We start from the raw sequence: 288,358 nt of genomic DNA on the forward strand, positions 1-288,358 counted from the left end.
AGATGCAGATTGAGCCAGGAGATTTTGGAAAGTGCCTGAGTATTTTTAGATGGGCTAGAAGTGTCTGGAAAGCAAAGCACTGGTGTTTGCATTGCTAAATAACAGCACAGGATGAGAAAGAAAATGGTATAGATACAACAGGGACATGAACTGAAGTAATAAATACTTGACCTTTAAATTTCATCTTTGCCAGCTTCTCAGAGCCTGCTTTCTCCCAAAGACTGACATGGCTGTGTTTTATATTATGCTTTTATTTGTCATATTCATAGTTAGTTACAAGTAAAAATTATTGAAATCCACAGTAGTTAATACAAAATAAAAATATAGCTGCACAAATTATGCCATGATTTTTCTTAGAAACAGTATCTTCTATATAATACCATGCACTTAAGAGCTTAACTCTTAACAGTACTTGCCTACACTAAGCTCTGACTAACTTCCAGTGTGATTTACTGGTTACAGATATTATCCCTGTGGAGTAACACCTGTTAATTATTTCATAATGGTACTTCTGCTGTAGCTTGTATTTCCCCTGTAATGTGTGATTCTAAACACAAAAGGAAGCAACCTTTTAGTGCAATGTTAAGTATGAGTAGAATTTTTATGTATATAAAAAAATAAAAATAACCCACTGCATAAACAACCAAGGATGTAAGGGGACTGTTGTGGGTATTGTGCTTCCCTTTCCTCCCTTGCCCCTTACCTTTAAGTGACAGGAATGAACATTCATAGTGAACAAACTACCTTTCAATTAATTTTGAAAAATTACAGACTAGTAATTTTGAGACCAGGTGGGTGACTTTGATCAAAGTTACCAGCAGAGAAGCAAATCCTGTGGCTTTGCAGGCTCATACTTAGGTAAACTCATCCCTGCCATGAAGTTCAATCCATAACACATTGTTCCCTTTGGACATGCCTGAAAGAGTATTTCACCTTTTTGAAGAAATTGTCCTTACATCCCTGTAATTATCTAACTTTCCTGTGTAGATATAGTTCTATATATGAAATAATCTGTAAAAAGATAAATTATGCTATTTTCAAAATACTCTGAGATACAAAGTTGTGCAGGTGCAAAATTTGATAGTATATTGCTATAAAGACTATGAATTAATTAGTGTTATCTGAGTATATATACTTTAAGCTGGGAGTATAGATTGAATACTGTGGGGGGTTATTTTTTGCTTTTTGTACATTTCATAGCATTTCATATTTTCTTCAGGATACCTTCATGTTCCTATGAAACACTTTTTTCTTTTCAATTTCTGACCCCTTAAAGGTATAGTAACTGATCACACATTCATGCTTGTCACTAATGTATTTCCATAACTCTGTTAGATTGAAAAATACTTTTTTTTTTTTTGCCCCCCCCACCTAAACACAGTGATTTTTTTCTAAATGAGTAGCAAGTGACTACTCGCAAAAATCTTTCCCCCACTGAAATGGATGGAACTGGGTTTTCAGCTTTGCCCTACAAGTACTCTGTTCTTTTAGTCCTATGATGCTGTGGATTAAAGCCCCAAACAAACTGCACGTGTGTGCACAATTACTGAGGCTGTTAATGTTCACAGAGCATGGCAAGGCAATTGAAATCAAACATTGCCATTGGTATTCCTACATTGACATACAAAACTACTCACAGTGCTGGGAAATACTGGGGGGAAGAGAAGAGAAATGCTTGGGTCTTGACTACTCTCCACACATTCCTCTGACCTAACTCTAAGAACGCCAGCTGATCAGCTTGCTTCTACCAGACATCCTCTCCTCCTGCTAGTCCCTGACACCAGCTGGCAGCATCTCTAAATTCATGAACACCAGTGACTCTGCCTAAAACAGAGCACGTTGCAACTTTAGTCGTTGACCTTGCCCACTCTGCATGCAATAAATTATCGCTGCAGAGGAAAGGATGGAAGAGTCGCTCCTCCTGCCTGTGCAGGTGAAACTAGTTCCTTCCCTCAGGAAAACTGTGTGTGTCTGGCAGGAGAAGCGGGGCTTGGGCTGCCTATGCTGTTTGGTCCACCTGCAGGACGGCTGCTTGGGTCGTTTCTTCATCAGACTGCTCCATCTCCCCGCTAAATGGGTTTCTCTCATCCAACAGTTTCTGGCTAGAAGCTTCCAGAGGCACGCGGTACTCTTCGTCGTCTTCCACGATGGACAGCTCGATGTTGTTGTTCATCGAGGCCTTCCCTTCCCCTGTGGCCTCCTTCTCTGGGGCGTCGCCGGCTGCCTTGCCCTGCTCGGCCAGGGAGGTGCTGGGGGTCATGTCCGAGTGCATGCTGGCGAAGGACACCTCGTCCTCGTTCTCGGCCTGCTCGGTGCTCGCCGTCTCCGAGGGCCTGTCCTCGGCTTCCGCGGGGCTCTCCCCCTCACGGCCTTTCTTCGTGCCGAATCCCACTTTGAAACCCGGGCCCTTGCCAGAGGAGGATTTCTGGTGATGCACAGTGAGTGACTTCTTGATCTTCTCTCTCCGTTCGGGCGACACGATCTTTGTGCTGATCTTGTTCATCTTCTTCTCAATGTTTTGGCGGGAAAACGCTTTCTTCAGGCTGTCCACCTTCTTGAGGCTAGATCTTTTAAGTTTCTCAGCTCTTGATTCTTCTGTTTTCTCCTCTGCGCTGTCATCCAAGTCATCTCCTTCAGGAAACATTTCATCATCTGAACCCAACTCCACTGTGTGCAAGGTTTCTTCCAGTGTTTTGTTCTCATCCATGGGCTCCTCTTTTCCTTCTGTAATGCTGGGAATGGGCTCTTTTGCAAAAACACTGGCAGGGATCTCATTTTCCTCCTGAAAGAATTGACAATATTTGAGTTTCATAGTTCACGGGATACAAATTTAACAAACAAAGCACAACCCTGAGCAATTATTTTCCCCCTCCCCATAATGAGATGAATGCTGAGCGTTTATTGGTTTTTTCAATACATTTAACCAGTAACAAACCACTCAAAGCCCATTGAACCATTAGCTGGTAAAGTTTAAGACTTATGAGCTGTCAGCTGTAAGGCTACTCTTTGAAAGTGACTTGGGATTTATGCAGAATGGAAACCCTGTTCTTTTAACTTATATTAGATACTCTTCAGTGAGAGTTTAGCTGTCAAGTTGAACAGCTGTCCCTGGGGAGAAGCAAGGGTATGGTGTGGAGGGAGGTTGTACTGAAGACCTCCAAAAATCACATAACCCCACAGAGCTCTCAGTTTCTCGACCCACAGACTCAGAATATCCCTGCATAGAGGTGTTGGGTTCAGTGCATCTGGGAAGTATCTCAAATGGCAAATGCAGTTAGCACTTTTGCCATATTCCTGGAAAATATATGTTGCTGTTAGAAATGGATTGTTGATATTGAGAAACCATGAAGTTTATGGTGTTTGGAGTATATCCTGTTTTACAGCTATTCACAGAAAAAGAACCAAAAAACCTAAACTAGTAAATTTTGTTGGTAAACATTAAAATGTGGACAGGACAACTCTTTGAAATGTAAGGATACAAATTTATGGTACACAAAAATAAAAAGACACTATACCACATAGAAAATAGGAGCTTCTAGCCAACAGGGAAAGTATTGCTTTTTAGAAACAAAACCAAGAAAGGACACAGAAAGAAAGAATCTAAAACCAAAAGAGGCCGAGCAAGGGCAGGAGCTGCAGGTCATAACGAGGGATGTCTGTGCCCACCAAGTGCACCAGCTCTGCAACCCCGAGCAGCTCAGAGGCAGCACAATGAGCACTCTGTTCTCTGCAGGTTCTGCAGGCATCTACCCATGCAAAGAAAATGAGGCTCTTTGCAAACTCCCTTCCCCTCTCAGCACTTGGAGCCTTGGATCTGCATAGTCCCTACTCATTACCTGCTTTATCGCTATCAGACAGAGTGCATGCAATTTCACTTCCTCACATGCATTGCGAGGATTTTCTTTTCCCTCCTCCCTCCACATTTATCTTTAGGTACAAAAAGCAGTAAGTGCTGAGTGAAATGGTTGTAATAGTCTCAGATCTGTCCCCAGTGGGCCTGAGTGTACAGTTAAGGGGGAAAAAGGCCACACACACTTTTCCAAGTTCATGCTCATTATTTCAGGACTGAGCATACAGCTGTGATCACTGCAGAGAATAGTGTCTTGGGTTAAATTTGCTGTCAAGGCTGTTGTACATGGCTGTTGTTTATTCTGGGGATGAGGAGGCTCAGGGGTGAACTTATTGCTCTCTACAACTCCCTGAAAGGAGGTTGTGGCCAGGTGAGGGTCAGGCTCTTCTCCCAGGCAACCAGTGACAGGACAAGAGGACACTTAGCTGTGTGTCACAGAGGATATGTTGGACATTAGGAAGAATTTCTTTACAGAGAGAGTGATTAGACACTGGAATGTGCTGCCCAGGAAGGTGGTGGAGCTGTCTCTGGAGGTGTTTAAGAAAAGACTGAACGTGACATTTGGTATCGTGGTCTGCTTGACAAGGTGGTCTTGGGTCACAGGTTGGACTCAATAATCTCATTTCCAACCTAATTGTTTCTGTTATTCTGTGATCCTATTAAAAACTAGGACTACTTTGGTAGCCCTTCTGGAACCCAAGACTATGCAATAGGCAGAATAATTTTATACCACATTTTTATATATATACACACAGAGTGATTTTGAGTGTGCTGGTTAATATCCCATGTGGATATAGAAATGAGAAGTACAAAAGAAATGGAGCTGGTTTGACAGTTTGTATGTGCTTTGTTCCTGTGGGTTCTGCACAGCTCTCTGGGCCAGTGGCCTCAGTCAGATCCCCTGGCACACAGCTGGACAGGCCCTCTGCCTGCAGAGGAACTTCTAATGAAGCCCACACTCTTCTCCCCACACCTATTCTGTTGCTGCAACTGTCAACAACACTGACCAAGATAACAAAACAAACCTGCACCAGCTTTAAGTGAAACCAGCTGTTAACTGCTGCACAAATATTTATATTTTCTCTCCACTGCAGTTAATGAAATGTGGATTACATGAGTGGGTGCAGTGTTGAATTATTCCCCAGAGCACGAGAACTCAGGATAAAACATAATTTTCATGTCTAGTGCATTCTTTCCAAACCTAGGTAATCACACGCAGTTTTAGACATCTGAACATTCAGGTGTAAGTGCCTGAGTGGTATAGAAGCTCTGATTTTAATGAGAGGTGGGTTGTTACTTTTTAAGTGTTTTATCTGGGAAAGTGGTGTCATATGAGTTTAATCACAGCACAGTTGAAGCCAGAGATGGGTCTGAAAGGTCCTTCTCAAGGTCAGTTTGGCTCTGTCTACAGTATTCATGTTGAACTGAAGTCTCTAGAATAATATGGATACAGGTTTGATTACAATTTTTATCAATTTTCTGACTGAGTAGAAGAAAGACTGTCAAACTACCCATATTTATAAAGGGAAAAAAACCCCAAACAAAAACATACTGCATAATAATGAGGTAATGACTGCATTAAAAGCAGATCCTAGGTGGTCCCTGGCTATCAGGCAGTACTGGAATTCAAGTGATCAGCCCTCTGTCTAAGCTTCCTGCATGGCTCTGGAAAACATCAGCTTCTGGGCATCTATTTGTGTGCTTATAAAATGGGAATGACACACTTCCTACGCCATGCTTCCCAAAGACCTCAGGATTGCAGGAACTATGAAAATGCAAATGAAAATAAATGAAATAAAATCCTTTGAAAACATGAGGGTGCTATAGCAGGAATGTTCTGTGGTAGAACAGACATTTTTGTTTCAAACATGGTTACTGATAACACCTTGTAAGTGGGCTATTGATAACTTTTTGGGCTTACAAGTTTATGTGACAGCTGTATTTTGTTTTTGATACATTTTTAAGCAGGCTGCTATTTCATTTAGGAAGACTAGAACAATACACTGAAAAATGCCAGCTGTTACAAACTGCATAACTATTTTCCATGCCAAAAGAAGTAGAACTTTGATCTTTTCTTCTTGATCTAATCTAAAATTCTAAGAAAGCAATACATCTTTGTATTTACATCTGAGTTCAAAAACAGCCCTTGCATTTTTTCCTCAGATGGGCTTGACTGTAGGTAGCTAGCTCCTCTGAATTTTATTTTTCCATGTAGCAGATGAATAGAACAGTGGAAGTCTTCTGCATAAAACAACTCTTGCTAACACTAGTAATACTTGCTGGTTAAAATGGTTAAAATCAGTGCCTTCCTTGTGGCTTTTATCAGCCGTCTTTGGGAACTTCCTGCAGGTCAGAATTGCATCCCTATCTTTTACAAAAAGGAGTAAGATCCATAAGAGTCTACTACAAAACTGGGTGGCCTGAGCCAACAGGTGGCTAATTTACACAGCAAGTACTGATTCTCTGATGCTGCACGAGGGAAATCAATCTGCTTTGGTTTGATTTCTTTTGTTATATTTGCTGTATGAGGCCATGACCTTCAAGGAGGAGAGAAGGCATTTTCCCAGCCCTGCTCCTCTGTATGTTGCTGTTACATGCTCGAATGATCAGTAGCCTAAAACTTGTTTTGCTGCACCAAAGAGGTGAAAACATGACAAATCCTCCTGAAACCAGCTCTGGCTATTTTCCTCTGGACAATGCAGCTCTGCAGGCCTGGGTGTCACAGTGGGGAGGGAGGAAGGGAGCAAAGTGCCACCAGCCCATTTGCACATCCTGGGCAGGCTGAGGTGGTGGCTGCACCATCCTCTGACCTCCCACAGCACAGCTGGGCCAAGCCCAAACAGCTGTGGGAGGTATTTCTGTCATTAATCAACATCAGAGTATTCTCCCTGCAAGGCTCCAGCAGGGAATGCAGCATTATCAGCTTGTAGTTCTTGTGGTTCCCTCACTTGTTCATTTGGGAGCTTGTAGTTGCTTTTGCAAAAGATTATTGCAGTGATCTGAACAGGAAGGTACAATAAAATGGCTAATTTTTGGTGCCCTTCTCTTGCTTCATTTTAGGATGAAGGATTTACCAACAGCAAAGGTAAAGGACTGAAAAGGACTTGAACATTAGTGTGCTTGACTCCAAGCTGCAGTTTTGACTTATTTCATCTGTCCTATTTCCATGACATTTAACCAGTAATCATGACATTTAATTGAAAAATTAAGCATGAGCCTTTTTTTTTTAATCTTCCATTCTGCTTTTGCAGCTAAAAAGCAAACAAAACCCCCATCAAACCAGAACCAAAAAGCTGGTCATGTGGCGAGAACAAAACAGAGGGGAACAATGCCAAAGCTTAACAAGGATTTTTAAAACAGTCACTTCAGTGTTTTGCTGAATTGCTGTGTCATTTATAATAACTTTTGCATCCTCAAATTCTTGGAATGGAGCTCCCTTAAAATATGCCACCAATTAAAGGAATATATGCAGATGTTCTAGGGAGAGAAAACTAAGAGCATTTTAATGGAAAATATGTAAATAGGTGAACTTTTCCAAACACAGTTCATTCTCAGTGCATATGCAGAGGGAAAGCTGATGCTGGCACGTGGGAGCACAACTTCATAAAATGCAGAGCTGGAGCTCAGTCGTGTGTTTTGGCTATGCTCAGTGCTCCCACCAAGTATCAGGGAGTTTAGGGTATATGTGAATGCAGAACTGAATCACTAATGTGAATTTTTATTTTCATATTGAGCTGTCTGCCTGAGCTGGGGAAGCTGCTTCTAATGAGGAACAGGCTCTGTGAAGTTTGGCATTGTTTTTTTCCAGTGGAAAAGAAGGATCCCCCAGCTGAAGAGGAGTCCCATACATCCAGATTCCCCTTTGTTTTCACAGAGACCTGGCGTCAATATGGCTTCATTATGTGACTTCTCCTTCCTGCAATTGTTTTTCCATGGATTCCAGTGCAAGGCAGGACAGAAACCCAGCCAGCCTGCTGTTTATCCCCTGTGCAGTTATCCTAGCAAGGAGTGGCCCTGCTGACTACCAGACTGTCCCTCCTGCAGCCTGAAAGGAGAGACAGTCCACACTGCCATTGCTCCACTGCCAGGAGCAATTCCCAGCTCAAAGCTGATTTTTTATTTTTTTTTTAAGCAAGTTTAACTGCAATGCTTCTTTTTTTGAGTATTGTGCTCCTGATCTGCACTGGCTTGGGACTGGTTAAGTTCATCATCCTGCACTGTGGTGACATATTTTCTGGGGAGAGATGGGAACTGAGTCACCTAAATCCCTGTAAAAGCTGTGCAGAGCAGACCTGCTGTCCAAAGGCACCAGCCCAGGGGCAGGCAGAGGATTTTCTTTATCTGCTGTGCTGGGACCCAGGCCTGTGCTGTTTGCCATAGGTTTGTGCACTATTAAGGAAAGGTTCAGAGGTTTCAACTGACCTTAGCTTTACACCTCTATTTAGTGTCAGGAAACGAGCCAGCAGGATGCTGCTTTACCCTCAAACCCTTCCTGGGGATTTTTACTGCTGCTTTCACCCAGTGCCTGCAGATTGCTGCCAGTGGAAGATCCCCACCCAAGCTAACCCCAAATGTCCTGCACACACAGAGCTCTGTTTGTCTTTCCTCTCTGCATTATGTCATCCTAAAATAGTAAATATTGCGTTCTGTGGAGGAAGACGCTGCTTGCAACAGCAAGGCCTTAATTGTCACGCTCAGAGGTATGAGAAATGTTAAAAATTACCTTCCCCCAGGCCTTGCTGATGTACCCACCCCACAGGAAAATGTCTAGGTCTGAACCTGCCAGCTCATTAGCCACTCATTAGCTAACAGGGCCTGGGAGATGGCACGGCCATGGATCCTAAATTACTTGCAGAACTGCAGAGAACATGTGTCTTTTAATTTACCCAGTCTCTGGAATAATTTCCACATTCCTTCTGGGGTGGAAACATGCTGCAGCTCCTCCTCTTCTGGCCTGACAAGCCTGGACTGTAATTTGGGAGAACAATGAGCAGGGAGGTGGGGGCTTCCTTTCTGGGGGAATTGCCTGTGCACTGACCAGGCCTGCCAGCTTTTTACAACCAAGCACCGCTCTCTTATTTTGGGATTGTTTAGGAAAAAGCCTCAACAAGCCAAGGAGCAGAGTTAGTGGCTGACAGAGGTAACACCCAGCTGACAAGCTCAGAATGGTGAGGTGCCCAAGCTGTGACTACCCCAGCCCACTATTTGCTCTCCTGCCCTCCCTGAGTGATTTGTGGAGGGCTGTCTTTATTTTTTTAAATATGTGAAAGTCCTATCCTGTGTTTAGTTAAACTCACGGCATGCTCTATCCAGACCATTGCTTAAAAAGGGGAAAATATGCAAACTGCTGCTATCACTGGATGGACTCCCAGGAAGCTGAGATTTTAAGCTGAATTTTTAGCTCATCCCTGGATGGGGCAGATCAGTCCTGCAGAGTGAAGCAGGGCACGAGGAGACAGGGAGATGCAGCCCTGTCCCTCTCCTGCTTCCAAGGGCAGAGGCAGTGGCAGTTTTTAGGGGCATTTCTACTAAAAGTTTGCAAAATGGGCTCTCAAGAGTTTGGAAAAACGTAAGGGCCCTTCCAGTTTACTTAAACCCCAAAACACACAATAAAACAAACCTTTCCCCAAACATATGCTGGGAGTTAGTAAAACACGGCTTTCCCTTCATTTGCAGAGAAGAGAAGGTGGCAGATTTCTCACTCGTGCTAAGAGTTAGCAAAACAAGGTCTCTTTCCTCATGTTTGCTAGGAGTTAGTAAAAGACAATTTTATCTCCAAGACTGCAAGAGTTAAAGAGAATATTCTGTTTTATTTCCAAAGTTTGCTAAAAGTTAGCCAAAGAAAGGAAAAGAAAACAAAGAAAAAAAAAGTGTTTTCCTCAAGTTTGCAAGAGTAAAGAGAGTCAGCTCTTTTCCCAGATTTCCTAAGAGTTAGGAAAAAGTGCTTTCTGCACGTCCGCAAAGAGGAAAAGCGGGAGTTTCTCCTGAATTTGCTAAAAGAGGGCACATTCCCCAAGTTTAAGAGTTAGCAGAAGACTACTCTTTCCCCAAGTTTGCTAAGTGAAGGGGTTTTTGCTTCCGCATTTGCCGAGTTAGCACAAAGCCAGCTGCGGTGTCCGAGTGCGCGCAGGGTTAGCAGGCAGCAGCATCAGCAGCATCAGGGGGCTGTTCCCGGGCCGGGCTCAGAGCAGGGCTCTCACCTGGAAGATGAGCACCTTGAAGCGGTCTCGGCGGAGCAACTGGGCGTGGTGCTGCTCCAGCCGCCGCACCTGGTCGCACTGGCGGTCCAGGCGCTCCCGCACGGCGCGGGTGTTCGCGCACACCTTCCGCGACTTCTCCAGCAGCTTCTCCACCGTCTCGCCCGTGGCGCCGTGGCTGCGGCACAGCTTCACCACGTCCTCCTGGATGCCCCGCACCGTCCTTTCCAGGCCCCGCTGCCTCTGCTCCATCTGCCGCTGGTTCCCTTCCACCGCCTCCAGCATGGACACCAGCTTCTCCAGCAGGGCCAGCACGGTCAGCGCGTTCACCTGCCCGCCGCCCGCCTCGGCCGCCGGCAGCGGCGGCACCGCGCTGCCCGCCGCGGCCTCGCCCATGGCTGCACGGCCCGCACCGCACGGCACGGCCCGGCCGGGCCGCTATAAGGGCAGCCCCGAGCCCTCCCCCGGGGAGGATTCGGGCAGGGCCCGGCCCCGGCCCGCCCTGGGCAGGGCTGTGACCGCCCCGGGGAGCGCCGAGCGTGTCCCGGGCCCGGGCAGGGCTGTGACCGCCCCGGCAGCGCCGAGCGTGTGCAGGTCCCGGGCAGGGCTGTGACCGCCCCGGCAGCGCCGAGCGTGTCCCGGGCAGGGCTGTGACCGCCCCGGGGAGCGCCGAGCGTGTCCCGGGCCCGGGCAGGGCTGTGACCGCCCCGGCAGCGCCGAGCGTGTGCAGGTCCCGGGCAGGGCTGTGACCGCCCCGGGGAGCGCCGAGCGTGTGCAGGTCCCGGGCAGGGCTGTGACCGCCCCGGGGAGCGCCGAGCGTGTCCCGGGCAGGGCTGTGACCGCCCCGGCAGCGCCGAGCGTGTCCCGGGCCCGGGCAGGGCTGTGACCGCCCCGGGGAGCGCCGAGCTTGGCCCGGGCAGGGCTGTGACCGCCCCGGCAGCGCCGAGCGTGTGCAGGTCCCGGGCAGGGCTGTGACCGCCCCGGGGAGCCCGGAGCCTCCCCTGGCCCAGCCCGGCCCGGCCCGCGGTGAATTGAATGAGCTGCCGGCCCTCGGCAGCATCAGTAGATGGCAGGAGATACCGCGGAATGCAGCCCCTCTGAAGGAGGAGAGGGAGAATGTGTTGATGGTGATGGTCCCGGGGAGAGGTTGTGGGTGTAGACCGGAGTTCTGAAGGCCTTAAACTAATAAGAATAATTAAAAGTGTTTAAATTATCGCTGTAATCAACAATACGATTATTACAGTAATCGTATGTCGACATGCTTTTAAATAAAGCATGCTTTTAAAAAAAAAGTAAATTACTACTGTAATAAATACATCAATTATTACATTAATCACATATTAATGTGCTTTGACAATATACAATATACAAAATACAAAAATATACAATATACAAAAGTAAATATATCAGTACATTTATTCTTATATCAGCATCCTGATGATAGTTTGTAATAATTGTCGTAATAATTAACAAACTTATGAAACACTTACTCATGGTGAATCGAATCTCCCATAATTCCTTTCACCCTGCGCAACAACAGATAGGGTTTTTTGGGATTTTAACAAATAATAATGTAAATATTTTTATCTCCTCTTTGTTTTTATTATTACAGGGCTTTAAATATAATTTAGGTGATGATTATTCTATTCTATTCTATTCTATTCTATTCTATTCTATTCTATTCTATTCTATTCTATTCTTTGTTAGTAAAAAATCTGAAATAAGTGTGGTGCATGGGTGGAGGGAATGCCAGAAGCTTGGATTCCCTGCTTGGGATGTGGAGATTAGCTGGGCACTCTGGTTGTCCTGCCCAGATTCTCCGGGATTTCTTCAGTAAGAAAGAATCATAAGGTTGAGCATGGCTGTTTTGGGGGAACAGTGATAAACTGGGTGTGGTGGCAGGGGCACTGTGTTCCCAAAGACCAAAAGGAGCTATTTGGCATGAAGAGATACCAAGCTATTTATTTAGAATAGAGCATAACTTTATCTGTTATCACCAGGGAACATGTTGCAACATTCCATGGACTTGGGTGTTTCATCCTGTACTGATGTTTTCGAGCAGTCAATATCTGTCTTCTCTCCTTTACATTTGCTTGGAAACAGGACTTCTTGCTGCAGCACAGATGTTTCCAGTGCTTGGCTATGTAGGATTCTAATATTTGGGTAGCTAACATATAATATTTTCTAATATTTGGACAAATATGCTGTATGATTTCCCTACATCCTGCAGGTTAAAAGCATCTATTTGGAGTCCAAATGACCATGATTTCTGTCCTTTACTTTGTATGCAGAAGAAAAGGAAAAAGCATTTTACCATGAAAAGGAATAAACCTAATGACTGAAGAGCTATGCAAATGAGTTTCCCATTTCAAATACTGTGTGCTGAATGTTCTGCAATGTTACCTTTTTCTGGTCCTTGCTTTTTTTTTTCTCCCCAGGCTGCAACTTCTATTCTTCAAGTTGTGGGAGCTTGAAAAATGCATTTGTGAGTGAGTTCACTTTGGAAAAAAAATCACCGAGTCTGCCAGAGCTGTCCACAGGGGAAATTATGCTGAGACTGTGAACTATGCAGGCTGAGAGGGGAGTGGACATATTTTAAAGGCACAACCTAAACAAATCCCTTCTGTTCGCAGGAGCCCTCCCTGGCAGCAGCACCTGATCCGCCCTTCCCTAGGAAGGGCGTGTTTGTGTCTCCAGAGGGCTGCCAGTGCCAGCCCCTCGCACACAGCATCCCGCCCATCTCGCTTCCTCTCTCCCTCCCTTCGTTTTGCCTGGGACAAAGAGGAGGAATTTTTGCAGAGAGCAGTAGCTTACCTTGCTCTGGCAGGGAGCAGCCTGTGTCCATGCCCAGCTGCATATCTTTCCTGTGGCAAAATAGCTTTTTAATTTTCCAAATTAATTTTTTTTTCTCCAGTTTTGCTGGGCTGTGGTGAAGCCCTGGCCTGGCTGAGGTCCCAGCTGCTGGCCAAGCTGCCTTCCCAGTCCGTCTCGGGAGCCTGTCTCCTCCAGCCTTTTTGCATCAACCGTCTGCTGTACCTGGAACAGATGGATGATGGAGGAGAGAGCTGCCCTGTCGATGGAATCTAAAGAAACACTCTCCTGACTCCTGCTGTGAGCCTTCTGCGAGTTTTTGAGTGTTTAAAACTCCCAGCCATGTGTGCATCCTACGGAAAAGTTGTCGCACCCCAGGAGAACCAGCACCAAACCCAGTTTGGTGGTCAGTCCTCTGACCCAGCCAAGCCAGGGACAGCAGCCCTGATGAGGCTACAAGGGCCATGGACACCCATGACAGAGGGTTCCTCAGGGTCCCCATGGCTTGGGAAGAGGTGCTGTGCTGTCCCTGTGCTCCCTTCCCAGAACTGCTGCTTGGGCCATCAGCCAGGGCTGTGGGGAAAGGAGGGGTGATGGGAACAGGAGGAAAGGTGGCCCCAAACTGGTACCTGTCCCATTCTGCTGCTAAACTCCAGCTGGGGGCTTTGACACCAGCTGTCAGCTCTGATTACCTGTCACTGTTGTAACAACACTGTCAGGCTGGTGGGCTGCCAGTGCTTGGAGGAATTGGAGAGTTTTTATGCAGGTTTGGGGTTTTTAATTTTATCGATTAATTTGGCAGAGTAGCGGAGGAGGTTTTTTGCCAAGTTTCAATAAGGATTTTACTGGTGAGAAACTTTCTAGGGGAAAACATTTTACATTTATTTAGAAAGAAGAAGCATTAAAGAGATTAAATTTATCAGGGTCATCCGATGTAAGTCAAGAGTTCTTTTCATGTAAAATCAATATGCGTGAATTATACGGACAAAAATTGGAGGTTAACTCACTCATTACTCACGTGGTGCTCAGGATAATAAATGTTTGATGCTGGAGCATTACTGATAATTTATTAGGCATGGAGTAATAGGTAAAACAAAATGACAGGAAAGGATGGAGAAGGGAATTAATAGGGGAGGGAAGAACGGCAGGGGCCATACAGGTCATTGTCATCGTATTGAATTTCGTGTCCAAGCTACCAGTGACTTAAAGAGATGGTATGAGGCCATCTAACTGCCAAGGTGAAGGGCTGGCTAATGGGAAGAGCTGTGGAAGGTGTGAGAGGAGAGCCCAACATGGGAGGGCTGGTGCCTTGAGGGGCTGATGTATGCCAAGCTTGGACAGGGCAGAAAAGGGGATGTGGATGGGACATGGCTTGGGAAGAGGTGGTGCTGCATCTCATGCACCAGAGCCAGCAGTGTCTGCACCCAGCAAGGGCTGAAGACATGAAACCTGGTTGCCTGCTGCTGAAGGGCTTCTCTGAGGGCTGGGTCACAGTGCCATCTCCCTCCTGTCAGCCTGCTCCATCTGTCACAGTGATGCTTGTCATGCCGCTGGCACCTCTGCTGCTCAGCCAGGGCTGTTGGACACTGGTCAGAGGCTTCTGGGGAAACAGAGGCTGCACTGGCTCATTTGTTAAATGTTAAATGTGTGATGATTGAGTGAGGTTTATGTTATTAGGCAGTGAGACTAACAATGCTGATGGAACTTATGCCAGTGGAAGACATTTCCCCTCTCAGCACAGGTTGTTTCTTCCAGGGACACAGCCCAGAGAAATTGGCCCATGAACCCCTAATGTTGCCTTTTGGTGTTTCTTTTAAAGAAAGTAGTATGTCTGTTATGAGTCAGTCTCACTGGAAGCACCCTGTTTGTGGTGCTCTGAAAGCATTAGAGAAGAAATGTAGTGGGTTAGAGAAGCAGGGACTGATGTCCTGCATTGTCTTTGGCACTTTGGACCAGCACAAAACTCACCCCAGGCTGCTGATGGATGCCAGCAACTGCAGTGCATTGTGGACCAACTCTCCTTTAGCAGTAGTTTCTAGCCCTTAAATTTTGAGAATTATCAGTATCTCAGATGTGATGTAGTGTTTTGTGTAGAGGAACAAGCGCTTGAGCTGGGGAGGGGAAACCTCTTACTGCTCCAGAGCTCCTGGGGCGAGGGATTCAGCCCAGGAGACTGTATGCAGCCTGGCAGGTTCATGGAATTTTTAGCATGAGGGAAGCCCACCACCCATGGACAAGGTGGATTGGGATCTGGGCAGCACGTGGACTTCTGCTGGAAGAGAGGGAGCTTGGTGGAATTGGGGCTGGAGGAAGAGGATGCAGCAGCATCCTCAGCACACTGGCAGTGTGAGCCTTTGAGAAGGAGAGAGAGGCTGTGGGTGAGGCAATGGCTGGAAGAGGCTTCAGGAGGACACCACCCCTCCTGCAGCACTGTTCCTGGGGAGCAGGGCCCTCCCTGCAAGGGCTCTGTGTGTCCCATGGCCACCCAGCCTGCTCCCCACAGAGGGAACCCCAGTGCCTGGCTCCCAGCTGGTGCCTCTGTGCTCACAAGAGTAACTGCATTTGGAGAGCCCCTTAGTGAGAATGGGGAATCTCTCTCTGCTAGGAGAAATTTTAATATTTGGGGAAAGAGAGAGATGTGGCTGTCTGGCAGGAAATGTATCAGCATAGAACAACATGAAACTGCAATTTTACTCTCTTGTGCAAATGGTATCCGGTAGAACTTAATATGCAATGAAGAAATCCACTTCCACTTTATCGGCCAGACTAAATCATGTTGTGCACAGGAGACTTCCTTTTGCTGTGTGCCAAGTAGTAATGATTCTATGCAGACTTGCAGACAAAGGAAAAAAATAAGCCACATAAAAATACCATATGTGCCAGGCATTTTCTGTGTATTTCCTCAGACATTCGAGGAGCACAATAATAAACTATGTGTTTGGTTTTTGGTCTTTTTTTCCCTTTGAAAAGCAAATTAAGTTTTGTGAAGGGGGAAAAATAGTTTCCTTAGCTTCAGATAAAAGGGAATATTTCAGCTGCTGGGTTGGACGTTTCTGCAGCTCGGACAAAAGCGAGGTCAGGACACCAGCAGTCACAAATGGAGCAGCATATGGCCGGTCAGCCCGGCCCTGCCAGCGCATTGTACTCCTCCAGCAGATATGTGGGGCACGGAGCAGGGGGAGCAGCTCCACTGAAAAATGATACAGAGGTGATATTAAAAGGCCCTGAAAAATGGCAGGAGCTGCAGGTTGGGCCGTGGTTACCTACAGGGAACGAGCTGTGCCTTTGGAGCACAGCTCCAGCTCCGTCCTGGACACCTGCTCCCGCAGCCGAGCCTTTGTGTGGCCGGGAGCATCTGCAAGGTCACAGGGACCAGGCAGCTTCAGGGAAGGGGCTTTGCTGTTCCTGGTAAAAGCCCTTTCCAAATGGAGGGTGGGCTTTTAGGGAGTGTGATTGAAATGCTCACCAATGTTTTAGCTTCCTTCAGAAGGGCTGTGTTCTTTGGAAGAAAATGCTGTTTGTTTTCCCCAGTTTCAGATATATCAGAAGCTATATATGGAAACAGAGCTACTTTTCCCTTTCACTTGTGGATATTTCTGGAAAAAGGGGATGTAATTTTCAGTGAAAGGCAGGATAACCTGTGGGGATGTAGTTTTCAGTGAAAAGCAGGATAACCTGTCTGCTTCTTCTTTACCTCTTCAATAAAAGAGAGTAAAAATTAGAAAGCTTTTAATAACTTGAAGCTGAATACACATGGATGCTTTCTTCTAGGATAATTTTTATTACACTATGTTCTCAATGGTTTATTGTCTTCTGAAATTTCTCGAGGAACGTTTAAGAAATCAGCTGTCTTGGAAAGGACAAGAATAGGCCACTTCTGTGAAGATTCACAGTGTTCTTGTGGAGATTGTTTGAGGTGATGCATCATCATAACAGAGGGGACATTTTAATAAATAGTAAATAAGGGATTATGATGACTATTGTACTTAAAAGGTGTAGGCACACACCTACACTACAGTTTGTGGTGGTTGGGAGTGGGGCTGTGGCCCAGCATCATCCCTAATGGACTACAGCTGTGAGCAGCACTGACAGCATGGAGTGCGCAGGGGCACTGACCCACCACCACAGGGAACAGAGGGCACACAGGTGCCATGCATCAACAATCAGAGGTATTAAAGGTTGGGCTAAAGAACAAGAGGAGCAGATGCTTGCAGCCTTCTGAAGTGGTAGGATGTTACTCTGTATGGGCCAATGCCTGAAGCTTTCTGAAGAGGTAAGGTGTTACTCTGTTTGGGTTGAAGCTTTCTGAAATTGTGTGATGTTGTTCTGTGGATTGTGGCTGTCTCTGCTGTGGTATAAGCTGTGACAAAAAGGAATTGTGCCTTTATTGAGAATTTTTATTGTTGTTGTAAAGGTGAAAGAAGAGGTTTTCCTACTTTGCAATCAGGTTGTTTGGACTAGGATGATAATGAAATAACATTTAATGGAAGCAAGTAGGACATTAATTATGTGAAAAGCATGTGAATGAAGATCTGTTTTCTGCAGATAATTGAGGAGACTTGAGTCACTTTTGGCCTGCAGACTCACCATCATTCATATCCTTTGAATCTTTTATTTGAGATGAGCTATAATGGACTTGGAATCTAGAGAGTGTCTTTCCCTCATTGCTGAGGCATCTGTCATGTTGTGCCATGCTACTTCATGTTGCTCTGATGACATGGCAGAAGATAACAGCACCATGCAAAGCTGAGCGTGATAAATACGACATGGCATGCCCAAAACAATACTTGCTTTTAGTAGATCAGTTATCCTTTAAAAGCTAGTATTTAGGTTTGTCCTTAGACAATTCAATAGCTCCCATCTCTGGTAGGAATGGTGTCAACCTGAGTTACTGTTTGTGATGAGCAGCGCTGATGGGACGTGATGGCATGAAAAGGATGAAAGAGCAGCAGGCTGCGGGTGCACGTCCCAGAGCTCACTGCTGAGTACCTGGTCAGGGCCAGGTTCACAGGGCTGGGCATGGCAGCAGTGTGAGAAGGAGTCAAACAGGATCTGTCACAGGCCAGCTGGCCTCCCTGACAGCCTCTGCCCACCACAGCACTTTGGGTTTAACTTCTCCTTTTACAGAGGTCACCAACAGAGTGCCTGCATTAAGGCAGTGAAAGAAGAAGGAAAGAAAAAGCAATTCCCCAAAAATATGGAAAAATCATGTGAACTGGTTAAAGGAGGAACTGAAATCAAATTATTAAAACCCAAAGTTTGATGTAGATCTTGCCCATGCAAACTGCATTGGTGTGATCTGACAGGGCCCCAGGGAGAAGCCAGCTCAGCCCCCTGGGAGAGACAAGGTCAGGGAGCATCCAAAAGTCAAAAGTGGGGTGCATCCTGAACCTCCAGAGTTACTTCCTCTTCACAGACGAATGTTTTCAAAACTGTTTATTCTTATACATGAAAATCAGAAATCTAGGCTGGAAGAATTTGTGGTATTTGACAGCATTTTTTCTCTCCTACCTCTCTCTCACCTGCACTCTTCCCTTGCTGGTTTTTATATGCCCTGTGCATACTGCTGTCTGTTCTTCATAGTAATTATTTTCAGTGATTCAAAACACTTATTAACTTAGTTAAAAAAAAATTGGCATATTTCTCAGAGCCCCTGTTGAGGTTAGAGGAAGAAAAAGAAGGTTAAATCAGGTACTGAGCATCCACGGTGCACAGTATTAATAGCTTATTTATTACTTCACAGGCATTAAGCATTTTTATTCAGAAGTATTGAATAAGCAGAAAGTAATCTACATAGGAAACAGCTAAAATGTCAGGCTGCAAATTAGTTTGTTTAGGCAGCGAGCACTGAGGGCTGCAGAGTTGCCCTCTCGTTTGCTGTCGTGCTCTGTGTCACAGGCAGTGACCCCGCCTTCAAATCACAGCCATGAGCGGGCTGAACTTGGTTTTTAACTCGGGCACGGTTCACCAGGAGTTATTTACGTTGCTGGCTGCAGGACTGAACCCGTGGTGCTGCTCAGGGTTTCACATGGCTGCCTGCTGGTGCCCTGCACAGCCTGCAACCCACCCCAGAGCTGTGAGCCTCCTCCTCTGCCATCCCAGAGAATCCCCCTCTGCCTGCACCAGGAGGCTGCTGCAGCCCCCAGATGGGTGTATGCATAGCCTGGTTTTGTTTTAGCTCATGGGTCTTTAGCTGCTAAAGCCTGACTCTGTCCACAGGCTCCAGGCTGTCTTGCCAGGCTTTGTGGTGATATCTCAGACAATTCAGGGTTGCAGCCACATAAAGGTTACTCCTGCTGAGAGAAAGGATGGTGGAGAGGTTGCACTGGGTGCACTCTGCTCTTCCTGATCCTTTGCCAAAGTCCCTTTTGTGTTGCTGCGTCGAATGTGTTTGAGCAAGCTCGTGGAGAGAGTTCTGTTCTGGGGGTGACAGGGAAGGGGGTAGCCCATGTTCCAGGCTGGCCTCTTGCTGTGCATCAGATCAGCCCTGAGATCTCTGTTTAGGCTGCCAACACAAAGATCAGTTAGTCCCTGCCATGCAGGATACCCTGAGGAGCAGCCCAGTGCCCCACAAACCAGTCTGGCCCTGCAGAGCGTTTCCTGTCTGCCACCAGGGGGTCACCAAAGAGTTGCCCTTGTCACCAGCACGCAGCTGAGATGGATGTGGAGCCATGACCCAGATGTGTAGGACTCTGTCCCATAATTAGTCCTCCAAACCAAGCAGCTGCTGGGCCATTGCTTTTCACCTGGCTCTCACCCTGATCTCACACTCACGTGGTGCTGCTTGAATAATTTCTCTGAAAATTCCCCGAGTGACGCAGAAATCTGTGGCAACCGTACCTGTCCCTGCCTGCTCAGTGCCAGCTGCAGGCAGGTCCCACAGCTTCCCCTCTTCATCTCTTCTGCTCTTCATCACTTAGGAAGGGAGGGCAGGGAGAGCATGGGGATTTAGGGCACAGGAGGAGTACATGGGGATCTCACATACCTGAGAGATTTCCTCTGTATAGGATTTTGATTTTTGGTAGTGCGGGTCTATCATAAAGGGACCTCATCCCTCAAAAAAAACCCCAACCAAAACAAACACCAAAGTATTTTTTCCCTCTGAATCTTCTGACAGCATTGTAAATTGCTGAAGGAAGGGTTGAGAAAATCAATCTTCATTTGGGAAGGGCTTTTTCTCCTAGCATGCTTTTTCCACAGAATCTCCCTTTCCAGATTCCTCATTGCTTGCCAGGAGCAGTAGCCACAAATCCAATACTGAATGGGAGCAAGAAAGGCCATAGCAGAGGAAAGATGTAATTGAAGAAATAGAGCAGCATGTTTTTGCTTCTGTTTTTTTCTCCCCTTAGATAAACTCCCTTTCATAAAACCTATAGGCCCACAGAAATAAACATTTTTTTCCATTGGCATTTTGCTTTAGCAAAGTTTGTTCTAAAAAGTACAGAAGAACAAAACAAGCCTGTTTCCTTGCTGCTAAACATGTTTGCCCAACCTCAGAGCTTCACTAATAACTCTGTTTCTTAGCACTAGACATCATAGCAGCTATTCTGCAGTGTACAGTGCTGCAGTGGGCTGGTTTGTTTGTTTGTTTCTGAGTGATTTCCAGGCATCTGAGGATACCACGCTGGGTTAAGGCAAGCAAGGATGCTTTTAACCTTCATGCACAGATTGAAAAAAGCTGGCTGCTCTAAATGAGCTACATGTAAATCCAAGGACTAATATGAATGGAAATCCTGGCTTCTTTATCTGACTTGAAATATAAATATAATATAAAATACCATTTAAGGGACTCAGAAAAATATCTTTTCCTCTTGGACAACACCCAGCTGAATGGGAGACACAAGGGAAAGAAAGGCAGGCTAAATTCTGCAATAAAACATAGCACTCTTTCCATCCTCTCTGTTCCTCTTTTCTTTTTAGTGCTGCTAAGTATTTTCCCCCTGTTTATCATCACATCAGTGGAGGGCTTTGTGTAGTGCGACAGCACGTAATTCAAGGAGGCAAGCAGCGTTCTTTAAAGCTGTGTGTTTTCCCAGATTCAACATTACTGTGTGCCAGACAGCAGGTCTGCACCTTCTGCTGCTCTAATGAGCTTTGAGAGGAGCGGGCAGACAGAGCAGAGCGTGGCTCTCCACCTGAATCCTCCCTACGTCATTTGCCAGATCCGCGTTTGTGCGAGCCCGGTGTCCACGAGAGCTCTCCATCCTGAGATGTGGGAGTGTGGGTGTTAATAAAAATGAAGTGGTTTAAAAATAAAAGAGAGAGAAAAAAGTCCCCCGCTTCTGGCCAAGTTGCACTCTAGGTGTGTGCCGTAGGGATGATGCAGAAGGTTTGCAGTGGTTGTTGGATGGTTTGAGAACTGCAGATCCAGACTAAAGGAAAAAAAAAAAATCAAATTTTCTCCACTTTATACCTTTGGCAAATAATTTCACATCTTCTCCTGTTACTAAATATAGTAATAAAGATTAAGATTTAAAGATTTAAGAGCTGATGGTAGGAGCATATGAAGTAGAATGTTGTGGGAGGTTAAAGAAGTCTTCTGAAGTCCAATTTCCCGGATGACTTTCCTCTCACAAAAACTTGGTTACCTTTTGAATAATCCCCTTCAGGATGTGTTTGCTGATTGCCAGCTGCCATCTCTCGGTGCTCCCGGGGCTGGCAGGCGCCAGTGCTGTGCCTGGTGCCCTGGGGCACTATCCCAGCCCCCTCCCACCCCCTCTCCTGACAGCAGTGGTTCCCCTCCTCTCCTGCTGCTTTAGAAGGACAACCCAAGTATTGCAAGGGCTGAAATCCCTATCTCGCTCTGAACTGGCTGATTTCCTTTGCCTTTTGATAATTAATTAGGAAAAGGTTAATTCTGCACCTTCCAGTACTTTTTCTCCAATAGTATTCAGACCATGGTTATTTTTCCTTTCCCCTCTGTCTCTCCTGTAAGAGTGGCTTTTTGGGATTACTCCATTTCTGGTCTTGACATTTTTTTCCGTTGCCTTGCACATCTCTATTTAACAGCATATTACCCATGTCACTTCATGTGAAATCCATGTAATTATTTTTTGGGTTTGAAAGGTTTTTGCTTTCAAAGGGCAAACACTTTTCAGCAGTCTTTCCAGGTGCATTAAGATAGGTGGGAACTTCCAAACACAGTGGGAGGAGACGTTTCTCCATCAGCGGTGTCTAGAAGTGCTAGCTGGTGTCCCTTGACACTTTCTTTGTGGAAGATGATGGTTGTCTGCAGAGGCTTTTCAGCAGCTAATTTTAAAAGCATCTTAAATAAATCTCTCCTTTAGTTACAAAGAGAGAATACCAGGTAGGGACAAAATGTTTGCAATCCATTGTGTGTGCCCTTCTAGAAAAATTCAAGGTAAGAAAACAAAGTTTGAGAAAATGTGAAGGCCTTTTTCAAAATATTTTTTTCTGGATTCAGGGTTTTCTTTCCTCATTAAAAGTATTCATCAAATTCAGCATGATGTCACCAGTTGACCAGATCAGTGTCAGGTGTCACCAAAGGCTATTTGTGTCCCCAGATTCTGCTGGGTGTGGCCCAGCAAAACCAGGGGCAGTGATGTGTTCTTCCTTGGCAAATCCTTGCCCTGTGTGCCAGTGTTATTAATTTTCTCTGTGCCAGCAGCATGGGGAGCAGCGTGGTGCAGGCAGTGAGTGGTGCTCAGTCAGGGCAGGACACCCAACCCTGGCTGGTGGCCAGAGCATCGTTGCAGTCACAAAAGATCTTCTGACATATCTGCTCTTTGTGAGCAAATATGACTGCAAAACATGCCACAGACAGGGGGAAAAATCCATGTTTGAGGCTCCTGGTGGGATCAGAGGTTTCACATAGGAGGGCAGGTCTCAGTCTGGTGAAGGGCAGTGCTGTGTAATGCTGTTGGATTTGCTGCTTCTCTCTGCTATGATTGGCATATTTTGTCATCAGGATATGTTGATATGGCCCAGGATAAAACTTCATCTAGGAACACTTAACAGGCCCAGGATAAAACTTCATCTAGGAACACTTAACATGTACATAGAGCAACCAGAGGCATGGGGATGTGGGAGGGCAGGTCAAACCAGTGTGAGGACCATATGTAGCACTTGTGGGGGCTTTGGGGTTCCAGTAACCCACAGGGGGATGATGCTTCCAGTTGTGTGGGTGAATCTGAAGATGTGGAAGATGTGTAACACAGAGTACCTGTGCAAAATGTGATGTACAAATACATTCTGCATCCATTAGACCAATCTTTAATAATCTCCTGTGTAGAGCACACAACTCTGCCCCAACCCTGCAGTCCCTGGAGCTCACCAGGGTGAGATAAGGACATGGTCAAGAGGTTCCTTCATTCTGTCTATTTTTGATAGGAGAGGGTTGGAAGTACTTCAGCTGTGCTGCTGAACTCCTGGGTTTGAGCCTGGTGTTTCTTAGTATTCGGGGTTTTTTCTTACTTTATCCAAGTACTGATTATGGCAACATCAATATACATCAATTTAACACCAAGAAAATCTGTTCCATTTGTGAAGACCTGGGAGAAAGAGAAAGGAAAGATGAGGTCCCCCTTGCTATTCCTGCCCAAAGCACGGTGAGCCATCCAGTGCAGCCTTTGTCCAGCCCAGAGTCCCCAGGCTGCCCTTCCCCAGTGCTGATCCATTGGTGTGGATGGAAGAGGCACTGCTGGCAGGGAGCAGCAGTTTGTGTCTGTCAGGGCAGCCCTGCTGAGGGACACAGCGTGCTGAGGGACACAGCCTGATCCATTGGCATGGATGGAAGAGGCACTGCTGCCAGGGAGCAGCAGTTTGTGTCCACCAGGACAGCCCTGCTGAGGGACACAGCCTTGCTCTGCCTTTCACTGCAGCCAGGGGTGAGGAGCAGGGCTGGCTGCACCTTTGGGGTGCCCTGGTGTGAGGGGCCCTTGGTGTGTTCCTTGTGTGGCCTCTGGCCCAGCAGCTGTGGCTGCCTCAGCAGCTGATTGTGCTGGGGTGAGGAAATTTGGCTCCCTGAGGGGGAAATGACATTGATCACTCGCAGCCAGTCTTCTAAGTGGCACTTGGAACAGCAAATACATTTAAAAAACAGTATTTTTGAAACACCAGCACTGTAGATATTGTATTCTTGCCCTGCCAGGGTCATTTTGAGGAAAGCAGGGCCAAGGTCTCAGGCTGGCCTGCAGGCATGGCTCCATCCCCACATGCTCTCTGTGCAGCACATCCTCAATGTCACTCGCCCTCTTCTGAAGTTACTTTTGCACTTTTAGGTGTTTTAGGGATTGTTTTTTGACCTTCAGGCTTCCACCTCCAGCACAGGATTTGTCAGCTTCTTAGACATGGGCTGCAGACAGCTCCAGGCTGAAAGGCTGCCCACTTCTCCTTTATCTCATGCCAGGCTGTCCCTGGGTTGGGGCTGGGCTCCAGCAGCTGCAGCACAGGCAAACCAAGCCATGGCTGGGGCTGGCAGGGACCACAGGGCTCTCCTTGGTGAGCAGGCTTGGTAAGAGCAGCCCTAGAGAAGCCTGAAAGGCAAGGGGACACAACTAACCTCCAGGGGAGTTCATTTATTAAAGTTATTTCCAACCAACTCCACTGCTGCTCTTGCTGAGTGTGGTGCTCCTTCATTAGTGAGTGAATGGCTGGCATTTCATTTTGCCCCTGAACTGGTTTTCCAGAACCCTTCTTGAGAAAGCAGACAGAATTCAGACAAAAGTGACAGTTTTCTAGATTAAATTACTTCCAACTTCTTCTTTTTTACTTCCTTTAAACCAGAACAGAGTCTCTGAAGGCATCAAAATGGATACTTTTTGCATTTGAAACTGTTTGCCTCTATTAACTAACATAAACATATCTTTAACAGTCATGGCTGTTCCTGATGGAGTATTATCACATATTTCTGTTGAGAATTTGGATTTTGAGGAGGGGAGGGCTTTTCATACACCCAGAACCTAAGAAATACACACAAACCCCACCACCCAAACCATGTGTGTTCCTTTGAATACATTTCCCACATTTCCTGCAAGGTCTGCTGTGAAGGCTGCAGTAGCCAGAGACTGGCTTCATGCACCAGGAAATCAATTTAGGGCAGCCAAATATTTCTTTTTTCCTTGGAAAGTGGGGATGCTTCCCTTCCCATCCCTGGAGAGGCACAGAGAGCCAAGAGAGGGTGAGCAAACTGCTGAGCTGGGCTGCAGGGCAGGGGCTGGACCTGCAGTCCTGGGAGCTTGGGGTCTGATGGGATTAACCTGCTTATCTGCTTTTCTGCCTTTCAGTTGGGATTTAGTTAAGAATTTCCTGCATCTGCATCAGCAAGGAGAAATGGCTGTTCCTGGGATTTGGAAAGGTCAGCAGCAGGCCAAAGATATTTAAGCACGGAGTTTGAGATTTCAAGGTGTTGGGAGTGCATAGGCTGGAGCCAAATCCTAAAAGTAGATCCTTGGCATGAGGAAAGGGCTGGAGGGCTGTGTCTGGGTGCATGTGTAAGCAGCAGGAGGTGTTCCCACTCCTTTTTGGGCTGTTTGTCCTTCCACACCAAACCTACAGCAAGGGCTCGGGTCTCACTGGGTGTGTGGAATTTGGGACACCATCCTCCCCCTGCTGCAAAACCCATGAATTTTCCCTGACTTTTCCCACCCCAAAACTCTGCTTTTCCCACCAGCCATCATCTGGAAGGTGCCTGCTTTGGAGAGTTCCTGCTCTGCAGGCAGAAAAAGCCCCTCAGATTAATGGTCTGCCTAAGAGCTGAGGAGAAAAAAAAAAAAAAAGAGAAATAATTTTAAATATCACATTAAAATGCCACTCCACATCTGAAAGGATCCATTAAAACTTTTATAGAGCTTTTTACATTTGTTTCCCCTCTTTTACATTTTGTTCTGATTCAGGCACTTCTCTCTTATAGTTCTCCTATGCAATAAACATTTTTGCCTCGGTTGGCTCTGCTCTGAGAGGGACTATTTTGGGTGCAGAGGAAAACGTGGCACTTGTGATATAATAGAGTTTTTATTTCCAAAATCACCATTTGCAGGCATCCAGCCTGGGCAGGAGCCTTGGGCTTGCCCCCTGGAGGTGTTCCTGCATGATTTTTCTTAAAAATGTAATTTTTTTAGGGATTTGGAGAATGCACCCAGGCTTCACCCTCTGGTTCTTCTCTTTGTTAGAAGGAAAGGTTTCTAAGGTCCAGCAGAAATCCCTGAAAACACTCCATGGCCTCTGAGGAGTCTGGTCTAGCTGAGGATGTTCCTGCTCATTGCAGGGGGGGTCATCACCTTGCTGACCTTTAACAGGTCCCTTCCAACTCAAACCTTGCTGTGATTCTGTCATTGGGCTGTGGGCAAAAAAATAGAACTTTCAGCTGTTTAACCTTTGTCATTACTGTTAAAAATATTTAAATCTGTAAGTGCTTGAGGGGCAAGGACACAGGCCCTGCTGTCTGCAGGGGAAACCAGGAGCTGCAGGACGTGTCCTGCACCCTGTCCCCTCCATAAGGCTGGGAATGCTCACTCCCCATCCCAGCTGCCTGCTCCTCTCCTGAACCTGCTCCTCATGCCCAGGGTGCTCAGGAGCTGCTGCTGTCAGTGCTGCTTGGGAAATCATTCTAGAGCCTCACATTCAGACTGAACTCAGGTGTCCCCACAGGGAAATTGTCCCCACAGGGCAAAGCCAGCCCCTTCCCAGGTCAGTCACAAACAACCCAAGGGAGCACAAGTTCTGCCATGTACTGCCCTTTCCTTGCCTTTTGCTCCTTCTCCTGTGTCCCTGACATTGCAGATCCTGCCAGATGGAATCCCACGGCCTGCTTACCTGTGCTTCCTGACTGGGGGATGTGACAGGCTGTTATTTAATCCTTCATCTTGTCCTCTCACACAGATAATGCATTTCTGAAAGCTGAGTGCTTGAAGCAAAGCACCCCAGTGCCCTGGGAAGGTGTGGCACCCCCGTGGGCATTTCTCAGGGGCAAGAAGGGTTTGGCCTCAGCCTTGCCAAGCTCCCTGCAGGGCTCCCCTTCTCCCTGTGCTGCCTTGCTGCTGCTTGGGCTTCCCTGCCCCTGCTCTGGTTGCTTGGCACCAGCACACCTGAGCCTTGCAAACCCGGGGCAGACTTCAGGAATGCAAATAATGTTCCCTGTGCATCCAAAGCATGTCTCTAAAAACCTTTCCCTCTTGTTCCTTGTTGCCCTGGAGGATAGTTACTTCAAAGAGCAGCCCTGTTGCCTGGCATTTCAGTTTATCTCATTACCATTGTGTTTGCCAAGCCAGCCAGCTTTGCCAAAAACAGAATCAAGGTTGTTGGCAGCTCTGGCTGGCTCCATCTTCACCCTCTCTGCTGGCAGAGATGCTAATTTCCCCATGATTGCAAACGCTGCATTCATCTTTTGTGAATAAGCCGTGCCCACAGCCACACCATAATGGCTTTAAAATCCTGGCCTGGGCCCCTGGGCCCCTCTGCTCTGCTCTGCTGCCCAAGGCAGGGCTGATGGAGGCTGCTGGATTATTCACTTGCCACTCCTTTGGCCCAGGGCAGCAGCTGGCTGGCACCCACAGCTGGCAGAGGGCCCAGGGGAGGAGCTGGGGGAGGCACAGCCGTGTAGACGGACGGACGGACGGATGGACGGACGGACGGACAGTGGGTGGGTGCAGGGATGTAGCCACCATTCGAAGGTCGTTTGTCACATCAGGGACTGGTCACAAGAGCAGAGGTGAGAGCTGACACTTTCTGGCTCCAGGGGATTCCCTGGGCTTCAGGAAGACTCAGAACAGCCTCAGGACACCCTCAGGATGGCTCTAATATGATCTGATTTCCCTCTTGCTGTCTTGAGTTGGTTGCAACAAGCTCTGTGTAAATTTTTTGGAAGTCTTGGGTGCAAAATGCTGAGCTGGCAGTGGTGTGGCACAACCTGAGCACTTGGTGCTCCTGCTGGCATTGCCAACATGGTCAGAAAGGGACAGCAGGCTTTGGGATTGCTGCTTAAAGTCAGTTTAATGGCTGAGGATTATTTTATAATTTTTTAATGTCCCTAAAATGAAGCACACCTCAAAAAAAATTAAAATAATTAGCAAATCCTGGATCTATTAACCAGAGGTGAGCAGCACATGCAGGGATGGGTGAGCTGGGGTGGACAGCCACATCCCTGGGCTTTACACTCCTGTTTAGGATGGGCCTGCCCCAAGTGATGCTCTGGCTGTTGCTAAGCAACAAGTGATGCCTGCTACAGCCAATATTGCCCTGTTGAAGGTGTGTTTGCAAGGATCAGTCTGCTGTGGGCATGGCATCAGTTTGTAGGTGTATGGATTTGCATTAGTGGCAATAAACTCTGGCAATGCTTCAGAGTGGAGTTAAAATGGAATACAATGTGGCAGGAGGATCTTGTGCAGCAAAAGCATTAAGCCCTCCCCTTTGTTTAATTGGAACTTAAAGCTGGGATATCTTACTTACCAAGATAAATTAACAGTGAATCAGGTTACAGAATAAATTAACAAATTAAATTGGGTTAGTTGGAAAGTTTAGGAAGGAGGAGCATTTGTGAGCTGCTTGCATTACAAACACAAAGTCTTGAGCTGGAGGGGAAGGCTAACACAGAAATAAATGTGTGACTGTCCCAGAGCTGCTTTGATTCCCAGTCTTTATCAGGAAAACACCGGACCTGCTCTGACCATGAATTAGCACCCACAACAGGGAAGGCTTTTGGCTGCTCATCTTCTTCTGGTTTTGTGACTGGTTGCCAGAGATTTGCAGGGGATAGGGCTCCTCTCATGGGCCATCACAAACTCCCTTTTTCATCTTCCTGAGCTTCTTTTCCTTCCCTTGCTTTGTTCCACCAGCCAGCACCTCACCACCGTGCCAGAGAACTCCCCTGTGCTCCTTCACTCACCCTGGGCTCCTCTGCAGGGCACAGCAAACTCTCATCTGATGGCAGCAGGGAGAAGGGGAACTGGGGCAAAGTATTTTAGCTGTGTTACTTTCAGGTGGTTGCCACATCTTTTCTAATTAAAATAAAATCATCTTAGGACTCCTGAAATGAATATTTGGTATAATGGATTCAGAAAGTGATGAAAATGTTTTCATTAAATAGTGAGAGAGGGAGAGAGACCCTGCAAGGCACAGCATTTTATCTCAACTCTCTAATAACATTAATAAACTCTTTAATCTTTGTCACGTTTATGACTTAATGGCAATCCTTAATGACATGACAGACAAGTTAGGGCTGCCAGGTTCCTTTAACCTATAAGCATTCATATCCTTCCCAGGATTTTGATTAAGTGGAAAATTCCTCTGCGAGGGGCTTTATTCTCCTTGTAGATCCGTGCTCTGAGCTGCCAAGCCCTTCACTCTGCCTGCCCCAGTGTGTGCCACGAGGTGTGTGTGGTCCAAAGCAGCAGATATGCAGGGGGAAAATAGTATGGATCATGTAATTATGGAGCTGCACAACAAGACAGGCGCAGCTGGGGGCTGACTCCAGCCTTGGGATTTTCTTTTTTATTTTTCTCAGTAATCTGGCAGTTTCTAACCATCAAGTTCCTGACTAGAAAAGCTAATTGATATTCCTTTAATGTAAGGTTTCTGCATTTAATACCCTTTATTTATTTTGCTTTGTTTTGTTAATGTTACATCAAAGTGCAGCCTTTCTTCCCTCTGCTGCTGGGGCTTGGACCCAGAACATCCATTTTGGCAGCTGCCACCCCAGTGTTCCCAGCTGGAAGCAGAGGGATGCTCCAGTGGTGGGGTGGGTGCAGAAAAGGGTTGTCAGTGGCGGCTTGGTCCCTCCTGGGGAGCTTTGGCAGGGCTGTGGCAGCTGCATCCCTTCCCCTGAGGCACCTGCAGCACCCAAACCCAAAGACCTCAATGTGGGACAGGTGTTATTCCATCCAAATTTGGTACACTGTCATCTGCTGCACACACAAGTACCAGCTTGGTGAATTCACTCCTGTAAATGATAAGCTGGAGCCTCTTTGGTTGCTTCTCAGTCACGTGCCAGCAATAAAATGAAGAATCACCCCTCTTTTATTTGCATAATTTTGATGCTGTCAAAAGGAAGAGACAATACTCATGTAGCATAAGGAGAATTTTTAAATAGAAGCATTACAGTTTAAAACACTAATAAAGATAAAAGCAAAATAAACACTGGAATTTGAATTTAGAGAATGAGAGAAGAAAGATTAGGCTGAGCTGGTGGAGTAATGAAGGTAGTGGCTGGTAACAATTTTTAATAGCACATTAATGCTGAATTACTTTGAAATTTCTGCAGGAGTCGAGATGACATCCACATAAACACCAAATGAATTCCAAATGATTGGTATTATCATAAAGAGCACCAAATGAATTAATAATGATGGAACACTTAAACTAAAACGTTATCTTCCCTAATCTGTTTTCTCTTTTACGCACTGCGCAATTCATTTTTAGCCAACTATGACCCTTTCTTTCATTTGTCTTTTAATTTAAAAACATATATATTTATTTTTGCATGGGTGTTCTGCTCCTGCACTGCTTGAAGTGGGACTTGGACTGGTCCATCGTCACAACAGTTTTGTGTTGGCCTCAGAAAATTTCAGCAATGCATGGGAAGACATCTGGACACGAGCCTTATCGCTGGGAAAATGACTGTGACTAATAAGAACAATAATAATAATAACCATTCCCTCTTGATGGTCCCACATGTGCACAGACCTCAGGGCACCCTTAGCAGCGTTTAATAAGCTAAATGGCTCGCTTTACAGTAAGGCAATATGTCTCCCCTCCCATGGAGGAGCCCAGGAGGAGAGGAAGATGAGCTCGCAGCTGAGATCAGTGAGCAGAGGTCTGGGGCTGGTTTTGGGTGTCCCAGAGCCCCAGCCCTGCTGCCTCACACTCTGTGTGGCTCTTTGTGGTGCTCCATGCCCGTCCCATGGGCTCCTTGGCACAGCCTGGGCAGGGACAGCATCCCAGCATTGCTGCCCGGGGCAGGGCTGGCCCCGGTGCCTCCCCACGGCCGGGCCGGGTGTGCACGCTGACATATTAGCAGCCAAATGACATTTAGAGAGCACAAGTCTCACTCTCTCCTGCAGGCCAAGTAAATATCATTAGTAATGATATTAAATCTCAAATTGTGCTGCTGCACTATGGCAACCACTCGGCAATTTGCTATTGCAGCTTGTTCCTAACAATTACTTTCATAGACTTTATTTCTTGGAAAACTATTACTGACCATAATCTTCCGCGTGGCATGCTATGAAAAGAAATACTAATAATAATAAATTAATTAAAGGAAAAAAGTCAAGCCAGCTTCCAGAGTGAGGGTGTAATGCTGCCACGAGGCTGGCATGGCAGGTTTTGGATTTTTTAGGAAGCTGGCAGTGCTGGGAGCTGCACAGAGAGCTTGGCAAGGCACAGCTTTTCTGCCTTGTTATTCTTTGTGGCTTTGATGCAGGAAGTGGTGCAGGGAAGTCAGCTGGAGTATCCATCACACAAATATAATTTTATTTTTCTGTACAAAATGAAGTTTTTGCATGTGCATGTGTATTTATTAGATCTATGAGTATGCAGGCATATCCATGTGTGTGTATAGGGTACGTGTGTGTATACACACACACACACAGGTGCGTATATATTTCTCCATAGATGTATTTATACATCCATTTGTACATTTACACATCCCAGGCTCTCCATTTATCCATTTGCACACCCCAGGCTGTCCATACCCGTGTGCACTCACACACAGAGCCCCTGAGCTCCTGGCAGCTCCTCCCTGCGGCGCTGCTGGCTGTGCCGTGCCCCTGGCAGGCCAATGGCCCCACACACGGGCTGAGCCCCTGTGACAGAAGCAACATATAATTACATTACAAATTAACTTGCAAATTCTGGCGGTGATGTACTCCACAGGAAAAAAAATAAAATCATCGGTTTCGTCTTCTCTGGTGTCTTGTAGCCGGTCCCTCCAGCACGCTCTGCATCTGTCAGGATCCGTGCCCTGGGAGCGCTAATCATTTTTATTAACCATTAAACAAGAAGATCCTTTTTATTTGAAAATGTAAAACATGCAGGAAGCACTATCTATAGCCGCTAATTCAGGTCACATTACACGGCAGTGCCTCACCTCTGTGCTCATCCTGCTCCGCCGAAGCGGCGCTGCCGTCGGGGCTGAGCGCCCGCGCCGCATTTCCAGCCCGGATCCCACCCCTAATAATTACACTTCTTTTCCGAGTGACCCCACGTAAACCGAGCCCCTTTTAAAGCTTCTCTCGTGTCAGGTTTATGAGGCGTTCCTGCACTTTCTGAACGTTTTTTGTGGCTTTTCCTCCGGGCAGGGCGGTGATGGCAGCGCGGTCCCGCAGAGCGGGTGGCGCTGGCTCGGTCACCTCCGTGTGCGGGCACTGCGGTGACAGCCCCAGCGCCGGACCGCGGCTCCCAGAGCCCGGAAAATCCAATGGGAGAGGGACTGACCCCAAGATCCCCCCGGGGTGTCCGTGCTCCCCGAACTGAGCGGAACGGGGTCCCGATATATTGACAAAGCGGCGGTGGCGGTGCCCCCTCGTTAGCATTACAGAGCGGATTCCTCTCATGCTTTTTTTCATTCTGCAGCTTGGCTGCTGCTGTGTGAGACTGCGGAATATTTTACTGCCTTGTGGCTCGCATTCAATACGGCAAATAAAAAGGAAAAAAAATAAAAAGCAAAGTTGACAAAAATCCTGCTTTTTTTTTTCCTTCTTACATGCATCTCTGTTTTTAACAGCCCTCCTGCTGTAACAAAACTGTTAATTAAACTGAAACTGAAATAAATTAAGCTCACCTAATATGACAGGCATTTGAAAGCAAAGCATCAGTGGAAGGGCTGGCAGGGTAGGAGCTGCTGCGTCTGTTCCTCGTGCCCCTTCTGCTTGCAGGTGCCTGCATTGGTGGCACTGTCAGGGTGCAGCATCCCAGGTGCTGTGTGTGTGTGTGGCAAAAAAAAGAGATTTTTGACTTACATGTCAGAGAGAGCATAGTGTAAGAGGCTCCATCAGCCGGGCCGTGGCCTGTCGAGACCAGAAATACACCTACAATATTTGTATTATTTATATTTTTAATAATAATAGTTATAAGTTACTCTAAAAACTTAATGTGTGATTGCCCAGTGTTTCTTCATCTCCCTTCAAGTTTAGCTGAGGTTGTTGATGATTCTGGAAAAGCCCCACCAACAACAGCGCTACACCCTCAGCTTGCCTTACAAACCTGTGGGGGCTGCAGCTGCCTGATGAGCAGGGCTGCAGCCTGGCCATGCACCCATAAATTAAAGAAAGGGCCAGGCTGGCCGAGGCACAGCGCTGGCTTTGATGTGCAGTAATGAAACTTGCTTTTAATTCGGGCTGTAACTTCCATGCCGCCGCAGAAGCGGGAGCTGGGAGAAGCCGCATGCATAATCAGGGGTGAAAGCAAGGATGCGGCTGCGATGTGTCTGATGTTGGATGAGAGGCAAGATAGCCTTTAATCATTTTGTTTTCAAAGAAGCTTTAGAGAGCTCTTTGAAGATGAGGCTTTCTTTGAGGGCTGCTTCTGGAAAAGAGGAGGCGGCGATAGACGGCACGCGCGCCCACCTGCCCGCTGGGTTAACCTGGGCACGGGACACACCTGGGCATCCCTGCCCTGCACGGCTGGCACAGAGAGCCTCTGCAAAACCAGGGCTGCATGTGCTGGTGACACCCTGATGGAGCAGGAACACCTCTGTTCTGAGCTGTTAGAACAGGGTGTCCGGCCTCCCTTCATTAATTATATTTTTGTAATGATAATGTTCTGTAAATCATGTCATATTATCTTTGGATGAAAGGGACTGATAATGAACGTCTGATCAGGCTTTAAGGAGAGGCACCATAGTGGTGAGGTGTCCTGTAATGCAGCATTTGGGGTGGGAAAGGAAGGGTGAGGTGTGTGTCACACACGCCTCCACAATGCCCCAGAACTGCAGGCAGTCAGGATGGTTGCTGCAGGTGAATTCCCTGTGGGCTGGGATCCAGCCCAGCATCCCAAGGCACGAAGGTGTTGTACACATCTGACCACCCCAGGCTGGGGAGGGTGAGAGGCTCTGCTAACAGCATGCTTGGCTTTATTTTGAGGACTGAGGTCGGGATGCTGTTGTGATAAATGCATCACGCACAAAATAAGAACATAGTTTCTTGCTCCAGGAATGTTACAGGCTGTTCCTTAGGGAATGGGTGTGCCAACAGTCCTATTTTTAACTCATAATTTTACCTTTTATACCTTTCAGTGTGGCTTGTGGTAAAACAACAGCCAGGAAGTAATTGTAGGCTGTTGGGCCATGTGTGTTGCTCCAAAGCCATCACACTGAGTGTGGAATACTGGTATTTTCAGTGTTTTTGCACATTTGGTCATTTAGTGTGGTTTTTAAAGTAGATGAATGCTGGGGGTTGAGGTTACTTGCAGTTGTCATTGTGCCATGCAGAGAAAGCCTGTGAAACAGCCCAGACAGATGAATTACTGCCCTCCCCAAGCACTGAGTCTGTCTCCATGGGCATGACAGGCACCTTGCTCTGTGCCCAGGGCTGCTGAAGCGTGCACTGAGAGCAGGACAAACAACACCACATTTTCACCCCTGTGTGTGACTCCAGGTGGAGGAGCTGGGCTCTGCCTGGGCGCATGGCACAATCCTCACAGCCATGGCTTTGCCCATGTGCCCAGCCCACCTCCCTGCATCCTCTGTTCATCTGCACAGACATTGCCACGTCTCGAGTTCTGGTCAGCATGAGGGTCTAACAAACACACATTTTCCAGACCCTTCAGAAAAGTCCACATCTCCAAATTTGCTGTGTTTTGTAGTTTCTGCAAATGTCTTTGGTATAAATCTCCGTTCCTGTATGTACAACCCCAAGGCACTGTTACTGTCAGACTGTGTGTCCGTGCCAGCGTGCTGAAGGTTAAGTTTGAAAGACCAAAAGAGGTGGGACCTGCCCCATGTGTTAAAAGGAAAATCCCTTTCTCCTCTCTGCCCTCCTGTCTGCATCAGGTATTTGAACACTGGCCTTGCTGGGGAGGTGTGAGGCTTTGTGCCAGCCCTGCAGCTGGGGATGCAGCTAATGACACCTGGCAAATGCTGTTTGGGGATTAAATGTGCCACTGCTCTGTGAAAGGCAGGCTCATAATGTTGGGAAGTTTAGAGACAGTGTGTCGGACTCCTGTTTTCCCTCCTAAGTGATGCTGTGCTATTTTTGTCCAGGCCAAACTTTGCCTTTTTAAATTAGGTTTATTGCTATAGCTCCATGGCAATGTGTAAGTGCTAATGTTGGGGTTTTGTATCTAATGTAAGCAATTGAAATAAACAATCCAGACCTGATATTCCCAGTGTGGGGACTGACACTGACATTTGGAATTGGCTCAAAATACATGGTTTTGATGCTTGTTAGACTCCAACTCTTTCTCAGGAAGCACAAAGGGAGGGTGTCTGCAGGGTAGGGCTGCGTTTGCCTCTTTCAGCCTCATCCTCAAGCTGCTGCTGAAGTGCTCCTACTGCAGAGGAGCTTGCTGCCATGGCTCTGTCAGGCTCAGCAATGGAGGGGTCTGAGGAGGGACAGTGTAATGCCACTTGGGCATGAGTTACAGAGCTTGCAGAGTCTCCCTAGAGGGGGCCCTGTGCCACCAAACCTGTGCAGTGCAGAGCTGCTGTGCCTGACCTGTGCCCCTTGTCAGACCACCCCGGCTGAGCTGAATGTGGGACACAAAACCCACAAGGACTGGACAGGGAGGAGGAGTATCCTGCAGTGGGTTTGAGCCTGGAAACGTCCCTGTGGTGCAGCCAGCCAGGTCACATCTGCTCTCAGCCTCTACTGTGCACTCCTGCCCCACTCTATCACCCTTCCAATCTGAAAACAAGGATCCAGTATTGGAGCTGGGCTGAGGGCTGAGGAGCCGGGGGTGGCTGCATGGCCCCCTCTCCTTCTGCCTTGGCCCAGCCTACAGTTCCAGGGAGCAGGAGGTCCCTGCAGGGCCAGCACCCCAGTGCCAAAGAGCTGCCCTGTGCCATCCTCTGCCCCTCTGCCTGTGCAAGCACCGCTCCCACTCCCATCAATCAGCACAGACCAGGTGTCTGGAGGCATCTCTTGCCAATCACCTTTTATTACCTTTAAAAAGCCAAGAAACCCAGAACAAGACAAAAACTGAGACTGTGTGAACATCATGCAATGGATTCACTTTAAAGCAGGCTGGGGTAGGGAGGGGAAGACCAAAGTCATGTTAGAGGAGCAGTACTGCTGCACCCATGTGTGACGGCCAGGCCGGGTGGGCTGTCACTGCTGGGCTTGGTCGTGGCTGCTGTGAGTGACCAGATGGATGCTGAAGCAGGAAATGGAAACACACTCATGAGACATCATCCCTGGTAAGCCCAGGTCTGACTCTGACGTGGTGATGGCACTGAGAAATACTCCTAACTCTTGTCTTGGGCATGTTCTGCCTGGGCAAAGTCTCTCTGGAGAGGAGCAGCACAGTGACTGCTCTTACAGGGCTCTTTAGCTCAGTTCTGCTACTCAGCTCAGGCACTCAGTGCAGGGGATGTTATCCAGCAGCAGTGATGTTACCCCACTCTGCCCTGCAGTCTCACTCTGCTGTATTCAAAATTCACAGCACAAACCAGAGCAGAATTACCTTCTGGAAAGGATGTGCTTTGGAGACTTTCAGCTATCACAGAAATAACTTTGCATCTTGTCCATCATGTGGATGTGGCAAAACACATGCCCTTATTTTCCTGAGGTATAGCCAACATTTGGGTTCATTACATTTAATGGAGTAGGGTCACCCATAAAGTTATTCATAAGGTATTTTCTGAGTGTTTTTCACCTTCTCTTTGAAAAAATAAATTATGTCTGCATGTTCACGAGGTGCAAATGGGACTGGCATTTCAGCTGTTATTATGTTATTAACTTTTTTAACCTAATAATTTTCAATCAAGAGTGAGAAGCAATTTTCACTCACTCCAGTGACCAGAGCTGGAGATTCTGCCAAGTGTTCTTGTGGGTTCACCTTGACAGACACCTAATTCCATCCCAAATGGAAACGTTACCCCCGACACTCTCATTGCGGTTACCGAGAATTTCCATTTCCCCTTCGGTTAGGATTTAATTTAGAAGGCAAAGACTTCCTAAGCTATGGGAGAGTAAAGATAGATGGCATGGGAGAAGAAGGCTGATGAAATGTAGTTGACTCCGGATCTGAAATATTTTATCCCTCCTCAATGTAGGTTAAATTATTCTTCACCTTTCCCACATCCATAATTGTCGCTGATCTTGGACCAACTCAAAACCCTACTACTGAGTTCAGTAGACTCAAAATTGCCACTAGAACTGGAAAAAGAAAAAAAAAGAGACTTGTTAGTGTCCATACACAATATCCCAAGACTATACACAGCTATGAGATACAGCAAATTTAAGAAAGGCAATTTTTTTTCTCATCACTGAGTATTTATTATATATAACAAATACATGAAAAAGAAAAAACTATATTGTGTGATATAAATAGTTTATTTACATTACAGAAAAACATCAAGACAATGTATACTATTTCAAATATATCCATACATAATCAAATATAGCTGTAGTACATGTTCTCATTGGTGTAGATTACCACAAATGCAAGGCAACATGTGTAGATCTTGTCTTAATCTTTTGTCTATAATACTGTATTTTGTAGTCCAAGCTCTCTGCAGTTAGTTTTGCCATTGTGGAAACATGCGCTCTTTAAATTAACCTTGTCGATGCTCTTGTTGTGTTGTCTGAACTGTAGTGCCCTGTGTTTTGCTTCTGTCTGTGGATTCTGTTGCTCCTGGGACATTTCCTGGAAAAGAGAGTTGTGAGAATACACAGCTCTTAGCAACACATCTGCTCCGGAGGTGGCGGGGGCAGCAGGGACGCGAGGGCGAGAGCGGCATCCTCTAGCCCTCAATGTGCTTCCTCCTCAGTGAAATGAAACCAGCTGCCACAAAAAACCCCCACCTCAACCCCCAAACACATACTGTGAACAAAATTATGGCGAGGGAGATGTTTGGATTCCTGAACCCTGGACACTCCTGCTGCATTGCAATGATCCCAAGAGTACCGCGTTGTTCGGCTTTAAATAATGGGTTTATTTTGGGCGAGGTGCAGATGGAAGATCCATGGTCCATGGGTCCATGGCAAAGATGGTCCCATGCTCACCTGGCCAGCATCCCAGGTCTGTGAAGTGCCTACACAGTGGCTGCAGGGCCTGCCTTTCCAAGCAGACCCCTGAGTGTCCCTGGCAATGCTCCATGCTCAGCCCATGAGCCAACAGCCACTGCACTTACAGGTGCCTGCACTGTGCCACGGCTGCTTGGCTTGCTGTGGAAAGCACTTGTGCTGGAAAGCCCCAAGTCTGAAATTCCTTTGGACAGCTGCAGAGGCAAACCCCTCGTGTCTCAGGACCTCCAGTGTTCCTCAGCAAGGGCATGTTTCAACCTTTCACCTGCTGTGGGGATGCTACATTTCTCCCTAATGGAAAGCCAGTGGTGTGTTTCTGGTTTTCTCTCATGGAAAGGCACCCTCAGGCAGAAAGCATGGAGAAGTTTAATCCCAGGTGGAGGCCGCAGGATGTTCTAATCAGCTGAAAGCCAAAGGTGGTTATGGTAAAAACTGTGGGCAGCTGCACAACAGAGACTGAAACACTCTTGGGGTGCCACGAGAAGAGGCCCCACAAGACTCCAGATGACACTGGCATGGAAAAAAATTCTCTTTGTATGGGGCTGACTTGTTCTTCTGTTATAGGAGGGCTTTCAGCAGCATTAGGTAAAACCCTATGGGTTATGCACTTGGGAGAGCCCACCTCAGTGCAGTGAGAGCTTAAAGCACTTGCCTGCAGCTCTGTGACAATAACTAAGAGCAGAACAGAAATAAAAAAGGTCATTTTTTCCCCCGTGTTGAATGGAATGATGTTATAGTTTTGTGACGTCAACTGAAAGGCTAAACAGGAGCATAAGAACTTAGGAAACATTTTTAAAAATGCTGGAATACAATTATGTAAGTGTCTAGCAAAATATGGGTCAGACTGTCCCGACTTGCTTCACTTTTAAGCCACCAGGACCACCCCCTCATGAGAAGCTGTATGGCTGTGGGCTATATTTTGCCTGGTTCCTTCCTGGGAAGCAGTGAAGTAGGCTGCTCTCATTGCTCCAGGAAAAACCAGGCTGCCTCTCCTGCGCTCTCGGGGGTCAGGGCAGAGCTTTCATTACGGAACTGAGGCAGACTTCAGCCGGTCTGGGATCTCATGACAAACTCATTATTCACTGTGAGCTCCCTGGAAAGGCCATCAGCCTTTGGGAGTGAGGCAGGGAGCTGCTGTTGGCAAGCACAGGCTGGCTCCCTGAGCATCCCCTGGCCACTGTCCCTGCGCAGCCCCTCCTGCCCAGCCCGCACAGCCAGGCCTCCTGGGGCTCTGCAGGGACACTTGCATGGGCTGAGACAGCCCCAACAGCACCCAGGGCTCCTCCCTGAGCCCCCAGCATCTGGATTTACAGCCCTGCTTTGCCCCAGAACTCTGCCATTTAATGTAGGGTTAGGGAACCAGGGCACAGTGGGCACAACCAGACTGATTTTCTATGAAATGTGGAGTGGCCAGGTGGCTGGGGGATGATGAGGATGGCCAGCAATCCCAGGGGATGCAGCTGTGCATGGTGGATACCAACTGCTCCAGCTAGAAGCAAGGAGATGAACATCTCATGGGCACTTTCCCCAAACCAACACTGACAGTATCTATATCGTTGCTTCAAGCTCGAGAGAAATCAATTCAAATGTAGAGATTACTCCAATTAAGATGATGAAAAAGCATCTTTGAACCAAAAATGCCCATGTTTCAATTGTGCATTACCCATGGCTGGGAGCTTGGGAAGGCCCCAGGCTGCTTCCACACAATGCTACAGCATTTACAGGTGGGTTGTGTCTGAAGTGCAGCAGGGGTCCTTAAGGGGAACACTGGTGTTTAACCCGCTTTTGAGACTTAATCATCTGCTAAAACCAAGTGATAGGTTTTCCTTGGTTCTTAACTCTTTAATCAAAAGTCCTTTGTAGTGCACTGTGTGGGGGGTACATTCATTTATGAGCACAGCAGTTCCATCGATGTAAACCAAGTACTGGAGCACAGGCTGCCCTCCCTCCCGCCACTGAAGCTTTGCTCCCGAGCTCGAGTTACTCACAATGTGATTCATAGCAGGTAAAACACGTTATGCATTCATTTTTAATCAAGTTATTTCTTCACATAAATAAGCTGCTGTGACTAAACATTAGGGAAGCACTAAAAATGCAAAGCTGTAAAGAAAACTGCTGAGAATCATTATGACACTAGGCCATACCTATATTATTTGCCATCCTCCTTCACTTTAATCACTGCTTCTTATTTTGCTTTATCTCTAAGCTAAAAGTCCTTGGGCAGACTGTGCCTTGCTGTGCTTCTTGGCCTTTAGTTCCCTACTCTTCCACTTCAGAAACTTATTCCCACTGCTGGCACTAGTGATGAGTAGCCAAGCACCAAGTCACTTTAACCCCAGTCATCATCACTTCTGTGGTTGCATTTTCAGCTGAGTGCATCCTCTGACTCTGCTGGTTGTGTGGCTACAGAAATGGTGATGGTGCCAACTTGGAGGGCCAAGTGCCCAGGAGGCAGAGGAAGGGGCAGGGGCAAACCTCAGCTGTCAGCATCCTGTTTATTCAGATTAAAGTGTCTGTGCAACAATAGCCCCAAAAATAGCCAGGACTTGCTGAGAGCCTTCCAGCAACGGAGGACACCCCCAGAGATTTGCACCACTGTACAGGTAAAATTTTAAGAGCAACACCAGTAATGATAGCTGGGAGATTACAGTGGTAGTTTGGAGAGGCTCACATGGATGCAGTGCACCAAACTTGCTTGTTAATTAATTAGCGGAAGTTGCACTGAAATGAGCAGCAAAGAATTTGGCTGCAATGCCCTCTGAGTGAAGTTTCCCTTCTTTCTCCCAGGAGCCTGGCAAGGTGGTTTCAATACTTTCAAGAATTCAGGGTGTGGAGTTCAAACCAGTGCAGTCAGGTTCTCCAAAGCAGAGAACTTCAAAAACTCAATTGCTCATGCATATGCTGCCACAACGCTCTCTTGTCACGTGCATTTCTCTTAGGCCACTTAAGAGCACAGTTCTGCAAATGTATCTCAAATCATTATGCTGGGATGGAGCATGCTCTGCAGTAATTACATGCATTACAGAAAAGAGTCAAAAGATCATAAATTGACTTGGTTACAAAATGTGGGGGGAAAGGTACTGTCTCTGTATGAAAACAGTGTGACAGATAATTTGCATTACAGTACCAGATCACTCAGAGCTCCCTGTCTTCATTCTTCAATATGAAGTACTTTGCTCACTGCATCAAGGTGACAAAACTAGACTCACTTGACAAAACAATACACATTTATTCCATTATCAGTTAATACACTACTTTCTTTCTCTCACTACATGCTGTATTTTTGGTTGTTTGAATTACCTCTGTGAACACCACCTCCTGTAATCTACTGCCTCATTTGGTAGTTGCCATTCAGGTGATGAACTCTGTCTAAAAAAGGTTTTGTTTTGTGCCTTTAGGCCAGAGAAGGATTTATGAATTTTTTTTTATTCTTTTCTTGGAACAAATGCTCTACACTTGTCTTCCAGCCAGGTAGTGCAACATGGGGACTGAAATAGAGATTTTATTATATATGGAGGTATGATATCTGACATTTTTTTTTAATTTTAAAAAGAAAATAACTTTTAAAAGAGGGAATTTATCAGTGCTGCTAGCTGAATTACTTTAACCTTGTGATTTCTAGGAGAAGCCTGTAGATGTTTGACCTTCAGAACTTACCCCAAGCCCTCCCAGAGACAGTAACACAGTCGAGTGGGGGAGTAGAGCAGCACATGGAGGGGAGGATTGCATTTACCCCTCTCATTCTGAACTACCCTGGGGCTTTTTCCATTCACACAACCCTCTGCTCCTCACTAAAGAAAAACCCTGAGTACATCATATATGGAAGACCCTAGAACATGTGCAGTGCCTTTGAACATGCACTCAAGCCTAATGAAATCATTTAATCAGTGGGGCTGCAAACAGGCTTAAAAGTCTGTATGCTTTGCCTGATTAGGACTAAGGGAATGGGCCCTTAAGGAAACCAGATGGAGATATGATTAGTTTTATTAAGTGTTGATCCAGCTGCTGTATTTATATTTCCCCTGTTTGTATGAACAATATTTGTCCAAGCATCTGAATACAAAATAGAAAACTTCACTTGCTGTAGGCACCATTGCTACCTAAGTTTGATTAAGATGGAAGTAAAAAATCAGTCATAATAATGAAGGAGCATTTGCTGGCTGGACCAGATGATATCTTCTGTTTGTTGGTGAATTAAATAGCATTTATCAGTAGTGTCACTGCAGAAATCAGTATAATCAGCGCACATTGCAGGAAAAACAAATATATTTTCTCTTTCTACTGTAAAATACTGGAGATACTGACCTTGTAATACAAAGGACTACAACACAGATGATAGCAATCTGGATGGTTCCAATCACAGCTGCTATTAAGACATACTGAAATCGTACTGGACCTGGAACCACATATAAAACGCTGTAGTCCTTTTTTTCACAGTGTTGTCCAGTATAGCCGGCATCGCATCTGAAATAAAACATATTTGTTCCTCATTATACCTGCTGCTTTCAAAGAATACTGGAAAAATTGTATGTGGAAAAAAAAAATCAGTGGCTGAAGCATAAGCTTATATGTTGGGTTTTTTTTTTTGCAGAATGGACTCCCACAGAGAGAGTATCAGTGAGTGCTCAACCTCTCAGAGGGAAGACTTGTGGTCCTCAGTGTCACCAAGGTCTGTGAGAGTGAACAACACTGTGAGAGTGCCAGGAGGGGCCCAGGGGACCAAGACATAACTGGCTTCAAGTGGAACTACTTGCACGTTGTGATGAGAACCCATTTAGTTCCTTGCACAACATACTTTAGATTTCTCCTTTTCTTTGGGGAGATGGGGGAGGGTGAAAAGCCATCGAGCTGTGGTTCCTTATGCAGATTACCCCTAAGGAGGTGATAAGCAATCATCCAGGCTCCATATGAAATGTGATTATATGTTCCTGAAAGTGGATACATCATTTACATTTCGTCTGGTTGCTATAAAAAACCCCTTTATTGATGCTGCAGCCATCCACCCCGATGCTGCCTGCTGCACTGCTCACCAGCTCCCCTCCTGCAGCCTGACATCTCCACTCTGCTCTGTGATTTTGCTTTTACAGTTCGAGCTCTTGCCCTGTTTCCCCTTAATTGCCCAAGCAAGATGTGAAAATCCAGGTCAATGGCAGCAGCAACTGTCAGGGACTGAGACAGATGGCTTGGGCTCCTCTCAGGTGTGTTAGTGGAGCACTAACCCTGATGGGTTAAGCCTTGTGCTTCCTTGCTTTTCCTCCCCTGCATTCCCACAGTTGCCAGCACCTTGAGGAAATGACATTTTTCAGCTGAATGGAGCACCTAAAACGCAGAAGCTGCAAAGAGCAAAATGTGTCCTGGCTGTTTGTGTGAGCTGGGAGAAGCTGGTTTGAGGTTCTGCCCCAGGGAGAGTCTGGTGTGTATCTTTGTGCTCCCATTCCAGTGTCCCAGGAAAATGGTGCTTCATGTGTAACAGTCCTTTTCCAGCCACCTGGCCACTGGGTGCACTTGAGAAGCAATATCTGCCCCTGTGCAGGGAGGCATTCACTGCAGGAGCACCACAGTGCTTTCACTATATTCCTCCTCCCTGCCCAAACCTCCTCCAAAATCCCCTCCTGCTGAAGCCAGCTGCCCCACGAGCACCACTCCTGCCCCAGCAGGGACACACACTGGTGGCATTCCTCTCCCTCAGGCTCAGGAGGGCCTCGTGAGGTCTGAGTGCTCTGTGAAGGGCTGTTAAAAACACATCTAAATATAACTGAAGGTTACTAGATGGCTTTACAGTCAATTAACATTGTTCATAACTCAATACACTTTTGGGACTTTGTTGAATAATTTAAGTCTGATGGATTTTGTAGCACAAAGGGCCATGGTTGCTATTATTTTCCATAGCTGATCCAGATTAAGTGTTTCTGTAAATCAGTATTTCCATGTCTGTAGCCTTCCCTTGCTGGTAGGAGAAGGGTTACCTGCAGGACGGTTCCAGCATGTTTGTGGAGTGCTCGCACTTGCCATGCATGCAGAATCCATTGTAATGCTCTGGACAAGGGATGTAGATCCCTCTTGCACTTTCTTCCAGTTTATTTGCATTCTCTGTGAACACAGGTGAAGGAGAAAGTTAACCTGGCCATGTAGGATAAGGTGAAGTGATGGAAAGAACTCAACATATGAGAGGAAGGAAAAGAAATAAAAAGAGAGCAAGATGTGAAAGATGTTGTTCACACAAAGCAAGAGCAAGGGTTTGCCCCTTCAAACAGGTTGGTGAGATTTGCAAGGGTTTATCTCACTCCTTTCTAATTCCTGTTAAGTTAAAGCAAATGAGACACCTGAGAAAATAACGTGACTATTCAAAATCTGATGACAGAATAGCACATGCAAAATACCTGATTATTTCTGTTTTACTTTATAGACTGTCTCCTCAAACCGAGACAAGGTTGGGAAAGAGAATCTGGACATTTGCATGTAATACACATTATACATTTCTTAATTCCAGAGAACATGTACAGAAAGACCATTTTATGGCTGAAGCAGAGCAAGAGTCCAGAGCTGAAGTTTATCATCAGTGCTGCACACCCATGCCCTAAAGCCCAGTGGCCTCCTCCACATCCCACAGCATCCAGCACTTTAAACTACTCTGATATTCTGAGCCTACTTCTGCAGCACTTAAAGAGTCACTGAGACTGCAAATCCTGGGAAATCCCTTCATGCAGCCAGGAAAATGAAGGCTTCATTTAGTTTTGAAGCAAGTATGGGCTCAACTTCACAGGCTGGAACACAGAGTGTCACCACCATGAACTCACATGAATTTTGTGGGCCACCAAGGTATTAACTAATCTGGGTAACTTTGCCAAATTCTTCCATTTAACCAATGCTAGCATTCCTTTTTCTGTGATAGTGTCTTCTAGCCATGATTAATTAAAAACAGAAGAATAAATCTCATGATGGATGTCTGAGGAAATGTAGCTTGCACGCAAATAAGTTGAAGCCTTTTTATCTTCCAAAGGAAGTCCCTGAGTGTTATAAAACAATTGCAATTTGTGTTCTGCCTCCAAGCCAGTCATGCCAGCAGCAGGCATGCTTAGGTATTATCCCACCTCTGGGAAAAGTGTGTGCAGCAGATCCAGGATCCAGATTTTCATAATGAATTTCTTTTCTGTTGCTGCTGTCCAAGGAGAGTTGTAAGAGTCTCTAACCACTTGCACAAATAAAGTTGGTTATATTGTCCTTATGTGGAAACAGGCAAGGAGCAGCTCCCAGCAAATGCGAATGACAGGCAACCTCTGTGTCCCTGCTGACAGCATTAGCTTCTCTCTCATCCTTAGGATTTTCAGGACCTCTGTACTCTGGACCATAAGTGCATCTCTTCAAATGCACATATGCTGAACACAAGCCCAAATCTGTCCTGGAAATCCCCCCAGACAGAATAAATGTGTGTGATGTGTCAGCTATCAAGGGACTTGCCCATGGCACACACAGAGATCTCAATGTGCTCAGGGCTTGTGGGACTCCTTACCCATGTAATGATCACTTATGCACTGTGCCTGTTGGGTTCTGGGTGTGCTTGACCTCTGCTAATGGCCCACATTCAATCTATTTCTGTCCAGGAAACTGCAGCATGAACTATGGGATCCTTATTAATACACTTTTATTTTCCATGGTGGAAAACATAATGCCATTTCCTTCAAATCCTCCATTACTAGAGGAAGTTTGCTTCCTCTCTGAAGGAGACTGCTCTGTGTGCACATGCACATTTGTGTGTATCTCTGATTGTTCCTTCTCAGGTATTGAGGTACCTCTGCCATGTCTGTGCACCCCCACTCAGTGCACGAATCCCTCCTCTCTCAGATCAGCCAGCAGTGTGATTAAAATGGTATGAAATCCTTTGGTTTAATTTTTGTTTTTAAAAGCTCACTCCAAGATGGGAGGAAATTTTAACTTTCAGGACAGACTTGAAAGGGGGACCAGGACCTATGTGGACGTGCAGATGCCCTCACTGTGTGTAGGCTGTAGGGCTGGCAATCATGAGGGCAGAAATCCACATGTTGTTTTCTTTAACAAGGTCTTTAGCACACTTTAAAGTAAATCCAGGATCATGCAGAACTTGTAATTGCACCTCTAAACATAATGTTGTGATGGAAAATGCTTTACTGAATCTAAAATGAGATGGCTCAAGCTTTGCTAGCATTTGTAGGATAAACACTTCATAGGGTAAACACTTCATACAGGAACACTTGTCACCTGTCTCAGAAGAGCCCACAAAACTTAGACACAAATTATCTATATCTCATTTTGACTGATGACTCCTCCAACAGAGTCAGGGATTTATATAAAGGCAGAGAGGCGGAAAAACCACATTTTTAGTTTACTTGACATACAGACCACAATAAAAACATCATTTCGTTCAGACTGAGAATTTTCCTGCCTCAAAACAGGTTATTTTTCTCACTATAAAATCCATCTTTTTCGAGCCAGTGTAGAGACCCAAACACCCAGGCATGCTCTAAAAGTCCCTTCATGTTAAAACTGACTGCTCCTATTTCTGGGAGGACCTGAGCACTTTTCAGCAATCCAGCTGTTGATGAGATACTAATTCTTATGAAGGCATCACAGGGTTTACATCACCATGAACAAGAACTATAAACTGATTCTAAAAAGACAGGATATAAATAAAAACAATGCTGAGGTTATGAAGCAAACAAAAACTGTACATATTTAAAAAAATTAAACCTAAATGAAAGGAATTAAGACTTCCAGACAGAAAACCTTTGGATTATTTATAAATTCAGTATTGGATGCAATTTGTACAGTATCACTACAATAAGGAGCCCCTCTACCATCCCAACCTCACACCTACAAAGAGCTAAGCTAAATACAAACCCACTTTTTTTTCCAAGCACAGCAGATCTGTATGCATAAAGCAGTAACACAGACCAATTTCAAAGTTACTCAGGTTTCAGTAAAGTTAAATTCAGTAGCTCCTCTTCACACACTACATTTGCTGCATTGTTATTGGCAACAACGTGGGCAAGTTTTATTTGTGGCAGAAGGACAGACTTGTACCTTTTTGTGATGGACAGGATTTGAGGCAGAAGCCAGCTGCAAAGATTGGACTGACTGGATCACTCTCTCCTATCTCTGGACAAAAGAAATTCCTGGCACATTTCTCAAAATGCTAGTCCTTTTTATTTCAAAAAAGAAATACATCCTCCCCCTCCAGATCAATTGTACTCAAGAATCTTTTTCTTGAAGCACTTTTGTGATGGAAAAAGTCACTCTGATGAAGCCAACATCTTTTGCATTTCTGCAGAATTTTTTTCATCTTTAGCCTAACATGACATTTCATATTGTTCCCATCCCTTGTTAGTGCCAGCACATGACATGATAGCCTATCAAATAAGACACACTAGTCAAAACACGTTATTTTTAAGTGCATGTGGGCCAGATGCTACTGTGTGTAGCTTCAAACAGCTTATCATCTCTCACTGGAGAAGTGTCCCAGCTGAACCCTTGCTCTCCAACCTCTCTGGATGGCAGGGAGATGCTGAGATGATGAGCTATTTCTCTGGGATAAACTGGATCTTAAAAAGATACCCAGTGTGGCTGACCACCCACTCAGTGATCTTGCTTTCCCTGATGGATTGTCTTCTGAAATGTTCAATAAATTATTTAAAGCTATCTTGTCTAAATTCCTTAATATCTGTGCCTGTTCCTGTCTTTCATCAAGACGGCGCAGAAGAATGATTTCCAATATATTTTGTATCATTTTAATTTTAATTTCTGGTTTTGCTATATGGCTTTCCTTCAGTCTTTGGAAGTTGGATGTACACCACTCAGATTCCCAGGTATCTATTTCAGTGAAAGCTGAAATTCAAAAGCTGGAGCAGCCTGCCTGGTGGTAGGATGTGACTCTGCAAGTGGTGAAAACCAGGCAGCCAGACTCTTCTCTGGGCAGCCCTCAATGGTCCCCAGCTCCCATCTGAGCTAGCATGGACCTTCTGTTCCACAACCAAACATGTGCACTGGTGCTGCTGACAAAGGAATAAATCCATTAGTGCCCTTGATGAGGATTATATGAAGTACTGTCTGGAGTGCCCAGAAAATTCTTTCCAGACACAAGGTCCTACAATCCACTTTAGAGAAATTAAAATAAAAATCTAGGCAAAAATAGGATTCTTGTATCCAAGAACTGACTGCCAGGCACTTAACAATTAGTTCTGCAGGGCTGATAAATCTGTCATTCTTCATGTGTGAATCAGTGAGACTTTCTAGGTGATTTCAAGCAAGCAAAGTAGAATATACACAGCCCATAAATTCTGATGTTAGCACTTTGGCTGATGTACAGGAGGTAATGTTGGAGCTTTGGAAATAATATGCCCATATGAGAAAATATTGGCTCACATACAATATTAACACCTAGTGTACAGTCATCCCTGGACCAAGGGAAGGCCTTAAAATACATACAGACACATATATTTAATCAAGAAAGGGATGAGACAGTGAACGATGTGCAGCAGAAGCTATTTTGACACCTATCTCCTTGGAAAAAGTGGTTAAGGAGAATTGACTTACATAATAATTTAATCTTTTAATACTGCTGAGGTCGGTCAAATTTGCAGACGGAAGCTCTTGCTGATATTGAAGTAGTGACTCCTTACACATCACCACATTATCAGAGGACACATGAAGGGAAAAAGGGATTTTTGGGTCAAATGTATGCCTTTAACATTCTCAACCTCTTTTGGAAGCATATTCCCCTCATACCTGCCTGGCAGGTCCCAAAGAGATGCTGCAGAGCACAGCACTGGGAACCCTCTTAAGAAAGCTCTTCTGCTCTGCATGAAAGAGACTTTGTGTGCAATTCTTGTTTGAAATGAAAACAAACATGCAGACAATATCCACCTGTGGAGCAAAGGCAGGGATGCTCTGAATTTTGGGAAAGAGCTGCAGGTGATTGACTACAGGTGAGAATCTGAACCTGTGGATGAGCCTAGGCATATTTATGTTACTCATCTTCAGTCTTCACAGAGTCAGCAACTGCTGCTCTTTGGATGTTAAAGGGAACTTTCTCAGGCCAGGAACATCTGCAGGAATGGTTCAGAGGTCCAGGAGAAGGATGGTAACGGTGCTGCTCCCTCTGAAAGCGCAGAATTGCTTTAGCAGGTTTGCTGGTACTTCAATAGCATCCAACAGGAAGTGAGATCCCACAGCAGCTTGGGGATGAAGTCCTTAGGCAGGCTTTCATTTCTGCCATGAAAAATCCCAGCTCAGAGCCAGCTCTGATGAAAGAACAGAGCTTTCTCCTGGGTCTTGGCTGACCAGCTCCAAGGCACGTTGTCCTTGGCAAACCTGCACTCTGCCAGCTGCTCAGGGCCAGCCCAGGGGGCACCTTCACCCCTCACCTTCCCTTCTCCTGAAACCTGCCTTTACAATTCCAGAGCGCCTCTTCACAATGAAGGAAATGTGTGCAAGCAAGTCGCCTGAAAATCACTGTTTGGGTGGGCGTTGAGTGAGAATTCCGAAGGAAGTGCTTGCTGCTGCTCAAGAGGGAGCTCACCAGCCCACTCTCCCTGAGAGCAAGAGGAAAATGAGACACCAAATGTCAGCTGAAGATGTCTGGCACCACTATGTTGCAGCCTGAGCCTAAATTCCTCCTGCAGCCACTCCAAGTACAAACTTGAAGCTAGCTTTTCTACATAAACTGCAAAAAAAAATACCCTTCCCATATTAGCTGCTTCACCAAGGGGAAAAAAGAAATGGAACATGGTGAAATAAATTACATTCACTTCTTTTCTCAGGCACAAAATAGGCTTGCTGAACACAGTAATTTATTAATTTTAAATGTCCCTATGCAAATCAGTTCCCTGGAATAAGATAAAATCCATTTTCCTTTTTAAAAATAATCTAGGGCTTTTTATGTTTGAGATGATGGCAAGATGTCCTAGTGCACTTCGAAAAAAAATATTGTGCTCTGTCTTTGCAGCAATGCATCGTAATTATTCAGCCTGCTGCCATAATTAATAATAGAAACCAATGAATTAAGACACTAATAATCCCCAGATGTTCAAATGGAGAACAGAATACTTTCAGCTTGTCAGCATATATATGGGGGTTATGCTATATATGTTAAAGCTGTTGCTGAACTTTGGAAATCAAGAAGCACTTTTATTTACAACATCTGTGAATGTATCTTCCTTCTTTGAGAAAAGTGATTGAAATCAAGCAACTTGTTAATCATTTTCCTGCATACATAACAAGAACATTTGTCTACTCAAAACTAAACCAGGACTGGTTTTTACTTTTTTTTTTACCCTTGTTTTTCGCAGTGTCTGTTGTCCCCTTGAATTCACAGATGCCTTACCCTAGAGATTGTACAGGCCCCTAAACTCCAAGGCTCCTGCATGTAAAAGAAGGTTATACCAAGTAATTATTGCAATACAAGGTGCAATACAACCCAAAGTTGCACAGTGATGTGGGTATGTGGCAGCAAGCACTGCTCACACCTCTGAACGGGAACACCCAGCAATGTAACCTATACTGGAAGAGAAAAAACACCACTTGGGTGTTTTTGGAAGAGAAAAAACACATTGGGCTAATGTGTTGCTCCAAAGCAGCATTTTCTCCATGCCCAGGTGCTCACAGTAGGCTGAGCTCCTCCCTGGGGTGATTGTTTCATTCAAGGAGGCAAGGCAGGCTGCTGCTCACCTTGTCTGACCTCCTCTGCTTCCCGGCCACATTTCAGCATCTCACCCTGACCAAGGCCACCCCGAAAGCAGCAGTCACTGCTTTTTGATGCTGCACTCCACCCTTGATTCCAGGACACCAGGAGGAGGCTGGTCCCCTGAGCTCTCCCTCTCAATCCACACTTGATTCCAGGATGTTCAAGGGAGGCTGATGCACTGAGCTCTCCCTGCAGCAGCTCCACAGAGGACCACTGTGAGGTCCCCAGCTCTCCGTGTCATCTGTGTGTCACCTGTCCCCAAGCCATCTCCCCACATTTTTGTAGATGAAGTAAACAGAGCTCTTTAGGGCAGCCACTGCCAAGGCCAATCTTGAGAGCTGCAATCATTGCTAGCTTGTGATTTAATGATGCAGGGCTGTATTGTGGGCTTATCAAAGCCCTAGGTAAGGGGGGCCAGTTTGTGCTGCCTTCTTTTGTGTCAGGATTGAATAAATCTGTGTTAACCCCATTCTTAGAATAGATTAAATCCCCCTTCGTGCTAACTCAGCTACTCTTTGTTTTTGGCAAGCTGCTGACGTTCCCTTCACTCAGATTTTCCTGCCTAAGAGAGATGCCACCAGCCCTGTGGGAGCAGCGTCCTCCCCCTTCAGAAACCAGAAGTGTAAAGAAATAAAGTTTATCTCCTTGCACAAGATCTCCTTAGGCAGCTCATGACAGAGCCCTTAGAGGATGAGTTAACCTTATTATTATTGTAATTCTGTGTTGAAGAAGAGTTGGTGTCAGTTTTGAGATTTGTGAGGTTCCCTCCAATTAGGCTGTGTGCCTGAAGGCACAGGGGCGAGCGCTGGATCCATCACACGGCACTGCAGGAGCAGAGTGGGTGTCACCCTCTGTGAGAAATTCCTCCCAACAGCTGAGCCCACAGCTTGTTTTCTCTCCCATCCACCTCTCCTCCAGCTACTCATTAGAGCCAGTTTTGGAGGGGGTAAAATATGGGCAGGAACAACCAGGTCAGGGGTCCTCTCTATGTCCTCTCTGAAAAAGTCTGAGAGTTTCAATTTACTGTTTAATACCAGATTAAACAGAGATGGAAACACCATCCCAGTATGTGGATGTTAGCAGCAGAAGATGCTTCTTTCAATCAAATTGTGTCTCCTTCAGAGAAAGCAGGTGTGGATCTGCAGAGGATGGCTATGAGGGATGTTACCAGAGGAATATCTACATTTAGCACTGTCTTTTGGAGCACAGCAGACAGACCACCACCCCATTTATGCTGCACAGCCCCAGCAGCACACAGACTTGATTCTCACTAACCAGCAGCTCTTTACAACCCTTCCCACACTAGCACTGCAGTGACACAGCACTATTAGTTAACTTTGTTATGTGATGATTAAGGAACAAAACTCCCTGAACTTGACCAAGCGGCGTCCTGCTGTTTCTGCTTTGTGTGCTACTATGCAATTTCTATATCAAAGCAGCCCGGCTAGTGCAGCACTCCAGAGCAGCTTATTTATATGTAGATGTGGCTATATGACATTTCCAAATGCCATACATTTGCATATGAAGGTTCCACTTTTTTTCCCCAACTTCAAGTAAACAGTCTGCTGTGATTCCAAAGCAGTGCTTTCCCTCACTTGGAGCTGACTGAGAACCATCCTCCTTAAGCAGCTGAAAAACCCCCTGAAACGATTAATTTTCACAATTCAGCAACCTTAGCTATCAATAGTGTGTCTGGGTGGGTCTTGTGATTTATAGCTGTACCTTTGATACCAAACCGAGCACAGAGAGCAAAACTGCAAGACCTTAAGATTTCATATGAAATGGCTACAGATAATCTGCAACACCAATCAATATTTGCAAATAGGCCTCAGACATATGATGGAAGCTTGTGGTCATCCTAAAAAAGCCTGTGGGTCACATTCATTATAGCTATGAAGATGGTATTGATTTTTGTCACTGATTTTTCACTTGAAAACAAGAGCAGGAGCATGTTGCAGGAGCCACTGAGGAGCTCTGAAACTGCAAACCTAACACAAAAACCACAACCTTATGTAACACCAGGAAAGCCAAGTGGACATTATATATTCAGCTTTCTTGTCAAAGAAGATAAGGCTGAAGCAGATGGTATGTGGGCAAAGTTTCAACCTGAATACATTGCCTTCTAAAAACCAACAGTGCTATGAAAACAGCCTGGTTTTGTGGCATGAGGCCCAAGAACATGCTACCTGCACATGGAAGAGCTCAGGCCTCAAGGTGTGTGCTGTGGAGGCGCTGGAAGAGTTTCCTGTTGGCAATGTGTGCATGGCAAAACACGACTCTCAGCGCTTCTCCCGTGCCACCTTGCATGAGCAGTACAAATTATGTGTAATACAGACTGAGCTCCATCCTCGTGCACGCTGCAGCTGGGATGCACAGGCAGGGTGTGTGCTGAGGGAAGCACTCCTTGGGCATCACCAGGTGGTGTGGGAGGGCTGGTGGGCAGTAGAGCCCATGGTGGTCACCAGACATCAGCTGTCCTCCTCTCTCACAGCTCAGCCCTGCTCCCAGCCTGAGCTCCCTGCTGCCTCCACATCCCCTTGGGTGGGGAAACACCGAGGTGGGGATGAGCTGCTCCCGTGAGCCCCGGGGCTCTGCCTGCTCTCAGAAGACCATGACAGGCTCTTTCTGACTGTGACAACAGGCACAACAACTCCCAAGAGTCACCTTCGCTGTGGTCTCAGCTTATGGACTTTCATCCACCCGCCACTGCATTTCTAGAGCACCTCATCCTCCACTGCCAACTGGTAGATAGCATCAACTATGACAAATGGGATGAGGTGCCAGAAAGCTGATAAATACTTTTGATATGGCTCTAAAAATAGTGAAGGGATATTTGTATCCTTCTGACACTTTTTGAAAAGTAGATGGATATGCATGACCTAAGTTTGAAGACGGGTGTCAGGAATATTGATGTGTGGAAGGAGCAGGATCGTTTGGCTGGCGTTGCCCCGGGGGACAGTCGCATGACTGATGATGGCTCCATCTCCCAGCTGAGGGTGTGCTTGGGGGGAGCTCCAGCAGAAAAATGGGAGGGAGCCCATCCAGAAAAAAACAGGATTCATCCTGCCCACCTAGGACATATAATTTCCTTGATGGGGATGATGAAATTGGAGAAATGGGGTGCAAGTCCTCTTGGAGCAGCGCTGCTGTGCCCTAAGTTATGCCCTTGCAATTCCTGCCACATCAACTCCTGTATCATGTATGATTGAGCCTGGCATGTTCCCAGGAACACACCTGTAAATTTTATCTGGTATTTCCAAACCTCTTCTAGAAATGTGGAAGACAAATACAGTTTCTTCCTTTTCTCTCCAATGTCTAGACTCCAATTCGCATATCCAACCCCAGATGTCCTGAAGTTTCCCCTTCTTTGGCACTTATGCAGGACTGGTGCAAGTAGCAGCTCTTCCAGATTGTAAGGAGTACACTGATAGAAATTGCTTTTAAGCAATTAAACTGTAGATTAACAAAGCATGCTTCAGTTTGTGTGGAGATGCACTTAGAGCCTGTATCCACCCGATCACACTCAGAGAACAGGCACATCTTACATAACACATTTTCCATCCATCCTCACCCTTTCAGCTGCCTGCATGGCTTTTACTGACAGAAAGATCAGGCAGGCAATCAATGAAACAAAGCAGGAACTTCCTCTCGAGTAACTGCTGCACATAAAAGCACACCCTAATCCAATTACCAGGCTGCTCCCTAATTTCCAATAGGAACTCCAGGTCTGAATGGATTGTTTTCCACAGAGAAGCGGTGCTTGAAAAGGTCTCTGACTTATATTTAGGTCTGTCAGCATGGTGTTATGAGGCTTTACTTTCTGGTTTCACACTTCAAACAATCTCAAAAAATTACAGTTGAAAGCAAGTATGAATGGCAGAATTGTCAGAGGTTTGATGGAAGGCACAGGTAAGAAAAGGTTACCCAGGTACGTGACAGCGCAGACAAGTAGGTCAGGGATGTCATTTTGGCTACAAGGCGTTTCCTTCAGTCCTTCTGACACTCTGAAGGTTTTACAGTCCTAGTTTTTGCACTGATTTCATATTCAGTTTTGATTACTAAAAGCAGTCCTTTTTTCTTTTTTCCTTTTTTTTTGGGGCACATGTTGGCAAGATGCTGCCAAGCTGAAGTGTAACACCCACTTGGCTCCCTTCCCTCTTTTCTTTTTTTCCAAGGTAGCATCTGTGCTTGTAAAAACATGCTGCCTGAGAGGATTCATCCAGGAAACTAAAGAAAGAGCTGCAGAATTTTGGGGGAAGTGTGTGTGAGAAAATTGGAGACTGAAATAAAAATACTTGACTCCTATATGTGGTATTTTTGTACACTTCCTGGATCACATGCCTGGCAAATCCCTTGTGAATATCCTGGTTATTTTAGTTGCCAGAGCATGACCCTGAATGGCCTGTGACTACTCAGAGATATGTCTGTTGTTGGCTAAAAGCATGGTTTCAGCCATACTTTTGTTCAGGCTATTCAGAAAAGTTTTGTTATGCTCAGAAACATTTTATTGGCATGTTGCAAACCCGTGATCACTCCTCCATACAAATCAAACACTTGCTGAGGGATGAATCCTACATGGTTTGATGCTATTTTTACTCACCCCTTTGCCCTGAGTCCTGCATTGTAAAACTGTGATGGCAGTGGGTCCACACAGTCTACAACCTTGCTTTTTGTATCAGTCCAGCTGTATTGTTAAAATCTTTTGTGGCTGCCCAGAGGGCTGGCTTTCAGCAGACTGTATGTTTGAAATTCCTGCTTGGTAAACAGGAGCACACCAAGCAGTGTGCATATCTTCCCATGCCTGGAGCTGGAGAGATATCCCTTACTAGTCCCAATTTTAAGTGTAGGAGAAAATGGATAAAACAATATAAAATGTCACTGCAGCAAAACCTGCTATTTTACCAAAGATACACTCTTTCCCATCTGTCATGAAACCCTGAAATGGAGGGACAGAGCCAAACCTTTGAGTGTTCTTGGGTTTGCCTCAAAAGGCTCTAATATCACCACACAAATTTAAGCTTTTTGCCAATTACTCCAGCACCACAGGTCTATCAGGCAGTAGCTGATCTCTGAGATGCAGAGAGGAGCCCACCCAAGGCTGCAGAACACACTCTGTGCCCATCAGAGCCTGAGGGGCTGCCAGAGACCCCTCCAAGGCACACTGAAGACACGGCTATGGAGCTGTCACCTCCCCTTGTCCGCTCACTGCAAACTCTTCCAGTGTCCTCCTGCTGACTTCCCCATGCACCCAGCCCAGACTCTGCCTGCTGAAATGCACCAACAGCAGAGAGCATCTGGTGGCTTATCTCCCATCAAACCCTTCCATCCAGACCCCCGGCCATCCCTGAGTGATGGGGCAGAAAGCAAGCACAGAGCTCACCCTGCAATTTCCTTCCATAAAGAGTGGAACAGCTCCAGAGGTCCTGGGATTCATCACCGGTCACACAGCTCATTTTGAAGCACAGACAGAAAAGCCTATTAAGAACATCTTTTTTAAAATAAACGAATACCTGCATTTGCTATTTTTATACACCTGTTATTATTGTCTTCCAGCAGTGCCACAGAAGTGAGCTGTAAAGATGGCATTTGTGAAAATAAAGGGTTTGGTATTTTAACTCTGTGCCCAATCCTAGAGCTAATATTGAAAGCAGGAGAAGCTGAATGGAAAAGAAAGGGCAATTCTATGAAATGGAAAATTTACTAAGAATAAAAATAGACAAAAAAGCCATACAGAGAAATCTCAAAGCCATTAAACTCAATGGCCATTCTCCCACTACATTCACCAAGGCTGGAATTTTACCTACTGCCTCTTTAAATCTTATTGACTCTTATAACAGTATTTTAAACCAAACAGCTGACATCCTTCTGCCCAGCCAATGCCTTTTAAATCACTGAAATGCAGGATGGAAAAAAAATCTGCAGTGCCAGATGTGTCTAAAAACAGTCACAGTTCTTGTTGAGGCAATCTGCAGAGGAAAATGGTTAGCATTTATCATGCCTGACAAAACACTAATAGTTTATCAGTTTTGATATTATAGACTAATAACAAGCTTTTCCATGGCTACTTCATTTGCAGAGAGCATGGAGACAGGCTGCACTACTGTTACTTGATTTCAGAACAGTGCTTTTTATTTAATCCTTTCCCATCCTAGCTGGATGGAAGCACACTTCCATTATTAAATGAAATTGTAAACTAAATACTCTATGGAAGGGGTGGTTTTGATGTATACCTGACACAGTTTTAAACCACAGATAAAATAAGAGGGAGATTAAAACCATCGGGAGAGAATTTTAATTTATTTTTCTCCCCTGAAAAATATTTTACCATTATGTAATACTGTCTAAAACGGCTAAGGCTTGTGGTAACAGCAATAGGCAAAGCAGTGCATTTTGATTCAGTGCTGATAATATTCTGACATGCACTGGCACAGGCACTCTAATAGCACATTTTGTTTACAGCTGTTGTATTTCCAAGAGGAGAGTTTCACAGTCACTTAACACTCATGGGTACAAGGTAAAATGACAGCCCAAGTGTGTAGGAAGTCACCTTTCTAGGCAGGGGAATATTGCTTTCCAAACCTCAGTTATTAAGAGCACTTCTGCCTGCTCGGTGATACAGAGGTGCTCCTCAAACTGCCGAGGCTGGGTTTATCCTGAATGCACAGGAATGTTTGTATGGACAGAAGCACGGAAGAAGGCACAGCTTATATTCAAACTGCTGCATCTCCCACTGAAATTCATGCTTTCTCTAAATCATTTCCCTTTTCCTTCAGAAACAAGCTTCTGCCACTTGTGGTTTCATACATTAAATGTTAATAAGGAAAGAATAGTTATGTTGCATTGCTTGAAAAATCAGTGCAGGGTGTGGCTTTTAGCAGGTGTGTTCAATGGAGAAGGTAAATTCACCTTTTAGCAGGTGTGTTCAATGTAAAAGGTAAATTCACCTTTTAGCAGGTGTGTTCAAGGGAAAGAAGTGGAACCATCAGCCCAGTGAAATTGTTGTGGCAAAATATTTGTCTGTTTTTACTTTCTTTACCCAAATCGATTAAACCAGGCAAAATTTGGCACTTGTCTCCATCTGGTCTAATTCTGAAGGTCTACTAAAAGTAAATATACCAGCTCCTTCTTTTCTTCTCCAACTGTATTTCCTTTAATTCCACCAGATGCATTTACACTCCTGAATCCAGGTGAAAAAAGGCTCAGGTTACCACTGCACGTGTCTAAATGATCAAATTATCTCGTGTTTGTATTGCAATTTGACATGATGATACTCCTTCTACAAAAAAGGATGTTTCAGTCAGTTCTAAGTAGCAACTTTCCTTATGGTTACAATTTATTTATTACAACTGTCATATGCTTTCATCTTGTGGTATTTTGATATCTAACATTTCATAAAGAATGTCAAAACATCCCATGAAACAAAATTCTGAGGAAATTCAGTTCTATGAATATTTCAAAATAATTTTTTTTTTACATTTCAGACTAGATCAAACACAAATATTTAAATGTTGATGTTTCCTGAAAACGGATATTCTAGCATCTCATTATAACTTTAACTCTCAAATCCTTGGGAAGGCAAGGATTCCTAACAGCAAATTCACAGAAATTTGGCCTAAAATAGAGCTGCTGGGCATAAAAATACACTGTGGTGCTCCTTAATATCTATCTAACTAATTCAAATTAGTGTAGTGGATGGCAGACAGCTGCTGTGCACCATTTGGAACAGTATCCTTCAAGGATGACTCTTGAGATGATCAAAGTGCCTGGAGCCCAGAGGAAGGATGGAACCAAGGGTGAGGGAAATTCCTCCCCACATTCAGAAAACAGGGTTAATTTCCCAGCCTGTTCCTTGAGGAAGTTTGATAGAATCTTGTCTCAGATACTTTTTTTTTTAAACTTTCTTTTCTTGTAGGGGAAGCAGGGGAATTGAGAAAGGAAAGAAGATTCTATCAAGAGGGAAATGCCTTCAGGGTGTCAAAATGCCAAAACCAGTATCTACCATGCTCCCGGCACGTGGATGAAGTGCTGGGGTTGCAGAGTGTCACCTACAACAGCAGCAGAGTGTGAAACCCAGGTACCACAGCAGAGTCCCCCAAAAGTGACATGTGACCCTCCATCACCCTAAGGGTCAGACTGTTGGTCCCACAGAGGAACTGGGCTGCACAGTCCTTCTAGACCCCAAAGGGAGAAGAACTTCAGCTTCCCTGTGATTTCTGGTGTGCAGCAGGTCTGGGGCTGTCTGCAGTAAATTTAAGTACAGCCACTTCACGGCCTGCATTGTTAGCTGGAGTTCACACAGAACTTTGCTATTTAATGCTGGTCTATCTCAAAGGAGGGGCTTGAAAATGGTGAAGATGCAGTATTAGCTAGGTGCTACAAAGTGATTTAGTCAGATATAAAGAGACCTTTTTGGATAATTGTAAATCCCTTCACAATAGCAGTGGCTACAGCCAGGAATTATGGTGCATATTCCATATATCCATGGCAGCCAAACACTGGCTGTAGATCATGTTGTTTCATTCCCATAAACCTCAGAAAACAAAGGTTAGGAAAGACAAATTTTGGAGTAGCTGTAAGTAGAACATAAAAACTAGCATGACTGCAAACCACAAATGTAATTTTTTGAGGGTGCCTATTCTTGCCATTAGAGGTCATATTTAGGAAGTTGGTATGTGGTTAAAGACAAGTTGAGAAATCAGGCACAAATCAGCTTGTGTTGAGTTTTGGTATCATATTTTTATGTCTAAGCAGGAAGGTGTCTTTTCTGCAAGCTTTACCTTCCTTTCAGCTTGCCCATTCTTCAGATCAAAATACAGATACTGAGCAGAAGTCCAAGAGATCAGCAAGTACTGAAAGGTTCAGGTTTGCTTGTGAAGATGGGCTCCTGTGCTCCAAATAACACCAAATGTCACAGCTGAGATGGCCACAACACACAGAGTATCACCATACAATTTCAGAAGGCTTTAAGCATTCACCCATACACAGTAACACAACACCACATCAGAAGGCTTCAGGGATCTGCCCACAGAGACAAAGACCATCTCACTTCAGAGGGCTGCAAGCTCTGCTCTTTCTTGTTCTTCAGCCCAACCTTTTGTTCCCCTCACGTTGATGCACTGCACCTGTGTGCCCTCTGTTCCCTTTGGTGTTGGTCACTCCATGGCTCATTGCTGTCAATGCTCTCACAGCTGTGCCCATTGGGGATGAGGCTCAGCTCCACTCCCAACCACCACAAACTGTGCCTACAACCAAACATATGTAAATGGAACCCTGTGTGCTTCTGGAATGGGACACAAATGGAAGAATCTGTAGAAATGCCTTCATGAACTCAGGTCTGCTCATCTCTATTGCACATAGAATTTCTGTTTTTATCCATAACCTTTAAGAGAACAAAATGTTACAGAAGACTGTTAACATGATAGCATAAGGGGAAAATCAACAAGTAAGGCACACAGCAAGCAAGTCTTGGGCAAGCAGAAGTGTTTGGAGCAAGCTTCATGAATTTCTCACAGTTCTGATGGAAACCCCACATGAAAAAATATACTTGGATTACAACCTCTACTCTCACCCCACATATCATTTACACCTGAATTCACTTCCAGGAGTTAAATACTTCAGAGATGCTGACAGCAGTAAAAAAGCCTGGTCTGGTTTTATATTTTTTTAGGCTGCCCATGCTAATACTGGTGTTACAAGTTGGAATTGTTTCCCCTGTTTGTTTCCTACAGATCAGATTCTTAGCCTGGATTTATTGAATTTTCAGGCTCCCAAGCTTTAATGCAAATCAAATAGCTTTCTTTATAATGTTCACTCACAACAATACTGAATTTGTTTATTATGGGAAAAAAGCAGAAATGAATTCTGCAACTTTTGATTCACATTCATTAGTGACTGAATTAAGGGCTAAGCTTTAGAGGCACAAATGGAAATGTTCTTCCTCCTTGAGCTACATCAGTCTAAGGCAAAGAGATGTCTAGCAGTTCACCTGAGACCTAATTTAAGTTTTAATGCTAACAATTACAGGTTCCACGAGCATGACACTGGGAAATTTTAAGTAATGAAAAGACACAATTTATCTCATTATAAAACCAAAAAGCCCCAGAAATCCAAAAGAACAAGGCACATTTTACCAAGCTTAGCGTGTGCAATTCAAAGTTAGAGGAGAACTCCCATAAAAAGTGAGGTATTCTCTTGAGGCTGGCAGATTAAATGAGCAATATTTCTCTCTCCCTCTCGCTTGTTTTTAAAATCTCCATAAGCCTGTTTTTATTTTGCATGCTCCTCCAGGAAGAGACTGTTAGGAGTAAGTGCTGTTAAATCACATGGCACAGAGCTCTGGAGTGCTGCAGTTTTCTTCCTGGCAGGGGGCTTGTTTGTGAGGCTATTACGTGACCCCTACAACAGTGTGTCTGTCTCCCATTCCAAAAAAATTATGGAGATTTCAGCAAGATAGAGCCAAGCAGCATCTGAAGGTAAATTTGAGAGGGTTCTACAGAAGAAAAGCACTTGGGGTAGCCTGTGCTGCAGTGCCCATAACATGGCAACTGCATTATTGACCCAGCCTTTCCTATTTTAGAAATAAAACATCCAGTCTTCCTCATGACTCAGGAAATGCTTGAGTGGGACTTTCCACACTCCACCTTTTACAGCCCTGGAGTTAAATCACAAAAGAAGTAGCTGCAGGTTTTCATTTCAAGAACACCCAGGACAAGTGGAGGTTTGGGGGCCATGAGAGTGGTTGGGACTGACTCTGTTGTCCACTCAGACCTGAGTTCAGAAGTAGCTGGCAGTGGGATTTACTGATCCAATAGCTGGCATCTATCACTGCCTTTTAGATTTTCCTCTGGATTCCAACAACACTGGAGGAGCTGCAAGGCAACAAAAGGGCTGGAGACTAGGCTCTTGTGTTCAAAAACCCCTCAGAAGAATCTAGACTGGGCTTTTTTCCTGTGTTTTGCAGAGCTCATCTACCACCTTTTGAGGACTTTCACTGCGCATAAAACTTAAGTATATTTTCATAAAACCTTGCAAAAAATGCAAATAGCAATTTTTAAATGCAAACAACAATTCAAGCAACATTAAAAAGCTTCCCATTTTAAAACAAAATGTATGAATTGTACCATTGTTGTTCTTTCACAGGTTGGAGTGTGTGTGTCTGTGTGTGTGTGAGCACAGGTGGAGGCCGCAGATAGACAGCATTCATGCTGCCACACAGCTGTCAAAATATTAAAATCTATTTTTTTTTCAATTTTAGTGATTTGATGGAATAGCAGGAAGGCTTTCTACATAATCTATTTATTTAGTGTGAGAACCTCTGAGTCTGAGGAATCGAAAGGCAAGCAAATCTGCATATGCAAGGATGTAATTTCCCTCACATTTTTACAAAGCTGCAGATGAGAAATATTTTCTCTCTAGCTGTGATGGTTGCACAGTGTTCAGCTTTGTGTCTCACTTGCTAATTCCATTAAGAAGAAAGGAGAGCCTGGTTCACAAAGGCAGAACAAAAATGCACCAGTTTATATCCCATAGCTAAGCTCTGGGGCTTTATTATTCTTCAGCAGTTCAGCAAATGGCTGACACACCAGTAGACACAAAATTTAATTTAAACAGACAATGTCAAGTGGTTTACACTCCAAACTTAACCTACTTTGAAAATGTTATGATCTGGAGAAGGAATCTGGTCTGAAGTTCTCATATTTTAGTCCGGGGCAGGGGAGGGTGAATTAGAAATTGTCACTATAGAAATTCAGCACTACTGTTCTGATTCCTGGCTACTCTCCAGGCCTGTTACAGACAACAAAGATAATTGTGACTCAATTGTATTTACTTTGGAGTCCAAGACTCTTGGACTTTTGAAGGGACTCATTGAAGAGTCTGAGACTCTTCTTTATCCTTGTAACGTGCGATGGCTGTCATGGCCTTCATCCCATAGCCCTGCCCCAGCCAAGGGAAGATGATGTGTTGACACAGATGGATTTTGCCCTTTTTGGTGGAGCTGTGAGTTTGCTTGGGCAACACATCCATCTGCTGGATTACTCGCCCGAGCAGCCCCGGGAGTGCCAGGAAGGCCCCGGTGCCAGAAGTGCTCTGAAAAAGATCCAAGGCTGTCATGCAGGTTTGAAATCCCATGGGGAGCCAGGAGGGTGAGCAGCGAACAGAGCAGCCATGAGCAGACGTGCAGCATTTTGTGCTCGTTGTCAGTTTTGGGCACAGCAACAGCACTGGCAAGGTGGGCCAAGGCACTGCCTGCAGGAGAGTGCCAGGACTCCCCAAGAGCCCAGAAGGCACCACCTGAGGCTGCTGCCAAAGGAGAGTGCACTGCCCTCGAGGAACCCAAAAATACAGCTCAGACTGACCACTTGTGGATGCACATTTTTCACCAGAGGAGACTATTGGGGCTGAAAATGCCTCCTTCCCCCTTCCATCAGTTCCTCTGCGCTGCTGGCATTCAGCTGCTGAGACTTGATCTAATCAATGCTCATATGGGGAGGTTTGTCTGGCCTGGAAGATGATATTATGGAATAGGTCTATCAAATTTGTCAGTGTCTTCACCGACAATTTTCATGAATATATAACATTGAAATATGGCACATCCATGCTGACTTATTCCTTATGGTGCTCAAAATGGCTTGGAAAAAACCACTCTGTAATTTGATAATGAGAAAGGATAAAGTCATTAGGGGGGTAATTGCTAATATCCAGACCTTAAGAAGAGACTATCAATACTGAAGAATACAAATAAATAGGCAAATGGATTAACAAGATGAGAACCCCTTGATTGCCTGGTCTCTGAATTCCAAAATGCCACCAAAACAGCCTTATTTATGCATATAATGGGGAAAGTCAAGAAAACATCCATCATGGGACTTTCAGCTCAGACACTACATTCTAAAACACACATTACACTTCAAATGCTTCAAAATGCTCTTTCATGGAAATTGCAAGATAAAGTGTATTTCTATTGGATTTGAGGGAAAAATCGCACCCATTCATTTATTCAGTAAAACCAAATCTCTCTGCACAAACTTGATCAAGGTCAACAATCTGCCATTTGTTGAGGAGAGTGAAAATCTCCCCAAGCCTAATAAATACCTTGGGGTTTCAGAAAGAGGAGAGGCCATAACTACACAGAGGCACAAGTGTACACGAATGGCACAGGCAGCTGTGGCAAGGGTGGAATGGTGAGCTTGGAGAGGCAGGACACAGTCAGAGAAGGGTCTCCTACAGCTCGCTTGTCTCAGGTTTGCTTTGTTTTAAAAGGGGGTACCACTTTTTGGGTGATATTGGTCTGGCACTTAAGAGTGCTGGCATAAATCTTGCCTGTGTAAAGCAAGAGCCCCTAGAAACTGTGGCAATGCAAACCTACAGCGAAGATTTACCCCCCAAAGGAACGAGTACCCTTGGCTTTGCAAACCAAAGATTTGTGTGTTTTTGGTGAGCATCAGCAAGCTGGCCAAGAACAGGAGGGAGCAAAGATGCTGATGGAACAGACAGTTCGAATAGTTGGATATGGAAAGACTCAGCTGGGTTTTGGGACTTGTGGCTCTTTGCAGAGCTGCTGCCTTTGGGGGCCCCCATGGTGGGCGTGCGGGGGTGGTTATGGAAAAACCCTCACTGCTCAGTCACCACAGTCCCTGCAAAGAGCGTGTGGCTGCATTAGCATAATTTACAACATCAATTATGCCCACTGCTATACTCTCCCCTGGGAAAGGCGTCCATACAAGCCAATGTTCTTAAAAGTGTGCGTTGCTCACAGTCTCGGCGATTTTTAGTGCCGTTAAACGGCAGAGAACAAAGGTATTCTGTGGAAAGCTGCAGGCTCGGGGAAATTGCTTCAGAGGCTGAGGAACTGTTGCTTTTTCACACAAAGCTCCCCATGGTTAGGGCAGCATTTCCTGTCTGAGGTGATACAAAGGTGAGAAAAAAGTAGCACATACCACATTCTTATCACAGCCATCACCATCAAATGTTTCTGCTGCTGAAAGAACACGAGGATGGCACAGAGCTTCCTGTCTGGCAAACGCTGAGGCATGAATGTTCACTGAGCCTCAGTTTTAGACTGCTGCCTTCCTTTTCCCTGATTATTTCTGGAAGGCTGTTGCAGCTTTTTGATACAGCAGTCCTGTTCCCCTAAGGTCTCCTGACAGGGTTATGCCCCGGACATTTGGGGGCACTGGAGGCAAGTGGATTGCCCTGCATAAAATAGCAATTATCACCCTAAATGCTGTTACTGTATGTAAAAATGAAAAAATTCAAGCCGGAGGAATAGGTGCCCACAAAATTTAACCTCAGCTAGCACAGGCAATTGTAGCTGAGGTTAAATCAGTGAACAGACCCTAGTGAGACTGCCCAGGGAACACAGCCACCACCCTTGAGAGGCCCACTGGGGCCTGAGCCACACCAGAAGCCCCAAGAAGTGGCTTTTTAAGGAGCAACAATGGTGTCTTCCTGTGCCTGAGGTACCTGCTGGACTTCACTGCTGATTCAGGATGCCTCCATCACTCCCATGGCTGTGGGGAGGAAGGTGCCATGTGTCCTTTCCACAGGTCTCTGTCATCTCTCACTGGACCATCTGTTCCCACACTCCTTCTGACCTCCTGGTGCTTGGAGACCATTTCCACTACAGACCTGCTCCTCTGTGCCTTGGCTTTGCCCTGTCAGGTAACCCAGATTCCTCCCTCCTTGGCTCTCAACCCCTGACAACACTTTGCTGCAGTCAATTTTCTTCTATCCACCACCTCTCCTCTTGAATGTAGGCTGAAATATCACCTCTCCTAAGCAAGAGCTTTTCTCTTCCTCCTGCTCACTTGAGTTCAAGGTGCCTTCTGTGCTCCTCCTCCTCCACGACCCATGACATGACTTTCTATTGTCACCATCGCGATCTCCTCCTCCTCCCTAACCCCCAACCTGCCTTTCATTCCCTTCTTGTTACAACTCAGGTACTTCCTGCTGTCTCCTCTCGAGCTGATGTGGGTCCCTGCCATCCTAAAGCAAATCCACCAGGCAGCAGCAGTGTAGGACAGGCTGCACACTAAAAAGGGGCTTCAGGCCTTCATCTCAGCTTGGGGAAGGCAGTGCTGTCCTCAACTCTCCAGCAAGAAAGAGAAAGGATTTAAGATAACATTACTTGGCCTTGTTTCTGACTTAAAATAAATAATTTTGGCCTACTTGCCTTATCTCCTGTCCCCAGTCCCCACAGGACACAACATTAGCCTTTCCAGCCTTTTAAGAAAACTGACTATATCTCCCACAAAAAGCTGAGGGTAATCAAGAGTTTGGCGCAAAGAGACTGAAGACTTTTTTCTTTGCATGTTCCTGTCTTCCCCAATGGAAGGGCTCCTTGGCAGTAGGAAACACCTGGACCATGGCCCACCCTTGATCTTTTAGAAATTCATTCCAGCATTTTCTTTCCATAGCAACTTCTACCCTCCCTGCTTTGTGCTGCAGCAACCCCCAACACCTCGCACTGCTGTGCCTGACCGAGACATCATTTATTCAGAGCTCTACGTTTTAATCATCACACACTGTTTTAAGCAGGAACAGAACAATCATTTCTAAGGCTGGGTACCCCACTGTCACAGGGATGGCACAGGAGATGACCAGCTGGATTAAATACTGCCTCAGCACTGTCCCAGCAGGAAATGTTCACACCTGTGAAACCGTCACCTGGCTTTCACCCGAGCCATGCAGCTCAGGCAAACCCAGCCATCCACACCTACTCTCTCCAAACACTTCAAAACCACAGAAATGTCAGGAAACTGAAGCAATGAGTGCATCACCTGACCCATTTTCACCAGACCTTCCCAGAGGCTTTCGTTCTCAGTGTGAGCTGTGAACGTTTGCATGCACGTGTGCGCGCACACGCGTTCAATTTCTAAATCAATCCTCCCAGGCAAAGGGTGTAAAAAATGTCTCCCCAAACTCACCAATATTTACATGTTTTTAATTTCAAGTGCCATATAGGGCTATTCAGCCATTATATTTTACTATAGCTTCTAAATAAATTAAACCCATTTATCATTAAACCCCCCCACATTTTAAGAACCTTATTAACTTCACAGTTAAATGCCGACAGGTAATATCTATTATGGCAGCGTTTCATGGTATCCCAGCAGTGCTATGAGCTGGATTTTCACTTCCTTAAACCTGTATATCATGACAAAAATATGCATAATCTAGTGCACTGATTCTGTAATTTTCAATAATGTCTGCTAATTCTGGCAAATAATTTACAGTACCTATTTCCTCTGTCAAACAGGTGTTTTATGGCCAGAGTAGCTGTAGGTTGACAAAAACAGAAGAAGCCCATTTATTAAGAAGAGAGTTTGTAGCAAAAGAAAGAGTAATGGAAAGGCAGTGCTTTTTTAAAGTAAACCAGGAAAACCATACTAGAAGATGAGGACACTTCACCTCAGCAAATGAAGGAAAAAAGAGACTTACACAGATCCTGTGAATTGTGATTCTCACAGAATAGGAACCGTACCTGCATAATCTGTCCTTGCATAATGCCCATCTTCTGATTTTGTAGTTGTTGTAGTATTGTCTGTGTGAAAAGAAATGTGTTGAGTTGCCTGGGGAGCCTGGACTTACTACAGCCCATGCCCCCACCACAGTGCCCAGGCAGAGCTAACTTCCCTTGCACACACATCATCTCTGCTGGCTGCAAGGCTCTCCTGGGCCTGCCAGGTGAAAACAGCAGGATCTTTTTTCTAACAATATGTGATAACAGATTGCAGCTGGGATAAATATATCAGTCGGAAGCAGGAGTTGTCATTTCTGCTCTACTTGAAGTTATTGGGGAGTTTTAATATGTACCCTGAAATGAACTGCCACTTAGGGTGGTTAACTTTTTATAAAGAGACAGGAGTAAACTGGAATGTATTTAATACATCTGTATACTTGTAAGTAGATGTACTGAGGATTTATGGGTCAGAAGCTAAGGAAAAAAGCTATTGAGAGTCTGAGCCTCAGCAGACACTTTATTTACAGGAGCAATTGAAAGGCAAATTCTCTTCATTTCATTTTAGAGAAAAACAGGGTTTTTAAAGTCAGCTGAAGGGTTACAGGTGATGTAGTAGTGATGGGCACAGAGAAGCACTGTATTTATGGAGGAACAGAGAGAGCCTTGAGCCATGATTGGAAAACCTCCTTCCAGGCATATTGGGCATCTTGGGGCTCAGCAAGGATCACCTGAAGAACCAGCCCAAGCACTGTGTTTGGGAGCACCTCTTCAGAGAGCCTCCCAAGACTGCCTCACGCTGCCCCAGGTAATGGAGCACCAGAGGGTCCATCCTGGGTGGCAGAATGTATCTGAGGGGCATTCCCACTGTCCTGCTCCAGCTGCTGCCTGGCAGACAGAGCTCTGGGCAAGCTGCTTGGGGCAGGAGACTGGTGACAGATGCAGGACCCAGTGCAGGGCTGGGCAGTGCCCTGCTGCTGCTGCTCTGGGCAGGGTTAGGAGTGGTGCCCCCCTCTCATGCCTCGCTGTGTCTGCATCATGGGGGGCTCTGCCTCTCACCCACAGCCTGTGCTCTACAGCATCAACTGCAGCAGTCTAATGGAAATATAACAATTACCCAATAAGAAGCCAGCCCTGGTTCTGTTTCTTTTTTTCTCCCTGAGCAAAAATTGAAAACATTCTTTGAAATGAGTTTTGTTGTGAGAGTTACCTTGACATCGACCCAAAGACATGACTTCAATTTTCTCCTGTTTCTGGCATGATGCCTCTTTGATTTGACATGCATTATCATAAGATTTCCCATCGGAAGCACAAAGAGGATTGAAGTTGGTTTGAGAACAGTCAATGTTGCACACACACCTGAAAAGATATAGAAAGAGAAAAAAGAAGAGGCTAATATGAGAAACTTTTTTCAAGACATCATAAATATATCTCAGAAATATAAGTGTTTGTATTATCCTGACTGTACAATGCAAATCAACATAATGAAAGCAGAAAGTTCTGTCAAGAGGTCATTTGTATTTCTTGATGGAAATGAGATGCAGGGAGAGGCAAAAGGCACATAAAAGCAAGCAAAAAGAAAGATAAAAGAAGTGTGTTTTACATGGAAAACTGTACCACAGCATTACCACTTGTAATCCCCTGTAAACCAAAGAGATATGCAGATAAAGCAAGCTGCTGAGCCCTCCTGCAAACTGAAGAAGCACAAAATTCTCCTCAGTTCAGGTGCCATCCATTGTATGGAATACCATATTGTTGAAATTCAGGACATCCCTCTGGCTGTGCTGGACTGCCAAGACCCCTGCCAGGAGGCTCAGAGACCCTGGCGCAGAGCCCAAGACCCTTGTGGTTTTGATTATGACCCATGGAGCAAATTACCAACCTTATATGAAGATCTGCAGAATGATTCTTAAGTAGAATGATAGTGAATTTATCACAGGGTGAAAAAAAGATTTTTTTTTGGTTTTTAGAATGGGGGTTCAGGGGGCAAGATGGAGGAATCTGGGCATGTCCAGCCTTTCTCCTTCTTGGCCTCCATCTTTTGCTGTGATGTTGGCACTTACAGATTGGTTTAGAGTAGAAGCTCACTGTCTAACATAGGTGATAAGTATTGGAAAGGATTTGTAAATATTGTACACATAGTTTTTAGTATAAAAAGATAACACCACCCTAGAGGTGGGCAGAATACCTCTGACTGTCTTTCTGAGTGGACCTCAGCTGGACAGGAGTAAAAAATTTATGAATAAGATACAATAAACAACCTTGAGACCGAGAAATGAAGAGCTCTGACTCCTTCTTCGACTGCCAGGCTGGGAAAAGAGACTTTCTAATGCATCTCGGGGTCACTCTGACCAGCCAGAGATCCCGAGACCATATAAATGTGAGTTTATATTGATTTATGATTTAATTCTGAAAATAATTACAGAACCTAGAGGCACTCTGATTGTAACAGATGTGAAACTGAAGCCTCACTTCACCCACTGGGATAAAACCACCTGCCAAGACTGATACTGGAGCAGGGATGTGACTGCACTCTGCCTCAGGCTGGTGGGATCTCCCCAGCTCTGGACACAGAGAGGCAACTCACTATTAAAGCCAGGAGAATGCTGGTTTAGGGAAGACTGTGCACAAGCACTTTCTGAAGCACCTGGATAACTCAGCAAGCAAAAAGCCATATGCAGGTGTTACCCAGGCAGGTTTTGTGTCCCAGTGTTGTGCCCTGTGAGGGGTGAAGGCTCCCATGTCCAAGAGCACCGTGTGGGCAAATGCAGGCAGGGCAGGGGTGGCCCCATCCTCAGAATCCTTGGGACCATCTCCAGAGACTCCAGAACCCAGCTTGTGAGCTCCTGGGCTGCCCTGTGATGTGAACCAGAGCACAGGGAGGTATTCCCTTCCACAGTCTGCCCTGGATCTGAACTAACACACTAACATGGACACATCCTGATCCCAGCAAGCCTCACCACTGCTTCCAAGACGGAGAAACCTAATTGTTCCCATTGACAGCAGGCTGCAGACTCTTTCCTTTAGGTTTCTCCTACTTCATTATCATTAGCAACATCAGACAGCCTTGGGCATCGGCAGGGGAAGGGCACGCTAATCTTCTGTCCCCAACTGTGCCATTAACGGACAGCTCAGCCTCAGCAAGCCCAACGCGATCTTGCTTGGGGACAAGGCCAGAGGTCTGACCTGGCAGCTGCTCCAGCTCTTCTGAGCACATAATTGTGCACATGCTGCTATCCAAACTCTTCCTGGCTCCTTCTGACATTAAGGCAGAGCCATGAGATTGATGCTCTATCTGCAGCCCACTGGTTGTGCTGAACCTGGCAGCACCAGATCCACAGCTCTCCCTTTGCAAAGCTAAGTAATGGAAATGTCAAGCCTCCAGCCTCGCTGCTTGATTTAAGAAAGTGTTTAAAAGTCAGTCCACCTCCCATTTGCAGCAGACATCTGGACACCTTTGACTACTGGAGGTGTAGAGGGATATACACAAAACTTGGGTGGAAAGAGGAAGAAGGAAATTGCTGAGCTTAGGTCAGATGTCTTCATCACCCTCTTTGGCTTCTGGCCTCCAGGAATATGCCCAGGGTGATGGAAAACAGTGGAACCAGCAGCCATCTCTTAGAATTATTTTTTTTTTACACTGGGTAGGTCTATTTACCCCAAATGTTCACTAAATACAGAAAACTCCAGTTTACAAAGAGGCCAGTGGTGAAAAGCTGTGGTTATAAATTAAATTACATAATTTCATAACTCGAAGAAAAGCGTCTAGCTCCCTGTGTGTAGCAATTTCCCCACACTGATAAACATACAGAATATAAGGAAAAAATCCAGTGCATTTCCCAAGAATCTCCTTATCAGCAGAATAAGAATGTTCTGCTCCACTGAAATATTAACCATCATCATTTCTTCCTGCAGCCATTTCCAGCTTCCCACCTTAGTCAAACTCACTTCATTAGGAAACATTTACTGCTCAAGTAATAGCAATTCTTTCCACGTAGCTCTACCATTTGCATTTCAGATGGGACACAATCAGCCATATGCTCCTTTTTTTGTAATAAACCAGCTAAGAAACAGCATCACTTCTCTACATTTTGCTACAGAAAAATGAGTGAAGGTTAATATATATTATGTTTCCAGTCAAGAGAAAATTAAGCCAATGGGAAAATTACAACAAAAGGGTGCTCTTCAGGGGAAATCTCAGCAACTTTGGATGCAGTTTCAAGAATACCTAGGGGATGCAGGAACCTATGCTCAGAGTTAGACACTTTAGAGACATATTTTTAAAGGTGTTTAAATGCTTAAAGATGCATGCAAACACTTTGTGTGGGATTTCTGGTATCTCAGAGACCTATTTCCCACTGATTTCAAAGACTGCTTCAGAGCCCACTAGGCATTTATTTACATCTTCTGATACCTTCCAAAACACAAAGACCCAAAACGACTTTCCTGGCCTCTCTCAGCAAAACTGAGAAGAAAACCAAGGTTTTTCTGTACCCCTTTCTAAAATTTCAACCAGCCTTTCTTTCCAAGCAAACCTCTGCAAACTTCAGCTGCATGAAGAGGACGTGCCATGTGAGCACCACGAGCCACGTGCTGCTTGTGCTGGGGTCAGATCCCTCTGAAGCAGAAATGGATGACACCATATGCTCCAAAGCCTTATAGGACCCCCTGTGTGAAGCCTGATTTTCGGAGCCAGCCACAGGGATGCTGAAAAAACAGCAAACTTGCTGCCCCAATCTCCTTGCTGCAAGGATCATCCACTCCTTGCACAATTTTCAGCAGACAACTTCTAGCTTGCATCCACAGTTTATTACTGCTTTTGCACTCAAATCCTACTCTAAGGCTGCACAATTAAGTCCACATCAAATATATGTCAGGAAGTGCAAAAGGCAGGACTGCATCAGGAAGATTAATGGGCCTGTGTTGCTGGCTCTTTTTAATTTATAGTGCTCCTCTTATCAGGAAAAATTATGGTATTCCAACATCTTTTTTTCAAACTGGAGGAAGCAAAAATCTGCCCATTTGGACCATGCAGCCAAATTCCAAAAGGGCAAATTGCAGTGAAAAAGGTGAAGCATGTACTCCAAACGTGTGTGCCCAGGCAAATGCAGCCTCTGAGAATAGCTCAGACTTCAGTGGGATCCACCAGTGAGGTAATAAATGCATAATGAACAGCACTTAATGCATTTCATTGAATGAAAACCTGTAAAGGTGCCTTCACTTCTTGAAGCATTATAAAATGCAAGAGTGGGACTCTCTTGTGTTACACAAGAACCAAAGTATGAATCCCTGCTTGGCTCAGGTGTGTGTTTGGTGAGAGTACCAATGGTGTTATTTTCTGGGCACAGAGAGTTCCTCCAGCTCTTGTGGGACACAGAAAGGCCCTACCCTGAAGAGAGCCTCCCCCTAACCCTTGTCATGCACAGGGCTGGCAGCACCCATCCCACTGCCAAGGGTGTGTCCCACGGCTGTCTGTCTGCCTGCAGCTTCCCAGTCCCTGAGGCACTCCAGTATGCCTTGAATTTTAAGTAATTGGATCATTTGACCATGTTATAATCCTGCCTATGACTTCTGATTATAGTTCTATCAATAAATCTATTTGCCTTCTGTGTTCCTAAGTGTAGCACTGAAGAAAGCCTGGCAATGGAAAGGCTGACTGAGCACTCCTGGCGCTTAAGACACTGTGGGAAGGTCAATGAGGTCTCCTAGGGGGTCACAGAATGAAACTGTACCCAAGAGCATACACAGAATACGTGTGTAAGATTTACCCATGCCTTCTGCAGTCAGAAACACAGCTTTAAAAGCCTCTGTGAGGAAGGGGAGCCTCCAAGATGTCAGCAGATACCCTGCAGCTCCTCTGAGAAAGGAGGGAAGGCTGTTCCACAGGCCCTTTGCATCTTCAAGCAATGGGCTCGTATGTTAATTGATTAAAATTTGGGCTGCCACCACAAACAATCATTAAACAAGGCTCATTTTCTTATGTCTTTTCTTCCAGGCCATTGTGATAGTCTCCAATGCATTCCCTTTCTTTTAGACACTTTATTTTATTCCATTTCATTTCACATGATGATAATCCTGGAGGAGCTGCACATCCAGCAATCGGTGTGGTTACTTTGGTGCTCATGGAAGCAAAAAACACCAAAGCAAATTAAAAAGACTGCTGAAGGGGCAAGCCTGGGCACCTGCTGAGAGGATTTTGGGCTACCTCCCCATGGTGGATCTTGCAACACTGCTTGATGACATTGCTGGATGCTGCCATGAGAATGTCACAGCCAGGGTGAACCAGCAAGTGTCTGCAGGCAGAGGTGCAGCTCTGCAGAGAAGATGCAGGAGAGGCCCAGGAGGGTGCCTGGGGGAGAGCTGGCAGAGCTGAGCTTAGCCTGAGGCAGGTGAGATGCTGGCAGGCACCTCCCCGTGCCTCACTGCTGGCTTGTGGGGTGTGTGCTGCTGCACTCTGCTCTGTGAGCTTTGGCAGCTTCCATCAAGGCAGCAACTGCAAGGAGGGTGCTCAGCAGCACAAGGGAACCCACAGGCAATTTGGGATTTCACCTGTTTATCATGCTTCTTCCCTGGCCAGGGAAATGAGAGAGGAGCACAAAGAACTCATTTCCAGCCTGGATCCTGATCACAAAGAAACGCTGCCCAGCCCTCAGTCTGGTCCATGTGCCAGCAGTGGTGGGGATGTGCTGCACCAGGCTGCTTGGCCAAGCTGGAGCAGCCAACTTGGCTTCCTGTTCAATCAGCCTCCATAAAAATTAATGGGGTCAATAAACCAGGCATGGGTGAGTGCACAGGCTCCTAACACCCCACGCTTCTGCAAATAGCATATGGTATTATTTGCTGGGCACAGAGAGTACCTTTGCCTGCAGAGAGCAAGCCACTGAAGGGAGGATTCATGGCTATGAAGGGCTGTCCCTGGAAGGAGGAGCCTGAATAAAATGAGAGAATGGTTCTTTGCCCATGAAGGGTAGGAGAATACTATGATTCTATTTCCTTAGTTCATGAATAGAATATAATCATTAGTGACACAGTGATAACAAAAAGAAACGCACTCCAAGCTTTATATTTACTCCTAAGACAACTATTCAGTCTTGGTTTCCAGCAATTATTTATCCAGCAATTCAGTATTAGTGAAAAATAAATTTAAAAAATGACTATGCAGTATCTGCACGAAGCATGAGGAAGGTTTCCTACGTAACTGTGATAGGAAGCAAGGAGGATAAATGAGACAATGCTTCCAAAGGAGAGGTTTCACTGGGAACAGATGCAGGCACATTTCTGTCAGAGCGAGATGGCAATGGCAGTCCTTCCCCATTCAGCATCTTTTAATTAGCCCTCTGCTGTCTGGAAACCTGAGAGCATTGTTGGTATTACCTCTGTTTATTAAAGATTCATATTCAGACTTTGCTGGCCATGGGTCATTTGCTTTTTGGAACCAGAGCAACAGAAAATTGTGCCTGAGATATCTGAGAGAGGAGTACTTAATGAAATGACTAACGTCTTCAGCCAAGTGTCTAGTTGATTACAGGGTCTAAACAGCAGAACAGCAATAAATCTGCCACAAAGAGAATTGTCAGTCAAGAAAAAAGGCATAAAACCAAAGAGACAGGGAGGCAAGAGCTAAAAATGTGAACATGCAAATCTAGTGTTATTTTTACTAGTCAGAGCTCTGATATTTGAGCACATATGCTAATTTGGTCAAGTGTGAGATCCCACCATGTCTCAGAGAGCACTATTTTACAGGGAAGGTGAAGTTCCATTCTGCAATAATTTTAAACGTTATATATTTTCTCTAGGCACCAAAAAAAAAAAAAAGCAATGAAAACCCCAACAAAATTTTGCAGCATAAAAAAGCCCAAAGCCCTTTGCCACAAAACAGCGTATAAATAATAACATAGTTGTTGTACATTTATGATATTTCAACCAGAGACACTTCTTATCTTCCTCTGCTCTGATCAGAACCCCAAATTTCTGGATGTCAGCACAGAAAGCCCCCTGCCCCTCCCAGGAGGACACTAAATGCCCATTTAAAGCAAACCTGGCAGTATATATGCCTGCATAAAGAACCTGGCAATCAGTCCCAAATGCCTTCTCTACCATCAAGGTTTTTCTTTCTGGTACACAGGACATTTTTGCTGACATTACCAGCAGGCAAGCTGAAATGAAGCCAGGCTTAACATTACACCTCGACACTGGAACAGGCATTGTAGCACGGCTGTCAGGAGGCTGGTGGGAGCTCTCATTTACCCAGACAGCTTTGGGGGTGTTTCATGTCTCAACACAACATCATGCAGAGACATCTGAATGAGCTCCAGGCAGGGACTGGGCAAGGTGAACCTCTGGGAGCTCAGGTAGCTCGCTCAGACACGCAGCCTGTGACAGCCCGTCACTGGGGAGCAGGGACAGCCACCTCTGTACCCAGCTCAGCACATCACCCACCACAAAGCCACCTGCACACACAGGCAGCAAAACTGGATTGCTCCAGGCTGCTTGGACACACCTTTGTTTTGATGTGAGTGTCAAAAGGAGCACACAATCTGAGCTTCTGACCCTCAGCCCATCTCCAAGCACACCTATGAGCTTTACAGTGGTCTCAGACAGCCCTGCAGCAGCCATGGGCTGGCACCATCACACCCCTAACAGAAAGACAAGGTCCTGACACACTCAGTGCAGTCAACAGGGACCTTTGGTGGTCTGGCCAAACTCAGGTACCCCACAGTGGCCTCTGCAGTCCAAGAGGATGGCACCCAGAACTGCCTGGCATCATTGCCTGCTTTGGCATGCACTGAACATCATATATCCACTGACATACATATACATAAAATATCTTCAGAGTGCACACTGGCACGCAGCGTTTTACACTTTCTATGAATCACACCCTACAACCTGTCTGTGCTTGCCAGGAGACTGAAATCCTATCACTGCACTCTTAAGAACATCATTAAGAGGCTTGAAGAATAGAGACTCTGCGTGTCTCCTTCAAAACAAATTTTGCTGTAATTTTTGAGGTTGATGCAAAACTTTAGCTGCAGTGCAGAACAATAAACAATACATATTTTATAATGGCAGCACAAAAATAGCACGCAGTATTTCTTTCCTGGGCCTGCTAGTGCTTCTCTTCTGCTTTAAGATCACAAGAGAAGAAAAGCACGGCTCATTTTGAGTGCCTTCCATTCAATGTTTGTTATTTACTTATTTATTTATCTAATTTATTTTTCCTTTTTGTCCTTTGCAGCCCTGCTTCTGCACTAAGGGCTTTAGCATGCCTACTTTGCACGGCGGCTTCCCTGGGATATTTTACTTATTTCAACTGTTCAAATGTTTATCTTCACCAGGAGTAAACGGAGAAAAGCTTGATTCCCTCAGGGGGATGCAATGTTTCTGCATGGCATTTCAATAGCATCCTGTTATTCAAACAATTAGAAATCACAGAGACCATGCACAGAATTATCAGCATACTGCATGGAGATTTTTATTATTATGTAGTGCATAATGAAAATGATTTGAAGGACCCCAAAGCATCATAACAGAAGGAAGCGCTGAATAATCAGGTGATTTTTTTTTTTTAACTGCAAGAGCCCAAAATATTGTTTACTGGACATATGTCAAGCTAAAATGCACTAAAGTGGTGAATATATTTACTGATGGCCTTCCTTGCATACCAAATGCAACACACTCTGGGAGTGTAGCTGGAGACAGAGCCAGGAGCTTGGGCTACAGCTGCCACACTGCTGCTGCATAGCAGGGATGGACTGGCAGTGCTTAAAAATACCCCTGGCTTTTTCAGAGCATGCTTGGCATGGTAGCTCATGCAGGATGCTCCAAAACCACGGGCTGCTCCTGGAGACACCCTGCTGTACAGCCTGCAGAGAGTCCCTGGGCACTGGCTGCCTCCCAGAGCTCAGTGAGGAGCTGGGCTCATGCTCCTCCAGCTTTCAAGAAGTCATCCTGGAGACTGCAGCTCATGAAAAAAATCTTTTATCTGCTTTGCAACTTGAGTCCTAATTCCCCTTTAATTTTTGACCTGTAACTTTTTTGCTAAATTTTTGACCAAAAAAATTACAAACTTCACCTTTGCTTCCTTTTCACAATTCACAGCACCAATTATAGCATGACCTTCACCTGGCTTCCCAATGCCTCTGGTGCCCTCAACAGTACATTGAATTGTAGGCTAACAACTTTAGGGCAAAAGAAATGTGTCCATCTCTTTCTCTTTTTTTTTTTTTTTTTTTTTTTTTTGTCCTTCTAAATATCACTCTTATTTTAAAGATACTAGGTTGTATAAAGCAATCTTTGCTACACTGGATGCTTTAAAGCCAAACGCAGAATCACAAGGCTGATGACTGGGTTTGAAGAGTCATGGAAAAGGCCTTGTTCTAGCTGTGTGACCAGAGAAAAGAATTCTTATTCTGCGCACATGCCAATTCAAGTGTCTGCAGGTATCTAATGTGTAAAGTTTATTTAGAACTCACAGAATAAAATAAATACCTCTCTACGGTTTGCCTGCCCCGGTGTCCTTCACATCTCTGTGGTCTGTGCTAAAACAAAGCTTTGCTGACTGTTTCTCTCTCTGTAAACATCTGAGGCTGTCCTTCATGAACACTTTATTGCTGTGTGCCTCAGACTGCTGATACTGTTCACTCCTATCTTGAAGCCAGCAGAATAATGAAAATCGTTTCCACAAATCCCACAGTTTCACCCTGGATTGAACAGCCAGTGGGAACACTGCAAGATCCAGTGGGAAGCATGGGACAGAATCTAGCTGCAGGTCCTGGCATGGGCCTTGCCAGGCAGGAAGGATCCATCTGCTCACAAAGAACTGCAGCTCTGTCTCAGACCAACACAAATTTCTGCTGAAACTTCTGCTAACACTAGAAGTTACTTCTGAAAGTGGAACGTGGACTCTGATTTGAAAGTAAAGGGATGATGATGGCCTTTTGGCTAGCAGAGACCAGTGTGCTGCCAGCCCAGCTTTTGCTCACATGAGCTATCCACTGCTGGTGGGGAAGAGAGATAGGGACCTTCCTAAAATGAGCAAAAACTCATAAAGGAATTCCTCAATGTGGTAAAGGAATTCCTCAATGTCAAGTCTGCCTCCACATGTGTGAGCCCAGCCCAGCTCTCCCCATAAACCCCTCTGTGTCCTTAAACACATGTGCCTCCTGCTTCCTCAGGAATTCAGAGCACTCTGAGGTGGAAAAGACCCACAAGAATCACCTCAGGTACAACAGCCCATGCAGGGGTTGGACCCACAGCCTTGGTGTTATCAGCACCACACCCTAGCCAGGGGTACCTGCTTGAGGCAGCACCATCTGAACCGGCCACACATTCCAGGATACCCTGCTTGGTCAGCTCTCTTCAATTACAAAACAAAATCCAGTCTGCTATTCAATGAAATTTTAGGAGGACGCTTCCAGGCTTTCCTTCAGGCATTGTTTGCACCTCCTGCACAGGCAGAAAGGTTGTCTGTGCTCAGGATAACCTCCCATTACCTCAGCCCACAGGTATGAGCCTAGCACCCAAGCAAATCACTGCACTGGCAAGAAGGAGGGTGCAGTAGCAACCCTCCTTTCCTCAGAGCCTTCAGGGCTGTAGGTAAAAGCTGCTGTACAAAACCAGGCATTCCTGCTGGCTGGGGATCTGCCTCATGATGACCACGGTCTGGCTGCCTTTGGGATCAAGCCCCAAGGGACAGTGCTGCTGCCAGGGAAAGGAAGACAGACAATGACTGCAATGTGCCATCTCAAGGACATGTCCTTGCCAGCAAACTAATGGGATGAGAGTAACCTTCTTAGGTCTGGCACACAGATCAGTGGAATCCACCTGCGACTTCCTGAAAGGAGCAAGTGCTGTGCACTGGCCAGGACGGGTGTCCCTGGGGCACCTGAGCTGTTCCACAGGGGAGAGCTCCATTACCAAATGGGCAGGCTGAGACACAGCAATTAAATCTGTATGTCTGGGGACACCTCACACAGGCTTTTAGCTGCAGCCCACACGTGGGAAGGGACTGGGGCAGGAGCTGGGCTCTGTGAGGAAGGCACACCTGCCACTCTGCAGGGGCTGTGAGAGCTGAGGTCAGCCCTGTGCGTCAGCTCCCACTGAGTTTTCCTCAGGCTCATATTTAATGCATGGGATGTATTTTTAATGGTTTAGATGTGTGAACAAACCGTGGCCTTGATGTTCCTACACGGGTGTGTGAAGGAGCCTCCGACCTTCTGCAATGGATGCAGTTCTATTTTAATAGTTAACATAAAGTGGGATGGAAGAGATGAAGCATTCCATTAAGACATATGATAATAAATTGGTAAGTGCTTTCCAAGTGTTTTACATAGTTATTCTCTCTGTTGATCTATTTAGCCAACACATGTAATTCCGAGCTACAAAGTTGTATTCCTGCTTTCGTAAACATACTTACATAAAACTCAATAACAACACAGTCTATTTATTGCTAAAACGCTAGTAGGAAATTGGAAAAGGTATAAATACAATTCATTGCTGGTGATCTCCTGCCCCCTGAAGGCACTGTAAGGCTCCAAATCTTGCTCAGTTCACAGCATCATAAAACCAAAGCAATAAATGTCACTCTTTTCTTGATTGCGCATTAGGCCAATCGGCTTTTTATTGCGCCTAAATAGGCCGTCAGGAAGGCACCGCTCTCCTTACTGCTGGGGGATGACTCTGCCTAAATGGGGGGCCAGGGAGGAAGGGAAGCTTACTTTTAAATAACAAGGCTAAGAGAGAACAGGGGGAGAAGAAAGGTGCAAAAGCACGTCGCCCTGCAAGGCCTTTGCACTTGCTCTTTCATGCTGTAATGCCTTGATGTACGCAGACGATTATGTGTCAATGCACATTAATATCTGATGTGCATTACCATATTATCATCCCTTATGTGCACTTTCACAGCCTGGTGAGCCCAGGCTCTCCCAGCCATGGGGTTACATAACCAACATCACTGTGGGGGCACAAACCAAACCTCAAACAGCTCAGGGCAGCACCCGTGCACAGCGCTGCCCTTGCAGGGCACAGAGGGACCTTCCTGTGTCCCTCTCACAAAGCAGCAGGAGCTGGGTGGTCCTCACAACAGCAGGAGCACAAAACAGACTGCCAAAGCCATTCCTCCCAATGCAGATCAAGGCATGTGCTCAAAAGGCCGGGACACTTTCCTACCCAGGACTGATTACACCGGTCATAGCTGGCGGCAGAGGAGTTAAAAAAAACCCCAAACTGTGGGTTCATTTGCTCCCCTGTTGATCTAGACACATGAAAAGGTGACTTTCCACCATGCTGTCATATGTATATGCTGTATCTAGACACTGCCTGAAAAGAGAGAGGGATGCTGTTGCTGCCTCACACAATGCTGAGCCCCACACTCAGCCACACCTTTGTAATGGGTATAGGGGCAGGGCAGTGTTAACACAGTCCCACAGCCACACCACCTGAATGGTGCCAGCCCATCCAGCTGCCCCTGGCACAGCAACCTTTAATTCACCTGCTCACACTGGGTGAGCCATTCCAGCCCCCCAGCAAGGCAGAGGGAATGCAGGAGAGGCCATCCTCCCTTCCCCCCTTGGGTACTGTCCCCAAAACCCTCCCCAAGCTGCAGCCACTGCAGCTCCTCCCCACTCTTCAGCAAACAGCCAACTGGACTAATTGCAAGTCAGCTTTATATTTCCTCCCTGCTGACCACCCACCTCTCCATGTCTCCCATCCACACACATACAGAGATAGGGATCTTGGCCATGGAAACCTGACAGGAAAATCGGTCTGGGCTGAGCCACACTTTCGAAATTATTTCAGATTTCTTCCCCAACTCTAATGCTGACAGACTACTAATTGCAAAGACAAATGATGACTGTGTTTCTTACAAGCCTTCCTCCCCTTGAATTTCAGAAGAATTTGTGTTTCGCTCCTACGAGAGCATGGCATGGTAAGACATGAAAACCCCCCAAAAATCTCAGAAATTATTTTTGGCTTTTCATAAATCAATATTTGCTCTGAAGCAACTGAAGCAGTCAGTAAGGCAAATTCTGCTTTTATCATCACAATTTCCAAGTTGTTCCTTTGCCCTGTAAGACTGACAGAGCATTCACACTCCAACTGAGTTTGTTCTCCTTTCTACCAGCAAAAAGGCTCCACAGGCTACTGAGAAGTTACTCCATAGTTATCAAACTGGGAAAGAACTTTTGTTTCACTGAAGTCAGTGGGATAACTTCCTTTGACTTCCCTAAGTTGGAAGTTCACCTTCTGAAAACCAAGTTTGGGTGAGCATCTGAAAAGAGGAGCACAAGGAAAAGAAAGATCTATAAGCTTTATGATTGTGTAGAGTATTATTCCCTGGACACACAGAGCAGGTTTTGCTGTAATTGCAAAAGATAAAAAATGTCATTTTTATTACAAAACCAAATGTTAGAGATTCTAGTTTTTGGATAAGAGATGGATGTGTCATATAGGGTCCTTAAAAACCTGCTTGGGTGAGTAGTACAGATGGAATACAATGTGGGCTTGCATTTATCTGAGAACATTTAGAGCCATGATATATAGTCTACACGACAGACTTCCTCGATGTATAGAGAAAATATAGCCAATTTCTTTGTGTAGGCTGAATTATTTACCAGAGTGTTCCAAAGTGTATTGGTAATAAAACACTGTGAAGTATAAGTAACTCCAGACAATCTTGGCTTATGTTAAAACAAGTCTTGTTTTGTTTTTTTTTAAGCATGTTATTAAGAAAATAAATCCTGAGAATCTGGAAAGGCAGGACTTACTCAAATGAACACATGCCTCTGAAGGATTGTGTTGACTCAACAGAGAGAAAGGTCAAATTCTCCCAACCATCATCCTAAAGGAGTTGGGAATCAGTCTCACTTCAAAATTAAATAGGCTATTTTGGCACAGGATGAAGGATGCAGAGATGGTAAAGTGATTCTGTGAAACTCACCTGACTGGGAAAAATGGCTGTTTTTAACTAAACCCAGAAAATATATATGTAGAGTACAACAATTTCACCAGCTGCCCAAACAAGCCATCATTTTTCCAAGCAATACCTTTCTAGCCAGGCCACTAGCAGTGCAATCAGTTTAGAAACACAAGGTGCTCATTCCCTCCTCCTCCTCTGGACAACCAGACCACAGCTTTTCAAAGGGCTGCTGAAGATAAAGACAACTGCTTTTTCCATACCTTTCCTGGCTCTTTCTCCAGACTCCTTCTCAGAAAGAGGAAAGCCACCTATTTTTGGCTTGATTTAGGGTCTTTCTGAAGGCTGTGGGGATCTTTCCCTACATATATTTGGGAACAAAGTCACTTTTACACCTAGGCTAGTTTAGGTTGAAACTGCCCTCTGAAAGAGTCCTACAGTACCTCAGCAGCTTGCCAGAGAGAAACCTGACAGGAACCATGGCATTCATGCAATGTTCACCTGGGGATCTTATTTTCTGACCCTAACATGATGTCTAGGCATTGGTTTCTAATAAGCCAAATCTTTCACCAAGCTAGAGTTGCTGCAATATTGCTCTTGTTTGTGCTGTGGACAGCAATTCAAGCTACAATTTTGTATTTTGCTAGTTTTCCACCTTTTGTGTCTCTTTGGCATTTTTTCCCAAGTCCCAAATAAAGAAGCATGGCTGGGTTCTCTCTTCAGCTCTCATACTCCTGGCAGCAGTATCTGGCTGAGCAGCCTCCTAGAAAAGCCTCCAACCTGGCTCCTTCTTAGAGCTGGCTTTGTAACTAAAATGTAAAATACAGATGGGTAGGCATCATCTTGCTTTTTCTAATATTCCTCACATTTTGCCTTTCATTGCAAGTGCTTCATTGACTAATTTCAGTTGCTTAGGCTAGATTTTTTCCAGTATTACCGACTCTTAACCCACTGAATGGTGTCCCTACACTTATCTCAACAGTTTCCCTGGAAGTCAGCTGCTTTCCTTTTATTTCAAAATCTTTTAACCACAGAACACACACCAAATGAAACATCACCAGGTAACAGAAGTGGGCTAATTCCTGGGCAGGCACTGGAGGTAGCTCTGCTATCAGGTTGGGGCTAAGATAAGTGACATGGCTGTGAGAGGGTGCACCCTGCTTGGTCAGCTGCTGCTGTGCAATGCAGAGATTGTGCTCCAGTGCCTTTAATTCCCTCTGCAAACCCTTGCCTGGACTCTTATTAGACATGACTACTAATCTCCATGTGAAGATTTATGCAGCAGCAGCTTCACTTCATGCCTTAGGTATGATCTCAAGTTAAGCAGAAATTTAAGTTTTTGCAGTATTGTGCATTTTTAATGATTTTATTCCATTCCTGTGCTTATTTGAGCACAAGTCCAACATGTATGTGCAAGTGTTATGCCCAGCTATGAACACAGATCTATATTTTCACTAGAAGAGAAGGAAAAGCAGCAGAAAACAGCAACATATCTACTGTATAATGCCTGGGACATTGCAGATGTTAAAGCAGCTCGTTGTTTCTGCATCTGGAACAAGTAGGTCACACATAGTTATTATACACACTGCTGAACATGAAGCAGCCAATACCCGTGTAATGTATGTGAGACTTCAAACCACCTTTTAGTACTTGAGAGCAGTACACAGCATCTTGTTTGCAAATGCTCTGCTTGAGAGCAACTGATGGAAGGGGGAAGGGACCCAAACCTGACTGACCTAATTGCTGTGTGGATGGAAAAGCTGGCAAAATCATTAGTTTCTTTTATGTTTTCTTTCTATACAATAATAAAGATAAATATTGATTGTTGGGGCAGTATTGATTGCAAGGGTCGCTGCAGATGGCAGCTGCATGATTTGCACAGATATCTCCCATTTACAGAGCCACTTATTTGCATGAGAATGTGGTTTCACCCTCCTCACACGCTTCTGACTGTTTGCTTGCCTTATAGGAGCATTTACCCAAACTAAACGTTCCAGTGACTGGCAGTAAAACATGAAATGAGGGACTGAAAGAGCTCACCTTTGTAATACCTTTTGTGTATGTGCCTGTCTGCTGTGGGTGAGTGGAGTTTATTGTCCCAGTCACGTGGACAGAGGCACAGGACACAGGGACCTGCTGTAATTACCCTGCAGTGTCACCTCCTCACCTGGGAATGCCACCCAGGGGCACAGCACACCTGGGACCAGCCCTCCTTCCTTTCCACTGACCCACACACTGAACAAGCCCAGCTCCTTCCTCCAGGCCTGGATGCCTCCAAGTCCCAGTTTGGGGTCATCAGAGACCCTCAAGAATGGCTTCAGCATCTTCTCCTGAGCTGAACCTGCCCAGTGGGATCCTTGTCCACTTGCAAGGAACGGAAAAGGCCAGGCTTGTGAGGAGGGAAGGAAGTTTCCTACCACAAGCACAGTGCCTATTGCAGAGCATGATACTCCACTGCCAGCCAGGGAGAAGTCCTTGGGGTGAGCAGCACCAAGTTGCAGGAAGCAGCAGGGGCATTCAGGCACCTTTTTATCTCTGGTACAAACCCTCCAGTGGCCCATTCCAGGGTCAGACACCTCCTGCCAGGGAGCTGCTGCCTCTCTCCTCCACCTGCAGCCCCCAGAGGGAGGAAGGAGCAGGCAGAGGAGCACTCTGGAGGAGACCTCCTCCCCTCCTTGGACACTGCCAGGCTGTAGGGGAAGCTCTCCCTGAGCACACCACTGTGTCTGCCTTCCAGCTAGCAACCTGCACCTTACTGTGGGCATTGCTGCTGGCTGACCTGCTGGTGTTGGAATGCAAAGGGAAAGTATGCATATTTAACCCCAATTCATCATTTTGATTTTGATTAACTCTGCAAGTCAGAGGTTTGCAGGCTTTAATCTCGTTTTAAGAAAATATTCTCATCCTCTCTACTGTCAGCATTTTCCAACTGGAAACTCGACCAAAGGATCTTTCTTATTCTTTATCTCCTTCCACTTTGGACATATTAGTGGACCTCTGAAACAGCTGCCCAGTATTTATCCAAACCATGCCTTGCCCAGTGTAGGGAGTGCTCTTATTTGCTCAGTGGCTCCCAAGGAGGAGATTAATGCTGGAGCCCAGGTTTCTGACGTGGCTCTGCACTGACACTGAGCCACTCCAGCAGAGAGCAGGCACTCCATTTGGTGAGCACTATTTATGTACAGTGAGTGTTTCAGAGATGCTTTTTGGAAGAGCTGAGCAATACACCATGGCTCAAAACGTTACGCCTCATTCCTCAATTCCTTTTAAGTATATCTCTCGGGGTGTTATGTTGAGTAGCCCTGTCTTACAAAATCAATTATTCCTTAGCCAGCTCAGAAATAAAACCCAAAGCAAGCAACACCAAATGTCTGATTTACCAATAGATTGCAACCCCGTGCTAAAGAGTGTAGCCACTGCCCTGCTTTAAATATTCATGAAGCCCACTGGTGCAAAATGCATTAAAGGTGGGAATAATGCCAGTAATGCACGATCCTCTTAGTGACAAGAAGCTTTCACATATTAAAGCAGCAAGATGTTAAAGACTTTCAAGTGAACAGTCTTTGTTTTTAACTTAGAGAAAGAGATTCACTAATGGAATGCCAAATTGCATTCACTCTCATGATACTTGACTGCAGAATGGGATAATAACACATGTGTGCTTCTGCATGCCATGGAAAACCTGTTATTACAGAGGTTTCTTTCCTGCCTTTCCTCTGCACTTTCCAGAAAATGTTCACACAAATCTTAGCCCTTCAAGTAATCTTCTGTGTGCCAACCCCCCCATTAGAATCCCAGGAGTCAAGCCATTAACAGATTGGTTTCTCACAAATAAAAAGAATTAAAAATAATGGTGACAGAACACAATAGCACAATTTAGATGAGTGACAACTGGCAATGAATAACCAGAAAAAAAAAAAAAAAAAGAAAGAGTTAAACTGGAGATAACGGTCTGCAAAATATAGACTGTGACAATGCAGAAGAATGTCAATTGTCACTTTAAATCATCAGCAGCCCAACCACATCTGCTATCACACCTGTGCTCTCTTTTCTGATCTACTCTGGCACCCTAGAAGTAGTAGGCAAACAGCCAGCCTTGCATCTCCAGCCCTCTGAAGTCTGGCTCTGGCACCATTCCTCTCACCTGGAGCAGATCAGGCACTGGCCCTGCACCCTCAGACTGTTCCTGACTGACAGGGATTCACTGCTGCAGCTGGGACTGACATCCTGTAGCAGCAGGTCCCAGGACCACCAGGAACTGCTGGCCCCATTTAGATTTTACAAACCTCATCAGTCAGGTGAGAGAGCTAAAGGAGTCCTACTTGATCCACATAAAAATAGTGAACAAATAATAAATTGACATTTCTTGGCAAGGGGAGTGGGGCAACATGTGCCTCTGGTGCCAAACATGAACATTCAACTAACATATATTGGAAAGAGGGATCTATAACCTCCATAGTTAGTCCACTAGACTATTAGTCCACTATTTTTATTCTAGAAATAAAAATAATGAAAAGCTGACAGCCAGAAGGCTGTTTGGGAAGATGGTTTAGGAAGATGCTTATCCAGGACTAATCAGGGAGCAAGGACAGGAAAATAGAGCTCAGTTAGGCATCTGAAGTTGCTTACTTCAAAGCACGCCTTTCACAGGCTTTAGATGGGGTCTGGGTTTTTGGATGGGAATTGGCTTTCCTGCCTCCTAACAGTTTGTCTGGGAGCATCTTCCCAGTGCCAGCCCTTCCCTGCTTCCTGCCCCCAGAAGCACCTTCCCCTGCAGGAAGAGTGCCTGTCAATAAAGACTGAGCACCTCAGCTCCTGCCATCACTCTGCTGCTCTGTAAAAGCCAACTTGTTTCAAAGGGGAGGAATTAGATTGTGCAAAAGCTGCAGTGGGAACACTCGGGTAAGTTGGATCAGGCAGTTTTACCAAGCTATTTCTGGAAAAAAAATAAACACTGCTACTCAGTGCTTATGATTAATAATGTTATCTTGTAGCTAATTTTATTCCTTGCCCCTCTCTTCTCCTGCCTTCCAATTTGGAAGCACACTTAATTATGAAAACATGAGCACTAGACTGTGAATTTTGATATATTAATTTCACCGTGGTTTTGTTTCTACACTGCACCACCAAAGCTCTCAAGGACAACCAGTCAAGGAGACAATGAAAATCATAACACCTGGGGTAATTTTCTTAAGCAAAGTCAACATTAGGCAATTTCTTACTCACAAATTTCATTACATTACTGAAACCTATAACCATGATGCACCTTGCTCCTGTTTTTCAACACCACAATTCCCTTTGATGACTGGAGCCAGAGCAAGGACTCAGTGGTTTTTTTGCTCGAGGTTTTGTTAAGGACTAAAACCAGAGATTACTCAGAGGCTGGCAAGACCAAACCAAAAAGAGCACAAAGGGATAACCATGACCATATTCCTGAGCTCCTTCACTCAACAGCAGAACTGTTCCTACTTTCATGCCTGACCAGGGTGCACAGATGCCTTGCCTGGGTGGGGTCAGCTGCCCGACACTGGGCCCAGCTATCGTGTTCACCATCATTTATTGACTCCTCTCTGCTCCATTCTGGTTCTCCACACTGGAGCTCTGGCCTCAGTGTTTTACTGACACCTCTCTGCCCAGTTTGTGTATCCAGCCTTTAGCCACCACTAGCCCACAGCTTCAGAAGCACCATCCAGACACCAGCTCTGACATTTGCACGGTTATTTTGTTGTCTCTCTAAATCTGTTTTAGTTACTTAGAGAGAAACATGAGGTGTGGCATTAGGGCTGTGTTAGAAATACAGCTCTGTGAATAGTGACCTTTTTGATCTATTGGCTGTTCCAAAATCACAATGAAATTATTAGCTCAGAGTTGGCTTATTGTAAATTTGCATATATCCTAGGCAAAATGAAAAATAAAAGTCTGAGTTGATAGAATTATTTCCCTTCAGCTTTTGTAATTAAGGTTTAAAATAAAAAAAAAATCTGAATAATTTTGAAACCCCTTTTAAAAAATAAAAATTAAAACCATTTACACTGAGAAAACATCTAAATGTACACTCTCATTTTTTCAAGCAATTGAGGGCAAGGTTTTCAACTCCAACAAAATAGGAAAAAGCGAGACAGATTTCCCAGCCTTTCTAATGCCACACATGAATTAACATGATGATAATACTAATGATACTTTTTAACTGGAAAAGCTTTAGGTCAATTATTTTTCCCAATTCTATTTTTTACTGAAGTATGAAGCTATAAAACCCCAGATGGAATAACATAAGTTATAATGGCAACAAAATGGATAACTGTGTTTCTAAACTTGGTCTAAATCGTGCATGTTCCAAAATACATTTTTTCAGAGTGATAACCACCTTAGTCACTTAGAGATGAATCTCTGTGTGCAGAAAACAGAGCATCTAACATTTGTAATGCTTTCCAAACCACAGTACCTTTAAATAATACAACATTCATTAAAATAGAAGAGTAGAGAAAATTACTGTACCAAACATCCTCTGCATCTTCATCGCACTCTGCCCCAAACTGGCAAATGTCACAGGTCGATGTCTCTTTTTGATTGGTTTCACCTGAGCCTTCATTGACTGTTGGATGGAAAGCAGAAGAATATACATTAGTAAAGACAGCACTGTAGCAAAGCACTTCTCTCTCTCTCTAGAAAAACCTATTCACTGCATCAGCTTAACGCGCTGCTCACAAAGCCGATGGCCGGCCAACAGCGCTCCTGAGCGGGCCAGCAACACAGAGATTTCCATGCTGGCCTGTGACAAATCCCCTCAATTACACACTTAAAAGGAAAACCAGAGAAAAACCCTTCCTTTTCCCTCTCCCCTTAATCAATGACCCCTTCAAGCTGCAGCCCAGGAAGGTCGTGTCCCCACTGAGCCTCGCTGCTTTGTTCCCTGGGAAAATAATGGAGGGGCATTGATAGCATCACATGCTGCCTCGTGTCCTTTACCCATGAAGGCCTTGAGGTGGACCCAAGGGGATGCTTTCCTCGAAAATGTTTTGAAATTACCTGCCTTGTGGTGCAATCTAGTCTACTCCAAAGGCAAAACATTTTTCTCTGCAGAAGCACAGCTATGAGCCCCAAGGACTAGTTATCTCTGGCAGGGAAGATTTAGTACTGTCCAGAGGAGAGGACAATCTCCAGCATAGGTTAAATTTGAAACCAGGGGGAAAGTCAATGCTGATGTCTGCAATTGTGTAAGGTTTGTACCTGCCCTGTAAGCCAAAAACAAGAACGGACTAAAGGGAAAAATCAAAATTTGGGTGTAAGAGGACTGCAAAAAAAAAAAAAAAATACTGATGGCTGAGTACTGAAAAACAGAAAGAGACCACTAAGGTAGGCATCAAGAAGAGGGTTTGTTAAAAGATCCAAAAGAAACATTATCCATGTTTCTACTGAAGTGTGTAAACACCCTTTGGTACTTTTTGAAAGATGCCACCCTCCAGCAAGGCACTGTACCCAGTGATATCCTTCTGCCAGCTGCAGAGTTATTAAACCAAAGCAGACTTTAAGCATCAATCAGCTCTGCTCAGACTGATGTTGTTATCTGCACCAACTGTCTCTGCAGTGTCACCTCTCGTGCATTTGGAGTCAGCACCGTGGTGCAGCTTTCTGCACACCTGGGGGCAACCCACGAAAGCTGCAGTGTGTTGGTAGCCCCAGTGACACCCACTGGACAAATCATCTGCCTGATGTGCATCCAGGTTGTTCCCAGAGGCTTCTGTGTCAGGGGGCTCTGACTTTGAATAAGCTGCTTTTGATATTTACTCAAAAAAGGATGAGAATCCCAGGCTTTCTGAAAGCTGTTTGAGGAGAGAGGGCTTTTGCCCCTAGAAGAGCAAGGGTGACTCCAATGCCTGTTTTTCAATACATTTGCTTCCCTATCCTGGACAAGTTATATAACCTCTGCCATGCTTCCCACTATGTGATAACAGGAATAATATCATTTCCTCCCAACAGAGCATGTGGAAACAAGTATATTAAAATATTGTGATAAGCTTAGATATTACAGTGATAGAAATCACAGAAATACCAAAGGTAGATCTTATCTAAAATGCTTTTTTCCTGAACCTTAATATAGTCAAAGGAAGTGTTGGTATTTTTAGGTATGGACTATGCTGCATTAATTTTCTATCAGTCATGCTTGAAGTTAGACTATATTAAACTGAAAAAAAATCACCTGTGAAAAGCATTCTGATTATTCTGAAAGGAGAAAAAAAAAAAAAAAGGTAGCTTTGCTCTATTTGTACAAATTTGCTCACCTTTATATCCATAAAATTCACGTATGAAAAAACAAAGGGGAAACCAGGAAAAACACACTGGATTTTTGTTCTATTGTGTTATCAGGCTTTACAAGGAAGGGCTGAGCTGTGTTCTTTCTGTTTCCTTAAATGACCGGGAAACTCTGGAGGCTCACATGTTATAAAAGCCAAGGCCTGAGGGTGGACAAAGAGTCCAGGTGCCACATCCTCACACCATTACATCTCCACGTCCTGCCCATGTGATTCTGGCCCCACAGCATCACGAGCTCCTATGAGATCCTCCCCACCTCCCTGCAGCTGCATCCAGGCCTGCAATGTTTCATTTACATTTTAAATAAAGAAATCTCTTTTACTGAGGAGATAACTCTGACAGCCAACCCAGGCAGGGGATTTCCAGTGGTTAAGATATTAGGCAGGATATGTAATGAGTGACTACGGCACCTATGGGCAGACGTCTTCTTCCAACAGCCAAGCATTCCTCACCTATCAGAAACATGACAATTGCTCCAGTTCAGGAGGGTGAGAATATATACTTTATGGAATGGAGCTTTAATTTCTTTATTTTGTTATTCTGCAAATCACTTCCCTTGCATTTCCTTTTAATTTAAAACATATGCCCTGCTCTCTTCCTCCCTGCAATGTTTCTATTCATCACTGCCCAGCACGTGGCGCTTGGCTGGGGACCTCACACAGCTCTGCATCACAGAGTAAGTGAAATAGCTACTTAAACCATTAAAAAAGGCATTTGAAAGACTGAGCATGTTGAAGAGCAGTAACTGATTTGGAGAAGATCATCCACTCTATGGCACATTGCAGTTCTGAATTTCTATTTGAAAATAATAAGTCACTCCTTTGTATTTTTCCAAAGGAGCCCTGTGACCAGCTTTCCACCGTCAATGTGCATGTTGTCATTAAATGTGCAAATGTGCAGCAGTCCTTAATAAAAAAAGACAGCTGTTTATCTCCTGTTTATGCTCTTTCTGTTGTCAGTAATACAGATAACATTATTCTTTACATTTCTTATAGGTGTGTTTTCTCTCCCTACACAAACATACCCACTGGCATAGGCACCCACACCCAGAGCTGACACACACAGGGCTTGTTTTCTCCATGCTGTGCAGATAACTGCTTTGATAAATCAGACATCTTACAACGAGTTATTTTCCCAATATTTCCTGCTGCTTTCTAGCTTGAGGACTAGTGGATGCTTATTTTCTAAGGTGACTCTTTTTTCTTTTTTTCCCTTCACTGCACTTGCTGATTTGCACTTCTTTTCTAACCCAACTGGAAAAAATTGTTAGCAAAAATTAATCTAGTTTCTGGATTCCTCTTCTAAAACAGAGAATGAGTCTTCTTCTCATGCATGTTAGGTAGTTTTCATATTAGCAACTATTGAGGTTTTAACACCAAGGCCCTACAGGAACATAGTAGGGCTCCAGGGAGGCTAATCACTGAAGCCCACCACTTATTGCTCACAGAAGTGAGAAATTTTAAGCAAGATTATCAACTCAGAGTCCAAAGAAATGTGCTAACAAGGGTTAGAAGGTCACTAACATTACTTGAAAGTCACTTCAGAGACTATGTCAATCTCCTAAGCAATATAAATTCTCAGCTGTGAAGGCACTACACACAATTTACAGAGGCAATGGACTGTGGGAACCACAACAGCTCCTGTTTTAATCATTTGGTCCTTCTCTGGCTTTCTCGCAGTGCTCTGATGAGATAGCTGTGATTTCAAGAATGTCTGTATTGTTTGCAGGTCCCACAAGAAAGAAACCATTCCTGAGGCATTTTACTCTGTCTCCATAGCTGAAAAAAACCAGATTGAAAGTATCATCAGTAGATTGGTTTGACCCTGTGCTTATTTCCTGTAACATCAGGAGAAAACTAAAAGCCCCAAAAACGCCCACTGCCACTGTAGCCACCTCTAATTTCTCTTTACATTCAATCTCTTTGAATAAAGTCTTCTGTAGGTACAGACCTACAAAATGGCTGTAGCTACAACCCCCAAAAAATCATGCTAGGACTTTAGCCACACAGCTTCCCAGACTCATGTTCTATTAGGAGCTGGATTGGTGGTTTAGAGGTTTTAAAACATAGACATCAAAATCTCTGTGCTTGAGCTGCTGAATAACCTTTGCTCAGTGCTTGATGAGTGGCAAAGCCAGGATGGCAATGAATTCCTGCCAATTTCCAGAAAAGCAGCTCCAGTGGGATAGTGAGGAGCATGCACAGCACCTCGGTCTGGTACACAAAGTGCCACAGGGGACAAACAGGGGGTATCTTGCCCCACAGACCACACTGTGAGCAGTAAAGGGGTGTGGGAAGAGTAGCTGGGGAGCCATGGGAGTGAGAGACAATCAGGTGGCAACACTGGCTAGACACAGGTCCCTGAACCTCTCTTTGCTAACACGACTCTGAAGGTAGTAGGGCAAACTCAAGAAAGCCTCAGCTCAGGCTTCACGTGGCTTTTTAGGACTATTACAACAATCCTTGTTCAATATATTTCAACTACACAGGAGAACACAACAAAGAAACAATATAAAACATCCCCACATGCTTGAATATACAAAATATGACTATAATGAATTATGAATTATGACTACTCTGATGTATTCTTCCTTTGATCGATGTGATCAGACACGTGCTTATCATAACCCCTGATTCTGACTTGACTCCTCATAGTGGGATATCTTTGCTATTGTTGAAAGAAAAACTTCAAAAAAAGGCTTGCTCTAGCTCGTCCTAACAGGATACATGCTTGTTTTCAGCTATAAAACCTAGGTAAAAACACAGATCTCGCAGGGATGAAAGTTAGTGGCCATTTTTGTATTGCAGAATGAAAGACAATGTGCAAATTAAAATGTAGTGGAGGAGGATGACCTTCAGAGCAGCTGAAGTGATCTTGCCACAGGCTTCTGTCCTAACAGGAGTGCTCTGGGCAGGTGAGAAGGTGAGTGGATAAAGTGAGAAAGGTCTAAGCAAGGAGGGCAGAGAAGCCAGCAAGAATTTACTAAATGTGTGAGAACAAGCACTACCAGACAGCTAACAGCACCACACAAACTGCACCAATAAAAGCCCAGATGCTGCAGGCGACTTCACTCTAATCAATGAGACTTTTTTCCTGAAAGCATTTGCTCAGTCAAAACCTGCAAAGTGAGAAAAATGAAGGGTGCAAAGCAGGGGGTCAACTCACCAATGGCTCTGCCCTCAAAGTCTGGCAGAGGCTCAGAACGGCATTACTGTCACAATGAAAGGAAAATGGCCTACAGGATTGGTAATAAATTCAAACTCTGACGTGCCTTGCCTTGCTTTACTCCTGCCAGCTGGCCCCATCTCAATAAATACAAATTTGCCCTCTCTCACACCCATAAACACTCTGGGGAAATCACTTATTGCAGGGGAAAACGGCGCCTGTGCCTAGCTCGGGACCCAACACAGAACTTCTTAATATTGAAATGAAATATTCTCCTTCACACCAACGTGCCTTTGATGGCTTCTTCATAGCACCACAGGTGAGTCCTTGAAACTCCCTCTCTGCTATATGGGCAGGTGATTTAAACAGCACTGGGGCTGTGCCATACCTGAGCTGGCTGCCTGGGAAATCAGACCCCCTTTGTCAGGGTTTAAACTGCCTCAGGTCCCATCCTTGGATACCTCTGCCTTGCCATTCTCAGCCAAGTGCTAGAAAAAGTTAATGGGATAACTTTAGAATGATGTAAATACCTAGCAGGGTTTTGGAGGAGGAACAAGATGCACCCAGCCAGCTCAGATTACTGATAAAATGTGCTCTTATCTTATTGCTAAAGACCATGCAGATAGAGCCTGGCACTGCTTTGATGCCAGTCAGACTCAATTTGCAGTGTTTTTCAGCTCTTGTGATTCTCAGCTTATGTTTTTTTTTTCTTAAAAATCATAACCAGTGGATTATCTGAACATATAAGGATCTCAGCTTCCATGTATATATTTGTTTTGAAAGGTATGCCTAAGCTTTAGAGCAGTGGAGAAAATACTTGTGAGTACAACACCAGGACCTCTCATGTTTATAATTTTTAAAAACTGCTTTTGCAGGGCTGATTCATGATTTTTCAGTGCAATGCTGAGTTGATGTCAGGAAAGTAGCACTTCTGGAGCAGCTCACCTTGTGCACAGCCCTGTGCTGGGCTCAGCCACACCTTGTGGGTGAAGGCTGTGCTTCTGCCCTGGATATGGAATCTCATAGTGCAAGAAAACTGTCTAGGAATGCCCTGAGTTTGGGGAATAACAAGTACAAAAATTATTTCCCGCTACTAGTAAACACTGCTGCTCTGTCTTTACTTTTTACCTCCTGTCTTCATTTCTGTCATGCCTTCTAATTCTCTTGGGTCTTCTTTCTTTTTCCCACCACCCCCAGTTTTCCAGCAGCATTTTCCCAAACACCTGGAGCAGCTCTGTCAGCCCAGCTGGCCCCTTGCTCTGCCCAGCTCAACATCTCTGGAACCTCAGGAGCCTTCTCCAGCTGTCACCCAGCCTGGGGGCTCCATGGTCTCCCCTGGCAGCATTCCCACTCTCTAAAGCTTGCTTATTGTGGCTGAAAGTGGCTGGGATGGGAATGGTTTCCCAGGATCAGCGCTGCTCCTCTCTCCTTCCAGCAGGTGCTCCTGCAGCATCCCTGTGTGAAGCCAGGCCATGACCCTCCACAGACCTCTGCAAGGACTTGTCTGCACTTCTACAACCGTGGCCAGGAGGGAATGGACTCCATTCTCACTCAGAGTGTATTTATTCTAAACAAACACCACTTGCTTGTTGCTGTCTCATGCATATTCCTGCAACTCCCACAGTGCATTTGATAAAAAATGAAAAGCGATTAGTCGAGGAGTTATTTCTCCTAGCAAATAACTCTAATGGTGTTACAAAAGGAATGGCTCACTGAATAAAACCCTATTGTAAGCTTTCTGAACGCTGACATGAAACAGCTGTGCTTATTGCACCATTGTGTGGTCCCCCTACAAAATTTGATGTTTGCCTGGTGTCTGTGGGCTGCCAGCACTGCAGATTTGGGTGCCAGCACCTTTATGAAGGTGTACAATGACCAGCACTGACAGTGTTTGCCAGCATGAGGAAGAGTAGGCTCATTTAATTTTGCCAAGAGCTTCGCCTCATAAACAGCTTTGAGTAAAAAGCCAAAATAGCACATGGGGACTATTCATCTCTGCCTTGCATTAATTTAAAGAGAAGCCTCACTTCCTTGGAGGAGAATTTTCAAGAAATAGATACATCTTTTTGGAAAAACATGCCTGCAATACTGCCAAAGCTTTGGTGGCACCAGTCCCTGCTTTCATGTATTTCAATATGCGCAGCAAGATGAACAAAATAACCAAGTGGACATGGCCACAGCTCAGAGGATGCAATGCCACGGGTCACCAATCAAGGCAATTATTAAAGAGCCTGGAAAGAAATTACTGTAGCCCAAATTGCAAGGACCAGAAGATTTTTCAGGATCAAGGAGAAATAAAAAAAGATGATGTCTGATTCCTCCCTCAGGTTGACTTGCCTGGCCACACAGATCATTAACCTCAGCACTGTGTCAAGGTAGGTAGGGAGCTGCAGCCCAGCACAGTGCCCAATGTCTTAACGCTTTTCTTATTTGTCAGAAAATGGCCATCACAGGCTACCCCGAAGCAGAGTCACGTGTGAGCTGCTTCTGGCTGGCTGGTCCTGTGTGTCACAAATTCTATAGATGAAATGTATGGACTCCATACATGCTGGAACAACAGAACCTACAAATCCTGTGAAGAAATACTGCATGAGGTGTGGGCTCAGTTAGAGGAATTTGAGGCAGTGCTGCCTTCTTCTGTAGGAAAAGATGTTACAGTTGGATATAAACCACAGAAATTACCCATCTGTGCTTTCCCTGACCTCTGCCAAGAATTCACATCCCACCTGAGGTTCTGAGCATTTTCATTCATTCTAGGCAGAGAGAAATGCCTATCACTGAATTTACAGTAATTCAGTGAAAAAATTAAAATATCTAAAGCCATGCTTTCACAAAGCCTAAAATAAGCCAGTCCCAAACGGGTGATGTGACTTTCCAGGGCTTTCCACAGTTAAAGGGTGCTTTTGCCAGCTTCCTACTTGGTGGAAAGATTAACAGAAGTCTTAAATGTGAACCCTTACAGCTACTCATCTTTCAAGAAAGAGAATGAAAGGAACAAAGATAAAACCTAAGAGAGCTGTCTGGCATCCACTTGGTGACTACTTCAGTTTTAAGATCTTTGTCACTTTGCTGTTGATTTAAGTCTGTGTATCCTTTTGAATATTAGTATGGCTAGCAAGATAGCAACATCATACATAAAAATGTTCTTTATTCCAGAACAGATGAAACTCCCAGTGGTAAAAGAAGATTTAGGTATCTCTGAAGATTTCTTATCGCTGTGCAACATAACTCTCTAATGGTTCAGTGCCTTGGAGGGTCATCTGAGATCACTTATCACATAAATCAAATAGGTGGCAGGCTATAAGAATGGAAGCCTATAGCAATTTCATGTCTTTGCTTGCAGACATCAAATCTATCTTTTAGGCAGACTATAGAGGAGATAATATTCCACTCCATTTAAGCCAGTGAAGAAACCCAAATCTGCGTATTAACCAATTTTTGGGAAGCTGCTTCTGGTCTCGACTGCGCCACAATTATCTTGGGAAATGACTGGTTTTAAATCCTAAAACATGGACGGCAGACACTGGTCCTGGTTTTAATTTAGACTAAAGCTGCTGTAAAATCACTCTGGCAATGGAAGGGAGTGCCAGAGCAAGTGAAAGTCCAATTTAGTTGATGTCCCATTTACATAACCAGCAGTGTGTAAAGTGGATCCACTGTAAAAATGACTTGGATCTACCTTGGATGCAACAAGAGGAACAGAGTTTTCTTTTCCCTCTCCACTTTTCTTCCATGTAATACTCCTTTCCCTTGATTTCTGTGGTGTTAATGCAGGTTACACACATGTACAGAGAGCTGGAGCTGCCTTGGGGCTCAGGAGCACCAAGCTTGCATGCCAAGCTCATTTCTAGTGGTGGGATCTTCAGTGGGGTGCCAGAACTGACAGTCACAGCCCATTTCAGCCAGGCTGTCACCCCATCACTGGGAGTGTTGAGATGGCTCCTGAGCTGCCTCCTCCTCCATCAGCTCAGTGGATCCCCAATCCCCCTTCACAGTTCCTGCCCCAGAATTTAATACTTCTGCAGTAGCACACCCTGATCTGAGCCTCTAAACTGCACAACCAGGGCTCATCCCTGAGTTTGCTCCTTTCCCTGTGAGAACTCCCTCTAAAAACAAAGCCAAAGCCAAAATGCATCTCAGAGCTAGTTGTTAAGACATCCCTCCTGACACATATGAGGGTATTTCTGCCTTCCCAGTGCTGTAGGCAGGGAGTCCTCCGGTCTCTGCTGCAGCTGGGGGTGCACAGCAATGCTGGCCCCTAAAGAACGTGCCAGAAGCTGAGACGAGGGCAGCTGCAAACCCTCCAAGTCTTGCTGGAGGGGGTACAATATTTATGCAACATAGATCATATCTTTTACATAACCCTACTCTTCAACCAACATGAAAATATATGGCATAAGTTAATTGCATGAAAATATTTGGTAGGAAGACAATCTTTCAGGACAAATTGGGAAAAAAAGTCAATCAAGCCATTTTTCCCCTTTTATTCCCATTAGTAGTGGGCAGGTTGAAGCAGTGCATGAGTACTTAAAGCACTCCTTGATTTATGGTTTATGCAGTGAAATAATTGTGTCCAGCACAAAATCCATGAGAAACATCAGCAGCACTGCTGATAACCTTGACAGAAAGGCAAGGAGCTCTTGAATGAGTAGCACAGCCACTCCTGCAAGGGTGGCCAGGATTTAGGAGCAGGAGCCTCCATGAACCAGGTCTGTGAATAAACTGGGAATCTAATTTTGTGCTGTCACCCAAAATTTAAATGACTGGCAGAAAAAACCTCCCAGACCTCCACTAACAGGACAAACAGGCTGAGTGTGACACTTCAAACTCAGCCTTGAGTTTGAAGCAGCAGAAAAGTGTGGATTTGAATCCATTTACACCAGAACAATGCTGCCCTTCTGAGTATAATTTTACAGATGTGTTTATGATATAGGGGGAGCCACATGGCACAAAAGGTTTAAACATTTAATCTCACTTAGCTTCAATACACTGCATATACAGAAAATTGGAAGCCCAGCAGGAAAATGCCAGATTTCATTCTCACTTAGTTGTGATTAACCTTTATGAGCTCGCTCAGGGTTCTGTCACCTGTGAAGTCACTTGGGGCACGCAGGCTGCAAAAGCCCTGGCTTGCTGCTTTGGCCAGGGGACCACAGCTGCTGAGCTTGAGCTCTGCTGCCCAAAATGGGGGCACTCCCCTGCCCCAAACAGCAGCACACCCTGCCTCTGCATTCCCTGAGTATGGGAAGTGTAAAAGGGATATAGGGATATGGAATGAATGACCTGCAAGGGACTGTTCCCTTTTTCTTCCTTCAGCTGAGTCTCCTTGGCTGAGCTGGGTCCAGTTGAGAGCAGCCTTACCCCAGCAGACAGACACAAGGCAAACAGCTGATACATATCACACTTTGCAAATATGCTCTTTCTCATTAATACTGATTCCCACACACAAACACTTTAGCTATATTCACTGATTGTATTACCATTGCAGAAGTGTAATTAACAAATTAAAAGGGAGGATTGTGATTCAGTTTAATTTGGGGGAAATCTTTAAATAAATAAAATAAAAAAAGGAGTCTGATGAGTCTGATGTTTGAGGATCGTTACCCTCTGCTATTTGCTTTAATTCTTTGGACATGCTCTAAGAGAAATGCTTTCCTTGGAACAAACATGCCTGAGTAAGCTGCAGTGGTGGCTACACCACTTAAAGAAAAAACAATGACAAAAACCTTACAGAAATTACAGAAATCCTGACAGATGCTAGATCCAGATACCAGATTGCAAATGAAGGTGCATCATCATGGAGAAAGGAAGGGGGAAAATGCCAGCTGCAAGGTGGTCAGACTGATCTGAGACTGACAGCTTATTCACCCAAATTTATGAAAAGCAACACAAAATGTGCACACTGCCTGCCCACAAGTATTTGTGGAAGAAGGGAAAGCAGAAAATCCCCCATACTTGCTGCCCTTCCAGACCCTTGCATGATAAAATAAGCCAGTTCCACTGAGTAAATCAATGTTTGTGAGAGCAGTCAAAACTCCTGAGCTGAAGTTAGACTGAATTTCTCTCCAAACACCAACTGAGCACTCCTGGAAGAATGGCTGCGAAATGATACATACTGCCCCTCACATTTCTGCCAAAAACACCTTTCAGGTGATCTAATATTATGAGAAACCATAATCATTAAGGATTGATCGTGCTAATATAATTTTCTGGATGGCTTATTAACCTACTAAGACATGTTTTTCTCTACTTCCCTTCATTAGCAACAGCGATAATTAGGTAAGGACAGAGTAGCAAAATTGATCATATGCTACTGCCAAGAGGGACAGAGAATGTATCATGGACATTCAGTATAATGTTCTCTAAACTTGAGGTGCATTAATTTTAGTTAGTACCATAGCTATTTTCTGCCTTTGATACAAGGAATCTGTTACTGTAGATATTGTACAACAGGAGCTTATTTATCTCATATGCCAAAACAGAATTTTCTTTTTCCTTTAAAGATCTTAGCACAAAATGAGATGAGACAGGAAAACATCCTGTCTCTGTCACAGAGTATGGCACAGACAAGATGGCCATGATGGACAGAGTAGCACCATAGCATTTCAGAAGGCTTTAAGCATTCACCCACATTCAGAGTAACACATTACCATATCAGAAGGCTTCAGGCATCAGCCCATACAGAGCAACACCATCTCACTTCAGAAGGCTGCAAGCATCTGCCCTTCTTGTTCTTTAGCCCAAACTTTAATACCTCTGATTGCTGATGCATGGCACCTGTGTGCCCTCTGTTCCCTGTGGTGTTGGTCAGTGTCCCTGGGCACTCCATGGCTCATTGCTGTCAGTGCTGCTCACCTGCTGCTCAAAGCTGTAACCAACTGGGGATGAGGCTGGGCCACAGCCCCACTCCCAACCACCACAAATGTGTGCCTGCACCTCTCAAGCTGTCCTCTCCTTATTTCAGCCTCCCCATGAAAGCAGAGCAGCTGCTTCCCCTGGCTGGGAAGCAAAGGAGTGAGTTATACTGTCCCCTCCTGGGCAAGAACCCCCAGAGCCGCAGCATTGACTTTCCTCCACCATCTCACTGATGCAGCAAGTGCCTCTAAAACCCTTGAGAGACAAAGGCATCACAGCCATGGTGAACTTTAAAATATTGCTCTAAAAATGTGAGCAACTGGCTTTCCCTGAACTCTCCCCCATGTGAGCAAGAGGCAGCTTTCTGTAGATAAATGCATTATAGGGAGCTGAAAAGAGTTGACATCACAAACTTGGCACTCTGATGGTGTCCTGAACGAACAGGGAAAGGGAGGATCTGCCAAAGCGAGAGCCAGACTTAATATAAAAAGCATCAACCCAGCATATTGACCTTATTTAAGCTCAAACAGCATAACACTAGAATACTTAATGCAAAAATGTCATAAATATTCTTTATTCTACATGCACATTAATGTTTTCTTTAAATATGCAATTCACTTGATATCTGCAATCCCCCCCTTCTTCAGATGCAAAATCCAAAATAATGATTATATCAGTCATTGCCTAATACATTCAACTGTGGCCCTGATTTTCATGCATGAATGGTCATTTACATATCATTACCCATCATGCCATCCACTCAGATTTTTCTTTCTAAACAGAGTAATACATTTAAAGTTATCATTTTAAAACAAAAATGCTTAAAAAAGGGACTTCCATTTCTCGTTATCTTATCTGTGCTCTTAGCAGCTAATAGAGTGGAATATTAAAATGGAAAATTCTCAGTGTGTGTGACAACTGTCACAGTGAGAAGATCTCAGAGAAGAGGCAATTACCAAGGGATTTTTCTCAAATTTGGAAACACCGATAAATACGAACAGAAAAGCCGAAGCAAACCGACCAGAAGCAAACCAGTAATTATAGTACATTCTTGCATTTTCCAAACACAAGTCCTTGTTAGGGGCAAAGCAAAATCCATGTTAGCAAAATCACCATGGACATGAAGTGCAGTTAGAAGATTTGCATGAATAAATTACAATTTTTCAATTAATACTGCCCATGCTCACAATAGAGGAAGGGTTTTTGGCCCCCCCCTTGCCCCCCCCACTACTTTTAAAGTAATTTTCTGCTATGTTTAATTAGGAAATTTCTCTACAGAAGGCAATGTGATAGAAGATTAATTCTCTATTTTCTCACCCACTGTGTCAGTAGACTCAAGTGGACACTATAAACCCCAGTTAAATACGGCGAGGATGATCGGGCACGGGGCTCCTTTTGAGAGGTCGTGTCCACAGACTGTGGATCTCATTTCAACCCAACAGAAACGAGTCAGGAAATGGTGCCTCTCCGTGGTGCAGAGCCACAGAGGAGCCATTCCAAGAGCTCCATGGTGTGAGGGTTCACCATGCCAGCTGAGAGGCTTTGCTGTCATGGCTAATGACACCGAGCACCACCGGGTGAGAAATGGCACTGCCACAGCTGTCTTGGGTCTGCTGCTCCCCCTCACCACTAATAACTATTCCTCCAGCACTCCCAACCTGTTTTACATCTTTTATGCCAAGTATGAAACAGCAGTTAAACAATAAATAATGAATTATTTGCTGGTGGGGAATATAGTAAAGTTTGGTTTGTTTTTTTGTTTTTGTTTGAAGGGGAGAGACAAAGGGTGCAAACTGTATTTGGTTTTAATGAACAATGAAGGGAACGAGCTATTTACCCGCAGGACATAAAACCCCATGAGTGGTCTCTTGCTGCCAATGCTGATTAAATATCAGGTTAAGGCTTTTTTAAATTGAAATCCAAGGCAGAGTAAGAACAATTACTTAGGGGAAACTCAGACCTACAAGATGCAGAACATGCAAGATATTACCCTTTGATGGAGAGGGCAAGCAATTTTCTCAGAAGTTTTACTAGTGGAGTGACTGAACACCAAAACAAAGAAAGCATGAATGATTTAGAGGAGGAAACACAGACATGTAGCTGAGTAGGGACTGAGAGCTTTGTACATTGATTAAGCAGGGCCAGATTGTTATAATACAATAGAAGTTGCCAGTACAAACCTCCTGGGGACAGGAAAGGTCAAAACAGGACAAGTGGCAGAGAAAATACGTAATGCAGAAGAAATTTAGAAGCTTCAATTCCAGTTTTATTCTGAGCTTAAAAAAAATAAATCAATATTTTGGCTAGTCTGATGCCTATTTATTCCCCCACATTTTGACACATTTATGAGGCATTCTTATCCCACTCTGCTTGATGCCGCTCTGGTTTCATGTAGAGAAATGCTCCAGCAGAGCATTTAAGAAGGGACAGCCACCTTTGCAGAGTCCAAGGGAGAGCTGCAAGGATGACAAGGTTTAGAAAACACAGTTCCGTGGTGAGCTTAGGGGAATGGAAATTTTTTACTTTGGAAAAAAGAAGACTGAAAGAAGACTGCTCGTCTGATACAAAAAGGAATGTAAAAAAGGCTGCTATAAAAAGAAGGATTGTCCATTGTTCTCCACATTCATTATTCCTGAGACAAGAAATAATTGACATAATTTACAGCAAAGGAGATTTAAGTTAGATATTAGGAGATTTTGTCCCCTCAACCTCTAATAATTACTGTGGGCTGGAACAGGCAGCACTGAAATGAAACTGGTGTGCTCAGAGGTGGCTTCTGAGATTGCTCCATGCAAGGTCTGAGCAAGGGACAGTCTAACTATAGTTGTTCCCATCAGGTTGAGGAGGATGGATGAGATGATCAGTTCAAGCTACTTCCAGAACTATGTGCCTATGACTACACCTTTCCTACAAGCCAGGGAATGGCTGGGCTCCACACTGTGCACTACTCAAATCTTGACTTGCACAAATTCCCACTGAAATCATGGCATGATTGGTAATGTAATTAAATGTAATTAAATTTTGTTAATGTAATTAAAGCATCTTCATTTCATTTGGGTGTGTGATGAGTGCCCATGTATGGGGCCAGTATAAATTTTTGCATAATCTCTGAAAGTTTCTGACTCCTGCAAATATGGAGGATTTGGTCACACCTAAGACCTTGTGGTGAAGATTTCAGCTCATCTGATCCTGAAGAGGTAGGGGAGCCTACCTACATCTTCCTCTCTTGGGAGGGAAGTTTATTCCTTAGACACAGTGGTATGAATATATCTGTTCCACTTGACCAAGATTTTGTTCCATTATAATAAAACACCTTTTAGAGAAACGGCATAGCCCTCTTTAAAATGAAGACACTTAAAAAAAAATGTTAAATGGACTGCAAAATCTACATTAATACAGAAATACAGGTAATGCATTTCCCAGAGCAGTCAGTGATGAGTTCCCAGTGTTAGCACTCAGCTCGTCGCCTTTGTGCCAAAATGATGCTACCTGTGGTGACTGCGCCCTGATGCGGAGATCAGGAGGTGACAGAAGCAGTGAAGCTCCTAATGCCAGCTCCAAATCTGGGGATAGGAAAGCTGTGAACCTCAGGGAGCCCCATTTCCAACCAGAGCAGTGCCTGACACTGAGTGTGTATCAGAAGCCTTGGTGGCCCATGCGAGAGCCGCACAGCACAGAGGGCTCACAGCCACCCTTGTTCCCTGTCCCCGGGGCTGCACTTTCTGCACAGCACCTGCCAGAGGCACAGCACAAAGTCTGTCCCCTCTGCTCCTGCTTCCAAGCTCTGAGCAGCCCTTCCACAGCCATGGTAGACTCTGGTGATTCCTCTGGTGCCCACTCCATGGAGCTGCTGGGGGCCACATGGGGCATGCTTTTGTTCCCCTCCTTTTCCTTGGAGAGCAGTCAGGCCCAGGGCAGGATTCCAGCTCATTTGCACAGTGATAACACAGCCTTCCAGAAAGGAAATCCAAAGCAATGGATTGGGTGCAGGCACATCCATCTGTCATCTCCAAAGAGCATACAGGTGCCCTGTGAATGCCTGGTCACTCCTGTAATTACCTGTTAAAGCTGAATGGGCAATTTTTAGCCCGAAGTACATGAAATGTGTGAACATTTTAATGATGCACAAAACAATTAAGAATATTACATGCACGGTTCCTGATCACCTTGAGATTTTCTCTCTGCTTAGCGCTGGGGAAACTCAACCTCTGTAACCCTGCTAGAGCAAGAGGGCACAGCTAGAATCAGGAAACAGTGAGCAGAATAAATTGCAGCAAGGCAGGCACTTTTTAAAATGCAACTTTTCCTTCCACAAACTCTTAGATAATGATAGAAAAAATGTCCACAGTGAATTCTGATGTAAGAAAAGAAAAAAAGAAAGGCCAGAACAATAGGTGTGTCCCATGTGACAGCCAGGAAAAATGAAGGGTCTGATTCAGGTCCTGTTCTAATCAACGGGACTCTCTCCATTACCTCTGCTAACAATCCCACTAAACCCTTTATGTCTGGTTGAGTGGATAGAGCACAGAGGTAAGAAGAAAGGAAGCCTAGCCACTGAAATGGCAGCTAAGCATCAGGTAAGGCAGTCAGATTCTCCATGCGTAGCCAAGCAATGTAAGCATAGCTAAGCAGTGCAATTTGATGTGTACATACAGATAGGCAGAAAAAAAGGATCTGGCCCAGTGTGCTAGGGAAAAGTCTTCAGTTATCACATTTAAGTATTTGCTAGAGAAGATGCAATGCTGTTCTTGCTCAAGACACAGTGAAAATGTGGCTTCAGAAAAAGCCCTGGGGATAAATTCTACCTGGTATGTGCCTGCTGAAACTGCAGGAACTGCTGTGGCCCCAGACACACAGCACGATGAGGAAGGAGGGTGTGCCCCCTAGCTCATGGATGGCAGCGCAGCTTTCAGCTGCTCTCAGGTGGGTGCCCACCAGACTTCAGGGGAGCAGAGCTGCCTCCTAACATGTTGGGGCCAAGCCCTGTGTGTTCACCATGAAAATTTCTTAGTAAAAGCTACTTAGCATATGGGAGATGTGAGTACATTTCTTTTCAAATCCTGTTCAGAGAGAAAGAAGCGTAAACATCACCTAACCCAACCATTGCTTTCAAGTACCTTATTTTCACACTGAGTTGCTATAAACTATCCCCGTAGAATTTTGTTGTAATTACATGCAGTAAAAGGAACAACTAGGTAATTACCTCAGACTCTGCAATAACATTTCTACATTAAAATGTAAGTGCAAGGTGCATAGCTTGTATCCATGTCTCTGCCATAGGAAAAACAGAAAACTACTCATTTGAGGGGAAAACGACGCATTAAAAACCCTCTGGCAGCTACCAGCACTGTCCCAGTGCAGGCTGCTCATAACCCCACTGACAACAGTGCATGGTTTTGAAAACAACCATGTGTGTTTCCAAGGGGTGTTTTATCCTCCTTGGGAGCCTGGCACCCTGAAGCATACACAGGAAAGCTTAAAAGAGTCCATTTACATGTGGAGAGAGGTAGTGGAGAAATCAGCTTTCTGACCCTGGTCCTTGAGCATGCCACGGGCTGGATTAACAGGGGCTGCCAGCTCCTTGCACTGCTCTCAGGCAGCACTCGAAATCACTGGGGGCACGGTGGTGTTGGATTAGCCACATTTCACCTCCACAGGCTTGTCTTCCACGTTGAAGAATTTTCTGTCTTTCATGAGCTTTTGCGCTTCATTTAAGCCCTAAATAAAGCACAAATAGCCTACAGGAGTAAACTTTACTCTCTACCTGTCAGAATAATTTCCTACCTGAATTAACTTGTGAATACACCTTAAAAAAACCAGACACATTCTTCTCTGTAGCCTGATTGTTTGCCTGCCTTATTTTCCAAATGCCTTCTTTAAGCTGCTTTCCTATTTTGGGTGCAAGTGGAATCATGTTAATACACTGACAAAGTGAAGAGCAAACACAGGCTCAGACTTTATGTGGTGTGTGTGATCTGGTTTATACACTGGTTTATACCCCAGGCATGACCCACCCCTTAAGAGTACTCACATGGGCTCTGTGCCTGCCTAGTCCTAGTACCTGAAGGTTTTGAAGACATCCTACTATGAGCTCTCATCATGGGAGTTGAGAATTTTCTCATCCTTTTGCATCAGCAGCAAAAAGCTGCCCCAAAAAGTCTGGCCCGGCTGAGTGGGAGGAGTAACTTAGGGATGCCCCATCACAAATCTCAGGAAGACACTTCAAAGAGCAAAAATGAAAGAAAGGAAGAAAAATCGTTGGTTAAATATCACTACTCGAAATGCCAGCAGCCCCGACGAGCTGCAGCCCTCCAGACAGAGGTGATTCATAAAAGACTCACCATCTGATAAGGCTTTCTTTCAGCTTAACAAAACTTGGTGTCTGCATCACATCTCTGACTCTGGGATTTCAAACAGGCAGCCCCTGGTGCTGACTCCCCCTGCCCATTCCATGGGGGCTGGCATTGTGGTTCCTGCAGCACTTGAGAAGGTGGTGGCAAAACCCACTGCCCACCACCAGCTCCGGGCAGCGCCGCCTTTCTGATCACGCTGGTCCAACAAACCAGAAACAATTACCCGCTTTGATTTCTGCTTCCAGGTTTCTTTTGAATCTGAACACTCGTGGAGGACAGCACAGGCTTTTGCATTGCTGCCCAGAGTGTGGACAGGCCAGAAAATCCCAGCTGTCCAAACCAGAGCTGGCAGCCCTTTCTTTCCTAAGACAGCCGTGGTTGTAGGAAGTTCACTGATGGCCTTGCTTTTGAGCAGAGCAGAACTCATCCTCTGCCCTCCAGCCTTTGGTGGGAGCATCAGTGGCACGTCATGGACAGCTGCAGAAGTCAGGGGAGGGCTGGAAGAAGTCAGGGTGGGTAGCAGGAGCCCATCTGAGAGGATCCCAGCCCCACATACAGCCAGCACCCACCAGATGCTCTCCTAGCTCCCAGTTACCACTTTATTAACAAAAACACAGATTCCCTTTTCCGGTGTTACTATCACAGGTAGTTTAATCAAAGAGCTAATGAAGCAAGTGGGAAAAACAAAGCCATGCATTGTGCTGGCTGCAAGAGAGATGCTTTAGAGGAACAGAAACCTCCAGTGACCTGACAGTTGGCGGCTGAGCTGGCTGCAAAGCGGGCGACCCAGCTCTGCCAACACCATGGAGCACTTCCAGGAGCTAAGCCTGCAAAGAGCTCCGAGTGCCCGCCAGCATATCCAAAACCCTGCAGCAGAGCACAAAACACAGTTCTCTCTTATCTCAAAGAACCTGGTATTTATCACTCTTAAATCAGGCACAGCCTTCTTCATCACATCCTTATCTGGATCTGGGTTCACTTGCTTCACTGCTTCCCATCTCAGAGCCCTCACTGGCAAAAGCACCACATCTGCCCCTGTATGGTTTTGGTCTGCACATAAGGAATGGCTCTTCTCAAAGACCCCATTCCAACCTGCAAATTCCCACTTCTTTCTTAGTTCATATATCTAAAATAGGATTATTTTATGGGAATCATCTCCCTAATGTCTGAGCAGCTTCATGGCCTTACACTGTGCCTCTCTGATTCATTAATGCTGTTGTTTTCCTAACAATATTTCCGTGCTAAAATGAAATTCACACACTTTGCATCCCATGAACATTAAAGACTTTTCAGGGAATAAATATAATTGCTCAGCGCATCAAGTATGATTGATCCCTCTGCATTTCCTGGTAATTACCCTCAAGAACAGTGTGCATTAGACACTCTCAGCTATCAGAAGTAGTGCCTAGAGACTTGTGGTCAGGTTTACTAAAATACTCCCTGCAGTATGTGACCTATAAGACATATATGCATATCCTACTTAAGTGGGTTCCATTTTGCTCTTGGACCTGCATCCGGCCAAAGGAAAAACATCCATTAAGCTATTCTACCAAACTACCATTATTTGAAACAAAGAAAAAAAAATGCAATCACTGAATCACAGAATGCTCTGGGTTGGAAGGGACCCACAAGGATCATTGAGTCCAGCTCTTAAGTGAATGACCCATACAGGGATGAATTCCTCAACCCTGGTGTTATTAGCATCATGCTCTGACCATCTGAGCTAATCTCAGTGGCATATACACCATTATGTTTTTCTATCAGCTTCTACATTTTTTTTCTTACTTATTTTATTCCTGCCCTTTACAAAATACATTTGCAAATAGAAGTTCAAACTTAGACTGGACTTTGGATATTAACATGTACAGATCATCTATATTCCCTCTGGAAGCATAAGATTTTGTGCTGATTTTAGCTGAGGTACAGTTAATTTTCTGCACAGTGACTCATAGAGGGCTGTATTTTGGCTGGTTGGGATTAAGCCACTACTGCTCTTTCAATGGCTACTTTTTATTTACAATATAATTAGATTAACAGAAGTTATGCAGTATCAGAAACTTCATCTCAGCCTGTAGTCACACATAGCTGTGGGAGAGGTACCTGTCTATTCTCCCTGTTCTTTCATTAAGTACTGATTGTCTCTGCCTCCCTGAAAGGTCAGAATAGGTTCTTCTTGCTCTGAACCAATCCCTATTGAAACACTCATGCTGAAATATATTCCTACTTACTAAGCAGTACTATAACTTTGGCTTTGAATCATGTTGTTTCTCATGCTTCTAAAACAGTGGCAAACCTTAGCATCTGAGTAAATGCTATCCCAAATAATTTGTGGTCTTTCACCACTGCCAAGGTGAAATGGCACACCTGCTATATGCTTGCTTCTCCAGTATTTGGTTCAGAACCCTTTCAAAGCCAATGAGGACATTAAGCAGTTGAAAAACATTATAGTCAGCTTCAAAAATCCTTGCCAGGGTCATAAACACCTTGTCTTTGTGAGCTACTCTTCTCTCTTGCTACCAGTATCCAAATGGATGGATCTAAATAGTCCAACTAGCTGAGCTCTAAATCACATCAAAGGTATCATTACCAAATGGAAAAAATGATACAGGTCATTCTTGGAGACATTAAATTTCCTGCAGCCTATCTGCATTCCTTCTTCATATTCTTTTGGCTTGAGATCCCGGAGACTTAATCAGAGCTCAATGATTTATTCCCAGGGAGTCTTTGGTAACACTGTTCCCTTTTTTATTTATCTTCTGCAACTGCTCTAGTGCCAGCAGACGTTCCCCAGCACCTATATAATGTTTCAGTGCACTCCCCAGCACCTGTGCAATATTTCAGTGGATTCCCCAGCACCCATATAATGTTTCAGTGCATTCCCAGCACCTGTATAATATTTCAGTGGATTCCCCAGCACCTATATAGTGTTTCAGAACACTGTTCCCTGGTGCCTACTTTGCAAAAGGCCAAACCTCCTTGATATTCCTCCCTTCCATGCTGCTCTGGCTGAGCCTGTTTTTCCACACTGTCCAGCTGGCCCATAAACCAGTCCTGAAATCCTGGACAGGCCTCATGACACCAGGGCTTTTTCCTTAATTGCTTCCACAAATTTTGAATGTCACTATTGCCTCTTACTTTGGAGTTAGATGGGAAGGAGGGAAAGAGTTAGATGGGAAGGAGGGAACCATAACCTCTGCTGTCTATCAGATCATTATATTGTTGCAGATCTGTTTTTTCAAACCTTTTAAGTACACTTGAATTCATAGCAATTTTGCACCCTGCTCTACTGAAAAGGCTGAGGGGTGTGGATAATGCTTTCAGACTATTGCTAATACATTTTTCTTATCTCTAGATACTCTAGCACCCATCCTCATGCTTTAATTGAGTTTGGGATCTTAGGTGTTGAAATTATTGTTCCTAGGACCATGCAGCGATCTGTAAGTTTCAAAGCTAACCTCTCTGCTACTAGATGAAGAATATTCTAGAAAAATTATGCTAGAAGAGAAACAAAGATGCCACCTTTTGATCACATGACAGCAAATTCCACCATTAGTATACAAGAGATAAGTGCCACCCAAAAAAACCCCACCAAAGATCTCATCCTGTGATGAGTTGTCCCTTGAGTCTGAGGAGCTTGGTTCTGGTGAGATGATTACAGTAACCAAAATATAGCTTCCACATTCTCATCCACCTGTCACCTGCTCTCAAATCTGTTGAAAAACTCATCAGTATCATCCTGGAAACACCTACTCCCAGCACATGTTAACCTGCAGGAGCAGCCCTGTGAGTCCCGAGCTAGAGAAAAGGGGTGGCTTTGCACAGGAGAACAGTGGTTGCTGGATGCTGAAGGCAACAGAAGTGGACAGGATGGTTTTGATGGCCATTTACAGTGTCTCACTGGTCTTAGTTGCCCTTTTTAGACTCTAGCTTCCTTTTGCAAGGAGTCTGTATCTGCATGGAACATGTCCTAGAGAGAAAACCACTGTCCACATGTCACATGAAGAGACCTAAGCATGGAGGTTGTGCTGAGGCTGCTCATTTTGTGGGCACTGCAGAGCTGTCTGTTCCCACTGCCCAGCCATGGCCTGGCAGATTTGGCCTCATTCTGTGGCCACAAAACTGCATTTTCTCACTTTGCACATGCTGAGGGTAGGAGCTGGGATTATGCACCATATGCCTTCCTTGTATAGGACACGAACATGGCCACTCTCAGCACAGTTTCAGGGAACAGAGTCTGAGCTCAGCTTGGCAGAAGCCCAGGCTAACATTCTCACTGCCAGTCACTGCTCCTCTGGAAGCATCCCTCTGTGGAGCAGAAGGCTTTGAAGGCTTTGAAGAAGACAGGGCTTGTGGCAATGAAACAGGGTAAACATTCCACAGGCAGGTAAGAAGAAATTACTATGGCAACACCACTCTTTGTTAGAGGTGGAAGAGCTGCTTCCAGTAGAGCAGTGTGTTCCATAAGGGCTGATGTAAACTTGTGTTCACAGCTGGAGAATACCTGAGAAAAATGGCTGGGTATGTAGATAACTAGAAAATCAGCCTGTACTGCCAGAACACATGGAAAGCATGGAATAAAATGAAAGAATACCAGGGCTCCCATCACCAGGCTTTGGAGGAGCAATGCTAACTACATCAACATTTGTGCCTTGCCCAGCTAAATAAGACCATACATCTTCAGCTGTTAAAACTGGCAACTCATTAAGTTCAACTATAAAGTTCATATTTCTATGAATTTTGCATTTCTAAGGGAATCCAGACTACCAGCAGCAATTTAATAAATTTATAATAAGCACATTCAGTCCTACTGTAGCAACAATGTCTGGGTAGCAGTTCTGCATGCTCTGAATGCAAGTGGATATTTAGAGAGCCAAGAGCAAGGGTTAATCATGGTATTTAAAAAACAAAACCACCTCTGCTTATGATTCATTTCACAGACTTCAGTGTTTCATGAAGCAAGGCATGTAGATGAGTAAATAATCCTTGTGGGCTCAATTTGAACCATTTATAGAAATGAAGAAGGGTGGGTACAGTATTTCCTTGGGTAGGGAAGGAAAGTCATCACATTAAGGAAGGGGGCTGGCTCTGTGTGAATAAAACCCGGCTGCTACTGAATATATTGAAACATGATCTGAAATCAGATTTGCAGTCGGGCTGCCAGGAGACTGAAGAGGTCAGCTGTTTGTTTTATAAACTGCCAATGTTTTCCCCTCTCCCCGCCTGCTCCAGCCTCACTGGAAAGCAGCATGATGGATGGGAGAAGGTCTCCCTGCTCCCAAAAACCCCTGCAACAGAGGCTGTGGGCAGGCTGTCACCTCTGCCTGCCACTTCCACCAGGACAAGGAACTACAAAATATGCTTGGTGCCAAGGGTCCCTGATTAGCCCCACATTCAGCACAAAGCCATTGTTATCCTCGCTCCTTGGGCCATAATTGTTACACCCATGGCCCTCTAATGACATTTATAAGCTGTGTCTCAGATCATATAACACTGCTTGTTGAGTGGCAATGCTGCACAGGACAGGAGACAGCCCTGGCAGGAAAATGCCTGTCCCTTGTGCAGGCAGCAGCTCTGCTGGGCTCTGTAAGCCCTACAGAAAGTGCTCTGCTCGGACAGATCAAGCACCAGGCAGGTTATCAGCCCATGAACAGGGGCCACAGGCTCCCAGCCGAAAAGGGAAAAAAACTTCCCCAGTCTGAGCACATGAAAGCTTGAAAACTTTCAGTCTTTTTGGTTGAAAGGTGGCTTTAAGCATCTCCCCTCTGAAGAGACTGGCAGAATAAAGACACTGTTGGAGCACTTGAGCTTTCTGCTCTCAAACTCGCTGAAGTCCACAGGGAGCACTGTGTTGCCTTTGGTCAGCATTGGATCAAGCCACAGATGCCAGCAAAAGCCATCCCAAGAGGAGAATTTCCTGTGCTGGCGAGGTCTGCCTGCGTCCCACAGGAAAAAAAATCAATGAGAAATAAAGAGAATTATCTGAAGGGAAAATAATCCTGAATTTACACATGGGCAAAGCACAAAGCTTTGTCTTTATTACCTCTCTCCCTAGGCAGATTTTTTATCTCCTCTTTCATGTTCACCCTTGAATTCTCTGCTTGCTTTCTGGGGACATGGGCAGGTTTTGACTCTCAGAGTAGATACCACCAAGAGAACAATAAACAGGTGATTTTCACCTTCAGGTGCCTGAAACCTCCTTTAATGTTTCATTACAAGCACATACAGCGGGCTGGCAGTGCACACAGTGCAACTTGAAAAGAACTGCGGGTCGAAGTATCTCACAGCAGAATATTACTGTGGATTTAGCACTAATTCCAGCTTTATTCCCTTCCTAATTCCTGTATCACATAACCTTATCTACAGAGATAAAGTCCCTTGAAGTGCAATTGCTTTGATGCATGGATGGAAGACTTTTGTCAAAAACATTGTAAGATTTGCTTAGAAAACAATCACCACTGTATTCAAACCACAGTCCACTCCAATCTCCCCTGACAGGTCTCAGTGCAAACAAGCAAAAGCTTCCCCTGGCTGCCTACAAAAGTCCCACTTCAGACAAGCCTGTAGCATACAGGACACTGACCTCACGCAGTGTTGGGAGCATGGCCATGCTCTCTTAGAGCTGAGACCAGCCCTAGCAGCACAGCATGTGCACACCACGCAGGTAATTCCCCGAGTGCCTCGGAGTATCAGTGTCCCTGAAGGGCACTCTATTGATCCACAGCTAGATTATGTTACTTGCTTGGCTTTGGCATCCTTGCAGCAAAGGGCTGTGTTTAATGCACACTCTGCCTGGGCTTTCAGGAGCTCTTCAACTCAAATCATAGTGGTGCAAGGCATAGATCTTTTGATGTCAAATCCTGTATGATTTTACAGCTGGCAACAAAGAAAATTTACATTTACAGCTGACAGCAAGTTTCAGCCAGAAGGATTTCAAAGCACTTTAAGAACTATCACTCAAAACAACGCTGAATTAAGATATTTCTGGGTTGAAATATAGAAAATATTGAACAGAACTACTCAGCAGCTTGGGGTAAAAGGTGAAGAATACGCCATCCAACTGAATGAGTGCAATGCAATTTTAGTTAGGCAGGATGCAATTACAAAAGCTGGAATCTGGCCAAGCCACCAAGGTTAACTACTCTACTTTTTCTAAAAGTATCATGGGATTTTTCTAATGATCATAAGTTAATGAAGTTGTGTCTGAAAGTCAGCACCTCTCCCCTTACAGTGGCCTTTACAATCATTTAATAGCAATGGCCCAATATCAGATCCAGTGAGAAAACCCCAAATCACCATTCCTACCATCTCAGAAATGTGCTTATCTTAGAAAATTGGGTTTGGAAGGGACCCAGTGAGACACTAGGTCCAGTTCTCTAGAATCTCAAGAAAGATCACGATAGTGAGTCTAGAAAGTTTGATAAACCTTTAAGATTTACTTCAAAGTTATAAACACCTTAAACTTAGTACCTATCACAAAAGGAGCACACACGTAACTCAAAGAGGACTATTAGAAAATCAGGCATGATGAGCCAAAGATGGGCACTAACACAACAGAAACTTTATGTTGTTTGAACCAATTTTCCTATTTTCAGATATTGATGTTGGTGTACAGGTCATTGACTGAAAAAGTTGGCAAATAAATAATATGCAATTTTTAGTTTGCACACATGCCTTTGGACTTATCTTGGTCAATCCATTTCTTTTAAATGAACTTTTAGACCACTCACTCAGTCTGGAGGTAGCCTGTGTTTTCAACTGCCTGCTAGACAAATCATTAAAAGTAAAATGCAGAATTTAATTCTGATAACAAATGAAATGAAAAAACTAGAAATAAAAAAGTGCTTTATAATGTTCCATTCAAATCTTGAATATTGCTCATGAACACTAAACCATCAGGAATCACTAGTTGATGAACATGTACAACATTCTCATCTACCTGATACCAAACCTGCATGTGTCATAAGCTCTAGGGTATGATCTACCAAAATCAACAGAGGTTTTTAGGTTGGTTTCTCTGTGCTTTGACCCTCACATAGCAGATTACAACAGCTTACCAGCTGCAGAACAACATTTGCACAGCTCGTTGGCTCACACCCCTTTGTGAAGTGTTGATCTGATTAGGTAAATGAGATATTACGACTGACCTTCTAGGAAGTTTTGGTCTATGCTTCTCTTGTGCAGGATATAAGATAAATCACAACACCCTGTGAGTGCCTGGTCTCAAAAATAATGGTATTCTAAATAAAGCAAAAGAAAAATCCAGCTCAGATTTCTCAGAGAGCAGCTCTGCCAGCCATAAAGATCTCTATTGCCATCAGTGAACTGAGCACCTATCCTAGGAGATCTCTATTGTGTACATTCATTAAATTCTAAGAAAACCACACAATAGCTAAGTGTTATTTTTAACACTTAGCCCATTGTACCACCATTTGCCAACAGTTACTTTTTCTTGATGCTAACAACTAACTTGCAGGCCTAGTGAGAACTTAATGGGACTGAGACTCGCATCAAGTTTGCCAGAAAATTCAGGCTCTGACACATTTTAAGGTTGCTGGTAAACAGTTCTTTGAGTTCTCACTTCTTTAATTGTTTACAGGGGAAACAGCAAATCTGATCTTTGCTCTTATGCTAGCTGGAAGTGAGCATACATTTGAGAGTATCTGGCGAGAATTTTTCACCTAGGATTTCATTTGCTGTAGATGAAAAAGCTATCTTCTGGTCCTAACACTCTGATCTTTATTTGATTAAAAGGATTCATTCTGATTTCTTTCCCTGTGATATTGCATAATATCATGGTGCCCTGTCTCTTTTGTGAGACGTCTTCAGAGGTCACTGCTTGGCCCTTCTCCGAGTCCCTCACCTCACAAGTACCACTGCAGGCACAGGGCTGATTTTGCTCAGTCTTGAAATATGTGAAGATGTTTAAGTATGCAGGCAATGCAGCCAAGCTATATTCAAAGGTCTCTTCTGTCATCTGAACTGAGAATCTAAAACCTGGTGTTAATATTAATCAAAACTGGTTTATGAATGTAAGCTCCCGCTGAAAACAGAGGGATGTGCATATTCTCTTAGCTTGGATCAAACCTTTGATGGCTGAAATATTTTTCAGCTGGAGACACCAAACAGAAACAAAAAGACATAGAAGAAAACGTCGTTGTTACACTGCCTTTTCTCTCAGCAAGGAGGGTTTTATAGCTGTGCATTTGGAGAAGGAAAAAACCCAAACCCCACAACGTTTATGTACCTTGGTATGAGTGCAATAACTCAGTAATAACCCAGCCCGTAAAAAAGGAGCACACAAAAGGCTCCAGGTGAAACTCTCTGCTGTGCAGATTGCTTGTCTGCTTTGCTGGGTCACCCTCCAGCTCTCTGCAAGGCCTGGGAGAGGGAAGGGATCTGGCTCAGGCTCTGCCCATTCAAAGCAGCACTGACAGCTGTCTTCAGACACAGCTCTGTGCTCAAACCCAGACCTGAACACAGCCACCAAAGGCAGCACAGACACAGCTAATGTGCTTCATGGATGGATGGATGGGTGAAAAATGAAACCACCAGAAACTAAATTTCACTGAAAATTTAATGTTTCTCCAGTAAAAAACGTCCTTAACCCAAATGTAGCATTCAGTGCAGAAGTTTCTGCTTTCAATGAAAACTTTTGGATCTTTTGTGCAAGAACTCAAGCTTATATTCTTATTTTGGTGACTCTAACTGTACATTACACAGGGGTGCAGGCTCACTGCAAACATCTGACTTTTACAGGGGCTCTTCTTGGGGGCAGCAGACCCTGCCATCCATCCCCAGCTGCTACAACACATTTATTCTGTGCTAGGAGCAGGTGAACAGGCATAAGCTGCAATTCACTGGGCATTTTTCTTATATTAGAGACATATGGGATCCAATTCTGTGCTACATATTATCCTAGTGTGGCAATGCCAGTAGGGCTGGTGCTTCTGTATCTCTACAGACTGTGAAGGTGAAGCAGTATTTACTCTCTAAAAAAAAATATATATATAATTATAGAACTGTGAAGAAGAGCAAGGCAGAGGAATAAAAGTCTTTATATTTAAAAACTAAAACTATCTGGGGATAGCTGAAAACCCATGTTCATTAAGAATATTAAATATAAAACCAGGGTTTTTGTGACCAAGCACTGAAATAATTTTTTAAAAGTGAAAACAATACCAAAAGTCCAAGTGTAACTTTACATCTGGAAAATAGTTTTCCCTTTCCCATCTTTTCTTCCTAAGCAATAGACTGACATTTGTGGAAGCCTTGCTTAGCAGAGCTTTCTGAGAATCACAGATTGTTCTGCTTCTGATTGTATCATAAACATTTTTTTTCCTAGTTTTTTTTTTTTCTCCCTAATTTTGGCATGAAAGCAGATGATCTTAACAGTGAAGTGGTTTTGGCAGCACAAGGTTTAAACCTCCCAGCAAACAAAACATTTTTGTCACTGCACCTCCTTTCAGAGGTGGCTGGAATTGATGTGGCCCACGCCCTCACATCCTGAGCAGTCACTCAAAGTGTGTGTACCTTACATTGATGCGTATAAACTGAGATTAACATGCCAAAATGTCAACTGAGCCACCCTAAACATGAAGAGCATGCAATCAAAAATGGAGCTGTCAGCTGGCTCAACAGTTCTTCAGACACCAACTTAAGGAAAAGCTAAGATTACAAAGAATTTAATAAATGTCAGGGGTGTCTCACTTCCCCAGAGGGAACAAACCAAGCCCAAGCCCACCACTGAGCTCTCGTTGTCTTGCATCATACAGTGGGGACCTTCCTCCACCTGCCATTTCTTGCTTCTAGAAGTTATCTGCCTTATTTGGGATTTGATCATTTCCATGCTGTCTTACAGCCTGTCTCACCTTGCAAACACACACAAGACTCTCTGCCTGTAAAAGCATTCTCAGAGCAGTGTTCTGACCAGTCTTTCTCTCTTCAGGAGAGCAGTATTGCTTTAATACTACATCTCCTCCAGCAGCACAACACTTTTCCCTCGCTCCCCCCACTGTGTTTTCATGCCTGGTACCTTCCTGGTGTCCATCCCCTATCTGTGGCTCTTACAAACACTACAAACCCATACATCCATTGCTTTCTTGCTTTCATAGAAGACCTATAAAATATATAAACCTTCATGACACCTTCCTGAACATCATTTTCTGCACCATACTTGAAACAGGAAACAAAATCAGCACAAAAGGAAGAGGGAAGTTACTACACTAAGGTGTGACCACAAACAATTTTTACAGCTTTGCTTGCATCCTGTGGTCTTTTTGCAAAACCAGTCTCTACTCACTCACCTTTCTGCTTGAAGAATTTGAACTCTCAGGGTATTCTTTTTCCACCAGGAGGATTTTAACACAGTATGGATATTATGAAAGTAATTAATAAAACAGTCATCTGGACCAGTAGATAAGCCCAGATCTTTTCCAGGTGCTCCTAAAGAGCATTTCTTCTTTAACTCTGGACTGGGGTCTACCAAATAATGCAAGCTCTGATCCACAGACACCACCATTTTAATGGGAGTTTAACAGTCTGGTACATTATTTGATTTCCAAATGCAGTCAGCGCCAGCCCATCATTAGAATCAAGGCAATCATGTGGCCCCAGGGAACACTTCTCCCCAGGCCCTAGTAATCACCACTGGCCCTTAAATTCATGCCAAAGTGTTAGTTCATTCAACATTTTACTCATTTTTGTTACAGCTTAAAGAGAAGAATGGAGGGTAATTTCATACACAAATGTACAAGAGATTTGGTGCTCATCTGGTGTGAAGAAGGTAATTTAAAAGCTCTTCTATTTAGAAAATCTAAATATAAGAAACTTTGGCCTTCATTTATTGAGATTCTGAATCAGGTCTGGAGACCAATAATAGTTCAGTTCACAAACCATAAAGAGATGCAAGCCCCACTAATTTCATGCTCCTTTAATCTGCTTTCATCAACTGTGTGGATTTTGTAAAGCACTCAAAAATTAGATGTTACCATTTAGTGAAAGCATTGACTGATTTCTAAAGGGTTAGCTTGCAGCTACTGAAAACATTCGTGACATGGCAAATAGTCCAGTGCTATGAGCTCCCCTGCACTACATGAGTTTTGCTCTAGCAATGTATATATAACTGTATGAAAGTTATTTCACGGTCTTAATAGAGAGAGAAAAAAAGCTTGGCCTGGACGTTGATCTGATTCCAATGAGGTTATAAATAAACTGTTACTTGTAGTCCCCAAGACAAACAGTTTGGATGTGCTCAAACATCATATTCATTAGCATGGATTGTATTTACACAAATGGAGAAGAAAGTGAGTGAGGCCATTGATTTCATTGTAACTAGCAATGCAAAGCAACTGAATGTTGCTAATCAAGAGTGTGAGCAATATTGCTTTTACCAGCTTTTTAGTAAGTTTTTTCAACATGTATTTTCTTCATTTCTGTGATCATTGTTATAAATAATTGCATTAAGAGTGCTGTTTCATCAAGTTGTCTTACAACTGCAATAACCTTTCATGAAGATTTCTAGGACAATAGTTACTGTGAGTATAGAGAGGGCTGAGTTCTGAGGAAAAAAACCCCAAACAGCTTACTGCAAATTAAAACACATTATGTATACAGCAGGTCTTGGCACTGTGCTGTGCAGTTACAGAGAGCATTAATGGAGAACAAGCCTGATGCCAACCAGCTCATCAACTATCATCAGTTTCTTGACTAGAAAAACCAACATCATCTCCATCCTTCTACTCCCAGTCAGCAAAATGCTGAAAAAGCTCCTGCGAGCAACAGCCACAGTGCACATCAAAGCACAGGCACTGTTCATGTTATCCATCAGGAAGTACCTGTGACAAAGTGACCCCTCTGCCTGACCTGCATTCCGTGCCTCCTTGGAGAGGAGTGATGCAGAAGACAACTTGCCACGAGCTGAAGTGGTAGATGGGCACTAATAAACTATCTGAGCATAAAAACCTCTCTGGGAAATCAACAGGAAAGTCACTTCCAGCATCAACTTCCAGTGATATCCGAGCATCCAGACTTTGGAGAGAGGTTTAGATGGCAGCAGCAATGACCAGAACTCCTTTGGTCATGAGAAACACGGCAGATATAGCAACACCACAGGGCCAACGAGGCAGTGATGGACAGACCCGAAGATCTGATGCCACCGTGAGAAAGGCAACAAAACCTTAGAGTTTCTGAGGTGACATGTTTTCGCCACCAAGGAAGTGCCATTCCTCTTTCTGGAGTGCTGTGCTAAGCTCTAGTGGCCATGCTGAATGAATCCTAATTTCTCAACCTAGTTTCTGTGCATAAAGGGAAATAGAAAAGGTACAGGAGGAGTTTGGAGGAATAGGAAAGGAATTTGGCTTGTTTAGCCTAAGGCAGAGGCTGAGAAGAAATGCAATGGCTATCCCAGGATACTGTTGGTCTGAAGAGAGAGGACACATGTCAGGAAGTGGAAAGAACTGGGATCAATAGGCCATTTGGTCTCTGCCACTTCTGTATGTAGCTGCTCAGCTGGCTCTCATCAGAGGAAATCTGCACTGTGAACTTGGACAACTTCTTTCCTGATGGAAGATCCACATGCAGGAATTACCATGAGATCCAACTATTCTGTTGGAATTTATATGTTAAACTTTTCACCTCTATGGAAAAAGGGACAGCATTTTTGTAAGATTTTAAAAATGGGGGGAAAATAAAGCACAAGAGAGAAGGAAATGCACATGGAAATATCATTCCTTACCTAAATCAATGGATACTGTTTTTGATAACATTACACTGTATTTATCATGTCCCCTTCCCTCCTCCCGAATGTGGCCTGTGAAATTCTGACATGAACTCAGCTGAAACCCTGCTTTGATTACTCTATGATCTCTGCAAACCCAGGCTGTGTTAATGTTTTCATAGGAAATGGAAGGTGTTTAATAACTTTAACTCAAAGGCTTCTGTGAAAATTTAGTAGTATGTTCATTCTGATTACTTTGGTGTTCAGCACAGACAGGCTCCGGTGTTTTTATCACAGTCCTGGTATGGCTGAACCTCACTGGAAAGAAAAATCACCCATTTCACTGCTCCTTCGAGAATCAATTGGTAAAGCCCTTTATCAACAGAAAGCAGGGGAGGTGAGCTAAAGCACTGCTTGTATTTGTTCAAAGTACAAAACGTGCAAGCCAGATCTAAGGAAAAATTATATGACAACTGGGTTAGAACTACACAAGGCCAACCTTTTCTGTACTGTCTAGAGATCCCTTGTTCATAACCTCAGGCTACTATCAGCACTGTGATGCTTGCAACAAAGTACTATGTGCACATCAGTACTTGATGAACTGAATGAATAAATGTTAAATCCCAAAGCATGATGCTCCTTGTGATCTCTGTTAAAAGCCTGCAACCCTTTAAAACAAGAGCCTTAACTTCATAATCTCTGTGGCATCTAAATCATCATGAGAAACGAGTTCATTTTCCATACACCGTGTTCTGCCAAGCAAAGTTATTTTTCCAAACACTTATGTAACTGTTCAAGGGGAAAGGCAAGACTGGAGCTCATCCTGAGTGTGCTCCGTGCTCAGCTCGGGCTGATGAGATGCCTTCTGCTAACTGGAGCAAGTTCCTCCTCAGGTCCCACCCTCCTCTGGCTCATCATCTCCCTTGTACTCTCTTGTCAAAGTGCTGGCAGAGGCCCTGAGCAATCAGCAGCTCATCCACAGCTCGGGCAGCGCTGGAACAACTGCCTTGTACTGGCAACCTGCTGTTTATTCCCAGAGATCCATTCGTGTCAAAGTGCTTTATCAAGGTTCAGACTCAAAGCACAGCAACAGCACATCTGTGTTCGGGGTCTGATCTGCAATTAAAAGATTTCTGTTGAGCTGGGTATTTGGACTGAATCCTGGACCTGCCTTTCCATCCTCTTCACCACTTTAATCACAGGTTTTCTTTTGGCCTCTTTTGTGCTTTCACTCTTTGTAGTTACGTTGGATGACTGTAAACTGGGTGAACAGGATAAAACACCTTAATACCCAGCACTGTGAGGAGGAGTGAGAAAGCAAAGCAGCATGGCTGCAGAGCAAGGGTTCAGCAAACAAGGACGAGCATTCAGATTGATGAGAGAGGACCCAGGAACCATGAATCCAGCTTAAAAAATACCTTTTATCAAAAATTATCAATCTGAAGCACACCTTTTCCCCCTTTGGTTTCTAGACTGCGTTGCCAGCTTGCTTTCTACCACAGAGTGACAAGACAAACTCCTTAAAAACAATCAAAGAAATCTCAGACCTTCAATAAGTCACGTGTAGAGGATCCTAAGCTTGTGTATAAATTCAAAAGACCACAAAGCCCATGATGAAACCACAAAACTTGGCAGCAAATGCCACCCCTCGCCATGCACAGTTGGGAAAGGAGCCATCTTGCCAAAGCATTTATTTACAATATTTAGCTATACAGGGAGCCATTAATGCAATATCAGCATTCCCAATGCTTTTAATGACCTCCAGAGCAGGTCTCTAGAGACAGGCAGTCTGTGAGCCATGGCAGAGAAAACCAGCAGTGTGGAGATGAAGGTTTTCTCAGGCCCCAGGGACAAGATGTGTGGCAGCTCCCAACGGGTTTCATTTCCCTGCTGCACACCCAGAAGGAAGCCTGTACTCAGACTAGACCAGTCAGACTGAAAGCAAGCTCTGATTCTGGCATAAATCAAGAGGAGACAGCACGAGGCCTATGGGGAGCAAAGAAAAGATGGAATCAGGAAACCACAATTCATCATTTATCTTCCCAGTATCCTGCTAACAACAGAAACTTCCAAACTAATGACTATTTGAATGCAGCCTTACATGCAATGCATCATCCCTGAATGGAGTATTGAAACATCAAATAGAGAGTTCTAAGATTAACAGGATGTTTACAAATAATTATTAGGAGGTGATTGCCTAATTTTGGTCTATGGTTTGGTGTATTTACATTCTTATATTCAAACATATCTGTACTTTGTAATATTTACATATCTCTAGTTTGAGGCTTCACACAGTAGCACTATAAAAATGCTGATTTACTACTTATGCAGACACGGTACACATTTGCCAAGCTGTTTCATTCCTCCCTTTGTAGTTGTATGATTAAATATTTTGATTTTTCTCTATTTAGTTTGCTTAATAAACTTTCATGTATTTTGTTTAACAAATATTACAAAGTTTGGCACTTGCTAAAAAAAAAAAAAAATTTCAAAAAGGAAAAAAAAATAGGTTTTCCCTATCAGTCTTTAGGTTTACCACTTGACTGAAATATTATCTCATATACAATGAGAATTACTGTGCTGAGCATTCATTTTTGACCAAAGAAGAGCATTAATAAACACCAGTGCTCTCTACTTCACTGTAGGGAATACTTAGAAACCAAGTTCCAGGTACAAAGAATGACATCTCTGAAAGCACCAGTCTGAGGTAGTTATGGATGTTTTCTTACACACACCCAGTGATCTCTGTTTTCTCTGTTCTTGCATAAATCTTTCTCCATTAGCTGATTTGATCAGATTTATGAGAGATGAACTGGCTCTCTCAAAGCTCCTCCTATGATCTCACTAAAACTATTATGCTTATTTATATCTCAATTGCTTATTTATAAAATAACTGTACTCTTCCCAGAGAGGAACACAGCTTCATCACAAGAAGACACACACTGACTGCAAACACTGTAATATTCTTCTTTAAGCTGTAATAATGCTGACACTTCACTAGTGTTTTGTTCTTCCCCCCTCAGAAGTGTCAGAGCTAAAACCCAATGCTTCATACCACATACTAAAGTGCTAAGGGAGAGTATGATATAAATATACAGATATGAAACAGCATTTAGAAATGATGAGTTTGATCTTTCAAAAGACAAGTCACTAATCTCTGGCTCTAATAAGATATGGGATGATAAAGGTCACACTGAGTAAAGGACTAAGCTGACGGATCAGTCCAAAAGTTTCCAAACTGATATTGCTATTCTTTTCCCATTGGGGGAAAAAAGCAATCCTTTGTGTGACCTGCAGCAGAGTGTTACAGACACGTTGGAGAGACCCTTTCACTGTGCTTAACACAAGGGCAATTTTAAACTCACCCAAGGATGTGCAGGCTGAAGCGTGGCACAGTGGTATTTTAAATGCCACAAAATTATTCCATTTATTCTTTCAAAAGACACTTTCAGTCTGAAACTGGTAAAAGCTCTTTCACCTCTGCACATCTTTATGAAGATGATTAATGTGATTCAGTAGAAGTTGCCAGGTGACTGTGAAAGGACCTTTGGTCAACAGTAACTTGAATTAGCTACTGACATGAAAAAGGAATTGCAAAGTAACACGGCTTTATTCAATTTGGGGCTTAATGTAAATCTGATCCACAACTGCCAGCAAATAAGAACCTCAGCAGAGCACTACCAAAATCCCTGATTTACACCTCACATCCCCAAGAGTGAGCATTTCATGGTTACTCCCATTGGGGTGACAACGGATGTCTGGCACTCTGCAAAGAGTGGAGCTCCATTTCACTGGCTGACCTTTCTTTGATTTCTTTTGCTCAGGTGAACTGGGTGCTGCCTTAAAACCCAGCCCCTGGTGCTTGTCTCCACACTAAAAACAGTAAAGATCTGTGGCCTCTCACAGCCACAGAAGCTGATACAAAAAGGCTGGACTTCTCCTCCTGCTTAGTCACCAGTGAACTGGCTGGTCCATTGCTTTAAAGATCTTTGAGGAAAGCTAATGTCCTAACACTAAATAAGCAAGGAGCCTGACAAAACAGACTTTTTCCATTGAAAAGTTTATTCCTCTATGTCCCAGACGAACAAATGCTGTAAGGTGTAGCTGAAAAGATGGAAAGTTCTCTACTTTCCTTTCAGAAGCCACTTTGCACTTATTCTGGGTTGAATTTGCAACTGTGCACTCAGGTAAAGATCGGGTTGTACTACACTGATCAGGTTCAGCAAACTGTACAGACAAGGAACAAGAGAAGGCAGAGAGGAAGAAGAGGAAAAGAAAATGAGAGTACATTTTTGGGAAAGCTGTGAAATGAGGCAACTTCACTCTTGCGTTTTCTCTGCCACCCAAGTGAGCTCATTAAAGCCTGAAAAATTTGAGGGAGATTGATTAATTGCATAAGGGCCCAGAAAGCACATGGTTATTGTCATTAATTCTAAATAAATACAGTATCATACAAATTGCATCTAAGGGGAACAAAAAAAGCTTTTGTCCCTCTCAGCAGTGAGGAAAATACTAAGTAAACAGTGTTAATTATAGAAACAAAAGGATGGAGTCAGTCACAAAGCTTTTAGGTCACTGACTCCATTCATAGAAGGGGGAAAGAAAAGAGAGTAAGGTACAATCTAACCTAATTATAGCTTTGTAAAAATTATTTTCAAGCCATTAACTGAGATTTGGCCTACTTAGATTGCAAAGACTTCTAGGGGCAAAGACTTGCTCTTCTCAGTACTTGCCTGTCTTGCAAAATGCAGACTGTGTCCCTGAGCAGAGCTCCTGCACCCCAGTATATTAATCCCCTAAGCCATGAAGGTGAGCCAGCCTTGGCTGGACACGTGCCAGCAGCTGTGCCTGCTGCTGAAGGACTTCTGGAGCTCTCCCTTGAAATTAGCAGCTGGCAAAATGTGGTTTGAGATTTATGAGCTCGAGTGGAAAGAAGAGAGAAAGGCTGTTCAATCTAACACTCAAGTCTTCCCATCAAAGTCAGAATAGACAACCATTCTATGATAGATCTCCATTCAATGATCAGCAAGAGCCAGAAGCCGGGCCTGGAGAAGCTTTTCCTGAGAACTCAGGGATATACCTAGAGTCCTCCCTAGAACCAGTTATCCAGAATCTGGGTCAGTGTAAAAAAGAATTGGAAGACTTACAGAGTTGAGTGGGAGAGGACCACTCGAGGACTGATCCCAAGTACCTTGCAGGCTGAAAGCACTGTTCACTGAGAATGAGCACATTATTTTTGATTTTCTATTTCTTCCAGGTCAGTGCTGGCATAACCGGCTATCTGCAGAGAACCACCTATTGTCAGGGTTTTGCTGTGATATGTATGATACCTGCTGGTTTTGTTCAGGCCTTGGGTGCTGGAACCAAGAAAACACAGAAGTGATTCCATGGAGTGTGCAGGAATGTCTGAGGAGATGTCTTGCCCGACTCTATGACTGCAGAGGGAAAAACCCTTGAAAATATAAGTGCACTATCAAAGATCCTGAAACCAAAATGCAATAACAGAACTGAAACATTTTTTTAAAACAAGCTGATTTAGAGTCATTCCTGATTTTAAAATGTGCCATGAGGGATGGCACAGTGTAGAAATTCAGTGCTCTTGAATGGCCCACACCTCCCAGCACCCCGGCGATTACTTTTCAATTGCAGGTGAAGAAGTTCCACAGTGTAATTTGTAAGTCACCTCCAATCTGTGGAAAGCTCTGATATATTACAGGTAAAAGTGCTTCGCTTCTTACACGGCAATCAGCAGATGTCAGGAGTACAAGTGCCTGCTTCTCCTGGTATTCAGCCTCATGCATAGGTTTGAAAAACACGTGCAGAAGAGCTGGCCAGAAGCATTATTTTTTAATTAAGAGGGAGAAAAAAAATCTTTACAAAGCACCTTAAAGTGACAAGGTGAGGTGTGTGGAATGACCTAAGACAGACAGGCACTGATTGAAAGCCATTGAGGTAATTCCCGAAGTAATTAGATCTTTGGACAACAAAGTGATGAAACAGGACAAATGACCTTTTCTCATTCGCACACCACCAGCTTATTTTTCTGATTTGTTCTACTCTCCAGGAACAGTATTTCTTTTAAATACTATCAGAAGAAAAAAATATGGCTACGGCACTGAGCTAGGATGCAGAGTATCTGGATTCAGCGCCTGGCTCTGCTGCAGATTTCCAATATGACCTTGGGCACATCCATTAATCTCTTGCATCTCAGTTCTTTAGCAGTAAAATGGAAGGAGAGCTACTACTTTTTCCTTGCCCCCTTGCTTGTCTTCTCTGTGGAGCCCGTAAGCGTTTTCAGAGCAGAGTTTCCTGGCATAACCACCTCTATAAATTTAGCAGAGGCCATGAAAGTCAAATGCTGCGCTAAAAGTCAGGCAGAGGGAGGCCAAAGGCAGGATTTGGAAGCACTCCCTGGTCCCTGCACTACCTGTACCTGTGTCTGGGCTGTATCTGGGACACTCCCAGGCTGCTCCCTGCCCAGCACAGTGCTGCTGGCGTGGGCAGGAGACGAGCCCCTGCTGCCCGCTGACCTGCCCACCACAGGTAACCCAGCAGCCATGCATTTGTGAGGCGGCTCCCTTGACCTCAAAACCCCACTTGAAATACAGAACTTACTTTTAGAGCACAGGAGGAAGACAGATTTAAGCCTAAGCCATATGGAAACTTTTATGTAAGACACTGCATCAGAGAATTACATGTTGGCCGTACAAAGTTATTGGGAAAATCTACCTTGCTTGGCATCTAATCACCTCTGCTGCATGTGTGAGAGAGCAAATACATAAATATGCACCCAGGCAATGCCATACAAGTTCTGTCTGCGTATCATATGCAGATACCTATGTGTGCATGAATACACATCATTACACACCCACACATGATCACATTTCATCCCAGAGAGCAATGTCAGAGTTGGTTTACCATCACAGTAAACATCCAGCTTGACACATTTTTCAAAGACCTCTGTGAATTCCGCATAATTACATTTTTGAGGATGTATTTTGCCAATGTGCCAGATAACGCCAGAAGCACAGCTTTGAGTTGACTGCATTCTTACTCCCACCAGTGTCCTTGCTATGACAGTTTTGATACAAACAGTGTGTATTAGATCATTAGTACAGAGACAACCCTCTCTCCCCGACATGCTTTTGAAGCTCAGGCTGATGAATGGGAACTTGCTAGTTTTGTGTGCAGCTTGGCCAATACATCACAAAGCTGCACCCAGGGAACGACACCTAGATTGCCTCTGGCCACGCTGCTGGGGTGTTCCCTATCAGCAGAAACAAACAAACAAAAACACACAACATGCCTGCAATCAATCAAGATATAATTTTCTGTAAGCACACGGAAGGTCACTTATTGACTAATAAGGCAGCCAATTATCCAAGGCCCATTAAGAAGTATGAGCACTCAAACCTTCACCTGCTCTTGAGAGATTTCTCAGTGCCATGTTTGCAGTCCCTCTTAAAAAGGTGAAATAGGTCTAACTTATGGAAATGTGCAATGGATAATAGGTCTAAGATTTCTGTGAATGAACCAGGAACGAGGGTAGGCTTTTTGTGTGTGTGTGTGTGTGTGTGTGTTTGTTTTTAATTTTAAACATAAACTCCCTCAAAAGATGAAACTTGTAAAATTTCTCCCTGACCTGGAAGACCATGAAATTACCTGGAAGAGGTGACAGTAATTACAATGACAAGTTGCCCACTGATCCAGCCTTACTCTGCATCACCCTTTTGCTAATCAAGTGGTTGTATTGATCCCCTCTCCTTGGATGCTTTCCCTGTTACCCCAGGGCACATGCAGTGCTCTGCATATGGGCTGCAGTTTGAGCTTTCACAGCTCTGTTATAGCCAGGCATCGACTCTGATTTGGAACAGAGTGGGGCAGCCCTGCACTGCAAATACAAAAATGTTTTAGCTCTTCTATAGTTAAATCTGCCCTCCAAAGATCACATGCCACTTTCCATCACTGCTAGAGAAGCACAATAACTTTTTTGATTTTTCTCTTTCCGTCAGTCTCTGCATGACTCCCACAACTTTTGGATCAGATTTTAAAAGAATACTAATTCCCTACAAGCCTCAGGAGAATAGGCAGCTTCATTCAGATGAGATACCCAGCCGGAGCTCCCACTGATGGAAAGGCTGTGCTAGAAATCATGCTGCATTAAGGACCTTTGGAGGAGAGAGCTGCTGTGAACCCAAACCACAGGAACTGCCTTTATACATTCTTCTGACCATGAAAGCATTCATAAATCCGAATTTTGGCTATTTTTGCAAAAAGCAAAAAAGGAAGGTCTCCTTTACATCCATATTTATGGACTCTGTTATTTTTCATTTGTTATTTTTCATTTTTGTTCAAGATCAAATTCTGGCATAAACCAGCTCTTCTCTGTTGACTTTGCAATTACACACAACGCTGTCACTGGGCTCTGCATTGACCCTGCTGATCCTCCTTGTCATTTCTTCCTGATGTGCTCCTGTACAATCTCTCCTCTGAATACCACAGTGATGATCAGTTACCTCTTAGAATCAGTGGTCTAAAAAGACTTATTCCAACTTTTTCATTAAAAAGACAGTTATTACAGTAATATTTGAAATTTAGCTGTTTAAAAAAAAAAACAAACAAAACAAACAAAACAATAAACCAACCAAAAAACCCCACATGCAGTTACTTTCCCTCTATACTAATAAAATGGAAAAATTCTGCTGGAAAATTCTAAAGATAGTGTTATACACTTAAACTTCAAGACACACTAAGTTTAGAACAAGATAATGCGGCATTTTAATTATGGTTTTTCTATTTATACATTTCCTATGTGGCACAAGCCCCCTTTAATGAAAGCATGTTTTAGAGTAGCTTCAACACCCAGCATTATTACAAGTTTTTGAATGCACCAGAAGCTTATCAGCTAAAATATGCTAATTTCTCTAATAGGGTAATGAAGTCTAAATACTTTCAGGAAGACATTGCTATGATAATGGGTCTACTTAAAACACAACATTAGGAGAACCTTGATTACAGGTTGCTCAGTAGTTTCTGACTTCCTTAGGAACCAGAGTTTGTTCCATTGCTAATTTGCTGCAAGAGCTGCTGGGAAGGAAGCTCATTTCCATTTACTTAGTCAATCACCTTTGACAACAAAACCAGAGCTAGATTCTTAGGAAAACTGCTAATACAACTGCATTGCCAAGGCTTTAAGACTGATTTAGAGCTGCTAAGGCTTTGGTGATGAAGTGAATCCAGGGGAGCAAGTGAATGGGTGTGGTGGTGGAACATAGCTCAGAAGGCAATGGACAGTCAAAATGAAGTGACAGGTTTGATGAGATGAGAAAAAGGCAGGGGAGGGGTGGTGAAGGTGGCAAGCCCACTAAGGAACCACCTGGCTGAGGTCTGTGCACCTCTCTGGAACAAGCCTCTGCACTTCTACTCATGCAGTGCCCGGTAACTTGGAGTGTCCCCCATCAGAGCCCCAAGACACTTGTGTTCCCTGGTATAGGAGCTCCTCTTGGCTTTATAAACCTGGTGACTAACCAAGACTTGAGCTTTATCAACACATGTTTCTTTCACCTTCAACACACACAGGCAGCCCTAGTGCCAGCTCTCAAATTCCCCTGTATTTCAGACCCATGGGGAGCAGGATAACATCACACAACTTGTGACCAGGAAGGTGCAGAGAGCAGAGCTGTGGTATCTGCTTTGCGTCCCCCAGTCAAAAGCACCTCCCATCTAAGCCCTGGACACCCCAGCTCTGCCCCTGCCTCACTTCAGGGCTGCAGGATGCAATACTCCCACATCCATGCATTTACTGGAACGTTCTCCTGAGGGCTCCCTGGGTTTGCCAGGCTGCCAGCTGCCTGGCCTGGCTAGAAACACACACTTCTTTATTTCCCCATGTGTCCTCCCAGCTGCAGGATCAGGCCACTACAGGATCAGCCCAGCCAGCAATGATTTAGCTTCTTGTGGATGGAAGAACAGGCATGTGGTGTGTACCTGGAAGCATCTTGTCAAGCAGCAATCCAAGTATGGGCTTGTTGTACAAGCCAACAAGCCCATACTGAAAAGAAGATAAAAAACTACTAAAAAAGGAGGCATTTTTTAACAATCACACCTAATTCTGACCCCAGACATCACATCTGATTTCCATAATAGGAAAATAATGAAAGTTTGACCATGTTGTACAGATAGACTCCTTGAAAGGAAAAGGGCTTGGTATCTGTCTCCATGTGTTCAGCTGGCGCTGTGCTCTCCCTCGTTGTGGAAACAAATGGTGCTGTAAATCTAGCAGTATTGAGCTCAGTGTGATCTAAGTGAACTAAATAGTCTAGCTTGATTTCTACATTTCCTTTTTTATCAAAACAAATAGTAATCCGCTCATTAAACCCAGTATTTCTGTAATTAATTTGCAGTCATTACAAATCACCTTTAATTGGATTAGCTATAATTACTATAAAATAATTTCCTGAAATCATGTTATATTTGTGGGATTTCATTTTTTTAAATCTTATTTTTAGAGATATGAACTTAGGTGAACCTAATGAGAGACAAGAAACACTTCAGAGGTGAGTATCAGAACTCCCTCTACTCTTTTTTTGCTGAGCTCATCTGCATATCGCTCCTTTTGCCCCCAGTGATCCCATTTTGTACTTGAACTCCACAGACCCCAATTAGCCAAAACAGTGACACACTGCTGCTCCTCTGTCACCCCACTGGCCTCCTCAAGGGTCTGGTGCCCACCAGGACTCTCCTTTTCCATTTCCAGTCTGTTCCTGGGCATAAATCACCTCCTCCTGATGCAGGGGGATCAAAGCCATGCCCATGCTTTAAAGGCAGACAGGCTTTTTCCTTGGCACAGCATGACATGACTTTAGGGAGCCAATTCCTCTGAAACATCACATTTTCATGGCAACATAAAATGTCTCAAGTCAGGGATCCACAAACTATTTATCATGCCATGCTCTGGGATAATCTCTGTGCTAATAATACGTCCTGGGCTGTCTCTGCTGTACACAGTACCACAGGTTTGGTGTTCCACTTTTGGAAGGAGCTCTTTCCCAGCCAAGATTGCCTCAACTCTTCACCTCTTGGGTTGTGCTCCTCCACTGCTGACCTATGCTAACACAGCTCCTGTGACTTCAGTCAACACTGGCTGAAGATGTGGAGCACACCTCATACAAAAGGGTTGTTCTTGTGCACTGTACATGACTTTACAGCTGCAGAAGGCACCTAGGCTTTCTCTGCTCATATCCTGAGATGAAATCAAATGTTGTGTAAGGAAGAAATCAAACATAAAGGGGGCAATAACCTATGGGCATAGCTGACCCTAGACAAATGGAATAAATTTGCTGGAAATAGAGGGTTCTCATTCAAGACCTTTCATTCTTTAAATAAAATTACATGGCACGTTGGCAGGAGTTCTGGCACTGCTCTAACACCAGTCACAATTTCACATTTAATACATGCTGTAAAAATAGCACATTTGATTCACATGAGCATGTCACGTCACATAACTGTAGCACTGTGCTGCAAGTTACATTTTCTACCCGTCCTATGAGTGTGCTGCCTTCCTTTCCCACACTCCAGCTCTCACAGCTCCCTGTGAGCACAAGTCCAGCAAGATTTAATCAGGCTGAGCAATCTCAAAACCCATTTTTCAAATAGGTGGAGTCAAACCAGCTACTACTGCACTAAACAAAGTCCTCTTGGAAAAAGAAAAAAAGAGGGAGTACAACCAGGTGTTATATTAAAACAAAAAACAACCACCAAAACTCATAAATGATGCTCATTTTATACAACCTGACTTTACCTACGGCTCTAGTGTTTCTATTTGAGTAATCCCTTAAACAGAATGCAACTCTAAGGCTTTCAACAGCATCTCCCCTTCCACTGCTGTTGCTAATACACACACCTCTGGCCTGACATGTCTCCCGCCCCCCATTTTCCACAACAGGCACTTGCTCCTTTTAAAAAGTGAATTCTTCCATAAGAAGAGAGCAGTGGGACTGATAGCAAGGCTCCTTGCTGACCGCTCCAACCATGTAGCATCACACACTGGTTCACCCTCCCTGGCTCCTCTGCTGAGCCAACAGTGGGCAGAGGACAAAGCCATGGACCCAGGAGCTGTTTCCTGCTGGGAGCTGTCCTGAAAGGGGCTGGGAAAAGCGCCAGGCCAGCAAAAGGCAGGGCAGGACCCCGGCAGCCCCCGGCGAGCTGAGCTGAGACTGCTGCGCTCGGCAAAACAGCCGGATCAATATGTAAAGGAGAAAGAGGGGAGGCAAAGAGCAATTACAACAAAATGGAACTTTCCTCAGTTTCTCTCTGAGTTCCATGGCATAAATGATGCAGAGCTCATATATTTAGCATCTTTGTTGAAGACACTGCGTGGCCCAAGTAATTTTGCTCAGAGTTTATGTACTTCTTGAAAATACAGTCTCTGACTTGATGCTCAGATTTAGGCAGACATTAAGTATGTTAATATTGCAGTTGTAATTACATGTTTTTTTCTTCTAATTTTGGAAGGATAACTCTTTGAAATAATTACATAGAGGGTGAGTTAGGTTCTGGGAAATGGTTGAGTCACCAAGAGTCACATCTGCACTCATGCACAAAGGCTCGATGAAATCCTAAACATTTTTATCCCTTATAATTATAAGAGCTAGGAAAAGCAAAAAGTTGGTTTATGCCTTTTAGGAGAAACACACAAAGTCTATTTGAGAGATGCTATAGGGATTTCCTCTAACAGAAATAGCGTAGCTGCTATGACCAGTTTCTGCCTTTGGACTTGCTGAGGATTTTCCACTTCACAATTAGAATAGTATTTTATGTTTATCCAGTACCTCCATACTGGAAGAGCACACAGCCAAACTACAAACAACATCTCTCAAATCTTAAAAGATTCCCACACAGAACTCCCACCTAGAGCCAAAGATGAAATGGAAGAGGACATGCAATCCACTGTACACAGACAACTCCAGTTTGTAGTACAGTCACTGCATAATAGGACACTAAAATACTCCCAAAAGGACTGAAGAAAGAAATTACTTACAACTGAAACTGCCATTTAAATGTCAGGCTTGCAGAATTCTAACTCTGAAGCTGCTTATTTTGGAGCAACCAAGGACCCGTGGAAAAAAAAAAAAACAAAACCACAAATGAAAAGCAAATGGAACTTTTCAGTCTTCAAAAATGGGGTTTTAAAACCGGAAGGTCTAACATTTTAACAAATTCATCAGCAGCAAAAGTAAGTTCAAGTGGACCTGCTGCACTTTATTATCCTCTTTCCTTGCCCAGCTGTAATGCAGATTTATTTCAGCAGCCCTGGGTCTCTCAGTAGTGTTTGTGTGCTACCCGCAGGTCTGTAGTCCTCTATTCATCCATGTTATTTAAATAATAATACATATGTATAATCCTCCTTCCTTCTGTAACTGTTCTACTTGAAGAACCAATTAATTCCATTTGTTACTTCCTGGTGTATTATTTCTTCTCTACAAGCTGGAATCCCTTTAGGAGCCCTGTCTTGCCCTTGACTACTGATTATTTCCTTGGCTTTTCAATCATCAGAGCCTCTTCCTGTGGATTTTAGAGCATTATTGTGATTGTCAATTTTAATAATGCAGGTTTCCATAGTCTGTGCCTGCTGCAGGCCTTTTAAAAAAAGACAGAAAAAAAGGACAATCCTGCTTTAAAAATAAATGAACCAATCATTTTCATTTTTTAAACATGTAAGTAACTCAGTCTTGCTTATTATATGCTCATATATTATGTGATGCATATGCAAACACTGACAGACACACAGCTCTTCTCTCCTTCTGTTCTGGTCTAAGATATAGCCACAAAATGCCTTCATATTTAGAGAAAGGGAGCTTCCAGAAGAACAGAGCAGGAAAAGGAGCACCCTTTAATTAACCATTTAAATGCCTGTAAGCAGAAGGCACTAAACTCAGACTTTTGAATCCTGATCCCCCTGAGGAATGGCGCAAGCCATTGTATCTGCTGAGGTTACATTGGCTTTTTTTCAAGACATTATAGATGAAAAACATTTAATATATTCTCAGGAATGTATTTGTTTTGTAAGCACCTGACTGAATGATCCTTAAGTCTTGAATAAATACTTACATGCAGAAAATTCAGAAACAAAGGCATTTCCTGAGGCATCAGGCTTCAGGAAGCAAAGTTTCAGATCACCTGTACTTCCTTCTGCACTGTTACATGATTAGGGGAAGCATTAAATGCCTCCACACTGCTGTGGCTGGTTTAATTTAGCTATCAGGCTTCAGGCAGAGCTACACCACCACCAGATTCACTCCTCCAGCTGCAGCCTTGGAAATTAGAAATCTCCAGCCAATGTCACTGGTCATCCCTATTTGCCTGCACCCAGCCTGCTCTGGCATGGAGTGCACAAAGGGTATTAAAACTCTTCCAATTCATCTGCCAAAATGAACAGCACAGTAATGCCTCCAGTTTCAGCAGGGGCTTCTGCTGATGGTTTTAATAGTTGAATTAAAACCATAAATAGAAACAACACTCCATCTTAATGCTCTGCTCTGTACTGCTACCACCACCTGAAGTGGTGCTGTGGAGCTGAGAGCAGGAGAGGAGTCAATGGCAAGCTTCTTGGATGCTACCTTGGCCAAGCTCCACAGGATGTGTCTCCTGTCCTGCTGTCTGAGTGATGGCAAGGTGCCCACACAGTTATTTTAGAACTCTTCACTGTGGCAGAGCAAAATTAGGCGCAGCTCTGAGCTTCCAGTTACATCTGTCTGTAAATAAACAGCGCATCTGCTCTCTGAGCTGCACAGGCACCGAGAGGCTGATGTTTGTGAGGTTATTCAGGACCAGCTGAGATGCAGCTCTGCCCCAGTTTTGTCCAAATAATGATTTCCAAATTAAACCCACCATAAGGCTGCTGATGAGAGCAAGCCAAAGCTCACAGCCGTACTGTATCTATGAGCTTTCAAATGCTGCCTTAGCATCTTCCTTTTAGTTACTGATCAACATAAGCACAAGCTCATCTGTTTTCAAAGAAGTGCTATGAAAAAATACAACAAACCAGTTATGTCAGGCTGTGGGAACACACCACAGTCAAGCACCTAACAATTAGTAACAGTACTCAATAGAGGTATAACTAGTAAAGTCCTACTAGCACAGAAAGCAGTGTGCAAAAAGGACAGGGGGAAATGGACAAGCTGAAATGCTGTGAAAGAAAATGCACTTCCCTCCAAAAACCACCTATCCTTTACCAAGGAGTTAGAGCTAAGAAGAGCAGACAGAGCTAACAAACTAAGGGGCAGCATAGAGAAAGGTCCTCAGTGGCCAGAAGGGTCTTGTGTTCAGCTCTCAGAATCCAAGGAAAACAGAACATCCAGTGAAATTGGTTTCATTCTAGCCAAGGGATCACTATTGAGATCATTATCATACTCCCAGACCTCAGCATTTAGGTTTGTTCACAGCTGGTTCTCACACACAAACTCATTTTTTATATGAGACAATTCATGTTCACATTTACACTCCCATCTTGTGGCACAAGCCAAACATTTGTTGGTGGTTTTCAGAGAGCCATTTCCCAATAGGGTAGCTCAAGGATGAAGCTTTCACCTTCTTTGGGAACAGCTGCTCCTGGCTATCTCCAGTGACATGATTTGGAAATACATTGACCCCAGTCTGATTCATGATGAATATGCACATAGAAACATAAAAATTGTGAGTATGCATTTATGCAGAATAATGCACACAAAATATGCATTAGGCTCCCTTGTAGTGCTCATACCTACAAAAGGTTAAACAGCCTTCAGTGAGAGAGAGCTATTTAAATGGACTTTTTTATAATGGCAAACAATAATGCATTCTGATTACCTTTTGACATGGCTTACTTCCAGCCAGCATTAAGGAAAATTACTACCTGATTTCAATACATCTTGGTTCAATTTCATGCAAGCTTATTGTCTTCTAATTATCAACACAGCAATTTGATCTGCATCCAGATAAAGGCACTGCCCTGACTTCTAACACCAGAGCAACGCCCGTGGTGGCGTGCTGATTTCTCACGCAGTAAGCAGTTTGCTGTTGTCTCACATCCCCAAGGCACAAATAAGCAGATGCTGCATTAAAGCTTGTTTTACAAAACTGCTTCAGTTGTGGTATACATTTTTAATATAATATACTGAGTGCAATACAGCAAAAAATTCCAGGGCCAGTAAAATCCTACAAATTCATTAGCAAAACCAGCTTCTCAGTTAAATCTAGCTGAAGACTACATCTAGTTGAAAATGACTGTCCAGGAGAAGGTGAAATGAATGAAAAGCTTGATTGTGCTTGCTCCATGTGAGCATGGCTCAGTTTACCACCCCTTCTCAATGTCAGGTGGGATTGCTTCTCATCAAGGATAGGCTTCACTAACCTTTCTCTTCTTCTTCTCACAAGGACACTGTGGTTGGCCTAAAAACTCACATTTTTTTTTTACAACATTACAATTCTGAGTGTAAAAGCAGAGGTACAGCTTTTCATAGTCAGAATGGCTTCTACACAGAAGGCACTAGTAGGGAAATGTGTTGGAGCACGCTGTGACATCCTTTCATTCATGGGTGGGTTTAAAGGATCAGAAATTATTACCCTCTGTTTTTGAAAGAAAAGCCAAAGGAAAAAGCAACATTTTCACTCTCCTTGGCTTATTTGCATTTCTTACCTACATTCCTCTCCCTCAGATGACATTGTGAGCTGCAGGATGACAAGGGAAGAGCACCTCTGGAGTACTCTCTAGCTAATCCTCTGCAATGCCTGTAAACTACCCAGTGAGTTGGTGGTTACAACAGGAGCTCTTGAAAAGCACAGTTTGCTCTTCCTCCAAACAGAGGGAAATCTTTGTTGAGCCCTTTGAAGAAACTCAAGCTAGGAGAGGATTATTATTTTAAAAGTCTTTTTTTAATGGCACTGTAATGCAAAATATTAAAAAAATTAGTCTAGCCAGCAGCAGACTAAGGTTAAGATAAATCATCTGGTGGCTGCCTCTGGTAAATGTGACATTTGTCTTGATGGTGTTTATGGCATTACTGGCTGCTATTGCTGAGAGCCACATTCCAGCAGCCTTGTGTGACCACCTGCCTTAAAGGAAGAGAAGTTCTGTAACACAACCTGCAGGATTACTGTCTTTTATGAAACCCTCTGGCATTAAATCTTTCCAGACAATAACAGTGCAACCACAGCAAGGAGGATGAAATAGCAGGAGAGCTTTCCCTTCCTCACCACTTATTTCTTCTGTACTTCACTGTGTTCCCTGCCCACCTCTCTTGGATGTATTCAGCCTGTGTCCCAAAGGGCCACAAGGCCAGGCTGCTCTGCAGTGTCCCCTCCCACCCCTCTTTATGCACAAACACAACTATGAGAGTGAGCTTAGTTTTGTCTACATGAGTTGATGCCACCTTCAGCACCATTTTCCCACTTATGGGAGGTAATGAACATGAGGGTTGCTAAAACTGTTTATAAGCTCAGCTGAGACATTCAAGCTGAACCAGTCCAGCCCCTTATGAATAACACTAAAAGTTAATACTAAGTCCTAAAACCGGAAAGAATCTCACTGCCTGCCCCACTCTGAGACACTGCCATTTGACAAGTGACATGACTAAAGGAATGCTCCATGCCATTAATTTAAGTCTGCAATTTGCAGGGGTTTATGTGGTGACACTTGTATCATACATGCTAGCACCAACTACCACTGCACAGTAATTGGGCACTAATTTAACCTGGCCTTAGCAACTTGTGCAGCCTGACAGCTCCCCGTGCAGCTCACTGCAGTCAGAGCAGGGTCTGCTGGGGATCTTATGCTCCTTCCACATCCCTCCAAATTAATGGCATTTCATCAGCTACTTCTACAGGGCTATTAACACAGAAAATGCAGAGATGACAGAGATGGCCCTGATCCTGAAGGCCTTTTATGGGAAGGGAGAAAGCTCAGATTATGTGCACAGCCACCACGTGTTGTTTAAAACAAATGGGGGTATGTATTCCTAATTATACAGATTGCACCAGTAATCTCCTCAAGAAAGGAGATACATCTCGTATAATACGATCAAAGATTGATTGCTTGTGCCACCATCTTTCCTGCCCCTGGCAGCTGTTTAATTCCCTAGTTAAGACAAAGCAAAATCTCTCCTTCCTGTGAAGTTGAAAAGCAATCTAGCAGGAAAATCTAGAGATGGAGACAAGAAAACATGGTGAAGTAGCCTGGTGACTTCCCAGGATACTACGAGTAGAAGTTTCTTCCCATTTGTTTATTAACTTTAAACTCTGTTGTGCTCTGCATTTATAATTGTTTGCAGATGACTGAAAATCTCTAGAAGGTTACTTCAGATATTCTTTCCAATGCATAAATCATTGACAGATTTTCTCAGCATTACTTCCAAATTGAGAGTACTTGTTGGTCTACCCCAGTACTGGCTTGAGACTGTAGCAAGCCATGGATTATTCTCAGTGTAGCTGATCTCTGACCATAACTGCCATGGAAATCAAGAGGTTCTCTTTTAACCAACAAATGTTATAGCACAGGAGTTGAGGTGGAATGGAAGTACCTAGACCTCAAGTACAGGTTAGATGGATAGGCACAAAGGAAAACAGAAAATGCTGTGAAAGACAGCCCAGTACCAGCTCATGCCTGTTAAAACTACTCTTTTCAAGTAAGAATAAATGCCTCAAACCCAAAACTTTTCACTTCCTATGTATTATTGTCAATTCAAAAGTGGCTCATGGTAGCGTTTTCAAATAAAAAGGAATCCAAGAAAATCCTCCTGACAATAGAAGGAAAATTTCAGACTAAAAGCAGCTGTTATGCAGCTAAAGGCATCCAGAAAAGAGTTCCTTAGAGCAGAGGTGCTAGTACATGCTGCACCTTTGTATCCCCAGCCCTCAAGTAGCACTAATGGGTTCAGATACAGATTTACTCCACTGGTTTAAAAGAGTTTCTCCCCGTGTAAAATGCTCTCATTTTAACAAAAACCCAAAATTAATGCTGCTGCCTGTAGACACTGCTTAGTCATTTGTCATCCTCACCTTTAGGAGACTGATGAAGCATTGGGATTGAGGGCCTCAGATTTGATGAAGCACATTTTCCAGCATCCCACAGCACAGGAAAGATGCAACCTTTCCCTGCTGACACAAGGGAACCCCCAGCAAGGGACAGTTGCATGGGGGCAGGAGGAGAAAAACCCCAGGAGGAAACCAGAAAGAACACCAACAGCAAGGATGGAGCCAGGCTTGGCACGGGCCCAATCCTTGGAATCTCATGGTGTGACTGTGTAACCTGCTGAGTGCCCCCAGCTCCCCTCTCCTTCTGGGAAATGTAAGGGGTCTGAAAGCAGCTATGGGCAGCGTCCAAGGGAGCTGGGTCAGGAGGGGCTCTTGATGACAAAGGTGCTGGGTGCTGTCACCAAGCCATCTGCAGTGCCTCTCCAGTGCCTGCAAAGGCTTCACAGGGCACTCAAGGCTGTGAAGCCAGCTTTCAAAGGTTCCCTGCTGCTCTTTCTGGGCCACCTGGGGGATGGCAGGACCCTGCCCCTGAAGTTCTGAGCACTTTGTTGAGCTTTCATTTCCAGCACAGACACACAGGTGCAGCACCACCAATCCTGGGATGAGAGGACATCAGGACACTCCTCACACAAATGGAGAGAAGGGACTCATCCCCAGCCCATGATGGCCTGCACTGTGGGGCTGATGTCCAGCTGAGAGGGGACAGCACTGCTGTGCCATGCCACAGAATGCTGGAGGCAGGAGCCAGGTGACAGCCCCCAAAACTCACCATGGCAGAGCTCACAGTTCTGCAAACACTCAAATGCTCGATTTCTGGGGATTGTTATACAAGGGCAGGGGATTGCTCTGCACATCCCTAGCAAAAGCTTCCATAGAGCCAAGGGAAAAAAAAAAAAGACTAACAAAAGCTTTCAAAAATATTTGAGAAAACCTGTGCCAAAATCTCCTTGGATGTGTATCCATGACTAAGCATGAGAAGTGAATTGCTGCTGCCGTGCAGAGGGTGCTGCTTGCTGGTCATGGTCTAAATGCACCGATGCAGCAATAAGCACAGCTTAATTGCCAAGAAGCTTCCATACTAATAGCAGAATTTTTGGTCAGAAACATGTGAAAGCCTGTAGGCTTTGGAGCAGTAAAACAGAACTGGGGCCGTATGGTGGCAGAACAAAGTCTGCTGAAGAATGTTGTATTTTCTGCCTTTGATAGGGACTTTCCAGAGCTGTCAGCTGTGCTGCAGAATTAGAAACCTGACATTGCAGCAATCAGTTTTTAGATTTCAAGCTGTTCGAATGACTTGTCTCCAGGGAGGAATATGCAGCAGGCAGGAATCAATAGTGGAACAGGTAAAGATGCCAGGGTACAAGGGCAGCCTCCCCAAAGCCACGCCCCAGCCAGCCAGGCACATCTGCCAAAAAGGAGTCCTGGGAGAGGATGACAGCAAACCTTGCTCTCTCTCTGAATCAGTACCAGAGAGGTGCTGTAGACAATTCACTGCATTTGTGAGATTGCAGCTTGATTATATTTGCTTCCACCTTAGAGACAGATCTTCCACACGCCCTCAGTTCACACCATGCCAGTGCTCCAAGGCACTTGCTGAAGAGATTATAAAAGAGCCTCTTTTATCATAACCTCACCTCTGAATGCATTACAGGTGACACCACTTAATTTTAGCCAATCTGAACAGCTAATTAGATGTAAACAGATTGAAAAATTGTACACACGGGACAACTCATTTTTCAAAAGGCCACTAATCTAAACAAACCTGAGTCCATCAATTCACTTCAACATTTGTCTAAATGAATTACAGCACAGACCTGTCCTGCACTGGCCTTGTGATTCATATAAGAGGCTTCCTCCTCTTTTGATGAAAATTTCAGGCACTGTACAAAAGAAGAAGTTATTTATTTATTTATCAAGGCCCTATTATAACAACTATGAAGATGCCTTTCTGTCTGAGTCTAGTGGACAACGTGTTGTGAGCCAAAGCAATTCCAGACTATTCTGGTACTTTATCTCTTGCCTCCCAAACACATCACACACACCACATCAAACACAGGAAGGCTCTCTGCAGCAAGAGATAAAAATCAAATTATATTCAATCATGATCAATACTGGTTGGAACTTCAGAGCTCCTTGGGTGTGATCCTCCCCTGGAGAAATGAGAGGGAAAAGAATCCTGGACAGATCCTCCAGAGACATCTGGGGATCCTCCTCCCCTTCTGGACTCCCTCCAAGCACCAGTTGGAACAGAGTAGTGAATACACTGGGAATCAGGGAAGCAGTGCAGGACAGAGAGAAGCTCCAAGAGGTCTGTCACAACTCACATGAGATCAGGAGCTACTGAGGTTATCCAGTACTGGCAACAAAAAAGAAGTGTTAGGATGCAATGCAGGGTAGTGTGGCCTATTTTTTAATACAGAGCAATTAGCAGAGCATTATGCATGAAGTTTTCCACTTGCAGCTAAAGCCCACATTGCTTCCCTACGTGCAGATGTAAATGTATACAGCCAGATGGGAGAGGGCAGGGAGAAACACACTTGTGTAGATTCTGAAATGAACAAACATATCCACATAATCAATCCCTTTCTGGACTGCTTAGCACAGCAACCTTGCTGAACAAAATAAGCTATACTCTGCCTAATTCACATGTAAACTAATTTATGGTACCTAGAACTAAAAGCTGCTGAGCATCTGTTGTGATCTTCCACGTGACAGAGGCCCTAGACTTTCAAATTCATCCCCATTTGAACAGAGCAATCCAGACACCCAAGGGTCAAAACCTCAAGCGCTGCAGAATCGTACATAACTTTTAATCACTTACTTCATTGTGCCATTGCCTTCATTTACAAACACACATATACTTCACTCTGAGTTTGTCTAGCTTTAATTGCCAGCCCAGCATCTCATTAGACCCTTGTCTGTCAGCATAAAGAGCCTGCTGCTCGTTTGTGCTCCCCACACTGGTACTTACTGCTGGTCACCTGAGCAACCCTTTCCTTTCCCCGGCAGAGCCTAAAGCATCCAAGCTTCCAGGGCTGCCTTTGCTTGGCAGCCACGCCCTTGGCTGCACACAGCCTGCTCCCCTGCTCTCAGGGCCTTTGGAGCTGCAGTCAGCTCCTCTGGGGAAGGTGGAGGCAATCTGACATCCTTACTCCTGCTCAAGAGCCTGATTCTTAAACACACCAGCGGCCCTTGGCCCTGCTGTGTGTGCAGAGCACTCTCACACAAGCCCACTACCAAAACTCAGCTTTCTCTGGAGCATCACTGTTTCCAGCAGCGTTTCCCCACTCACTTTCTGCTTTCTTGTCTTTGCTCTGTGGTTGTGGCTTTATTTTTGGCCACATTAAAGAACCTGCTTTGGCACCAGAGTACCACATAACTCAGAGTGGGTTGTGACAGTGAACCACTCATTTCTTCGTTCCCCGGATATAACTTTTGAGAACCTGATCAGTGAGAATAGTATGTGCCCACCTAGGCCACTGGTAAAACAAACCAACAAATAAATAAAGAGCACAAGGCAGATCCTTTTGCTGTCTATCTAACAATGATAAATCCACTTATAATTACATCCTGAAAGGCAGTTTTTACTCCACTAATTGCGTACCACGTCAATTTTGCACGATTCTTGTTCCTTAATCAGTGTCATGTAGCAGCATGCCAAACGCTTCACTGACATCCACGTACACCACATCAACCAAACTTGGAGCTTCATAAATAACATTTCAATTAGTTGACAGAATCTATTACATCAGCCCATATTGCTCAGCATTAATTCTCATTTATTTCTTCATTGAGCAGGTCCGGGACTGCGTGTCCTGTTCTACCTCAATCAATGTCAGATTGGCAGGCCTATAAATATCTGATTTTTCCCCCTACCTTACCCTTTTTAATACCTACACATCTACATTCTTTCAGACCTTTAAAACTCTCCCATGTTGTTAGGTTTATGAAAAACCAACACTAAAATTCCTCAGTCAGCTCTCTTTACACTGCTACCTGCAAGATAAGGGGCTGTAGAGGTTAAAAGAGCCCTGCTTTGATATCTGCTTTTTCAATGGACTTAAATAGGCACCATCATGATCTAATTCCCATGCAGCAAGAAGAAATGGTATCAACAAGTCCAAGGCATTAAAAAAATTCATGTAAAATAACATGGAATGGTTTTGACCTCTTCTTCCCCGAGGTTTGATATTTTCAAACTGCAGTTTAGAGATCTCCCTGTTGTTCAACACTTTGGGCTTCTATTCAAGCATTCTCCTGAGCAACAAGCTATGTGCTTGTTTTAAAGTAGGAACGAAGCATTTTCTATCAAAGCTATTCAAAAACCTGGGCTAGAAGACTCATGGCAACATCTTAAGAACTGGTAGTGCTCTCCCATAAAATTCTAACTTATCTGGATTTGATTATGAATTGCTCTAGATTCCTGGGCTTGAACCACACTCATGAAACTTGTCCTGTGTGTGCATTTACATAAAGGAGGAGGCTGATTCCAGCTTGCTAAGTGTCTAGGAATCAGTTGTGCCCTTCCTGAAGATGAACTCCCACTGACTTCAAATCTAGCAGGCAAAATTTCTGGTTTCATTTCCCAATCTCTGAAAGGAAAGAAAACCTCTTAGACAAAAGGGAATTTAAACATCAAGTGCAGAATACATTAAATTTGCCAGATGCAGCTGAGATCTGAAATGCGAGAGTTGGAGAAAGCGAATACGCGAAGCTTTAGAGAGAGACTTGGCAGTTTCCATCCCATTTGTTCTTTTTAAGATCTCATGAGAGCATCTAACAAAATCCTGTGTCACACCAAAACCTGCTCAAAGCAAGCGCACAGTGAATCAGCTTCTTCAACCACTAAACCACAGAATACATAATGGTGAGATGCATGAGGATCTGAAGCAGTTCTGGTCACTCCCAGACTGCCTCAGATCCCACTTGTGCAAGACATCCACATTCAGAGGAGAAATTCAAAAATCAATGGCATTTAAGCATGTGATAAAACCAAAGCATGTGCTTGAACACATGCTCTTGCCCCATGATGGAAGGTGTTTGTAGCAAGCTTGGAAGAGCCATTTGAAAGCTTAAAAACCATTCTTTTCCTCTGTGGAAGAAATCCCTGCACAAAAAAGCAAAACAGTGGGCTAGATTTGCCTCTCACTGTCATCACAGCTAATCTCTAGCGACTCCACAGTTGTCACAAGGAAAATTAATCCAGGTTTACAGAGATGTAACAGACAAATCTAGACCACTACATCTCTCTCTTGCTGTGTTTACAATAACAGTCCAATAAATGAGTATTTGTGATCGGGCACTGCTTTTTTAATCTGTTTGCTGGAGTATCATAGGATTTGTTTGATGATTTGATGACTTAGTTATTAGTGGATTTACAGATTGCATATGATTAGCCAGAATATTTTGGATTTTTTTTTCTCTGTTTCTATGCAGAGAAGCAATTTTGACTTCTAAAGCAAAACCAGGGCATCGTCAGTAGTTTTTAATGTAGGTGAACATCTTCCATTCATAGAATCCCTGTGTAGCTCTGAACTACTTACACAAAGTGCCAAAAACCTAAAGGATTGCATAATGCAGGAAAGAGGCTATGAATGAACGTCATTCATACTTCTTGCCTACACAAGTCTGTGGATCTTCATGGCATCTCCTATTCATTTTCTTCAGTTTTGCATGAATGGCTGAAAACGGGCCACAAATCATTCACTGCCCGTCAAAACTCTTCCCGTGGCATTTCTCAGTGCCTGCTTGATGGGACCAGGAGCACAGCAAGGACTGCTGCCCATCAATAACACAGCAAGCACAGGTAGAAAACACAGCGCTTTTCACTGGGTGTTTATGCCTTCCAGCTTCAGAAGCAGCCAGAAGAACACAGGCAAGATCCAGGTAATGAAATCCAAGCCCACCACCTTCCAGGGCTGGTACTTTAAAACCCTGGAGAGCTTCTAGGAGCTATGGGGATTGGCCCAAGCATCTCAGCCTAGCAGGGTTGATGAGCTCAGTACTTAGCTTAAATGAGAGCCTAAGAGGAGTCCAAAAAATGGTATTCCTGTTATCTCCATACTTCCTAGGATTTTCCAAAATGGCTAATGCATCCTACCCAGCACAAAATGCCCTGGCAGGGGTCTAGGAGCCTGGCACTTGTGAACATCCAAGTGCTTCTCTTCTTGTCAACAAAAACATATGGGAACTTCATCCTTTCCTAATTTTTAAAGGCCAAAAAGAGACATGAACTGCCTTTCCCTGACCTAACTCTTATATAGGTCAGATGAGCACCAGCCCTGAACTGGAAGTCATGTAATCATGTTAGGACAACAAAGAGCCTAAGCTAATAAACCTGGCCTTTCCAAGAGCTTATTGGTTTGGGCTCAGTGCCATGCTGAGGTTAACAAGGTAAAAACCCGTTTAACAAAGGAGACATATTTGACCAACCACAGTCAGGTCAATCATTTAAGATTTAAACATTCCCTCTAGAGGTATTTACCCAGTCGCTGCACGTTGCTATAGTTGATTCTGTACCTTCTGATGCTGCTTTAAATTATATCTCCCAAATCAAATTAGAGTAAAAGAAGCTTTCCTATTTCCTTATTGCAGTTGACAATTGCACGTGGGGTCAGCAGAGAGTCTGAATTCACATGAGAGAAGCTTAAATCACCTATTACACCCAGCAAAAGAATCTGTAGCTCAAAATTTGAATTCCCTTTTTTTCCAAGGTTAAACTAGAACAGTCAGAATATTCTCCCCTATATTGAGAACGTGTGTGCATGTGTGTGTTTATCAGCACTGCATTTTATACACTGCTTCGTTCAAACCAATATACACACCAGGTTTTATGGTGTGTTTTGGCTCAAGTGTGATTGCCAGGACAGTGTTTACAGCAATATTCAGCGTGTTCTGCATAGCCCTGCCCATCAATCAACACTGTAATAAAGCAGAAAGGGAAATCACTGGAAAAACAGCAGAGCTGCTGAATTCAAGTAAGCCATTCAAAACTAGTACAGAGAAAATGCAAAGGCAATTGGGTCAAAGTAGCCATTTACCTATTGTTTAAAAGAAAAAAAGAAGCATATACATGCTGCATTATGGTTTGCCTTAAAAAAATAACATGGGCTGCAAAGTGTTAATTTTTTTCCTGCCTCTTTTCTCTGGGTTAGTGTTTCAAGATGACTGCTGCTCCATATAGATTTATAATATGTATGTGTTTATTCACACATCTCTAAGTCAACAGGAAAGGCAGACCAGAATACCAAATCTATCATTAAATCTACATGTTGGCACCTACAAAAAGCTGCAGGGCTTCATTTTTTTCTGGCTAAGATTGAAGGGATAAATTGAAAGAATGAACAAACAAACAAGGCACGCTCATCCTTAAAATACACACACAAAGCAAGAGAGGCAGAGAGAGGGGGAAAAGAAGGTGTCTTGTAAGGTTGTTGCCTTTCAGGTTTGTCTAACAGATCAGGAATAAGTTTAGGAGCAGTATAATCTCTGATTCTTTCTGGGTGTCACACGGGCTTGCTGACAAACACTGGGGCTACAAAGCCCCAGCCCTGGGCTGGCTCTGAAGCAACATGTGCTATTCCCAATTGAAACACTGGAACGTGATGCAGCTTCCAGCCCTTGCCCAACTTGAATAACCAGGCTCTGCTTCACAGTTTTTATTCTCTCCCCTACTGTGAAGAACTGCTTCACAGTGTCAGGGTGTACCATCCTGGAATCCTAATCTTAGAATTAGCACCTCTAGATGCTACTGTAAAATAAATGGTGATGATGATATTGATGAATTATCACTCGTTTGGTTGGTTTATTTTTATTTTGCCTTAGTCTAGATCATAAAGAATTAACATAAAAATCAAGCTAGGATAAGATCTGTGTACCCAAGGCCCCACAGAATTCCCACTGAAGTCATTAGGACTTGAATGGAAATTGAAGAAGGCTCTGAAATGGATTCAAGGTAGGTGCTTCTGCACTGCTCTGCTGGGGGTCACAGCAACACCCAGGGTGACAGTCACCTTCAGTGCATCCACCAGACTGTGAATGAAAGCCAATCAACAGAGCTGGGAGTGCAGACAATGCAGGCAGGGCAAAGGAGTGCTCAGCGTGAAAATGAAACCGAGGAGAGATGTTCTTAGCCCATTAAGAGCTATAATGAAATACTGCATCTTGAGTTTGTTGCTGTTAGAAGGAAGCCAGGAAACGAGCAAGAATTCATTATAAAGCTGCTCAAGACCAAAACATGAATCATTGGGTTCTAAAAAAACCCAGTTGTCTAGAGAACGGCATAGATGAAAATGAATGGAATCTCTTTAAATTACTCTCTGTATAAAGTCTTTCACATTCATCCTTTCTGGCTTTCTGATTAGTATCTTTCTGGGATGTGGGTTTTTAAATAATTCCACACCACACTCCCAGCTTCTGCAATCAAAACACTGAAATGGCTCTTGATTCTGCATTTTTCATCTTCATTTACAGGGAAAAATGTCTTCTGCAGTAAGAAATTTGAACACCTACTGTCCTACCCATCTACTGGATATCCCCAAAAGTGTGTGCTGAAGGTTCAGTAATCAAATGTGATTAAGATTCCCTCATCACTTTACAAATAAGGGGACTTTTGTATGTTACTGCTGCATAAAGGAGAATTAAATCACCTCTGGAAAGCCCTCAGGATCATTTAAGTGCTGAAAAACTGAGACCCCTCTGATCTCAGCATCCATGACAGGAAAGCAAAAAAACCCCAAATCCTACATAGTGAATTGAGAAGACTTCCCTGCAAACCTAGATGGGAACACCTACAGGGAAAATATGGCACCAAAACACAGCCCCTGGCTGTTTTGTTCATGCTCTGACCAATTTCCTGAGAAAAGGAGGCTTGCATGACCACATGGTGTGCTTATCTACATCTGTCCCTCACACCAACCCCTTCCCAGCTATTTCTGAGCCCTCTAGCAATTACACTTTCCACGTGACAACTCCACTGAAGGAGGAGCAGCACTGGGAGCTGAACTGGTGTCAGTCATGGGGGAAAGCACCTCAAAGCTGGAAACTTGCCATGTTCTAAGAACCAGAAAAGCACAAGCTGGGTTCATTTCTTGCTAGATGTACCTCATCAGAGCAAAGAAATCCAACCATGAGATACAAGTCTGTTGAAAATTTTGTTCCCTTATCTCACAGCTGGCTGGCTGGGACCATCCCAATGGCAGGAGTTTTGCTCAAGAAGGATGCTGCACGGTTATTCTGTTAACCAAGACTCCTTGGAGAAGCACAAGAAAGAAAAAACAATTCAAGAAAAATCAGAAACCACAGAAGATTGACTAAGACCTCTGGCTTCTCATAGGAACACGTCCCACTCATGACTGCTGGAGTGGATTTCACAAGACTTACTGTGATGACATCCAAAATTTATTACAGCTTTTACAACAAAACCATGTCTAGTAAAGAGTGATGTAGTGACAACATTTACTTGTCTGGATTTAGCTTCTTTGGGCACATAAATATACTTTTGTACTTCAAGAACAGCCATAGCTGCCTACTAAATCATGAATAATACAAGGCAGCTTTGTAGACCTTTAAACACATGTACCAACTTGGTTCTGTCTCCTTCCTAAATCTGCTTCCTTACTACCTGCACAGTCATCCCAAGGCCCTGCTCTGCTCATTGTCTATCAACCTGAGCTTCTGAAATGGAAGTCTTTGGAAATCATGCCTTTAAACTCCTATGCTTTCTGAGAATGTAATTCATTACTTTCACACAGTGGCCAACTTTGTTTTCCCATCTTCTCAGTTACAAAACAAACTGAAAACTTTACCTGTCTTCCCTAGTATATGCATGATAAACTTAGTGCAACTTCATTTGAAAAACAAATTTATTGACCATAGGTGTGAAAACCCTATTGTACATATAAATCAAATAGTAGATTTCTAGTAAGCAGTGAACAAGGTATTTTTCTGGTATAATGGTTTAAAAAGAATCTAAAAGAACGTTAGAGTAAAATAGGAATAGGTGGAAAAACTAGCAGTATTTCACATTGCAGTTTTTGGGGAGCCAGATTTGAAGCATCTTGAAGTGCCCTGAGTTCCAGAAAGCAGTCTGAGTGTGATGTCAGAAAATCAGACCCTTGAAGTGCCTCATGCTCATGTTGTTGGCCACCTCACAGGTAAAATAATACCTTCCATACACACTGCACTCACTGATTCCTGGTTACCAAAATCAAACAAGGAATAGGGGATACTTTGCCAAGCAACATGATTGTATTTGAAAAACCTGAATCCATCCGGAAGTAGCCATAAAACCAGGTCTGAGCCCAGCCCTGCTCTCTGTGTCACACCAAAAGCTGGTCCAGCTCCTGGTGGCTGCCCCAGCAGCCTTGCCCCTGATGCTGGCCTTGCCCTTCCCTGCCAGGGGAACTCTCCAGGACAGCCTTCCCAAGCTACCCACACTAGCCCTGACCCCCAGAGAAGGACCTACCAGCCCCAAAATCACACTCCTACCCCAAGGCAGGGCACTACCCAAAACCAACACTTCTATTTCCAAGAAGGACTGATGTCAGACAAGCTAATCCATCATGACTGCACCAAGAAATAAGGGGAAAAAACCCAAAATCCAATAAAACAAGCCCCTACTCAAATGCTAGTTTGCCTACATTTTACAGTATCCCCATATGCCACAAAGGGCTCAGGCTATTTTCACGTTCTGTTTTGCTGTTGCTGTTCTTATCAAAACACATTGTTCTTTCCCTGTGACATTTCCTCATATCTTTGAAAGAATGCTCTCTTCTACCACAAAATATTTGGCTTGAATCCTCCAGTGAGGAGGAGCCAAGGGTTTGGCTCATGTTTTAAAAACAAAAGAAATATTATCCTAAACATAAAACAAATGAGTGCAACTGTAACAGTAGATGGAGATAGAGCTCCTAGCACAACCTATGAATAATTCCAAGTCCTATTAGAAGTAACACAGCTTTCTGAATTTCCCTAGAAAACAGCATGTCATGATTAGGTTCCAGCTTGACTGAAATGCATAATACCACTTTTTTCAAAGACAGAGCTGAACAAAAGACAGTATGTAGTGCAACAACTTAGATTGCAAAGTGTATCCACTTACAATCTGAAATTGTGGAAGACACTGTGTGCACACATAAGAACAAGATATTAAAAGAGGGCTCTTACCTCCGTCCCCAGATCCTGAGCCAGCATCTGAGAAAAGAACAGAAAGGAATTTATATTCATGTGCTCCAGTATGTGCTGGGAGCATGCAAAGCAAGGCTTCAGTGAAGCGCACTACAGTGTACCTTGCCTTTGATGGCATCCCTAGGTAAATTATTGAGATCTAATCTGAATGTAATTCACTCAAGCCATCTTTCTCGTGTCTCTGGTTTTTTTTCTTTTAAGTCTCTCTATCAGATGAAAATAAAATAAGCCACAGAATAATGCAATGCCTTTAGAAGTCTCTACCTAGTTTTTTTGTACTTAGACTGATAAATCTTTGCTCCCAACAGCAGTAAAAAGTTACTCCAGTTGGTCACTACTAAATCCTTACCAAGGAGAAATTTTAAACCCATTTGTAAATTTGTATCATTATCTTTAGGAAACAGGACTTCTCATTAAATTCTAACTAGTTGGAATAAATCATTACATTACTATTATTCAAAGTCTTCAGATAAATTATTAAAGTGCCATTTTTCTCAAGGTTGTTCCTGAGTTTCAAAACTGAGTGCTTTCTTTTTCCTCTACTTGACATTTTGTTGCCTGGAATGATGAGAGTCACAAATTTAGAAAGTGCAACATCACAAAATTGCCAAGCCCAGAGCTGCAGTAAGAAACTTTCTAAGCAAGGCAAAGCACGGAAATGCACATACACAGGGCTACCAAAAATAATGCCTAGGAGGAGTTTCTTCTGCAGGGAAGGGAGGGAGGCTGCCATCCTATCCTTCCCCTTGGTGGAAAGTTACGCAATTATCAGCATCAAGATGAACAGAAAGAGTTTGGAATAGTTGCTTTGGGATCAAAGCACCCTGGCAACTGTTAGATCTCATTTACTGACAGGGAGGTCTGGTGGATCTGAACTTGCACATGCCATCACTGCTCAAAACTAAGAAAGAAAAGGAAAATCTTTGCTAAATAACTGGCTGCAAGAATTGCTTCAAATGGTAGATTTATTCAGCAAGGCTGCAAAGGACAGCTGCAAAAGGTGGCTGAAAAAGGGAACAGAAATAACAGTGTTTTCTCAGCGACCATGTCCTAAATTCTCCTGACCTGATCCTTTGTTCCTGATGCTCTTTCCCAAATGAGCTACTGAGGAAAGAGGAAAGAAAGGTGTGCACTACAGTGCCCCCATGGCTCTGGGAAGCTTTGCTTGTCCGGGTGTGCCACATGTCCCCAGCACGCAAAAAGAAAGGAGCAGCTCCTGCCACAGTGAGCTCCCGCGGTACCTGGCTCTCTGCACAAAAGGACTTTGTGTCCCTCCTTCTCCTCTACCCTGCAGGGCCCAGAGCCCACCAGGCAGGGCCAGAAGGGTGCTCACTGACACTTCCCCCAAAGCCCAGGTCCCTCTCTCTCTGCCCCATCCCATTGGGAAAACCTAAGGAAAATGGCTGTTCCCTTCTCCACTGAGCTCCTCCTTGGGAAAAGGAAAAAGAGACCCAAGACCTTGAGCAAGACTTCAGGAAAATATCTTCTCTTTCCTTCTCTTCTGTTTCTGAAATCCACAATGTGTTTCAAAGAGAACTGCCAACACAGTCATTGCCAGCAGGCAAATAAGTTTTAGAAAAGTTGTAGTAATGTGCTGAAATTATCTCTTTAATCAAAAAGTTTGAACCAAAAAGACCAGTTGCTGTGCTGAGAGAATTTCCTAAGTTGAACAAATCCTACATCACAGTAGGTTTTGTCAGCCCAAGCTCCATTTAATACCAATTTATGGACAAAAAAATTGCAGCATATGTTTTTTTCTTCTGGAAAATTGTCAGGTAACAGCTTCAGAGAAGAACAACATTTCCAGAGAAAGGAGTTTATTTTCTCTCAGGTGTATGAAACATGAAATTACAGCACTGAAAAAAGTTTGTCTAATGTACTTTTTATTGACTTCTCCATCCTCAGCCAAGAAAAAATTCTGCTTTAAGTTTAAAGAACTCTCTCAAGAACAAAGGCTTACTCCTGCTCTTTTCAAGTTAACTTCACTGCCCACCTCTAACAGATACCGAACACGAAAGAAAAACATCAAGAACTCCTGCACATAAGCAACTGGGTTTTCCTGGCAGATTTTGCTCATTCACCTTTCTGGCTGTTTTCATACAAGCTGAGATATAAACAGCTCACAAGGCTCAGAGTTGAGCAAAGCTGTCTCACATGCCATTCAGTTTCCTCAAGCCCAGAACAAAACACCTGTGGCACAGACCTGCTCATTATGTGTGCTTTGGACTAAATCCTCAGCTGGTATAAATTGGCAGGACTCATTACAAGCAGTGCTCTGTTGAATCATACCAGCTGGGGATCTGGCCCTACAAGGATAAGGAAAAACCTAAGGAACTGGATTGCAGGCAATAATGCTCCAGCTCTCTCTCTCTCCAGATTATGGAGAGGTTTGTGGTAATCCAGATGCCCATTTATCAGACATCTGCTCACTTAATCTGCTACCAGTTCACTTGTCCTAGCAGCTCAGAAGTGTAGGCAGGGCGCAGGATGATCAGGAGCACAAGACACAAATTAAAAAACAAATCTACTTCTCTGCTGAACTCTTCCAAACAGTACCAGGAGTACAGTGTATCGGGAACTGTGAGCTTATAGTAAGTACTTAAAAGGAAAGGATGGCAGCAAATTTTCATGCCCCCCAAAAAATTAACCAGCAATTAATTCAAAGCAAGAATGCAAATGGTTTTTGCCATTTTCCTGGGGGCATGGCAGGCAGGCTGGGTGAGTTATACCTACCAGTGGCACACGATCCCTCGGACACCAGCAGGATTTCACTCTGCTGCTTGCAGGCAGCCTGTTTCAAGTAGCATTCGTTCTGGTAGGTGTCACCATTGGAGCCGCACACGGGCACGTAGTCATTGTTGCACTGATGGGAAGGGACAGAGAGCAGCAGCGTTAGTCACATGAGCACAGGGGACACAGCACCCATTGGGGTGCCCCCACACACCCCCTGCTCCCTGCCAGCATTAAAAGCCTGGGAAAACAACAGAGAGGGACACTGACAATCCTCTCTCACCTTTACAGCTACTGGGGAGAGGGAGGGGTACTTAACAAAAAAAATAGATTTTAAGAGATTAGGGGAAAGGTAATCTGAATGGCTGAAGTGTTCAGTAAGTGCCCCAGAGAGGTCTCTGACTGCCAGCAGGAGCAGGAAGCATTCCCAGGGAAGGAATATAGGCAGGGCAAATGACTCCTCACATCTGCAACCACAGCTGCTGCGTTTCCATTGGATGGCTCCAGACAAACAGTAATGAACAGGCTCTCTCTTCCCCTCCTCCTGCACACACCCCTGCAGTGCTACGGAGGTCTGCACACACAAGTGTGTGCCTGACTGTTCAAGTACTGACTGGCAGAGGGAAATAATTTCTGAGACACCAACGATCCAAGTCCACCCCTCTCTCTGCACAGACACTTCAGTTGCTGGCAGGCTGCAGCTGGGATGCTCCATGAAGGTCCAAGCCCTCCCCACGGTGGCCAGCGGGCAGGAGCAGCAGCCCTGCAGCGAGCCCAGCCAGTGCAGAAGTTTCTCACACCACACACCCCTGCTTTGGCTCAGACTCCTGCTGAGCTCTGCCTGATTTCCTGTCCCACTGGAAGACAGTTTTGCCCCTTCTCGTTCATTTAAAAAAGATAATAATTTCATTTTAGACTGAAAATTGGGCAACCTACTGGGTGCAGTTATCACAAGATAATCATGCTTGGAGGCTTAGAAATACTTGTATGTGCCCAGTACATGGCAATTATACCAGGGATATAATTATCTTGTGATTACCCTACTCCTGGTATGCCTCATTGTTTAATTAGAACAAATGGAATGATCACAATTATTATTTACAAATGCTCATCTCTGCCTAAATCCAAGTAAAAAGTTAGAAGAAATCATACATCCTATTTAGCTGTATCGTGCCATTATGTGTCTGAGGTGTGTTTGTTGGGCACCATGTAACACGCAGAACTGAAATATCAGGGATATTAACATCAAAAATGCTTTAAACTGAATGACTACAGAAGTGATTAACACAAACAATTGCATAGATTGCATTAATTGCAGGCCTCCACACAGAGCAGCTGCCAAGAAATTATTCATAGTTGGTCAGAGTGACATTTTGATTGGGCCAAAACAAATGACATTTTCCTTTTGCATTGTATTCTCTTCAATCTTCCCAAGATGTTGTCCACCCCCAGCGCCCTCTTCCCACAGCACAAGGAAGAAAAACAGAATGCAACAACAGTAGAAACCCTCTCCTTCTGCTCCTCACAAAGGATTCCTCCATGCAGAGATTTTAAACTGTTGATTAAAAATGTTTCTAGGCTATTTTCACCATTATGTTCCAAATCTGAGCAACGTTTCAAGCCTAAAATGCCAACTTCATCCAGAAGCTCAACAGCAATTGCTAGAGGCTGATCTGGAATACATAACCAGGACAATTAGCACAATCGTGCATATTTTTTAAAGCATGAAGCATCAAATCATGCTTGCCTTAGGTGTAATATCTGCTTGTCACCCAAGGATTTGTGAGGAATTTGGCCTGGAGTATCTCAACAGGCTTTCTTACATGTAGAAACAAGGTTGGATTCTTTGCCCAAGAAACAGAGAGGCAACTTTTCTGCCCAAGAAACACAAAGGCAACTCCTCTGCTGCTTTCACCCAGAGCAAGGGATGATCTTTGACACGGACTCAGCTGCAGATCTGAAAGGGCAGACAGCCCCACATAAATGCTGAGATCCCAATCCACACAGAGGAGTGCTATGAGCTAGGCTGGAACTTCTTCCAAAGGTGGCCCAATTTTAAAATGCATTTGAGAGACATCAGGATCCCAGGAAGTATTAGTCCACTATTCCCACCAGCACCTTTGGAAAACTAGGATTCAGATGGGAAAGGCACAAGGAGCAAAGGGAGAGATATCTTCCATATGGATCCTGCCTTGGCTCTGAGCTGGAAACTGTAATGTAAGTTACCCAGGAACGAAAACAGGGCCACCAATGAGAGGGCTGTGATGTTGGTCACCAGGCAGTTCCTAACCCACTAGAGCCAGACTCCTGTGTTTGCCCATGCTGAATCCTGTGCTCATAGCTCATCACAACCACAAAATACCTCCTGCTAGTGCTGGAGAATATCACATGTTGAATGTCAGTCTAGTAACATATTTTTGTCACTGGTTTAGAGCTCACTAGATCAGGCCCTAGATGTAGGAATGATCATTCATCCCCAGGTAAGGACTGAGCAAGCCCTCAGGGAAATCCATGTTAAAACTCCCACAAAACCCAGCAGCACAATGCCATACTGTTCACTTCTCTCTCACATGCCAGTTTTTAACATACAGCTGTAGAGCAGGGAAATGGACTCATGCAACTCCATCATGTGCCAGTCAAAGGCTGCCATCCTCAGCATCAGCAGCCTTCAGTGCCCATTGTCACAGCCAGGGACAAACCATCTTTGGGAGCCTTTGGATCACTGCTGTGCACTGAAAGCAGGTGATTTGTTTCCTAAAGGTAATTGTAACCGGTGTGACTCCTCCTCCTGGTAACACTGTTAAAAGCTTGACCTTCTCCTACTTTCATGGATCAACTACTCCCAAAATGCCGCCCACATCTTGAACCAAGCAGCACAAAAATATATTCTAGAAATATAACAAAGCTGGAAGTTGGACAGGTGATGTCCAACAGGTCATCAGGACAGGTGATGTTGCAGCTCCACAAACACTGAAGCTTGTGGAAGACTCGACATGCATGAAAACAGGAGTCCTTCCTCCCATAAAAACCAGTGACTGTCCACTGGCTTGGTGACTCAAGAGGAAAGACACTGATGGAAATATCCAGTATATTTTTGATACCTTCATGAAATGTCAGAGGGAAGAGCCCAGCTGCCAGACCTATGGCTTTGGGCAAACAGGTACAGACCCAACAAGCCATGTCTCCAAGCTCCTGCCTGCTGGCATAGCTCTACAGCCCTTCTGTTGGACCCACTGAGTCTGAGGAAAGGAAGGGTTGGTGGTTTCCCACATGCTCAGCCCTCCTGCAGGAGCCAGCACTGTCCTGGAGCCTTCCCTCCCTGACAGCACCAAAGTCTGGGCTTGTCCTGCACAGGGACTCTGCATCTCCTGATCAGAGCGGGACACAGTGTTTTTCAATAAAATACATGTCTCACTGAGAGTTGTCACAGTAGACTGTGACAATGAGAACCAGCCAATATGAACCTCTCTCTCAGTGCTTGCCCGCTGGCTCTCCACGGTTGGAAACCTAACGTGGATGTTCCAGAGCAGTCTGATCATATTCATCCTTTCAAATAAAAATAAATTCATTTAAACTCCACTTGGGCAGATATGAAGCATCTGTAATTCTGGTTTGAACAAACCTAAACAAAGACTGCAGAAGCCCTGCTCTCCACTTCCATGTTCTCAGCCCCTCAATACACAGGCTGGTCAGCCCAGAACTTTTCATCAGTACTAAGGCAAAATGAGCTCTCTATCCTTGTCTATTCTCTCAAATTCATGAAGAAGACACAAAACACACTTACAGTGATGAGGAGCCTGCTACTGATGTGCTCATTATCACCTCAGAGAGCTGTCACTGAAATGGGAGCCCTGGATTCTGTTTGGGGTCCCCGTTACTTGTGACATAAGTTACCTGGCCATCTCTGTTTCACTTAGCCAGCCTCAGACACCACACTAGAAATTAATTTTCTACTGCAGTGGCAAATCCTTTTGGCTTGTCACAGTGTCCACAGATGTTACAAGAGCAGCTAACATCCCCCCAAGCTCTGCCTGTACCAAAGCGCTGTGTTTCACTACAGAAGCCCCCGGCACCACAGCCCTTGGCAGCGCTGGCACAGCATCAGCCACAGGTAATCTGCCCTCCAAGGTCACAGTCAGCCCTGCAGCTCCACACAGGGCTCACTGCAAACAAAGAGCTCTGAGGTTTACAGGGCCTGATCCAAAGGCCACTGAAACCAAAGACTGCTGTTGATTTCAACCCATTTCCTAGTGATCAGCCCACAATTGCGCAACTCATTATTTTGATGTTATTTACATATTCATATACCAATTGCCTGATTTCCTTAAATCTGTTTCAACTGCCCCCTACAGAACTGCTAAACCCAGCATACTTAGACTGTTCTCCTCTCAAAGAGGGGACCACACAGCCTGGAGAAGTTTACCTTCCTCCATTTACCCCAAATCACCAGGCATTAGCACCCTGACTTGGGAAAACAGCGCTCCTAATGCCTTCTTCCCTGCGAATGGCAACATCGGAATTTGCACCCTCCAGGCTATGAGTTCACTGCTTTATTCCAACTGGCAACACCAAACAGGGACCAAAGACAAGACCCAAGCATCCTCAGTGGCTGCTCTAAGCTCCTGAGACTCAGTGCACAACATCTGCCCTGGCTTACCAGCAAGCAATGGGACAAGTCACAGACATTTTACTGCCTTACAGATTTTTCTTGGAAAGATAAAACAGACCAGACCACAACCCGTGTATCATTGCATATGCTGAGCCAAGGCAAATACTCAAAACAGCATTCTCACGCTGAATATTTGATTGCATGCAAACTCCAAATGTAATAAAAGACTCCCAAAGTCAATATGAATTCCCTTCCAACATGGGAAACACAAGCATTTAAGAACTACTGTTTTGCTCTCATTACAGAAAATTCCTTCCTTGTTTAAAATGAAGGAAGTTATCACTTGGGTTTTATCTCCAAAGGCACGTTTGTCTCTAGAAATATAAACTATAATTGCGATGCTTTAACATGAATAGTCTATGAAAGCTCAATATTAACATAGTCTTTACAGATGTGCCCAGTTTGAGCTGTGCACTATTTGGCCTGCTCTACTGTAAACACTCAAATCAGCATTGTAAGTTTCACAACTTCACCAATCCACATTAAAATGCAGAAAAACATTGGGGCATAAACACACATACAACCCTGGTCTGGTACATGCTTTAAACTCCTTTAATTTGTGCAGTTTCTATTCAGGTCATTATTTAAAGACCAGCTGTTCTGCGAGTTAGCTAAAACATTAAATGGAATCCTTCATAATGAAATCATCTGACTTTGAGAAGGGCTGAGGTTTAGATGTAACTGAGAGAGGAAGAGAGAAGAAATAGAAGGAAAACCCCTTACTACTCAGTAATAGCTCTCCTAAAACTATATAAAACCTAAAGGAAGTTCATAATTTTGGAACAGAGGGATTGCTCCTTAATCTGATCAGCTGGGCAGATAAACAGGCAGAAGCATTGTCACTATGCAGCCCTTCCTGAAAATATTGCATAAGCACATTACAGATCCATTTCTTTAACTAGATCAGAACTCCGAATACAATAAGCCATGATCTGTATCAGAAATGAATTTAGAAAGGACTCTAAATCCTCGTTAAAAGGGCAGGGATGAAAAATCAGAAATGCACAACCTGAAACTGCAGACCCAAAGGGACATTTAAAGCCACAGCATCTGCATTTTCCCACAGAAACTTATGTCTTCTTGACACCAGTTGGTTCTCCTGCCAGCTTTTATACACACAGCCTGGTTTGCCCTCTAACTTCTCTGCACATAGAGAAATAAATTGCCAAGTGATAGGTTATAAAGGCAGATCCTTGATTTGTATTCTCATTAGTGAATTAGAGAACGAAATATCAATCTTCTTACCTTGAACTGACAGACACAAGTCACACTGTCTCCAATCCTTAAACACTCCCCATCAAATTTACAGGTATTGGTGTCGCAGAGAAAGAGATCATTTTCTCTGTCATCGTAACCTCAAATGTAAAGAGAGGAAAAAAGAAGTCAGCTTTGGTCTAGCAAGAGGAACAATATGGGATGATTGCATTTTAGTGCACACAGCACAGTAACCTTGTTGATGAAATTGACAGAGTCCAGATCTCCTTTTGTCCTTCCCTGTCCTCAGCTTTTCACTTTTCCTCTTGTTTCTCCCTCGGTGTTTCTCTCAGTTCTTATTCCCCACTACCTCACACACTTTTTTTTCCCATTTCACAGACTCGGTTTCCTCAAAAGTCACCCGGTAATTATGCTATTTCATGGCTCTGGGTTGGAAATGTCATCAACTTATCCCCATCTGATCACAAATCTGTTGGACAAAAGTCCAAATCGGAATTTCTCCAGCCCATGACACAACAAAGCCCCCAATAATAAAGACAAACAGGCTGTGTGTTTTCTGTGATGGTCTGCCTGATCCCAATGAAGATTGATGACCTCTAAGTTAACAGGAGAAGTGCCAGGTTCCCCACGAGCCGCTGAGTGAACCGAGCTCCTCGCCTTCATATTCTCCAGGAAAAACCAACAGATCTGACTGAACATTCAGTTCACGAATACAAGCATGAATTTCAGATTTCGCTAGCTGACTTCCCACTCCAACAGCGAGTGGCAAGACACTAAGCAAAACAGCTATATCAGACTCCAAACCCATTAAGATCTGAATCCATTGATTTTTTTAAAAAACGTCCGACCGCTCCTAACCGTATCGCTATATGTTTAAACGGAAGAGCTCACAGCGCAAATTCCCCCCGATCTAACACGTCATGTGCGATCCACGCAGTACCCCAAATAACGCTCTTCCCCTTAGAAGGCTACCACAGTCTAACTCCCGAATTATTTGCGGTATCGGAGAAGGACCGGCTGCTGACCAGCATAGGAAACCCGTTACAAAGGTCAGCCCGACTTTAAGGCTCGGGCAGCGGGTTCCCGGTGTGGCTGCCCCGATCCGCTCACCGCTGGGTGCGCACGGCAGCAGCCGCCCGCAGGATGCGCACACGCGGCCCCGGCTCCCGCAGCCGCCGCGAGTGCCCCGTTCCAGCGCGGAGCCGCGCTCGGCGGGGCCGGGGCTCTCTCTCTGTGCCCGGCGAGCCTCCCGCACCGGCGAAGGGCGCGGCTGCCGCGCCCGGCACCGCGGAGTGAGAGGCAAGCGGGGCCACGGGGGCTGCGATCGCACCGGGAACGGCGGCGAGCCCCGACGCCCGGCACTTTTAGCCTTCGCTGTTCCCGTGCATTCAACGGGACGCGGCATCACCCTCTGAAGTTGCATCCCCCGGGCTCGTCCGCGCAACTCCGAGCGCCCGGCGGGGCACGGCGGGGGCCGGGCGCGGGGCGCTCCGGTGCTTACCGGAGCAGTTCCAGCCGGTGGGCGTCTGGCAGTCGCTTAAGGAGGTAGGGAAGGCCGCCAGCTTGTCGGGGCGGGCGAGGACGAGCAGCACGGCGGGCAGCAGCAGCCAGCAGCAGCAGTCGCAGAGCGTCCAGCCGCCGCCGCCGCACTGCCGGGGCGGGGAGGGCTCCCAGGGCACCATGACTTCCTAACTCAACTCTCCGGCAGCGGCGTGCCCTCCGGGCGGCGCGGCGGGCGGCAGGGACGGGCGGCGGGGCCGCTGGGCATCCCGGGGCCCCGGCCGGCGGCGGCAGCGGGTCAGCGAGCGGCGGCCGGGCGCTACGCTGGGGCGAGCGGCGGAGCCCGGCGGGGCGGCGCGGGGGTGCGGGCGGCGGCGGGGCGGGGAGCAGCTGCCATAGGGGCCGGGCGGCGGGGAGCGGGGGGAGGGCGCGGAGGGGCCGCCGCCGCGCAGCCGCCGCCGCCGCCGCCTGCCCCGCTCTGCCGCCCGCATCCCTCTGCGCGGGGGAAGCAGCAGGTCCCGGCCCGCCGCGTCACGTGCGCCGCCGCGCCGCCCCCATTGGCCGAGCGGGATGCGGGGCCCGGCGGGCGGGGCCGGTGGAGCCGCTGCGCCCCGCGGCAGCGCCCGGGGCAGGGCAGGGCCGGGCAGCGGCGGCGGCGGCGGCGCGGGGACAGCGCGGGGACAGCGCGGGCGGCGCTCCGCACCCTTGCGCCCGGGGACGCCGTCCCGCCGGCTGCGGGGATGCCCCGGCCCCGACGGGGCGCGGGCCGGGCAGCTCCGCGCCTCTCCGCGCCCAGACATGTGCGCGCACCGCCCCGGCCGGCGCCGAGCCGCAGGTGGCAAGCGCGCCCGCGGGCAGGGACATCCGTGACACCCTCCGGGCACACGCACCGCACACGCCCGGGCGCTGCTGAAGTTGCCAACGGCGCGCCCGGGTGTCCGTGTTTAATCACGCGCGGCTGCGACGTTTGATAAATAAAACACCGTCACGGCTGTAGGGTCTGGAGCGGGCACAGGGCCGGAGAGGTGACGAAGGGAAAGAACGAGCACTGCGGGGAAAGCAGGGAGAAGAGAGAGAGGAAAGATCTTGCCCAGCCTCGGCAGGCAGCGGCCAAGGTCTTCTCGGGCTGCGGCACCATCCCACTATCCCCGCGACGGAGCCGGAGGAAAATGCACCATCACTCTAGCACAGAGGGCTGCTCGGGCCCCCACACCTAAGGCACGCAAGCGGAGCGCAGCCCCGGAGCAGCATCCCGCCGCCTCCAGCCGGCGATGTGCCACGGGGCTGCGGGAGCCGCCTCCCCCGCTGCGCCCTGCGCCGCCGATCCTCCTCCCTCCTCCCATCTGGGGCTTCAGTTTTAGCAGCCGGTTGCCAGGACGGTCGGGGGCACTCCGCTCGCTCCCCCGGCGGCGGGAGCACGGCAGCGGTGTTCCCCTCACCGTGCTGCGCTGGGAGCCGCCGGCCCCGCCGCAGGGCTCGGGGCGGCCCAACTTGGTCCCCGCCGCCGCTCGGTGCCCGGGCGCAGCCAAGCCGGCAGGCACCCGCCAGGTAAAGCGGACCCCCGGACCCCCACCGGCGCTTAACGTGCTGCCGGCGGGATGGAGCGGCAGGAGGCTTGGGCGACAAGGGCGCCTTAGACTGGAGAATAATAAAAAAAGATCGGATCGATTTCTGCAGATGGCAGCAGGGAAGCGCTTTCTAAACACGGGCGCTGGACCCCGTGTCGGCGGGAGCCGCCGGCGGAGCAGCCGGGCCGGGCGGGAGCGGGGCTCTGTGCGGGTGCCGGGCGTTCGGCAGGCAGGCTGGGCTGGGCTGGGCTGGGCTGGGCTGGCCCTGCCCCTCCTCCGCCCGCATCCCCGAGAGCTCCAGCACCGCACGGGCGCTGCGGAAGCGGGCGCTGCAGGCGGGAGTGGGGTACGGCTCCTCTGGGCCTGAGACCCCCGAGTGTGTGCCAGGAGACCCTGCTGGAAGTTTGCTGTTCCCCAAAGTATGACCTCCTTTTCGACCCCTAAGCTGACAGTCCACACAAATCCTTACACCGGTATTACTGCTTGTTATCCCTTCATACAGAGGCACGGTATGCGGGAGCCAAGGAATACTTCACGCTCAGTTAATCCCCATCTAGCTTCTCCCTAAACTCTAAGGCAGGTTTTCTTCTGGCTCCTTTCTCCCCTGTACATCTGTGTCTGCTCCCTGCTCTGCCCACCTGCTGCTATCTGTATTGACCTCTCCTGCCCACCTGTACTCCAGAAGCCTTTGCTACAATTAAAGGGTATCAATTTGCACATTCCAATATATTCTAAAGCTCTGATGAAGACCCACACAAATCCGTGCCTACAGTTTCCTATTTACTAATCAAGATCTAAGCAGAAAGAAAATACTAATTTTTTACTGCCTGCTAGTGGTTGTACTGAATCTTATCGTTCATCTTCTGTGGGCTTACAGAGCATCTGCCAGCTGAGCACCTGGTGCCAGATCAATTTTTTTCCTTCCTTTTATCTCTTTTCATGGCTTTTTCATGCCATTCAGTTATTTCATACTCTAGCACGTTCCTTTTATTTCCCCGTCCCCTCTTCCTTTTTGTTTAAACTTTCTTCTTTTTTTCCCCCTCATATTCATTATTGCTTGTTAAAACTCAGCTCTCTGCTTGACATATCACTGAGGTGGTTAAAAATCAAAAATGTCCTGGCTGGCCACAGGTACCACAGTCATACAGCCTCACCAGGGGAATGTCCTCCTCTCCCTCCCTATCTTTTTTGCTCCCCCCTTGTTTCTTCTCCCCACTTCCCTGGTTCTTCTGTGTGGTCTCACTCCTCTCCATTCCCCTGGTTGCAATTAGCAGAGCCTGCAGTTTCTATTCCCTTCTTCTTCACTCTCCTCCTTTCTTCCACCCCAACCTGCCTTCATTCCCACATAGCTATAGGTCATAAAGGCACTGCTGGCCTCATCTCTGGACCAGTTTAACCAGACCCCATGGGGAAGGAAACTGCCAGGTCAGTCCTTCCCAGACGAGCAGCCAGAGCCTCTGTGACGTGTCCCTCCTGCCACAGTAACTCACGCTCCAGATGATCCCACAAGTGTACCCGGCGTTCACAGAGTCCCATTAAATCCAGCAGCAGAGCCCGGCTCTGGCCCCTGCTGTCCCCAGAGTGTCGTATAACACCGCAGCCACCGAGCTGCAGGCTCACCGTGTGACTAACAATTACCCTGCTGCGTTTTCAGCCACTCACACAACAGGCACTGCCTGGGGACATGAGGAAGCCCCTCTCTTTGTATACTGGTTCTCAGGCTTTGGGATGTCGAAGTTCCACCAGAGGTCCTGTAATTGCCACAACATGACGAACCTGTGCCCTTCAGACACTTTCAGGTTCAATCTCCTTATGGCACCGTAGAACACTTTTTAATCTGACCAGCACTGGCATCTTCCTTAAAAAGATTTTCCTTGTTGATATGAAAACTCTACTTATAAAAACATTTTGTTAAGATAAAAAATATATCTGTTTGCTCCAAAAGGGATGGCTAGACCCACAAGCCCCTTTTCTCAATTATGCTCTCCAGCAATTTCTTTTGAATTGTAGAGACTGAGGTACAATCATTTTTTCATGTAGTTCCTAGCTCCAAAGCATTCTACCCTCTTAATGCGACACTGCACACACAATCTCTCAGCAACACATTATTCCCAGCTATACTTCAACACTTAGGCTAGTTGACATCTACAGTCTTGTACTCCCTGATGTGCCCATCCCATCTCACCACTGCACAAGAGCTACTACTTGTAAACCACGCAGGCAGCGCCAGGCTGGTGTGAGGTACAAATTGCAACCAGCATCTCCTCCCTGGAACACTGAGGTCATGCTACTGAGCCACCAGTGGGGTTCCTTGTGGCTGCATGTTTGACTCTAATGCCAGATGAGCAGCAAAAATAATCACAACCGTCCTGGAAGAGCCCTTCTTGTACATGATGCAGGCAGACTACATCTCAAGTATTAAACCCACCTCTTGTAGAGCTTTTTTGAGGTCTGCACAGTTTTAAGATGCTCATGCTACAAGGAACAGGCTGATGAGTGTGTTCAAGGGTAGCTGATACCGATGCAGATTTATCCAATCCACGTGGCCATGCCATGTGTACCTGTGCTCAGAACAAGCAGCTGTTGGAGGTGTAGCAGGCCCTCAAAGCGAGGGCAGGGTGGCTCCTGGCTGTGCACTGCACTCCTTGAGCTGGGACAGGGCAGCAGCAGCTGGCAGAGGGGGCCTGGGGCCAGACTGCAACTGATCCCAGTCCCACGTAGCCACGTCTGTGAGTAATGCCTTCTGTTGCTGTGCTTGGCCAGCAGACGCTGTACTGGAGAGGAGTTACGCAACCTCAGTTATTCACACTTGTATTATATCTTGGCTCTGCTGCTCTTGGGAGGCTGCAGATTCCAAAAAGTTTCCCAGAACTTGGGAGAAGCCAAATGGTACAGATGAGTGTATCAAAACCTCCTCAGCTACACAAGCTCTGGGTACACAACGCCCTTTCTCTTTCCTCTCTGTCTGGGTATGAAGCTATGACTATGAAGCTAACTTCATGGATCCTTATCTTTAAAACACTTTATGTCTGATGTCTCTAAAGATCCTAGGAAGCTAACCTGGGTCAAGAATATCAGTGAAAAAAAGCTTCTTACAGTTCAGCTAATATTCATGAACAATGTTTTCTTTGAGCCTGCCATAGAAGTATGGGCTAATGTTCTACAGCTGCTAAGAACAAATCCCACCAAATTACAAGGGCCATTTGAGTTTGCCTCTTCCCTGTTGCTACCACATCATAGCCTGTTTATGAAACACACATTTGCAGAACTGAAAAAACCCCAACCAAACCCCACTCTACACAATTCTTGAGAGAATGAGAGCTACACGTGTGAGCTACTGCAAGCTACCACCACTTGTCATAGTTCCTAAGGAAAAAAAGGTTAATCTATTTAATTAATCTATTTAACCTAGAAGAGATTTGCCCAAACATGGTCACAGCCAATCCTAAAGAAAATGGAATGTGGGGCTCACCAATTTCCATTGGTAATTCTTCTTGACAAAATGTGGGTCTGATTCAAAAGATCCCACCAGAAAAGGCTTGGAAACCCAGTCGCCAGTTGAAAGACCTAAGGCAGAAGGAAAGGATGTTAACTTTTCCAGCAGATGACCAGTGAAGGACACACAACCTGTATGCACTTTCTGTGCATGAAGCTGGAATTTCTCCCCTCACCATGGAAGAACAATGCTTATTTCAGGTCTGTGTATTTTCAGGCCTGGTTTGACCAAAAGTTGGCATACTTAGCCTAGACACGTGTTTCTGTCAGAAGTTTGTGAATCTCTAGCAGATTTTATGATCATCTATTTTTCATGTGTGCAGAAAAAGCACACATGGCTTCACTCAAGTGCACAGGCAGTAGGGAGCTCTTTGCCTACATGCAGTTTTACAGATTTTATACAGCTTTCAGCTAAATCACATATCTCCATGCAAAGTATGCCACTCTTGGATATCACATGGATTTTTAATGCTCTGAGGGATCCTTTGGGTCTATAAACAACAACTAGATTACATTAATCTACATCATGACAGACTTCCCCCCCCTCCTTGCTTGTGGGACAAAATATGGCTCTTGTTCTTCCCTGGAACTAGTATGGAATCCAAGCACAACTCATGTACAGTTATGAGAAAACCCTGCCATATTTTTCATTGTAATTAACTGCTTCGGAGCAAGACTTCTCATGTATAAAGATGAAGAAAGGTCTCAGCTTTGCCTGAAAGACAACTTGCCTTTCAGCAATGTCTCGTCTCACACTTTGAGTTTTGACTGAAACATTCCACTGCTTTGGTGACCTGTTGTGCCAAAAAAGCTGCCTCATGTTACGCTTCGCTTTCAGCTGAATTTGCCAGCACATGCCAAGGGACAGAACAAAGTATTGCAATTTACACTGGAACACTATTTTGTGCTGCTCCACACATGAAATTGATGTCAGGAAAAAGTGCACAAAGGGCATGGAAAACGTAAATAAATGCTGTGATCCTTTTACCTTCAGTTTTAAATAGATGGATTGAAATGCATGGATCCTAAAGATTTATGAATCCGTTTATAGTCCATTCTGGAGTTTTAACATTTCATGCAGCTTGTAGGAGGGAGTGTATTATTTATAAAAAGTCATGGTTATTCAGCAGTGTTTATTTCTGAAGAGCAACAAAATACCTTCAAGGGGAAAAAGAAATTCATAACTCTGGTTTACTACCAGGGTTAGCCAACTTAAAAGTCTTTTCTCATGACTGATTTACAAAGACCTTTGCTCTTCTGAGCATGTTTGGAACACTGGATATTTTGCTACCAGTAGTAGGAATCACCTCCATCTCTCAGGACAGACAGCACTGCAATGGATTCAGAGAGGTGGTGGTGGGGGAACCTTTACTGTTGGGGAGATACTTGAGCTTTACTTTTGCAGCCCTTTTCCCAGCACAGTATTGAATGGACATTCAGAAGTAGGGCCTGCAGGGAGAAAACCCACAGCAGCTATTCACAGATATCATTTCTGTGTGACACCAGTTTCTTGGCCATGTGAACAATTTCTTCCATCTGATGAAATGTAACATCCATCTCTTGTTTTCATTTTCAGTCTTTGGGCTCCTTTGCCCAAAGTTGTTTATAAGACAAAGTGCCTGAAAGGATTATAATGTAAACATAAGTGCAGCCTTAGCATACCTTTGGTCTTTCTATCCACTTTACCTCATTGGAATTGCAGTGATTGCTTTTCTTCCTAGCAGGTAATAAATCAGTTTCAATGAAAAAGAAAAAGAACCCAGACATAAACCAGTATTTTCAAATAGTGTTTCTCAGTCTACTTTTATCTTCACCCTCTGTGAAAGTGGAGCTTGCAGAAGTTGCATTCGGCTCACCTCAACTGACCACACTGTATCCTTCTAGCTATGAAAAATTCCTGCAAGCCACCAAGGGAAGTTCATAGTTTAACTGAACAAATCCCAAGCAGTCTGACCTCTCCCTCCTGTCTCTGCTTGGCAGTACTGTCAACAGAAACACCTGAACTGTGTCTGTGTGTAGAGCAGAGAGCCCAGCCACAGACAGATGCAGCACTGCTCATCATAGGAGCCATTTCTGGCTTGTCTCCAGCAGAGCCTTGAGGACAGGTGGATGGTGCTGCTCAGGGATAAGAGGGAGGCTCTCTGTGGTTAATAGCTCCTGATAGGTTTTATTTCCATGGATTTTCCACGAACCACATGAACATATGGCAGCCAGGAGGGACCTGTGGTCACGAGCTTCACGAGCCGTGTGAGAAGATAACTTTCCTAAACTCAGCACCTGCTAACATCATTTGATACTCCTACTGCATGCATTATGAAACAATAAACAATCATTTTGTATTCAGCACCTTGTGCCAGCCCTTATCTGTTAGCCCTGCTCTGTGTCTTCTGATATATTGCTAAATCATTCTAACAGATAACATCCTGCCCATGCTTTCCTTTTGAGCAGGGATGGAGATCTGGCACCTGTGTCCCTGCTCAGGAGAGGCATCAATGGGCAGTGTCTGACCACTGCATGCACTGCCAGCAGGAGTGTCCCTCCCACAGTCCTGAGTGTCCCTGCTGCTCTGAGCACATGGCATGGGTACAGCGTGTTCCCAAGGACACTGTTACCTGTTAAACACAAGGCTCTGGGAACTAAAGGGCACCAGGAAAATACTGCGATAAGTTCAACTGCTCTGTCATGGTATCCTGCCAAAGTGGTGACCAGAGTGGTGGTGTGGTCCTGTGTGCTACTCAGTGAGAGCCTGGGGGACAGCCTTCAGCTGGCCTGTCTCAGCTCAGAGAGTGAGGGGTCATGGCAGCATTGCCAGTTCTCCTTGGGAATGGAGCATCAATGAAAATTAGGTGTAACAGAAAAAACACTAAGGCTCTTGAAGGATTTGCATAAAAAGGATTTGCATCTGGATCAGAAGTCAAATTCCTTGGAAATTTTTCCATGCGCACATACACACTCATACCTGCACACATGCATGAAACATAATGCTTTAGATATTATGAAATCAGATTCCACATCTGAGAAGGGAGAGGCCTGGAAGAGCTACGGTTTTGTAAAACATCATTTGGCACTTTCCATCTCAGGATCTGAAAGGGATGTTTTGGCAATGCTGACATTGTACACAGCAGGCTCCAACAGCAAGCACAGAGATGGTGTTCTAAGGAAAATTAATATTGCTTCCCATTTAATGTATGGCACCAGTACTTAGGAAGAGTTTCTTAGCAAGCCACACTAATCTCCTAACTGATTTGCAAGCTATCACACATGCATTTAACTTTACCTTAAATGAAACAAAACAGCAATACAGTGAAGTATTGTTGAAACCTGAAAACAGTTCACTCCACATAATTAAATTTTAATTCAAAATGTCATTGCTTGTGTATGATAGAAACATTTTTTATGATCAGTCAGACAATTTCTACATAATAGTTACCTTTATTTGAAAGCATATTGACTCAAAACAGTAAAAAATGCAAATGAAGATTCTTCACTAGCTAAAATGATGTCAAATTATATATACAAATGGTAACATAAAAGAAAAAAAAAAGATTTGTCAAGTACATCAAGTAAAGCTCTGGAATAGTACAAAACTCCTTGCTGCCTTAATCAGAAAGTTTAATAGCTCCCATTTAAAGAAAGAGGAATTAAAGGCAGAGTGCAGTCCTAAATACCACTCCCATCTACTCTGAAAATGGTGGCAGAGTAATTCTGACACATGAACAGAAAGCACCCTGTGTATTTGCTGAATAACACACGAAAAGTGGATTTTGCATCTCATATTGGGACACCCAAACTGAAGGTGAGCAAGATACTCCTGAACTTGTAATATCCACAGAATTGCTCATCCCTGTCCGCAACCTCTCAGCTGTGTTTTCCTTTGCTGGTGATCCATGTCTTTGCTGCCCCTGCCCTGTGAGGTTTCCAGGCACAGCACACACCCTGCTGTCCCACACTGCTGGGAGAAGTGAGACCCTCTGGCTCAACTTGTCTTGGTTCAGTGCCCACCCTCTCGTGCTGCAGCCCTGCTGGAGGATCTCAATCCCAGATGGGTGAGGCTGTGAGGATAGGACTGGCAAAGGCTTTGGCTTCCTAAGGAAATGGCACATTCTGCCCAGAACACACCTTCACCATTTGTTTTCCCTTTACTTCCTAAAACTTGCCCCAGCTTTGGTGCAAGGCAATCAGCATTAAGCTCCATGCAGAAGAAATACACAGCAATTATGAGACGTTCTCTGCAATCCCCTGCCCTGCATTAGCCACTGCCTCACTGCAGGCAGGGCATGGTGCAAGGAGGACTCAGAGAGATCCCCTGCAGATGTTTAATGAGCTTAGACCGCTCTAAAATGGTTCTTACTTCCATCATAGCAGGAAGATGCAAAGCCTGCTCTGTGCCAGCTCTGCGAGTGAGCAGGGTGTGTGGATGTGCAACATGCTGATAAGAGACGAGGTGCCAGTAGATGGCTCTCAAGATATGAGGCCTATGGCTCTCACAGGGCTGAGCCACCTTCCTGCCTGGGGAGCACTGCTGCTGCATGCCGGGAACAAAACAGCCACTCAAACTGCACCTGGGGACAGCACAGGACAGGGGTGCCATGCCACTGTGGCACCTTCTCCCCAGACATGCCTAAAGATAGCAAAGTTCTTAGCTTTGTTAGTTTTGATCATTCAAGGCAAATATGCACTCCTCACTAAAGCACGCTTGAAATCTCCCTTTAATTCTTTAAATGAGATTTAAGGGCTGTTTAAATAGGCTGGGAAAAGCTGAGATAATGCTTCTGCAGGAGCCCTGGTAGTGTGCAAGCAGAGGTACTGCCAGTCCCAGGGGGGTTATGTAGTTAATAAGTCAGATTTTCTTAACTAAACAGTTGAGCTATGTCTATTTAGAGTTGATTTTCTCAAGCATACATGAACTAACACCCCTAAGGGGAGGGGGTCCAGGAGGGATGCTCACAGTTAGAAATTCTACAGAGGATTGAAATGAATTTTTAGTGCTGTGTAACTACAGCAGATAACATTTAATTGGGAGGAAGAGAAGAGAAGAGAAGAGAAGAGAAGAGAAGAGAAGAGAAGAGAAGAGAAGAGAAGAGAAGAGAAGAGAAGAGAAGAGAAGAGAAGAGAAGAGAAGAGAAGAGAAGAGCTCTCATTCTCAGTTTAGACAGCAATTGATATCTCAAGTCTAAATTCAAATGAATGAAATTAAATGAAAATTAAATGAATCAATGAAAGTCAAATGAATTGAGTAAATATAGAGATAACAAAAGCAACCAAATTCTTTTTGCCACCCAGTCATTCTTAAAACAAGGAAGAGGGTTTGTACACCACAACTTTATACAGCCAACTGGTCATTTAGTGGATATACTAGAAATTCTGCTGGAAATGTTATTAAATTTTTAATTAAATTTGGTTTTATTGTTACTTTAAATGCAATTTTCCACAAAGCGTGTCCTGAGGCCTTTGCCAGTCAACTGTGATACATTTTCCTGGTCAGTAACCCCAGCCTATATATATTACACTCCTTCTCTTTCTTGGTTTCATGTCAGGGACAGCTAGAATGAGTGCTGACTAAATAATTAGCAAAGGGAATACCACCTCTGTATGTTTCTGTAGTCATTAGGTTAGCAAGAAAACAAAACTAACTTTCATAATCTCTTTCCCTTTAGGTACCTGGCACTTTCCAGGAGCAAAGTAGGGAGAAAATGTAATTGCTAAAATCTCACACATTCATTATTAGACTGATACCTTTTTCTCTCCATCTTGTCCCATAAAGGCATCTATAGAAGTGGAGGTGTAGAGCTGCTGCTTCCCATTATAATAGGAGGGAGAAATGCAGGCTTGAAGTGTTTCAACCCCATCAAGCAATAGTGTAAGTATGTAGAATATTAGAGTATTATGTAATAAGGTAGAATAAGATAATAACATAATACAGCATTATTGGACAGTGTGCCCATACCATGTCCAGCCACAAGAAAAATAAGGGTGAGGGCAGGGGGCTTGCACTGGCACCAGTGAGGGTGAGGAGTCCTGAGTGAGCTGCCTTCCTTCTGTGCCCTCCAGAGGAACAACATTTCCTAATTTCCAGCTCTGCTCCCAAGTTTGTGTATGTTCACGTCGTTCCTCTTGCCTCCTCCTACTCCAACCCAACCACAGGCTACAGAGGGAATTTAAGGAAGGTAGCTGGGTAAGTTTTGTCAGGTAAATTAGGTCTGCCACCTGTTTTGCATGAAGAGTATCTAGTATTTCAGACTATTAAAAAAAAAAAAAAAGATAAATTTTCACTGAGAAGTTGGGCTGAGTTGAGGTAGGAACTAACTGCTTTACTTTGGTTTTCTGAACCCCAACTTTTTACAGAAGATGAGTGTCATTTATTCCATGGTACTTTTCCAAGCCTTGCATGGAACTCTGCTCTCAGGTTTGAGAAGGAACTGCTGAACTCAATTTTAATGTAAGTTACATCACTGAATTGTAGCCTTTCTGGTATTAATAGGGGTACCAGAAGCTGTGTGAGTCATGTAAAAAAAGCTTCCATTCTTATACAAGGTCATCATTTCTCTTTTCCACCCCACCCCAGATTTCTCCCATATGAGGAGTAGAGGCTGGTATTAGCATTGGAAGGAAGTTGGCTGACATTCTGATCCCACAGAAATAAATGTGAGCTAGTTATTTTAGTTAGCCAGGATTTTTTCCCATCAGCTTTCATGACTAATATAGTTAGTCCTTGATTTACATGCTATTATCTCCCTCTGAACTTTAGAGAATCTTGTGCTCATTTCTTTTTATTACAGCACTAGAAACTATTAAAGAAAAGCTCACCTTGAAGTGTAGAAGGAAAGGTGGTGGTTCTGCAAAGACAGGCTATCTAATGAATTCATGGCTTCCCCTACAGAACTGTTCTCGTGCTGGTGATGGGAATTTTTCAAGATAAATTTGCTAAAATGAATTTCACTTATTATGCTTCTCCTTTTATGGACCTGTGCCCTGATTCAATCTCCCAGTCTGAACATCTGGTATGCCTTAAAAAGATTCTTCCACGTGGAGCCTGGTTCCCGATTTCCTCAGCTATTATTTATTACATCGTTTGGGCTTTAGAAGGGATTGCTGAACCAGTGTGGATAATCTAAAAAATAAACTTAATCTAAAACTAATGCAAACTGTACAGCATAGGAGATTTAGAAAAGCTTACTTAGCAGTCAAGTAAAACCCTTTTATTTATCTTGGTACTTCCTGAATCCACCTCTGAACAGATATGGGACCATAAGGGAAAAAAAAACCCCAAGTACTTTTTGAGTGACCAGCAGGCAGAAATTCCTCACACACTGGAAACAATTGTCTGAGCAATGCTTAGGGATCAGAGAGGTTTGAACTCCCTCACACTGCCCCCATCTCAGCTGCCAGGTGGCATCAGGAAGTTTCAGCCCTTGTTTTGAGAACAGTGTCTATTACCCACATTTAAGCCAAAGCATCTTTTTCAATTTAAATTACGGCTGCCTTAACAGCCTGCTGCCTGAAATGTTCTTTGATACTGAGGCAGAACACTTTCCAACAGTGCACAGTCAAATCTGTGGGGCCTGTTAATGCTGTGTGTTGGCAAAACCCCTATTTGGGACATAGAAAGGTGACTATCACCTTCTAAGCTTTGTCCAAATAGAAAGCTAAAACAATCTGGATTGGATGTGAACACTGCGTACAAAATTCTTTAACATCTCATGTCTCCAGAGTCAAGCTTAGTGCCAATGGCTTCAGCAAATGAAGCAAAATAATCCCATATCCAAGGCCTTCAGGAGTGAGAAAGGCAGAGCTGTTGGTAGCAGCAGTGCTGCTCTCACAGAGTTTGTTAAATGTGGTGTGGAAACGTGAGTGCTCAGGAGCTCCGGAACCCAGATGGAGGATTTTTAACGTGTTCTTGCAGGAACAGAGACAAGCTCTACTCAGGGCCAGGTGACGTACTAGGTGTTGTACAAGAGATCTTCTGGCACTCTTGGGGATTTTCCACACCTCAAGCAGCAAGTTTTAGCTAGAAAAGTTTTAGGTTTTTTCCAGAGAAGAAGGCTTCTCCTTTTTCATGTCAATAATACTTATTTTCAAGCACAGATTATTTGTATATAATTCTTGTCTTTTTTCTCTGGCTTAACCTTTGTTAAGGGTTTGTGTTGCCATAACAGCACATTTTTCAGTGATACTGATGGGGCAAATCCAGTTCAAACACCCCTCCCAGTCATAGTCATCTGTTCTGATACACATATGACATATCTATCATTCTGAAAATGTAAAATGACCCAGAAGATGTGGGGAGTGAGCTCTGAATGGCCTGGTCAGATCCTCATTACTATTATCATAAACACATCTGGGTTATTTTGCTGAATCAAAATTATCTGTTTCTTTGTTTGACCTTCAATAGCAGTTTTAAACACCTTGGCACCTTGAAATATAGAGAAAACAGTTTCTTAAAAGCACCAGTACCCGTGCACTACTACCTTTCTCTCCAATACCTAAAACCAGCACACCAGCCAGCACTTTATTGCAGAAATTTGTTCTGTGCTGGAAAGCAGCCCCGGTATGGACTTAAAAGTCAATGTCTCCTTTCCTTGTTAGCAGAGCTGCCCAGGGCAGAGCTGAGCTGCCCACCACGGCTCCCCCAAGGCACATTTGCTGCTTACAGCTGACCCACAGAGGTGGGGAAGCCGTGGCTGGAGCTAAGCTCAGGAGCACGTCCCAACGCGTTTCTGCCTTCCTGCTGGGGGAGGAATTGAGCATGTGGCCTGTCCCTCCCTGTGCCAGCAGGTCCTGCAGCAAGCAGGGCGTGAAGGCCACCAGGGCTGGTGCTGGGGCCTGGCTGGGTGCCCGGCCCAGCAGCCGGCAAGGGAAGGTGTGAGCCTGAGGAGGAGCCACAGAGCCAAGGCTGCTCATCCAGAGAAGCCCTGCCTGTGAGACATGGTGCTCCAGAGGCAAATGCTCAGCTGCATTCTGCAAATGATACCCTTGTTAAAGACTGTCAAATGGCTCAGAAGTAAGGTTTCTGGAAAATGTACAAAATGAAAACAAAATTACAGCACTGCTGTAGATAGTGACAAAGCATGAAGATACATCAGCATTAAATAAATAGCCAGCTTGGGGTTCTCAATTGCAATTACCACATACTCTCTGTGTTTGCAATACCTAGGAGACCACAGCACATTACAGAATTTTGTTAATTACTTAGTAAGTGAAGAAGGAGAGGAAAAAACACTGTGACTAAAATGTATATTGTGTATTGATTTAGAGAACTGTAATTTAAAATTAATAATTTATCATTCCTTTTAACAGGCTATATTCTATTTTATAAAAAGTAATGAAACCTTTGGAATACAGAGGAAATCACTTCCCACTCTGTCATTTCATCTATGCTGAGAATGGAGAAGGAGTGGTTTGTCTTGCTCTTGCCACATTTATAAAATGTGCAGTTTGGCAAAGAGTAGATTAGCAAGATTACAGACTTGTCTTTGCTGTTACTAATCATGAAAAACAGTGGACAGAATAGTAACTAGTGTGTGATGCTAAGAGAGTCTCCCCAGGTAATACCCTCAGGAAGCAATCACAGGAGCACTCAGAACAGTGACCGTCATTGCCCCACCAGTTTCAGCAGTTCTATCCAGCAGAAGTTGCTTGGCTTATTGAATGATAATGAGATCATCTTCATCTTCCTCTTGCTTGAAAATCTAAGTCACTCAGATCAGGACTTCCACAAGAAATAGAACACTGCAAGCTATTAATGAAATCACAGTTGGTTCACATCTAACTAGAGGAACAACCAAAACAAAAGTAACTTGTCATGAGAAATTATTTAACCCTGCTGCAGCTGCAACCTTTGTTTTCAGTGTATGTGCCCATTTGGGCTAAATAATTTCCTACAACCACACTGTGAAAACTTTAGGGGGAAAAAGCTTCACAGAGAGCTTCAAACAAACTCAAGTATTAAGTTCTTATGTGTGCTTTCTTTATAGAGGCATTAATAATTTTCAGTTATTGCTCATTTTTAGTGCAGATAGCTTGTGCTACATCCTTGCTGTTAGAGATGTGAAAAGCTTCACAGCATGGTGAGGAGGTCAGGTCCCAGCCTCCTCTCCAGTGGAAACAGGGCTTATGGGATTACATTGATTATGAGCATGCAACTCTTTTCTCCCTCATACATTATTTATTTAATTGGCTGCTTTCAACCAAACTAGAGAATCACAGATTTCTCTGAAGTAATTAAATTCCTACAAGTTTCATTGAAGCAGACAAATAGGAAAAGGACAGAGACCCTAGAAATGCTCTGAACTGAGATTCTTTTTAATAGACACCAAAGAACCTCAAGAGGAGATTCATCTAATGATACCAACTACAAGTAAAATCCATGTGAAGCTCTGACCCCTGTCAAGGGTCTTTAGAGACAAATTAGACACAAATTTAGTGCTGATGAATCTGTGCCAGCTGCCATCAGCTGCTGCATGCACCTTGCATTTGGCATGCATGCTCAATGTGTTGAAAGTGTAGCCCAAAGTTAGGACACTGTCCTAAAATCTGGAGAGACATTACTGCTCTGCCATGCATTTCTGTGTGATTATGGATTAGGATTTGTATGATGGTGCTAAAACGAGGACAATGCCTTTGGTCTCTACAAAGAAAGATGCAACAGGTAGTAAGGCACTCACACAATGTGGGGACACAAAGAAGGAACCTCAAAAACCGTGAAGAAAATTACGAAATTACCATACAGCCTCTCCTTCTCCCACTTGTCTTCTAGATTTTATTTTTCCATATCTTGTTTCTTGTATCTTTTTTTTTTTCTGACCAGTTACCCTCTGACACCAGTTGGTTCAAGATATGTAATCAGCCTTGGAAGCACTAGAGGAACAGCTCACAGCTTCAGGAGGAGACCTCAGGAAGAGAATCCAAAGCATGTGAAGGGGCAGCATCCCAGGACAGCTGGAATTTTCACAGAACTGCTACTCTGCCTGCAGTTTGCTTTACATGCCCTGTTGATTGCAATAATATACCCCCAGTAACTTTTCTCTTGAGACTTAATTATAGAATTAACATCCCAAATTTTCAAAATTTCAGCAGGTCTCCAAACAAAACCATTAGAAGTAGGAAAAATGCATATATGAGGCAATCAGCTGTTAAGAGCCACAGACATAGGGAATTGCATCTAATCCACTAATTCCCAACAGCTGGAGAAAAATCATTACTTGTAGGCAAGGAAAGCCCCCATGCCCTTTCAGAGCCACACTCGCTTTTCATGCACTCTTTCTGCAGGAATGGGATACAACAGCAAAACAGAGGTAGCTGTTCTGATGGGGCACACACATTACAAACTTATGTCTTCATATGTATAGTGTACAGGTTTTTTTTTCTAATTTCCCCTCCCAATTAATTAATTTTTCTTTAAAGCTCAGTATTTTCAATTGGTGGAAGTTCTGTTCTACTTAGGATCGTTTCACTTTCTCTTCATTTTTTTGCAATTCTCAAAGCATCTCCCTTTCTGGGGAAAAAAAAACCACCAAAAGCAACAACCATAAAACCAAAACTCCCAAATCTGATACGTCAAATGCTAAAGTAAGGTTACTTCTATTTATCTAGATGAAAAGAGAATCACCCATTTCATATACAGTAGGCACTCCAGGACAAAACCAGAAACTACGTGGTTTATCTTTATATCTAGTCCTGGGTCCTCTTACTGTTGTGCAGAGAAAAATGAAAGATAACAAAGGCACTCTCATACTGCCAGATCATTTGACTTCTGTTTAAATGCATCCTTAAAGATACAACTACCCCAAATCTCATCCCCAAGCAGGTCTACAGAATACAGAGATGGCAAATATCTAAGTGGCTCTTAGAAGAATGTCCCTGGTGTTATCCCTGGGCAACATTGACTATTACACTGCCAAACTAATGAGGACCAAACCAGTAAAAAATTCTGAGTGACAAAAACAAAGTATATCTCCTAGCTCTGGATGGGCCACTGAATGATCATTCCTCTGCTCACAAAGTTTGGTTCCAATTACACCTCTGAATTGCTCATTCCTTGAAGACATCTGGTGTAAATTGCTTTCTGAAAAGTAGCCACAAATTTCACAAAGTTATGCAGATACAACAGCTGTTGTATATATGCTCACCCAAAAGCAAGAAGTGGCATTCTGCTTCTTCCCCATCTTGGAACATAAACTCACTTTTTTGCATCTACTGTGCAAGCAGAATTTGGGTTTTTTGTTGTTGTTGGATTTGGGGTTTTTTTTGCTTTGTTTTGTTCTATTTTGTTGGTTTTGTTATTTCCCCCCCCCCCCCCCCCACACACACACACTTTCCTGCTGGCTCCATTCCTTCCCCATAAACCTATGCCTGCAAATTACAATTGCTGTGTTGCTAAATTCTGGCTTTATACCTAGAAAGTGCTGCAAAATCCTGGCTGAGGTTGTGCTGAGTGCTCGGCGGCTGTTTTGGTGGCAGCTGTTTTCTCTGAGTCACCTGGAAACCAGCTGTTATTTAGCTGCCTTCTCCTTGGTTAGAGGATGCTCACTGGAGGCAACTTCTGGGATTTGTGATCCATTTGCAGGAGATTGCTGGACAGATCCTGCTTTTCCCATATGCTGGAAGGCCACCTTTGCAAACAGCTGTGCCATTTGGAAAGGTGTGACAGTGCTCTTGCTTTTGAGGGTTTGATTAATCAATACAATGTGAATTTTGTTCAAAACTGTATGGGTCCAACCTAAATTTCAGTTATCAACAGGGTAACTCTGCACACTTCACTGAGCTTCGAGTTAGATTGTGCTAAATTCAGCATCTCTGTTTTCCCAGCAGATGATGGTTGGAAACAAAATTCATGTGTGTGCAGAGAGATCAGAAAAACAAAATCTATACCACACTCAAGCAATGAATAAACTATATCTGAGTTAGGGATGTGGTTTGATTCATCTGTCATTTAGACTGGCTTGGTGTCAGTATCTCCTGACCTCAGCCAAATGATTCTGGCAGTCCCCTGAAGAACAGGGACAAAACAAAGCTCCAGTATCTTGAAATAGCATAACATGAGTTTTTGTGATGGAGCTTTTAATAATATACAAGAGACATACAGTATCCAGGTTTGGAGTAAAATAAGGATGGCATTTACTCTAAAATGAATGGCTGACTTGGATCCTGGCTCTACAATAGTGAATGGCAAAAAAATCTCCAACAAAGCAACTCCACTCATATTTTTTAAACTAAAATTTTAACAGGATTCTTTTTCCTGTGAGAGATATGAAGAGGTATCTTTGCTTACATTATTTTAAGACCTGTTTAATAAATCCACATGAATTGTCAGTATATTTATCTGATTTGATTTGATTTTATATGATGGGAAAAGGGGAAATAAATGTGTTTAACAGAGAAAACCAAGCAGGCATCTAAAATGGTGAGATTTTTCCCAGCATTTGCTGTGATCATCTGATTCTGCATCCCCCTGCCCTCACTCTTGTGTTTCTGTGCCTCTGTTCTTTCTAGATTTTATCTGACTCTGAGACTCAGCTCCTGTCTCTGGAACAGAGATAGCACACCTAGGTTACTGCAGTCTAAGTAATGAAAAATGGCCATTAGTAGGATTGCAGGAAAAGAAAATTTTGAAATGTTCTAGCTATATAATAACTGCCACAGAGTGCTACACACAACACAAATTACGCCTAGAAATGGACAAACCTCCATGGACCTTTCCAGTTTTTCCCAGTTTCTTGGGGTGTTTTTTTTTTTTGTTGTTTTCCTTTAAACTTCATCAGTCCATATCACAGAAGAGATATATGCTGTCTAAATAATACAATAAGCTGTCTAAATATTTCTAGTACCAGGGGATAAGGAGACATTTTAAACACTTAATTGCAGTAAGAAGCTGAATACAGGAGCCAACACAGGTACCATTCCTCAATCCCCCTGGGTTAAGGAGAGGGACAAATATTAAAATAATGAAAAGCAAGCACAACCCCTACAAAAGCTGGATCAACCCTTCTCCCAGGGCACTGCAACTAGCAATTCCTGATGAAAGATGTTAAACAGGAAAATATTTGCACATGGCCTTGTGGACAGGTCTGCCCCTTCCCTGGGCTCAGTTCCACAAGCGAGGAATGGGCTGGTGTCCTGCTGTCCCTGCCCGCCTGCCCTCCCTGGTGTGGGGCACTTCAAAACACTGCTCCTGGTAAGGAGATGAGGCAAAGGAGGTGGGAGTGGAAGGGAAAGCTTGTTCTTAAGGGAAAAGGTTTCTTCCAGGGGTAGAAACCAAATGTCACAGATGGGTACATGCTCAGCTCCTGCCTGCTTTCAGAATGGTTTCTGCTCTCCAACACCTCCTGTTGCTGTTTTCCTCTACATCATCAGCAAGGATCGACTCTCTGTAACAGGGATTTATTCTGGAGAAAAGGCAGAAGCTGAAGGCCTTGCAGAAAACATCAGAACTACTTCTGAATAAATTGCCACTGTGACCACAGTCTGATACCACACAAACACAGAACTAACACTGCTCCTGTAAAGGTTGCGGGATTTGTCTTGTCTTTGTTGAACCTTAGGCTGCTGTTTCATATTCTAATAGAAATTAAAGAGCTAATTACATACAATTTAGACTACACATGAGGGACACAGGCTCAGCTTCCAGCTGAGCTGGGAAAATTTTAATTGTTTAGTTAGAAAAGCAATCTATTTGGAGATGTGCGAAACAACTTCTGATTCTAGGTTAAAAGTCATCAGAGCAATTTATGATCTTACAATTATTAATTTCCTAATTTAGATCAAGGAATAGCAACTGTAAGGAAAAGGCAGTGACTGTGTAGATTAAATCATTAGACCCACAGTCAGCAGAACTAATGTCCATTAACCCAAGTGGCAGCATTAACACCCTTCTTCCTGGCACGGACCCACGGCCTCCCCCTAATCTGCTTTTCTGGAAGAACACCTGGCTACAACAGAGTGAGGCAATTCCAGGAAAAAACAACCAAACAAACTAAGCAGAAAGGCAGCATCCATCTTATTTGGCTATGGGATTTTCCACAGTGATATGGAGTCCATCAGTGATGGGCACAAGGGGAGAGTGTCCCCTCCTTCCCACCAGACTGCTCAGGACACTAAGGATCGCAAAACCACTTTATTGGGAAAGGACTGTGGGAAACTGCAGGGCAGAAGGAAGGAAAAGCACTAGTTTTCTGGCCAGCATCAATGTCACCTGCCTCTTCTCTCCTGCCTGGTCAAGTCACCCAAAAACCTGACAGACAGCTTCCAGCAGAGACTGGCTGTAGTGCCACTGGCAACCATAGGACATTATTACACTGAAGAAAAAAAAAAAAAAAGAAGAAGCAGAGAAATCTCAAAGGCATTTTATTTTTATCATGATGAAAAAGTGTCCTCATGTTCCAGTAATGAATGTGAACACACACATTTTAGGGATCTTTTAATAATATTTACTCCTTAGCTATTCTCATTTCCCAAAAGCGCCCCTTTCTGGGTCTGCTACCATCAGTTCTGTACAGTCCACAGTCAGCAAGGAATGTCATTTAAAAACTGCTAATGTGTAGGATTTAAGCAGCATTTATGTGGCTGACAGATTCTGTCTTACTGTGCAGAAGGGATAAGTAACAAAAACCAACAATAAATTAGAAACTTGCAACAACAGTGAGATTTAACGAGAGCGCATTCACAGAGAGCTGCCGAGGGCAAATTAAATGAACCAGGATGGATTGCCATCTGTTTTGGGCAGTGGCACTTGGCAAGGACCTAAGGCCAGAAGGGACTGGTGTTATCTTTGCTGTCTAGGTCACCACACCATGCTGCCTAGGATAGGCTCAAGCCAGGGATTCAAACAAAATAGTTGCCTTCAACTTCTCCTCATGCCAGAGCAGCACAAAGGAAACACATTTTGCATAACCCTTGACAAGTTATCTGCCATATTAATCTGGTGATTTGCTCAGTTGAGTCTCCAGATTTATCTGTTCTCTTTTAATTGTGGCCATGATTCAGTCATCGCATCCATTTTTGCTGATATCACTGAAAGTGTACCTCATTTGTTCAGTAATATGCTCATTTTATTAAAAAGATAAGGAAGCAAATATAAAATGAAAGACATTAATAAACATTGGACTGACTTAGTACATCAAACCACCACATGAGTACTCATAATTTAAGAAAAATAACCACGTCAGTCACTGAATTAATAATACAACAAAAGATCTGGGCTCTATTTTCTAGGGTCTATATAAATCTGTTATAAAAAAAGAAATATGCAGCCCCTGTTTTGAGGCAAAAATATTGGCTAACTCTTTCAACACCAATCACTAAAGAGATTGCCTGATATATCAGCAGAAAATTCAAAGTTTCAGGTCCAAGAACATCATAATACAGAATAAAACACTGCTCCCCTTCAACCCTTCCACAGCCCTGACTGAACTGCCACTGAGCTTCACTGCTAGGGTGAAGATCTGTTTGGTGAGAAGGGGCTGGGCAGGTCTAGAGCAATGTGCTTTTGCCACTGTGCAGAAAACTGCTGGAGGACATGAAGGTAAAGCACTCTGTGTCCCCTGTCCACCTGAATGACATGGGCTCATGCTGCATTTTAGCTGCAAGTGCAGTCTATGGATTAATGGTACTGCTCAGACAGGGCAGTGGTGACTCTGGTCCCTCTGTTCTGTGGTGGGATAGTAAAGCTGGATCTTTCTGGGTTTTTTTTTCCTGAGTTCAGGTGCAAGGAATACTCCTTGCCTAGAGTTTTCTATTTCCTACCCATCACAAAGAGGGCAGAGACATGGAAGTCTTCAGGGTGATGTTCCATAACCTCTGAGGTCTTGTTAGAATCTATCAACAGCTCTCTTTGGAGATAAACTGCTGGAGCTCTTGACAGCACTACTTAATATGTACTCATACAGTCCACTGACAAAGACCTGTCAGGGCAATAAAAATAAGAATTCTGTCTTCAGTCTTTCCAGTTTTCCCAGCATAAGTGTCATAACACCATATTCCTCCTTCTCTCTTAAATAGCAGCAAAGCTGTTCAATGTGTCAGAGCTTTTGTTTCTTACCAGAGAAAGAACATTATTGTATTGGGGTGGATTCTTTCAGTCCTTGTTACTATAGAGTTCAGATACTGCCATGGGAAGGGAATATTGCTACTGGGAATATTATTTTTCTGGCCTCTTCTGGGCTCAAAAGTAAACATGAAGCCTTTACTTTTTAGGCATATTTTCAAGGGACATTTATGTGGTACTTTAGATCACATAGATACTGAGGTGAGAGGTGACTCTGCACAGGAGAGTGAATCCTATCTAGCTCCAGCATGTTTGGATGTGAGATCTTGATTTTGCTCTTTGTAGATGCAGAAAACAGCCCCTTCACCCAGCTTTACTGACCTCCAGCTCTAAACCACATGTCACGTTGCCTAAAACCACAAGGCTGATCAAACCCCAAGATATCAATAAGCAGAGAATTGCACCCTTTCTGCCTTCTGAGCCTCTGGAGAACATTTAAGTTATTTTGCAAACTTTTCTTCATATTCAAACAAAAGTCCACAGAAATACTTCCTTTAAACAAAACCAGCTTTTCACATAATCCTTAGATTCCTGAGCTCTGTCTAGAAAAACACATCCAAATACCACAGGAGTCTGAAGAAAAGAAAATATGAGGAGTCAGAGCCAGCAACACTAGCATTTGAAATGAGAACATGAATTTCTCTGACATGTGGGGAGAGTCAAAGAAAAGAGAAGGTGAGAACTGTGATCAGGGCAGACAAGAGCATTGCTGGAAAGGAAGATGGACAAAGAATTTGGCAGAATTCAACTCACAGTCTGCCTCAGCTGAAGAAGATAAAACTTGCCTTTTTCTTAGAGACCTGTTGTTATGGTTTTAAAACTTTTTTTTCCCCCCGTCCAGCCTCCTGCCTATCTTTCTACTGCAGATTTAAAGAAATAGGAGGCAGGTGCATTGTGAGATGAAGGACTGAAAAAAATTGCAAAAAGCAGCAGCCCTTATCATTGTCTGCTCTCTTTCCCAAATCTATGGAGCAGGCTGTGAAGGAGCCGCTCTTCAGCCATCCACAGAGAAGCTCCTGCTGCAGCCCGTGCCGTGTCTGGCGCCTCGCAGGGAGCAGGGTCCTGATGTCCCATTGCACAGGGCACACTGGGCAGCACGTCCCTCCTCAGGCTCTGTGGCACGGGGGGAAGGGGGGAAGGCTGGCAAGGGAGCCAGGGAACAGAGTGCCAAGAGCAGGAAAAAGGAAGCAGGAAAACTACCAAGACAGACAGAGTGGAGGAGGCTGGATGAGAATTCAAACAGTCACAGCCAAAATGCGAAGATGAAGCAGAACACTATATTTAACAGAACTGCTCAGTTGAATGCTGCTGGAGAGCTCAAGTTTTGAAGGATCACAGAATTAGGGAGTAACTTTTAGGTTTAGTGCTCCTTATCCCCTCTGTGATGACCTTTACTGCTCACATCCCATTCAAAAGTAGGTAGGAACTTCCCCAGATGGCATCTTTGCACCTGTCATTTCCTGGAGCGGTCGTACATACCCAATAAACCTTTTCAAATATTATGTCTTGCTTAATTTAACACCATTGTCCTGATGTAAGTGCACACTATGGAACACATTTTAAAAACTACATCAAATTTGGCTTCAATAAGCTTGGGGAGCGCTGAGGGTTTAGCAGCAATCTAAGCTCACTTTTTAGGCACTGCTTGCAGAATCAAGGAGGATGGAGAAAGATCTTGAAGAAAAGTTAGGAAAGGGGAGTTATGTGGAATTCCACTACTTCTCACAGTTTTCTGATTGATGATCCTTTCCAACAATTGCAAAATAAGAGAAATAATTAATATTACAACATGGACTGTTACAACTATGAATATATTCTGGTGGAGTTGCATGTAACTTCAGAAAACTACTCCATGTTACCAGCTTCAACTTTAGATTCAATAGCAAAACAATGATCAAGCCTTATTTGATACCAAGATACTGATTGTCCTGGTGGAATTTATCTTGTTGAATATGCCTCTGCTTGGTCAAGTTAGATCCCATATCAGACAATACTAAAAATTTCTGACACAGTTTTGCTGCACAAGATTGCAGCAAAAGCCATCAAAATAAAGCAGCATGATAGGAAATACAGCAGTTTAAACAAGGGTTCAATATTTAATACTGTATTCAATTTTGTATTTTGAGAGGCTGGCAAGGATTAAGCTTGAAGAATTGAAATAATTTATTTCATAGGTCCTTATTCAATCCACACAGTAAAAACCACTGTCCATCGTGGCCTCAACACCATGACACAGATGAATTGCTTCATTCTGTTTCCATACAAGGAATTGGATATTGTTTAATTAGGGAGAGATATTTTAAGATGCCATGAGATTGACTGGAATATTTCTGAGACCTTTCTACTTTGCTGTTAGGACTGAAACGCAATTGTGAGTGTACTGAGAACAGAACCTGTTTCTTCCCTGGGAATTTGCCATCATGAAAATTAGTCCATGTTACAGAACAATGTTCTTGTAGTTATATGGCCTAACTAGAGTCCACTGAAGCTGGCATGTTTGGGGGTAGATTTGACCTGCTTAAACATCAGAACACTGGGGCATGTGCATCACCTTGTCCTGCTTGCTTTGAGGGAGCTGAGCCAGCCACAGCAGCTCAAACACAGCCTGGTCCATCCCAGGCAGCAGGGCTGAGTGCTCCGAGCACAGACATAACCAGCACTGTCTGACACACGGTGCAACTGGAACTAACGATTATCTTCAGGACTTAATCACACTTAATGCTCTCCTGAGATGGAGTGAGGTGGCAAAAGAGGCTCCCATACCTGTTTGTCCACAGAAACACCAGAGCTAAATAACAGTAGCCTCTAATAAATTCCATCCTGAACTTCAGAATATGACCAGCTGTCCTCTCCTGTCCCTGCCAGGAGACAGGGACAAGCTGAGGAGCCTGAACGCCCACTATTAATTATTGGACAAGGAAGTTGCCATGACACAATTGTTACTCCCCTTATGTCAGTTTTTACCACGGTTTCCAGAATACCAGGATCTGATTTTCCACACAGTGACATAGGTATAGACTCTTTCCAGACCCTGCAGTAGCCACAACCCTACTGCTGAGCTGCAGGATACCACACTGGCTACACACACATTTCAGCATGTGTGCACAAGAGAGAGAGGGTGTGCACAGAGTTTAATTCATGCTGCTTGGTTTCCATCCTGAAACACAAGGAAATGTGTTTGGGATTAATTCTTCTGTCACTTAATGGAATGACAGACCTAATTTCCTCTTTGAACAGCAAAACGAAACAAAGCCCTCCACTTAATATTGGAAAACACAAAAGGTTTAGATTTTAAAGCCGGGCAAGGCTCCCTTATTTGCAAATTCCACTGCATAGTCAAGAATAAAGCTGTTCTGAAATACCACAGAAAACAAGAGCTTAAGATCTGCTTTTTGTGTGATAATCACCAAACCCCTCAGGCCCACCCAGAACAGTGGCAGTGACATCCTAAAGACTATTGGGGTGCCAAAACATGAGGGCTGTAGAAATGGCAGGAACTCATTCTTCAAGCATGTGTTTCAGTGTGAAACAGTATGCATTTTTTGGAATGGAAAAGCATTCATTTAAAGGAAAGATATAGTTACCTGAGGGTTTGTGGTAACTGAATATAAACATGGGCAAAAACTAATAGAGGGAGACAATGTCTGTGAGCTTGTCTGACCTTCTCCCCCTCAAACAGCACCCTCAGCTCTTACCTGAACCTTGTCTTGAGCTGTTACCTGTTTCCAGAATTGAAGGGGTTATAGCACTTTACCAAGTCTCATTTTACCAAGTGAACCCTGACCCAACCCTAACCTTAACCATCCTTAGCCTGTTTCTCCTGACATGGGGAAGAGAGCTACCTTTGGTCCTCATGCTAAAACGATAAAAGGAAGGAGAGCACTGCAGAGCTGTCACCACAACTCAGCTTAGCTCAGCTAAGCCTAATGTGGAGCCCAGCCCAAGAGGTGTCTGAGGAGAAAGCTGGGATTAGCACATCCCTAACATTCCTCTTAAGTGGCGGTGTCCAGCAGATCCCTCCCCTTGTTTCCACACTGCAACCCGAACTGCACAGCCTCAAGGGACACTGCCTGAAGGTGGAGGTGTTTATGGACACACAGGGCACCCACCAGGGAACAGCCCTCCCAGAGGAGGCAGCAGCCTCCAGCCACTGTGTTTTTGGCACAGTGGCTCAAAGAGGTGACAGCAACACCCGGAGGTGGGAGATTTCCTGGCACTTCCTACCACTGATCAGCAGACAGTACCTGAACTCCCCAGTGTAGAACACTGGAGCCCCTAACATGCAAGCCCACAGAAAGATACTCAAGCTGGAGGTGACTAGCACTTCTTACAAGAGAAGTCAGAAATCACAGACTTCCAGAGGCTGCAGGCTGTGTGCTCCACATGCAGAGGGAAGAGAGAAATGCAGTACCAATAATTTTCCTACTGCTTTTTTAGGAGTATCTGCACAAGTGCTAAAAAATCTGCCTTCCCCATTCCAGTTAAATAAGACTAGCATTTTCTTCCAGTAATTTCTAGTAGGGTACACATTTGGTTTCCTGTAAACTATAAATTCACAAAGACGAGCCCCACAAACCAGTGTGAGTAGAATCATCCCAAGATTTATGTGCGTGTGACATTTTCAAAAAATTCCCACAAATCATTTATATGGCAGGATGTGAGCAAGTAATCAGGAAACAGCATTTCACATCCCTGGGCTGGCACTTGAGGTGGAGCCTGGAATACAGCTGGGTGGAGAAAAGGGAATTTATACATCTTGTAAATGCAGCAGAGCCCTCCATGTAAGGCTAGACAGCAGAGTCATGGGGGAAACAAGCCTTGCCCACGGATTTGTTGGGATGTGAGCAAGAGCTGTTGCATCTGCTGAGATTTCTCTCCAGGAACCTGCCTGGGTCTGTTCAGTTATGAGCTGTGCCAGCAAGGAAGGAGCAAGCTGGACTTACAGCATATCGTCAGTGTTCTCCTGCTGACATTTCTGGGCTGCATTTCTGGACCCCCTTACTCACAGATTCTCTGCTTACTCCTCATTGCTCTCTCACAGTAACTAGTTACACACCCCTTGCAGTGTGTAAGAAAAGTGCAGCTACTGCTGGAAGCCACAAACACCTGAATGCTTCAGGATGCTCAAGTATCACCAGGAGAACTGAGATTTGAAGGGAATCCTCATAGTGGTGTCACGTTTCACAAGAGCAAGCACAGCTCCTGGCTCCTCCTCTGAACACCAGGTTGACTGTGAATTCATGATTTTGTCATTTCAGGAAATTGTCATCACCTACTCAAAATCTGCAAAACTTTAAATGCATTTTTAGTAGGCTCAGACAGAATTAAACCTAATTCTGTGTCAAGAGTAACTAAAAGCTCACTATCAGCCAGGTTTTACTATTAGCGGAAGGAGTCAGAAGCATAAAACCAGCCATCAGTCTGCAGTGAGTCTACTGAGAAAGGACAAGAAAATATTCCTCCTTTTGCCAGAGTAAACCAGATTTCAAAATCAACCTAAGTAAAGAAAATCTTCAGCCACAGTGGAAAAACATAGCTGATAAGCCAACAATTAGCCCAAAGCGAAAAGGCTGTTTGTGTCTAGGGTTGCAAATTCACATTTTTAAACTCAAGGGGATTTGCACCCACCTCACAACAGCCTAATCAGTGGTGTCAAGGTGGCCACAGTGGCCATGACTTAAACCCAGGATTTATAAAAACAAAAATCAACTTCTCCAAGCACAGGGACTGCCTGATCTCTTTCAAGCTAGGATGAATAATACAGATATGTTTAAATTTGAAATACTCTTCCTGTGAACTTTATCTTCCAGCAGCAAATTCCTATCCTCTTTCCCCAGCTGAGCCAAGATATTCCTAAATATTTTATAACTAAAAATCTTTTTCTCTTTGCCCTCCTATGTAGATTCTCACACCCTGCAGCCCAGCATGACAAGTTCTTCTCTTTGAAATATTGAGCCACTTTCAGTTGGTCTTGTCAATCCTTTACACCTATTTTAATTGAATATTTCAAAGTGGAGGGAGATCAGAGCACTCTGCCTGGGTGGGCACTGGCTGATGGTGTCAGGCTCTCTCTGCTCATCTCCAGCTGAAGTGATCAGATCCCTTGCCTCTTTGGGCCAAGGGGATGATGGATGTCACAGCCTAATGGGTGCAAAGTGGTGATGAGGGAGCTTGAAAAAGAGTAGATAAAGCATGCTAAATTTAGAAGCTGTTTGTTTTCAAGAATGGGTTTGAACTTTAACTCACACAAAAATTATGCCTCGCAATTCCACTCTTCCGTGACATCTTTGTTCCTCAGCTAGGGCCACAAAATACAATATTCGTCTATTATTAATAGCAAGGCTGTTGTTGGTTTTTTCCCTCCACCTCTCCAAGTGTGGATGCCTGGATCATAGAGGCAGATGCAGCACCCAGGTCTGCTCTAGATGCAATGTAGCAGCTGCATCCAGCCCAAGTTCTTCCAAAGAAAATTAATGGGAAAACTGGAGGCTTGGTGTTATTCATACCAGAGTCAAACCAAAGGATATGTAAGCTTCCTTTCTGGTATAATATTTAAATCTTAAATAGAATCTGAACAACTACTAAATTACTATTAAGTTTCTCAAGAAGCTTATTCTTCTGGATAAATTAAAAGGCGGCATAAAATGGGATCTTCTGTACTTCAATGACATTTCTTTGCTTACATGAAAAGCAGCCGTTTCACATGGAAGGACTGCAGAAGAAATGGCTGTCTGCACCCAAAAACTCTTACCAAGACATTCTGAATGTTGGGGACTATGAGTTCCATTAGCATCAGGCCACAGGTAGAGAACCAGAGGCTACAATGAGAAAAAGTCCTGAAACTGGGTACAAGCCAAAAGGGAAAAGGAGGTCAGTATTTTATTGAAAGCAAGACAGTTAAGGAAATACTGGTAAGACATTTTGATGTGAGAATTACTTTTGCTTCTTCTTTTTTTCTTTAAATCATCTGTTTGTTTCAGCAGGCAATGATACTGCGAAATTAATTATTTTTATTTGTTGTCCCAGGCAGAATCCCCCGCAATTCCTTGATAAACTCCTATCTCATGCTCATGTCTTCATCAATTTAGAGTCTTTCCTTCCCATTAGAATTAGTGGTTTATGGTTGACAAATATTATCTGTATTTTCCTTGCTAAAATGATCATGGGGATAAAACTTCCATTTTTATATTCACAAATAAAGCTGAACAATTAAATGGCTTTTGGCATAAACAGGAGCATAACAAGATTTCTTTTCAAATATTTTCCTCCCTTAAATTCTCTATTGTGGTATTTTGGATCCAATGCCCGAACATTCAGCATAATTAATTAAGCTTTTTATTCTCAAGAGTAATTTAGTGGGATTTGCCAGGAAATGTTTGGGAAATGGCTATGCATTTAATAATACGTGCACTGACTACTGTTCCAGCACTCTGTAGGAGTGGATAGCCACAATAAGCATAAAAACTTAGTTATGACTGGGAACTGTGTCCCTGTTAGGTAAACACAGCTTAAAACCAGAAGATGAATTTTGCATTATTCCAAATTATTAGTACCATATCAGAGTGAGAACCCAGTTACAGGTGAAATTTGCCCAGATTGCCAAGGGTAGAGAGAGACATTTTTGTCATCAAAAGGTTGGGGCAAAGGATGGAAAAGCAAAGAGTAAAGGTGTGGTGGAGCCAACTGAGGAAGCCTGAGCACTGAAAGAACAAGCTTCTGAGAGCAGAACAGCAAACCAAAACATGTCCTCTGCTGAAATAGCCTCCAGCAGGTCTCCACTGTTCACAATCATCTGGGCACAACCTCTGTCTCACAAACTCTTACAGTCACTTTTGCATTTGTTTTCTTCCTTACATGTTAATTCCACTGCCACAGCACTGGAAAATTAGGCTGATGAAAAAGGCATCAAACCCAAAGAGGAAATGCAAGGTGGCTTCACACTCTGGCCACTAAATATGACCACTTTTGGTACTCAGGGTACTTTGGTTAGAGCTTACTCAGGAGTCTGAGTCCTGCAACTCAAAAAGCTTTTGCTCATCATCACTATGAACTGAGTCTGCCTCCCAAAATCTGTTTGCATTGGAGCTGTTTTGTTGTAGCTTTACTACCTAACTCCATGTCAACAGCAATGGAAAAATAATAAATCTGCTCATTGTGCTTGCAGAGGTTTCCAGTCAATGAAGACATCTGGGTTACTGGTTTAGCAGCCCTTGAGCCTGTTTAAGGTTTCATTTCCTGGGCCCCAGCAGAGAAGAAATCAGCACTACTAATGCAATACAAGAGCATTGTCTGAAGTTGCTTTGAAAGGAAAACCAAGATGCACACAGCCCTGACCACAACTTTTCCACTTTTCCCTCTGCTACTTATAAGGCATGACAAACTAATAATTAAAAATCTGAAATCCTTCAAGTACCATATGTGTATTTTCAAACAGCTTCACTTTATATAATTCTTTAGTCAAACGTGCAGGAAAGGAGCACAATGAAGGCTGACATATATTTCAGCTGTAATAAAGGGGGATCATATTGAATTTTGATGCAAGCATATGCAGCCCTTGCAGACTGCAGCCTGACACTGATAATTGTTTTGCCCCGTGAGTTTGGAACTGTTGGGAAGACTCCACTAGCAAGATACCCTACAAAATATAGGCCTGACCCAGTGCTTACTGGAGTTAATTGGATTTTTTTCTATGACACCGGCAGAGATGATTTTAAGCCCCTAGAGCAGAAATTGGCCGGCAATTGTCCATTTTCTCTCGTTATTCACAAAGAAGAAATTCTACTGTGCCTTTTCAAAGATGATAGCTGAGTGTTAAATTCATGCTTTTATTTTGCTTAAGGAGAATGAATTTCTTTCAAATAAAATGTCATTTTTCATTCTTTTTAGCAGAGTTCTGGCACATGTTTTCAGGGTCAAGATCTAATAATAGCCCTTACAAAACCCCCACAGTTGTGACATTCACTCTTTGGTGCAGCAAACAATGAGACTGTAATGATGATGATAATTGTGTTTATTTTTTATTCTGGACAAATGTCATCTATTCTCCATCCAGACCCATTGTGAAAAGACCTGAGCCATGACCTCCAGCAGGATCAGCTGACACAGTTCCACTTGGCCCAAATTTGTGACAATCTGCTGAAAATGGCAATCTTATTTTTTTTCCTATGCTTTTCTCACTGCTGAGGAGATCTCCAGTAAGAAACACTACCTTTAATTTACATTAAAATATTTCAGCTAAAGTTAAGCCAAAATAATGAGTGCTAATGATGCACTTAAGATCCTCACACAGCAGATGACCTCCTGGTGTCTCTTACAGAAGTTCTTCACCTATTCAATGGAGATTTGCCTTCAAAAAATAAACACACCTGTTTGCCAGCACCCTCCTCCCCTCTACCTGCACTACTGCTCCATTTTAAGGGAGACCATCTGCATTTAGGGTCTAAAGAGGCGACTGTAGCTTCTTCTGGAATGTATTTCTCTGTTGCCACTAAGCTGATGTGTACTGCACTCTGGGGATGAAGGTAAAAGGAAGGACAAGAGTAAGAGGGAGAAAGGGAAATAGGGGAGAGAAAGGAGGGACTTACAGACATCTTAGGTATGGGAGAGATTTCTTCCAAGTAATTCTGAATTTGTAAAAAACCAAACTATTTGAATATCTTTTGATTGATAGTTCAATATATTTTAAATAGATAGTGGAACATATTTTTTGAATGCTGAGGTCATAAATAAAATAAAGGATTACCAACTGCCTTGGAAGCGTATTATTAGAAGTAAATATTTGAATAGTTTTAAGTATTGCTTTGGAGCTCAGCCGTCCAGCAGAGCCCTTCTTTATAGCAGTCCTATTCTATGTGTGTTTACTTAAGAGAATTGAAGTGATTCTCTTCCTTGTCTAATTTCTTGTTTTCCCCTCCTTCTTTCATTAACAGACTTTGATTCAATAGTTTCCACTGGAGACATACTTCATCATCGTACCAAAGATGGTAGCATCCAGCAATTTATCTGTCAACCTCTCCTCAATACACCAGCAATTTTTCATAGAAGAGAGGAACTTACTGGAGCAGTGGTCTATTCTTATGGCATATGGACCTATTAGAGTAGTAAATTTATCATTATCCATGACATAAAAGATGCATTACCATCCATTAAGTTCAAGTGGAAGCAAACCATTGGATGCCTACCACTGGATCTCTCCCACACCACAATATCCTTTCCAGTAATGCCTGTGTGGTCTTTGAGGAGAGTTTCCCTTCTAAATGGTACCCTACAATTAAACGTGCAGGGCTTTCAAATGTAGCCAGCTGTAAGATATTGGCATCAACATTTACTGCCGTGTAATGAGGTGCACCCAGTTAAAAGTGCATCAATTATTACTTGTTTCATATGGGCAGGAAGCCTGATTTTGCGTTTATCTTCTGCTGCACCTTCCACACCCCTCAGATATAAACTGAAAAAAGGCTCATTATCTTTTTTTCCCCTTTGTGTTTTAATGCAGCAGTCCCAGGTAGGGAGGGGAAATCTGCACAGTCCTGTGCTTTACAGCAGAGGAACAGGACCCCCAGGCAAAAAGCCACCACGCCCCAGAAGCACAAGGGGAGCCCCAGAGCTTTCCTTATAGTCTCAAACCCCCTCTATTTTCAATTAAATGATCTAAATATCAAAATTGCTTTGTTCTGTCACAAACGATGTTGCTGCCTAAGAGAAGCATGATTTAATCTAAGCTTACACCTGCAGCTGACTAGTTACAGGAAGATAATTTGTCTATTGAGTTTTGCCTGTTTTCATTCTAATGATGCTCTTTGGCAAACCTAGATGTTTTTTTCTCTTTTTTTCATTCTGTCTCCAAGAAGTAAAGCCCAAGACAGGATTGGAAAGGTCATTCTCCCTTTTCCTTTCTCTTCTCCTCCACAGTGAGAAATGTTCCAAGATAAACACACCCCTCTACCCATTGTACTCGGCCTCAATTCACCCATTGAGATCTGATGGGGTTTCACACTAAAACTTAAAAAAGAACAGGAAACTCGGAGACGTGAAGAACATTTTCATTTAAAGGGTGATAAAATTCATCACAAATTCTCAAGACTGATCTATAAAGATTGAGAGCTTTCAAGTAGTTTGTACTGCTGGGTCATTTTACAGATATTGCCACTACCATAAAAAGGGAAAAAAAAAAAAAACCCAAAACAAACCCAAAAACAGCAAGAGAGAAAAAAAAAAGCCAAAGAAGAGGTAGAAGAGGACTAATTTTACAGGGTGATGAAATTGAGGACACCAAGAACAAGCACAGAAATCTTAGTGTTTGATCAAACTTCTGCATGCCTCCTTCCCTCCTCAGGAAAAAAAAAAAAGGTAATTTTACTCCACACTGATAATGATGGAATGATGGTAAAGTCCCAGGAAGTAGCACATCAGCAGTGGGTAGTTTTCTTTAATTATTTGTTGCATGCAAAGGCAAAAATTATTCTTAGATACATTGCTTCAGCGTTGACTACTTGAGAAAAGGCTTTTACTGAGCAAGGTAAGAAAGCAAAGAGGGAGAAAGATATTGTTTAAAACAATCACATTGAGAAAAAACGGAGTTTGGTGTACTTTTACACTTGAAAAATCATTGAAAAAAAACCACCTTCCAACAATATTAACAATTAAGAATCAATTGTCAATCCCTCAGTCAGTGCAGAAGAGATGCACAGACCAGATACACTAAGCGTGGGCTCACATCACACACCTGCAGTGCTGCAGCCAAAGTTTTTTCGGGCTCTTTCAGCCTGAGCAGAGCACACGCAGAGGGGTGCCTTGGACGAGTACTGGAAGCTGCCCCGGGTGTGCTCAAAATGGGTAAAGGAGGTCCCATGGAGTGATCACTTAGCAGAGAAACACATAACAGACCTCTCACAGTGTTTGCCCTGTTGGCGACCATTACAAACCAATTATTTCCTTTGCTGTCTTAAAAGGGATGGGAATATAGGCTTCCTAAGGACTGCCATCACCCCAGAACGGCATCACATCAGTGCTTCAAAGGGAGCTGGGCTGAACACGGAGGCACTGTCTGACCTACCCTCCCACCACTGAGCGAGCCCACCAGCTATGGCTGCAGGAATGAAAAGTGCTCCCCAGGTGCCTTGTCTTATAAACCAGTAAAGGCAGGGGGAAAGTCTCTGAAATCTCAAAGACCTCAATTCAAATGTGCTTGCAGAAGCATCTTTTTATCTATCAAATGCTTTTGGACTCCAATTAAGCAAAGTACAGAAAGGGCTGGAATGGCCCTGAATAACCTTTGCACAAGATGATGCTTGCATGCCAAGTGCACAAAAAGCCATACAAGTTATTTAAACCTATATTTTTTTGTCCATTTGCAGTAACAGCTACCACTGCATGCTGTGTATCAGTGGGCTGACTTGTCAGGGGCTGAAGCCTGCTATTAGCCAACGAGTAAACATGGCTTCACGGCCTCAGACCTTGAGAAGGATTAGCTTTTGCTGTGAAACACAGGCATATTGGCAATGTTTGAGATGCATTCTGAAACATTACTGGAACAATCTGGTACACTTCAAAAATTCTTTACATTTTCCCACAGTGGCAGGCCCTGCAGGGAATATTTAGCATTAAGTGTAATTATTTTGTTCTATGCAGAGAATATTTAGCATTAAGTGTAATTACTTCATTTTATGGAGCCTGTCTCAGGCTCTAGATGTCTGTACATTGCTTCTGTCTTAGGATAAATACATACAGATTCCAGTAGGTATTGATCTACACTCAAGTACCAAAGTACTGTCACTCCAGACAAAATTTCCAAACCATCCTTCTCCCAGTCAGCATCTCTGCTGGGGAGGACCAAGTTTTAAGCCTGCTGTACCAAATTTCACCTGAATAATAGAGGGAGTAACTAGAGAGCATTTCAGAATAAGGATAACTGAACACTAGGATGCCAATTTGCCTTTCTTGCTCATCTCACTGTTGTGGGATCAGTTTCTTGGGCTATTGTGGCAAGTCCCTTCAGCACAGGTCCTACCATCCTTCTCCCCAGCTTAGTACATTCCAGTATTAGAGGTGTGATCAGAAACACTTGGATTTTCAGCTCCACACCTTTGACTAAACTCAATAACCTGTAAATTATCTACCTGCAATTTGTAGCACAGCCTGCTCTAAATACATTTGAGTAAAAATGCTCTTCCTTCCCATTCTCCATTTCATTTTTCAGCTGCACATTGAGAAAAGCATTGTCCTTAAGCAGGGCACATGAGAAGCATTTGGGTACAGCAGCAGGAAGGTTGGCAAGAGGTGCCCAGGAACCCTACAGAGGACACAATGCAATGATCTCAAGCCAGAGGGCTGTGTACATTTTTGTAATTACTGTATTTTACCTCTAGTCCTGTGAAGTGTCTTAGAAAGCAGAACCCGGTACTTGTTTCCAGACTGTGTCTAACCTAAAGCACTCTGGACTGAAACCTCATTTTATAAAAACAAACAAAACACTTGGAATTCAACATCATGTATTACTCCAAATAAGAAACCAAATGAGTGCTCTGCACCTCGCAGGGAAGGAGGGCCAGAGGGACACTCATCCATTTCTTTAGAGTGCTAAATATCAGAGTTAAGGATTTATGATTGGGCCCATCACAGTCAGTTTCCTCTGGTAGTTTTTTAATTTGCTTGACCAAGAAGAGCCAGCTATTGTAACAAGGATTGACCCTGTCAGCACTGCTCAAGGCAGTTAAACATAAGATGTTATCACTGGGGAAGAAAAGCTGGCCCTTTATTTTTATGGATGGCAGAAGCAGCTTGTTACCATAGCAATGTTGCATTTTCACATGTGGAGGCTACAGTTGAAAGGGGAAAGCAACCTCTAAACTTTAGCAGTGATGACTGTGGGACAAAATAGAGGGCAAAATATTTGCTTTTCTGTTGAAATAATATTTGCAATTTGGGGAAAAATATGATTAAGATATCTTGTGTGTGGTTACACTATTGTTTTTCCTCACTCTTGCCAGCATAAACCTCATGTTGATCTTGATTGGATAGAAATTTTAGTGCTACTCTATCACCTGTCTTCATTATCCACAATGTTAAGTGGACATGGGTGAGAAAACAAACATGCAAAACTTATTACTGCCAAATAATTAGCAGAGGTTTTAACGTTTATTTAAATATAGATATTTAAAAGCTTCCCTCTGGGAGAAAGGAAAACATTCCCCAGAGTGGGCTTGCATTTTAAAATCTAAAAAGCAGTATGCACTCGTGCATGTGTGCAGATATTGAACACGTACACGAGAAATCCTCATCAGCTCCATGGGCATTTAAGCACCAGGTGAGGCACTGTCATTTGGGAAGGCTCATTTGGCCAATTACAAGAGGGAATTTTGCCCAATAAAATGAGGGGGGCATCAGCAAGCATGCTAAGGTAGAATCCTTTTAGCCAGAAAGGATTCTAGATAGCTACTGTAACTCAGTACAGGGAATTGTACCAAAATCACCAGCACTCTGCTTTCACTGTCTGCTAAACACAAGCAGGAATCTAACAAAAACAGGAGGGTGTGCACCCAGGAGCATTAACTCACAGCTTGTTGCTTGGCAAACAGAATAACACTTAACACTGTGTCCTGGAGCAATGCATTTGAGACTGCAGTTCATAATGAGCAGGCTCAGTTTGTCCAAAGTGGGAAAACTCAGAGTATGTTGGTATGGAGTTTGGTGATTGAGAATGCAAGCTGGACAACAGCCACTGGTGGAAGAAATAGAGGAAGGGAAGAGAGAAGTAAGGATGATACAAGAAGTTCTTTCACTGTAGTCTAAGAAAGAGCTTATACCACAAAGACTCAGATGTTTTTTAAAGTTTTCTATTTTGAAAAAGTATTTAAAATGTTATTAATACTTCAACCACTTTCATGGTTTTTATTAAATTTCTAGCTAGAATGAAATCATGTGGCACTGACTTTCACAGCATAGCACACATCTTATGAAAGACTCATTGCCATCCAACCTTTAGTTGCCACTTTCTAGTTTAACTGAATTTAACAAAGACTCCTGTGTTCTCTCAGTCACTTAAGGAGATGGGGGGGGAAAATTCCTCAGACAGCTTTTTTCTTTGCTTCCTCTCTTTACTCTCCATCCAAAAGAAATCAAAACTTCCAGATACAAAAAAATTACGGTTTTTAAAAACTCTTTTTAAAGAAAGCTGGTCCAAGGCAAACAGCATTGCTTGAAATGTTGGTCATGAAAATCTCTTGCATAGTGAATTACCCATCTGCGAGCTTGGAACAGAAACAATGCAGGCTTCGCACTTGGACTCCTGTTGGTATTTAATGCTCTTTCCAATATATCATTCATAAAACCCATGGATATAGATGATTCCAGTTATTCTGTTTCTTTTAGCACATCTGTCTTGGGAAGTCTGCCCACATCTTTACCAAGAGGTGTGCAGAAGGGGAGGGATGGACCTACAGCGAGCTGAGGCCCACGCTCTTTTCTGCAGCTATCACACTGCAGCAAACAGCCAATTATGCAATTGCTGACAGAGCGTTTGATGATTTTCCATTTCTCTTCATCTCCAAAACATCCATCCTGAGAAAACAGACAGCACTGTGGGCTCAGCATTCCTTCTCATGCCTTTGCAGGAAGTGGGAGCCTGGCCACTGATTTCAGCAAGAACAGAGATGGATCCAAAGGCAGAGCTGGATGAGACTGATCTCCCCCATTTCTGTGGGCTCTAGTTTCTAGCTGTTCTCTCATCATTGCTTTCCCCTTTATCCACCCTCACTTGCCCTCATTGCTCCTCCTAGAGACAAGGTAACTGAGCTTTTGCCAGAAAGATCTAAAAAGAGCAAGGCTGCTTTAATTGCGATTTTTAAAAAGAGACTGTTCCCTTTTTGAGGGAAAATGTCCAACTAATGGCTGTTCCTCTTCACCTTCAAGTAAACAGAAGCTAATACCTTTCTAACATGCTTCCACTAAAAAAAATATCTGAGAGGGAAAATTTAGGAGGGTGCTTGAATAGCTGCAGGAAAGGACAGGTCTCAAGTCATTTCCAAGACCATGCATCTCAGCATGTCCATAACATGAGAAATAACCTTAAAGGTGCACAGGGCACCTAAGTAGTACTGGGCAAGTTTTTCTTTCTGATGCCTTGGGTAAATTTTGTATGAAACACTATTATGTTTCTGTGCCTACATCCTCTGAACTTATTTCGTCTTGGGACCATCAGTGGTTTACTGAAGAGAAGCTGAAGACCCTGAGTCACATCTGAAAAGCCACAGTACACCTGTAAGGGAGCAGCTGTACTGTCACTGTCAGGTATCCCCTTGCCTCTCCATCACTTCCACTGCGTTAGGTAACAGCTTATTTAAGAACATCACACTGTGCACCAATTAATCTGAAACAAAGGAAGATGGCATTGAAATCAAGTTGGCAGAAAATTTAATTTCTCCGCTTTCCTTGGAGCCTAAAATAAATGGGTTGTATGACAGACATGGATGGATAAATAGGAGATGAGAAGAATGTATTGGTAGTGTTCCTTGATCCAGTTTTGAAAAGGCAGTTTTGCCACACTTCTGCTGGAGAAAGATAAAGGGCCTTCTCACAAATAAAGTCCTGGAGGCTATTCCATTGCCCTCCCACACAGTACACCTGCTTTTCACCACATAGCCCATCAGATAGTTCCCATTGCTTAGACTGTTTTGCATTTCCATATGTCTTCAGAATACTTCTCTGCTACTTAAAAAACAAACAACAGCTGTAACAAAGCCATCAAGAGTTTTGCTATTTGTCATGCCATATTCTTCACACACATGCACAAAGACTCAAACCCTTTCTCCTCCCCTTAAAGCACAGCAGATTAATTTAGTTTGCCTCCATATCTGCAGAAGAGCATTGCCATGACAAAAATTTAAATGTCAGGAAGAATTCAGTACTGTATTAGAAAATGAGACATCTGCTATGGTAGGCTCTGGCAAGGAGTGATGCTCTCTAATTGAAATGCCCAACCTCTAGTGGGTTTCCACTCAATAAACATCCCCATTGTTGGTAAAATTGTTACAGACAGAAGCTTCCAAGTTAGAGAAGCCAGCAATAAGCCTTGCTTCTCTACACACTGAAAAAGTCTGTCCCTCATACATATAAGTTCATAGGATGAGGACAATGAGGGAGACAAGAAAAGATAACTGTATTTATACAGAGAGAATGGATGAACATCATTCCTCTCCTGAAAACTATTTCCATTTCCAGTGTGGATGTTGGCTGAGTGGTTAGATCAGAAGTGTGCTGTAGCATCTGGTTTGCAGCTATGCACAGCTACTTGAGGTTTGTAATTCTGTTTCCATCACCAAGACTATAGTACCTTTTGGTTGCAAATCTGATCCTTGGCAATGATATTCTTCAGTGACCTAAAATCTAAAATACAGTTTTTCCTCTAAAATACAGGTCCACAACTTTTACATTTGATATGTTATCAGTAGGAAAATCTACTGCTGGTTTCACTGAAGTACCTAAGCAAACTTGTGGCTTTTTTCTTTTCTATATTATGCTTGGTTATTTCTAATTTTAAAAAGTGTTACCTGTCTCATTCTTCCTTTTACAATAAATGCAGTGTCATGCCAAATAAAGTCTTATTTAAGAATGATGCGGAATCATGGAAAACTAAAATTAGAGAAAAGTTGACTCTCTCATCCAGCAGCAAATACTCGAGCTGCAGCATATTGCAAGTGAAGCAGAAATGCAAAAAAAAAAAAAAAAAAAAAAAAAAAAAAAAAGGCAACGTGGGAATGGCACAAAGAATCCACTGAAGTAGCAGACAAAACTACAGAGCTGCTCTGTGTACACCAAGGTTTGCAGGTTTGCACTTGCACAATTCACAGGTGAAACAAAAAGCGTGTTGGGATGCGGCAGTTCAGAGATGTGACTGGGGAGCGCCCAGGGCTAATTCCAACAGGAAGGCTGCAGATGGAGGGAGAGCACAGCACTCGCTCTTTGACAGAGATCACGTCACTGGTTCCAATGAAATAGAGTAAACGTTACCTGACATCAAAAGCTTCCTTCTGATCAAAACTCACCCGTGAAAGGAGGCAACAGCAGTGGAACAAGTTATTCTCCATATGCAGTTTAAAAAGGGAGATGAACCAAAAGGGGAAAGTCACTTTACATAAAAATGCAGTTTTACCACTCCACTTAAAAAGAGCAGCAGCAGAATTGGATCATACTTTGTCATCACTGACACTTCAAATATCCTTTTATTTCTTTGTAATCTCTTTCCCAATCATGTTCTGCTCATGCAGACTGACAAGAAGGGAAACTTGCTCCTGCATTCTGAGTACTTAAAGACCCGTTTCCCTTAAAAGAGAGGAAGTGCTTTGTGAGTACAAGCTGAGAGATACAGATCTCAGATTAGAGAACCTATTTGTTACTCTGATATAAACTTGTTTCTCAGCAGTTTTATGCTCCTAATATCACCTTATGTTCAGTTTAATGATCTTTTTATTCACTCAGCTGTTTTGTTTTACTACTTAATTTGCACTTATTCACACATCATTTTATGATTAGCAATATTACTGCAAGAAGAATGCTTCACGTTTCTGTGGCTCTGCTAACTCTGGAATGGTTTAAAAAACCCCATGAACACCCACCCCGTGTGACCCAGATTTTTGCTGATGAAGTAACTAACGCACAAAAGAGTAGAAAAGGAAAAAAAGAAAATTTGAGTTTCTGGCTATGAGCGGTGTGATTACCACAGGATTATTCTGACTTCGTTGTCCTGTCTTGCATTGTCTTGTCTTGAAGCATCTATGAATACATTTAATTTGCAATCATGTTCTGGTTGAGGCTAAGGGCTTAGGGCTTACAATAGAAAAAAGAAAGCTCAGAAATACCTTTAACTGAAGTTGTTTCACATGGAACTTCACAAGCAGTTCACACCATTTTTTTAGGTACTACATCTTAATGGCCAGATATGTCCTTCTGATTTAACTTAAGGGGAGATACACGAGGTGACAGTAATGCTTCCAACACACTGCCTGTACAAAAGACCCTGTTAAGCAATTGCCCATCACTGAGGAAGCTTTGACAAGGTGAGTGCCCCTCCACAACCTTAAACAGCACAGTTTTAAAAATCCCTTCTATTTTGCAAGATCCTTTTACAACCCATGGCAGGTACTCAAATTCAGGACGAAAGAGAAGCAGCACATTGATATAAATTATCAAGTACTTGAAACAGTGTATTTTAGAGAACGAACAAGGATGTTGAACTGAGGGGGCACAAAGAACTTTAGCAATTCCAAACAAATTAGACCCTAACTTTGTAATCTTTCAGTTCTTCAAACATCACCGTTTAAATTACAGTCAGTATGAGACCACAGTGGACTTGGGGACCCTCAAAGCTGCCATAGCCCATGATCTGCACACAGTAATGAGAAATCTAAGTTACTGATGCATTCACAAATCCAAAGAGCAAAGTTCAGCATTCAGACCAATGTTCCCTGGCCTTCAGAAATTCTTCATTTAAGGATAACCTCGGCTTTCTGGTTATTTTGCAGTTAATATCTTGGTTTTATCTAGCTACCATCAGAAAATGGGCAGAACTTCCTTTAACTTCATGGTATCCACAAGGGGCACAATGTGAGACTTATGAGGCTACCTACTTCTGCTTCTATGGTTTGCCTTAAAATTAAACAATTAAAAAGATCTTCATATGTACAGTGAGGTACATAACAATTATATTAAGATATGGGCACATGCAGAGGAGAACAGGTAGAAAGAGATGGTTAAAATAAGAGGTGTGCTTGGAGGTGAGAACTGCAGAATCTAGACAACATGAATATAAAATGTAAGCATGGGGATAATAGAAAAAAATATCAAGACCTATAGAGACATCTTGGTAAATGTCAGTGCAGAATTTGACCTTTTGGTATCTATCATACATTCACCTGTCTTTGTTTGGGGCTGGTATCTCCAATGTCATTTTGCATTGCCTTGCAAATCCTCTGATGCTTGTTCAGAAATGCTGTACAGGGAGGATCCAAGAAGTAAGACAGACAACTTCAGAAACTACAGGGACAAAAGTCACATCTTCAAGTGTCTCAAAACTTAAAAATTGGTGTCCTTCTGCATCTAAGGTGTTGTGTGTGCATTAGCCACAATTATATTTCCCAGTTTTGAACATGGGGATCCACATTGCCTGGATTCAGGTGGAAAGGAATATGCTTACTTAGCCATGGCACCTGTAAACTTCCCTTTTCTTCATCTGATTTCATTGTCTGAACTGACATGTTTTTGGCAAAAGTAAGTTGCTGTCAGCTACTCAAAAAAATTCCCCTTTTTAAGTTTTTTTGTTTTTTTTTTTGTTTTTTTTTTGTTTTTTTTTTTGTTTTTAACTAGCAGTACACTGATAGTGATCCTAAGGCAAACTTGTGCACTGAACCCCACCCCTGGCCTCTATCCTCTGTCACCATGCCCATTAAAACCACAACCTACAGACACCAGTGGGGGCCCAGCATGGAAAAGGATGATTCATTAGCCTTGGCTTTCCACCTGGTAACAGGAGGAAGAGAATGTGGGAAGAAGATTAAAGGTGAAGAGAAGTTATATTATTAAAAGATAGGACCCAGAGGACCTGGATGTGCCCCAATATTGTTGTGACAGAATACTGAAACACTGGAGTCACCAAAATGCAGCCAGATCCCTGTGAGAGAGCAGATGATGCTGTTCAGACAAGCACTCTGATGGCACCATGTTCTCACCCAAAATTACCAAGCTCATCCCAACCAATGGAGGGTGAGGCCCACATCCAAGGCATGTATTTAGGACTCCGTGACAATCCAAGTGAGTATTCCAGAGAGCTCTGATTCTCTGCAAGGCACCAGAGCTGCAGCCCAGCTGTGCTTCTGGACTGAAAGGATTTTTTCATCCTGTTTTTTGCTTTGGCGCTGAGTTTTATAGGGGCATACTGAATTGTATAACAAAGCACCACTGAATGGTGTTGTTTCATAAAGTAGATTTTTTTTTTAATTGAGTTATTAAATACTCCTCACCCCCTTTTCAAATTAAGAGAAAAGTGCATGACCTTCTGACACAGACGAACAGCTTACACAAAGGCACTGTTGATTGCCCCATCTGCAAGCAGGTCCTATACAAACAGCAGGGTAACATTTCCAGAGAAGCCCAAATCCATTTTCCACAGGGGAATAAAAACACATTCTTTTTGTTTTCTGTTCAAGGGAGGGAAGAAAGCTCTGAAGGAGGCAGAAGCTGCTACAGATATGATCAGCTGAAGCTAATCTTGTCTCCAACGAGTGAGCTGCCTGATCAGTGCTCTAAGTGCTCAGTTATTGATGCTGAAAGAGGCACCACTCCTGGAAACCAAGCAGTGCTGCAGCACTTCACAGCAGGGCCTCGGGGTACACCTTCCTGAAACCCTCTGGAGTGTGTGGGTTTAATATTTGGGGGTTCAGTTGGCTTTGGTATGTTTGCTTTTGCTTTATTTTGTTGCTATGGTTTTATGTTTTTTTTTTTTCATTTCCCTACCTCTAAAACAAGATATTCTTCCTATAAGGTCTGTAGGTGGAAAGTGGAGGTCTTTTCTCTTGTTGAAACATCTTTAATTCAGATTAATATTTGCAATTTGAATTTTCCATTTAGTTAAGATCAAACAATGAAGAGATGCCAAGAAAAGCTACCAGTTATAAATTACAGCACCTCAATAGCAAAACCACTGCAATATTGAAACGTAATAAATTTATTTCTTTTCACTTCAACAAATCCCAGGATTTTCATTTTGAAAATAACCTTGTAAGAAAATGAATGCAAACCTCCCATAAAATTTCAAAGATCAGCAGACATGAGAAATATGGAGAGAAAAAAACACTGAACAGACAGCATGCTTTGTCTTGTTCTGTCTGCCCAACATCTGCAGCCCTTACTCCTTTTTGGTTTCCACTAACTTTGCCCAGTTTAGTTCCTTTGCTCAATTTTCCCTTTCTCTGCAGCCTGAATGCGTTTTCCCTTTCTCAACAGATGATTTCCACAGGCTGGGGCTTAAACCCCATGGCTGGCTGCCAGTGTCACCCTCTTGCCCCTCAGGACTACAACTATTGATTTATCCACTACGGAAAGCCTGTAAAAAACAAACCCACTTTATTCAAACACTCTGAAAAAAAAAAAAAATCTAAACACCCATATACTGAGGAACCTGAGGAAAGAGTGGAAGGGGATGATCAAACACGCCAACTTCTTTTTTGGCAGTTAATAAATCTGGTCAGCTCCAGCTGCTGCAAGAGAACCATTTTTTGACTGAGAGCTTCTCCCTCCTGCAGCAATCCATCTGCAATCGATGGATTACCTGACAGCAGGCACCCCTGGGATGCACTGCTCAATACACATGTGCAAGGAGGGGTTTCTCTCTGAGCTAACTGGGGATAAATTCCTGTTGTCCACATCCACCTCTGCACCCTCCAACAACTGCCCCTTATTCAGAGCTCCCAGGCCTGACACCAATCCTCCACCCCCCAGAAAGAACTCACATGTGCTCAGCTTGTATCACTTGGAGATAAACCATTAATTCAGAGAAAATAAAATGCCTTCACATATATTTAGGTTATTTTTCAACCTGTAAAAACAAGTCGGGTGTATTCACTCTTCAAAACTATTCCTATTTAGAAATTTCCCCCCTACCTAGAGGGATGGAACAGTTCGCTCTGTATATTGTGCATCCTCATACCAACATTTGGACTAAAAACTACTTGTGGTCTAGTATTTGAAAACTACCTTTCACTAGATAGAATTTTACATTATTTTATGGGAAACAGGCGATATGTTAGGATAAGGAAAATCTGAAAAAGCTCCAAAAGGAGTAATAAAAAGACTCAGGCTGCCAGAGAGCTCCTGATGGTAATTAGTCAAACAAAAAGAGCAAATTCTTGTTTCCTGATGCCCAGCCCAAGGCCACCCTCCCTCCCTCCCCCAGACTCAGAGACTCTCTCTGTCAGAAGGGGCATTTCAGAATGTTCTGCACAGATCAGAGCACTTGCTTCCCTGACTCCCTCTGATTTCTCCCCTCTGTCCCTCCCTTCCCTGTGCTGCAAGGCAGAGAAAAGCATCTGCCTCTGGGGTAGCTCGGGACCTAACAGTAGCCCCATTCTTGCCTTTCTGGCAAGGAAGGAGAGTTAGGTGCTTAACAACATGTCATGCATGGGGAGTGGGAGGAGGAAGGGATGAAAGAAGGCAGTGATTTCTGACAATACGTGCCATTTGGGTGCCTAACACCAGTTTCAAGATAGAATGATAAAAATTTACCACTAACACAATTTATTATCTGTTTGCATTTCAGGATCTTAAAAATAGAGCAGACAGATCATAATACATGATGTCCCCAGTGATTTCTATTCCCTAATTGCACAGATAACTTGCTTGATTAGTGCTGTGCTTTGTACAACAGGACTAGCTGGAACACAACAAGTCTATTTACTTCAGAATGCTCTGGATATGATTAGCAGGAGTGCATAAATGTACATTAGTGTATATTAATGCAGCAACTAATCTACACTGTGGACAGAAACAATACATATTGTATTTTTCCACCCACTATGTTTCTATTTGAAAATTCCTTACACAACAAGTGCCTCTGAGGTACTTACTTTAATTTTCCTAGTGCAATTTGTAATTACCTTAGATTGATATGTCTGTTTTCCTAAATAAATTGCTTTACTGGCAAAAATATGCCCTCTTTGTAAGCAGATTATATCTAGTGCCATGCAGCACAGTTAACTTCTTTCTCATTGGGAAAGGAGGGTTTGAATTCCTTGCTGTGAGGAGTTTTTTATTGTGTTTTTAAATACATCAAGGACATTTTCTGTCCAGAAACAAAGCTGCCCTGTAAATGATGGGGATGGTTCTGACATCCATCTTCTAACTAAGAATATTTGCATTTCTGGGACTTCCACTGTGCTCTTTGCAGCAGTGAGAAGTAGCTTTTGTACACAAAAACTGGCACCAGAAGAAAGAGATGGTTTATAACTCTGTTGTCAAATCATACATTTGCTGTGACCTTTCCTATGACGTACATGCGGATTACTCACCATGACAAATATTTACCAAGTAATATGGGAAATACAATAAGTAATATTTCTGATACAATGAGAAAGTCATTAAAAACCAGGAAATGGAGAGGAAGTTCAGCCCTTTTGTCTGTGGTACCTTCAGGCCCCTGCACAGCACTACAGCTGAACTACAATCTACAGGATACCCACCAGCACTTGGCAGAAGAGGGACACCCCTCAGCAGGACAGATGAATTCATGCTCCGGAGCCACAGACAGCGTGATTCTTTCAAGAGGGATGAAAACTAAACCTCTCCCCAGGACCAGAACTTGCAGAGATAGATGAATTTCAGTGGCATGTTTCACTTTACACTTGAAATTGCACCACATCCCTCAAGGCTTTGGAGGTCCTGCCCTCTTCCCCATATTCCTTTCACCCTTATCCATTGTCAAGAGAAGATTAAATTATTATTTTAAAGTTATCTTTTGCATGTAAGTCACTGTGTTTCCATGTTTCTCCTAGTGTCCAGAGAGCTCCTGGCTATGCTATTGTGACATTCAGTGATTAATAGTTAGCATCAGGATTACCTCCACTAGAACTTTCTATATAAACATACAGGACTTGAACAATATTCCGTTCAAAAAGCAAAAAAAAAATTTACTTAAACCCTCAAACATAAATCTCAAGAAAAGGACAAGATGTACTTGGTAGTTGCTGACTGTACAAACTAGACAGGCAAGTTTTCTCTTCCCTCCTGTCTCAGAAGGAATGTGCTTACCCTCCTTATGCTGGCATCACAGAATATCCTGGGTTGGAAGGGACTCAACTAAGATCCAAGCCCAGCTCCTTGTTCTGAACAGAACAGCCCCAAAAATCCACCACTTGCCCAAGAATGTTGTTCAAATGCTCTGTGAGCTCTGGCAAGGTTGGGACCCTGAGCACTTCCCTGGGGAGCCTGTCCCAGTGCCCAACCACCCTATGGGTGAAGAACCTCTTCCTAATACCCAGGCTTAACCTTCCTGACACAACTCCAGGACATATCCTCAGGTCCTGCCACTGGTCACCTCCAGGCCATTCCCTCAGTCCTGTCATTGGTCACCTCCAAGCCATTCCCTCAATGCTGTCATTGGCCACCTCCAAGCCATTCCCTCGGGTCCTGCCACTGGTCACCTCCAAGCCATTCCCTCAGTCCTGTCATTGGTCACCTCCAAGCCATTCCCTCAGTCCTGTCATTGGTCACCTCCAAGCCATTCCCTCAGTCCTGTCATTAGTCACCTCCAAACTATTCTCTTGGGTCCTGCCATTGGTCACCTCCAAGCCATTCCCTCAGTCCTGTCATTAGTCACCTCCAAGCTATTCTCTTGGGTCCTGCCATTGGTCACCTCCAGGCCATTCCCTCAGTCCTGTCATTAGTCACCTCCAAGCCATTCCCTTGGGTCCTGTCATTGGCCGCCTCCAAGCCATTCCCTCGGTCCTGTCATTGGTCACCTCCAGGCTATTCTCTTGGGTCCTGTCATTGGTCACCTCTAAGCCATTCCCTCGGATCCTGTCATTGGTCACCTCCAAGCCATTCCCTCGGATCCTGTCACTGGCCACTACAGAGAAGAGCTCAGAGCCTGCCCCTCTGCTTTCCCTGGTGAGGAAACTGGGATAAGAGAGAGTTGTAAAAAGCACAAACTTAGCAAAATCACTGTATTCCTCCTAACCTGGCTTCAGTGAGCCACGTTGTGCTGTAAATTCTCAGATATATTCTCCTTGTCTCTTGCTAACCAAGTTTCACTGCTGGTGGCCGAATGGATGATGCCCAGATTTCAAGAAATGTGGAGCCTGGCAGATTCCTGCTCTGGAATCTGGGTACCTGACCATGTCAGTCTGCAGCCTTGCCAACACTCAGCTGAGCAGTTTCACAAAGTAAAGGCCAATACCAGATCACCAGAAGGTGATTGATCACAAAGACTGTGCATCATGTATCAAGGTGTGGTGCTAAGACAGCAGGGGGAGGAATGGTCACAACAGCTGAGAAGAAGGAGGAGCCTGTGGAATGGGATTGTCTCTAGAACAAAAACAAACACTCGGCACTTTGTTTAACTCTAACCAGATGAAAATGTCTCACCCTCTGCCTACAGAACTGAGTAGTTAGATTAGACACTAGAAAACTGCATAGATTTTCTGATGGGATGCTACTCTGCAGCCTCTATCATTTTGTTCTCAATTTCTTTCCAAGAGTTATGGGTCAATGGCTGGAGTCAAATATAACCACTTCCTCATGCTTATGGTAATTACTAACTCCCACTTCATCACAGTGCCTTTTATCTGAAGTATCCCAAAGCATTTTACAAATTCAGCAACACATCAATGTTGGACCTGATCCAAAGCGCATTAGGGTTAATGAAGTTAATATACAATGTATTATATGCATGTAAACATTTCATAAATTGCTTGCAATAGCATAATTACAATTGAGGCCATCCAAACAGCCTTAACTGTGCCCTATAGTGATGGAAACAATAAAAAAGAACAACTGGATGAGTCTTCCAAAGACAAGCTGCCTTTTTTTTGCAGCTAATTCAAACTAAGACCATATTTGAATACTTAAATAATAATTAATGTGTACTATTGGCAAAGGACTGGGTTTAGGTTATATGTGCCACTTAGCTGAACATTCTCATTCTTGAGATTTTTTACAGTTTAACTATCAGGCTGAATTTCCTAGATTGAATGCAATTTATCAGATAAACTTCGAAAAAAATATTAGGGTAGAAGAGATGACAAACACTAGCTCAATTTTAACACCATACTTATCTAACTAGTGATCAAAATGAGCCTAGGCACATCAGTGTACCATCTTGACACCTTCCAGAACACTTGCTAATGCATACTGCCCCAGGGAGTCTTTAAATTGCAGGTGTACTAGGAAAAATATCATCCTTGGCTTCACACCTTTTTTAATGCTCTTTCTTTAAGTAGCCTCAAATGCCCACAGTTTGAAATAAGACACAAGCTGGATGGACACTTCACCCCACCTAGTGCAGCAACAGCACTGGGAATATCACATTTTAAAACAAACACTCTGGGCTTCACACTAAAGCTTTTAAGGTGTTCAAGCCAGCAAACCTATAGATCCATTTCAGTCATCCTTACATCTTCACATACCCTAACAAAGATCCACAGTGAAACACCTCACATCTACCCTACAGCTGGGCTGGTGTTTTAAATGTGGGCACTGGTATTTTAAAGTTCTATAAATAGTAATTGCAATTTGAAGCTTGAATAATTTGAAGTCCATCATTATGAGCAGTTATCTGCTATTTGGAATTTGGCTCCCTGTCTCTCAGTGACATTGCTGGACTTCTGCTGTGTAAATGACCTACCAAATATTGTCCAGCCTGGACTTGTGTTTACCTCAGCCCTAGAAGGAAGAGAAGATTGAGAAGAACTTAAAGAGCTGAGGGATAAATCACATTTAATAAACCAAAGCACTCCCTTAAGTCTGCTGTGAGAGACAAAGGGACAGCACTTTAGAACACTGTGTTATGATCAGTGCAGGAGTCATTCCCCACACTCGGTATCTGCTCCTAAAGTGCTTCCACTAGAACAACACAATTCCTATCCTTCTTCCCAGTAATTCACTCAGAGTGTGCCTCAATTCACATGGGAGGGATTACAGGGAAATTGCAGTGCTTGTGAGGTTGGGTTGGCAGCCTTGGACGCCAGTGCAGACGGCATTCAGCAGAGACTCTCAAAACAGGTATAAAACAATGCAAGCAGATGTCATTTCCTCTACAGAAAGAGCTCAGCCCGGGAAAAGCTTTCCTTCTGCCTTGGATCAGGCTCCCCAGGGACAGCACAGCTTTTCTGCCAACTGAAGCACAAACTGATGCTGTCTAACCCAGAGTGCTTTCTGTGATAACTAGACTTGGAGCATCTACACTGCACAGTGACAAGTGCCATCAGCAGCAGCAACCTTCAGCCTCTCAGATGTCTGTTCTGAAGATACAGAACGCTATCTTTTTACAGAACAATATAATAAAACATTTTGTTTGTCTGGAAAACATCACAGCTCTTTAGTTTCGAATGGAAGATATTTTTGCAACAAAACTCTCTTCTGTGTCAAAGCACAAAGTTTGTACAAAACCTTTTCTGTTCAGATTTGCATTGATTTAATAACTGTAAGTTGTCCCATCACTTTCTAACATTTTTAAAGTAACAACCTAGGCCAGCTTAATAAAAACGATGAAAAATTCCCTTAACTTCTAATGCTGCAGATGTTTGTAAAAACTGCGAAGGTGAAAGGGATAATAGAAGCCTTTTCACCATGAAGACAGACAAGGGGGACCCAGACAGGCTGTGCAGTTTCCACACTTGAAAGTTTTCAAGGTCTGCCTGGTTAATGCCCTGAGCAGCCTTGTTTCACATCTAACACTGCTTGGAGAAGGTTGGAGTAGGGGTCCCTTTGAACCTGAATTATCCCACGATCCTGTGGAAGTAATTGTCTGACATAAATACAAGACAAAATAACTTCAAAGTTAGTATGGGATTATCAAAGTATTTGATAACAAGTACATTTGAGTTGGAAAAAATCTCCCTCTGCTTTTCAAGTGCGCAAGGCCAAAGACCTGACCAGTAAGGGCAAAAATAATGATACAAGCTAGCCTTTTACCATGGGATTATCTCAACTCAGATGTTCACAACATAATTAAAGATCTTTATAATGGACACATTAATGAACTACACAATTCCTTTCTAAATTTAAAGACTTAACAGTTGTACAGCTTCTAGCAGATATAGGCACCATCAGCAAACCAGATTTGAGTGGGGTGCTGAAGGGATCAGGTTTGGTGCAGTTAAATAACGAGGCACATATAGCTGGAAACACTTGTGAAAGTGCTGAGGGCACAAAGATTATTTCAGCAGTAAGATGAAAAAGTGAGTAGGTAAACTGGTGACAGTGCAGTGCCCTGATAAACTGGCAATAATCTGAGAATATGTTTAACACAACCACATGGAAAAAAAATTACCCTGGCTGGAACTGTGAAATGAGTTAGAGAGTGTTTAAGGATCAGAGTTAAGTTGTTCAAGAGGAGCTCTTGGTTGACATTAAATTAGTGGGGCTAATGTCACCTTGAGTTGCACACCAAGGGAAATGTATTTCTAAATATTGCATTCCAATTTAGGAACCCCTATTTCAGGAATGTGGAAATAACAGTAAGTCATAAAAGTAAGTGACCAAAAAAAGAAAAAAACGACAGTGTGATTTTTAACTACATTGCCCAGTTATTTAACTAATTCATGTAAATTTTAGTGGTAACATTTTAGAATTTTTATGTTTACTGTTCATAAATGCCACAAATAAAGAGCTCTCAAAGCATACCACAGAGGAAGGGTCTTCCAGCCATGTAGACAAAGAAGTAACAGGAGGCAGTGACTGGCCTTACAGCAGCTTCAATTCCCAGAAACCACATTACAACAAAAACCTCCAAGTCCCTCGAACACTCTAAAATCAGACACATAAAACAGTGGCTGTCACTTTGCACCGATGCTCATTCAAAAATAATTTTGTAAGAGGCACCTGGTGCAATTCTGAATGCAGATACCACAGGTGTGCATGTTTAGAGCTCACTACAGTTGTGCACCCACCATGCCAAGAACCAGCAACTCTCAAACATAAGGGATCCCTATTAGTAGTCTTCAACTGGCAGCCGAACTCTGCTTTACCTTCCTCTATTTGTGATTCTAAACATCTAAAATATTCAGAAGCTATAACCTCATCTGAACATTTCCACTCTTACTTCAATGGGGCTGTGACATACAGCACATAGGATATAAGTGTTAGGAGCAGGCATTTAATTGACTCTGCCAAAGGCAGGAAAAATTTGGATTGCCTTGAATAGCTGGCATTGTGAGTGTGCACAAACCTGAAAGAGCATAATTAAGATGAACATTGGCCTGTTAAGTCTTTTCTTAAATGGTGCTAGTCATGGAGGGGAAAAAAAGAACCGCAGAATAAAAAAGTGATTAGAAGCATTAAATCTGGTCACTTGGCTCAAATCCCACCCTGAGTCACAGTCTAGTAGGAAATACAGACACTTGATCTCTTCTTCCTCCCCTGTCCTTTCCTTTCCCAGTGAACTAAGTGTTATGCCACCCTCTGTCACCCTTCCTGTTGTGCCACTTTTCAGCAGACCTGCTTTTTCTACTCCGGTTATGTCACTATCTGCATTTTAGACCACATTATCATGACCACCCCAAAAATTTCTATTTAACAAGGGTGGGATACTTTGCATAAGCATTTTGAGCAGATGATTTTATAGCCACCTTCCTTGCTTCCCAAAGCTCAGGAACGTGTTTCCATTTTTCAACTAATTAGAGACATCAGATGTAAAACAGTTTTAGAAAGTGATCTGCAGACTATTTGGTGGAGTTTTTATTTTTTGGGTTGTTTGGGAGTGGTTGTATTTTGGGGGGGGGGGGGGTGTTGTTTTAAAATGGAGCTGTTTGTCAGTGTTCCCACTGTAAACTTCTCAAAACCAAACCTCCCCTTTAAGATAAAAAGTGTTAACAATGCAGCCTAGCCAAGATTACAGCTCAAAATATCTATTCAGGTAATAAATTCACCTATTTAACTTTTTCCCAAACCCTCAAGCCTTCAGAGCATTGTTAACAATCCAAACTTTGTGGCGCATCCTTCCACTTTCAGTGGCACTAGAGACAAAAAAATAGAAAAATTAAGAAAAATTAAACATTGACCTACTGTCCTTGCGAAATGGACACCAGAAATCTCCACAGCAGTTGTGGTGTGGGAAATGGGGCTGTGGAGAAGCAATATGATATTTTAGCATTGCCACTGAGTGAGAGCACTTTTTTGCCAACAGCTTGGTCAAAACAACCCGCAAGGAATGGCGTAAGGTCCTAAACGTTATAGTTCTGCCAATTCACACCAGGACCCAAATACAGAGCATTGCAGGAAAGAAGCTCTTCCTGGCCACGCCACTTGACAGCTGCTTACAAGGAGTACAAATGTCCTGTATTTGAGGCAGGTGGTGCCAGTCCATCTTTGTGGGCAGCGGTGTGACCTGGCCATGCCCTCCCTGGCATGCCAGGGGAGGGAGATCCATCTCACCCTCTCCCAGGTGTCACTCAGGCTGAGCAGTTCAGCAGGTGTTTTTGCTCACATTAAAGGCTCGCAAATGGCGCTGCTAATTGAATTACAAATTAACTCATTATCGGATACAGTAAGTAATTTCTTTAAATTAAGTGGAGATTAATTAGAATAGCTGGGCAGAACAACTGAAGCAAAATGGTCCCACCCCTGCCATCAACAGCTAAACCTGTCAAATTATTCTAATCTGACCAAAATTGATTTGGGATTATCAAGCACATCTGTCAAACTAGCATTAAAATACTTCAAAACTTAAGTGATTCCCCTAATATTAAAAGTTAGGTATTTGACACCTATAACCCTTGAGAATGTCCTTATAAATCAGGAGTTATTTAGCTATGTTTCTTGAGAGAATGAGTTCAAATTTTCAGGTGCTTATGAAGGGCACACTTGATAGTTGCTTAGCAGATTAAAAATCCCAATAGAAAACAGCCCCTATTATCCTTTGAAACTTTATTATTTCTGAAATAGTTATTAGTACCAGAGTAATACCCCCGATAGCTAATAATTGCAGTGAGCTTTCCTCAGGTTGTACAAACACAGTCATGGTCACCAGTGACACTGCAGCTCTCAAGGTTATCCTTCAGAGCACAACATTGTGTCTATGTGTAGAAAAGAACAAGACAATAAAAGTGCTGAAAAAAATCCCAAACCCAATATTTTTTGGAACAGAACATTCAAATACAGCAATTTTTAAAATCTGTTTCTAAAGGAGGAGAAAATGGTCAAGCATTATAAATCATTATTAGCAACTGTAACATTAAGGACAAAGCCAATTTAGAAATAATCCATCAACTGATCAAGAATTTTCCTTCCCCTCCCCTATGTATAAGCAGTGCCACATGAAATCACCCAAAGTCTTACAAATAGCATTTCCACCTGCTGAAAAATAATCCATTAAAGTCTTTTCATGTGAGTCACAATAAAGTACAGCATGATAAACTGTATTTTAATTGGAGACTAGGAGAAGGAAATTAATTTCACCAATAACCTTCTGTGATAAGGAGACACAAGAGTAATTTGATGCCAGCTTGGTCTTCTAACTCGAACTTCCCAAGGAAAAGTGGGATTCAAAACATCCTCATTTATAATCCCAGGAAGGGACTAGGTAGGGTGGGCCTGAGAACCATTTAACAAGCATGTAAAACATTAATTAACACCTCAAAATACCACCTCTCCAGAAATGAACAATAACACAAAGGACTGTGAGGGACAAAAGGGCGGTAAAAGGCAACAGGCCTGTCCGGAAGGACTCAAATTTCTTTAGAGTGACCAGTATAGAGCTGACAAGAGAACAGACACCATCAAATACTGTTGGAAAAAAAAAAAATCCAGAATGTTCCATGGCAAGTGCTGAGCACCCAAAGTGGTTATTTGGAGAAAATACAGGGAAAGGAAAGCAGGTCAGGATTCTGATAACCCCCAGAGTCTCGTGCCAGGCTATGAAATAACTAACTCAAAAGGCAGATCCAGAAGCTGCAAAAACACTTAAATCACATCTTAGATTAAACAATCATCATGGTAGAACAAATGTGACTGAAGAGTTGTGGTGATAAATGATGACAAACTTTTTCCTTTCCCTTTTAATGCAAACTAAAATGGCATAGAAACGTGAGGACTGTTTTGATGCAGCCACAACTTGGCAAGTCCTCTATGGCCTCTTTATCATTATGGAACTGGAAACATTTAAGGAAGACATTAGCCATCACTCTGACAAACCTGCTGATTCCCATCCCCACATCTAAATCATGGGTGTGCTACGATGCAGGAGTAGTAAGGATAAAGCAGATAAATTGGAGTCAAACAGGAGTCCTCCCTTCTGGAAAGGAATCAGGGAAGAAAGGGGTTAGAAGAGAGTTTAAAATGCTAACTGTAAGGCAATTAAAATTCTCTGTAAAACTATCTGTGGTACCATATTGGAAAGCAGACCATTTCCACAGCAACTAGAAGAGGTACCATAAATTAACCAAATGACACACTAAAAAGCTTAGACTTAAAATCTGCTAATCCCCTTAGACTCAGCCTCTAACAATTTTGCAACAAGAACTGCAGCTCCTTTTGACAGAAACAGTAAATCATCCCCTCAAGCAGCATATCTTAGTGCAAAATAGGTATGTAAGAAACTATATCTGTCCCAGTCGGTTCAGAGCAGTGTTTTAGAGCAGCTTATGATTATATTTTAGAAGAACTTTTTCCCCATTTAAAAATTACATCAGTTTTAACATTAAATCCAGAGATAAATTGGGCACTTAGAGATATTAGAGGCTTTTTCAGTAGATGTTCTAGACATTTTGCTACCTTTCATGTTATTCTAGAGGCTAGTTAAGCTCATTGTTTGAAGTCCAAAAGCTTTTGAAAATTGATGTCTAGGGCTAAGCTTAAATCTTTAAACACTTTTCAAAAGCAAGACTCATTCAGAGAGCCAAACAGTCTTAGCAGTCAGCCTTTTCAACAGGGCCTATTTGCAAAGATGGATCTAAAATAGATTACTTTATCTGCCTGTTCCAAAGAAAGTCATTTTCGGAAAGAAATTCTCCAATACATCAGTCTGTTGTATTCACAGAAAGTAGCAGTTTCTAATTTGTCCTTCATACAGCTGCAAGTGCAGTGAAGATCTTAAATTCTTTATCTCAGTGGGGTGAAGGGCAAAGAAGGGAAATGCAGATGTAAAATACTGAATTCATTTATTTGGACAGTGGATGAAGCAACCGTGATACGTTTATTGATTTGCTGCTCCACTAATTAACATAGTGCTTTCAGTCTTCAAGCTTTCATCAAAAGATTGAGCTGTTTAAGACAGTGTTTTCAAAGTCACTTCTCAGAGATGCCACCTTAAACCAGAGCAAAACCTCTGTAATTTCTGGTTTTAATTGGTAATGAACAGGCCAATTCTCTGAAGATTCCAATCCATGTACTCTGACACGCAGGCTTGTGCACAACAATGTGAAAAGCAAGCCAAAACGAAATGTTGCATGTTTGTTTCTAAGTAGCAAACACATTGCAGCAGGATACCAGTGTGGAAAACAATTCCCATTATAAACATGGAAACATGAGACCTGCATCCCTCACCAGACATCTCCCTCCTCTATGAAGCATGACTAGCAAGTTAACAAATACTTCCTCAGCAAATATAAGAGAGGAAGCAAAAAACGGGGTCCCAGAAATTAAAAACATATTTCCATTACATTCTACCATGCTTAACAAGGCAGCAGCTCATTAATTTCCTGAGATCTGCTCACTCATAGCCACAACAAACAGCTACAACTTGAACAGCAGGAATGGAGAGACAATGCTCTTGATCGTATTTTCATGTCTCCTGGCATCAAGGAGATGTTTATTAACACAAGCTTTTTTTTTTTTTTTTTTTAATGACCTTTACACAAGCAGCATCTCAGAAGACAGAAGAGGAGTTATTAGGGTCTTTATGAGTCTGAAGTCCAGCTTGTTTTCTTAACTCCTGACTTTTCTCAGCAATTACTTAGAAAATTCTCTTTCATTCAGAATATCAGCACACATCCCTGACCTTTGTTCCTTGCTACATACAGATAATTAACCCACCAAAACAGTACTTTCACACCATGAAAGAAGGAAACAAGACCACTGCCTGGGAATTAATCTACTCCCTGGATGGTAGAACACACAGTCTCAGTTAACAGCCCCAAAAAGGCTTCTAATAATATTGTCTCATTGGCAGCATTAAGTCATGATGGAGGTCTTGCCCTCATAAACACATCTACAGAAACAAGGCTCAGGGCCCTTGCAAAACTTGGAGGGTGAGAACAAAGGCAAAGAGCTTGTTTTTCCCTTCCCCCCGTTCCAAGGAAATAAAGGGGCAACAAGGGTAATAAATCCACAAGGCTCTGAGGAATGTGCTGCCTGTGAAATGGTGTGAAGTCCAGGGATTTCCAAATTTGACACCTGCTTAAAAGATGTGTATCACTGCTCTTAAACAAACAGCCCTGGCACGGGCCCTCGGCTCACTGCAGGATGCAGGGGTGGTCCCCATGTGCAGAACTCTTCCTCTGGTTTCTGTCTCTTCTTTCTTTTTTTTGCCATTACTTCTGGCAACTGGGAGAGCTAGAGGACCTGGACATAGAGAGATACTTAAACACTTCAGTGGATACCCACCCAGTACTGATGTTTGGGTACAAAACTGAGGAGCAAACCCATTCACCCTGGGCTACATGACAATTTGCTTCAAAAGACACAGCAGAAAATAATTAGGAGCCATATGTTTAGGGGTACATATTTTAAATTCCAGGTAAGCATCTTCCACAGAAATGTGGAACTGCTATTCATGCCCAATACAGTTTAAATCAACTATACAAGTTTGGTTTTTTTTTCCCCCCGCTGAATTCTAATCATATTTTCCTTATATTAACAGCAAAATGAAAGCCTTTCCTTGTGTGCCAAGAAGCCCATTTGCAACTAATTAATTCTCAGGGTTTTTATGCTGGTCTTTCTACTTACAATTTTACAGTTCAAAAGAATAAAATGCAATCTCTTTGATTAAAACAATACGCAGAGCCTTTTCACTGAAAATGATGTTGTGACAAGATGGACTATGAGGGTGTTTAATAAAGTTGCAACCTCAGGTAGGATGAATATTATAAGAAGTGTATCAATATTATAAGAAGAACATGCAGAAAAAGGCATGTGGGAGAAAAAAAAAATCACAGAGATAAAACAAAATAGTTGTGGCCACACACTGGGATTGTACAAAAATCTCAAATACAGCAATCACGTGGGAACTGGTCAACAAAATGATCACCTCTTCCATTTATGTGCAAGTACGCTGTAATCAGAAAGAAAATATTGCAAATCTTATTTAGAACGAACTAAAGGAATTCCTTTCTCCCTCATCCTGTTGGATATTTCCAAGGAATGGATGGGGGAGGAAGATGCAACTGCTCTTATAACCATCAAGATTTCTTAATAGATGAGCAGTGACAAGTGGATTTCTCCTCTGTCCATTTCACTTTGCAGACAGCAGAGTCCAAAATGGCACCAAAAAAAAAAATCTCCAGACACTTGAGCATTACAGAGCCTGGTCCAGCCTCTGAATGCTCTGCTTTAGGAAGAGATGTCTGCAAGGAGCAACTTCAGTGTAACACAACTGAAGATCTTGGTGGCTGCAGAGGAGCAGTGTCTTGGTGCTAGCTCAGGAACCAAAGCTTTGCTTGGTCTACCAAGACTTTAGTAAACACACATCTGAATTTAGACCCTGGGACAAACTGATTGCGACCCATCTCCACATTGGATCAACTTTATCCACAAAGTAGCCAACTGTGTCCAAAAGGCCACTCACCAAAACCTTCAAAGATGCTAGAGGATGAATTGTTCTGCAGGAAGGGAATCTTCTGCCCTGGGTACCTCAGAGTTTTTTGCCTCAATGACCAAACATCTCACAGTGGAACCCACCAGAATTTTTAGGTAAGGGATTTCCTTCCCCTGAAGCACTGCAGGAATGTGATCATGCCTATCCACAGAATACTCACCAAACAGAAGCTGTCCAACAACCCCGGGCTGTGAAGCAGCTTTAAATTAAACAACTGAAAGAACTTCCTTTTGCTGGGGAATTAGGGAAAAACTCCATCCTACAGCCACCCAGACACAGGTACCTATAAAAGCTGCTAAGAACATTCACAGCTGCCTAATGCAAAAGGATTTATTTTCCTGGCTAGCAGCACAGCTCTTTTTCAGGCTATGACTGTTTGAAGATGTCAACTATTTGTTTGTCTGTCCAGCAGACGTGTTCCTCAAGTGTAAATGTACTTGTGGCCATGCCAAAAAGAAAAATTATTTTCCCCCTTCCCAAGTCCTGTTAGTTTTACAGGGCCAAGACAACAGCAGGCAAGGCAGATTTGAGTCCCCTCACACAACAAGGTTTGCTAGGCTGTATTTTGTCACACCTGCACAAGCACACTGAAAAGGCAGGTGTAAACAGAAGCTGTAATTTGTCCTGCTGGTGCTGATGCATGGGGAGGCAAAAAACCCAGCTTGAGCCAGAGCCCCAGTTGAATGCACAAGGCTGCCAGGTAGAAAAACAAAAGCATCTTTTCAGTCCCAACCTGCATGTATTTTATTTGAAAATCACTAAGGCACAATAAATATGGAACCCCACAAAGAACTTTTTTTACAGTCAATTTTTCAGAGGAGAGCTGCAATTTCTATAATGAACATGTATTAAGCCCTTCATAAAAAAAGTTAATTAAGAAAATGAGTTTGTTTTTTCTACTCAAAATAAGTATTTTGCTGTTTAAAAATACAGTACGTACAGTAAATATGGTTTGGCAGGAAAGGTTTGTTGCAGAGCTCTACTGATATAGATAACAGAGTTCTTTTCCAGTGCAACTTATAACAAATTTAGACACTCTATGCATGGAAATAAAATATGAAAAAAAAAAAAAAAAAAGCAGCACATGAAACACCACAAGATCATAAAAAAGCAGAACAGAGACGTGCAGAAATGGCACAAAACCCTTGGGAAAAAGAAAGTTCAGATATTTGCTATTAAAATGGATAACTCAGGTGGATTCTTTCCCCCATCTCACATTGCAGCTAGTTTCAGTAGAAGCAGAGGACCCCACAATTTTTCCACCAGCACTTTGAAAAAAAAAAGTCTTTAAAGAACTGAAGGTTTCCTTTTTCAGTCGCATAGATCAAAGGGAAGACTTCTGAAACCACATTCAAACAATTCTGTATTGATAGTTTCCAAATTTTCTGTACCTTATCAAATAAAAGAAATAATGACAGTGCCCTGAAACAGAAGGCAGTAAATAAGGCTATCACAGAGGTGGCAAAGAAAATACTGAAGTAGGTTGAGAGAAAAATGTGTATGGCTTGACATAGAGACAACTTTTATGGAAGAAGAAGTACAGATTAAAAGGATCTTAGTTGCAAGGAGAGAAACAACAGGAGGAAGAATTCAAAGAAAAAAAATCTATTTGTATCATTAAGAGAGGAGAAATATAGAGTAAACCTCTAAAGGGAAAAAATCTTAAGCTTTACAGCAGTACATAGTTAGAAATGAAAGTATAAGTTTTGCCAAAGAGAACAGAAAAAACCCATCAGGTTTCTGGATACTTGGTGCCAAGCCAAGAGGAGGAAAGGGAGCCACAGCCCATCACTGAGGCTGCTGGTGACCAGCAGCAGTGGATAACTTCCCAAGGGATGGCTGAGAGTCACCTCACCCTGGGCAGCCAGCACTCCTGCTCTGCAGCACAAGCAATGAGATCCTCAGGGGCAGCTTCAATGGTTGGGACAGCCTCCTTAGCAATACCTCATCCCTCAGCTGCAAATTAAACTGATTTCCAGCCTACCCAGCAGCTAAAGATTAGGCTTTTCTCATGTATGGTAATGGTGGAGTGGATTCACCAGGACAGAAGTTTGTTGGCACCAAAATTCTGTTTCCCAAACTATTTTTTTTTTCTTTTTAAGACCACTTGAGGAAGCAAAATGAGCCAACAGCCAGCAAACATGATAAACTAAGAGTGTGGAAAGACACTTTTCATCACACCCAGAAAATGAGACATCCTCAGCTGTAGCTCAAGGAGCCCCTGTTACTAACACCTTCAGACAGGCACCACAGCAATGACCAAACCCCGCCTGCTGCCTGAGACCACAACACACACCACGCTCACAGAGCACATCACAAAGAACCCTGAAGAGCAGACTAGAGCAAACCCCTCTGACAGGGCTCCTGAACTGCAGAGCTCACCCTTTACACCACAAGTACCATCTCCTCCAAAAGCCCACCATGCAGGCAGCACACAGATACCCACCAGCCCCATTTCCCTTGGGTTTATTGTGTGACTCTCCAAAGAAATGAGAGTGAACAGAGCAGGACCTCAGCTAACACCAGGCAGGGAGATACACACACGCTCCCCCCTAAACTGGAAAGATCAGTGTAACTTGTTTTAGCTGTATCATTTTACAAAGCACAAAGTTTCTTACCTGTTGGCAGGTGGTGAAGAAGGAGCTCCTGTTTGCTCTAACTCAATGTCCTTTTCTTCCACAGGCAAGAAACCAGGTCTGCCTGCTACTTCCTGGGCCCACCCAGCCCACCTGAGGCTAATTTAGAGTCTTGACCATGGCACAAAGCTACTGGGGCAGGTGGATGTTGTGTGGCTAACGCAGCTCCAAAAGGGAACTTGGTAGGCAAAACCCTCATTGCTCATTTCAGAAATGGAGAAGGGGAAATTAATTCCCTCTTAATTTAGCTGTTTTCCTTCCCTTACCATAACTCATTCCTTTACAACTTTATATCTTAGCATTCTCTTCTTTTTACATCAAGCATTTATATAGTTTCAATCTCCTAGAGAGGAATAAGCTTACATGAAAACCTAAAGTCACATTTTAGATCTAAGTGAAAAATGCATGCTTTCCTCTGGTAAATTAAAGCCCATATGAAGGAATTGTTGGCATCTTATCAACTGTCTTTCACAAAATATTGGCTGAAATGAACACTTGCTCCTGAGCTAATGGGAAAAGCTTCTCATCAGTGTGCTCTACCTAACGAGTCACGGCAGCTCCTGCTGGACCAGAGCAGGAATCCAACTTGGCCAGATCACCAGCCTTGCTCAGTGGCAGGCTTTGGGTGACTACAACACATGAAATACCTTTCCCTATGCAGAGATTGCAATCCTTACCTGTTAGAAGAGCTTGTTCCATGGTGTTGGTCTCACAGAGTGTTTTAGGATGTTTGTGGGAGCCTTTGGATGCTTCTCCAGATGTGTGTCTATTTGAGTTTTACACATGTTAAGGTCCTAACAGAAATATCTCTGCCAACAAGATAGTTCTTATGAAAATGTTCAGAGCAAGTCATAAATAATATAAATTTGATTTAAAAAGAAATTACTGTGCTCTGGTCTTTCTGCATGCAGTTGCTTTCTAAGTGCAGGCTGACTGACTCCCCTGCAGAGAAGCACCTGAAGCACCACTGAATTCTTCTCTAGAAAAATTAAAAGAACAGGAAAAACTTGGGCTGATTTCTGAAGCAGCAAGTTCAGTCCACAGATGGAGGTGCACGTGAAGCCTTCCCACTAGAGCTCTTCCCTCTCACTCATGCCTGATCTCAGTGCTGAGGTAATTAATTCTTGTGTCCTCTCAACACATCTCCCCCCTCATTACCAAGACTGTGATGATACTGGAAGGTGTCTTGTCTACTCTATTAAAATGCAGATTACATGACAAAAAGACCTTCAGCATCCAGAACTGTCAGCCCAGCACATTTCAGCTCCCGCTGGTGCTGGCTGGAGTCTCCCATACGTAGGGAGCTGAATATCTGAGCAGGGATCTGTGGATCAGGACATTGTAGTCCTTAGTCACTGCTGGCACACAAGCAAATAGAGAGACATTTTTCTTCAGTCTGTTCTGTGGTATCCTGAAGACAAAGCACCTTTACTCTCTTCTCAAGAAACTCACCATGCACTTCACTGGAGGAAAAAAGTCAGGAATAATTAAAGAAGACGTGTGCTGTCTGAACTTGTGACAGAAGCTTCTTTGATAAATAATTCATCTTAAAAATCTTGAGAGGTATGAATGAGATGGCAAACGAGGTGCTCCTCTCAAGCACACAGGCGTTCCTGGGTGACCTCCCCTGGCACATGCAGTTCATGACACCCTGGAGGGGGCACAAAGAGAAAAGAGTTTTAACAAATTTGTCAATGAAGCTGTCAAGTACAGGCATATGCTATAATCAGGTACTTGAATATGTCACAGCAGACCCTACAGTGCAATTCATAAAGTATCAGATAGCTTCTCACAAGGAATTCCAGGAAGACAAGGGAGAACATCAGACTCAACTCTCACCATCAGCACTGAAAAGCAGTGTTACACATTAACAAGGGTTTGCACAGTGTGTGTCCTTCATGCAGGATTGCAGAGACAAATGCCCATGCAGTTACAAACGACATGACATTACACCATTTAGACCTCAGGGAGCATCCTGCCAATTTTCTGTCCATCATTTATTTTCAGATCTGCTGGTGTGCATACTTTGAGTGCTCTTAGCCGAAGGTCACATCCAGTGAAGCTTCAGCAACAAACCATTTTCCATCTCTGGTTTTGAATTGTTTGATTTTAAATAGTTTGTTATACTTCTGTTCAAGGCATGTGTCCATAATAATCAGAAAGGACCTGAGTCTTCCAGCAATGCTATTGTTTAGCATTTACACTTATATACATGAACTGAAACATCTGCAATATAAATTTTGCTCTTTTAACCTTGCATCATTCTTCCTTGTATCTCCTGATCCCTGTGCTAAAGATGTTTATGACAAATGTATAAAAACCTACCTTATCACTTCTTGCATTTAACAAGTAGCAATGAATAGTCTTCCTAATGGTAAAACATACAACTAACATTTTAACAGAACCAATCTTTATAAACCAGGGGTCTTAACTGAAGGGCAGCTCTGGATAAGGACATACAGATCAAAAAGATGCATGTAAAATACAGAGAAATTATATATACGTATATATAATTTTATATATATAAATGAATATATATTAATATATATTAACTAATATATATTAATATATATATTATATATATATATATATAATATCTATATATATACTAGTCCTAACTAGTTTGGACTAGTTAGCCTATGTGAAAATTCTTAAGGAGAGAGGAGCAGTGAAAAGGTACATTTCTTTGTTGAAGGTACGTGAATTGATCTCATGTAAAAAAAGTATTTCAAAGAGGTATTGTTATGTGACAGGCACTGCATTAATGTGAGGCTCAGCTCTGTGCAAAGTAGGGGCTCCCACGTGGTTTGAATCTGACAAATTCAAAACAGCACTAGGGTGGTTCATCAAGAAATGTGAGATGGATGAGAAGAAAAAGTATCTGAGCATGGCCTGCAGCGAACAACTCCATGCTCCTATTTTGAGATCTTGAAAAAGTTTTCATAGTTTTTCTTTTTTTTTCCCTCATTTGTATGTTATATAGGTCAATTACTTAGAACCTTGCATATTTCCTATCTACTTGCCAACCACCATTTACTTTGCATAAATATTGATTTTTATTTCTTTTTGTCTCAGGTTATCAGAGATCATCTGTCAGACTGTTAAGATGTCTACCTGACCCTGCCAAAGGAAAGCTCCATGCAGACCCTGTCAGATTGCCATTACTTTACTGAGGGGGAAATATCTTTATATCTGATTTTACCTTCTTTCCACATCAGTCACAAGCTGAATAAAGCTTACCTGAATGCTACAGAAACAGGAGCAAGGGTGTGCAAGATTACTCACAACCAGACTTAACTAGGACCCATTTTGGATAACAAAACTGAATTAAAAGAAGGGAGAAAGGAGAAAATCCAACCCTTACTCAGTTCCACACAGAAGATGTAACATACATGAGTATGTATCAAAGTTACTCTAAGGACTATTTTTTACTTGGAAATAGAGGTTGCTTAATAGAGACTTTACAGTGTAGGAAAAAAACCCCCCAAACATGTAAAGACACTCACAGACATTTTCTTGTGTCATGTTTGTGCACTTCTGTTATATGAGAAAACAAGCATGACATTTGGGCTGCAGAAGTATTTAACCCTTTACACGTTGCTAAGAGGGAAAAAAGTTTTACAAGTTCCTTTGTAAGAGCCTCCAGCAGCACAGCTGCTCTTGTCTCCCTTCAGTAAGATCCCAAGAATCCTGTTTAAATGAGTGGTAAGCTTGGGAAATCCTAAGGTGCACCTGGACAGTAACCATTTTTCTGCTGCTTTCAACTCCTTTTGATAACATGTAGTGCACCTTATCCTTAAAAGTCTAAACACAACTGTGAAATCTGATAGAAGGCCACAGTCCAGTTCCAATTTACTTTTATTTATTGCCTGACCTGGCCCATCAGTGAGGTCACATTAGACAGAGATGAGCCCCCTGCTAAATAGGAGGTGATTGCACAGAGTCAGTGATCAAAGCTAATGTTAAGGAAAAGTTCAAGGTTATTAACAAAGAGGCCACAACTAAGAAGCCTTTTATTGAACACCTTCCAATATTCTTAATATTCTGAGGATTTTTTTAAAATGAGACCAGATAACTAAACTTATGAGGGCACTACAAAACTATTACTGGGTGCCATTTAAATCTTGTCATTTTGCTGACACCTGTTGTTAGAGGAAAAAAGTAAGGTCAATTCTGGTCCGATAAAACAAAAGCAAGTATTTGTTTGCAAGTCAATCCACAGAACACCTGAAGAAAAGAATTTAAAAAAAAATAAAATTAAAAAATGGAATGTCACAGATACTCTTCCACAAAAGTAACTCATGCAATTTATGGTATCACAATATGAAGTTGTATCTGTGATTCAGACAGAGCGAAATCTAATTTATGTGGACATCCACATCTTAAAAATAACAATCTTGAAAATAAGCAGGAAATGCATTTTCTCAAACTAAATTAAGTGGAAAAAGTCCACTTCTCTTATGACAATGATTAGATTGCTTTTGCACAGTTTATGTAGGTTTTTTGTTTAGTGAAAGAGGATATTCTAAACTAAACCACAATTATTTTACAAAGAAACACACCCTTGTGCCCTTACAAGAATGTACCATTGAATGAGGAGCTGAATGCAATAGACATTATTGAGCAAATAATTGTTTCCTCCAGAGAATGTCAGATTATGTGTCCTATACAATGCAATACAACTCATTTCACAATGCATTTTCACAGAAACACCTGGCTATTCACACAAGTTATGTAATACCAAAGCATCCTATTGTGGAGTGCTTCCATGAGAGGGAAGTGGTATGAATGCAGGCAGACAAACACTGAGCTACAAAACTTTGTGTGTCAGCACTGAGGCTACTGGGCGCAAGCTGGGAGCTGGCAATGAATAGAAACTCTTCTACTGCAGACAGCACGAGGAATCTAAACTTTCCCAGTGCAGCTCCAAAGTGGATGTGAGGAGCCTGGCAGGGTGAGGGGGAACTACTGCAAACAGCAGAGAGGGGAGAGAGAATCACACAATCACTTGGGCTGGAAGAGACTTCCAGGATCACTGAGTCCAGCCTGTGACCCAACACCACCTTCTCAAGCAGACCAGCCCACTGAGTGCTGCATCCAGCTGTTTACTGAACTCCTCCAGGGAGGGTGTCCCCAGCACCAACCTGGGCAACCCATTTTGAGGCTTGAAAACCCTTTCCAAGAAGAAATTCTTCCTGATGTCCAGCCTGAATCTCCCCTAGCACAACTTAAAGCACTCCTCTCCTCCTGTCACTGGTTGCCTGGCAGAAGAACCTCACCCCCACCCAGCTTCAACCTCCTTTCAGGCTACAACATCCTTTCAGGGAGTTGTAGAGAGTGATAAGGTTCCCTCTAAGCCTCTTTTTCTCTAAATACCCCCAGCTCCCTCAAGTGCTCCTCAAAGGACTTAATTTAAATGGTCACTGCACCCATCAATACCAGGAGCACAAAAAATTACAAAAATATTAATTGCACTCCACCACTGCAATGGTAATGGCAATGATGCTTCTTGTTCTTGCACAAAATTGGTCTGGAACTTAGGATGGATTTCTGTTGTTGTTGTTGTGGATTTTTTTTTTTTTTCTTCTGAACTAAAATAAAAGCAAAATTTCCTGAAAAAATGAAGCTCTAACTTTTGTCCATCTCAAGAGAGTGTTAAGGCTCAAGAATCAATTGCAGGAGCTAAGGCACAGCACAATATCAGCAGCTCAGAGGAGCAGGGTGTGCAGTTTTATGGCTGATTGTGAAGCAAGGGCCACTCACTGATTTGCTGTTGCCTCCAGAATTGTTCTAAAGACAAATGAAGTGTAATAGCACATCACACCATGATTGCATGTTGATGCCATTTCCTGAAGTGATGTGATGACACCGTGGTAGGAGCATTAACCCATCTGTCACTTCCTGCATTTGTCTCAATCAAACTGACAGGAGCATTGTGTAAATATGACTTTGGGCAAGGCAAACCCAGTGTTATGGACCTGACATAGGAAAAGGCAGCTGGCATTCAGAGGAGGGACTGACACAACACAGACATATGTTTGAAAATAGGACCCTTGCTAGAGGACATTTAAATAAAAGATTTGTCATTCCTCTCAAGCAATTTGAGAATATTGCTAAGGCACCCTAAAGATCGCTGTGACTTTTTGACAATCTGCCTGCACATATTATACAGAGCAGCACACTGAGCATCAGGAAAAGCAAATTGCTCTGAGGAACAGCGACATGCATTTAACAGCAGGCACACCTGGAAATACTGCTGCTGCAGTGGTAGGTTTAGAAATACTCTTAAGGACTATTAGGAACAACATTTTGATAATACTGTTGCCCATCTCTTGGCCAAAATTTCCATTTCCACTAGCAGAAATTCTGGTGGACTGAGGATTCTAAGCCCTGGCTTGAACATGGCAATACAGATCAGAACCAGTCTTCCCTTTCGTATTTATTTAAAAAGATAGAAGTATCATCTATATGTGTTTTCTCTTTTCTTTATGACATGATACATCTTTACCACGTAACTGAATCTCCAAAAATGCAACAAGTGCTATTGTAACATTATCTTTTTTTCTTAGCTAAATAAAGATATAAATATCCAATTCCTGTGTACAGATTACTGTAGAAAAATGAAATAATAAAATATATGTCTGCAAAATTTTCTCCTTCTTTCCTTCCCTTTTATCCTAGTGCTCATGGAACACAATTTTTCTGCTGCCTTCTAACAGATTTTGGTCCGTTAAAGTGTCATCCATCTTGTGATGTAAATAATGAATAAGTACAGAACAGCTTCTAGAAGTGAAGAAACACAGAGAATATTTTCTGGAGTCTCCAAAAAATCTACAGAACATCTGCTAGGACACTGATATTTAGAACTAGTACATAGAAATAGATAAAAATGAAAACTAGTATTTAAAAGACCTGAGGACTAATGACAGACTTAAGACTGAAAACCAATAGAAATCATACTGCAATGCACTCAGTGAGAATTGCTCTGCTTTGCTAATATTGTTTCACTACTAAAAGGAATAGAAGTGTTAAATTCTAGAACATTTCAGGATAGAGCAGATGAAACAGCCAGCAGTTGTTTAATAATTACTAACTTAGAGGCTAGAAATAGGAACTAAAAGTCACAGAGTCCACAGTGATACTGCCTTGGGGACATATTTTCCCCCCAGCCTCTAATGTCCCTCAGTGTCCCAAAGTTATTTCTCTCCCTGGGAAAAATACCCAAACCCCTACAAATTTTTCTATTTCCTGCTACTCATCTTTTATTCCCAACACCAGAGCTCTTTATTTGTTGATTTTGTTGCCCCAGTATCATTTGATCAGGATCCGTTCTGTGACCCTGGTGACAACGAGGCCACCCCAAGCACCGTGGCCAGCAAGAAGGGATCAGCAGCTGAGGCCATCCCCAATGCCACTCCCAGCTCTGCTGGAATATTCATTTCCAGATCCAGACAGCTGCCTTGTCACGGCTGAGGGAACAGGGCAAAGGGGGATCAAGCTACTCAAGTAGGAGCAAATGGAAGTGCCTGGGCAGAGGGAATCTCCCGCTAGCACTGACACCAAAAATAAACTTCAGCCAGGGCCTTCGCTGCTGCTTCTCCCAGAAGTGCAATCCGAGCGGAAAGAACAAATCGAGAAGGTCTTGTGAAAGCTCACCTGTTTTCCTACTATACCAATTCCCTTCTAAAATTATTACCTCCCCCAAAAGCCTTGTCTAGCAAATAATACGTTCTATCTGCCAAGTTGTCTTTTCTTTTTTTTCTTTTTTTTTTTTTTTTTTTTTTTAATGCCTCAATCATGCAGGGATAAAGAAGCCGCAACAGTATTTATTGTATTTCCCTAAGTGTAATCTCTCTCCCCAGCAGATGTGACAATTTACTGCCAAAGTAAGTTCATCACACAATTAGTGGTGTGAAAGGAAAGCCTATTGTGTACCATAATGGTTTTTCTCGCCATTAGCAGTCAATAATTACCGACACCGGCTGCAGGGCAGGCGCTGCATCCCCATCTCTGCAGCTCCGGCAGCGCTGTTCTGCGAGCCTCAGGGACACGGCAAGGAGAAGGAGCTTCCCGGTGGGTCCCGGTAAAAGGCAGGGGTTTATTTCTCCGTGAGCTCAGGTGCCCCGCACGGCTGTGCCCCTGCTGTCACCAGCCCCCTCAAGTCACTTGACTCACCTGATGCAGGCACATTTCCTCCCCACTGGCGGTGTTTGGGATGAGATGGTGCTTTATGGTTACAGTTATGACTTTCCTATAAACTTTTATCACATTCTATAATAACATTTCATAAATATTACTAGCACAATACTTAGTACAACATTTTATTTGAAAGCCCATAAAGTAATAATAAAGATTGTCAAAACTGGACCTTTAAACTACACAACACATTTTCATACAAATCACATTCTGAGAACTGACCCTGCCTCACTCTTTTGGTGCATTCAGCATTTCCTGTGACAGGTACATTGTGTCCCCAGTGAACAACTGTCTCTGTTACCATTGCTAACTTCTCTGCCTTTTAAAATATGTTTCTATTTTGAAGTGGCTGGGTTTTTGGGTTTGTTGTTTGGCTTTTTTTGGAATGGGTTTGAGGGTTACTTTTTTCCCTGAGAAATCACAGAGATTGTTGTTTTCTGGTAAAACTACAACAAAGAGCTAAAATAAACCCAAGAGAACTCCCAAAAGAGTCAATACATCAGAAATTTATGAAGAGCCAGCTAAGAGTGTAAAGTTAATGAGCATATATCGAAGCCTGTTATACCACCATGTACAGGCTTCTCATCTGGGAGTAAGGCAGCCTTCAAACTACATTAACCTAAGAGTACTTTGCCCCAAACAAAGGCATGCACACGGTACTTTAAAGGCTTTTATTTATGCCCATTAACTTTACTTGAGCTGTTTGCATTCTCCTGCTTTTCTCTAGGCAAGTTCTCAGATTGCTGCTTCTGTAAACCATCTTCCATCCTGAGCAGCAGTTTCCTAACCAGAGGGCCACAGCTATCCCTAAACCCTATCATTATTCACTCCACCTCTCCATCAGTGATTTCAACAGGGGATGGGGCAGTCACCCTAGGGAGCCTGCAACATCCAGGTCCCTCTTCTGAGTTCTGCTGGAATGGGCGCTCCCTTTCTGATTGTTGCAGTGAGAAATAAGACACATGATTTTGGTATCTGATTCAGATGCATAAGGTGGGTGTTCAAACAGCACATCCTAACTTTTGGGACATGCTGCGGGGCCAGAAGGAAAAGAAAACACTAATGAGATTATTCAGTGAGATGGGTTGAGTGCCTTGATTGATGCCTCAGTATAGCTGATTAAGAACCCTACCTCACACAATTTAGAATTGAGTAATATTCAGAAAGCATTATTGACACAGCAGGAAATTATTTCTGTTTTTCAAATGCTTGAAAATACATGCTCAGTGTGAGCCAGATGCTGGCTACAAAGGCATCTGAATTCACAACAAGCAGCTTGTCACAGCCACATAACTGGCAAATCTCCGAGCAGCTTTCACTCCTCTCACAGATGCCCCATTTCTCAGACTAAGTTTGGCTACATCATAGTCAAATCTGAACTTCTTGGATGGTTTTTTGCTGCTTCTGATTGGTGCCTCCACTCCTTGCTGGACTTTCAGCCTAGATATCTACATGTCACTTTCCTTGGGAATGTGGTTGCAGAGCTCAATTCTGTCCCTCTTACCATGAACCAGCAATCCCACCAAGTACATCTGGCCAGCTTATCCAGCTCTTATCCCTGCACCTGGGCCCTGCTGGGACCCTGGATTGCCCTGCCAGCTGGGGAGAGGCAGTGCATGAGCAGTGTGGTCCAAATGTGCACGTGCATTTTTGCCCATCCCAGGCCTAAACCCTCACTGCCAGCAAAGGAAAGGCTTTTCCTTTGAGAACATTTTGTGATCTGCCAAGAGAGACGACAGAGAAAGTTCATAAAATTGCTGTATTAGCTGTCATTATAATGGGATTCTGTGATATCACAGGTGACTGATCATTTTCCTCTGATCAAGATAACTGTTGTGCTGAGTGGATATGAGAAAAGTGCCTCCCAAATTGTGTCCACCTTTCATCCATCCTCTCTGTGTGCTCAGAAAGTGCATTGCAGTTAGTGAGCAGGGAACAGCTAATCCTCTCACTTTGTAGTGGTTCAGACCAAATCCACTCTCGTGCCCTGTATCACCTCCCCTAAAGCAGCTGCACCCACACCAGAGCTGTCTTCACCAGATGCTCTCTCTGGTCCCTGTGCTTTGCCTGCCAAGCTGGTAATACACCGTGTTCACAAAAAAAGCTGGAAGATATGGAGCAGGATTGAGGAATAACATTTCACCAAGAAGATTCATTCATCCTAGGCTATTTAGGATCTGAAATTGGCACCAGTGATTCCTCAAAAGATAGATTGCAGAGCTGCAGACAGTAGGGTGAAAAAAAATTTGAGAGGTCATCTAATCCCATCCCATCTCCAAAGGGCCATCTGTGGCACATTTGTCTGACCTGTTCTCAAAAGCCTTCAAAGACCAAGTGCCTGTGATCGATCTCTCAGGGAGCTTGCAGAGTGACAATCCCCAGGACGTGGAAAGAGGCATCTGTGGCTCCTTGCTGGCAGCGCAGCTGCACTGCACAGCTCCCACTCGTGTCTCCACAGGCTGCCAAGCGCTATCTGGCACTGTGGGGAAGCTGGCTGCTACATTTCCCAATGCCAGCTTCGTACAAAAGCAAAGAATCCCCTTTGGAACAAATCCTCTCACACAGACAAGCGCTCTGAAGACTTTTTTTCTGGCTCCCAAGAGAGTCGCTGCTGAGCCTGGAGCATATTGTAGCATGTGGGAGGATTTCGCCCCATCCTAAGCTTCCTCATAATTTCTGTGTCAATTTCAATACATCAAATTAGGGATTTCTAGCAAAGCTGGGTGGAAGAAAAAGCACTAATTCACACTTTCCTGAACAAAGAGTTACTGGCCAAGAGTTATGCATTAAGTATCATCGTCTTAAAATTTCATTTTGTAGGTTCTTCCTCCCTCACATCAACCCACCAGTGCCTGAAGAAGGAACGTCCGTATTTTTTCCAGTCTTTGCACACCGTCTTATTATCTGTATAATTCCATTTGGATATTGAAAAACAAGGCTGCAGCCACTTCCAGCTGATTTTTCCATAAAAGCAAATTGCTGTTTAATGTTTTCAGTCTTCTTGCTCTGCAGTGTATCAGATGATGACTAGGCTGCTTTTTGCTAATCTGAGCAACTAAACTTAATTGTCACTCAGAAGTAAATTCTTCTGTAACACTTCCTTCCCCTTCTGTCATCCTAGGTTTCTCATCAAACTGAAATAGCTTGCACATGGTGATTTGTTTCCTTTTAAATGATGCTGATTAAAACAAAATCCCAGTCTGGTACATACAACTTGGCAATGGCAAACTAAGGGTAGCTGTGTTCTTCTGAACATGGACTATAACAGGAGTGAGGAACAGAAGCATTTTTACCCTTTATTGCTCTCAGCTGCATTTTTTGGTTAATTTTATACATATATATTTAAACACACAAACATATATACATATGTAAAAGGTTGCACCCTTCTTTCATAGCTTCTTCCCTTTTAAAGCAGCAGAGTCAATCTTGCAGATTCATCACTATTAATTGTTTATAATGCATGTATCTGAAGGAAACACTTACAATGGTATCTCAGCAAACATTTCATATTATTTATATCAGTAAGTGCTCTAGGAAGTTTGTATGAGCTGTTCCCTCATGGCTGAAATAAGCCTACTTCATACTTACCAATACTCTACTGCCTTGGGACTCAGGGCAGTAGACATACATTTTAAAGTTACATAAGATCAATTTTTTATGCCATTGAAGGGGATTAGCTTTGTAATTCAATTTATTTTCAGTTGTCTTTTTTAATTGTTAATCTAGAATGCTACTTAGCTAGCATTTGCATCTGGAAGTTGAGGCATTACAGGGTATCATAATATGGTATGTGGGAGCTATGTTAAAATATATTTTCTAAGAAAACTAAACACTCATAATTTATGGATAATTACAAAAAATATTTTATAATCAAAAGGGCTCAAGAGAAGAGGAATTCTCTGTCTCCCAAAATTTTATCTGTGGATGGAAAGAGAATTCATTAAGGTAGAAATAATATCCATCAGTAAGGAATAGATACGTCTCTATCTCTTCCGAGTGTGAGCACTGAATATCATATGAACTCAGTAATATTAAAAGAACAGAAGATGTGATGGCTACATTATGCATGAACCTGGTGTAGTTTGCTCCTTTAGACTTAGTCAGCTTACTTGTGCTTTTTCATTCCTCTTACTGCAGAGATCAGAGAGCAAAAGATTCCCTTGGCAGAGAAGCTAAATTGGATAATAATATATTAAGGGTAATAGGAAAGTAGAAGGAAAGAGGGAGGGTTTTCACCCAGCAGCCTCCAAAGATCATTAATGGGAAGTTAACACTGCAAATGCCAGTTGGCTTTCCATTTTCTATTTTCTAAGTGTGCCAATGGAGCAAACAACACAAGAAAATCTCTGGGGTCAATGAATTGATTTCCCTGCCAGGTAGGAATCATTCCCAAGAAAATGTTTGCTACTATCATATTTTGTTAGCTTAGAAAGTCCCAAGAAATATTTCCCTTGAAATAGCAAAAACCATATTCTGCTCTGATGAAATGTATCTTTTTAATATTTATATCTCCCCGAGTGATGATCTCCCCACATCAGGGACAGGATGGTAGGTACATATACTGCTGCCAGCTCCTTTCCTTTCCTATTCAGGAAAGCATTCTTATTCAGAGCAGCACTTAAGTAAATGTTTAAGTGCTTTGTTGAATTTGAACCAAAATTGTCACTCTCTAGGTGATATATATTTGGCTTTTTAAAAATCTGTATTTTTTTCCCTGCTGTTCTTCCAGTTTGGGTTTATTCTTTTTTTTGTTTTTGTTTTTCTTTTTTTTTTTTTTTTTTTTTTCCATGTTGCCCATCTCTAAGGCTTCTCTCTTTTTTTTTTTTTTTTGGTTATCAGCATTCTGCTGAATGTGTTTCAAGAACCAGAAGAATTGTGGTCACCACGCTCATATCCACCCACTTAATTAAAACAGATCAAAGTTTAATTAGGTCACTTCTTGCTTTCAGCCAAAAATTAAGCCAGTAAAAGCATGACTTTGAAGCATCTCTTATTGATACATTCCACCCTCTAAGAGTTATGTCGAGACATGGAGAGCTAAAGCAAAAACAACTTTTACAAGCCTTCTCCTTGGTTATTTAGAGTTCAGAAATTCTGACTTTTTTTGCATCCAAGCAACTTTTCTAAAGCGGTTCCTTGGCAGAAGTGAGAATCTCAAAACCATCCGTCATTCTGAAGCTATAATTTACAAAGACACAGTATTAGATCCTCAAAAGGAGGCAGTCAGCTGCACATTGAATGCTTTGGAAACCTGTCTCAAGCATGACAATTAGCAGGCTAATGCTGCACTGTTCACTGTCAAAGTGGAGCCAGGCTCCACGTGTGTCTCCAGCTCCAATGTTTGCAGTGCTGGAAAGAACTGTGTAATTGCAGTGCAGATGTATCCTCAATAACATGGATTATTCACCAGCCTGCAACACACAGCTTCTACAACAGTATGTGGAAATTGTTAAGGATTATATATAAAGATATAAAAATCACTAACAACACCTGCTGAGGTCCTATGACAAAACCCCACTTGCAACAAGGTTTTCAGAAAGGTTTCACCCTCTAATTACACACAGGCTTCTGTATGTAAGCAGCAATCCTTGCTGGGAAAAGGAGATGAGGATTCTCTGTTGGCTTCCTATCTGCTGGTCCCAGAGCTGAGCAGGTTTGCAGCAACATACCCCAAAGTTTTCTATTCAACAGAGAATCCACGTGAAATTAATATAGCACACAAAAACAACCTGAACTATCCCTTCAGAAAGAAAACCTTGGAAATGAGAACTGGACACTTCAAATCAATTTGACCTGCACAAATAAGTGTCTTTTTAGACAGTAATAGGGTGCCTAGACTCTCATTTCAGCTGTGGAAACTCCGGGGAGCAGAGAGCTCATAAATCTGTAATGCACATGCAGGCTGCATTCGAAGTTTCATCGGGAGAAAGAAAATGACCAGATTGTGAATTTTTTTGTTTTAAACAAACCCAAAGCACAGATGTGCTGTGCATGCCCGCATGGAGAGGGGTGGCTGGGCATCACACACCAGGTAAGAGAAGAACATAGTGGCTATAATGTGTTTAACCAAGTTGCCCAATAAATTGCTTGTAACTGACATAAAAGAAAGCAGTCTGAAGGATTTTCTGTGTGTAAGTAAAGATAGTGGCTCAGAGTAGGATCCACTCCTGACTGGTAGGAACCATAAGCTTTTCAGCCTTTCTGACTGGAAAATATGTTAAAATAATGGCACACAATTCCTAGTGACAATGATTATAAAAAAAAAAAAGTATAATAAATCCTATTAGGCAAAAAAGTCAGGGTACTCTGTTTTTGAGATACAATTTAGTCTGGTGAATAAGAAAAGTGATCTTGTGTTTCTAACAACTTTTTGGAAATAAACTGGATTTTAATTAGAAAAGAAGTATGATGAAATTAAAGCTAAACGAAGAACAAAGCCTTAATAAAACCAGCCAAAGCGTTTTTTTAAAAAGTGTTTTCACTTTTTAATTGTAAATTGAATTAAAGAGCCTATAGTTAATATATAAAGAAGATAATGACAGGAAAATATTCAGCTGGAGAAGTGCTTTAGGACTCAGCTCGGATATATTCTTACAGCCTGTGGAGCAGAAACATTTCTTACTAGAAAGAAGGAAGATTTCTTGCTGATACACAATTTATAGAACCACAGAAAGGCCTGGGTTGGAAGGCACGTGAAATATCAGCTAGTTCCAACCCTCAATCATTCCCCTTCTATGTCACTTCTCCCCCTTCCACAAAAAATTGTAGCTGGAAAATATTTTCCAGCTGGCCATCAGACCTCCTCTTTCACAGCTTCCTTACTTTCATAAGCCACAAAAGCAGGTTCTCTATTGTCTTAATTCACAAAGGTTTTAACAAGTCAGGGAGGGCATCATCTTGGGCTTACCAAGCTGCAGTCTGCTCACTCATCCTTCCCCAATTCCATGCTGCTCTCTATCTGATAAACTTTGTTTTGGGAAGGTGATAAGAAAATCATATAAATCTCTCAGAAGAGAGGCTGAGCACACTTTGTGTCTTTTGCAGGCACCAGCTTGTAAGTATTCACACTCCAAGCCTAAATATTTGCTTCTCCATAATGGCATCTTAGCCAGATTTACAAAGCCAGGGGAGCAGCTCCTGTTTCATTAAACACTGTGACCTTCCCTTTCTCACAATAATCTCTCCAGACTGTATTGATTCAGACAACACAATTAGTGCTGACTCAGATTAAATACAGTCTCAAAAACCACTTTTTCTTCTCATGGCAAAAAAGCAAACTGAAGACCCTTATGATTTGTACTGTAGCAACATAAAAATAGAAAAGATGATTCTGCAAATGCATATGGAACCTTTACAGTTTATGTGAATCAAATATGAACCTGAAGTAAAGTCCTTTGGGCATCTGATAATGTGTACAGTAATTTCCAGAAATATAGAAATAATTGATTAATGTTGCTTCAGAGAAGGGTCCTTGGAGCAAGGACCATTTACCCTTAGGGGTTCAGAACTGCTTAGTCAGACAAGCAAGTGGAAGCAGAAGTCACATTTAAACTCTGTACCCAGCAATTAAAATGAGCTACGTTTTCTTGCACCTTTTGACTTCTTGGGAATAAAAACCCCCACAACAACAAAAACCCCAAACTCAGGGAAAAAACCCAACAAATGCAACAAAGTACAAAACCAAAGAAAAAAAAAGGACCACACATCCTCAAACCCCTCCAGAGCTAGAAGTCTATTGTCTCACTTGCATGGATGGAAGCTCCCCTCCTCATGGATTTACTGACTTTAATATCTTACCACAAACGCCTATTGAAAAATAATAGGCCTTCTTCTGAGGGCTCTGTCCTGTTCCCTGTTTTTCTGCTGCCATCCTGACAGGATTATCTGTGCCCTTTAGCTTTGTTTCTGCTAAAATACAAAGACCTCATGAGAGCAGGGCTCTCCTGGAAGCTGCAGTCGCTGTCGGTTGTCGCGTTCTCGCTTGGATGATTTCTGCCACCGAGCACAAACACTGGCCAAAAGCAGCCTCCACAAAAAGGAACACTAGCCACAAAAATGACACCTTCTAGCAGGAATGACATGTACTTAGCACTGCAGACTGCCCTGCCAAGCCTCTGGTGCTGGGAGCTCAGCTAGCAGGTCTCCCTGTGCTACCAGCACGGGCATTTTTCCTGTCAGGATTTCACGGCTTTCCCAGCTGAAGGGTACGAATGGTTTTCTGCTTCTCCTTCTCTCCACTGCAAATCAGCCTATTTTAATTTGTGCAATTCTGATTTTTTGTCAGTGGCTTGTCATCACGTTGTCTTTAGAATATTTGAGAAGCATTAATGAAACACAAAAATGCACCAATTTGTGAAAATAATAAGCATTTCACTTAGAAGGAAGGGAGTACGTTTATACTGGTAGAGATGCAGACAGACATCAGTCATTATCCTAGCTACCACTTCACCCAAACTGTGGTCTCCTTGCATAAAAAGAACATGGAAGATTCACCATCAGATTCATTATAACATGTTCAAAGATGTATTTTAATCTCCTCTAAAAGGCCTTTTTCCATTTAACTTCTTGTTCAGCTGTTCAGGAAGAAGCAGTAGTGCAACCTTGCAGAGTTTGTAAGTTATGGGGCAAGGACATCAGTGTGCTGTGTACGTCCAAAGAAATTGCTGGAGAACATTTAAATGTTGTTCTAGCTAAATTACAGCTCAATTGAAAAAAAATGCACAGAGAAAGGAAGGAAAAGGCTGTACCAACTACCCAGACAGGGTAGCAGATGGGAAAGAACAGAGTCTCTACAAGGTCACACAGAGCAGGTGGCTGCTTGTTTATAGACTCCTATTTTCAGGAGAATATGTATTTTGCAGTGTGAATTATGAAATATCCCCTATTTATTATAAAGGAGGACTAGAACATCTCATCTCCCCAATAATGTTTCATAGAGGAACCTGTGCTTAGGTTTCAGATAGGAAATGAGTCTTTCAATTTCTGTATTCCTCAAAAAAATCTTAAAAGAAAGGCCCAAGCCTGCAAATCTCCCATATCTGGAGAGATTTTCTCACCACTGTGCTGTTGGCCTTCCCTATGTCTCAAACCCACACACATCCACTGCCAGAAACCAAGCTATTACAAACAGGAGGTTCATGAACCTGCAGCCAAAGTCTTTTAATCAGACTTGAAAATTCATCAAATATACAGATTAATTCCTTATTAGCGTTAAAATCAGTACAGCACTAATGACTCGAGCAGAACAACTTGTATTGCCACTAGTTTAAATTTTTATCATTTTGAGGCCAAAACAAACCAATATGTAGGTGTGTTTACCTCTTCCATTACATGGCTAGTTGAAGTGCCCCCAGGAATCCCCCACCAGTGATGAATCCAGCAGAATGTATTTCAGTGCATCTTGAAAAACTGCTTCATGAAAGTTAAAGCAACCCAATCACAGTGATCAATCCACATCCAGCTCAAATGCCAACTGTTTTGACACAGACCAATCTTTTTTGTCTGAGAGCCAGCACAGAAGCTTTAAATGTTGCAGTATTTGCAGTATTTGTTATATATAACAAGAGAATTATTGCACAAGTAATGTCCATGATGAACAAAAACAGAATGTAGCTGCCATATCACTGGATTTCTCTAACACACATTGATGGAACAATCAATAGGTTATTTTTCCATTTTCCTAATAAAATATTTAATGCACTAGCAATATAGAAAAAATATAAACTCAACACTTAACTGAGCTGCCAAATGGAAAGAAAACCACTGGACGTGCTACATGATTGTACGTGTGCTGCTGCTGCTGTTCACAGAATGGAGCTCCACTATCTGAACACAGCAGTCCTCCCTTGTCCTTCACTGACTTAGAGCCAAGAGTCTGGTTCTCAAAATATTCATTATTCAAAGGCGTCCATAGCCAAATACTGTTGAGAAAATTAAGACAGCAAGACTGCAAAAGCAGGATTTATTCCACTCAGGTCCAAGCTGTGTAGAGGAGCAGAGAGTTCCTCATACCCACTGTCAAAGAGAGCCTTCTTCCCTTTCATCAGCCCATTTTTCACTTCTCACCACCCCCAAACTGGCATTTCCTATCCACAGGCATGGATACAGAGACTGCTTTACCTTCTCATTCATTTTGTCTTAAAGGGATGCTCTTTAAGATTATCACTCATCTCTGGCTCCCTTTAAGGATAAATCCTCCCAGCTGACATAAACCCACACAACTTCACTGAAATCAGGGAGCCTTAATCAGTTTAATCAGATGAGGAACTTACACTTTCTGCCTGCTTCTTCTGCTTTGTCCAGTGAATTCATGCCTTTTAAAGGGATAGATCCACCCTGTTTTCTTTCATTCTATTTCTTAAGGAGCTTCCCAGTTCTTCTTGTCACTGTTAGTTTTTCATTTATCTCAAAATGTCTTCTCTAAAGTCTGTTCATTTAACTCAATCTTCTATTCTACCAATATTAAAAAAAAAAATAAGAATTCTGAATTATGCAATAAATTTCTCTATTTTTAAATTTTGCTATATTAATAAATTATCATAAACACACTGTAGGAATTATATGTATAAAATTACCTCTTAAACAAAACAGAATATAGCCTGTATTGAATGTTTCCTTTTAGAGGTATTGGAGGAAGCAGAAAGGCTTCTTCTTTCTTAATGTGGGTGGTAGAACTGAAAGAAAATTAGAACTCCTCCAATCTGGAAGAAAAACTTGTTTGCCATCCTGAATGAACACTCATGCTACCAGCAGTTATTTTTACCTAGCCCCTCGCTTTGTGGCTGGGAGAGGCTAACAAAATCTCCTGAGAATTTGGGATTTGGGAGACAGGGGCTCCATGCCGAAATGTTTCAATACCCTGCCTCTTACAGAACGGATCATGGAATATAAATTGTACTCCCTTCTGTGCCTCTGTCAGAGGTAGAGCGGCAGCCTGTCAAGCCAGCACGCTGCAGAACACTTTTGCAACCAGGAGCAAGTGTAGTTGCACATGCTGGTGCACCCCGGGCGGGGAGCCAGGGGAGCGTTCCCTGGTACACACACGCACGTTGGGAAGCGCGGCATTGACGCGCGGCTCAGCGCTCATCTGGAAACACGCCCCAGCAACTCCTGCTGGGCACCAGCGCTCAAACACTTTTAGAAGTAGTTTCTGGAAATGTTTTTGTTTCAGTAAATAGTGTGAACTGACCGCTGTTATTTCCTAAACCACAGGAAACGGTGCCTTTTTAAGGCTTGGAGCTTAAGCTGGCACAACTACTTTACGTAAAGATAACATTTTTAAGGATGGAGGCTTTTTGCCCGAATTTTTTCAAGTCACAGCAAGTTTTTAATTATGATGGAAGGGTCTCTGTATCAGGAACCACACAATCATAAAAAGTAAAACCTCTGAAAGTTATTTCAGTACACTGTGCTCCTCAGCTGATGCCAAATGTTTGCAGACTGTGGATTTAGAATTTGACCTCCCAGAAAAACCAGCAGAGGTCAAAGCTGTTATTCACAGAGCCCCAGTGACCAGTGGCTAGCACAGCAAGGCAAGTCAGGCAGGGATAAGGATAAAAAGCAGTTCTCTCTCTCTTCTCCATCTGCCTGGAGGGAACGAAGACACCTACTTTTGCAGCTCCAATGTTCAAATCCTTTTTGCTTTCATGTGGTTACTGTGAATGTTCTCTGGAGTATTAAATAAGAGGAAGGCATTACAGTTTTTAACTTTGATGTTCTATTAAGATGAATATGTACCTAATGAGCTGAGAAATTACCATTGCTGCTTTTTTTTGTGTGCTGCTGTACAAGAGTAGCTAATCAGGACAGGGGTATGCTCTTTGTGTTCCTAACCCAACAGCAACGAAAGTTAGAAGATCATATTCAAACATAAGTGTAATGCAGCAAAAACAAAGGCAATAATAGCTTCTGCTATGAAAGGAGGACTGAAAGGGCATTTCTTTTTTATTTTACATTTTTTTATTATTTTAAGAGCTACAGTAACTATCTCTTGCAGTTCAGATGTTGTTTGGCATAAAACTTGAGGGATATTATTTGTAAACCAGCTATGCCAATCAAAATTGTAAACATTTACATGTCCTAAGACAAACAGCAACAAAAATAACCATCACAACTGAATCCACTGATTATTCTGGGAGAAAAAAAAAAGTTTTAAGTTAATAGCAGCATTTGAACTCTATTGAAGCTCCTTAATACAGTGAGTTAATCCTGTTGGAATTTGAAATATGTCCTTATTTCCCAGGTCAGGCCCCCCAAGAAGGAAGCTGTATCTAATGACAACATGAGAAGATAAAGCCAATTATATTCCACTATTATTGACTAATATTTCCTACTTGTCAACTGAAGTGTGGCAAGCCTTATTCATATTGTGATATGTGATCAAGGATATGAATCTCTGTTTCCCCCTAAGGGAAATCTTGCAACAAACAGTTGACCGAGCAACAAACAATTTCCAAAGTAACAAATTAAAAACCTAATAAATATGATGAAAAGAAAGAATGTGAGAATTTAGGCATTTTTTTTTAGTGCCTAAAACAAAACACAAGTTCTCCTTCCTGCCAAAGATACCTTGGTGGAAAGGTAATGCTGAAGTAATGAAGAGAGCACCACCACCCTGACATCTTGCCAAGGCTCATGTCCTGGAAGGTTTCAGTCCCCTGTGAGTCCCACAAATGTTTTACCGCGTAACTCAGGTGGTGAAAAGGCCTGAACTCAGTAACAGCTCTGAAGACCTTGCACAGCTGAAAAGCAGAAGTTTGAGTAATTGCAGCTCCTTTGGCAGGCACAACGGGCCAGGAGCTCTCTGAACCAAACCCTTATAATGGTCACACTACATTCCTGTAAATAAACCACAGGGAAGTACGCTCCCTCTTCTCTCTGCTCCTGCAAGCATTCATTTCCAGTGCTTCCAAAAGGCAAGATGGTGTTTGCTTGGGAGTTCTTCTGTGTTTTAGTAAAGAAGATGTTGCTCTTCTTATGTGCCACATTTAGCCTATGGCAGAGGTGACATAAGAAAAAATTTCCTAAAGTCTCCTTTTAAAAAAATCATCAAAGTCCCAGAAGATCTGGTAACATTATAGAAAAAATAACAGTAAGGATGATTCATCCCTGGTTCTCTTTGATGCTGTTTTGCTTGTAGAAGATGCACTCCAACATTTTGCAAGAGTATTTTCCCTTTGATAGAAGTATTACCGCAAAATGTGGTCCAGAGGATTATGTTTTTAGGTCATGCTAGGCCCTCAGTTCTTCAGTGACATTTGTGCCAGCCCTGTAATTGTAGTTTGAATTTTGGCCACCCTCAGTAATGACTCTGGCCTGGTACTACCCTGCTGTACACGTAGCCACAGCACAGCCTCGTGGTGGGGTTGCCTGGGGAGAGACTTCAAAGGACACTATTTTAACCCAGGCACTTGGAAACAGAGCACCCTGAGCTCTCCTTCCACACAGTGAAGGAGCAAAGCAAGCTCTGCTCATTTTGGGCTCCTGAATTCCCCTCACACCGACTTCTGCTGCTACAGCAGCACTCAAAAGGAATCCCACAGGGAATCCGAACAGAGGGAACAATTTTCTAAAGAGAAAATGTCACACAGAAGGAACAAGCGAGGAGGAAGTGTCATTTTAGGGTTGTATTTAAGCTGTGATTCCACTTTGAAGGAAAGACCTGGTAGAATCTCACTTTCCCACAAGTAATTTGCATCCTCCGTGCACTCAGTCACATCAACTGGCTGCACAGAAAAATTAATGTGATTGCTACTTAATTATCATGAGATCTGTGCAGCCAGGGATCAGCAATAATCCCACCTGATGCATCAAAAATACCTATTAGGATTGAAGGGTCAGGAATGATTTTTAAGGAGGATAATAATAATAATTAAAAATGAAAGAGGTGCATTTCAGATAATAAAAATCTTATTTTTTGTGATTAAATCGCCTCTCTTCCTTTCCCCAGTTAATGACAAAGTAGAGCAAAGCTAGAAGTAATAGAAAAAGGAAAGAAAATCCAAAGTCTGAGGCTCTTCAGGATGTACTTAGAGGCAGCAAGGTTCAAGTGAAACACGGGAAATTTTCACATTTTATCTTTTGTCTAAGCACACATTATTTTAATATAGCGTTTCAGTGAGCATAAATTTAGGTTCCAGCATGCATGGCTGCTGAGGAGCATGACACAGTCACAGCTATAATCTGCTTCATAGAGGTATTGCTACAGGTGGCAGAGGAAAAGAGAGCAAAACTATTTTACCTCAATTTACTGGCCTAGCGTGGAGGAGGAGAATGGGAAAAGAAGCACTTTATTCAGATAATAAGCAAAATACCTGTGAAAGTCACAATATAAGCAGAAAAGCTCTACATCAACCACTTCCAATTTTTTGAGTTGTAGTATGCTTTGTAAGTCAGCTAAAGACTTACTAAAGTTGTTTAAGACTGCAAAAGAAGAAACAACAGGCTTTGAGGAAGATTAAATTATTTTACATCGTCAGTGTTACCAACTCAGGAGGGCTGGTTGGTTGCTGGGGATTTAAGAAAACCTGCTTTGTAGCAGTCAGCATGGGGAAATTCAGCAAGCACAATATAATAAACAAATACAGTGGAACACAAGTGTTGTGCCACCATCCTGCTCCACCAGGACGAGCCTGAAGGTCGGGTTCCCTTCCGTGGCGTTGTAGCAGACGTGAGATCAGAAGCGCAGCTGCGCGTACCCGCGATAATGCGGGTGAAAATACCTGTGAAAGTCACAAGATAAGCTCTACATCAACCACTTCCAAACCCATTCTTCTGAGTTGTACCATGCTTTATAAGTCAGCTAAAGACTTATTAAAGTTGTTTAAGAATGCGGAAGAAGAAACAACAGGCTTTGAAGAAGATTGAATTATTTTACATCGTCAGTGTTACCAACTCAGGAGGGCTGGTTGGTTGCTGGGGATTTAAGAAAACCTGCTTTGTAGCAGTCAGCACGGGGAAATTCAGCAAGCACAATATAATAAACAAATGCAGTGGAACACAAGTGTTGTGCCATCATCCTGCTCCACCAGGACGAGCCAGAAGGTCGGGTTCCCTTCCACCACTTTGTAGCAGACGTGAGATCAGAATTGCGGCTGCGCGCACCCGCGATAATGCGGTGATTCCGCTAAGTGCCTCGCTGAGAGAGGCCTTCAGGGGCCACCAGCACTCTGCTCTCCCCAGTGGCTCACTACAAACCATCTCCTGCCCCATAGCACAGGGCTGGAAGCTAAAATAAAATAGAAAAATGAATACAGCAGTAATTTCTTTCCGACAGTGATTTGACACCCAGCTGATGGAAGGAGCTAAACCCTGTAACCTCTACACCTTGGGTTCTGCTGGAAGAGATTCTCTCAAAGCACCCACGGGGTTATGGATTCCTGCTAATAGCAGCAATAGGATGGATGATAAAATTATGGCGGTGTAGAAATGCTCTCTCAATTAATTTCCCATCATGTTAAGGCCATTATCAGTGGATGTCATCTGGTGAAATGGAAAAGAAAAACACAAACCCAGAAGCCTTCAATACCTCTGAAAGTTTCACTCACTTAGCACATGATATAATTGCAGGGTAGAGCAGCCTCTTGAAATAGTTTACCTTCAAATAGAGCTGTAATGATATTGATTTAAAGCATTGACAGGCAGAGCTGCTTAAAACATGAGCATAGATAGAATTAAAAAAGAAACAAGTACACAGCCCAGAAGGAAAGCAGGCAGAGATTCATCTCTCACCCTCAAAAAAATGGGCTGATTCAAGATTTCTAGATGTCAACCAGAGTCTTCTTGCACCAGCTTTCAACATAAAGCTCACAGACCACTGTTTTCCAGATCTTTATAATATACCATATTACATAATGCAGCTATTTCTCTACAGGAGCTATTTCTAACTACAGGTGCCCTTAGCTATTATCTGCAGTTTTTCAGGGGGAATATGAGAGTTTTAGAAAGGTATGGATGGGAAGAAATACAATGTAACCTCTGTGGAAGGGCTCTCAGACATTCACACACAGATATAGGCACACACATATTAATATATATGAAGGAACATATGCATTTATGTGTGCATATATACAAATGCACAGCCATATATGGGAATTAACTAGTACCTATTCTTATTTTGTCAAAATGAAGACTCTGCAAGAGAATAAAACAGGCAGGCTTTGCTCTCTTTTCTTCACAAGCTTTCTGTCTCCTCTTTGCTCACAACCTGCCAGTTTTGTCACTCCTTCCCAGTGCAGACATGGATGTGTATCAGCATGGAGCTGAGATTTTGGGATGCTGTGGGGACAGCTGAGCCAAACGTGTAAGAAAAGATCACTGGTGTATGGAAGGTTCCTTCTGTGTGTAGATCTGGAGACACGATTTCCCCTACTATAATTAAGGTACAAGACATATGATTAAGAATTAAAACTCAGCCTAAGAGAAAGTGTGTGTGCCAGGAAGAAGTGAGCAGAAGAACATTTACAGTAAGACAGGCAGCAAGAAAGCAATGAGCCAAAGCCAGCTGGAAGGGTTAGAGACTTTCTTTAACATACCCAAAGAAAAAATGTACATCCATAAGCGAGAAAGAGGACAGAATCCTCTGGGCTGTATTTTTGTCTCTCCACTTTTGAAAATGTACAGGATATATCAGGGAGACATTTGCATTTACAATACAATTGCAACAGTCTTCTGGATATGCACATGCAACTACTCATTGGAACAAAGAATCCACGGCAATTCTTATAATAAAAATCAAAATTCCTTTTGGCTGTAAGAGGAACTGCTAAAGCCTTAACATACAAGGGAAAACTTCTAGGCTGATGCACATAAACATGTCTCACAGGGTGCCTCAGACTGTGGTCCCATGGCTTGGTTTCAGCTGAATAGCACCATGAGTGCTCTGTGATCCGGCAAAGAGATGTCTGCCTTTAACCACACATCATCACCCCACAGAGTTTACAGCCTGCTGGGATTGTTACTGCTCCCCTCCCCTTCCCACACTGGCTCAGCAATCTGGATGGCACTGATACTCGAGACAGGAGCTAGTAAAAACTAAAAAAACAAAAAACAAACCAAAGCACTCAGACATAGTCATGTCAGGCAATCGCCACACAGGCAGATCCAACAGGGAGGGGCTTCCAGCAGCAGCTGCAATAGGGCAGGACACAGCTTGGTGACATTCTGAGCGTGAGGACGACTTCCAGCATGGCTCAGAAAGCATTACCAAAGATGACTGGACTCTGATTCCAGATTTCATAGCTCTGAATAAAAACAGGTGCTCAAATGAAAGAATGCCCTTTAGCAGTGGTTACTGCTGCAAATAAGTAATAAACTGAATCCTATATCAAAATTCAGTAGTTACATTGATTTACCTTTTCCCCTCTCCAACATTACAATAAACAGCTTAAGCACAGCTGGCATCTTGAGAATCAGGCAGAGAAAAGCATTGCTCTGTTTGTAGAGATCAACAAATAACCTAAAAATCAGGAAAAAAATACTTTTGGACAGAAGTGTTTCTCAGCTTGCTGAGGTAGCAATAGTTGCAATTACTGACAGCTCAGAAACATTGGATACAATTTGCTCTTTTAGGTCTGATTCCATTCCCCAAAACGAAGCAACTGGGACAGGGCTTTGACTGACACCCCTGAGACTTGGGCTCCTTTTGCCCAGTGTGGTCCTGGCCTGGCCCTGCCACTGCACTTGCCTCATTCCAGTTCTTGCCTGCCTGAAGGATTTACTCAATGGCAATAAAATAGAACTTAACCTTATTCCATGGGCAGCTTCCTTGCTTCAGCTGCCAGCATCTATAGTGCCACTGCATTAAGGACTATCTGTTCTAATTTAAATGGGCTGCATTACAGAGCAAAATGGAGAAATGTAGACTTTATGTCTACATCAGGGGCATCTTCAGCTTTGAAGACTGTGTAAGTCTTTTAAGCATCTCTGGATGTCAGCCATGTGAGATGTAAGTGGACATCTAGGGCATGTTAATAGTTTTACTTTTAAAAATGTGACCTGTAACAATAAAGCACCTTTTTCTTAAATGAAAGCTAGAAGAGCAAAGGCATGCAGCAACAGATCCAACTTAGAATCACTGATAGTAGGGGAGGGGAGCCCCACACATTCACCTTGAAAACCCCCTCTAGCCATCATGTCAAGCAGAAAGATGATGCAGTCAAATTTTCCCAGCAGTAGTGGATCATCATTGTGTTTCTTGCCATAGCAATTGATGTTTAATTCCAGCTTTTTGAAAGTTAGATCACTGAAAATGCCTAGAGCTGCTCTGTATCTGCTCCACTTCAATACCTATCTGGTTTGGGAACCAGCCTTTGTAGCTGGTTATGTAACTTAATTTCAATCCTCATTAAAAATAACGCATAACACTGAACTCCTCCCTGCCCCAGTGACTTGCGTCTCTTTGTTTCTTGGGGCAATTTCAGCCACTTCCAACAGCCTCACTTTTGACTGATATTCTTCCTCTATCTATCCCTATTCTTCCTCTATCTAGATTCTGTGAAGAAAGTGATGCCATTGACTTTTTGACTCAGCAGGACTTTGGCTTGAGACACAGCTGCAAGGACCACTCACGTGAGTGAGTGGTTTCCCTGAGCTCTGCTGCAGCCACAGGATCTGGAGAACATTGGTCTGTGCTGTTACTATAACAAAACACTCCAGGATTTCTGTTAAACTAAAAGTAGAAGCTTTTGACATTTCATCCCAATTCTGAGTGTACAGTTTCTGAAAACTCAGAATGTAATAGAATCAGAATTTGGTGCTCAAGCCAAAACACGTGACATCATTTCAATTTAGCCTTCACTGAGTGGTCAAAGCCAGACAGAATAGGAAAAAAAAAAAAGCTAAAGGTACAATAAGAATTTTAATAAGAGCAGACTCCAGCCCGCTCAGTCCCTGCTGTGGAACTGGCAGCTTTTTACATCCTCATGAGATGGGTGAGGCACAGAATTATACAAATTCCTTATAGGGTTTGACAAGTCCATTACACCTATGATGTCTTTAACCTTGTACTACTTTATTGTACTGAACTTACGTCAAAGCAAATATTCCAGAATAATTGCCTGATAGTGTTTGACTGCTGTGGCAACACTGCAGAAGACACAGAGCTCAGCTGTTCCTCCAGCTCCTGGAAAACAGAACTCAGCTCAGCCATTAGGAGGAGATCGAGCAGCCAAATTAAGTAGAAGCGGATGGTGATGTTTTCCCAAAACTAAACTGAAAATATTTTATAGTGACTAATAGCTGAAATGACTTTTGATCTGCTAATTTTAGTTATTGCTTGCTTATGTTTGCCAGTCCTGATAGCAAATGGAAACAAAGAATGTAAAATAGCTGGAAGCATTACCTCTATTTCTGCTTTCATTAGGGACAGAAATTACTGAAATTTTCCAGACACCTTCTAATGCCCCCTTTTCAGCTTCCTGGACAAAAAAGGGTTTCATTTGTGAAGCAGTTGTATTCAGTTGCTGCACAGTGCCTTTCACCCAGGGTGGCAGACTGGGTGGTTCCATGGGTTTGGATGGCACTGCCATCACAAACACCATCTGGGTATGATAAGAGTAACAAAGCCCTGAGAAAGATAAGAGGAGCAGCAACTACTGTGGTGTTTGCCAAGAGCTGCTAAAAGGTGGATCTGTGGGAGGGCTGTTTAAAAGCAAGAGGCATAGGCAGGTAGTTATAAAGTGAGCTGTCTGCTACCACAGATGAATCCCTAATCATCAGGAGTCACTGCCATGCACTGCAGATTGCTTGTTTTAAACAGCAGGAAGAGTTACTCACTCTCTACAAGTATTTAATTTCTTTAATTAGCAGGAGGATAACCAAGAAGATGCCAAATTTGAGTCCCTGGCATACCAAACTTGAGTCCTTAGATGATCTCTTTTTTTCTCCCTAACATCCAGAATAACTGAAATGGGATAAACCTAACCACAAGCCCACAGACATGCCCTGAATAAACACCATAACACATACAATGTACAAATAAGATCACATATTCTATGTTACATAAATATTCACGGTTAAAATACTTAAAATGGTAAAACATTACGACAATTTCCCTGAAAAAGACAGAGTCAATAAAAATTGGTACCAAATAGGGAATCTTACTTGAAGAAATTAAATAAAATTGAAGAGAAGTGATGGAATATTTCAGCCCTAATTATTTTTCTAAGATCTTGGTACACTGTTTTATAATGATATTGTCATTCAAATCTGAAGATCTCAAAGGCTTATGTGCACCACAGAAATACAGGATTTGAAAGACCTGTACTGTTTTGAGGCAGGGAAGTATTAAAATAGTCTACATTCAAAAGGTAACACCACAGAAAGATAGAAGAGAGAAGACAAAACCCAAGCTGGAGTCTAACTTTCCTATGTGTTTCCCAGAAATCCCATGTCCAGTCCCACATGATTAATTCAAATCAAAGGAAGAGGAACAAAGAGCAAGCAGAGAGTCCTTCTGAATCCCAGGCCTCTGCTCTAGTTATTGACCCATGCTCTCCTTCAGCACCACTTTGCTCTCACACAGTTTAATCCGTTTTTAAGCCTTGACTAAAAAAAAAAATAAAATAAAATAATACAAAATCTTTAAACCATTCATCCCCAGCCTTCATATATTACATCTAACACACATCAAGACAGAACATGGTTATTTTGTGTTTTCTGAATGTACAGTGGTGCTTTCACATCTCTCAGACTGTGCCATTGTTGAATTCAACTTTCTGTATAAAAATCAGAGCCAAAGGCAAGCAACCAGTACTGCACTTACCCATTCTAGATCTCAAAAACCTTAAATAATTTGCCTGGCAATGCTGAAGTGTATAGAAAAAGGATTTAGTGCAGGGACAAGATATGAAATAAACATCTGTATTCAGTCTTGAAATGCTTCAATTTGCCATACATCTCCCAGTTTCCAAGCACACACCCTGCCAAGGGCCTTTCTGATTAATAGCCTGGAATCTCCTTCCATGGCTCCAGGGAAAGGGGAGTGGATGTACTAATCTGTTATCCACCTGTCTTTGTATTATGTAATACAACACTTATTTTATCCAGGAAGATTCATCACTATTGACACCATAATAATCACAGCTTAAATTGCATACCAATGAACTCTCAATGCTAGCCCTATCTCAGCCTGGTAACTAGAGCTGAATCAGACTTGTCTGTCAAAAGCTAACTAGGAAATCTCTAATTATTTCCTAATTAAAACAAAATGATTAGTTCATAGTGAAGCTAAACAGTTAGACTAAAAATAACCAGCTAAAAAGAAAAAAAAAAAATCTTCTGCTATGCAACTGAGCACAGTAAATACAAATAAACAAAATGTATTCATCCTTCACAAACAAATGCACTTTCATATAAACTAATAATATGTCTGTTTTTAATAAGACATGACTGGAAGATTAGTCCTGCTTACATTGGTGCAGAATCAGATCTGCCCCGAGTCCAGTGAAAGATGATGTTAAAGAATAATAATTGAGACCAGGGCTACATATTAAGGACCAGGTAGGGTTTGAATTAGAGCAAGCCTAGACTCTGGGATGTGTTAGATTGTATAAAAGACTCCAAAAACCTCTTTGTTGTATGGGAACGAGGGGGAGGTTATTTCACAGCACCTCAGATCACTTTGTCCACTCCCAAAGGGAGAAGAAATCTCTGCAGTTGTGAGGTCCTTTCTGTTATAAAGAGAAGCCTTTGAAGAAGTGACTTCTAGTGACACACATTTCAGGACTGAAAAGTCTTAGACTCAGGTGCCTTTCATTCATTTGTGGGTAAGCTCTGGCTGCCTTTGGTTTCTGAAAGGAAATATGGACTGATGACTGCAATATTTCCTGTTATTTTAAACACTTTAAAGTAAAAGACTTTCGCATATTTAGAAGAATATTTATGCCACAACCAGTTTCCACTGCTGCAGGAACATATCTGTTCATGTTCAAATCATGCATAATTGGCAGCTTTTGACCATTTTTTACCCAAGAAAAATTCCCCTAATACACACGTGGGCTAGGGAGAAAGTATCCCATCTGCTGACTGGCTCTGCAGGCATCTGGTGAATCCTGTCTTTTCCTGTTCTTAACGAGCTGCAGAAGCTGGCATGGCCATCACCATGCAAGATAATGTTAGTGTTCAAAGAAATCCTCCTTTGTTCTTGCTCAGTCACTTCAGCACAGGCAACGAGAGCGCCCCTATCCTGCAGCCCTGTCACCAGAGGTCACTTCTCTCCAGCTGGGGATTCTGTCTACAAGTTCAGTTTGGCAAAAAGGGCATCCTGACTTCATTCAAACATACATTACAAGTCCTGTAAAACAGCAATCTACCAAGGAAGGCTGCCAAGAGTGCTGAGTTCTTTCTGATCAGTTTGGAAGCTTTGGGATAATTTAACCTTCTCCGTCTTTATTGAGCATCACCACCACTGATGAAGATATCAAAACTGCATTATTTAGAGGGAGCTCCACTTTGGAGTGATCTTCCAGACTAAACACCAGCAGCAGCCCATTGTACATTTGAGAAAGAATATGTGGAACTTGCACTTCAAGAGATGAACTTGTTTCCTGGAGTTTGACCTTGATAATTGATGAGAACTAAGAGATTGTCAGAAGTCCTGGACCCAGTTTTGTACTTGGAGGCAGCAGGTGCAACTTCCCACTGAAATGAGAGACCTGACTTCAACAGTAAAATTATTTTCATGACTCTGAAATAAGCCTTCTTCCTTGGTCCACTAAACCTAGTTTTCAGCTGTTGCATAAAAATTGAGCACTAAAATCACTTGCTGCAAATTTTTATCAGGTTTTTGTAGTGTGAAACTGAATACTTTTTAGGTGGTATCTCAGGCTAGGGAAAAAGTGATTTAAAGCTTCATTAGGTAAAAGATATACCATCATATCAATGATTTTTTGACAAATTTTAGATATTCTGGATACTCTTTCGATTCTGGAAAACATTCAATGCTCAGGAGACAAGTGAAATAAATTGAGCTAATCAATAAGTAGACAGAAAATGTCTCAGTGTGGTATGAGCAGAAAATATTCCAGCATTTTCTATGTCCCTGATTACCAGTGGGCTAAAAAAGGGCTAAAAATATCTCAATATCAGACTCCTTCAGTAGGACTACACACATCCACTGGCATCTGACATTCAAATTCCTGGTGAAGACCAAATGTGTTTCTACTCGCAAGCATCCCATTCCTTAAAGTGATATTTATATCCATGCCTGAGTTTGCTCTGGCATTAAAAAATAATAAAATAGTGCCAAAAATACTGTTTCCTCTCTCCCTCTACCCCAGCCTAGCCAGCACATAAACATGGTGCAAGCTTCATACCACCATGTATTGATGCTGCTGTTCCTGAGCACACAGGATTTCTTGCTGCTGAACTACACACAAGTGACTGTCCTGGACCACATTGCTTCAGGTAGTCCCACACAAAGGTCAAAAAGATCACTGCTCCCAAAACATATGGTGTTCTTCCTTGTACGGACAGAAATCACTGTATCTGTGATAAAAACTGTTGGGGGAGTGAGGGAAGAAGTCACAAGAGAGATATTTTTGCTCTAAAAGTAAATTTCTGGTTTGTAGTAATATTCCACTAATAAAATGCATGAAAATTTGGATTGTGAATTATTATTTACTGTCCTGATATTTGACTTCCTTCTAGACCACTAAATTAACATTAATAATGTATACATGTCCTTGTGACTTTATGCCCAAAATGGCACTGTGGGAGTTATTCTGATGCTTTTGTCTATAGATATCTGTATTTGTAGTACAGCAATATCATCATTATGCCAAATTATGTCATACTGAGAACAAATAATGGAATCTGAACCAGGAGAACCTTCATTTGTTTTACAGCACTTGTGGACAGAGGAACTTTCTCCCAAAGTAACAACAGTTCAGCAAAAGCCCACTCAATGACAAGGCAGAGGTCTAAATTCATCTTTTCTCTGAGATGGACCAAAGGTTTGAACCTGTTCCTCATTAATCTACCAAATATCCCAGGCAAAAGGCTCCCTAAAGCAGGTCTGCTTCTGCATGGTGTTGACTTTAACTAAAGCTAGAAAGGAATACTGCATTGTCAAAACCCCATGGTTGGAGCCATTTCCCATCCCATTCTCTTTTCATAGGGGCAATGGCAGGGTGGCCCTACAAGTTAACTCAAAGCTAATACGTGTTACCTACAGTTATATCCAGTGTATACTCATAAACTAACTCCCTAGTAAGAGGCATTTCCTTTACCTGAAGACATCACTTTGCCTATCACAGCTCAAATGATTACTTCTGATTACATTTTCAGCAGTAACCTGAAAAAAATGTTACATTTTCTATGCAGGGTATGGTGTAGTTACTTGCCTTCAATCTATTTTTTTTTTAAGATCACAGAAATAATTAGAGCAATTAGAGAAGTTATTTGATGTGTTTCTGTTAGAGGCTGTCAAGTCTAGCCCTTTCTAGCAGAAAGAAAACATTCCCTGAATCCATAAAACATACAAATATCTGTGTTCTGGTTGAGTTTTTAAAAGTCTGTTCCTGAGTGCAGTTTATGATCTCTCAACTCATATTAGTCACCTGGGCCTGAAGAAACATTTTGCAGTATTTTATCATCAAGTCCAAGACAAAACTGTCAACAGGACATACTGCTTGTTCTGTACAGTCAGATCACACTTGAGTTTTAACATTACAGCAGTAGAATATCCTGTTTGCTTGACAACAGGGATCCTACAAACTCATTTTGAATGTTGCAGCTCCACCTAAGTAGAGCAGCATCACTTGATGTGGAACATTATTGCCAGTTATGTTAAAGGAGCTGAGCAAATGCCCTGAGAATGAAAGTGCATGCTACTGCCTCTCGTGAAACGTTTATCAGCAAATGTGGATACTGATACCTGCAGGGAGGCTGCTCAGATACCACTTGCCTTTTTGGACATGCTTCCCAGAAAACAGCACAGTGCACAAAAGTATTTCCTCAGAGCTTTCCATGTGAGGGGTTTGATTACATCCTCCTGCAGCAAAGCACATGGCTGTGCCACTGGTGTTCTCCTCACTCTGGGTCCTTCCCCAGTGCCACCCCAAGGGGGATGGACATTTGCTCTCTCTGGAATGCTGCTCATTTCAGAGAGAGCAGATCCTGGCACAAATCAGACCACCACTGCATGGGAGTGTGAATTTTTTGCCATCTAATGAGAACCTGCAGCACAGGGCTGTAAGATCTTTTAGTGAGAAAGGTGCAGTCTGTATTTAGGGTGAAGCTAAGAACTATCAAATGAGCTCAAAGTCCTCTCCCACCTTCCAAATAGAAACTTCCTCAGTTTTCTCTTTTCAGAGCTTCCTGCTCACAGTTAAGTTTGCCAGTCCCTTTCCTTTGTCCACTGATGCCCTGAAGGTTGATAAAGTCTTGTCTGCCACTCTGCAAAAACTCAGATTGGGAAAAATAATGCCAGGATTAGGACCATAGGTTTGCTGAGAAGCAGTAGCATTAGCCTAATGAGATTTCTTGGGAGTTTTCCTTCTAACCTTCAAATACTTCTAGACACGTGCCAGGATGTATACAAGGACTTGTAAGTTATTTTTTCTCGGTGTCCTTAACTGGTCTGTTTAGCTGGCAAATGCTACAGCGTTAATTACACAGCATGGGGATTTTTGTCTGCAGAATTAGCAAGGCTTTTCACACACATTTCACCTGTAGCCTCAAAGGCTGGAAACTTGATACTAATAAAATTAAAATAAAACAATTTCTAAGGGATTTATGATGCAGGGCCTCAGCTCCAGGTCAGCCCTTGCCTGGGGCTTTTTTTTGAGTTTGCTGTTCTATTGTTCTGTTTTGACCATTGCTGCTGGGCTCTCCTGCTTTATCTGAGCACAGAGTAGCCCAATCAAAGAGCTGCTGCCCTGTTTGTCAACCTGCCCTCTGCCCAGCCCTCCAGGCCCCCAAAAAATTCACACTCAGCACACTGAGTTATATCTGCTAGCTCAAACACTCTCCAACCTTTTAAGCATTGTGCAAGAACGATGCCCCAACTCTTCTATTTTCATCAGAAATATGACCCTCATCTTCACTGTCTGGAAGAGCTGAAGTGTCTTCAAACACTTCTTCCCACACAATCGCCCTTCAGTGAGGGGAAAGTAATAATGTACTAAAGAGCCTAATCTGTTTTTGTCTGCTGCAGGTGAGTACCTTCTCTTCCCCAGAGCCTGCTTTTTCAGATCTGCCCTTTTCCAGAGGCGTGTTTAACCTAAATAAAATTAAGGGCTCCTCTTCTGCCATGAACAATATTTTCCCTTAAAAAGATAAAGCAAAATACATGCCATCAAGGAAAGATTTAATCAAAGAGGGAAAAAATATAAATTACTTTCTATTTCAGAAAGCGATTCTTGGAAGCTGTCAAATCTAAATTGGTTTTATTTGGCTTTTGACCTTTCCTGCATCAAAGCACCTGAATTCAGAGGCCAGCTCAGTATCATGTGTACAAGTGGAAATGTTGACATGTGTACCCTCCAAGCACTTCACAATCAACTCTTGTGATCTCCAGAGAACAAAATAGGCACAAGATGCAGATTACAACACCAGTTAGAAAACCCAAACCAGAACTGAAGCCTTACATCTGACAGACGTTTTTAAAGGCTATAAAGAGGACTAAGTGGCACCAAAGATTTGGTAGAGTGTGTGGATTTTTTTTTTGCTCCAGAGAACTGTGGGAAGCTGAGTACATCAGATTACTGGCAAGACCTTTACACTCAGAGCTCCTCAGACGGTTGGGACTGTGCTTATGCCAAGCTCTAGATAAAATATCAATGCTCTGGAAAATTCATGGCATGTTATGGGAAGAGATCCTGCACCTCATGCAAACAGCATTATGTTTGATGCCAAGCACTTCAGAGCATCTCAAACTGAGGCACAGGGAGGTAGGAGAGAGCATCCACAGCCACATGCACACTGCTGAAATTCTGATGTAACAAGATATTCCACACTCAGAATATTCTGCAGTTTCAGTAATTCAGGACAGTATCTCTTTTATGCAGGGTCATTTAAGTCTGTTTCATTAATGAAAGAAGATGGATACAAATCTATTTATTTCAGTTAAAATCTTTGGCTAGTCCTTTAGAAGCAGGTCCCTGACCTCTTTTTAACTGTGAAATGGTAAATTTCAATGCATGGATATACATAGATATATGTACACATATAAATTTATATATCTGTGACCTAAGTGCTGAAATTACTAATCTCTTCATATTTGCATGGAAATAAAATATATTAGAATACTGCAGCTTCCACAGATTTGCCTAAATTCTGATACATTTCTTAGAAAAGAAAAAGAAATACAGGAAAGAATCCTTACTCCACTGAACTAACTATAGATGCAGAGCCAAAACCTCTAAGCATAAATCAGCATAAATCTGTTGCAGATAGTGCTAATGGAAATAGTGATTTATACCAGCTGAAGTACCACCCCATCTCATTTAGAATTGTTTGCAAAGACTTTCTGTGTCAAACACTGCCTACATTTATTTGCTGAAGCAGTCCTACTAACTTTAATTGAATCAATTCCTTAAATCGAGCAGAGTTTAGCCTGTCTTCTTGTATAACTTATGTATAATGATACAAATGTTCTGCAAATACACCAAATAACAAAATAAACACTGATCAATGTGAACAGAAACATGTATTTGCTGAATTCTGGAGCCAGGTAGTTTGCAGTTTTTATTACCTGCACTTTGTAGTTTATATGATAGCACTTTTGTATATACAAGCTTTTGCTAATGTCTGAGAGAGTACTTTGGGTGATTTAGGAAAGAGAATATTTAAAAATGCAAACATCCACAACTTTTCTTCATTTCTACACATTTTCTTGTGAAATGATTCACACTTCCTCTTCTAAAGAAACTGTTTATGCACACTTCTTTAGCAACAACACTGAGATCCTATAGCTACATTGTTTCTGAAGGTTTACATGCCTATTTCAGAAAAAGGCTCATTAGCCACACAGAAAAACATGCTACTCAGAGCTTGTTTCCCAACAGCATCCACAGTTACAGGGCAATAACTTAAATAATCTTTTAAACACCACTGTTCCTGTCTTTCAGCTCCTTTCAAATTTGAGTTGTGTTGTGCATTTTTATTCTTAGGATATTAACCTTGAACTGTATGCCTGAACCAAAGCAGAGGCACCCAAAAAGTCTCCTTACTTTTCTTTAGACTATGATAGTCCACAAGAAACTGGAATTTAGTTGCCAGCTCCAAGCAGCCTAGATCAGAACCTGCACATTTGCCCTGGGCAGAGGTTAGATGCAGCTTTCACACCACATTTGTGCTGAACAAAACTCAAGGACCTTCAAACCCCACTTCTCCCAGCCCAACATCTGGAGTTGTGCATGCATTTGGCAGTTATCCTCTAAACAGGAAAACCCTTTTGGATCAGGTTTGTCACATGTAGTTTGGATGGTCAGCAGGAATGCACTCAGGATCACTGTATCTGTTACAATTTTAAGTGAGTACTGTAGGAATAGGTGGAGGTTTTTAATAAGAAAATACATTTACATCTAGACAGTCACAAAAGATGGCTTTGGCTATTCATAAAACTATGTCTCAAAAGTTACAGCAAATTTATGAACCCGAATTGACACCTTAATACTATTATTTGTTCAACATAATAATAAACCAGACTGACTTAAACTCATATGAACAAAACTAATAGAAGACAGACAAGCCAGAAACAGACATATTTATACACACATTGGGATTTACTTTCAAAATCAATTTTTAAAAGCATCCCCAAAACACTTATTTTTCAGTGTATCACTGTTAGCCTCAATCTCTTTTCCTACTTATTAGAACTGGAGCGGAGAACAACTGAAAAACTCTCTTCAATCACTCTGTTATCTCTTTTGGGGAGCATCCACATCTATACAGCATGATAGCTGCAACCATGATCCCCAATAGTAATATATATTCTCTTTGTTAAATTCTTGTTTCTGGCCTTTATTGACAGTCCTTTGGAGACTGAGTTTCTCAAGCACCTGTTATGGTGGCACAAAAGCTGGGATGATAGCACTTTATTACCTTAAAGAGGAAATACTTAATAAAAATTATAATGCAAACTTTCTTCTCACTATCTTAGCACAGCACCACTTGAACTCCATTAATATTCTCAAAATTATTCTCTTGATATACTTTAGCAAACCCCAAGAATTTCCACTTACATTGCTGGGTGATCAAACAATGAAATAGATGGATACCCTGGATAAGGAAGGTGATCTGTCCTCAAAGTTGTAGCTGGCCTTTTTGGTGACCTGAGAAAGGTCATTCCATTGCTTTCATCACTTTCTGATCCTGCTTTTTTCTGTCTGTCTCTTACCCTGCTTTTATACAGTGCTGGTTGCACTGGTGTTTCTGTTTACTAGACATTAAAAAAAAAATTCAAGCCCATTTAAAAACTAGAAGAGATACAAAGCTGACCTTTTCATTGCTTCATCCAGCTCGTGTGCAGCACCCTGGACTACATGGTTGTGATTTATCCATGTACATTAGTCTTACAATCAAATATCCCAATTTCATACACACCAGAGCCGTGGGCTCAGAAATAGCCCATCGATCAGGCCCTATTGTAAATATAATATGACACACAGTGCAGATCAATATTCTGCTGTGCCTGCTACTACAATGCAGAGTGCGAGCAAATCATTATTTTTAGCTCTTAATAACTAGGGGAGCTTAATTTCATCATTTTAAAGGTGAAGAGAGGTGTTTGAAAAACAACCCCATTAGTGGCCACTGTGTGAGCCCCAATCAGTGTGGGGATGGAGCAGAAAACAGCCACACACAGGCACTGCACAAGCCCATTTTCTGTTCATGAGCCCAAGGCATGGCCACTGTTCTGCTCCCCCTGTGCAGCCACTCTCTGCAAAGGCAGAAGTGCCTTTTCTGCCTAGATATCCAGAGCCTCGGGATGTCTGGGGAAGGCTGAATGCAGGTTTGCACTTGCACCCCTGCTGGGCAGGCTGGGTGCAGTCCCTGCCCTAATGTGTTGCATTCCATACACAGAGCCTGGATGAATTTCTTCTCTATGGAGCTGCAGACAAGATGACACAAGAACAGCTCAGTAAAGAGACCCAAATTTGCTCCAAACAATTCCCTGCTTTTTCTCGTAACATCTCCCATTTTCATCCTCTCCTTCCCAAAACTGAGAAAACCCAAATAAATTGACAGGGACTTAGTGAACTGAGTTTTCCCCTCAAGGACAACAAACCCAAGAAACGAACAAACCAGCAATTTATGAAACAGAGAAAACAAAAAAGCAAACCAGTAAGATAACCAAGATTAAAAAAAAAAGTCAAATCAACAACTTCAGTAACACTTACGAAACCTTTCCTAATGAACAACTACTAGGACAAGTTTATTCCCTTTGATGATGTTACCTCCCTTGAAATCTGAGAAAGCCAAGGCCTAGGACTCCTGGTCAACTTTCTGAGGCTGACCACCAAGGCGTTACCCACACTGCATTGAAACCCAACTGGCCAAGCTGCCAGTAGTTCACTCAAAAATTCATGAACACAGGAATGATTACCTGTAAATGTCCTTTTAGAGGTAGATGCCACTGATTTTATTTAGTTAAAACTGGCCTCAGGTGATGGTCTTTTCTGTTTTCCTAAACAATAATTTCTGGTGTTTGAACTTCATTTCCTATGTTCTAACTTCAGTAATTGCTGCTTTAATCTTTTGCAGCTTCACATGTTCTTGGTAATAGAGAATAATAAATGTAAATGTAACATTTAGGCCATCAGTAATTTATCCTGGGAGAGCAGTTCAAAGGGAGCATCAGCTTGAAACTATTGGTTCGTTTGTGAAGTTTGAGGCAGGAGACCCAACTGTCATTTGACTTCAAGGAGCCTTTGTACGGGACTAATTATAAGACAAAGCCACTGGACTCATACTGATTAGTTATTTATGTTTTTGATGAAGTTATCTGCAGTAATTTTTTTATCTCTAATTAGAGGTGACCTCTAAAGCACGGGTTTGCTTCATTTTCCGGAAGAGCAGCTCAGGAATCATTCTATCACTCACTTAAAATAAATACCACAGTGATCTCAACACTCCCTAGAGCTGATTCTTAGTTAACAAGAGAAGAAAAACATCTGATTAAGTTCCCAGAGCTGGCTCTCTGAGTGGCCGAGGACTTTTTTAAAATATGTCACACAGATGGAAAATGTTTTCTAGTAATATCTACAGTGAGCCACGACACTCTCTTTTAGATCCTTCATAATTTGTGAGACAGAATTAACAGCTGTTTTTAAAGTAAAATATAACCCATGGGAAATAGGAGGAGAGGATGAATCCTGATGCTTCACTTTCTGACATTCTCAGGCCAGGAAAGGAAAGGTTTCATTTTTGTCATTTAAATGCTAATATAATTTCATGACCACCTGCCACACCATAAAATGTTTTCCGTCGCCTTAATCACATTCTGCTCTCCTCAGCAGAAAATCAGCTGATGCTAAAATACCAAAAGATTATTAGGAAACTTTTACTTTTATGGGTAGATCGTTTGGTATATAAGAATGATCTACTTGGGGCAATCTCTTAATTAAATGCTGATGTGTGCAGCAGTCACTTTCCAATACGGGGGAGAACAAACTGATGTGCTCGATGGCCTCGAGGAGCACTGGGGGAGTTTTAGATTAGATATTAGGAAAAATTTCTTCACAGAAAGGATTGTCAATCATTGGAACAGGCTGCCCAAGGAAGTGGCAGAATCATCATGCTTGGAAGCATTGAAAGAATGTGTGAATGTAGGGTATGAGGACATGGTGAACATGGTGGTGGCACTGGGTTAACAGTTGGACTTCATAGTCTTGGAGGGATTTTCCAACCTTAATGATTCCATGGCCTGCACCAAGAGTGAATCTACAGCTCTCCATCCCTAACTTCTGCTACTTTCATCCACATCCATGGGACAGAACAATATTCCTTTGCTGCAATGGATGAGATGACTCTGACTCCCTCCTGTAGAAGCTTCCCCAGAAGTGAAGCACCTTTCTTGTATTTTAGGGACACAACAGACACAAACTGCCTTCTCTATGTCTTTCTTCTGATTATAAATATAGTGTATTTTCAGCTGTTTTGACTAGACGCTGTTTTCAAGTAATTAAGTTGAAAAAAATCAAGGTGCCTGGCAATATCTTTTCAAAAAATAGGAAATAGCAAAGACACTAAAATATTCCTGGAAGGAAGCAAGGGATGAAAAACTGGAAGGAGCAGTCCAACAGATATTGAACAGCTCTGCTTTTAGAATACAGCAGAAAGGTTTGGTCTGATAAACCCTGATAAGTGGTTTCAGCCACAGAGGTTCACGAATATGAGCAAAACTGCTGTGCTATGCCTTATTACTTCCCTGATTTCCTCCCATCTGAGTACCTTATTCAAGGAAATATTTGCTACCAAATCTTTGTTTATAGTAACTGTTAATAAAACCCTCCAGCAACATACGTTTTTGCAACTGCAGAATATTCTGGATATTGTTTCCTATTCTTCTTATGTGAGGATATGGCATAAATTACTTTTACCTTCATCATCTTAGGAGATAACATACTCAGTATGGTAGGAAAATTATAAAATATCATCATTATTTTTAGCAGAAATAATGATGCATTCAAATTTAGTATTGTAAACAGAAATTTAGTCATATTCTCCCAGTGAGCTCGCTAGCTGGACAGGCCAAATATAACTAAATGGATTAAGTAAATGCTGTTAAATTTATTTGATCATTGAGACTAACCATATAATAATAACATGATTAACTTTAATCTATTAACACATACCAAATGCTATTTTCCTAATGTATACTAATAACAATGGTTTTTTTTAACCTCATGCCTTAGCATCATCTAAGATGATGCTCTTTCCTGGAGCAGAGGAACTCAAAGACTGAAAATCTTGCTCTCAGGTTCTTATCCTCCTCTTTTATTCTTCCTACAAGTCTTAGCTAAGAATGAGTCTTCAGTCTCCCACAGAGGTTTTTCTGAAGACCCAAGTGACATTAAACAATCTCTATCAACCACAGCAGACTTCCCCAAATTCCTCCTAACTCTATTACTGTCCTTAATGGAACAGCACAGCTCGAGCAGTTATGCCTGCAGCCCGCACAGGCACTACTCTGGTGTGGGATTTGATCTCTAACAATTTGATGATCTGGCCTTATTACCAATTCAACAAATTCCAGCTCTTTTTAATCTCAAGCCTACTCCATTACAGTTGAGTTAGTTATTATTTTCTCATATAAACTGAAAATATAAAAAAACAAGGCCTTCAGAAAGACTGGATTTTTAAAGTTTTTTCTAAATTCCTACTCCAGTGCTGAAAGATGCAAATTGTTCCCAGATATTTCTGAACAGGCCCACAGTTTTAACTGTAACTGGTTATTAGGAGTACATTTAAAAATGGCTTGTAATTTTTCATTATGTTTCAGAGGAACCATGCACCCAAAATGCAAAAAAATAAGGTAATTTTCCAGGCTCCCTCATTACTATTGATTTGTCTCCATCACTGCTACAATGAATATGAATTTTTCAATGGAAACTACCCTTTCAAAGCATAGCTAACTATTTCTAACAAAAAGCCCTGATTATGCAAGATAGATGGAGTTTTTGTGTTTTGGTGGAGTTTTTTCAGCATGTTCCAAGTCTTACATTATAACATTATTAGAAAAAGCTAATGGCTCAAATATTTCAATCTAATTGAACTGTGTGCTTGAACAAGGCTACATGATTCTTGCCATAGGAACCACACTGACTTTGGAGTTAATATTTGTTTTGAAGCCAATGTGACAGCATTTTGACAGTCCCTTTGACACATTGCATTTTTTTCATTCTAAGAGCTCCAAACAAAACACAAGAAACCACTGAGTGGTGCAGAATCTTGCACTTGCACTTTCAGCAAATGCTGCAGACAGTTTCTTTGGTGTCTTTCACACCGGTAGGAAACGAACAAAGCCTCATCCATTGGTAAAGCAAAGGTAAGTTAGATTACATAGGTACATGGGAACTTCTGGATCCTTTGGCAAAGATTCTGCAAGTCTAAGATGAAGATAGTATGGTACTAGTTGTATGACAACAAATCTTCCCAAGTGATAACACAGTGTTTTTCACAATGTGTAACTTCTCAGTATCAGGGTGATCGTTCCACTTCGTTATTTACGTTTGCTGCAGCACTTCCAATCCTTGGGAATGAGCTGGTAGCAACAGAACCTGCACATAAATCACCAAGGTGTCACAGTGGTAGATATTAAAAAGTCAAGGCTTGCCACAGCACTGGAATAGTTATGTCCTATTTTTAAAATACTGGTGCCAGTCTTCTCCCTTATGTGACTGCTGAAGTGTAACCTTCAGCAATTCTGGACCATAACTGTAATTGTAAATTTAAAAAAAATTTATTCAGTATACTTTGAGCAGGTATTTATTATGCAGACCACACACACTTCTATATGTGATGGTGTTGCACATGAAGTATTCATAACTGGGAGTGTCTGATGGCTGCAATATGTAAAGTCACTCTGTTGTACATTATATGCAAAAAAAAAAAAAAAAAGAACATAACCTCTTATAATAATCTTAAACAACTTTTCCTTCTCTAAAAAAGAAGCAACAGGACACTGTCCAGCCTTTAAGCCTCAGAGCTAGTACTTGATTGCACCAAGGCCTCTGCCACTTCCCTTTTTACAGTACCAAGCAGAAAAAACTTGTCAAAACAAGCCAGAGCAGGGCATGTGATTAGAGACAAACTGTCGCCTAATTTTTCTCCATCCAAATGGCAATCTGAGGACAGCACGGTTTTAGTATTTGCATACTAAACAGATGTTGGTATTAATTATTTGGTGAATCCTGAGAGACATCAGCAGCATACAAAGAAATCAACATATTTGCAGTGTCAGAAACAGCTCCGAAAGAAAAGACAGTAAACCCAGATTAAATTAATCTGAGAGGTCCATCCAAGGTAGGCAAATACAACTGACAATTGGAATGGGGATACCTAACTGAGCAGTATCAAACAATCCATGTTTGCATATAATTTTTTAAAGACCATCATATACACCAGTGTTGGCAGATTTACAAAAGCAGTGCTAGGCCACGAGACTGGGACAACCACCTGGGTGATCAAGGAAGAGGAATCAGGGTTCAAAGCTTCTGTCACAGTTTGGGGTTGGATTTCCTGAGGTACATTTTCCAAGCTGAATCTTTTGCTAAAGCTTCGCTGCAAGGTCCAGCAGACTTCTAATTGAGGCTGTGAGAAGTTTTTCCTGGGTTGGCAATTAAAATCACATTAATTAAAACCAAGTTCAAAGTTTGAGAAAGAAGAACGAAATAGATATTTGTTTCACGTGATCTACAATAAGGGTTTGTATTTTGCTTCCTCACTGAAGACACTGGTATTTTTTAATTGGTTTGACTGATCATCAGAGAAGTAGCCAAGTTGGGAAATTGTGAGCAAGGCCTACTCTAAAATGTGGAAAACCCCCCAAACATGTGAAACAGTTCCAGATCAAAGGTCCAACTAGCACAGGCAATTCTGACAGTATCCAAAAGTGGATACCAAGGGCACAGGGAAAAGCACACACCATCTCCTTTGCTCCAGCATCCAAACATTTCCTGTTCAGGGGCTTTTTTAGTCAGGTATAGTTTCTATGTACTGAGTAATTATCTATGGGTTTATTTTCCCCTGAACTGTCCTGAAACATGCAAACTTCTGGCATTCCTGGTATCCCTTTTGTGGCTTCCTAAACTCAGATGCTTTTAACAGAAAGAATAGTCTTCATCTGGTCTGAGGACATCTGCAGGATCACTGAGGGGCTCCAATTTTGTATTGGAAGTGGGAATGCTATCCTGCTTCTCCAAATAGCTCACCACTCTACAAACTTCCTTCACTTCCCCAGTTGTTTCCTTTTCCAGACTGAGATTTGCCCGATCAATCATTCTTTAGAAGGCAGCCTCATGTCCCCAGAAAAGTGACTCACTTTTGATGTGCAAAGAAAGATCAGAGGACAGATCTTCCTGTTCTAAATTCCTCAGAAAAACCAGTCTGGATTATTATATCCTGAACTGCTTGTCTGCCATGAGGCACTGGCTTAACAGCCTTTGCTTTTCCATGACTCAAAGCACTCAGTCCTAACACCTGGCCAGGCCATTTTGCCCTGCTGAAACCAGGAGGGACTGACTCCCACAGAACTCCCATTTGCACTGGCAGAAATGATTTACAAACTGTCCCTGTTTGCTGTATTGCCAAGCTGTGACAAACATTTTTTCTACCTCATTGCAGACTGTATTTCTCTATTCCAGAGAGCTGAATGTTTCTGCACCAGGACCTTCAGCCATGGAGCACCAGCCACAGCACATTCACACAAGATTTTCTGCTGCCCTCTGTGCTTCTCCACGGTTGTACTGGCAATGGAACTCCCTGCTCTGATTTGGCTCTGTCCACAGCAGACTCAGGCAATGGAGATGAACCCAGAGCTGCTGCTGGGGTTTGGTGGAGAGGGAAGTCACTACACTTGACCCACAGGTCTGCACTCTAAAGTGTGCTGGGACACAGACGCGACCTGTGTTTGCCTGCTGCCCTCCCCAGTGACAGGAACCAATAATGGGGCATTTGGAACAAGGCTATGTATTCACTATAAATATTCCAGGTGATGCAATTTTCTTGAAGTTGCCAAATTCTTGTTCTGAACTCAGAAACGCCATTCTGTATCTGCAACAGGCAGCTCTATATGTTAAAAAAAGCTTCCAGTGGAAAATACCTTGGATTCATTAGAGCATCTGCATGGGAAGGCATTAAAGCATCACATTCCTCACATGTGGAATTCTACAATTCCAGCTGTTAATTAAATCACTATATTCTCAATTTAAGCTATCTTAGCATAACTGACTCACACTTTTAGTGTGCAAAGAAAGATCAGAGGACAGATTGCCTACTCTAAATTCCTTTGAAAAACTAATTCAAATCATAATATCCTAGACTGCTTCTCTCCTGTGAGGCACTCACCTAACAATCTATTCTTTTACATAAGTCAAAGAGCAATTCAATTTTAAAATCACAGACCTTGAAATTTTACAACCAGCTCAATTATCATTTTAAAAACTGATGATTTAACCATTAAAGTATACCTAATTAGAAGTGTCATATGTGCCTAATTTATATAAATGCTACTTAAATTACAATGAAATGGATTAGTTTTCAAGATAATCATATGTAAAATATAACTTAATAATTTCAAATACTGAAGTTTATCCCTATAACTCTCTCTATTTGTCCTCCTTTCCTGGGATGGAGTACCAGTTGGTCATATTTCACCAATGACAGGGTTGAAGTGTAGTATTAATGGAACCTTAACCCAAAATTTCTGAAACACAGAAATGGGAAGATGCTCTGAAGCATATCTGTCCCAAACAACAGGCACTGCTTATCACTATATCCAATACCTTGTCAATAGTGGTTTTCTCAGAGAAACAGAGGGCAAAGAGACACCATTTCCAAGACACACAGCGAGGATAGACTCACAGAAATCTATTAATTTTTTTTTCCTTTACAGTAAAAGAAGCTGCCTGGTTTTTTCTCTGTATTCAACTGACTACATTGATAGCTTCAGTTTGTAGGTACTGAATGCTAAAACATTCTACATCATTTTGCTGCCTTTAGAATAACATTTATTACAGATAACATTGAAAAACATTTTATATTTTCATGAACAAAAGTGTTAAGATGCCTTCACAATTACTGTGTAATAACATAGCATTTATTCTGCTCTGGGTGATGAATTTGTTCTTTCATGTAATGAGCTGTCATGATTTTCTTTATTTTTTTTTTTACTGAGCAAGAAGTTGCAATCAAGTAGGTGCCTAGGCTAGCTTGTCCCCAGAGCAGTATTTGATATGCAAAATACAACTTATTAGTTTTCAATTTGCCACTAGCTTAGTTAAAAGATGCAGTTAAAATTCCTCAGCAGCAGGTAACACTTCAGCATTATAAAACGGTGTTGCAAGTGATGCATAAAGAAAAAACAGAGCGCAAATTCAGCTTCATCAGCTTTCACCCAACTTGCATTTTATATCACTCATGAAAGACAGTAGGAACAATGCAATTTACCTGCAACTCCAACACCAAACTGAAAAGGCCAGGACAGTTTATTGTCAGCACATTTAACTGGTTCCAAGGTGTGCAGGGGCTGCTTGTCAAAAGATGCATTTGTGGTACATCAGTTCTTTCTTACTGGACAGTAATTAAGAGGGAGAGGTGAGGATGGTTGCTAAGACAATGAAGATTTTGAAGTGGAGGCATGTCTATTACAACCTGAACAGACAGTATTTAATGTACTGCATGAAATAAAATTCCTGGGAATGAAAATCAGAGGTTCAAAGATTTAATGTGAGAAATCTGAGAGAAAAGAGATTAAGGCAGAGGAAGGGATCATCCAGTGGGTGAACAAACTTGCAGCACTCCCGAACAAGGAGCGAAAATGAAGCTCAGCCTTTAAGCACTCAGAAAGTTTTCTTCTATAAGATGTGGGGGGATCCATCAATTAAAAATTATAGAACAAAGGGAAGAAAAGATAGCAGAATATACACAAACACAATGACCCTCAAAACCCATGCGAATTCACTCCTGAAATTATTTTGTCAAGGTGTTTCTGATGGACATAAAGTAGTATTACCATACTGGATAAAATACTCTCTGTCATCCTAGAATAGATAAATGCAAACTGGGGGAAACAGAAGAGTTTTCATGACAAATGAAGAGGCTATTTAATGAGAACAGATTAAAAGAGCTTGCTGAGAACAGTTGAAAAGAATTTGCCTTGTTTAGCCAAGCAGAAAGCTCAGAATGCTAGAGTTGGTCTCAGAATATGATGAAAATGCTAAAACCAAGAGAGAAAGAGGAATTATTGAATCTTGAAATATAATGGTAGTTGGAGAACAAATTTTTAAAACAGACCCTGAAGAATCTTCAATTAGAAATTAATGATAAAGGACCATCACCAAAGTATGGTTTTGAAAGAGGATATGGCAGCAAACTTAAAGTGGCTGGGGTTTTGATACAGGGGGTCCTGTCTGGATTTAGTTCTTGCAAATCACCTTTAAAGGAAGAGATACAGCTCAGCTGAAGTCCTGAGAATTTTTTTGAAAAAAAAGCATGATTTGATTTTCTCTGATGCTAACAGTTCAATAACCTTCATGAGACAAAACCTTTCTATAATTACGTGGTTTTCTATCCTCAAAACTATTAAAATACAAATAAAAGCACACCAAAACCATCTTTGGTGTAACCAAGCTCATATACCAAGATTTGGTATAACCCATAACCTCTGCCAAGAAGGAGACAGATTGGCATGTTGATCCAGCCATGCTGTTTGGTTTTGCAGAGCAAAATGCTGATTTTCCCCATGCCCAGGTGCTACCAGGAGCAACTTGACAACATCAATGTCCTAAATGCCACAGAATCACAGAATATTCTGAGTTAGAAGGGACCATTGAGTCCAGCTCTTAAGTGAATGGTCTGTACAGGGATCAAGCCCACAACCCTGGCATTATTAGCACCAACTAAGCTGATCTCAGTGGCAGCTATCTTGAGGTCAGTGACTATTCCTAGCATGCAAAATACTTCCAGAGCCTTTGAGATTATGCCCAATACACCTGCTGGTCACAGATATACCCTGACCTGTGGGGCTGACCCCATGTGCAGGTATACAGCACGACTTTTGTTTAAATGATGACACAATAAGACAATGATGGTAAGATGAAATGATGCCAAACGTTCAATAAAGTCAATAGGCTTGAAAGTGGAAAAAATATGACTGGAGTGAATGACTGTAAGGCACAGTAAATACATTCCTTTTATTAGTTGTTTACAGTCGTGGCAATAACATGGGTATGCTATAATGGTGTATGTGTTTATTTGCTGCATGGAAGATGTATTGCCACAAGCTATTTGCAGCTGACAGTCCCAGCAAAACAACATTTGTAATGCAAAATCAGCATGTAAGGGGCTTATCCTCATTAAGTATGCAACAAGGCATGACAACTCAATAAAATCTAGGGATGCTCTCAGCAAATGTCAGATCTGTCTGCCTCTTGACTGATTATGATCTCTACTCTTACATGCTTGTGCACCTGTACTGGGTTATTTTTTTTAATGGTTTCAGTCTCTGACTCATGTTTTGCAGGTGATTTGGTTCAGAGGGTTAGTCCCAGGAAGAGGAGAAAGGACATTCTAAGGACTATTGGCTGACTGTTTTATTTCTTCTTTGCCACACTGTGCAAGAGACTTTATTCTGAAGTGCATCAAACTAAACAATTAAATGAACAACACAGATCTTTCCTCTAATACAACAATGTGCTACTTATTAGGTGCTTTTTACCTCACTCTATAATCTCTAGACCTAGGTGAAGAGTGAATTATTTGCACTAAGTGATTCAGTAAGTCAGTGCTGGAACCAGATGGAGGATAAGACAATCATCATTAATAAGTCACAATTACAATCACTACACACCAGATACCTAACAGGAACATTTTACAGTTTGTGCAATGAAGACAGTAGGCCTAAATTCTAAGCTTGCTATGGTGGAAATTCTTGGACAGTCCCACCCTAAAAGGAGTAGTCACATATTTGGAGCACCAGGGACAGAACTGTTCAAAAAAATACTGGTGCTGAATAATTTGCTTGATTTCAGGTCATTCTTCTCATCAGCCACACGATCAGTTTCTGTGATTTACAATAATCTATAGGTGTTTGCAGTAGCACTTCTATTGCAGGTCTTACTTTCCATCTGTCTTAAAACTGAGTATCACAACTACAATGCACATTAGGAGAGAGTGTGGAAAGAGAGCAGGGGACACAGATATGGCCTTTCTCCTGAGGGTTTCCCAGCACAGTTACCCTTGGGTTTCCAAATAAAAGCTCAGATGACCTCTGACCTGACCAGACTCCATTCTTATTACTACATCTATTTTTCCGAGGGAAATTTAAGTTAAAACTAATTTCTCACAGAGTAAATTGGCTTTTTCATTTTGTATATCCCATTTTCATTGAACTTTTCTGCCTTGCCTAAGCTCTGCCTTAAGCTCATCATTACTCATAACTTCAGCTATTTAACCTTTCATTTGCTTCCTAAGGACATAAAAACTTAGCACTGGAAGTTGTGGCTTTGCTATAAAAGCCTGACACCTGAAATTTGAGGAAGTATTGTCATATATTCCTACACATGGAAAATCTGGCAGAGGACAACAGACACTTGGCAATCTTTCCTCTAATCCACTCACTGAGGAGTAAAGCAGCATGCTTAGCCTTGGAGCCATCAAATTGGTGATGGCCATTCCTTCATGTTTAGAGTCCCTAAATAACTCCAGGCAGCAAAAAGCTCCAATAAAATGGATGCCCTCACAAGGATAAATTGTCCCAAGCAATTTCCAGACATACATATAAGGCTTTCAACTGCTTAGATCAAAAAAGAAAAAAATACTAAAGAATGGATTCAATGACATGGTAGAGCTCTCTTGATCCCAGGGTCTTTATTCACTGGACAAGAATAACAAGAACCAATTTATTGGTAAAAATCCCACTTCACAGTACTATTGGAAGGGGCTTGAAGGAATAGCAGAAATATCTTGTTAGAAACTATTAGACCAGATATATTCTCCAGCTGATCCTGGAGACTGTCCAGAAGAAGGGCTCTGACAACAAATATCTGATTCTAGAAATCAGATGCACAACGTTCATCACATAAAACATCCAGCATGTGCTTGGAGTGATAAAACATGGAATTGGTTTTAACTACTACTTCACAATTTTTGGTCCCTGAATAGCTGATGGAATCATCTTTGAATAATCACTTTATACAAGTCATTTAGAATGGAAGATTTTGCTGAAAAACTACAAGCCTTCCAAAGCTGACCAAGATATTTGAATTTTACTTAGACACACTTGTGAGATTGAAGGGAGCAGTCTCATGCCTTGTTGTTAATTATTTTTATTATGTATCATATACTTTAGAGCATTTTCTGATTGACTTTTCTTTATAAGAGATGTAGTTCATAGAACACAGTTTTTTTTTTTTTTTCTCACTGCAATTTCCTTTTAATTATTAGCACTGGGAACTCTATGTAATATCCTGGCATTTATTATTTTTCATTTTTGTATGGGAAATTAAATTGTATATGAGATCACATAAAAGCAAATGTGAATTTTAGAAATAAGAGTGCTACAATGACTACACACAAAGTTGCATGTAGTTAATTAGGTAACTGGAACTATCTTACTGATTTAGAGGTGCACTGGAATATGCCTCTTCCATGGCACAACCTAATTATCAGTGGCAATACAAAGTGGAGGAGAAAGGAGAGAAAAGGTTGTTTCCTTTTGACTTAGGTTTTGATTGGAGGTTTTTTTCCTTAAAAGCTAAGACAATGCTTCCTTCTTACCTTACTAAGGATAAAACAGTTTTCAGAGCTTACAATGGGTGTTAAATACCAAAATTCTCCAGAAAATTGAGTCAGTAATCAATCTGTGTTACTCTATTCAAGCAAAGAACAGAGTGTGAAGGATTGAACACCTGAGTTACACCCTATTTTAAATAAATTTGATATTTTTATTGTCATATCTTTCAATTAAAATGGTACCTTTCCATAAGGAACTAGATGTACTAGCAATTTGGCTTGTGATCTTATTTCTTACCCTCTTTCTTCTGCTTTTGCTATCAGCTGCTGTACTGATAAGTATTACACTTATAAAATTATATGACATGGATCCTACCATTCCATTCCTGCAGCGGAACAGGACCTGAGCCAGCCCTCTCACGGCCAAAAGTAAGAAGAAATGGCTTTCACATTAAATTCATTAAACTGGTGTGACAAGCACCTATTTAACCAACTGTGGTGGCTGGCTGCAGTGGAGAAGCTTTTAGAATAGATAAGCTGGATGAGTTATATTTTTAATAGACTGCTGCACAGCTAAAATGATCTGTAACACAGAATTGGGGAAATTCTATACTCCACTGCATTGGCACTAATTTGAAAGGCCCTCCTAGCTAACACTCCAGATTTGTGTCTCTGAATATGTGTGAATGCTGACACACGAAAATGAGTTCAGGTTAGGTTCATTTTTGCATAAGGGCTCATAGCAGGGCTTCATCCCATGGAGAAGAGACCCATGAGCAGCCCCACACCAGGGCTGCTGTCAAACAGCCATTATCTATGGTTCCCACATAAAAAAGACTGGCAAGGATCATAAATTGGGACTAAAAGTATTTCAGTCACACTTCCTGGCTTTTAAAATTGCAGTTAAGAAAATGCCAGTGGGATGGCATTTCCATGTATGAGAGTCTTATCCAGGCTCTCCTCACCCTGGAGGGTCAAAATGCATGTCTGGTCTTACCTTTTCCACGGGTTAGGACACAGCTTCACTCTGCCATGTGAATAAGAGATAAGGTTTGAAAGGCTCTTGCTGTTTGCCACACCAAACCACTCATTTTTGGCTGTATGGAACAGCTGAGATAATCTGCAATAATTTCACTATTTTTCAGCTTCACTGCAACACAAGGTGTGAAATGACCCACGTTAAAAAAACACAAACCCTAAACAACAAAAATCCACCCACACATAAAAAAATGTCAAACCGTCAAACAACACATTGTTTTTTAACTTTTACCTGCCACTTCACCAGCTGTTAAATTGTAACATACACACCCCACTGCCCAGCAGTCTCAAGTTTTAACCTGAACCAGAAAGATGCCTGTCCTTTACATAAAAGACAATAAGCAAGAATGTTTCACGGAGAGAAACTGCCTAAAAACCCATTAGCTGCCTTCTCTTCTACTTTTGCAGCAGCTAATTACTTGCACAGTCAATAGTCCTCACAACTACGTTAGCATCCTGTTTACAGAGTCACTAATTGAGGAGAAGGCAGCGAGCAATCACCCGTTCTGTAAAACTACATTTATGGGGGAGCAGTAAGGGACTAGCAGCACTCCCAGGGATACCTGCACACCCCCCCAGTCCCAGAGCAGACAGCTGGGGCTACAAAGGGGGCAAGTGAAGCTTGGGTCACCAAACTTCAGCTTTGACCTTGATCCTGCATGAATAAATTTGATGTTCTGCTCTCAACAACTTGCATTCTTTAGGGAATCTCCAACTCAAACATTTGAAATCTGCAGAGGAACTCAAGCCAGAATGACAGATAGGTATTAAAACATGAACACACTAATTTCTGCATTTGCTAAAGTTATGGATTAAGTGATTTGATACAGTGGATAAAACAATCCTTACATTTCCCAAAGACCTAGGAAGAGTTTGCATTGAAATATATCTGTGGAGCACTAACTTCTACTGATGCTTGAGAAAGATGCTGAGATCAACAAATCCTCATGATATTTTTTCATGACTTCACAGTGAATACTGATACTCCCAGATGTGCCAGGAATAAGCACCAAGTCAAGACACTTAAAGTTTATTGTTTTATCTTGAGCTGCACGAAAAGACAACTTCTGATACAGAGAATATATGTCACTGGAAAGACAAAGTGTAAATCTGCTTTGCTGGTTTTAAAGAATCTTTTCATAGCCTGTAGAATTCTAGCCATTGGAGAAGTCCAGGTGCTCATTTTAAGTCACTGCAGCCAGACATCCCTTACTTTGAGCTTCAAAAACTGTTATGGCCACAGACCTGCTGTGATTGCTTGCTTGAGGGTGCACTATCCAAGCAGGAGCCACAAACAGTGCACAAATCCCCATTATTCTGTTTGCCTGCATGTCAGCAAGAGAGAAGCAGGAGATGACACCACGTTACTCAGGAGAAATGGCTTCTGTAATGATCAGCAGTATTGCTGAGAGTGCCTAGGGATGCTTGAAAGGGAGAAAAAAAGGAAAAGAAAACTGCAGTGTACAGACCATCATCCCACACGGGTCAAAGGAAGCAATACTGAACTGATTGAAATCTTCCAACACAGTGACACAGTCTCATGGGACACAGAAACATAAGAGGAGTCTGATGGAAAAAACCCAGCAGAACAGGAAAGGGTGGAGATGAGGAAAACCTCAAGTCTACAGGGAGCTGATCAGGGGAATGAAAGAGAAAACCAAGACCTCAGGCTGTTGCACATTTTTGAGAGATAAAGAAAAAAAAAACAGTGATGTGCAAGGGGTTCAGTGAGATGCAGAAACAGAGCCAAGAAAGCAGAGAAATACAGGTGTGAAAGACATAGCATGGGTTTGTGTGAGAAATGGGGAGAGGGGGGGAAACAAGGAGAAATAAAAAAAGAAAGCCAAAGACTCTCAAAGGATTAAGGAGGCATTATTAAAACATAAGGTGGCAGGAAGGGGGAAATAAGGAAAAGCCCTACTAAATCATCCAGAACAACAACAGAAGAGGTGCAGCTATCACAAACAAACTGTGCTGGGAAGAAGCAAGGTGGCTCTCTAGTTTGCTGTGTCAGATTTTCTACTTTTTGCTCAAACTGTAACCACCTTACATAATTTCTCAACTCTTTCTGCTTGAAAATAAGCTTTTAAAGTAAATACATGCTTATAATTCAACTTTAGAAACTCACTTTTTAAAGTACCATAAATTATTTCCATAGAATATTTCGGTATTTTGCCAAATGAAATACTGTTTCTACAGCAATCCATAGGCAGAATTTAAGAGTCATTCCAGACACTTAGCTGTGCTGTATGGAGCATTGCCTGCACTTCCAGTGCTGGAGGAGAAGGGACATCTCTGTGGCTGCCAGTCCTGGTGCTACAGTAAATTATGCTGGCTCACATGTGACTCTAAGGCCAGGCTTTGCAGAAAGAAATTAATGATAAACAGCAGTTTTCAATTCTCACCTTAGCCTGTGAGAAAGAATACATGAATTGCCAGTAAGCCAGCAAAGAAGGAAGTGAGAACAAGGAGGTGATGCCACAGCTACAAAAAGCTCAAAATGAAGAAATCATAAAAAATTTCGTGAATTGAGGATTCATATTGGAAGATGCCAAAATTTAAAGAGAAGAAGCAGAGAGGGAGAGGATAAAAGCTGTAGGAGAAGAATTAGCCCCTTCCAGGACCCCACAGGTTCCACTGGCCCTTGTCACTGGGTGGAAAACTGTGGCCAGCAGGGACTCATCTGATGATGGCACCTAAAGTGTGATCATATTTAATGCCCTACTGAACAACCTGTCTGATTCAGGCCACAAATCTGTGCTGTAGATTAATAGTTGTGTGTTCAAAGTTTTTGTGTCCATATGACCTTGCTCTGAAATGTCCAAGCCTGGTAGAAGATTCCCTAATAGAGTGAGATGAAGATTTGAGGGATAACTTATGGGAGCCATGCACCAATCTGCGCTTTACTAATTTGTTTTTATTATTTTAAAAACATAGCTTTTTTTTGTATGATAGGTGAAAACTTGATGTTTTAAAATTCAATTGAATATTGTTTAAAAGATCCCTTTGTAGCTGACAATAAAAAATAAACTTGAACAACAGAAATTGTGTCCAAAACTTTAAGGAATGAAGGCTTATTTCTCTTTTAAACTTTTTCCTTATGTTTAGCTGAAAATATTCAGCAGACAGAGCAAATTTTTAAATAACTAGTCCTTGAATTGAAGATCATTGCTGTATTCCCATATGTATGCACCCTTCCTTACATACCAGTGCAATTTAATTCTCCTTCCTTTCTATATCCAACCTATGCCTGTCATAGCCTAGCAATCTAAAGACATTTTAATTCCCAGATGGACCCAGTAGGGCAACAGATTTTTTTGCCTCCTGTTCTCCTGTGCAATCACATAAATGGTAGCTGGAGCCCAAAAAACATAACTGCCAACTGCACACTTGGCTGTGGAATTCCAAGAAGCACTTACACATTTGGTAAATAGCTCAAGTTTGAAGAAAAAAGCTAGAATAGAATCCCCTCCCTGGAGATTTTGGCCTTATGCTTGTATAAGGATAGGCAGAAAATGTTTCAGCACTATTTTGTAGTAATAAAATACAATAAAACCATTTTGCTTTTCACTTAAATATTTACATGTATGAATAGTGCCTGAGAAGCTTTTTGAATTTTTATCAGGAATGCAACACTTACAACATACAACATCATTGAGCTGGATGTGCTATCGTAATCCATGAGCAAACGAAGTTATGAGGCTGCAAATAAGGATCTTCGTAAAGCCCTTGCCAGTGCTTTTCTTACTAAGCAGAGAACTGTGCACTCAGAAAGAGGGAAGAGCAGAAAAGAGCAATGTGTACTGTGTTGGATTTTCAAAGAAAAAGTTTGAAATCTACAGAGGTCACAAACTTAAATAAATATCAAAATAAAGGAGATTTTTAAAAGTTCCAAGTGGTCAAGGAGTTAAAGTGCATCGCGACAGATGTCTTTTGGTCCCACAACTCACACAAAAGCATGCTCATAAATACTAGGTGGAAGGCCAATAGTCTGCCAGCATTACACTCACCCTTCTTTGTAATATGTTTCTCAGGTACTCTGAAAGCTTTTTGAGCTATTGTCCTTTTTAAATTTTTTTCCCTTTTCCATTTTTATAATCCACCCTCAGACCAGACCATGAAATATTTTGGTTTTACATTTTTACAGCCTCCTTGTAATAAGGTATTATTGAACTTAATCCCCAAACCTGGCTGCCCAAACAACATCATTGAAGAACAGTTGGAGTGAGATAACCTGGCCCAACACAAAGAGGTGTAACAGTACTGGGATTATGTCACCCAGCACCTTTTTAAAAAGTGGAGGTACAACATGGCAAAGACTGATACTCTGCCCATGAAAGTTTTGGGAGGATTTCAAATGGAAACATGGCCACAAGTGTGTAACTTCACTGTGCTCACTGGCACATTGTTAGATAAGAAATAGAACTGCTGAGAAGAAGTGGATTGCTCCATCCCTGACAACAGTGACATCAATAGGAGAGACTGGCTTTAGCAAACTAGAGGAAATCTGAACCTATTCATACTCTAAAAACTTTTCATTCTTGGTTAATCTATCAGTTACACTACAGAACCATAAAAATGAGTGACAGAAACTCATGATTCCCATTAACTGAGATCTTGAACTGAAGCTGATAGGAGAACTGAGAAAAAACCAGCAAATTAGAAGGAAAAGCCAATGAAGAACTCCAAGAAATATCCATGAATGCAGCAAGTCACTGAAACAGGTTCAAGCAAGAATTTCATACTTATATATCTAAGCAATAGGAAACTGAGCTGCTGAAATGAAAGATGAGGAAAAAAGATACCAGTTTATTTTAATCTTACAAGTTAGTGGCACTGACTTTGAGCAATTTCTATTTTAAAAGCTAAGTGAGGAACACCGATTCAGTTATCAGATGAAGACTAAGTTATCAGTTACAGAAATTTATAGAATTTTACACTCCTAAAAATAATACATCTCTTGGAAATTATCTGCTTCATATGAACAACCAAGAACAAGAAGATTTAATAGATTTCATTATGCTGAGGCAAACATGTTGTTTGAAATAATTTGTGGAATCACTCTCCAAGGCCAGATGGCAAAGGGGATCACAGACTCCTAACTGAAAAAGAGCCCCAGACAGCTTAAACTTATAGAAAGCTATTAAAATGTGAAAAAGACAGAATGAATCTGGAGCAGATTGACAGTTTTGAAAATGAAACAACAGAATGTAACATTAGTCTGGGTTAGGAGGGAAAAAATTAAGGAGAAATCTGCATAATTAAACCAGACTAAATTTGAGGCAAGACCAATAGAAACAGATGAAGACCAAAGCAATGTCCTGTCTTCAGACACTTCCTGTAGCTCAAGCAGCAACTCAGTTTTACCAAAACCTACAGGAGAAGTAGTACTTTTTATAGAGAAAAGGATTTATGCCTGCTCTATGCAGTGAAAAGGACTTTCTTCCATTGGCTCTGAAGCCTGCTGTGATATTTCTGCTCCCTGTTCCTAACAGTTTCCAAACCTTTGGATTCATTGCAGATGTGTTCCTCTCTCTCCTACTTTAACTCCTAGTCTGGAAAAACCTCTCCTGGCTGAGCTTTTCCTTTGCTGAAAGCAACTGAGCACTCCCTGCAGAAGGTCTGCACGACCCAGCGTGGCAGCCAGAACCAGGCTAACAGTTGGCTTCCTCCTTGGCTGTGCAGTCACACATTTAAAAAAAATAACAGACTGTAGCACACAGCAGATAGTGAGCAAGAAGAACATGTGCACCATCCATGAGAATAACAGAAAGGGTAAGAGCCAGGCTCCCAAGGAGTTAACATATCTTTTAGAAGTAATTATTTTTTCTGATATGTGTATGGAGTCAGTACTGAGAACAAGGATTGTTCTGTGTTTTAAAGCACAATACTGTGCTTTAAAACACAGTTGAAGAAACTTCAGCTTGAAGAGCCCCAAAAGAATGCAGGTTTGTTTTTATATCTTAGAAAATGAGGTAAATATTGGTTCCAAATTACCAGTTCCAATCTCTATTGCAACTTTACTAGATAATAGTTATTGAACATTTAATTTCAGAAATAAAATCCTCTCTTAGCAAGATGCCATGAGCCAGTTAAGAGACTGTCAGACAATATCATAGTTTGCCTGTTCAGAATGTAAAACATTAGCAAGAGAACACGATTTTTAGTTTATCTTAAGTTCATGGCATCCACAGTGTTCCAGCCTATGGAAAATAGTGGTCAAAATTTGTTTAAAAACTTGTTGATTTTCACTTAAAAACAATGACGAATGTCTACGCAACTTGGCTATAAATGAGAGCATCACTGTCAGAACCAGAACTGTCAGATGTGAAAAGTTGTTTAATAGCAAATTTAGAATTTTGAACTCAGTAATTGGGTGTTTTGCTCAACTATAAGGCAACTGAGGCAAACACAGCAGTCTTGAAATGTCTTTAAATTCCTTACAAAAGTCAAATCCACATCTTGATACACCAGCCTTACAGCCTGTGATAATTTATCTCCAATTGCAGAAAAAGGGGTGAAACAGATAAATTACCATAGCTGTTTTATTGACATGACTGTTAATCAAAGACATCCCTGTAAAAAAAAAGAGATATCTTTTTTTTCCACTTTTGAGAAATAAAAACCTGAGAAATATTCTGAACTTCCAAGGTCCAATACAAAACAGAGGTTGAAAAGCAAGTACATTGGAAAATACCAAGGGAATGAAGCAATGCAGGAGGAACTTGAAAAGCCTGACAGCTTTTGATACATGTGTGTATTGTCAGGGGGCTGATTTTTTTTTCCTCCCACGAGGAAGAGAGAATTACTGGCCTTTTAGGAAGCCTGCAACCTCCCTTGCACAGTCTAGTTCAAACCAGTTGCTATGGAGTAGTGCTGTTGTAAAGGGAAGACAGAACTCCCCATTCCCACATATTTTCCTTTTAGGGGTTGTTATTCTCCTTGTTGTGTGAAAGGCTCAATCTCTCACTAATAGCTCCACATTTACACTGTGATGACTGAAGAAGGCACTACACCTTCCAGCCAGAGAAATAAAAATACCTTTGTGCAGGACAGCACTAATAAAACCAGATTTTCCTCAAGGCAGAATGGAGGGTGACTTTAACCTCCTCAGAATATAAAGAGTAATAGAAATATTTATATTTTCATATAAATAAAACATCTGAACACTCAATACTGCTCCTGGTTTTAGTAACTAACCTTTTGATTGCCTGAGTTGTTCTTGACCATAAATGAGTAATTTACTTCAGGTTGACACTCTTAGTCAATTTAGAGGTAAAATTTATTTACTTGGATTTATTCTTTAAGCAGATTTTTGAGTGTTGCCATAGCTAATGATGAGTAACACTCTGGAAGAGTGATAACACTCCTGTACCAGGATTTTCGTTGAACTGTAGCAAAAGTGATCGGGATGAGGTAGGTATGGGGTGTGCATCCTTCTGGGATTTAGCTGAAGCTGCCCACTGCTGAATGGCAGTTCTTACGGCCAGAGCTCTCTACAAAAATAACTGTGGCTGAACAAGAGTTCATTCTCAAGTAAAGGGCAATAAACATGCTGAAAATTATTCTTCAGATTTGGGATTTATCTATACAGTATGAATACAAATAAAGCTGGGTTTTTTCCAGATCTTTCTTAATGCACCCATAATCTGGGGGCTTTTAACAATGGGTTTCCAAAATTTTAAAACTTATTTTCACATTTATATTAAATCTTCCTCAGTAGGTGATAATGGTTTGGCTACACAGTACAGTATTAATTTTAGTTTTTAACAGCTTCCTAGTTTTAGAAGATTTACAGTTCCCTTTTCTTTCTTTGCAAGCACCTTTTCTCCTGTCTTTCCAATAGTTCGTTATTGTTTTGAAGTCTGGTCTTTCTGCTCCTTCTCTCCCATTTCCTTCTCATTTTTAAAATTTGTTTTTTAATAGTCACAACGAGGTTAATATTTAATTAGGGTTTCAAAGAGAGAAAAGAATCCCAATGACTTGACTTGAACTTAGCCAAAACCTACTCATTTGCTCAAAAGTATTACAGGAAAGCAACCCTTTGTAAGTAAATCAGGGTCTTCTGAATGGAGAAGTGGAGGGAACCAGTGTTACTTTCCTTTAGGACTCCTAATGTAACCTCTTGAAATGTTTACTATAATTTCAGTTTCCATAGGCAACTAATTCTTCAGGAATGTCAACCAAATCATACATCTGAAATTATCACCAGAGCTTCTTGATTCACATAAATTACTCCAAAATCACACAAAAGAGTAGTTTCTTAAAGTAATTTAAGAGTAATTTCTGCCACAGATTGTCAGCAAAAGCTGAAAAACGAAATTGAAATGTTTTCTCCTTAAGCTTTTAAGCATTTTTAGTATGTGACATGAAAATGTACATCAACAGATGTACATTTGGTACAGGATCTCCTGGTGCTGCACCTGGCCCAGGTCTCCAGACTTGGTCACACATGGAGTCTGCCAGTACTCCACCACATCCTATTTCCAATAGTTTATTACAACTTTAATACCCATTCTATACCCCCAGCACCAGCCAGAAAACATTCCTAGTATCCTTGATAACTGACCCCTGGGAAAAGCATGGCTCATGTAAGAGCTTTATTTCAGAGCTTTTGTCTCCCAGTTTCCATGACTTCACTGCCAGTATTGTCATCATCACTAAGAGATAGAGACCTTTTTAAAACAATCTGAATGACCTCTGTCTCCAATTCTTCTTTAGAACACAATGTATTCATCTCATTTTTTAACATCTTTTCAGTTTTTAGCTAAGTATTCATTTAAAATGTGTGTACTGTCTGGAATTAAATTAAAGAGAGAAAAGGGCATTTAGAGATGATTGAAAATGTACCTCTCAAGCTGTTTCTTTTTCTATTTCCCAGCTAATCTTGCTGAAAAGGTGCTTAGAAGATCTTATTTTATAGGCAAACACTATTTTTTCTTTTTCAGTACAGTTCTTTGTGTGTCTATCATGCTACACTTGGAAAGCTTGAGGAAATTCAGAGCTGCACTTAAACGCAGGTGATCTGGGTGTGCAATGGACAGAATTTTCTGTATGTTTATTTGTATTTTTCTAATTGTTCTATAGCAGGTGCAGATTGTACTGTAGCAGTGGCTGCTACAGTACAATCTGCAGTTAACAAAGCAGCTTTTCCTGTGGAGCACATGAGCAGGATTCCTAAGGGGGAAAGCCAAGCCAGTGTTCCAGTCCCTGGTGGGATCAGGAGAACAGACCAGGCAGGACCTCAAACTACTAATTAGGAGACCCTCAGAATGAAACTGATGTGACTCAATATCTGTGCATTGCAGGGATTGTTATTCTGGAATTAACCTAATCTAAACTAGGGCTGTCTATGGGGCCTGGCACAACCACTGAGTTTGGTTGGAAGTCCAAAGCTGGCTGTGTTTCTCAGTAATTTTCTAAGCCTTCTCTACTATATCCTTGCTTTTCCACCTGCAAACAAGACCTAATCTTCTGAACATGTATGTCATGAAGCTGCTCCCCCAGAGACCTCATCTTTGCTCCAGAATTACTTGGGAGCTTTACACTTTTGCAGCATTGTTGAACAAAACATTATCATCAGGACAGGCTGGGTGCAGGACAGCATTGGAACAAAGTCAGTGTAATAAATAGGACTAAAAGGAGAGATTTAATTTGCCTACAGAGGTAAAGCACTATTTCTGCTGTAGTGAGGCAGCAAAGCAAGCAGTACTCCCGAGGCACCACTCCATGACACGTTTGGAAAGCTTTTGCTGAAATATCCTACACCATCAAAGTTAAAATATTTTCACTCCCATAAATCTCTTCACAAAAGTTAATACCAATAAGGCTTGCTTGACTTGCAGCAATCCAGGATGACACATCATGCCCTAGATCAGGCAAGAATTTCAACATCTCCCAGAGCTCAAGTCAAAATCTAAGTCTCCAGGTTATAATCACACATACAACGACTTCTATTCTTCCTGAGCACTGTTCTTCACCTGGAAATACTGTCAGCTTCAGCAGGCTCTAGAGATAAGCCAGTTCTATCGAGTAGGGACTGACATCTCAGGAATACCCTAATTATAACAAGGTTTTGCGTGTTATATTCAAGAGACATTTTTGTATAATCATTTACTAGTTAAGACAATAAGGAATATAATTAATAGCTATATGGCAAGATTTCTGCAATTTGTAATTCCCTAATTGCTATTTTGGATTTCTAACTGAACATCAAAATGTCATAATCTAGTGCCACCAAACACAGAACACTTAAAATGTCAGTGAGCAAAGAAAATGACTTCAGAGAATGGGGTTCAAGAAGTACAGATCGGTGTTTTAAAATGTACAGTTCCTGATGGCATGAATTACATTATGCAGAAACAGCTCTTCTCAGTGCTGTATACTCAAGATTAGAGACTGCAAAACGCCCTTTTCAGAATCACAGCTCTCCACTTCCCCTGCTGAGATGTCAGATAGACTTGGGCTAAATTTGACGGCAAGTGTTCCAGGTCCCGTCTGCCAGGTTCTCCCATGTTTAATGAGCAGCACACTGATGAAAATACCATGTAAACAATGAAACAGCACATCAAAGAGGTGTAAATGAACTTGCTTCTGCAGGATTTTCAGTCAGAGCAGGGTTTGGGACTTCTAGGAAGGCCTGCAAAGCCCTGCTGTGTCCCTAGAACATAATTGGCTCCTGAGAGCAATGCATATATGAGGCACAGTAAAGCAGTTTAGGAAAATCTTTCAATAAACTTTCTATAAATGCAACTCATTCATTTTAATATGAAGCCTGTGGTTCCAGTGGGTGGGCTGTAAGAAAGAGCTGTCTAAAGCCTTGCTCACTTGGTTTCCTGTAAGTAACGCCATCACTGCTGGTACAGCACTCAACTGCTTTGGACTAAAGAACTCAGAAAGACCATCAAATATTCTTTTGTGCATGGATGAATAGCTGTCTCCTAAATCTCCAGTCTCCAAAATCACCACTCAGAAGGATAGGTGCAGCACAAAGGCTCCCAAGCAGTGAAGAAGGGACCCCCACAGCTCTTGCAGAGATTATATTTTCAAGAATGCTGACAGGTTGATCAGCTCCTAGAATGCCTGGGCCACCCTTCCAGGCTTCAGTGACTTAGTGCACCTAATGAGTTATGGATTTTAAGTTATTTTGCAGCTTTACAGTGGCTGGCTTAGTCCCTGGCTTCCCAGCTGAGGCTACAATCAACACAAAATAATGGCAATTTGTGATCCAGGCAGGCAGTGCTCATTTGTGCTCCCCCCAGCACCCATGCATGCACTGTACCAGGGAGCCTTCACAGGTACCACTGTTTATATCCAGGGCCTCAAGTCACACTCTTTATTGTGCTGAAGTAGGTTTTAATTGACACTACTACAGCACAAATCACTTTTCCATTACTATACCTATTTATATTAGTCCAGGAGAGAGATCACTGAGTTTGCTTTATGATATGTACAGTGTAGTGCATGATTTCACTGCTGAGGAGGCTCACCATACATTTCAGTGAGTTGTCCTCTAGATTACTAAGGAATAGGTCAATGCAGTGCCCAGATTAACTGCCTCAAAAATAGTGTTCAAATAGGAGCTATAAGGAAAAACAAAAGGACATTTACTTTGGGAAAACAAAAGAAAAAAGAGTAAACACCACAGATTTATTTCTAGCTAATGTCTTTAGTTAAATTAGCATTGACATTAGAACCATGGATAAATAGCAAAAAGATTTAAGCTCTGGAATGACAGATCAGTCAATCAAAATTAACTGAAAAGAAAACAAAACTTTCTTAGTAAATAAACACATCACCTAGGAGAGTATGCTACCATTTCAAAGATTACAGATGTTTCTAGCAAGACAATTAGCCCAGCTGTTTTTCTGTTCAGATCACTGCCTTTTCTATGACTGTAAACACTGCAAGTGGTCAGAGAGGAATCCCAGGGCACCTGCTCTGCAGCTATTTTTGCATTGTTTCAGCCTCATCCATAAGAAGGAAAATTGGTCTCATCATAGTCCTTTTCTGTTTGAAAGGATCGTCTTTCACTGTGGGGAAAAATCTCTCTTGTTGAATAAGAGCATCCATCATAGTTTAAACAGAATTTCAGGAATGACAGGTACCTTATTTAGATAAGGTGACACATTACTGCTTCCTCTTTCTTCCTTTTTCTTATACAGTAAGATCTATATGGAGAGTAAATTACTCTATCACACCAAGTAAGTATCAAAGTCAAGCTCCATTTTCTGAGTTTCCTATTCCACATCCCCTTGAATTGCTCATCTAGCTGTTTGAAGGACATCTGAAGTGGATTTCTGGTTCCACTGCTCTCAGTATCAAATATTTCTGTTGGCTATGCTGAGTGATAAAGCTTACTGAAATCCTTTTTCCTAGGAGAAGGTTACTGGCAGGAACTGGATTGCTACTGAATTGCTGTTACTGCCTGTTAAGAATGGAGACTTCAAAAAAAAATGAAACAGCTATAAATATCACCAATTTAAAATACATTTTACACGCCTTCCAGATTGCTTTAAATTGTTTTCCTTAAAACTGAAAAAGATGAATGCACTGAATAGAAATTAAAGCATTTAGATTACTTTGAAGCCCTTACTGGCATGACCAGTGCACTGTGAGGCAAAGGCCACCCCAGCCACGGGATTTAGCCCCAAAGTAGGGCAGTGCAGCACCAGCTGCAGAACCTCCTTCTTCTCAAACCTGACACCTGTTTGTCATCTCTCTACTTTTACAGCTGTGTTGGAGGTGAAACTTCTGAACACAACCTAGATGGGCAATACTGGAAATCACAGAAGGAGAGGCTTTCACTGACTGCAGGAACACAAACTGTTAAATGGGGCCAATGATACGGCCATCCTTTTCCCATCCTTTTGTATGGGAAAGCTGAGAATTACCTGGATCCGGATGGGAAAGGCCTGACCTGACAGGTTTCACAGACAATGTTTGACATCCCCTGGGTAACTTGGCTCCTATTTGCTACAATGGGTACTACTAAAGTGTGACTCAGTAAGCTTGGAAATGAAAACAGGAAAAGTGTAGTGAAATTAACTTTACCAGGAAATGGACTCAGCATTATATGCAATGAAATATCTGAACAGTTACACTCATTGCCCCTCTACAAAAGTCAAAGTTATTACCCTATGAAAAGGGTGGACTGAAACAGAAATACATTTGTTCCATAAAGCTTTGATGAAAGACTCACTCATGATCCCTGGAGGTGATTTATGGAGGATACATGGGGATGGGGAGAAGACTGAGAGCTAAACACTACCTCAAACAAGGATTTAGCTGCAGACTGAGCACACCTGAAGTAAGTGCCATGCCAGCTTAGAGAAGTAACACACTGATGTAAAGCCCCTTGGCCCCTATTATTGGAGTCCACTGCACCTTCTCATCTGGCTTATCTTCAGCAAACCTATAGGAAAGCCTTAAGAGCTATGAAAAACACCTCTCAATGGTCCTTGGGTGCTTTCCACAAAAATTTTTCATACATCCTGTAGGAGCAATTGCTTTCATCCAAGAACAATTTACTCACAGAACAAAAATCAATTTTTATCAGTACTTTGCAAAGGGGCACATGGACTGGAAAGGAGATAATACAGATACATGGCAGATTCAGGGAAGCAGAGGTAGGAGAAATATTTAGATGAAAAATAAAGGCTTTGCATCTCATTGACAGTGCCTAAAGTACAAAGGCAGGGAGCACAGTCACACTGAATGCACATGCCATTATGGAAAAGGAGCAGACACTCATCATGTGCAGGATGGAAAGCACATGGATGCAAAATGTTGGATTGACAGAGAGCACAAGTCAGCAAGTTTCAGAGAAGGAAAGATGAGGTACCCGAGTCACAATTTCAGCTGTGGAATGAATCATGACCTGAAATAAAGAATCTGATGGACTGAGTGATCTTGCAAGAGCTCAGGGAAGGAGCAGAGGTAGGCATCTGTTTTGTTGGTTTTCCAGCTGCCAAAATGATTTTCTCATATGCCTGTTGTGATCATCTTGAATCCATGTCCTTGCAAGGATGACCAACATGTATGTGAATGTCTAAGGCCTGGGGATGGAAAGATTAGAAACTGTATTTAAATAGAAGGAAATAAGCAAAATATGGGCCTCTGTACCTTTTGCAAGTATATGCATACATTTTTTTTCTGCTTATATGTGCACTGCAGGCTTTACTGGAATGGGTCCTAAACCAGCCTAAATTGTCTTGTCATGATTTAGTTTTGGCCTCAGAAAGTAGGAAATGAATAATGCAGGACATGTCAGGAGCTCCCTGAGCCTTTGGCCACAGCAGGATGCACTGGGTGGAATTGGGAACATTTGGCAGCAGGGGGAACCAGAAGTGACTTGATAGCAAAGGAAAGAAGGATATCAATGGATACAGAAGTACAAATTTTCTCAGGAAGCCTTTAGCATGTCAATTATAGCTGACAATTAACACCCCTACTCAGCCAGCCAACCTACAGGGATTTCACAAGCTGCCCCCATTTGTGGCAGGATAAAAGGAAGAGACAAATAAAGGAATAGGCAGTGAATTATTTTTGCACCCATTGCTGTTGGACTTTTGCACAGTTCATCATCAATCTTAACAGAGAAAGAGAGGTTGCTGTAAGAATCCTAATTCCAACAAATGTTTTAAATTATTTACTAAAATAATTTTAATTCATGTTCATCACG

General features: G+C 42.9%; 2 protein-coding genes across 2 annotated transcripts; both read right to left on the minus strand.

The window, feature by feature from the left end:
• Positions 1-231: 231 nt before the first annotated feature.
• CAVIN2 (caveolae associated protein 2) lies at positions 232-10,468 on the minus strand. Its single transcript, XM_059476526.1, has 2 exons — positions 10,051-10,468; positions 232-2,782 (listed from the first exon to the last, which is right to left on the minus strand). The coding sequence occupies exons 1-2, from the start codon at positions 10,441-10,443 to the stop codon at positions 2,000-2,002; spliced, it is 1,176 nt and encodes a 391-aa protein (XP_059332509.1). The 5' UTR covers positions 10,444-10,468; the 3' UTR covers positions 232-1,999.
• A 25,468-nt stretch (positions 10,469-35,936) lies between these two features.
• Positions 35,937-160,995, minus strand: TMEFF2 (transmembrane protein with EGF like and two follistatin like domains 2). Its single transcript, XM_059475821.1, has 11 exons — positions 160,793-160,995; positions 159,322-159,431; positions 153,411-153,540; positions 150,657-150,683; positions 88,581-88,677; positions 68,382-68,530; positions 67,196-67,255; positions 43,964-44,087; positions 42,303-42,461; positions 37,531-37,617; positions 35,937-37,127 (listed from the first exon to the last, which is right to left on the minus strand). The coding sequence occupies exons 1-11, from the start codon at positions 160,971-160,973 to the stop codon at positions 37,031-37,033; spliced, it is 1,221 nt and encodes a 406-aa protein (XP_059331804.1). The 5' UTR covers positions 160,974-160,995; the 3' UTR covers positions 35,937-37,030.
• Positions 160,996-288,358: the final 127,363 nt, after the last annotated feature.

The sequence above is a fragment of the Ammospiza nelsoni genome, chromosome 7 (assembly GCF_027579445.1).
Source record: "Ammospiza nelsoni isolate bAmmNel1 chromosome 7, bAmmNel1.pri, whole genome shotgun sequence".
Taxonomy (NCBI): Eukaryota; Metazoa; Chordata; class Aves; order Passeriformes; family Passerellidae; genus Ammospiza; species Ammospiza nelsoni.

Coding starts and splice junctions, on each gene's coding strand:
- CAVIN2 (XM_059476526.1), bottom strand. CDS start 10,443: ATGGGCGAGGCCGCGGCGGGCAGCGCGGTGCCGCCGCTGCCGGCGGCC. Junction 2,783..10,050: donor TCAAGGTGCTCATCTTCCAG/GTGAGAGCCCTG, acceptor CAATTCTTTCAG/GAGGAAAATGAGATCCCTGC.
- TMEFF2 (XM_059475821.1), bottom strand. CDS start 160,973: ATGGTGCCCTGGGAGCCCTCCCCGCCCCGGCAGTGCGGCGGCGGCGGC. Junction 159,432..160,792: donor CACCGGCTGGAACTGCTCCG/GTAAGCACCGGA, acceptor TTTACATTTGAG/GTTACGATGACAGAGAAAAT. Junction 37,128..37,530: donor ACAACAAGAGCATCGACAAG/GTTAATTTAAAG, acceptor TTCTTTTTCCAG/TTCTAGTGGCAATTTTGAGT.